Source organism: Furipterus horrens, unplaced genomic scaffold (genome assembly GCF_987537825.1).
Source record: "Furipterus horrens unplaced genomic scaffold, mFurHor1.1.pri manual_scaffold_6, whole genome shotgun sequence".
NCBI lineage: Eukaryota > Metazoa > Chordata > Mammalia > Chiroptera > Furipteridae > Furipterus > Furipterus horrens.
Window position 1 is genome coordinate 100,378,066 of NW_028327176.1, and position 204,164 is coordinate 100,582,229.

Genomic DNA, 204,164 nt, shown 5'->3' on the forward strand with positions numbered 1-204,164 from the left:
CCTCTCCTGCCCTGGAGCAGAGCCATAGCCCCCTCCTGTTATATGCAGAATAGTTCTCCTTTATGCAGATCCTGGGAGCTCATTTGCTTTTAAGGAGCGGCTTTCACCAAGCATCTTCTGAACAGTGACAGGTCTCATCCTATAAGGAAAGAGGTGCTAGCTACTAGGAAAATAACTATCCTCCGACTCACTGTGGAAAATGGAGAGGTTCCATGATGAGAGTGTCTGGGCATCTCCATGTGAAATGGAACCATAAAGCTCCTTTGTATAAGACTGGATTACATAGATACAGGGTGTGTCCTCTTTGGGGCTGTAAAACATTGCATTAAATATACAAATATACCTCTAGGAGTATTTAAAGATGTTTTCAGAAAAGACCAGGCTGTTGAAACATTGGTTCAGATTATATTAGCTGTCCCTCCAGAAAGAGGGGAGAAAAGGCTGAGAAAGGGCACCAGAAGAGATAAGGTCAATTATGGAAGGTCTGAAAAAGAGTAACATATATATTTTTAATTTATTGATTTGAGAGAGAGAGGGAAAGAAACACATCAATTCATTGTTTCACTTATTTATGCATTTATTGGCATATAGGGACAATGTTCTAACCAACTGAGCTACTCAGCCAGGGCTAGAAAAGAGTAATACAGAATTATCTGAAAATTGAACTCTTCGCAGAAATAACAGGCAGTGATGGGGCAGCTCAGTAAGGGCTGGCTATATTAGCCAGGGCTCTTTAGGTTACAAGAGACGACACCCAACTCAAACTAGTTTAAGAAGGGAAATAAAAAGGAAGTGTATTGGCTCACTTGTTTGGGAGAGATACTGGGGCAATTCACTTGACTGAAGAGTAAGCTGCGGGATCCAGTCCTTGGGAGAGCAGGGACTCCCTGACACTAAAACTCATTCTTTCTCCCTCCATCACCCATCACTCATCTCTGCATTTCTCCTTTGTTTCATCCCGGGCAGGCTTGCTCCACATAATAGAGAAGAGGGCATAGGGAGTCCTAACCTCAGGCCCACAAAGTGGACTTTTTTTTCATGTTCCTTTTATGAACTCAAATAACCCAGTTGGGTCATACAACCACTGCATATGGAAGGAAGGGAGTACCACCAGAAAAACAAGGAAAAATGGAACAATTATTCAAAGAAAAGGAGTGCCATAACCTGATGATGGAGGATAAGAAAGTATAATATGGAGACAAAGCAACTGATAGCTATGACCAACTTCCCAAGGGGCCGTGGGTAGCCTGAGAGCAGGAGGCACTGGGAAGAGGATGTGCCAAAAGAGAGTGAGGAAAGGAGTGATGTGCCAAAAGCTCTATGGAAGTCACAGCTCTCCTTGGCCAGATGACAACAGCAGGAAATCTGAAGAGTTGACTGAGCTTCTTTTGCATTGCCATACAGAAGTATTCGTGGAGTAGTTAACTGACAAAGTTCTGAGCAGTCAAAGCTGGAGTGGAAATTTTATACTGGGAAACAAATATTGAGTAGAGGTTGGAGACTTGGCTTGGAAACCACTCTTTAACAGTCCAAAAGACCCAGGGACTTTTACAGCTCTGTCCACTGTCACTGTGTGGCCAGAGGGCAGCATAAGTTCACAGGAAGAATGGGCACATATAAAACAATGCTCTTTCCCAGATGAGTGGCTGCCTCCTACCGTTTGCAGAGCAAAGGGCGAGGCAGGAGGAACAACCTAGCATCCCAGCAGTTCCCCAGTCTACAGTAGCTATAGCTTAGAACTAATGACAGGCCAGAAATCCCACTTTGTCTTAATTTTGATTAATCCAGATGTTGAAATTTAGGCTTAACTACAAATATTACTTAAAGTTTTTCATTACAACAAGGAATCATTAAAAGGCAGGTGATACGGGACAGAAGATAACATCAGATACCAAAAAGAGGGATAAGCAAATTATAGAACCTAAAAGAAAAATGTCATTTAGATTAGAAGGATGTGGTAACTCAGTTCATTGTGGCATCTTTCAACTGCCTCAACAATATGTTTTTATCAATTGATAAAACAATTATTTCAATCATACTATAGATGGAGATCTCTTTCTTTTTTTTATTTTCTATAACTCTTCCTATATCCTAAATCATTCATGATAAAATTGCAAGAAAATGCACTGGCTCCAAGAATCCTGTGGGAAAACTCCAGAAACACATTGGTATGGGATGGATGAATATTGAATCTGAGGACAACAAACACTTTGACAGAGTCCCAGGAGAGTTAAATACATAAGCATAAGCCTTGTGATGTTTAGGAAGTGCAATGGCCAAAATAAATAAATCATCTGTAAAACAGTAACTTGAAAAAATACAAAAAGCAATAAGAAAATGAAAGAAATTATTTTTATCCAAATGTTTCTCAATCAATAGGAGGGAGGAGGAAGATATAAATAATAGGTTGGAGGTTTTTAAGGGCACTTAGTAACAATTTAAGTACATCGTTTTAAATTTTTGGGATCTCTGAATTTTCACCACAATAAGCCTGTGCTTACACAATTCATGTTGACTGCTTGTCTGCCATTTGAATTAAAATTCACGCACACACACATACATTTTCAAACCAGGTCTTTTTTGCATCTCCTCTTGAGAAGACTTACTAAATGGAAAACAACATTAATTAATGGGTTACTTTACCCAAGCGTTGCAAATGCTTCATTTTTGGTGCAGATGTTATTTCTGGAGTCATGTCCTCAACTTCAGAAGTAATGAATGGCATCAGGGCAGTTCTGTACACAAAATTTCAAATGCAGTAGAGCTGTTAGAATCAAATGAGCTGACTGCCTTTGACAGCAAGTTCAGAAACTGAAAAACACAGTAACAATCTCACTTTTAAATCATAGGTATAGTATCTATGCTTTTAAAATGGAATCCTTGCCATGTTTTTCAATTTGGGAAAGAAGTGGGAGGGTAGGAATCTGAGTGCAGGGAAATGAGTATGCAAAGACATTAAGACCACATTACAGGCCAAATGAAGTTTCCTTCCTCCCTTCCTTCCTTCCAGCCCTCTTCCCTTCCATTTAACAAATTCCTTGTTTGTAAACTTCAAGTAACCTTTACTTTTTTCATGTAAAGTATGAAGAAGTTTCCCACCCTTGAAACCTGGGACAATTAATCAATTTGAGTGAAGAACACAATTCAGTTTCTTTCAAGGCCACCTGGAAAATAAGCACTGTCCTGCATGGCTATACACACTGGCTTATGAGGAAAGTGAGTGTGGTAACTTAGTGTGGCCTTTTGTTAAAAGGTGAGAGTAGCCATTTAAAAAATATTACCCTCATGTCTCAAGAAACCAAATCTCTCTTTATGTTCTTGCTTAACAATGGGAAGAGAAGTCCCAGGGACTGTCCCTGGGCCTGAAAGTGTCACGTGCCCTAGAGGCAGAGTCAATAAGTGATGCAGAAAGAGTGACTCTAAAAATTCTGTCCTCTCTAATCCTTGTTACAAAGTCTATTTGTATCACATACTGTGTATATCATAGTGGAAGGTGGCAGCTTAGATTTATGCACTTCAAGGATAGCTACAATAAATTAGTCTATTCTTGGCACAATGCTATTTCTCAGGTTAGGGGAGTGTTTTCTAGCTGGCTTTATCTCGTTTCTGTAAAATTTTGACAAAAAATTCAGGGGACAATTGTCAGATATTACATTGTATTTCTCAGGATCATTTGAGAATAGAGAATGTGTATACACATAAACTCCTAGTGTGTCTCTTTAAGTGGGTAAATGATATTAATATGTATACGAGCTCTTCTAAGAGAACTGTCAAATGATATTGAGAAACAACATTCTATCAATAACTAGTCTCCCTGCTTCTTCTTGTATCTCCTTTCAATATGTTCTCAATACAGTAGCTAGAGTGATGCTGTTAAAATAGAAGCTGAGCCCTCCCATAGGTGTCCATATATATATATATATACTGTAATTATGGTAATGCTAAGTGCTTTGAAAAAAATAAAACAAGATAGGGGACTAGAGAGTGATGAGAAGTGGCCATTTCAGATAGCGTAGCCACGGAAAGCCTCTCTGAATAGATGACATTGACAGAGTGTAAGGAAGTTAGGGAGTGAGATGTAGATATATCAGGGGCAGAAAAAAAGTCAAGATTCAAATGTACAGCAGATAAAGACCACAGTGTCAGCAGCCTATTCATAGAAATGTACTTCTATATAACTGAGAACTAATTAATATCATTTCCTAGACAGTTAGTCATACCATTGTATTCTTTCTATCTGCTCACCAAAAAATGTATTAAATAAAAAATTTCTATATGACAAATGTCATTGATTCTCATCTCCCTCAGAATAAATGCCAACATTTTCCAAAGGCCTAAAAGTCGTCCTACTTTCTCCTGCCTCCATCCTGCTCACCCCCTTCCCTGATTCCCTCTCTGGCCCTATTTCTTACTACTCTGCCCCTCTGTCACTCAATGCAGCCACTCTGGCCTCCTCAGTCTTCGTGAAATATTCCATCATGCTCCAGCTTCAGGGCATTGCATTTGCATTTCTATTTGTCCAGAATGGTCTTCCCTGTATGGATTTTATAACTCACTCCTTCACATCTTTCTGATCTTGACCCAAATCTTGTCTGCCCAGAGGTCCTTCCCTGGCTAACCTTTCTAAAATTGCAGCCCAACTGCTCACACAAATTCCTTATCCCTCCTTCATGCCTTATTTTTTTTTCCCATAGAGTAACATCATCTTGCATACTGTAGTCTGTAGTCCTATCTAATTTTCTTGTCTCTCCATGAGGTTGGGGATTTTTTGGGGTGGGGGGGAATTGATGTGGGGGGAAGAAAAGGGGGTTTTGTTGTTGTTTGCTCACTGCTGTATCACCAGCACCTAGGACAGACCCAAACAACATGGCAGGCACTCGATAAATATTGGTTGAATGAATGAATGAGTGACAACTGTACTCAATAGAATAATCAGCTTCTTTCTTCCTTCCTTTATTTTTATTTTTTTTACAATACTTAGCATTTCAGTGTGTTTCTCCAGAGTCATAGAGACTTGAAGGCAGTTTTTACAACCACAAGCGTTCAAAGTGACATAAGAGTTAGTTCTAGCCTTAGTCTACGACAGGTCAAATGCACTGTGTATTTACTACATCAGGGATCCCCAGGATCCAAGAACCTTACAGGTTAGGATGTTAAGCCAGCCAACCACTACAAGGGGAGCAAAGGTAAGAGTAGACAAAGCTTTTGTACTGGGAGGTGCCCTGATGAAGGGCTATGTAACTCTCACTAGGGAGAAATCATCTCCAGCTCCTCCATGAAGACTTGTCGGACGATGGTTTGACTGTGTTTTTTTGTTTGTTTGTTTTTCTTTTTTTTAGAGGGTGGGGGGAAGGGAGGAAGAGGGAGAACATCCCAACTGAGGACCTGGCCTGCAACCCAAGTATGTGCCCTGATTGGGAACTAAATTGGCAACCCTTTGGTTCATAGGCCAACACTCAATCCACTGAGCCACACCAACCAGTGCTGGCCACTCTTATGTTGGCTTCCGACAAGGCTGGTCTTCAAGCCTCTTATCTAAGAAATCTCATTATAGAGGGTTTTTATCTGCTCTTTTCCTTCCTTCTCTATACTTTACATCCAGTGTCCTCTCAACTGTGCTCCCCTCAGAGAACTTGCTGCTGCCCCTCCAGCGGAAGGGTAGATAGAACCTGTTTGTTTTCATTGGAACATGAGCAAGACAGACCCTAGTAATATTTATGGCTTCCCACAACCAGATGGGAAGTTGACCCCACCCAGCTTTGAGAATCTTCACTTCCTGGTGACCACATTGTGGCATATCAAACACTCTTAAGTGTTCAATATATGCTGCCTTGGGAGTTAATGCTCTATTACTGACATCTCTGGTTGATATAGAGCCTTCACTTCTGAGTTCTCTGCAGGACCGTGGGCATGACAACTTGTTGGTAATTAGATTATGCCCTAGGGACCTGGATGAAAGTAAGCCTGTCTCAAATGTCATGTTTCAGAATCCTAAGAATAAAAATCTATAATTGGCTGCCTCCTTAAGAACAAAGAGAATGATGGCTTGTCTGCCCCAAGAAGGGGCAGAGGAATGCAAAGGATTGCTGCTGTAGGGAAATGAGATTTTTTGATGAGCTGGGAATACCCAATGGTATGGCTGGTTGGAGTAATCTTTGTGAACATAAAAGCCAAGTTGGGAACGAGGCTAATGAATGCTTATACAAATGCACTCTAAAACTAATGTTGGCTCCCTCAGGACACTGGGAGAGTTTGAAGATAATCACCTGTGACACTCAGCCTTTACTTGGGACACAATTTTAAACAACTGACCTTATTTCTAAGCTGAGTGGATGCCAAAATTGAATTTCTGCTCAGTTGGAACCAAATTCATTTCTAGCCATCTCTCACGTGAGTTGGCAAAACTTGCTTTGAATTCTTTGTCCTACTTATGCAGAAGTGACTTGGGGTCACGTTGAAGTCCTTCTCCTTTGGGCTGGGAAGAGGTGAGGGAAGCAGTGTGTGGCATGTAGATCCTATGTTCACCTCTTTGTCCATGTGGCTGCTTTGCTTTCCACTTCCTTTGAAGGCCTGTTCACATAATATGGTGAACAAGTCTACACTTAGGTTCATCTCAATCCACAAGTATTGTTGAATAACCATTATAGGTTGGGTATTCTGTTAAATGCTGGTGTGGCAGGTCTGGAGGAGGAGGAGGAATAATATAGTTTAAAGATAGCATGTGATGGTGCTGACTGGGTAGCTCAGTTGGTTGAAGTGTTGTCCTCATATGTCAGGTTCGATCACGTCAGGGCACATACAAGAATCAACTAATGAATAAATAAGTGGAACAACAAATCGCTATTTCTCAATGTTTCTCTCTCTCTCTCTCTCAAATCAATCAATAAAAATTAAAATTAAACAGAGAGAGTGTGTGGTGGAAGAAAGAATCTAGGCTCTAGAATCAGATTCTGTCTCCTAACCCCAGCACCCCTACCAACCAGCAGGAAAAAGTTGGGCAAGCTATAGACACACTGTGAGCCTCTGCGCTCTCAACTGTGAAATTGGGGCCATAATCCCAAATTTGAGAAAATTGGGTCTGTAAACAAATTTAAAATCATGTATATATTTCTATAGTAACATAACATGTAACAGTAAAAAAAAAAAAAAAAAAGGACATCACAATTTCTGCCTAGCGATTTTGCTCCTATCATCTATCATCCAAGCCTCAGTGCTTGCCTACTTAGAAAAGGCAGGGTGTTTGGTTCTCTCTGGTGAGCATGCCTGATTTAAATTCTATTGCATTCCAGTCCAGATCACATGTGATCAACATATAAGTTAAAAGCTGTTTGAAGCCTGGCTGCTGTGGCTCACGGGATCGAGCGTCGACCTGAAAACCAAGTGTCGCTGGTTTGATTCCCAGTCAGGACACATGACTAGGTTGCACGTCAAATCCCCAGTTGGGGGCGCGAGTGAGAGGCAACCACCCAGTGATGTTTCTCTCCCTCTCTTTCTCCTTTCCCCTCTCTCTAAAAATAAAATAAATAAACAAATAAATAAATAAATTACTTTTTAAATAAAAAGCTGTTTGAATCTGAGATGAGATGCAACGTGTGGACTCTTCTCCTTGAAGAAACAGTGTCACTGCTACGCTATCTAGTAAATAACCAAAAAAAGAAAAGTTTCCCCCAACATAGAAAATCAAAAAGAAAAAATCATGCCCAAAATTTGACTAAGGAATAGTCTGATTTATTAATAAAATTGCTCCCAGTAGCACTCTGGTCAGTGTGACTCAGTTGGTTGGAGTGTCATCCCATGGACTGAAAGGTCGCAGGTTCAATTCCCAGTCAGGGCACATGCCTAAGTTACAGGTTTGGTACGCCAGTATCTCACATGGATGCTTCTCTCCCTCTCTCTCTCCCTCCCTTCCCCTCTTTCTGAGATCAATGAGCATGTCCTCAAGTAAGGATTAAAAAAATTTCTCCCAGTAGTTATAATAATATAGATATGTACATGTAATAGTAATATATATAATAATGTGTATGTGTATATATATATATAAAATAATGTATATGTGTGTGTAACGGTATACTGATATAGCAACCATCATGAATGGCCAACATATTTAACTTCTAGAGCATAACTTTTTGCACGTGTAAAGCCTTTTCATGTCAATGACTCTCTAAATATAAAAACAGAACATTTGAAACCCCACCTATGCTTGTTCTGAGCTACAGGAAGCAGGTGACATGTGAGTGAAACTAAGATATTTAAGGCATCAACTGTCCCCCATAAGTGAGCATTTCTGGTTTTCTGACTTGAAGATGTAGATATTTTCAACCTTTTAATTCTAGGCTACCTTATGCCTGTCTGCTATGGTGGAGCACACACCCTATGAATAAGGCCTGTTTTATCCAAGAAAAACAGCCTTTGACAGGCCACTTCCTCACATCTCACCTGATGCAGACCAGTTGGCCTGCCTTTGCCTGACATCAACACACTGAAATGTGCACAAATGGTCATTTTATTTCTAAAATGCTCATAAAAACAATTCTACCTTAATTTGACACTAGTTTTTCTTTTAAAATCAGTTTCTGGACAATGAAATACTTAACTCAAACAACTGTGTAATCAAATTCTTCACATGTCCTGCAAACATAGTTTGATTATTTTAATTAATGATGATTTTTAAACTATTTCATGCAAACAGGTTCCCCCCCCACCAAAGCTTTATGATGCCAAGATTTCAGAGAGAAATGTACCCTTCCAGCAGCTTTGGCAGACCACACATTTGTTTTCTTTCCAAGGTGAGATTATGTTGGCTATATTTTCATAGCATCACTGATACAATGTTCCTTTTTTTCACAAAGTAGATTAACTGAAGGTGGAGAAAGTATGGGAGTATAATGGGAAAAGTGTGCTCTTTTTATACAACTACTAATTTGGAAGATACTGTAGAAATCATCTAGATCTCCTTCTTAAAATGAGAGGGCTGAATTGAATTTCTTTTCTGTCTCCCCAGCTTTAGCACTCTGTGCTATCAGTCACTCAACTTAGAACTCCTGGAGAACATTACCAGAACTTAATCATTTCAGTATTTCCAAAACCCCTCCCAAAATCTGGCACCCCAAAGGGCCTCCTTATTTGTTTGTTAATAAATTAATTAACCATCTTGTCTTTTTATTTATTTTATTTTTTTATTGACTGATTTTAGAGGGAGAGGAAAGGAGGGAGGAGAGAGAGAAACATTGATTTGTTGGTTCACCTATATATGCATTCATCGGTTGATTCTTGTATGCGAGATCAAACCCACAACCTTCACAGCCTTGGTGTTTGGGGACAGCACTCCAACCAGCTGAGCTACCCAGCCAGGGTCATCTTGCCTTTTTGTATGTTTCATTCTAATACCTGCTGAATATAGCAAGAATCAAATATTTTCATTATTGGCTCACAGTTTTGGTCTTCATGCTTACAAAATTACAAACATAAGATTTTCCCACTCTATATTTTATTCTGTTGCTGGAGGGCACATACACATACACTATCAGTGATGATGATTTTGGTTGAGGTGGATCAGTTCATTAATTCACACAATAAATATTTCCAGAACACCTACTAGACACAGGTACTACAATGCTGAACTAGACACAGTTCCCTCCATCAGGGCATTCAGAGTGTGATGAAGAAGGCAGACAAGTAAATGTGAAATAACACAAGTGCTTTGAAGGGTAAGCACAGGAGCTGTGGGAACAGAGGAGTGGTGGGTCTGGTCTCAAGAATGCAAGGAAAGTTTCCCAGAGGAAATAATACACAAAAAAACTCAACCCTTAAAATCAAATAGGAGTTAGCCCTGACCAGTGTGGCTCAGTTAGTCGGGTGTCATGGCACATGCCTGGGTGCGGATTCAATCTCTAATTGGGATACCTACAAAAGGCAGCCAAATGATGTTTCTCTCCCACATTGATGTTTTTCTCCCTCTCTTTCTCCTTTCTTTCCCCTCTCTCTAAAAGATAAATGAATAAAATATTTTTAAAAAATTAGATAGAAGTTAGCCAAATAAAAGTTAGTAAAAGGGGCATGGCACTAAAGGCACCGAGAACTGTAAGTTGCTGAGTTGCTGTTTATCTATGAGACAATACAGGCCACTGGAAAGAATTCAAGCAAGGGAGTGATATGATCCAAATTGTGTTTTAGCTGCACTTAGAAAATTGGAAAGGGACAAGACTGGGAGCTAGAAGTGTAAGAAGGCTTTTAGAGTGGCAGTAAAGACGAAGATAGTGGCAGCAGACGTGAAAAGAATTAAATTAATTCTGGAAATATCAAGGAAGGTAGAGAATGTATATTTGTGCATACTGGAAGGTGATGTAGGAAACAAGATGTAAAGTCTGACGTTTTCTTGGAGAAATTGGGTGGATGGTGTGTTATTCTCTGGGATAAGAAACACTACCTAAAGTAGCAGCACTTTGCGGGGGGGAGTGACCACTGAGTCCCTAGGGTAGCCAAGGGACATCCACGATGAGATGCCCGGTAGCCTGTTGATTATAAGAATTTGGATCTCAGGAGAGAGTTTTTGGTTGAAATTATAGAATTGATAATCATCAATATATAGATAGAAAGAAAGTTATTAGGATGAATATCCTGGGAAAGAGAAGAAGGCTGAGGAACCCTAAGAAATACCAGTCTTTGAAGGTTAGTCAGATACTTTGCTTGCTGATTAGCATCACCTGCTTGTCCTCATTGCTAAGGGCCAGATTCCCGTTAGGCCATAAGTACCCGACAAGGCCCTTTCCCACTGCGGTCCCAACCTGCAACTTTATGGAGTACAGAGCCAGGCCCTAAGCACTTAAGGAAGCCTCACATAAATTATCAATTACTCAGTCAAAAGGGTTTGCAAATATTGCTTGGTCATATGAGAGAAGGGGGAATATTACTATGAAACATGTGGGAGCTAAGTCATGTTCCTGAGCTTAATGCAAGAATGTTTTTTATAGATTCCATTGAGTGCCACAGACAGAAGGTACAACATTATAAAAATCCATCTAGGATGGAGATCTCTTATGTTTGTCACTAAGCTATCACTGAGGGACAGGAGGGGGCAGAAGCAACACAATTCTCTGCTTTCCCCATCCTCCCCAATCACAGACACAACACAACATTATCAAGGATGAGGAGCAGATGGAAAAGATGGCAGCTATGAGGGAATTAGCAAGAATGATGTCTGCAAAGAGCCCTAATCAAAAAGAGCACTTATAGCCCTGATAACAAACTGAAATCAAGAGCTTTTGGCATAATACCTGAGTTGTACAGCTGGCCCATTGTATCTGCAGGTTCTACATCAGCAGATTCAAGCAACTGAAAATTGAAGAAAATATTAGAAAAAATGTTACATTGTTGCTTGTGGGTACTATGTAGTTAGGCCTAAGATGGTTTCTGTACTAAACATGTACAGACTTTATTTTCTTGTCATTATTCCCTAAACAATAGAGTGTAACAACTATTTACATAGCATTTCATATTGTATTAAATATTATAAGTAATCTAGAGATGATTTAAAGTACATGTTGGTTAAATGCAAATACTATGCCATTTTATATAAGGGACTTGAGCATCTGCAGACCTTGTTATCCGTGAAAGGCCCTGGAACAAATCCCCATGGATACTGAGGGACAATTGTATATGCATGACATCTCAGCAATTGTAGATGCTAGTCTCAGAAGTATTTCTGTAAACAGGGTTAGGCAGAAATTCATAACTAAGCAAAAAAATAGTTTACTTTATAATTTAATAAAACCCTGGGAAGATTGTAGTTATTTTTAATTTTGTTTTGTTTCACATTATCTGAACTATCCCAGAGCTATTTAAGATCCCATCTGTTGAAAACTTCCAAGCTTGCTGTCAACTTTAGAACAAATATTTTGATTTATTAAGGAGCTTAAATGAGATGACTGATCCTGGGGGATGTAGAACCATCTAAAAATTGCAATCTTAGGAGATTTAGTTATTTTCTTAATCATACATCCGCTACAAACTTCATGCTTAAAAAAAACTTTTTGCAGGCACTCCAGTTCTGAGGATATGATGAATCCCTAAGATTAGACCTCTTGGTAAAAATAGACATGTGGATTAGTGGCAGATAACAGGGTACCCAAAATGGAATCATATATCCTGCTTAAAATCCTATCAAAGTTTTGAACTCTTTGAACTTTAACAGGAAACTGGATATTATATATTGGCTCCAAATGATTTTGTAAATAAAAATCCATCATTTTAAATTTCCTTTGTAGTGCAGTGTTCTAACTAAAATGAGGCTCTATTTTTTGAGTATTTTTAAATGAGGTATAGCTGAAATATAACATTATATTAGCTTTAGGTGTACAACAAAGATTTGATAGTTGTATGTTTTATGAAATGATCACCACAGTAAGTCTAGTTAATATCTGTTACCATACATAGTTATACAAATTTTTTTTCTGGTGATGAGAACTTTTAAGATCTACTCTCTTAGAATTTTTCAAAAAAAAATTACAGTATTATTAACTATAGTCACCATGCTCTCCATTACATTCCCATGACTTATTTATTTATAACCAGAAGTCTGAACCTTTTGACCCCTTTCATCCATGTTGCCCACCCGAACACGGCCCCCACGCCTCTACCAGTCTATACTCAGTATCGATGAGTATTGAATGTCTATTATATTTCAAGCACTTTACATTTATCAACTCATCCAGTCCTCACAACAAATCTAGAAAATAAGCACTATCTAGTATCAGCCCCATTTTCCAGGTAAGAAAACTGAGACACAGAGGACAACCAATCTGCCAAAGTTTGCATAGGTAATAAACAGTAGAATTTATTTACTTCAGTTTTTTTAGTTTATTGACTTTAGAGAAAGACAGGAAGGGAGAGACATGCATTCATTGGTAATAGCAGCATTTAGAATCTGGCTCCCAAGTCCACATGCTGAGTCACCGTCACCCAGAGGCAAAAGTTCCTCAGTGGGTCTACAGAACACGTACATCAGAGTCACTTGGAGAACTTATTAAAAAGTCCGCCCTGGCTGCTGTGGCTCAGTGGATTGAGCATCGGCCTGCGAGCCAAGTGTCGCTGGTTCGATTCCCAGTCAGGGCACGTGACTAGGTTGCACATCAGGTTCCCAGTTGGGGGCGTGAGTGAGAGGCAACCACACAGTGATGCTTCTCTCCCTCTCTTTCTCCTTTCCCCCTCTGTAAAAATAAATAAATAAACAAATAAATAAATTATAAAAATAAACTTTAAAAAATACATGAAAAATGTACATTAAAAAGAATAGTAAAGGAAATGGAGAAGCCAAAGAAGTTATATGCATGACCCATGGACATGAAGTAAGGGGGGATTGCTGGAGGGAGGGGGAGCAAAAGGAAAAAATTGGGACAACTGTAACAGCATAATCAATAAAATATATTTTTAAAAAGTCCATTTCCTAGGGAAAACTAAGGTTCCATGTTCTGTTTTACAGGTGGTTCATCTTCCTTTCCCTTGGGGGTGGGGAGTGGGGGAGAGGGTGGGACAGGGAGGTTACTTCAAATAAAGACAAAGTTTCTTTGGGGGCTGAATGAAATGTTCTAAAATTAGGTTGTAGTAATGGTCACATAACTTTGTAAATTTACTAAAAATCATCGAATTGTACACTTACATGAGTGATTTCTATTTATGTAATTAAACTTCAATAAATCTTTTTTTTTGAACTATAATCAGAGAAGTGTCTCCCTGCCCTTATCAGTTTTCCTTTGACAAATATCAGCAAATACAACTTTATAAGTAATATTTTAATTGATTTTAAAATGTTGCCTTAAATACTGGTGATTGAGCTAAACAGACCTAATTGAGAGGCGAGAAGAACCCCCCTTTGAAGCTAACAGGGATTCTGAAAGAAGGGGCAATTATGGGCCTCACAAAAGTTTCAGACTTTACTACATTGCTTTCAGTGTGTCTAATTACTCCTGAAAACATAAATTTCATTAACTTCAAATTAATAAGTGAGGGGTTCACAAATTAAGAAAAAAGGTGGGGGGAGGATGTGGAAATGGCAAAACTGCCTTGTGTAATAACAGAAATAATAGCAGCAATTGGAGATTGTAGGGAGAGGAAGAGGGAGAGGGAGTGGAGATGAGGGAGAAGAGAGAGGGAGTAAGAAATTATGTTTAGTGGCATTTACTGAGCTGTGAGTTGTGCATATCTGAAAGTTGCCACGCCTCTGAAAAGGGCGGCCGTCTTGCAATTGACAGTTCCCCGAGTTGGCCACAAGGTGGCAAAATCATCCAAGACAGTCCTGCTCTTCTGAAAAAGGAGAAAGGGCTGTGTAGGAGGTATAGAAATACAATAGCTAAACATAGAGTACACTTTTTAAAAAAATAGACTTTATATTTTAAAGCAATTTTAGGTTCACAGCAATATTGGGTAGAAGGTAGACAGATTTCCCATGTACCCTGTGGCCCTACACAGTCACAGCCTCCTGCATTATGAACATACCCCACCAGAAAGATAGGTCTGTTAAAACTGATGACTCTATATTAACACATCAGTATTACCTCAAGTCCTTATTTATACATTAAGTCTCACTGTTGGTGTCAAGCATTCTATGGATTTGGACAAACATATAATGACATGCATTCACTGTTATATACACTATAGACTGTATAGTCTCACTGCCTGTTTATCCTTCCCTCTCCCTAACCCCTGGTAACCACTAGTCTTTACTGTCTCCCAAATTTTGCCTTGTCCAGAATGTCATATATGGAATCATACAGTATGTAGCCTTGTCAGATTGGAGTTTTGCAATTAGTAATATGCATTTAGGTTTCCTGCATGTCTTTTCACGGGCATGTATAAATTTGTACAGGTATAAATCTAAGACTACAGGCCATGCAGGTAACTGACAAGCAAAATTTCCTCTCATCAATTCTTCCAGCTGAGGAATTTTGTGACATAAAAATGGGTTTGGTCCCCAAAGTGATAAATGGTAAGAAAAAAACACATTTAAACTATTATTTTACAGTCAGGATGCCAGAACCTAACCCTTACATTTTAAAATATTTCCAGGTTTTGATTTCAACTTAGTATTCCAAGAGACTATCTTCATGTCTTCCTACTTTCTCAGATAGTGGGGATTTCTTCAGCTTTATGCCAGGGCAGCAACTTACAGTGGGTGTCAAGGCTGAAAGTTGTGGTGGGCTCCCTTTCACCTCCCATCTCATCAGAATGGGACCATCAGTTTCCCTTTTCAATGGTGTTTTCATGAGAATATTAATCCTCCCAGTGTCCCACACATCAGAAAAATTTATGTGACCCAATGACACCTTGAAACAACATAACCTTTAAAAAAATTTTTTCAATTTTATTTATTTATTTTTAGAGCGAGGGGAAGGGAGAAAGAAAGAGAGGGAGAGAAATATCAATGTGTGGTTGCCTCTGGTGCGTCCCCAACTCGGGACCTGGCCCGCAACCCAAGCATGTGCCCTGTCTGGAAATCAAATCGGAGACGCTTTGGTTCGCAGACCTACACTCAATTCATTGAGCCACACCAGACAGGGCTCACATAACCTTTTAAAGACTTTTCAAGGACTTCTTGTTTGGCGAGGTTTGGTTTTACTGTTAAATATAACAGGAAACAGGAAAGGGATAGAAAGAGAAACAGAGAAAGTTGAAAAGTTTCAAACAATTCCACACAAAAATTGGCTCACAATGAGAGTTGTCCCAATGATTTTATATATTCATTGAAATATAAATGAATTTATGCTTTGATCATTCTCACTATTCTACAGCCACAGCTTAGCTTTGCTGTTGAGAGCCCTGCCCAGCTCTTGTCCTCCAAGAGACATCTCCACCGTGTCTGCTTCCCATTCCTCTCAAGGAAAAGCTGGAGATACGGATAGACATTTTGGGATACAAAAGTAACTAAATGAGATTTAATAACATTCAGAACACTGAGATTTTTCACTAGAGTTTTCCTGATTCAGAAAGAAAGGCTACTGTGTGCTTTTTCGTACTAAAGCAGGGAGTGAGGAGCAGATAAGGAGGTGAAGATTTGGACTGAAGCTAAGGATGTACATAGTGGACAGTTCACAGGCAGAGTATGGGAGGGGACTGATGCGGTGTCTAATATATGCTTCATGTTCAGTAAGTCCTACAGTGTGTTATTTGGGATCTGCCTACTCGAGACATCTCTTCCAACTTAAATTAATTAATGTCATCCCATTTGAATTAGTAATAAAAAGTCTGAATTAAATATAGAGGCAGATGTTGTCCAGCTGCAAGCATGAGGGTTCCTTTGCCCAGGACTTTTAACTAGACACTGCAGTTCACTTTGTTGCAGCTGGCTCAAGGGACTTAGACATGTGGGGAGAAGCCCTTTAAAATGACAGATGGAAACTGAGAAAACAATACTCCTCCTTCACCACACCAGGGAGTTAGCTCTGACGTTGGTGTTACACTAGATCCCAAGTTCCCAGCTGATTAAGTCTTGGTTGTTCATAATGGTGGTAACTGGCCCAGTGGTTGCCTTCTCTTCCTTGCGTCTCTTCCCCACTCACTAATACTTCTTAGGGTCCCTAATAAACCACATACTCTTAAGTCTTTGTCTCATAAGGTCCACTTTTAGGAAAATCCGAGTTAAGAATATGTAAATAAATGGATTTTTTATTGTAGTAAAATATGTGAAACACAAAACGGACCACTTCCAACCACCTGGAGGTGTACATGTTCAGTGGCATTACCTTGTAGTGCAGCCTCAACAACATCCAGCTCCAGAACTGTTTCACTATCTCACAATGAAACTCTGTACCCATGAAATAGTAACTCCCCTCAGCCCCACCCCTTCACTTCCCAGCCCCTAGTTACTACTTTTTTTTTTCTCTTACCTATAAATTTGACTATTCTAGGTACTTTGTGTAAGTGGAATCATATCTGGCTTATTTCATTTAGCTTTATGTCTTCAAGGTTCATCCATGTTGTAGCATGTATCAAAATGTCATCGTTTTTATTTTTTCACTGTATTTTATTGATTATGCTAGTACAGATGTCCTAATTTTTGCCCCTTTGCTCCCCTCCACCCAACACCCCCATTCCCTCAGGCAACTCCCCTCCTCCATTGTTCATGTCTATGGATCATGCATATAAGTTCTTTGGCTACTCCCTTTCCTGTACTGTATATCCCCATGACTATTCTGTAACTACCTATTTGTACTTCTTAATCACCTTTTCACACATTCCCCTACACTCCTCTCCCATCTGGCAACCATCAAAATGCTCTCTGTATCTATGATTCTGTCGTTGTTCTTGTTTGCTTAATTTGTTTTTTATATCAATTGTTGATAGATTTTTTTTTGCTATTTTATTGGCAAAAATAGTTTTTATCTTTTAAAAAAAAATAAGTCCCTTTAACATTTCATATAATCATGGTTTGGTGATGATGAACTCCTTCAGTTTTGTTTTTGCCTGGGAAGCTCTTTATCTGCGATTCTAAAGGATAGCATTGCTGAGTAGTGCAATCTAGGTTGTAGGTCCTTGATTTTCACCACTCTGAATACTTGTTGCCAGTCCCTTCTTGCCTGCAAAGTTTCTTTGGAGAAATAAGCTGCCAGTCTTATGGGAACTCCCTTGTAGGTAACTAACTTCTTTTCTCTTGCTGCTTTTAAGATTATCTCTTTATCTTTCACCTTTGGCATTTTAATTATGATGTGTCTTGGAGAGATCTTCTTTGCATCCATCTTGTTTGGGACTGTCTATGCTTCCTGGACTTGCATGTCTATTTCCTTCACCAAATTAGAAATGTTTTCTTTTATTATTTTCCAAATAGATATCCAATTTATTGTTCTTTCTCTTCTTTTTCTGGCACCCCTATGATGGGACTATTGGACTTCTTGGAGCTGTCCCAGAGGCTGCTTATGCTATCCTCATTTTTTTTTTTTTATTCTTTTTTCTTCTTGTTTCTCTGATTGATTGTTTTTGCTTTCAAAATTCATTTATTTGAATCTTGGCTTCATCCACTCTACTATTATTCCCCTGTATATTGTTCTTTATTTTAATTAGTGTATCCTTTGTTTCTGACTGGATCTTTTTTATGCAGTTGAGGTCCTCACTAAGTTCCTTGAGCATCTTTATAACCAGTGTTTTGAACTCTGCATATGTTTGACTGATTATCTCCATTTTGTTTAGCTCTTTTTCTAGAGTTTTGCTGTGTTCTTTCATTTGGGCATATTTCTTTGTCTCCTCATTTTGGTAGCCTCTCTGTGTTTGTTTTGATGTATTAGGTAGAGCTGCTTTGACCCTGTGTCTTGGTAGTGTGGTCTAATGCAGTAGATGTCCTGTAGGATCCAGTGCACAGCCTCCCCTATCACCCAAGCTGGGTACTCAAGGTGCGAGTTTTGTGTGGGCTGAGTACAGCCTCCTCTTGTAGTTGAGCCTTGGTTGCTTTTGGCAGACCAATGGGAGGGACTTATCCAGGCCATTCAGTTACAAGAATTGGCTGTGACCACTTACCACCAACCTCTGCCCTCTGTGGAGGATCAGCTGTGACAAGGACAGAGTAGTGGTGCTCTGACATGGTCTGTAGCTGTCCACTGGGTGTGCTGGACCTGGGGTTTCCCAAGTAGTGCAGGCAAAGGTCAGTCCCCACCTGTGTTTTCCCTGGGGCCACCCTATCTGAGCTATAAAACAATCTGAGATGGCTGCTACTTGTGTTGGGCTTGGAGGTTCCCAGGCAGAGCCAAGCTGTGACTCTAGACTGACTGCTGCTAGTGTTGAGCTTGGGGCTCATTGAGGCCAGCTGTTACTTCTTTGATAAGATTTAGGAAGTTGTTGAAGCATGAGCCAAGACCAGACATTCAAATGGAAAAGCAGTTTGGAGGGGGCTGTAAGTTGGGTGGGGAGGAATCTCTGGGGATCTCCAAGGTGGGTCCAACAGTGTTAGCCAGGTTGATGAAGTCTCAGATATGGCACCAGCTTGTCAGCTCTTTGGTGATGGCTTAGAAAAGGGACAATGGCCTTCAGTTTCTCCCTATATACCACTGGTGCCCCTCAAGCTGCTACTCCAGTGCTGGTGCTCAGTGGGAGTGAGTCTGAGTAGGTGAGTCTGTGTGTAGGTTCTTTAAGAGGAACTGCTTGCGGCTGCAGCAGTTTCTTCCACTGACTCAGCCCCTGCTGGTTTTTGCAGAAAGAAGTTATGGGGATTTATTTTCCTGGCACTGGAACCCTGGGATGAGGGGCTTGGTGTGGGGCTGGGACTCTTTGCTCTGGAGATATCCCTCCAAAACTTTTACTCACCACATGTGGCTGTGGAACCAGCCCATTCCACATCTGCACCCTTCCTACCAGTCTTGATGAATGTGGTTCCTTTAAATCCATAGTTGTCAGACTTCCATTAAACTCAAGTTTTGATGGTTCTGAGTGATAGTTATTCTATATTTTAGTTGTAATGTTGATGTGGTTGTGCAAAGAGTGAGAGGTGAGCCATGTCTGCCTACATCACCATCTTGACCAGAAGTCTTCATCCTTTTTAAAAGCTGAAAATATTTCATTGTATGCATATACGACATATTGCTTTTCCATTCATCTATTGATGGACATTTGTGTCCACCCTTTGGCTATTGTGAATAATGTTATTATGAACATTGTCGTACATGTATCTGTCCTAATCTCTGCTATTAATTCTTTTGGTAAACACTCAGAAGTGAAGTTGCAAGATCATATGCTACTTTTGTGTTTAATTGTTTGAAGAACCACCATTCTGATTTCCACAGTGATTGCACCATTTTATATTCCCACCAACTATGCACAGGTCTCCAATTTTTCCAGCTCCTTGTCAACACTTGTTATTGTCTGTGGATATATATGCCATTCTAATGAGTATGACGTGGTATCTCATTGTGGTTTTGATTGCGTTTCCCTCATGATTAGTAATTTTGAACATTTTTTCATATGCTTGTATATCTTCTTAGGGTAAATGTTAGTTCAAGTTCTTTGCCTATTTTTTAATCAAGTAATCTTGTTGTGGTTGAGTCGTACCAGTTCTTTAGGTAATCTGGATATTAACCTCTTATCAAATATATGATTTGTAAATACTCTTCCATTCTGTGGGTTGCCTTTTCACTCTCTTGATAATGCCCTTTAATTCACAAAGGTTTTTAATTTTTATAAAATCCAATTTATCTATTTTTCTTTTGTTGCCTGCACTTTTGGTGTCATAACCAAGATATCATTGTAAAATCCAATGGCATGAAGATTTTACCCTTTGTTTTTATAAGAGTGTTACAGTTTTAGTCTTATGTTTAGGTTTTTGATTCATTTTTGGTTAATTTTTAATATATTACAAGGTAAGTTTCCAATGTAATTTTTTAGTAAATAAATTAATTTCTAAAATAAATAAAGTCTCAATTATTATAGATTAATATGAACAGTTTTACTAAAAGAAAGGGAGAATCACTAATTATCTTTAATAGTCCTTCTAAATTCTATTTACATTGTGGATTTCTGGTCAGTTGCCTACAACATTATAATAGAACTAATTCAATGGCAGGGAAAGAATAATTTTGAACTCTGGGATCTAAATAGTACACAGATGAGTGGTTTTTACTTCAGTGTCTCTTTCCTGACTTTAGAAGGGCAAACTGACTGCAATATTTTAGAGGTAAGAATATATTTTATAAAAGATAGAAGCCACAAATTAGATGCTATCCATTCCCAGCTGAAAACAGACTTAACGATAGCTTGAGATCAATTAAAACAGAAACATCCAGGAAGAACCTGTTTCATCCATTACATACAAAAATATACCAAATTTTATCCTAAATACAAATATTTCAGGCTACCAACAAAACCATCTCTGGCGGTATGCCAGTTGTGTGAGGCACATTCTCAGTGAGTCACCAGGTAGGGGAAAGTGGTGTTCACCTGACTGATATAATTAAAAGTTGGCCCCAGTGCTGGGTCTGTGGCCATCAGTAAAAGTCTTGGGGTACATCTGTGGCCTGAAGACCTTTGTGGTGGACAGGGGTCTCAGGGAGTCATCAGGGTGAGGTCAGTAGGGTTCATCAGACTAAAACAGATTAAGACGTGGTGATGTGGAGGGAGGGCTCTGCACAAGAACAGTGTTCCAGAAATAAATAATGTCCTTGCCCTGGTACCACACAGCTTGGTCTCTCTCTGAGCATCTCTGTTACCTCCTGAGTCTGCCAGAACTCCTAGAGAGCCTTCCAGGAAAGGCTGCAGCAGGCCCAGGCTTCCTGCAGCTAGCTGATTCCTGGACAGATCACAAGCTTGGCAGAGCAAGGCCACAGGGACTCGGGAGGTGGGGCCAACTGAGTATGGAGGCGAGCGCTTGACCCCGGAAAGATGGCGCCTCTGGGCAGTTTGGGAGAGGGACTCAGCACAGGGGCAATGGTGGCTTGTAGCCTCTAACCCTCTCCTCGAAGCCACACAACTCAAGCTCTCCCTGTATGACTCCAGTCTGCTCTGGGCAGCTGTCTCTTTACTGGAGTTTAGGGTAAGTACCCAGGAATGCAGCTTTTTGCACTGGCCCCTTAAGAGGGCACTTGGATTTCTAGTAGACTCCAGTCTCTCCCTGGTGGACAGAATCCCCACTGATTTTCAGTCAGATGTTATGTGGGATCCTGTTCCAAGCTTTGGTGGTCCGAGTTTGGGAGTCCAGCTAGGGGTTGAGACCCCCCACGCTCCTCAGGAATAAGGGCCACCCTTTTCCCAGTCTTCATCCTTTCTGCCAATTCTTGATGTGGCTTCTTCTGTACGGCTTAGTAACAAGATTTCTGTTCAGCCAGTGTTCAGTTGGCTATTCAGGTTGATTGTTTTATGCTTTAGTTGTAATTCTGGTTTGGTCCTGGGAGAAGGTCAGTGTACCTTTTACGTACCTACTCCTTCACTATCTTGGAGTCCCCCCCCACCCCCCAAACCACTTTATTTTTAAACTTCAAAACATTCCTAGATTTTGTGGGGGGGAAAAACCTAAAAACACATTTAATTTTTTTAGAACTTTAAGGAAGGATCTTTAAAAAGCTAGTCTGATCTTTTTTTTTTTAATTCTAAAAGAAGGGGAACAAAAAGAGCTTTAAAAACTCTGCCTTTCAGCTTTAATAGGAAATACTAAAATGCATTTTATAAACCTAGGTATCTTATGAAAACTTAGTATTGCAATGAGTTGATAAGATGGAGATAACAATTTTAAAAAATAAGTAGAAGGTCATAAATAAACATTTCAGAACCACACATGTTTAGTTTAACTAAAGTTGTCTCCACATTAGCTTTTCTCTTCACTCTGAAGTTTAAAAACAATAGCGTTTCCTGCAAAGGAAATAAACAAAGGGGCAACTACCTTAAATGTTGTTCCTAGTTAAGTATTATTAGACTTTGAGTCCAATTAAAGAAGAGGAAATCCCCCCAATTATCAGGCTCCTTGGCTTTAGCTCTTATTGCTTCTTTTCCAGAAATGCTTTGGGTCTGAATAAGCCTAGCAAACTCTCCTTGCCAGTGGATAATCATTAACCAACATATCAAATCCCAATCATTTACAATTAAATCATGTGGCCTCTCCCTTCCCAGAACCACAGCAAGTGGAAAAACAAGAAGGAAGCAATTAAAAAGCAAACTTAATTTTTTCTGATTTTCTAGAACTGGATAACTTTGGCTTTCTTCATCTTTCCTAAAAAATAGCCCAAATTATTGTACAATTAGGTATCACGTTATTTTTAAACAACAATAAGCTTCCCTTAGAGATCCTATGCCCAAATTAATAACAAATTGATGAAAAGCAGGGTAACAAAACAAAAGACAACAGTAAACCAACACATGTATTAGCTACAGAACCTAGTATATGCTCAGCAATGTTGCCAAAAATTTATAGTTAGGTACATTTGTCTCCAAGCTTTGTACAGTAGAGCTCAGCCTCAATATCTCTCACTTTTGATCTTGGCAAACATTTTATCAACAAGTTAAGAAAACAAACAGCATCCCTGCCTCCAGTCCTTATCTTCCTCCTTCATATTTTGTGTTTTTTTCTGTCCCATTAAAGAGCAAGCAGATAAGATTCTTGACCTCTTCTTCCCCTGCTCCCACCCTCCACTAGCTTTGAAGCGGGTGGGCAGTTAGGAAGCAGTGTGGCTTCCAGGTGTGGTATCAGATGCTCAATTAATCAGAACATCAGGATTAAAATATTTAGAATCGCCTGGAAACCACCTGTGTGTGGCTGGAACACCAACCTTATGAATTCTGAGTCATCTTGCTGGAAAGGAATCCAGTGTAAATACATTCACACCCACCCATTTTATCTCAACCTCTGGAAATTATCGTGAACAAAGCAGGCATTTCACTGCATTGGCCCTTAGGCTTGCCCTCTTGGAAGCAAACATTTTTTAGTGGGAAGGACTAGACATATTTGCTCAGAACTCTGACCCACCAGGAAGCCTGAAAGACAGGCCCTGTGCTTCTGTGGTCCACTCATTCTAGCATAGCAAAGATGTAGCTAAGCTCTAACTTAGAGGCTTTTTCAACCCGTTCAACTGTATTGTAAAATATAAGATTTGTTTCTTAGTTAGGAATGGAAATACTGGAAGCTGGTATGCATAACTAACACTCTATTATTTATGTGCACTCTGAAATTTCCATAGCCATTTTGCCATTGTGAGATCATCTCTCTACCATTTTATTTCTGGACTGATTCTCTGTGGTATAACTTGTGCTCAAGGAATAAAATGCATTATAATGTTAATATGGATGAATAAAATAACATAAATAACAAAAATTATAACACAAGCAAAGCATTTGCATTATTTTCATTGTGTGTTAATTTAGATACACAAGGTCTGTCGAGAAAAAGTCCAGCCATTGTTCATATAATGAGAACAGTGTGCATGACATCAGTGTAACCTGGCAGCCAAGGACAGTGGACTGGAATGCACAAGCTGGACAATGATGACTTCACTGTACTAGTCAGTGGGGATGGCAGATGCCAGTGAATGAGTGTGTGTACTATGTGGCCATTACACTCAAAATGACTGAGCAAGTAAAGCAACAAGTCTGCAACAAATTTTGCATTAAGCTTGAACATTCCTTTGCAGAAACTATTGGGATGATTCAGAAAGCCACAGCTATGGGCAACTGGTGACCGGCAGCTTCATCACAGGAATGCACCCACTCATGCATCACATCTCGTGCAGAGATTTTTGGCAAAACATCAAATCACCCAGGTGGCTCAGCCTCCTACAGCCCAGATTTGGTGCTCTGTGACTTTTGTTTTTCCCAAAACTAAAATCACCTTTAAAGGGGGATTGTCAATGAGATTCAGGAAAATATGACAGGGCAGTTGATGGCAATTGGGAAAATCATGTGAGGTCCCAAGGTGCCTACTTTGAAGGAGACTGACGTGTCATTGTCCTATGTGCAGTGTTTCTTGTATCTTGTATCTTCTTCAATAAATGTCTCTATTTTTCATATTATATGGCCATATACCTTCTGGACAGACTTCGTATGTACATACACTTAGCAACCACTTTTACTGGTTATTACCCTTTATTTGCTATTACTATCTCAGGTATTTAAAAGAACAAAAAAAGTGTGTGTGAGGGTGAAATGATCAATGAAATTGTAGAGATAATCAGTTATACAGAACCAAGACTGGAGTATATTTTCTTCCTTAACTTTGTTTCTTAACACATACTAATAAAGATAATTTAAGACCCAAAGTAAAATAAAACCAAACACTTCATTCAATGGGGCATTTATTATGTTTCACTGCCAGTTTTTTTGTTTTGTTTTGTTTTGTTTTTTTACCCAGAATTCAATATCCACTGTCAATAAATGGCATTTCTTTGCATTTGATAGCTGGGTCTGATTAGCTTTGCACATGGTTTTCTCTTCACATCTACACAGTAACAGTGCGGTGAAAATCCTTACTGTTATTGCTAACCCTGGAAGCTTACTACAAGGTGGCTTTGAGTTTGATGAAAATTGTGTCCATCTTGTGTTCTGTACTAAGACCTCATTGTTGAAAAACCTCACAATATGTAACTCAGTTTCCCCAATAGCACCGTCTTTAGTGTGTGCCCAAAAACAATGTTAGAGAGAGATTCCCTGAACGGCTTATAAACTCATTTTGAGAACTGAATGTGAACCTCACCTCACCTCATCGTGCAAAAGGAAGCAAAAAAGTGTTCTAGGTGTAAGTTCCCTTATCCGTCACATACGGGAGCTGAGCTAAATGACCTTAAGGTCATCTGAGATCCTGAATGCTTATTTTTACTCTCTGTAATATTTTAAGACTTTCTAGCCAGTGAATCAGATATATCTTTAGAGGTTCATTTTACATATTTGCTCCTAATGAGATTTCTCCCTTTCAGAAGAGCTTTTTATTTCCCACCTCCCAGCCTTCTTACCCAGGTTAGTTAGATGTTGCTTTATTTACATTAAATAATCCATAGGATAGCTCATTTATTATAAAATAGAGCAGGAACCCAGACCCAGAAGTTAAATGTCTTTCTTTGGGCTTCTGAAAGAGTCAGTTACAGTCCGAATTTGTAATAAGATTCTAAGTATAATGTGAAATGTTGTTTTTATTTGGAAATATATGGCTCAGATCATCATTTTCCTTTATTTAGTGACTAGAGAACTAAATCTGGCTGGTCATTCCTATTTCTGGTCAAATAAAAATGAAAGAACTATGCCCCAGCATGAGTCAATCTAACATGTTTACTGAGTGAAAAATAGCTACAGCTCTCAAAGGTAGGAGTATGAGGAAACAGAATCAAAATAAGAGCTGCATATCCCTTCTGGGCAGCTTTCAATCTTATAGAAAAAAAAAAAGAGAGAGAGAGAGACAAACACTTCTGCTTTCTCTAAACTTTGGAAATTCACACAAAACATAGTATTGACATTATACAAAATTCATACTACCTGGCTGTGAGTGCTTATTGAGTAACTGGGACAGGTTGGAATGACAAAGAACACATCTTTTGAAGCAGAGTGAGGGTTGCTGTTTTTTTTTTTTTCCCAGCAGCAAAGCGAGATGTTTATTCACGAGTCTGCAGAGTTGGACGCACAGCCAGCCAGGGGCATGTGCCCAGAGTGAGTTTTTTTTTAATTATTTTTATTTTTCAGTTACAGTTGACACACATTACTATATTAGTTTCAGGTATACATCTCACTGATTAGACATTTCATAACTTGCTAAGTGATTATCCAATAAATCTTTCACCCATCTGACACCATACATAGTTATTACAATATTACTGACTATATTTCCTATGAGTACTTGACATCCCCACGACTATTCTGTAACTGCCAATTTGTACTTTTTTAAAAAATATGCTTTATTGATTATGCTGTTACAGTTGTCCCAATTTCTTTTCCCTTTGTTCTCCTCCACCCAGTGATGCCCATCCCTCCAGTTGCCCCCCCATCAGTCCATGCCCATTGGTTGTGCATATAGTTCTTCTCAACAGCTTCCTATCTACTCCACTCCCTCCTACTATGCTTCTTAATTCCTGTACCATCTCCCTCCCTTACCCCCTCCTCCTCCTCACTGATCTCCCCCCCCATAATGTTCCCCATACCTATAATTCTTTTCATACTCTTGTTGCCTACTTAGTTTGCCTTTGTTTCAATTCCCTAGCTTCTGCTGTTGGTTGTGGTGATAGTTTTCATTTTAATGTTCATAGTTTTAATCCTCTTTCTCCTAAACAAGTCTCTTTAACATTCCATATAACAGTGGTTTGGATCTGATGAACTCCTTCAGTTTTACTTTGTCCTTTCTCGGCCCTTCTATTCTGAATGACAGCTTTGCTGGATAGAGTAATCATGGTTGTAGGTTTTTGCTTTTCATTACTTTGAATATTTCTTCCTAGTCTCTTCTTGCCTGCAGTTTCTTTTGAGAAATCAGCTGACAGTCTTATTGGGACACCTTTGTGTGTAATTCTTTTCTCTCTTTCTGCTTTTAAGATTCTCTCTTTATCCTTAATTTTTGACATTTTGATTATAATGTGTATTGGCGTGGTTCTCCCTGGGTCCAGTTTTTTTGGAACTCTCTGTGCTTCCTGGACCTGTAAGTCTATTTTCTTCCCCAAGTTAGCTGTCCCATAGGTCTCTGAGCCTCTCCTCATTTTCCTCCCTTCTCATTTCCTCTTTCTGCACTGGTTAACTGTTTGTTCCTTCCCTGTGTTCCAATTTGTTGATTTGATCCCTGGTTTTCTTGCCCTCACCACTTGTTTGGTATGTATTTTCATTCATTTCAGCAGGACTAGCCTTCATTCCTTCCCCGTCTTGTTTAAGATCTGCTATTAGGTCTGTAAGCATTCTTATAACCAAAGCTCTAAACTGAGCATCAGAAAGATTTCCTACCTGCTGGTCTATTAGATCAGATATCTGCTGTCTGGTCAGCTGCATCACCGAGATCTCTATCGTGATCTGTGCCATCCTGACAGTTTTGTGTTTACCTTTGCTTCCTGGGTGGGGCTGTCACACCTCCTACACTATAGGGTGTGGAACCCCGTGCACTCATCACTACCAGGCTATCCTTCTCACCATGCTATGGCATTTTTGTGTGTGGAGGTGGGGGTCCAAGATGGATTCTTGTCGTTTACTCTCCGCTGAGAGATTGGGAGCTTCTTCCTCCATCCCCACCCCTCTGCCGGCCTTCGCCATCCGAGGCAATGTGGGTATGCCTTTCCCAGCATTGGAATCATGAGCTGATAGGCCTAGTCTGCAGCTGGGGGTGCTCCCAGGTGTTCCTCACCTCTTTTTAAATACAGTGTCTGTGCTTACCGCTGTCCCACCACCATCGATGCAGCTGCAGCTGCCAGCACAGCTTGACCTCTCTGCCCCGACTTCGCCCCTCCTACCCATCCAGGTGAGCACCACCTGTTTATAACTTCATAAGTTGGACTTCCATGTAGCTTTATTTTCTGAAACTTCTGGTTATTTCTAGTTTTGCAGTAGATGTATTCCTTCTTAGTTGTGGAGGGAGACAGAGTGTGTCAGTCTAGGCCTCTATCTTGGCCAGAAGTTCCCCCAATTTGCATCTCTTAATCCATTCACCTTTTTCACCCATTCCCCTAACTCCCCTGCCATCCGGTAACAGTCAAAACATTCTCTATATTTGTGAGTCTGTTTTGTTCTGCTCGTTCGTTTATTTTGTTTTAATTTAATTTTTAAAAATATTTTTTTATTTATTTTTAGGGAGAGGGGAAGGGAAGAGGAAAGAGGAGAGAAACATTGATGTGAGAAAGAAACATCAATGCATTGTCTCTCATATGTGCCCTGACTGGGGAACCAAACCCCAAACCCAGGAATGTGCAAACTTTCACTTTGTGGAACAATCCCCAACCAACTGAGCCACACCAGTGAGGGCTATTTTGCTTTATAGATTCAATTGTTGATAGATATGTATTTACTTCCATTTTATTGTTCATATTTTTTATCTTTTTTTCTACATTTCATACAATACTCATTTGGTGGTGATGAAGTTCTTTAGCTTTTGCTTGTTTGGGAAGCTTTTTATCCATCAATTCTAAATGATAGCTTTGTTAGTTAGAAAAATCTTGACTGTAAGTCCTTGCTTTTCATTACTTTGAATTCTGGCCAATCCCTCCTGGCCTACAAAACTTCTACTGAGAAATCATATGACAGTCTTATGGGAGCTCCCTTGTAGGAAACTAACATTTTGTCTTTCTCTCTCTGCTTTTAACATTCTTTCTTTGTCTTTAACTTTTTGCATTTTAATTATGATGTGTCTTGGTGTGGGCCTTGTTGAGTTCATCTTATTTGAGACTCTCTGTGCTTCCTGGTCTTGTATGTCTATTTCCTTCACCAAGTTAGAGGAGTTTTCTATTATTATTATTTTTCTTTTTTCAATTACTTTTTCATAGATATTTCTTCTCAGCTTTTTATTTATTTATTAAAGATTTTATTTATTTATTGTTAGAAAGAGGGGAATGGAAGGAGAAAAAGAAGGAGAGAAACATTGACATGTGAGAGAAACATGAATCAATAAGTTGCCTCACGTACACCCCAACCAGGGACCTGGCCCACAACCTAGGCATGTACCCTGACTGAGAATTGATTTGGTGACCCTTCAGTTCACAGGCTGACAATCAGTCCACTGAGCCACTCCAGCTAGGCTGTCATTAATTTTTTCAAATAGGTTTTAAATTTCTTGCTCTCTCTTCTCCTTCGAACACCCCCATGATACAAATTGGTATGCTTGAAGTTGTCCCAGGAGTTTTTTACACTATCCTCATTTTTTTATCCTTTTTTCTTTTTGCTGTTCTGATTGGGTGTTTTTCTATTATATTCCAAATCACTGATTTGCATCTCAGTTTTATCTACTCTACTGTTGATTTCTTATAAGTTATTCTTCATTTTAGTTAGTATATCCTTTGTTTCTGACAAGAATTTTTTTTTATGCTGTTGAAGTCCTCATTAAGTTTCTTGAGCATCCTTATAACCAGTGTTTTGAACTCTGCATCTAGTAGATTGCTTGTCTCCTTTTGTTTAGTTCTTTTTCTGGAGTTTTGCTGTGTTCTTTCATTTGGGACATGTTTCTTTGTCTCCTCATTTTGGCAGCCTCCACGTGTTTGTTTCTATATATTAGGTAGAGTGGCCTAATATACTAGGTGTTCTGTGGAGTTCAATGGTACAGCCTCCAGGATCACCCAAGCTGGGCATACAAGGCATGTCCACATTTCAACCTTGTACACCTACCTCTTCTAGTTGAGCCTTGATTGCTGTTGGTATGTCAATAGGAGGGATTTACTCCCAGGCCAGTCAGCTGCAAGGACTGGCTACAACCACTGACCACTGATCTCCAGCCACTGTAGAGGATCAGCTGTGTGGGAGCCCACCCCACAGAGCATGATTTACTTCAGCAGGGCGTTGGTGCCCACTGAGTCCACCCCTTGAGTGTGTCACTTGTGGCAGTGGTTAGGTGGTAATGTTTCAGTGTAATCTGAAGATGTCCACTGGTTGAACTGGCTCTGGGGTCTCCCAGGAAGTGCCTCCTGTGTTCTGCCCAGGGCTACCCAGAATTAGCTACAAAGTAATTTGCAGATCCTGCTACTTGTACTGGACTTGGAGGTGCCCAGGAGAGATCAAATTGAAAACCAAAGCTGACTGCTGCTGGTGCAAGGCCTGGGGTCACTTAGTGAGAGGTACAGTGCACACCAAGACCACATGCTGCTTGTTTGAGAGATTTCAGGAAAATTTGAAGCATGAGCCAAAACAGGCCGTTCATATGGAAAATCCACTGGAAATAGGTTAGGTGGGCCTGCAAGTTGGGTTTGGTGTGGCCTTAAGGAGTGAATCACCAGGGCAAGATGAACAGTGTGAGTCAGGTTCATAGAGATTCACATATGGCACCTGCCTACTGGCTCTGTGCAGGGAGGGTTCATCAAAAAAACAATGGCCTCTGCCAGCACTTCTCTCTGGGAGACAGCTGTCCCCCCAGCTCTTGCCCTAATGCTGGACAACTCAGTTCCTGCTCATATGCCTCTGGTGCCTTTAAAGTTATTGCCCCAGTGCTGGAATGCAGAAGGAATGAGTCCAGGTAAGTTTGCAAGCAGGCCCTTTAAGAGGAACTGCCTAGGATTCCTGAAGCCCTATGTCTTCCTCAGGCTCAATCCCTGCTGGTTTTTACAGCTAGAAGTTATGAGGACTTCTCTTTCCAGCACTGGAACCCTGGGATGGGTGGCCTGGTATGGGGTTGGGACCTTTCGCTGCTCAGGGGGTACCTATGCAGCTGAGATACCTCTACTGATTTTCATCTGCTACACATGGGTGTGGGACCAACCCATTCAGCATATCCATCCCTCCTACCAGTTTCAATGTGATTTCTTCTTTAATTTCCTAGTTGTAGGATTCCCATTTAGCCAGAGTTTAGGCAGTTCTGAATGTTGGTTATCCTGTAGTTTAGTTGTAATTTTTGATGTGCAGCATGAGTTTTCAAGTGAGGGAGGGACGTGGTTAGGTGGGAGAAGGATGAGAGACCTGTGGCAGAGCAATGATGTATGCTATGGCTCTGCAATAAGTGAGAGCATACTAAGAATAATAGGTAAATTCAGTTTAAAAGAGATAGTAAATTCACCTTTCATTATTTGGTACCTTATTAATTCTCAGATAATCATATAAGGAGTACTGAATGCCTGTTATGTAACATTTGTTGTGCTGGATAACATATAATCACCCATAAATACCATTTCTATGATGATAAATTCCAAATAAATACCCTCTCTGTCCAATTCCACTCTTGTCATCTTGCTGCACATTGGTGTAACCTAAGCACCATGCCACTGAGGAGGAGCAGAGTTTGCTACCCCAAAATATGCCCTTTGGGGGATATTTGTTATTTTAAGCTGGTTAATTTTAAGGAATATAAGACTCAGTAAAATGCTTTGAACTTCTCCTTAACTGCCTAAAAGAATTTAGCTGGAGGATGTGCTCTAGGAGGAGAGCTTTCATCATAGGTCGCTGTTGTTTAATATGAACTAATGTGTGATAGGGAGGAACCTACCAAGGTCCCTTTGACCAAAGTCCTTTGTGTCCCATTGTTAAAGAAGGCCCAGCAAACATTTGTTTACCAAACATTTGGTTTTCCAGATCTATGTTAATAACCTTCCTCCACTTTGAAGTCCCAAGTCACATCCCCCCTTTCTCCTTAGCTCAAGCTGGCTTATAAACCTTAACTGTCCAGTTTGTCCTCAAGGCCCCATATTCTTATGGAACCCATATATGTACATGCATAATTAAATTTGGTTATTTTCTCTGGTTAATCTCTCTCATGTCATTTTTTTAATTAAATTTATTGTGGTTACATTGGTTAATAGGATCATATAGATTTTCCTGTCAATTTGATTATTAGACCAGCCAGAAGAAGTAAGAGGAGAAATCCCACCCTCCCCCCAACCACTACCACCATCACTTTATCACAAAGGGAAGTCACCTTAAATTCAATCCCATAAAACAAAAACCCAGCTACAGTGATTTATTCATATGGGGATTTTTTCCCCTAAAGCAATAAAAATCCAAAGTGTAAGCAATCCAAGGCTGGCTATAAGCAAGTAGGTAACTTTTATGTCAATGTCACTGTTAGCTGGTTAGGCACTCCTCATAGAATCACAGAGAATGGCCAATTAGACTTCAGGTTCAGGTCTTCTATTCTAACCCTGAGACTTGAGTTACTTTTTTAGCCTATTGTTTGAATCATTCTCCTCTGTTCTGTCTACAAATGCAAGGCCCGTGTTCTAGAATCTCAAGGTGTACTCCAAGGCTATCCCTTATCCCAATAGACATCACCCTTCAAATTCGGTTCTTCATTTTTTGTGTGTGTGCCATTTCTGCCCTCTCACACAGGGTCTCACAGTTCTTTTTAACCTTTTAGCTCCTATATCAGTTAGAGGATTTGCTTATAGTATAAAACAGAAACCCAGGTACGGTGTTTTATTCATATGGAGATTTGTTTACCTAAAGCAATGAATATCCAAGGCATCCTATAAGGAAGTAGGTATTTTTTAGTCTTCTGCTTCTCATAACTTAGCACTGACTGCTGCAGTCCCAAGTACTATATGCATTTCAGATAGAAAAAAGAACAGGAAGATGTCTATTTATCTGCATCTCACTGGCCTATCTAAGTCACATGGCCATCCCTAACTACCAAAGAATCTGGGAAAGCACAATTTTAAGTAAAGGAAAGGCTAGGTAAAAGGGGGCTAGAATGCATGGTGAGTGTGCCCCTGCCACGAATTCCATCTCCAAAGCCCTACCTCCCCCTTCACACTCCTCTGCAAGAGCTGTCAGTCATTTGTGGATCCATCTGTCACTGCAGTTAGATGGGTTGAGTATATGTGTTTGAGAGTTAGGGATACTTCTGCTCAAGAATTGAAAAAAGAGCCCTTGAGGTGACAGGACATCTAAAAAACATTCAAACCTCTTCCTGTGAAGATTTACCCCTTTCTAGCATTTCTACTGTTATTCATTGTGCTAAATATGTTTGTTGCCTTTCCAGCCTGAAGCTACAGAGGAATGGCCACTTTCTTCTTTTTTTATTCTCTTTTAAATATTTTATTGTTTATGCTATTACAGTTGTCCCACTTTTCCCCCCTTTGCCGCTCTCCACCAGCCCCTGCTTCCATAGTCGGTCCCCTCAACGTTGTCCATGTCCATGGGTCATGCATATGCTTTTTAACTAATCCCTTTACCTTTTATCTGTCAGTCCCCACCTTCCAGTCTCCTCTTAGAGCTCTCAGTCTGTTTCAAAATTTTATGCCTCTGGTTCTATTTTGCTCATTAGTTTATTTTATTCATTAGATTCCTCTTATAAATAAGATCATATGGTATTTGTCTTTCACCAACCTGCTTATTTCACTCAGCAAAATACTCTCCAATTCCATCCATGCTGTCATAAAACATAGGAATTCCTTTTTTCTTTCTGCTGCATAGTATTCCCTTGTGTAGAGGTACCAGTTTTGGTTTGTTTGTTTTTTATCCACTCATCTCCTTATGGGCACTTAGGCTGTTTCTAAATCTTGGCTATTTTAAATAATGCTGCTATGACCATGGGCATTCATAAATTCTTCTGAATTGGTGTTTCAGGCTTCTTAGGGTATATTCCCAGTAGTGGAATCACTGGGTCAAAAGGCAGTTTCACTTTTAGTTTCCTGAGGAAATTCCATACTGATTTTTTACAGTGGCTACATCAGTCTGCATTGCCACCAACAGTGTACTAGGGTTCCCTTTTCTCCACATCCTTGCCAGCACTTGTTTTTTGTTGACTTATTAATGATGACCATTCTGACTAGTGTGAGGTGGTATATCATTGTGGTTTTAATTTGCATCTCTCTGATCGCTAGTGTGTTGAGCATTTTTTCATATGCCTATGGGCCCTCTCTATATCCTCCTTGGAGAAATGTCTGTTCAGGTCCTTTGCCTATTTTTAATTGGATTGTTTGTCTTCCAAGTATTGAGTTGTGTAAGTTCTTTATATATTTGGAGATCAAACCCTTGTCTGATGTATCATCGATAAGTATGTTCTCCCATACCATTAATTCCTTCTTCATTTTGCGGATGATGGTTTCTTTAGCTGAGCAGAAGCTTTTTGATTTGATGCAGTCCCATTGTTTATTTTTTTCCTTTCTGTCCCTTGCCCTAGGAGCTATATCAGCAAAAATATTGCTATGTGAGATATCCTTAATTTTACTGCCTCTGTTTTTCTCTAGGATTTTTATGGTATCATGACTTATATTTAAAGTCTTTTAGCCATTTTAAGTTTATTCTGGTGTGTGGTATAAGTTGGTGGTCTAGTTTCTTTTTTTTACATGTACCAGTACAGTTCTTTCAATACCATTTATTGAAGAGACTTTTTTTACTCCATTGTATGCTCTTGCCTCCTTTATCAAATATTAATTGACCATAAAGACCTGGGTTTATTTCTGGGCTCTATTCTGTTTCATTGATTTAGGTGTCTGTTCTTATGCCAGTACCATACTGTTTTGATTACAGTGGAAAAAGCAACTCACTATTCCTTTAATTCAGTAGATGTCAGACTATAATAGAATGAAGAGCTTGGAAATAGAATCACTCTTCCATACTTGATATTTCCCTTTGAATATATAATCCCCCAATCAAATCCAACAGGTGTAAAGCTTAAGTCTTTACCTCATTCATGTCCTACTAGAAGTACTTCTCAGCCTCATAAATGCTTTCCTCATCTATTATACTTTCCTATTTTTTGTTACTGACACTGTTCAATCACTCAGGCCCCAAATCTGAGTCATCTTGACAAGTTCTCCATCACATCCTTCCCTATTTATAGCCAACAGGTTCACAAGTCTAGCTGATTTTTCCTTTTTAATGTCTGTTTTATATGTTCTTTCCATTTCCTTTGCTATCACACAACACGGGCTCTCATTTTAACTACTGAACTCCTAACTTATTTCCCTGCCTCTGTTTCTCTTTTTCAAGCCAACACAATCATATCACTTTCTAAAACATTACATAAAAGCCTTTATCCACCTAGGAGAGAACCAAAAAATAATCAATTTGTATGGAATTATTTTTAAAAATACACATATACAATAACCATCTTATTTTATCTTCACACATATAAAACATGAAAATTTTATTTGCTAGACCTTTAATGGGGAGCCAAGAACTTTGAATTGAAAATGGATCTGTTAACTGGGGTACTGAGTCTTCTTTCTAGAATAAACACACCCATGATGCATCTGTAATGTCCTGGATATGACCTTTGTAAGGTGGAGTAAGAACCTATATACAGTTATGAAACAAGGGCAGAACTCACCTAGATTTCAATGACTTTCCCTACTGTTTTAGTGTTGTTTACAATTGGATAATTTTTTTTAACCAACTCATTTCTACATAGTTTCTCTAAAACATTCCATTTACTACAAAAACTTTTCTTTCTACACTCATATTATATTGGTTAACCTAATGTTGAATTAAATCTATGGAGGTTTGGTTTCCAGATCAGAATAAGTACACTTCTCCCCATCTCTTCCGTTGAATGCACCTATAAAATCTGGACAGAATGCATGGAGCGGCTGTTTGTCTGAAAAGTAAATAATGGCAGGCCGACTGAAAGGAAAAGCCAGAATGTGAAGTAGCACTCTCTGAAGCAGCATTGAGTTTACCACATTTTTTCCTTTTGTCTTCCCAAGGCTTAGCCCCACAGGTAGGCACAGCTGTGGAAGTTTGCAGCAGAATGATGTAAATAGAGCCCCACTTTTCAGGCCTTAGAACTGAAAATGGGGAGTCAAGGAAACTGACAAGTACCAGGAGGTCTAGGAAACAGAAGGGCTCAAGAAAGTGACCCCATAAAGTTATTTATGAATCCCAGGCCCATACACAGATCTGACTCAACAGTCTAACTTCGCAGATAGACTAGTTGCCCATGGCTCAGATTGCCTGCTGGGTGGTGCACATTTGGGACAGATCCAAATGGCACTGCCAAGGCATGAAAAGTAAACTGGCATTAGAACCACCGCCCAAGGTGGCTTGGAAATTGTGACCTGAACCTAACCAGACTGATGGTCTGTTAAAACAAAAATAGCAATACTCCCTGTGGGATTCAAACAAGACTGAAAGTCTCCTAACATAGTATTTAAAAGGTCCAAGACACAATCCAAAATTATTTGGTATCACAAACCAGAAAAATCACAATTTGAATAGGAAAAGATAATTAACAGATGTGAAAGCTGAGATGACATAGATGTTTGAATTACCTGATATAAACTTTAAAGCAGCTGTTATAAAATGTTCCAACAAGCAATCACAAACACTCTTGAATTAAACAGAAAATGTAGTTGTCTCTGCAAGAAAAGAGATGATATAAAGAAGAACTAAATGAGAATTTTAGAATTGAAAAATGCAATAACTGAAATAAACAAACTCACTTGCTAGGCTCAATAGTAGAATGGAAATAATGAAGCAAGAATTAATGGAGTTGAAGATAGATCAATATAAATCATCCAATTTGAATAACAGAGAGAAGAAAGTGAAAAAAATTAACTGAGCCTTGGAAATCTATGGGATGATAACAAAAGGTTTAACCCCATGTTGGGATACCACCTCAAACCTATTAAAACGGTTTTTAAAAAATATTGACAGTACCAAACGCTGATAAAAATGCAGTGTAATTGGGACTCTCATACATTGCTGATGGGAGTACAAAATGGAACAGCCATTCTGGAAAGCAATTCAGCAGTTACTTATAAAATTAAAATACCCTTACCATAGGACCCAGCAACACTTCTGCTGTATTCACCCTAGAAATATGGAAACCCATGTTCACACAAGAATCTGTACATGAATGTTTTTAGCAGCTCGATTCCTCATAGTCACAAACTGGAAACAACCCATATGTCAGTCAATGGGTGAATTGCTAAATAAGCTTGAGGTACACCTATACAATTAAATAATATACAGCAATATAAAGGAATAAACTACTGACACATACAGCAATTTGGATGAATCTCAAAAGCAGTAAGCTGAACAGGGGGAAAAAGCCAGTTTTAAAAGGTTAAGGACTATATAAATTCATTTACAGTAGTACCTCTCTATATCTTGCTTCACTTATCACAGCTTCACTGTATCGCGGGATTTTAAAAAATATTGTTTAATTATTTATCACGGATTTTTTGCTATATCTTGGGATTTTGCAGTTCTGTATACATATGTTGTTAAAGTTACGTAGGTTTAAGACTGTAGAATATGTTTAAGAACGTAAGTAGTGTTTATAAAAGTGTGGAAAAGGTTAATAAGGGACTGGGAATGGTTTATAAGTGTGTGGGAAGGGTTTATAAAGCTTTAAAATATATATAAATACTAAAACAAATGTAAGGTTCCTACATCGCAGATTTTCACCTATCGCGGTGGGGGGGTAAGGGATGTCTAGAATGTAATACCCGCAATAAATGAGGGAATACTGTAGATCATTCTCAAAAGGACAAAATTATAGGGTCGAAGACTGGATCAGTGATTGCCAGTGTAGAGGTGGGGGAGGGTGTAACTGTAAAAGAATAGCATGGGGAAGTTTTTTTGGAGGGGTAATGGAACTTTTCTGTATCCTGATTATGACAGTGGTTATATGTCATACATATGGTACAATGTGTCAAATTCATATAACTGTATACTAAAAAAGTCAATTTATTTTTATTTTTTTTATTCTCACCTAAGAACATATTCATTGATTTTTTTTTTTTTTTTTTTTAAGAGAGAGAGGTAAGGGAAGAGGGAGAGAAATATCAATGTGAAAGAAACATTGACTCATACTTGCCCCTACTGGGGACAGAACCCTTTACCTAGGCATGTGCCCTGACTAGGAATTGAACCTGAAACCTTTTGGTGTATGGGACAACACTTCAACCCACTGAGACACACCAGCCAAAGCTAAAAAAGGCCTGCACATTTTAATATATGCTAATTTTAATATATAATTACTATAACAAGTGCTCTTAGCACAAACAATTCAATCAATGGGAATAGAAAGCAGTGAACTAGCCATGAGCAATTTGCATGACAGTATACCAGGGGCATCTGCCAGAATGTAACAGTGAGAATGGAGAGGATTAGCTGTTCTGGAGAGTAGGTTAAATGGCGGTCTTAAGAGTTCTCTACTGTGCTTTCATAATTTCACTCTTTCTTTAAGAAGTACATTCTGGTTGTTTGCAACCTCTAGATTAAAAAATTTCATTGTAAATGTCCTCCTTTCGATTACTGAAAATCAATAGGACTTTTTCAGTGCACATGAACTTGCACATATAGTTCACACATGGGGTATTTCGAAGTTCTTAGTTCCTCCTCACTGCCCTCACTTAAAGTTGATGACCTCTGTTACCCTCCTGGGGCAGGGGTGGCTTCTGTAGTGTTAGTATGACTAAGATCTCCATGGACTGGAAGCAACCTGCCAACTCTGACCATCACTCTTGCAGGAGCTCACTGGTGTCACAAATGGATGACACATAGCAGAATGAAATAGTAGCTCCATGGGAGCATTCACTTGCACTCAAAATAATTTTGAATACAAGCTCTACTGAGGGCAGACCTTGAGAATGTTCCTTTTGACATCAATCAAGAGATATCTGTCATGGAAACTCTAGCTAACTTTCCACCTCAATATTTCCCTTTATCTATCATCTTTTCCTTCTCCAAAAGTCTCAGAAAAAGCATGGACCCTTCTTAAAGGGTAACAGCCCTCCTCTGTTATGAATTCTATGAACCTCTTGTAGTCAAAATCTCCTCCTTTTTCCAACAAAACTTTTTCTATGCTCCAAAATTGTTTATCCTTCTTTCATCATTTCTGTGATCATTGAGATATATGGGGGTATATTGTTATACTTCATCTGTAGATATTTGTTAAATCATTCTAATCCTTACAATTGTTATTACTTTACTTGGAAACTTTTTAAATCAATATGTAGAAATCCCATCTAAGTATAATATGCTATTAAACCCCAAATCTTGTGCCATTTGGGGTATATAGAATAGGAGAATGAGGTGTAAAGAACAACAGCAAAGAGTGGAATGTCCTTGAAGATTCTTGTTTTGAAACCTTCCTCCTATGACCACAGGCACTTAAAGCATAAGGTTGAGAAATCAATTAGCACCAGAGTAAGGCTGTGGTATTTCTTCTTTTTCTGTAGAACCATTTGAGGTTATGACCCTTCATGAGAGGAAGCTGTAGAGAGAAGTGTTGGGCTGGAGAAATAGAAAGGAACCACAAGAAATGCCCACTGTCTCAATGATCTTCAGCTCACCCATGTCTGGATTAAAAGGATCCCAATATTTGTCTGTTAAGAGGTCAGTCATGGATTCTATAAAATGACTGAAAGCCACTGAACCTGCCTTCTCCACACTTGACACCTCACAAGCACTCTTTGGCAGTCAGGGCCTTGAGCTCCTCAGGTTCAAGTCTGAGCTCATGTGGAAGCTATAATAATATTTAAGAAGGACATCAGGTAAGTAACATGAGAATAACAAGAACATTCTGATTTAAATGCTTTGTGCCAGTTTTAATATTAGGTATTTTGCATAGAGATGCCTAAAAGTTAACACTTAGCTAACTATGACAGAGTAACTTTCTGAAAAATAAAGAAGGTACCTTTGCTTCTGAGTTGAGACCTTGATAATTTATATATGTACCTTTAACCCACCTGTCTAGCTTCCTTCAGAAAAAAAAAATTCTTCTACATAATTTCCTTTTCTCAACTCTCCTTCCACCTTCTTTGAAAGAATGACCACACTATGTGGAATATAATGTCATTAATAAGGCAAATGAAGGGTTGATTCCTCAAAATACTTTTGCCCTTTCTTTGTGCAAGACATTGCTAGACACTAGGGCTACAATCTGCAAGATTCTACAGGTCCTGTCCTTCTGAAACTCAACTCCTATAATAGCCTTTTTCTACCTTTTTTTTCATTATTCCCACCCCAAAGAAACTTTTAGACTTCTTTTTCCTAACCACCTCCACCATGAAATGTTAATACCACAGACACATTGTGTACTTGTGTATGTACTGTGTGTGTGCTTACATAAAAATAGAAATTAAGAGTTTTTTGTCCCTCCAAAAACCAAGTTGTATCCTGTTGGAGGTGATATTATCCCTGTGAAAAATGCATGCTCCAGGAGAAAGACAAATAATCAGCAAACAAATAAGAAAGATAATCTTGATAAATAAAATGAAGGAAATTAAAGGGGCTAAAAATTGGGATGTGGTTTCTTTGTACATAGTTGCATACATTCACTGAAAGAGAAAAAGGAAGCAGTTAATCTGCAGCCTTCCCTTATCTCTATTTCTTCTCTATCTTAGTTGGACTGGGAATACAGGACTGTGCCATTGCTTCTGTGTAACTACATTCCTGTGGGCAAGCACCAGATAAGGATGCCCATAGCTTCCTGGTCCTATTGTCCTTGGAGCCCAGCTGCTTAAGTCTCCCATCTGAAACTTGAAAAGAAAAGAAAGACTAAATGTAATCCACAATGTAAAAATCATTTCTCTCCCTTAAACAAGCTCTTCAAGGAATTCAATCTGCTTGGTCATTTATTTTTGTTCAACTTTGAATGGGCCATTGTTCCTTACTGTGAGTGTGAGACTGCCAGAAATGAATTTAACTTGCCATGGTTTGGGTGCAACAAAACATATATCTTTGCACAATGTTCTCTCAAATAGGTGTGTTTCAGCAAAATAATGAAGGCAGGATAGCTGACTGCTGAAAAACAACATACATAATGCTCTGGTCTCATGCTCTGGTACAGGTTTTAGAGAGGAGGCCATTCTTTGCAGATTGGTAGGCATTTTAAGCACTCTAAGACTCAGTTTACTTTATGTTCACTGCAGTATTATTCACTGTTGCCAAATATTGGATTTAAAAAGCTGTGGTACATATGTACAATGTGATACTACTCAGCCATAAGAAAGTATGTCGGCAGCCGTCCGTCTCCAGAGACGATGGTGTAGCTTCTCAAGAGTCTATCTGCACCGCCGAGAATGGCTGTGCAGTCCAACTCAGGAGTGACACGGTATCTGTCTCCTCCCGTGTTGAATCGACATCTTGCGATGATGCTGGAGTGTCCTCTCCAGTGAAGCTGAAGCTACAGAGCCTGGGCAGGGTGATATGGAGGGTCTGCTGTTGCCCATGCACATCAGAGAAGAAAGTATGAAATACTGGTATTTGCAATAACATGGATGGATCTTGAGATTATCATGCTAAGCGAAATAAGTTAGATGAGAAAGGACAAGAACCATATGTTTTCACTCATATGTGGGATATAAAACAGAAAGCTACAAACAAACAAACTTATACAGACAGACAACAGTGTGGCGGTTGCCAGAGGGAAAGAAGAATGGGAGGGGGAGATGAAGAGGGTAAAGGGGTTGAAATACATTGTGATGGGAGGAGACGAGACTATGGGTCAGCACACAGTATATAGATGGTGTATGATGAAGTTGAACACCTGAAATATATATAATGTTATTAAATTTAATTTTAAAAAGACTCAATTTATCCACATATAAAATGAGAATAATGACACTATCATATTGGGTTATTATAAGGAATAAGAAAGGTAATACATATAAACTATTTGATATAATACTTACAGTAAGCCTTCCATAAATAGTGGCTCTTAATATAACTGTTTCGGTAAGCCAACCATATTTTTTGTTTCAGTAATCATTCCTACTTTTCCATTTTTGAGAGTAAAAAGTGAAAATTTGGTTAAAATCAAATCAGAATCTCTGGTATTTAGTCTGATGTTTAGGCATTTGCCTAATATGCCTCTCAGGTATACTTGCCCTTCAGTTATATTTGTTGATATTACTTTAAATCAATCTGTTACTTTGTTTAACTTTTGGCTGTTAATATTTTGTAAATGTAATTTTCCCTATTCTTCATCCAGTATAATGAGATGGTGAATTAATAGTAGTAGATCTGCTAACTTTAGTCTTTGAAGAGACTTATTCGAGTCCTAGAAAGTTCAAAAGCAAACTGTCTTCCCAGTTCCTCCCTGAACCTGTATCAGCTCTGAGATCTCTACCCTGGTTATGAACATCACTATCCTGATAATTATCTACACTGATCATCAGAATCATCTATTCTCATGCACAGTGTAATTTCTCACCACATCTAGGCAATATTTCTGTTCTGTGTTTCTGCCTTTCCATTCCTTTTCCAAAACTTATCCAGCTATATTTCCTCAAGAGAAGTGTTGATCCCACATGCCAGACACATGCTCAAGCACAATAGAAGGAACATTCACCATGTCTGGGGTCACCCAGTATGTTTAAACGCCCTTCTGATGTCAGGGAAATAACCCACAGCTCTCTTAACCTGTTTGCTTAGGGCTCATGGCTTTGGCTAAGGGCAAAACCTGGTTTTGGGGTCTTGAAGCTAATACAATCTGAGAGCCTTCTTTAAGAAAAAGCAACAAAATTATAAATTTAAAATTAGGTTACAAATTTAGTACTTACTTAGATTGAGAAAAAATAAAACAAATTAAGAAATTACAAATTTTAAAAAGTTGACTGTATGACAACCATCATAAACCCAGGAAAAAAAGTATAATTTTAAAATTAATTGCCTAATGCACCTCTTTAATATATTCTCTGCTATCTTAGCTGAATGCTCTTTATGTCTTCACATACAATGATTTCGTAACATTATTTTTAAAAAACACACTTTATCCTTTACCAAGATTGATCCATTATTGTTATTGATAGTTTAGAAAAGTTTCTTTAAGTTTCACAACTCACAGTTGATAATGTGTAAATTTAGTAAGTGTGACAAGGGAAGGCAGATTTGTAGCTACAACATCTTCCTTTTGCAAGTTTTTCAAAGCCTGTGACATTTCTAGAACTCTCCCAAGGCCAGGGGAAGGGGTATGCAATTGAGGGGTCCTGAAGCTCAACCTTCATTAGCTCTATGGTACCTCCATCTCTGCCTGCAATAAGGCTTTACCAGTAAGACATAATCCTGAAGATTTCACGACAGAAATGAACAGCTCTGGGAAGCCGGAGCCCTTACAATCTTCCATTTCACAACAAGGACGTCATTGTTCCAGAAGCTCCCTGGCGAACTGTCTTGTGTCGAGTCCCCGGAGTCACTGGTGCGGCTGCCGTGCTTGTGCGGAGCAGCACTTCTGGTCTCTCCCCACCCGGCAGCCTCCGGGTGTCATGTGGGTCTGGCTGCGGAGCCTCTCTGCCTGGCTCTCCAGCCCTCTTGGAGATTCCAGGAGACACCAAGCATCCTTTATTAAATTAAAATGTTGTTTTCTTGCCAAAACTAGCTAGAGTAGTTTCTGCCTGCAACCGCAAATCCTGACTGATACATGTGGGAATGTGCTCTAAGGCTCTACCGGGCAAAGGCCGGGGCTTAGACATGGTGAGACGATGGAATAATCCAAGGATAGAAAAGTGAACCAGAGCAGAGTGATAACCAAATACCAGAAAATGAAAATGAAGATAAAACACATGGGACCTGGATTTGAAAGTAAAAAGAAGCCAAAGGAGATTTTTAAAAAAGCAATGTCAGGTCATAGGTATGAGAGTTGGGCGGCCTTAAAAAGGAATGGAAGGCTGGACAATACCATAACTCAGGCTCTCTTTATGTCACACTTGGACACACAAAAGCCTTCTCACCTCTTCCCACCTTGTTTTCTGCCCTACAGCAAGTCCTTTACACAAATAACCACTTGAGGCCATAGTCATCACCCTACTTAAAAACAAACAGCAACAACAACACAACAATCGTGGCTCCCCATTGCCAACAGAAGATCACAGAACTCATTAGCTGGGCATTTCTGACCCTCCCTCATCTAGGTCAATCCATCTCTCCAACTCATTTCCCACTAATCTTCTCTTGCTCTGCAGTAGAGCCACACTGAGCTGTTTGGTGTGTCCTTTTCCAGTGCATGCTCTTCTTTCTGCCTGGATGACCTAGCACATTCAAATCCCTCTGTTTTTCAAAGTCCAGTTCAAATGCCACATCATTTCCTTCAGCAGCAGCATTTCCTCCCCTGAAGCACATTTATTGTACTTCTCATGTTACTTTTTGCTTTCTGTCTTGCATTACAGCTATTTAGGCACATATTTTTATTTTCTCTAAGAAGCCATAAGCTTACTTTGGGCAGAATTCTTGACACAATGCCTCATTTATTACAGGTGCCCAGTATAATACTGAACAAAGGGTTGAAAGAAGCAAATTTTGGCACATAATTTTTGTAGAACCTAAAGCAGCTGATGGTAGCCTACTTTGTGGTAGGAAAAGTATGAGCTTTGATATCAGACAAGCAGGAGTTAGAATCACAACTCTGTAGCTGACTAATGAAGAAATCTTTCCATACAGAGCCACTGGGAATATGGAGATAATAAATCCTACAGCATAGGGTTTTTCTGAGAATTAAGGTTCTAGAAGGCACCTAATACAATTTCTGGCACAAAAATGATGCTCATTGAATGTTGCTGATTTCCTTTCCCTTAGTCTTTTTTCTTCAGTCTTAGAATCTCTAATTCTGTATATAGGGCCTCACATGCTCAGCTTTCTGGTCTGTTCACATACTCCATGTTATCAATATTGCTCTTAAATTTTTGACTAGCAGTGCTGACAGCAAAATGGCACCGGGTGTTAGACCTTGGCTCAACAACCTTGGTGTTTGAGTTCTGGCTAATAAATAATTTAGAGCCAATACTCAAACTATAAGAGAAAGTTTATTTAGAAAGTCAGTAGCCCTGGCCAGGTAGCTCAGTTAGTTAGAACATTGTCCCTATACACCAAGGTTGTGAGTTTGATCCCCATCAGGGCGCATACAAGAGTCAAGCAATGAATGCATGAATAAGTGGAACAACAAATCAACATTTCTCTCTCTCTCTCTCTCTCTCTCTCTCCCCTCTCTCTCTCACTAAAATCAATCAATCAATTTAAAAAGAAAAGAAAGTCACAAAGGTAGAAAAGGTGAGCTGTAGAAGAAATGGGCTCAGGAAATGAGTTACAGAGGCAAAAGAAGGGCACTTGGAGCTTGAGAGATACACGCCTTGAGACTTCAGAGATGAAAGAGGGAGGAGAGACGCAGGTGCGCTGGAGAGGTGGTGGAGGGGTGAGGACAGACAGCTTTTATCTGGAGATCTCAGGGGAGGATCTCTCCAGGGGTTAATACTAAAGGGAGTGGTGGTGCAAGGGCTTGCAGTTTTGCCCGTTGCTAGGTACCCAGGGCTCTCAGCCCTGGTGATCTTCTACACCTGGTATATCATTCCTACTCTGCTCATGCCTGTCTGCCTACCTACTACACTAGGATATCTCAAGTGTGACCTGACTAGTTCATAGAACAGTGAGAATATTATTTGGCATGATTGGGAACCTATACTTCTATTTTTACAGTACAAGACAGTCGTATCATACTTGCACTAATTTTAAGCTTGTTATCAACTAAAATCTTCAGATTTTATTTTTTAGAACAGCCTACCTCCAGGTCACAAGTCCATTTCATATTTGAAGCTAAATGCTGTTACATTTTGGCTAATTTATTTAAGCCCCAAATTTTACTTTAAAAAATCACTTTTAACCTTGGCTTTAATAATTTTTTAAAAGGCATTGAAGCCCTGGCAGGTGTAGCTCAGTGGACTGAGCGCTGGCCTGCAAACCAAAAGGTGGCTGGTTTGCCTCCCAGTCAGGGCACCTGCCTGGGTTGTGGGCCAGACCCCCAGGTGGGAGTGTGCAAGAAACAATCGATATAACTCTCACACATCGATGTTTTTCACCTTCTCTTTTGCTCACCCTTCTCTTCTCTCTAAAAAAGGAAATAAATAAAATATTTTTTTATAAAGGCATGGGCAGGGGGGACAGAGGGTGATGGGAGGGGCCCTAAGTAATAACTTCAGAACATTCTCCTTGGTCTTATTTAATTGCAAAATAAACACCTCCCACAGCTATCTGTAATGCAGGCCAGCATTTGTGAATATGTGGAGGAAAAAAAGATAAATTTTATACTTTGCCTTTGGTAATCATAGCCACATAAGTAATTAAATTTCAAGAAACCTAGTAATTGAATAATCAAAATATATATTTAGAGATCAACTTAAGAAAATTACAAAAGATTAAATTCCTTTAATTTCTCAAATAGAAAGGATTCTCCTGTATTTTAAGTAAACACTGTATCATTCCACCAACATCACTGCACAAAACTTGATTAGCAAAAATATTCTTGCTCTATTGCACAAATTTAAGAAATTTAAATTTTTTAGATTCTGTGCAGATAAAATTATATTTTTCTTTGAGAACATGTAAAATAAAGCAATCTAAATTTAAAACCTTTTACTGAGGTTCTTCTGAATAACTTCTCCATAAAGGAGCCATAAGTGATGGTTTTCATTTTTGTTTTTAAGATTTTATTTATTTCTAGAGAGAGGGGAAGGGAAGGAGAAAAAGAGGGGGAGAAATACATGCAAGAGAAGCATCAGTTGATTGCCTCTCACACACCTTCAGCTGGGGACCTGGCCTGCAAGCCAGGCATGTGCCCTGACCAGGAATTGAACCCCTTACCTTCCAGTTCACAGGCTGGCACTCAATCCACTGAGCCACACCAGCCAGGGCCATAAGTGATGTTTTTATTATTGGAAATGTATAGGACATATTCTTGGGAGGTTTCCGACTTTTCTTTTCAATGTAAATTCTATATACATAAAATGTAATTTTAAAGGAAAGATAGTTAAAGAGAAACTTCTTCAACCAACACAATTTCTGTAAAAGTAAAATAACTTTAGTAGATTGAAGAAGAAAAATTCTGATAAAATTTATTTTTAAATCTTAGTTCACACTTCACATTTCACAAGAAAATGAGACTAAAGTCCAAAACAACAAGAATATTGTAAGAAACTTGTGGAATTTATGTAGTCTAGAGCCAATGTTTTTTAATATTAAGGAAATCTGGGACATTGATAATGTAACTTAAAATATATTTTTAAAATTTTAACCTGAGGTTCAAACAAAAATGGTCTTTGAAGTCAGTGTTGGGAGATCAGTGCCAGTAAAGTTAGAAGATATGGAAGGTGGAACTTAGCATTAGAATGGGACCAGTAAGAGCCAAAGAGAGATTTTCTTGGTAACCTCTAGGAAAAAAATATTCCTTGTTTAAAGAGAGCAGAAGAGATACTCTGTTTTCTTCTCAACATTGTAAAATAAGGATGTAAACCTTGTAAATTCTGTATCCATTCTGTCATGTTACCTTGACAATGAGCCAATCCTCAGAGATGAGCATAGCCAGGAGGATTGTGAAAACAGGAGCTGGAGTTACTTAATTAAACCAACCTCAAAGCCTGCTCAATCTCTGGACTTCCAGTTATGTAAGCCAATAAATCTGAGCTATTTCAGCCAGCTGAGACCAAGTTTTCTGTTACTTACAGTATGTTACACACCCCTTCTTTCTACAGAGAATGACTGAGTCCTCTTTAAATTTAAGTGACTTGCCTGATGTATCAGAACATAGAATAACTCAAAACAATTTTCTTTCCTTACCACAGCCTGATTAAATATTGAGAGTACATACATAATTGATAGAAACATTAAGAAGAGTACAAGTACGATCAGGATAAAGAAAGTATTCATTCTTATCTGATCAATCCAGGAAGTCTAAAGACAGAATTGGAAATATTGGGAAGGAGAAAAAGATTCTGAAAACTAGCAATCAGAATCCACCTCACACGGGGCAGAATGACCATCACCAACAAATCAACAAACAAGTGCTGGTGAGGATGTGGAGAAAAGGGAACCCTGGTGCATTGCTGGTGGGAATGCAGACTGGTGCAGCAACTATGGAGAATAGTATGGAATTTCCTCAAAAAACTAAAAATGGAACTGCCTTTTGATTCAGCAATTCCACTGCTGGGAATATACCCTAAGAATCTCAAATCACCAATTCAAAAAGACATATGCTCCCCTGTGTTCATAATAGCACTATTTACAATAGCCAAGTGCTGAAAACAGCCTAAGTCGTCGGCGGCGGCAGCCGTCCGTCTCGAGAGACGATGGTGTAGCTTCTTAAGAGTCTATCTGCACCGCCGAGAATGGCTGTGCAGTCCGACTCGGGAGTGACACGGTATCTGTCTCCTCCCGTGTTGAATCGACATCTTGCGATGACGCTGGAGTGTCCTCTCCAGTGAAGCTGAAGCTACAGAGCCTGGGCAGGGTGATATGGAGGGTCTGCTGTTGCCCATGCAGCAGACCCCCCCTCTCTTCGCAGCTGAAGGATCCAAGGGAAAGACGGAGTCAATACAGCTTGGCTTCAGGTGCGCCGCAGGAGTTGCCGGTGATGACTACAACGTCAAACCGCCTTAGGGACTCCGGCTCCGGATTTTCTGTCGGGGTTTACTCCCTTAGCCTTTCCCCTGAAGAGGTATGCCGCAAGGCAGCAGAGGTTTTTTGGAGTCAGAGTTTTTCTTCTCTGATGTGCCCTGACTGGAAGATCGAACCAGCGACACTTAGCTCGCAGGCCGACGCTCAATCCACTGAGCCAAACCAGCCAGGGTAAAACAGCCTAAGTGCCCATCAGAATATAAGTGGATAAAAAACTGTGGTACATTTACACAATAGAATACTACGAAGCAGAAAGAAAGAAGGAACTCCTACCTTTTGCAAGAACATGGATGGACCTGGAAAATGTTATGCTGAGTGAAATAAGCCAGTTGGTGAAAGACAAATACCATATGATCTCACATATAAGAGGAATATAGTGAACAAGATAAACTAGCAAACAAAATAGAACCACAGGCATGGAAACATGGAATAGACTGACAGTGATGAGAGGGGAGGGAGGATAATGGTAGAAATAAGGTGAAGGGACTAGTCAAAGAACATGTATGAATGACCCATGAACATAGACAACAGTGTGGCAGTTGACCATGGGAGCAGGGGATGGGATGGGTGGAGGAGGGCAAAGGGGGAAAAATTGGGACAACTGTAATAGAATAACAACATGAAATGATTTTAAAAAAGAATCTGAAAACTAGCTTTTTGTGCCAGTAAGTCAACTCTGATGTGCTTTCTTCCAGCCTCATCTTTACTCTTTTTAGTAGGGATTCCATCCTACTAACATTTACCCCCTCTAATTCTTTCATTGCTCTCCTGATTGTGGGTCTCAAGATTCCTGTGCTGCTCCAAACATTTTTCCACCTGGCAGTAGCCCCCCTGCACCAGTGCCCAGTTTTGAATACCTGAGCTCCTATATTTATACTCTCTCCCATAATCTGTACATCATAATTATATTTTCAAGGTAGCTTTTATATATTTTAACTGGTTAAGACATATGTTTTATGAAAAAGTAGATTGTGTTGATCTTCTGTATTAAAAAATCATATTAACCATTTGGGTAAGTAAGAATTTTACTATATGTGGCCACTTTAAATTTCTTGGCAGCTTCAAATCACTCTATTTCACTGACATTAACATTTTTGTTCCAGAAAGTGGATAATGTCACACTAAGATATTCTCAGTTAATACATTCTAGGTTATGTACTTGTGATTAAATTTATCCTTTTAAATCTTGGCAAACTAAATTATGAATAGGGATTATCAATCAAATTTGAATTTTATTTTTAACAAATATGCTGTAATTATAATGAGCAGGAAAATCTCTTCAGACCTTAGAACAGTGCCTGGTATATAGTACATGACAAATAAATGTTTGTAGAATAAATATTTAAATAAATAATTTCTTTTTGTTCCTTTCTGGGGTTTTTTATTTTTGTGTTTATTTTTATTTTTACCCCTTTGACCTAAGTGAATGATTTTTGACACAACTTTGTAATATATTTGTGCATTTCAAGATGTTAAATAATTGAATTTTTTAAAAAATACCTCTTAGGTCAGTTTAATATCAAATATTTAAAATTTCAACTCAATATATATGATAGGAAATGATAAGCTGTGCTATCAAGTTGGAAGGCTATACATGTGATGTTATTATTTGAACCTGCCAATCAATAACAGAGTTGGACAGATATCACAGAAAGCCTTGGCTTATTGGGATACGACTATGCAAGGAACCATAGAAGATATCCTTTCCTCCCTGGGAGTGTACAGAGTAATTAGTGTTACAGTTCATCTAAATTGCGACAATGTCTTCTTTCACACATGGGCACATCACTTTCTTGCTACCCTTCTGTATGCTGTAGCTCAAATCAATAAAACTAGTCTAGGTTTTTACAGTTGGCATTGATAGAATATGACACCTTTGTTTTCTGAATGTTTCCAAGTTTGTTGTGTGATCACACAATTGAGTCTTTAAAGAAAGCAAAATTTGAAAGATCTTTACAGTTCTGTACTAGAAAAACATAAGAAATTGTGTTTGTTTGTTAATAAATTAAGCATAGTCAGAATCCTGATGCTGTTTTGTTTGTTTATTTGTTTTGGTAGCTTATATTCTTCTCTTTTTTGTTGTTGTTCTTGTTTTAATGATTTCAAACTTCGAATTGTTTGGGGTTTAAGTTGCTTATTACCTTAATATATAGTTGGCATTACATCTCAATATATGGCCATATTCTCGCTAGCCAGAAACTTGAAATGCAAAAATTATCACTTCATTAGTGTTAGTCTGTTTAACCAATTACGCCTTTCTAGAAAGTGTAGTCTAAAAATTGGGTATGAATACTATAGAAGTTATGGTCCAAACTTTCTTCATTCGTAATTTAAAATCCTAAATATCCAGAACACCAACCTTTAAAGACAGCCATGAGTATTTTAATAAACTTGATGCCTTCTTTCTTCATGCCAGAAGCAAAATTATTCCTGAAAAATGGTGTTAACTATTTGATCAAAGACTGAAAAGGAAAATGCATCTAAGTTTCATTCAACAATGTCCCTGCTCTGTTACCCCTAGCTTGACCTTCTTTCCCTAATTTTATATATCCAGGGCCATTTTTGCACTGATATTTGAAGAAAAGGTTTACAAAGAACATGTCCTGCTTTTTAAGTGAAGCTAGCAAGGATTAAAAAGTGTGCCATCTGGCAGCCGATCAGCTGTAAATTTTTTTCCTTCATGGTCAGTGTTCACAGAACAAGGTGAATTTAATCTCCTAGCCAAATTTTACTAACTGCCGCTGGGGGAGTGTGGGGCAGGGGGGAAGCTCTTTCTAATCTTTGTCATTCTAAGAACTACAGTCATTGAATATTTCCTTACTAAATTACATGGTAAACAAGTTATCTTCAGTTTTAGGCTATCAAGGAGACTGGGAAATTATTATGTTTTTCCATTTGCTTTCCCAGGGCAATGGTTTCCTGCTCAAACCACTACTGTCATTTCTGATCACTGAGCTCAAAGAAGTTAAAAGAGACAGGAACAGCGCCAATGACATTTTGGCACCCAACAAGAAGCCATTAGAAATCCTTGAAAGTGCATATTAATTTTCCTATAGATTCTAGGAAATAGCACTTGAAAAGAAATTTCCATCCAGGAGAACTAAAACAAAAAACAATAAAACACAAACACAACTCTTCATTTGTGGCCTCCTTACTGGCTGCAGATTTAGGGTTGAGCGAACGTGCCAGAAGCAGCCGGCCAGGTCTTGTGACTCAGACACATGATGCTTCTGCTTGGGAGCACAGACTGAGGATACAGATCTTACCTGTTGACCAACTTTGTTTTGAGATTTCAAATATATCACCCGCTGTTTGGTGGAAAATGATTCCTTGTGTATTTTTTCAACAAATGCTTGTAGATTCAAAGTAACTTTGAAAAAGGAAAGAGAACAAACTTTCAAATCAAATAATCTGTGTGACAGCAGCCTCTGTGTGAAGGGTTTTCTTTTAGGGGTGATCTAGGTCACAGTTCTTACTGTCTTTGTACCTCAAAATGGAATGTTCCTACAACAAATTGGTGCCGGGCTCCATTCCTAGAGATTCTGAATCACTGACCCGATGATCCCACTTCTAGAAGGGAGGCAGAAGAGATATTACTTTTCATTGTGCAAATTTATACACTGTTTGAGTTATTCCATGCTTATACAGATTATTTTTAACTTAATTTGAAAAGCATTTGTGCTCAATATGGCCTTTCCTAGTCAAACCTCATTGCTAGGGATTATAGTTCTTCTAGGTACTCAAAATACCTACCCAACACCAAAACAAATAGCTATGTATATAGTTTTCAATGTATTGGACTGGTATTCTAAATTCTTAGGATTAAAAAATGGATTTCAAAGTCTGCCTATGCATGTGTGTAAATTTAGACAAGTTTTATAACCTCTCTGAGCCTCATATCAATCAACTATTGAATGGGTACTATCTGTGCTTAGTTCTCAAGGTTGAGTGAATATTAAATTATATGATGTATGTAAATCAGTTTTATGTAATAGGTGTTCAATAATTGTTTCTAACCATTATCCACCCTCACTCCCATTCCCACTCCAACAAGAAAAGGTACTTTATGAATTCACTTATTCATATCATTTTTTCATAAAAATATATGGCTCTTTTATTTACAAATGTAAAAAATATACAAACACTTCCTGAAAGCAGTATCCCAATCTGAACCCAAAGGCAAATAGGAATTATACAAGTTTTTTCCCAGTTAACAAATGCTCTCTGATTTTTCTGTTAGCTTTTCTTAATCACCTGCCATTTGTATACCCATCTTTCTTCATTGATATTTGTTTACACATAATCCCAGCTTTTACAGCTTCACAAAACTCAAGTAATATTTTAGTGGGTTGGTGTGTTTTTAGATAGGGGACAGATGGATTTGGGGTATGAATGAGTCTTTGTTCTTTGTTGTTGATGGTAGCATTTCATGCCTGCCAGGTGGGTACACAGTCCAGGGACTAAAGATAAAACAAGGAAACAGATACGTTATACTAATATAATATGTGGCCTGTGTCTGGGGCTTTATAGTTTTCCCATATACTTGACCTCATTGAACAAGTTTAATATTGTTATTTAGCATTCTCTGCTAGCTCTGGAGAGGGTCTTGGACTCCCCTGTGGTGAACCAGCATCATCATCATTACCTGGACACTTGTTAGAAATCCAGAACTTGCCCCGGGTTGGGTAGCTCAGTTGGTTAGAGCATCCTCCCAATAAGCCAAGGTTGCAGGTTCTATCCCTGGTCAGAGCACATACAAGAAGCAACCAATGAATACATAAATAAGTGGAAAAACAAATTAGTCTCTCTTTCTCTCACACACACTCTCTCTCTCCTCTTCCCTCTTTCTCTCTAAGATAAAAGAAATAAATAAAACAAATCCAGAATTTCAGCTGTCCCTATGCCCAACTGCTGAGTCAGAATCTCCATTTCAATAACATTCCCACATGGAGTTTTTACTTTTATACTTGGCATTACAAAACAGGAAAGTCACCAGACCCTTCTATGCATAGCCCCACAGCGCCATTGCCCCCATCCTCTTTAGAAAAGGCCTGAGTCATCTGGGGGCCTGGACTCCTTGGCCCCAGGTGAGTGGCCCGTCTCCTGTTCCTGCTAAATGTTTGAGATTGAATCTGGCAGTGCCTGCAACTTTGTCCTTTGGTGGAATCACATTTCTGGTCATGGGTCAGATCACTGCTTGAACCAGTTTCTTTCTCCACACCCAGTAAATTCTCCAGGAAATCATAAGGGTATATGCAGATTTCTGTAGGCCTGTATTGGTAGTAATGAGAGCAACAGAGAATTGTCTTCTTGGTTCTAGGAAATTATTAACTTTAAAAAAAAGATTTTATTTATTTTTTAGAAAGAGAGAGGAAGGGAGGGAGAAAAAGAGGGAGAGAAACATCAATGTGCAAGAAAAACATTGATTGGTTGCCTCTCGCACACCCCCAACCAGGGACCTGGCCTGCAACTCAGGCATGTGCCCTGACTGGGAATCAAACCGGAGACCTTTCAGTTCACAGGCCAACACTGAATTGACGGAGCCACACCAGACAGGTTTCAGTGATTAACTTTCAAAGGCAACTCTTTTACAGCTAGCATAAGTATGTGAGTGGTGTGTGTGTGGGTGTGTGTGTGCGTGCACACGCATGTGTATGTATGTGTGTAGGGCATAGAGAACCTGTTTCTGGTGTTTCCATACAAAGTCACACTCCCCTTTTCCATATCAATCAATGGCGCAGTTCCAAAGGGTTATGACTATCAAGTTAGTAGTAATATGAGTAAATTCCAGGGAACTTCTGTACATCATAGTGCCTATGTTGTTAACAATAAAGTGTTATGTCTTTGAAAATGTATTGAGAAGATAGATCTGTTACCACAAGAAAAAAAAAGGAGCAGTGTGGCAAGGAAGACAGAAGAAAACTTTTAGAGGCAATGGATATGTTTTTTTTTTTGTTTTTTTTTAACCTGGATTGCGGTGATGATAACATGAGTGTATTCATATGTCCAAACTCACCAAACTATACATTTATTATGTGTAGGTTTTTTTGTATGCCGATTATACCTCAACAAAGCTTGAGGGAAAAAAAGAATAGTCCTGTTCTCTCAGAAGTCTCTGAGTTGCCATAGGAGGGAAGTGGACATACCTCTGCTCGATGCTGCCCTATAGTGACCTAGGGGCTGACTGAACACTTACGTAGCCTCTGAGAGTCTGCAGAATAATTCAGTGGGATGTGGCCAGAGAGATCAGCAATCTGATTGTAGTTATGCCTGTATGCCACATTGTTTGGAAAGGAAACCTCAGTTCCAATTGGTAGCACTCATTCAGTATTACTAACAGTGAGATCATATCACTATGTATGTTGGAAACCTGTTTTTAGCAGATTTCATCAAGACCTTCACATGGTTTTGATGGTTATTGAATGCTTATGTTCAGCAGACTTGCCCTCTCTTTAAATTTCAGTTCCTCATTTCGACTGACTGCTCAGACTCTGCTACTTGAAAGACTGTCTCCAACTACCAACCCCAATACTGCCTAAATCAACTCATTTTTCTTCCCCAGAAAAAAATACCACTTCCTCTGGATTTCCCATTTCTGTCCCCATTTCTTTAAATAAATCCTTTTTATATTCTGTCGGGCTCAGCATTATATTTAATGACTCCTCAAATTATTTTGATAAAAGTTTAATAGACTTTATTTTTGTAAGACTATCCTATGGAAATACTACTGTTCCCTTTTTGGCATCATGCCTGTAATCTTTGCGGGTACCAACAGTGGAATTGTGGTCCTTGACTATGGAGTTCAGCCCCTATGCTTAGCCTTATTCAAGTGATGGATACTTGAAAATAAGTCTTTTGTGTATATTTTAGTTCAACGATCCCCATCCTTTTTGGCACCAGGGACCAGTTACGTGACAGACAATTTTTCCATGGACTGGGGGTGGGAGGTGGGGGAAAAAGAAGGCAAGTTCAAGCAGTAATGCGAGCAGAGCTTTGCTCACTGGCACCCTCTGCTCACCTCCTGCTGTGCCACCCAGTTCCTAACAGGTCACCTACTAGTACCAGTTCACAGCTGGGGGGTTGAACTGGGGGGTTTACCTATTTCAGTAAACTAGTCACACTAAGAAATAGGCAAGTAACAAATGAGAGCAAAATGCAAGACAAAGGGATATTTAAGGGTAAAGATTACTTTTACCCATCAATCATGTCAAAAATAATAAAAAAAAATAAAACTAAATTACAATAATTATCAATTACTGCTTCACCTATGTTCTTCCTCAACTAAACCAAATGGAAAACATTTATTTCACCCAGTACTGGTGGGGGTACCCTGGTCTGTGGACCAGCTGTATCAGCATCATTGGAGAGCTTTTGATTTTTCTTTTTCTTTTAGTTGGTTTCATTTTGCCCTATGCCATTTAAAAAATCACTTAGTTGTGAATAACCAACATGTACAAAGTACCAATTTCAATAGTTACAAAGCATACACAATAACTATAAAATGTCCTTCCCATCTCATCCTGCAACTATTCAATTCCCCTCTCTAGCTGCCTCCACTGTACCAGCTTCTTGTATTTTCTTCCAGAAACATACCTTGTTTGTAGTAGATATCTTGGTTAATTTAATTAACTCAGCCTCCTCCTGGCATGCCTTCCTGTGTTGCAGAGGCTAGAAAGCTAAAAATCCAACATCTCACAGATTCCATTATAACCAGAGTTCCTGAGTGATTTAGGTTCCTCTAAACAGATATACTTGTATGACACTTGACTTTGAAACTGAGCTAAGTGAGAAGAGAGACAGAGCAAGAGGCAACCATTTCATTGTTATGGTTCATGACAGAGGCTGCAAGGTTGAGCAGTGCAGGACTGGATTCCCAATTTAACAGGGGCAGCTTTCTCATTACAGTGGAGCTGATAGCTTTTACAGACAACAACCCTACCAACAGCTTCCAGATTCCATAGACACATACTTGATTATATGTCAGCTTTCTGGTGGCCTACTTCTGCACTGTGTTTTTTAGAAATGACTCTTGGAAGTTTAGCTGAAGTCTAGTTAGTTATTCAACCAACAATTCTAATGCCATTTGAAATAAGTTCTTTTCCGCTTAACCTAGCTAGAGTAGATTATGATCTCTGCAATTGAATCTTGATTTATAAAATGTATATAAATATATGTGCTGTGGTAGGCAGAATAATGGCCCCTCCAAAATCTCCATGTCTTAATCTTTGGCACCTCTGTATAGGCTACATTACATGGCCAAGGGGAATTAGATGGAATTAATGTTGCTAATCAACTGATGTTAAAATAGGGAGAATATTAATTATATTAATTAATTTTAAATATTTTATTTAACTTTAGAGAGAGGGAAGGGAGAGAGAAAGAGAGGGAGAGAAATATCTATGTGAGAGAAATATTGATTGGTTGCTTCTTCTATGCGCCCTGATCATGTCTGAGCCTGCGACCCAAGCAAGTGCTCTGACTGGGATTGAGCTAGGAATTTTTCACTTTGCAGGATGATGCCCAACCCACTGAGACACACCAGTCAGGATTTTTTTTTTTAATCCTCACCTAAGGATACCTCTTTTGATCTTAGAGAGAGAGCATGAGGGATGGGTGGTGGGGGGAGAGAGAGAAAATTCAATCGGTTGCCTCCCATACAAAACCGTACTGGGGATCAAATCCTTTGGTGTATGGGATGATGCACCAACCAACTGAGCCACCCAGCAGCTACGGCTAGGAAGAGTATTTTAAATTATCCAGTGGGTCCATTGTAATTACAAGGATCCTTAAAAGTGAAAGAGAGAGGCAGAAAAAAAGTCAGAAGAAGATATAACTACTAAAGAATGATCAGAGCGATGCAAAGTTGTTGGATTTAAGAATAGAGAAAGGAACCACTAGTCAAGGAAAGCGGGAGGCTTCTAGAAGATGGGAAATGGAATGCCCTATATCAAGAGTAAAAATAAATATCGAGAAAGACTTAAGAACACTATATCCCTTTTGTGCCATAAATGTTTATAAAGTTTTAAATAATAAGAAGAAGAGAAAAGGAATTGCCTTTTTTCATTTCAATTTTTTAAGAAGTGTTGGGAATGTTGGCATTCATAGCATTAAAGAAAAGAATGTTTATGAAGTATATTAATTTTTAGTTATTTATTTAAATTAAACAATTGATCTTCCAAGAGAATTTCTTCTTTGGGAATTCTTTCCATTGTGTGATAAGAAATTAAAGGCAGGAGAAGGATTTAGTCAAGGAACTAGTATAAATGACCCATGGACATGGACAAGAGGGTGGAGATTGACAGTGGGAGAGTGGTGGTGGTGGGACAGTGGAGAGCAACAGGGGATGGAAGGGGACTAGGACAACTGTAATAGAGCAGCAATAAAAAAAAATTTAGTGAGAAAAAGATGTTGAATTTTATATTTAAAAAAAGAAATAAAGGGCAGGAACTCAATCTCACCATTTCAATGTTTCATGGAGAGAAAAAACTTCAAAATCACATACAATGATATTCTCATTAAATTATCTTCACTCAGACATAGTATAGACTTTGAAGAAATGAAAAAAAATAAAAAGAAAATAACTAGAGACCAACACAATTTTACCACTAATCAAACAATAAAACAAGATTTTTAAAAATACTCTGAGAAGATAAATCTATGGAAACATTGCCCTAGTCAATCACCACTAGAGAAGGAGAGATGGAAATTTGAAAACTTGGTGGCTGGCTAAAATAAATTGCTTACACACTGACTACTGTTAAAATGATCATATATTTAGCATCACAAAATTTGCATAACAATAACTACTGGAGCAACTGAGCAGGCAAGAGCACTTATAAATTATTCTTCTTATTCTATAATGTCAAACTTAAAAATTTGACTTCTAAAATTTTAAGTAACAATTTTCAATGAAAAATTCAGATTTATTCTTATATGCCAGAATTTCATTCTCTGATGGTGATATCCAGCTCTGATCATGAGTTCTGATAAAGCTTGATTTTAATAGTCAGTTGGAATTTAGATAAATTGTGTGTTTGGTGTACTTTTCCTGCTCAGCAAGGAAACTGGGAAACCACTTATTCACAATATTTACAGGTGCCATGTCCTGCCTTAACTGTCATCAGAACAATAAATATCTGCACAGAGGTACACAAGACAATTTATAATTGTGTTACCTGGCCTAGAGTTTGGTTTTGACATTGACTCATTGCTTCTTGCAGGGAAAGGCCCTTCTGTAAACATTTAAAGCAGTTTATATTCTGAGGCTGTGTAATTAGGGTGAGGGGAGTTCTTTAGCACAATTTTAAATTAAAACATTAAGGAATAGTGAAGTACTAACATCCAGAAATTGATGAAGTGTGTGCAGAATTAAGATCTGATAAAGGTGGCATTGCAAATCCATATGAGAAATATAGATTACTTTTCTCAAACATTATGAATAGCAGTTAGTCATTGAAGGGAATATAAACCCTAATTTCCGTCTTACTCTATCCACCCTAAATCAAATCCAGATATATCATTTTAAATATAAAAAGTGAAATTATAATGCGTAGAAAATTAGTAAAAATTCATTAAGCTGTATGCCTATGATAAATACTTTTGCAATTATAAATCATTTATCAATAAAAACTTTTAAACTAGCTTAAAAGTTCAACTACATGCTAGTTTAAACTTTCTGAATGGCATAAAAATACCATAAAAAAAAAAAACTGGGAAAACATATTTGTAACACTTTGGACAGACTCTATCAGGAAAAAATTTCTCTAAATATTTGAAACAGAGAGAACTCAACACAGCAATTGTTCTCACTGGCGACTGAAGAGGTGAGAAGCCAAAAAGAGAATTGTAAGGATCTCAGAAGTTATCGATAACTGGAGGGAAAAGGGGAAGAATGTGATGTTCCAGGTGCCCAGAAGCCAGGGTCACCTAGCTGAAGCAAAAACCAGGTAGGCCTCTCTGGTAGAAACAGAAACCATGGGGAATATGTGGTGGATGCTAGATGTACTGTTTAAAAGTAAGGGGGGTGGGTAGATGTGGATTATCCCTTTCTCTGAGCCTCTGTATTAGTTTTCTGTTGCTGCTATAAGAAATCACCACAAAGAGACTTTCGGCCAAGATGGAGGTGTAGACAGACACACTGCATCTCCCTCCACAACTAAGAAGGAATACAACTACCTCAAAACTAGAAACAACCAGAAGTTCCAGAAAATCAAACTGCATGGAAGTCCAGCAAACAAAGATATAAAGAAGTAATACTCATCCAGACAGGTAGGAGGGGCAGAACCAGGGTAGAGAGGATGCGGTGTAGTGGTGGCAGCAGCAGCAGCAGCAGCGACAGGCCGGTGGAAAGCACAGTCGCACGTTTTAAAAAGTCAGGAAGGACACCTGGGGAGCACTCCCAGCTCATCACAGGACCTCGCAGCTCATGGTTCCAGCACCAGGGAAAACCAAGTTTCATTGTTTCTGACTGTGCAGACCAGTGGGGGTTGCAGTGGAGGCAGAAACTGCCAGTCTCTCAGCAGGGTCCGCTCGTTTAAAGGGCCCCCACAGTCCTAGAATGTCCACAAACCCACCCACTCGGGGAACAACAGCCAGGGCAACAGCTAGAGGGGCACCAGTCCGGTGCAGAAGTGGGAGAGGTGCCTGGAAAAGGGGCGAATGCTGGGTAGGAGGCATTGTTCCCTCTCAGACCCCTCCCCCACATACAGCGCCACAATGTGGTGAAACAGGTTGCCCTGTACTGATGAATCCCTAAGGGTCCGCCCCGTACAACGTAACAGTAGTGACAGCTCTACCTGGGATGAGGAGGCAAACAAACACAGGAGCCTGTCAGAATGAGGAGACAGAGAAGTATGGCCCAAAAGGGGGAACAGATCAAGGTTCCAGTGGTAGAACTAAGAGATGAGGAGATAGCCAACCTAACAGATGAGGAGATAGCCAACCTAACAGACGCAGAATTCAAAACACTGGCGATAAAGATGCTCAGAGGCTTGACAGATATGCTTGAGTATGGCAAACACATAAGAAGTGAAGGCTATGCTAAGTGAAACAAAGGAAAATCCACACAAAACCAATGGTGAAGGGAAGAAAACTGGGGTTCAAATCAATGATTTGGAACATAAGAAAGAATAAAACAGTCAACCAGTGCAGAATGAGGAAACGAGAATTGAAAAAAATGAGGAAAACCTCCCAAATTTTGTGAAGGAGAGGGACATACAGGTCCGGGAAGTACGGAGTGTCCCAGGTGAGCTGGATCCAGAGGGGATCACACCAGGACACATCATGATCGAGATGCCAAAGGTGAAAGATAAAGACAGAATCCTAGGGGCAGCAAGAGAGAGGCGGAGAGTTGCCTACAGGGGGTTGCCTATAGGGCTATCAGCTGATTTCTCAGAGGACGCTTTGGTAGAAAGGGACTGGCAAACAGTATTCAATGTGATGAAAGTTAACCTGCAACCAGGACTACTGTATCCAGCAGAGCTATCATTTGGAATGGAAGGGCAGATAAAGTGCTTCCCAGACAAGGTGAAGATAAAGGAGTTCATCATCACCAAGCCATTATATTAAATGTCAAAGGGACTTACTTAAGAAAAAGAATATCAAAACTATGGACACTAAAATGACAACAAACTCACAAGTATCAACAACTGAATCTAAAAAATAAAAACAAAATCCAACTAAGCAAACCAGAATAGGAACAGAATCATAGGTATGGGGATCATTTGGAGGGTTATCAGCTGGGAGGGGGGAGAGGAAGAAACGGGGATATGGTGCAGGGATTAAGAAGCGTAATTGGTTGGTACAAAATAGACAGAAGTTACGAATAACATAGGGAAGGGTGAAGCCAAAGAACTTACATGCATGACCCATGGACATGAACTAAGGGGGGGTGGGACTGCTGGAGGGAAGGGGGGTACTGGGCGGAGGGGAGCAAAGGGGAAAAAAACTGGAGCTACTGTAACAACATAATCAATAAAATATACTTTAAAAAATCACCACAAAGAAAGTGACTTAAAACAATACAAATTTATTATTTTACAGTTCTGATGCTCAGAAGTCTGAAATAGGCCTCAGAGGCATGAATTCAAGATGCCAGTAGCACTGCACTTCTTTCTGGAGTGCTTAGAAAAGAAACTGTTTCCGTGGCTTTTCTAGCTTCTAGAGGCTACCTGCCTTAGGTTGTGGCCATTTGCTTCATCTTCAAAGCCAGTAATGACTGGTAGAATCCTTCTCATACCACCATCTCTCTAGGTCTCCTGCTCTGGTTCTCTCTTCCTCTTTAAGGGTCCTTGTGATTACATTGGACCTACCTGGATAACTCAGGATGGTCTCCTTATTTTAAGGTGAGCTGATTTGCAAACATAATTCCACCTGCAACCCTGTTCCCTTTTGCCATGTAATACAACATCTTCCTAGGCTTGTTCCCTTTTGCCATGTAATGCAACATCTTCCTAGGCTTCAGGGATGAGGACCTGGGCATCTCTAAGTGGCTATTATTTTGCCTCCCACACATTACTGTCTCCCACCAGTGCCTGTCATTTTCCAAACTCAGCGGGAAGCCAGCTGACTAGAAAGGCAAACTACAGGGGTTAGCACCCCATGCCTAGCCCTCTCCACATACAGAGGGCAGGAGTGTGTGTGGGGAGGGGGGGGAGGAGAAACAATTTAATTTCAAATGGATACCCAGAAAAATGACTAATATCCCTAAAGAGTTCTTAGAAATTAATAGAAAATAATAAATAAAAAAAAGAAAAGTGAACCAAGGATATGAGCTTGCAGGCTGGCAATTTTTAGACAAAGAAATAAAAATAGCCTGGCTGGTGTGACTCAGTGGACTGAACACCAGCCTGTTAACCAAAGGGTCGCTGGTTTGATTCCCATTCAGGGCACATGCCTGGGTTGCAGGCCATGTCCCAAGTTGGGGGCATGCAAGAGGCAACCACACATTGTTGTTTCTCTTCCTCTATTTCTCCCTCCCTTTCCCTCTCTCATAAAAAAATAAAATAAAATATTTTTTAAATGAAATAAAAATAGGGCATCTACAAAGGTTCTCAGCCTCCTTAATATAAATTGAAACAATGAGCTATACTATTTCTCCTACCATACAGACTAAAATCAAATACACAATTTAGATAACAGTGTATGCCATTTTATTGCCCTTCACTTTATTGTGTTTCAAAATGATGCCTTTTTTTTTTTTAAACAAATGGAAGGCAAGACATTCCACCAGCAAAATAACTATTACTTGTTTTATTGTGATACTTGCTTTATTGCAGTGATTTGGAACCAAACACAAATTTTCTCTGAAGTATACCTGTAATTGGTACAACATCTTTGGATGGCCTGTGATCTAGCAATTCTAGTTCTATGACAAGTTTCACGCAGGTGTGCAAAATTTTACATACAAAGATGTTCACTGAGCCAGTGTTTATGATACCAAAAATCAAACAACTTGGAAATAATTCAAATGTCCATTATGGGATTGATTGGTCATGGTTCAGTAAAACAATGGGATGCATCATTTGAAACAATGACTTGATATGGAAATAAATGTATTGGCATGAAAATATATCTGTTGATAGATTGAAAAGAACAAAGCAATATGTATAGTATAATTATAGTCATTTATGTATAAGACATGAATAAAAATTCTGGTTAATATGAACCAAACTCTTTTTTTTTTTTTAATTTATTTACCTTTTAGAGAGAGGGGAAGGGAAAGAGAGAGGGAGAGTAACATCAATGTGTGGGAGATATATCAATTGGGACCTGGCCTGCAGCCCAGGCATGTGCCCTGACTGGGAATTGAACCAGTGATCTTTTGGTTCACAGGCTGATGCTCAGTCCACTGAGCCACACCAGCCAGGGCTGAACCAAACCCTTAATAGTGGTTATTTTGAGAGATGGAATTCTTTGAGGCTTTTGTGTTTTATTTTACATGTTTCTGTTTAGTACAGCAGGCATTTTTTATATAATCAGAATAAAAGCTTAAAAATGTGGATGTGATTAATAGTACGAGTTTAAGAATAGGCCAGTTTTTTATTTATACTGAATAAATTTCATTTCAACTTAACACTTCATTAAAAAATTTATCCTGAGTCAGGGTGAAAAATTCTCCTCCCAGAAATGAATGAATGGGTTCATAGATATTTCCTCTCAGGCCTTTTGTAGTCTGACATTTCTCTCAATAAATTTGTTTAGAGAGTTCCTCTTTCTCAGGATTCTCCCCTCACAAATGAAACTGTCCCTATGTGCTTTCAATTCCTGTCTCTACAAAGTGTCTTCATGAAGTTCCTTTCCCTTTCATTTGGTTTTAGCAGTATTCAAACAGACCCATTAATTAACACTTTCATTGGGAAAGAGATCTGTATGTGAACTTATATTAGAAATGGGGATTCCTCTAAGGCTATTTCTCTTGGCACAGTATCATTTCCCTGGGCCTTGGAAGCCTGATGGTTTTTTAAAAAAACTCCATTGTGTGGTGACCACACCTATCTCTTTCATAAATATTTAACTTAATTGTTTAATCAGATTATGAAACATGGAACTTATTTCCAAATCCTGGGTTCTTGTTTCTTACCTGAGTTGAGGTAAAACCGTGTGCACAAGGGTAACTGACTAATTTCCTAACCAGCAGGTCACGACTCTTTAATACGTTTTCAGCACAAACTGGTAGTGCTGTAACAGCCTGGATTTCTTCATTCTTTATAGACTTTTTAGGGGTGAGAGGTAAGGTTTGAAGAATACGATAGTGGTTCCATGGTGGAAAGAGAACGTGAGCATGCATAGAAACACTAGTATGTGTCTCTATTCAGAAGTGGGGCTGATGAAACCCAGGCTTTGCCTATTAGGAGTGGCTACTCTGAAGTGGACTCTAGGGTAGATAAGACTTGAATATCTCTTTCTCACTACCAGTGTTTTTTTCACTACTCTCTCCCACCCCATAATTCTTAGAAAATAATTATGACCTTATAATAAATGAATGTATTTATTCTAAATATATACTTCTTCAGCTTTTTTGATATGATATTCCTAAGAAAATTTGGGTATGCAAAAATTAACTTATAATTGTTGCTTAATTGTTTAGAAAGGTCTGTCTTCACTGCAAAAGATAAGGGGCCACTTAGTTAAGCATGTGTCTTATGTAATCACATCTTGGCTAATCACCAAGAGTTCACCATGAGATGACAAATAATTTATTTATAAGAGGATATTCATAAGAAGAAGAATCTGCTCTAACCACTGAAATAGTCATTCTCTGATTTGAAATCTGAGGGCACTGAGAAATAATTTTATGGTTTCGTTCTATTGTTAAATGCAGTACATAATTATTGAGAGCCTCTTATGTCTTAATGGCTAGTGAAAGTGCTAACATAAGGAAGACACAGTCGCATTTTTCAAGGTCGTCATCATCATCATGACAGGAAATGAAAGTAGTATGATAATGATTATATTACAAAAGAAAAGATTTCAAATGTCCTAGGAGAGGTATAAACATAGTGTTTATGAGGAAGGAGATACACATTTAAGAAAGGAGTCAGGAAGGAGATGGCATGTGAGAAGTAATATAGATGATTTATATTGTGTGCTTGGGAAATAAAACTTCCTCCTTTAGACCATAAGCTCCACAAGGATAGGGACCATGTCTCCTTTATTACTTCTCTACACCCACCTATACTACCACCTTCTACAGTACCTAGCACAGAGTAGGTCCTCAATGAATGCTTAAAGGTGGGAAAGAAATTAACATCAAGTATCTACTCTGTATTAAGCCTTTTCCTGGTTGATCTTTATAACAAACCACTGAAGGAGGATTCCTTTAGATGCTCCTTCTAACCCTATCTCTCTTTCCCACCTTCTCTTTAAACAGAAGAGAAAAAAATCATGGCTCAAGGAGAAAATTGACACTAGCTATAGAAGTAGTCCTGTGTTCAAGAACAGGCTCTGCCACTTAGTAGTTATGTGATCTTAGGCAAGGTAATTACTGGTTTCAGTTTCCTGCTCTTTAAAATGGGGATTTTAATACCATGACTCATAGAATTGTAATGAGGATCACATTGGATGTGGTCTATGAAGTGTGTAGGTCAGTGCCCAAGACTTAAAATGGTCAAATGGCAGTAGCTGTTAATCCCATTGCTATTGTTACTAATGTGAAACAATATTACTTATTTCACTGATTTATTTTAAGGAATACATTGAGATTGTGTGCAATTAATGCATAAAAACCTTTGTTAACTTATAATAGACTCAATAAGGTCCAAGTTATTCTGTGAAAAGATTTGTGGTGGTGAGGCAGAGTTAGATGATCAAAGAGGCAGCAAGTGTAGTGTTTACTAGACCAGGCAAACTGGATTGACGTCAAAGGACATTGTTCAAGAATTAGAAGAGGTGTGCTGTAAGACAGATAAAAGGGTGGGAAGGAAGAATAAAAAAAGGAGGAGGATACAGTCTAGGAAATTAAGGGTGAAGAAAAGGTAGCCCAAGTGTAAAATTCTGAGGGTCTAGATAAGACAAGACCGCTGAGAGAATAAAGGGGACATTGTCCATATGAAGATGAATCAGTTGTGTAAAGTGGATGATAGTGTGTGGGAGGTCATTTAGAATGACTCGGTTTACCTGGTTGTAAACTGGAAGTATTTGTATAAGCCTCAGGAGTAAGGAGGCTGTACTGTACTTACTATGTTTTACTTGAATTCACCCTGAGCTATTTAAGCAGATGAGAGAAAGAGCCAAGTTGAGTAAGGAGTCAGGGTCTGACTTGAGACTGAGGAGATGGCTTATGAGCCACAGATGCAATGTGGTACAGTTGTGGGAGTGGCGAGATGTGGCCCGGTAACCAGCTCAACAGAATGTGAAGTCTCGGGAGTATGCAGAGGAACGCCTTGGTTTATGAGCTTCTTTTGCTTTGCCAGGCATTTAATTCTAGGCATCAAAATAATGTCAGAGCAGGCAGTTTAAAAGCTCCAGTGTCAGATGGGAAATAAACCACATTGTCATCTGTGCAGTGCAGGAAGTTACAGCGATTTGTAAGAAAGTTGCTACTTCTGGTTTCAGAAGCACAGAAATATAACAATTTGATGAGTGCTTTTTAGTGTCACATTAGACCAGATGTAGGGATGCTAGTGCCCAAGGGATAATGATTATAGATAGAATCCTCTGTTGAGCGTTGCCTTGGGTTACTATTTCAAAAAAGTTTTTTCTTGTTATTTATGCAAACTCACAAGTGAAGAAAACACAGACTACTAATATTTTTGTTTTCTAAAAAATCTACTTTGTGGTAGAGTAATTTGTGTTGCATACAACTACCTTCTGAATATTGGGCAACAGGTAATTTGTATTTAATGCTTAAAATTTGCAAGGTGATCTAAATAGGAATACTGCACATTCATTACTAAAATCAGAATGTGCCAAGTTTAGTGGTCTATGCCATGATGATTCTAAATGCAGACTCTCTGCAGTAAGGTGAGTAAGGTGAATTTTACTTACTGATAAATAAGCATAAGTTCATAACAGTTAAGCATACCTTAAACTCCTTAGTGAGAAATCACATTGTTTGAAGGCAGTTTGTGTTTGCTGTATTGCATCTCAGAATACAGTGCTTTGTATATTAGTTTTAATGTTTTTTATATTAGTGAAAACATATTTACTAATTGATCAAGTGTATGTGCTCTTAGTCAATGCTTATTGATCCAAATGTTTCATATCTAGTTTTTTGAGAGGTACGAATTTTTTCTGTGATTGTAGACATGGTTGAAAGAGCAAATCCATTACCTACTTAAAATTTTTTGTTAACTTCTAGAATAACACCTCAGATCATTCCCATAACATATGATGCCCTCTGGGTCAGGCTCTGGTTCCCCAAGCCTGGCCCCCCCAAAATGCATTCTAGGGCTTCGATTGTACACCTGCCTCCCAGCTGTCTGAATACACTTTCTTGTCCTTTTTGGGCAACTTCAATGTACACCCAAAGGCTCCCCATACTTCCTCTTTTGAGGGCAAGGGCTGTTTTTGTCTCTATTTAAGACAGAGCAGGTGCTGATCTATAATGGGTAATCAGTAAATATTTGTTGAGTTGAATGAATGTGTATGCATGACTGGAAACTCTTTACATAATATTGTGTGCATCACTGAATTGCCTGATACTTGAAAAATGCAAATGTATTTGCCACTTGTAATTACTTAATATACCTGACAGTTTAACAGAGACTAGCTTTAACATTTTGAAAAAGTAATGCTCTTTAAAAAGACTCTTTTTGAGGGCCTGCAAGGCTCCGTGACTTACTTATCATATGTCAGCTCTATAATGATACTACCATCAGAACAAAGTGCAAATGCCATTATTAAAAAGGTCCTTTCAGTTGGCCAAGTGGTGAGACATTTGGTTGACTTCATCATGTTATTAATTAAATTTTTTCTTAATGTGCAACAATGAAAAGTGCTGAGAGTGGTCATATGTTTGAGCACATCCCAAAATTGGAAGGATTTTGTTATAAGCTGATGGGTCACCAATTTGAGCAAGGCGATTTTCCAGCTTTAATAATCTCATGGTATAGGCATTGTGTTTGAGATTATTATTTCCTGGAATTGTCTTCTAAAGAAGGATTTTAAAAATTTAGGTTATACATTGATGTAATTTGTGCTTAAGTATACCCTAAACTAGCCAAGCCATAACAAGATAACAATAAGAAAAATGGCCAGGAAATATTGTACTGTGGAACTAAGAATAAAAAAGCAAAAAAGCATTAGTTACCTATAAGTATTGAGCTAAATGAGTGTTTTAAAAATAACACAATAGAGTCATTATTTAATTGGATTTTTTTCAGAATAATCTTTCTGGTCAGAATATTTTTTACTAGAAGGAAAGAATGTAGACAATTTTTAAAATATAGATATCTTCTGATAAGTTCATAAGGAAATATTAGGAAGAAATGATGGCAGTTTAGCATGATTGGGTTGATATGAAATTGTATCATTTTCACAGAGATTGTGGTATTCTCTTTGATACCAGATTGACACATTCGGTATTCAGAAGCAAAAAAAAAGTGAATAATGGTCAGGGTGGTATTTGTCCATTTGTCTGGGAATACAAAGATTGAGGTCAGATGAATAGAAAAAAACTAATTCATTGTAAGATAAGAATAAAGGGAATAAAAAGAAAAAATATTTTTAGCTGAAATAAATTTGAAGTTAAATCTAAAATATGTGATAAATATGAGATTATCTTCTCATCATATTTTCTACCCTCCAACTAATAGTAATTGCTGAGGAAAGCAATGTTTTGAGCTGCATAAAGTGCTAGCTATATAAAAATATATAAAACACAGTGTATACTTTAAAGGTCTCATTCAGGAGGTAAGACAAGATGAAAATAATTCCGTTGAGTAATTAACAACTAACACTTGCTTACTCGTTGGAAGTTTGGAATGCAGTTTTATGTACCATATGTAACTTTAAAAAATAAATTTCTAGATTTCATTCTTCTGTTGGTGTTTCCTTTGGCTTCACCTGTGGAAGATAGGATTGGGATTACTTCTTAGCTTTACTTCAGTTTTCTCAGCTTTTCTTAATGGATCCTATTCCCTGATTCTTACAAATCTTTCATGAGCCAATATTCCAACATTACTTCAATGGGATATCATCCTCTGAATTTGCAATAATTTTGCTTAGTTTAATTTTCTAACTTCTAAAGTACATGCTTTATGATGGAAATAATACAGACCTGAGATTTCTAGGCTAGAACTGATCTTAAATGTTTTATCTTGTTGTCAGATCATGTGACTTGACTTCTGGTTAAGAAAGTATGGCTACCTTAACTACTTGTGCCCTCCACTCCTTATCACCCATTTCCTCACTAAAACCTTTAACTGACTTTTAACTTTTCTATTATATATTCTGAAATTATATTTCCAAAGGTAACCTTATTGTCAAATACAGTGGTCTTTCCCCCCGCCCCCCCTGTTAGTTTTCCTTAATCTCTATATAGTTCTATTCATTGGCCTTTCTTCTTGAAATGTCTAGAATTCTAGAGATCTGGGAATCTAGTTCTCTTAGAATATACTATATCATTTTTTGTCTCCTTTCATAAATTTTCTTTTGCCTCCTACCAGCCTCATGCTTCCAAATCAGAAATTGTTTCCTTACTTATGTGTGCCTGAAGCCACAATTTGTTTAAGGCTCAGGAATATTCTTTTTGCATATCCACATCCAGTCTTTACTTTTAGGACTCCTCCAGGCTGAAATTATTGCCTTCTCCTAAGCTTTGGTTCAATTTATACCTTCTTCATTAAGCTTGACTTGCCCTGAGTAATTTATTTTCCTTTAAATTCTCAAGCATTTGACTCTCTCGACCTCACACTGTTAACAAACTGTGTTAATGTGTCACTTTCTAGTTAGAATGCAAAATCTTTGAGAATAAGGGCTGTACTTCAGCTTTTTCTATTTTTATTTTTGGTTTGCTCGGTAGGGGACAATGAACACAATGAACATAATACTCAAATATTTGTTGATTGAAAAAGCACAATATATTCTAAGGTTTCGACACAACACATACATCTTGTTTAGGTGTGCATATTAAATGACTTTCTTTTCTCCTTTTTGGCTTCTGATTGTGACCAACAGTTCTTGTTATAAAGGTACCATATGCAACGTTTTTAAATGTCATAAAGGCATTAAAAGATGGCAAAAGCAGGCCTATAGGAAATAGCGGGAACGGATATTTACAAGGCTGCTACAATGTGCCAGACACTGGGCTTTGCACTGTAGAGATTTTTTTCAGGACTCAAGAAACTGAAGTCCAGGGTGCTTAGTTACTTCATCCAAGGTTCCACAAGAAGTAAATGGCTGTGCTGAGTTTCAGAAACCTAGATCTGCCTGGTTTCAAAGGGCAGGTCAGTTTTAGTATTGGAAGATTGTTAGAATTAAATGACATTTTCTTTAAAAAGCACTAGGCACCATAGATGGCATTCAACAAATGTTGCTATCACACATCTGTCTGGGATTGGGTACACTTAAATAAGAGGAGGGAAAAGCTGGCTGAATTAATTATACTTGTTTCTAACTAAGAAAGTCTGTTTGATTACAATAATCCTATGTCATTCTTCATACTGAGAAAAAAAAAAGTGCCTGGCAATATTTCAGGTCATGAATACTCCCCTCCCTGCATCACGTAACAAATTATATTTCTGAAAGAGAAAAGAGATTTAAAAGTTTTAGCTGACAGAGACTAAAGGAAGTAAAAAATTTATTCCTGTAAAACAATTTATTTTGTGTTTCGTGTTTTGTTTGTTTGTTTTGTTTTAATGAAGAAATGCTTCTGATTCGTAAGGAAATTTGCAAGGTCAGCTGAGGGGACTCCGTAGCAGCTGGGCCTCCGAAGGTGGAAGGCAAGCGGGTCGCGTTCTCCCTCTCTCTCGCCACCTCTTCTAGGTCCCCCAAAACCTGCTGTTCCGCAACACCGCACGGCCGCCTCGGAAAGTGGGGCAACCCAGGCTCGTTTTGCCTATCAGCAAAAACTCTTTGTATTCGTCGGAGGCGACAAACCATACAAACCCCCCCTCCCAGCTGTCCCAAACGAGCGGGGAGGGCTAACCGCAGTTCCTGCAGCTTCCTCCTTCATCCGCTCGCCGCACCTGGACGCTGGCGGCTCACGACCCCCAGCCGTGACGTCACCGCACCTGGCTCCAGCTGGGGGCCGGGTGGTGAGTCGGCACGCGGCGGGGCGGGAGATTGAAGGATTCTCGCGAGATTTTCCTCCTCCTGGGCCCAGCTCCCGACACCTTCCCACTCTCTCGCCGGGTTTCCACCTAAGTCTTTGGCGTCGCGTTCTGGAACGGCAGGCATTACAGGGGAAGCGAGGGCGCTCGGGGTTACAGCCAACGGCCTAGAAGACGAACCAGCAGGTCCCATCCCCCAGCGGGCGCGACCCAGGGTGGGAAAGCCGCTGTCTGGGCTGGCGAGCGACGGCCCTTCCACCGCCGCGGCTTTGGCGGAGGCCAGGCGCGTGTGGCCGCCGCCGTCTGTTTCTCAGGGGTCGCAGTGACTGGGCTGTCCGAGGAGCGCCGCGGGCAGATGGAGGCACCTCCTCACCCCGCCTGAGCTCAGGAGGGGCACAAGCGAGGCGCAGGGCCCGCCTCCCGCCGCCAGAGCGGCGGCGCGAGCAGCTGGAGGTGGAGCGGCGGCGCTGGGCTTCTCCCCGCGGGGGCCCCCCAGCATGGGTAAGTCTCGGGGGGCGCTTCCCACTGCTCGGCCGACCCTCCCGCTTCGGGAAGGCGATTCCCCTTCTCCGTCTCCGCGGGAAAGGGACGAGGGGAGGACAGCCCCTGCAAGGCAACAGCGAACCTTCCTCTCCGCCCCGCCTTCCACCTTGCTCCCCTCGTGGAGAAATTCGCCAGAGGGCTCGCAGGGCTGCCTCTCGCGCTCCCCTCCCGCCTTTTTCCTGCTCCCCCGAAAGGTGAGGGAGTGGGGGATGGGGGCGCCGGTCATATCTCCTCGCCCACGACTGGCTGAACTCAGCCCCGGGCTTTCCTCTGTTCCCCGGTGCCTTCCTCTCTCTCCCTCAGGCGGGATCGAAGAACTTGGCCAAGTAGCGCTTTCAGCTTCTTTTATCTTCTGCGAGGCTTTGTATAGATTGGCTTTTAAAGAAGTTTTTTGTTGTCGTTGGGAAAGGCAACCTGCCCCCTCCCACCGCGCCCTCGCTAAAACTTTCAAGGGATGCCTGAAGGACAGAGAAGCTGGAGTATTGACTCCGTTTCTACCAAAGGGAGTACGTTGGCATTTAAATATTAAATCTCTGAGGACTGGGTTGGGGTTTGGTAGGATTTCTTTGTTGAACCCTCAGAGAAGCAATTTCCTGTTTGGAGTTAGACTTCCTTGCTAGAGGAGGGAAAAGTACAAGGCCTTATATGTTATTTACTGTGTGTTTCCAAGTTTTGTTTGGGTCTAGGGAAAGCAGTGTGTGGTGCAGCCTGGTTTGAAAGGGAGCGTTGTTGAGCAGCGCAACAATGTTGTTGAGAACAGAGTGTCTCGCTGGGCCAGGCGCTGTCCCTCCATTCTTTAAAAATTAAAAGCAATTTAAACGAGAGCTGCTTTTTTTCTTTTTAAGTGTGCCACCTTAAAGCATACATTTCTGTCACCATAAAACATAAGTATGTTCTGTCCAAAGGAATCTTATTTTGGTTTTGTAGAATACATTAGGAGGATGCTCTCACTTTTTGCTGTTGAGGAGAGTTGGTACTGCTTCATACCAACAAACTATTAACCGAAATTAATAATTTACAAAACTAACAAATGATGTAGAAGCAGAACTGATACAAAATACTGCTGATGTGGCATCTTCCTGCCCACACATTGTTTTGTGGGAAATGCTTTAAGTATAGTGTTTATAGACACTTGCCCTGCCCTTCTGTGTTTCCACAGTCTTTCTACTTTTATGTTCCTCTACGTCCGTCTAGCTTTCAGGAAATTTTTGTACACAAAGTGCTTTTAAGCTCAGAAATAGTGAAACCTTTGGTATTTGGAACTTTCAAATGAATTCCTTTCTAATTGATTGGTTGAACTTACTGGGTAGTTGGTTTATTCCTGATGCATCAAATGATAAAACCACTTGAATCGCTTTGAATGAAAATCATACTAAAATCATATATGTAGTTCTTTTTTGTCCTGAATAGGATGAAGAATATAATTAAACTCCTTGATGACTTAGGGTCATAATAATTTTGGATGTGTCAGGTACTGTGATGCTTGGAATATCTGTTCATTGTATGTAGGACTGTTGATCAGATTTCTTTGCATTTTGTATTTTTCTGCATTGCTGTTGGGTGTACTTGTCACTGAGATCAGTGTCCCCTTTCACTAACTTTGTCCTCTAACTTTTTATATTCATATTTGTAGTTCTGTATTAGGGAAAAATAGACCATTATGTAGTGTGTGAGATCCTCTCTTGAGAAAAATAAATGAGTATCAATACTTGGACATTGGAGTATCTATTTTGATTGTTCAGAGGCCTTTTCTTAGTGTCTTCTTCCCTGTGTTCTAGTTAGGTGTGATAGTTGCATGCACTCACTTTGCCTACTCAGAATGTGTTTTGAAGGTTGATTTATTTGGGGCATTTGTAGTTAATTTTTGAAAGATATTTGTCAGACATTTCCATATGAATGTATACTTCAAATTTATTGGTCATGTAATAATTCATATTAAAATTACCAAAATAATTTAAGGGAGTTTCCGCTAAGAGAAAACTTGCTTGGTTTTGTTATCAGCAGTCTTTATTTCATGAGACGTAAGATGACAGCTTAATATTTACATGGTATTCTACCTGGTTTGTCACAAAGTAAAATAAATCTTCAGTTTCTTTGTTTTGAAGTAATTTGTATAACTATTACAAGATGGGTCCTACATTTAGGTGGTACAGCTATAGAGTTAAGAGCATGGGCTCTGGACTGGGATAGCTTAAGGCCAAATCCCAGCTCTTCTACCTACTCACTGTTGTGACTAAGTTACTTAACCTCTCAGTTCTATCCTCACAGGTTGTTAGGAGTATTGAATGAACTAATACTTGTACAGTGCTTAGAATAGGGCCTAATGCTGGTTGCTGTTATTTCATTTTCAGATGATGTTCTTAATTCTTGTACCAACTTGAAAAAAACAATTCTCAATTTTTGACCTTGGTTAGAAGCAGCATATTATATTTAAAGGACCAGTGGGGCCTGGACTGGTGTGGCTCAGTTGGTTGGTGTCCTACTGCAAGGCGAAAGATCACCAGTTTGATTCCCCTTGTGGGCACATGCCTGGGTTGCGTCTTCAGTAGCAGATCAGTGTTTCTCTCAGCACATTGATGTTTCTCTTCTCCCTCTTTCTCTGCCTCCTTTCCCCTTGCTCCAAAAAAAAACTTTTTTAAAAGTTTTTTTTAAAGAGCCAGTGGGATGAGATGGTTTTGTACTAATGCAGAAATTGAATTTTATACATTGTATTCTTAAAAAATAATATAGAAAGATACTTTCGATATTAGGAATACTGTGAGGAAGCCCAGTATTGGCAGTAGGTTTAGTAGTTTAGGGAAAGCTAAGTAGGATGAGAACTAATACAGCCTTATATGTATCGATATTTTATGTTAAACTGAAGCCCTGTTTTTAGTTTCAACAATCATAAGTTTATCTTAAAGAAATTTTAGGTATTATATGTGAAGGGATTTGGAAAGTGCTTTAAAGTGATAGAAAGGCAGTACTTATTTTTCTTATTCTGAAAGTACAGATCTGCATGTTGGAGTAGAATAAGATAAAGCAAATGGAACAGAGTGTAGACTTTTATTTTTGAATAAGTAAGTGGATTTTAAGGACTGAATCTTTAATTTTAGATAAGGTTATGGACTTTTGTTTGTTATTTTCTGTAAGCTCACATGTATAACAAGCCAACATGTTTAAATTATGAGGTAGTTTTTATGGACAAAAATATGCAGTTGGTTTAGAAATGATAAGTGCATTTATATAATATAGTGATTTATTTCTTTATTTTACTTTGTTGCACTGTTTGGAGAAAATTTTGATTCATACAGATAAGTAGTGGCAAATGGAAAGTTAAGCTAATCCAGAGCATGAAAGAAGAATATTAGGAAATTTTTATTTTGAAGCAAAATTTATAGCAAATCTAATAACCAGTTGCATTCCTTAATTAGTAAGTCCACAGGATCAAATTTTTTCTAAGTATTTCAAACTTTGAATAGTTATAATTCTGTAAAATCACATTAAGGGTGAAAATTCACATTTATAATATTTTATATTTTCCTACAGAAACTAGCCTAAAGTTTGCCATGTGTTTCTCCAAATGAGAGGTTTGCAAAGTATAATGATGTTACATTAACTTAATAATATATGAATTTTAAAACATTTAACATAAAAAGTTATAAAACATGAAATGCTTTTGGTTTATTCCATATTGCCAATCAAAAATACCTCCAAATTTTTATTGACACACAATCCAAATTTGTGATTTTTTTTCTCCCCTCCTTAGTCATAAAATGTCCTCTCCTATTAAATGCATTTTGTGTGATGTTTAATTTTTTAATGCATATGAAGAAATGGTGTCATGTCAAGGGCCTGAAGATAGGCAAGAAAGGAGCTGTAATGATTCTTGATTTGGATAAAAATAGGACAGGTGTTAATCTGCTTTCTAGGTAAACTGTTGAAGCAAGTTGTGAGAGATCTGCAAGTTCCAGCTTGTGTTCAGAAAATAAATGGTGACTAAAACCTAATATGATTGAGATTTAGGTAAATTGGATAATCATTAAGATTGAGCTTTGACTTGCTTAGTTGCAGGATTTGATATCCAACTATTAGGCAGATTGACTTCAGGCTGGGTTTATGTCTTTCTAAGTGGGGGAGAGGCCAGAAAACTGGTCTGGGAAATCTGGATGGAGGTTCATCCATATATACCTACAGTCAGTCTGTCAGTAAGAGGGATGTGTGTAGCCAAAGGCAGTGTGTAGACAGATAGTGGAGCAGGCCAGCTTGGTGTGGGAGTGAGATGGTGGTTGGTAGCAGGCACTAGGTAGCAGTTCGGATTGGCACCTTGGGGGCAATAGGTCTTGAAGACCAAGCCACTGGGAAGGAAAATCAGACAGGGTCCAGGTTTCTTATGTTTGAGAGATACAAGGTGGGTATTTGTTTCCAGGATGAGCTTGGTTATTGGAATTGTTGATGACGAGCCAAGCAGTAAAACTGACAAGATGCTAGCTAGACTCCTTATATATTGGGTTGGCCAAAAAGATTGTTAGGTATTTTTTCCCTAGGATGGCTCTAGTAGCACTTAGTTGTCTTTGATTTCATTTGGAAACAATTTTGTTAGCTTGTATTGTGGCAGCTGTCATATCAGCAGTTCATTTAAAGAAAAGTATTGAAATGGGTGAATTTTTGTGTAACCTTTTTAACATTGAAGATGGAAGAAAATAAATAAGCAACACTTTTTGCATATTATGCTTTATTTTTTCAAGGAAGGTGAAAACGCTAAAAAGCTTTGTGCAGCGTATGGAGAAGGTGCTATGACTGATCGCATGTGCCAAAAATGGTTTGTTAAGTTTTATGCTGGAGGTTTCTCTCTGTATGATATCCCATGGTTGGGTAGACCAGCTGAAGTTGATAGCAATCAAATCGAGACATTAGTTGAAAACAATCAGAGTTATACCATGTGGGGGATAGCTGACATACTCAAAATATCCAAATCAGTAAAGTTATTAGTGAAAGTGAAAAATGTGTCTTTTATTTTATGGAAAAAACCATGAAGTTTTTGGCCAACCAGATGTATTTTTTTTGTTTTGGAACCACATTAGTTGTCTACATTAGTAGTTCGATCTATAAATGTGACATAAATGGACCTGGGTAAGTGGGATGCAGTGAGAATCCTCTTATCTAATGTCCAAAGATATTCCCAGGTCACAGTTTAGCACTCCCTTTGTTTATTTGGTCCCAGGGATTTAATGTCAGCTTTTTCTTTGCTGCTATCTTTTTTCACCTGAGTCATCTCCTTTCAGACTCAATGAAAAACAGATTACAAAGTTTCGGCAACAAGCACACAATCCTAAGAGTGTTGAGTATTCATAACTGCCAACATAATAAACAGGCAGGCAAGTAAGGCATAAGAAACTTTGAAAGTACTATTTTTTGGTCCATTAGTTTTACAGAAGTGGTGTGAGGCAGCTAGCTAGAAAGATCTGTCTCTCTTCTTTTTAAGTGGGATGTACTTGTCCTTTTCATTCCTCCCTTGCACTTACTCACCTCATTCTCACCAGCTTTCTTTTATGTTAATGTTAGATCAATGTTCAAACCTATTAAGCAGATAGAATCCCCTTCGTAATCTTACTAGTGCTTTTCTGACCTGAGACTGTGCTATATATGTAATACTTTCATTTTTCAGTCATAACCTTGGCTTTTAGCCCAAGGGAGGTAGGCATTTTTCTCTGGGCTCCTAAATGCCTCCTCCTTTGGACTAAATTTGACATTACCTCTGTTTTGTTTGGATTTTGTTGGTTTTTGAACGTCTCAGGTGTCTAGGGGATTTTACTCTCAGCTTTTTCATTCAGCCAAAAACAAAGTATACTTGCAGTCTTTTGCACTTAAAGGAGCTTTTACTTTTAAGAAGAAACTCCTTTTAAAAAGGTCATTATTTAAAATTGATATCTAGCCTAAGATGTTGATCTAGTGTCACATATGGCAGTGTTATGGATTCATTCTTTTCTAAAACCTACTTATGCCTTATCAGTCCTTTCCAATGTCTCCAGTGGACTTGATTTTCATAATCTTTCAGGTTTCGTATACTCTGTTAAACTTTCCATCATGATCCAATTCTGTTTCTCATGCTAGCATGAAATCCTAAATTCCTGTGTATTTTAGTGTCACTTAGCTCAGGTTCTTTTTTGATGGTTCAGTGTTCAGGTTGTTGCAAGACATTGTGTGGCATATAATCATTAGGAGTTTCTAGTAGAAAAATACTTTTAAGTATTGTGAGAAACACTCACAATAAAACACCGGGACACAGGACTTGAGCAGCAAAGCGAGGCATTTATTCATGAGTCTGCAGAGTCGGGCGCACCACCAGCCAGGAGCAAGTGTGTGTGAAGTAAAAGAAAACTGGTTCTCACATCAATAAGGAAATGAGCATTAGGTAAGAGGTTCATCAAGAAGAATTTGCAGTATTGTGAGCAGTGTGATTAATCCATTCTAGACATTAGGGGAATTGGGACAAATACAAGGTGGGGGGACCCCCCTAAATACAGAATTATCTTCTGGAGGGTGGGCTTCTTGTAAAACAGGCTTTCCCCGCTAGGTGAGTGTTCCAGAAACCCATCTGTATTGATATACTAGCTGACGTTGTTATGAGAGACTGAGTTCAGCTTCAGTGAATTTTTTTTTGAAGATTATTTCAAGGCGTTTACCCACTTCATGATGGGTGACTTATGAGCGCACCTGCCCACATGCACTGAGTTTGCAACAGTTTTTGACTAAAAACAGCATGACCCCGTGCCCCAACCCTCCCTATTCACCTGATCTCACCTGGAGCAACTTTTTTTGTTGTTTCCTTGGATGAAAAAAGTCCTCAAAGGGCAACGTTTTGCCGATGTGGAAGAGATGACACAAAAAATAGCAGAAGCACTAAGAGGCATCAAAGTCGATGAGTTCAAAAACTGGTTTGAGCAGTGTAAAATATGTCTTTTAGGTGTATAGCATCAAATGCAAAGTACTTTGAAGGTGACTAAAGTTTAAACATATAAAAACACACAATTTTTTATAAATAAATTATGGGTTTTTTTGTTTGTTTGTTTTTTTTTGGTTCCTCCCTCATACAAACTTTGGTGCCCCAAGTAGTTTACAGCAGTATTGGGGGTCGGCCATATTATTAGAATTATCTGGGTTTTTAAAATATTTCCCACAATGCCTGGAAATTGTGATATAAATACTCCTCTACCTTTCCATCCCTCCAGTTGTTGTGTCATAAATGTGTTGGAATGGTTTATAGTGTTGTGATAGGAATTGACAGTCAATCATTGGAAATCCAAACGAGAGGAACTGTGTAGTGCATTAAAAGAATATATGCAAAGTCAGAAATGTTAAGATGTACTAGGAGATGCATAAGGAAGATCAGGATGCAGTATAGATTCCTACATTGCAAGGCAAATAGGATTTGTTCATCTCTCTTTCATTTGACCAGTCACATAATGAGTACTTGGCAGTAGTCAGGATATTTTTTTCTACTCCTGGCACTGAGTCTTTAGAATGAAGCCCACCTTCAGTTGAATTAATGTCTTTAAGGTCCTTTTACTTGAAATATTCAAACTGTGTTAACCTTCTCTGTATCTATCAGTGCTCCACTACTGAGGAGGCCAAAAATTTACCTAACATCTAGACTGACTTTATTAGCTATAACACTGTCATTTCTAGAAAATTTATCATGATTATTGTAATAATCAAGTACCAAATTATTTGTTTTGGATTATAAGTATAGAAGTTAATATATTTGTAAAATTGAGACAATATAGTCTTGGGTAAGTTGAGTATAATGTTCTTAGGAAACATTTAAGTTGGTTTTTCAAATGTATATAATCTTTTTGTATTTTGTAACTTAATTTATTGACAAATGTGTTTTGCTGATATCAAAGTTTTTGCATTAGACTTTCATTGCAATTCTTGCTGTGCTGCAGAGGATTGTACTCTGGAATATTTTGCCTTGCTGTTTTTTAGTGTGCATGTGTGCGTGTGCACACACACTGTTGTAATCACAGAGATACCGAGTGCCCTTTTTGGTAAGGCAGCAGTAGAAATGTCTACAGGCAAATGTTCTTCTTCATGTAGCCTTGTGATTTGAGAGACTGCATGACCTTCATGGTGTGAAGATTAGTCATGTTCTTGTCTGCCGGCTTCGGGTGTTTAGGCATGTGAACATACTTCTTGGCCTCCATCACTTCTTCCTTAAAATGGAGTTCATAATTGGCAATCTGGTTCCTCTTGGGTGTCAGCATTGCAGTGGGGCCAGAGCTGGAATGGAAGGGTCCAAAATGCAATGGAATTTATAATTTAGGAGCTTGTAGTTTAAAGCTAAAACTAAAAACTTTTGTTACTCTCTTCATTTCACATTTAATAACTTTACTTGCCCTGAACTCATTGATATCAGAAATCACATCACTTATTTAATTCTATTTAAAAAATTTCTTCACACCCTTAATAACTAACAGAAAATCAGGAGCCAGTCTAATGAATAATACGAACTTTAAATATATTGAAATATGTCTGCCTAAAACAGATTAAATTAATTTGCTTAAAAATTTTTGTCTTAAATAACTTGAACAATGTTGGTTGAACTGTAAAATTAATACCATCTTCAGTGGGTGCTGGAAAGCAAGTATACATGTTCTTTGAAGCATACTAAATTGATAAATTACATATCAAATCTGATAGTAGCTATGTTAAACAGGTGAAATTATTTTTAACGTATTGGACTAAAGAAAATACATTATTTTAACACATGCAATATAAAAAGTTATTAATGTGATAGTTTACCTTTTTTTTCTGTTTTCAAAATCTGGTGTGTATTTTGTATCTATATCACATCCCAGTTTGGACCATCCACAATTCAGGTATTCAGTAGACACCTTTGGCTGTTGGTTACCAGCTGGACAGTGCAGTTTTAGAATGTAAATCATATAGGATTTTTGTGAATCTAATGAAATTATATATGAAAATATTTTTAAAGTATTATGCAATTATAAATTATTATAAGGATTTGTACTATATTAGGGTTTGTTAATAAGTCATTTTTATCCTTATTTGATTAATATTGTATTAGATATTTAGTGATAATTTATTATAATTAAATAACAAGTATATTTTCTAATGGAAAGAATATTCAGCCCTGGCTGCTGTGGCTCAGTGGATTGAGCATCGGCCTGGGAGCCAAGTGTCTCTGGTTCGATTCCCAGTCAGGGCACATGACCAGGTTGCACGTCAGGTTCCCGGTTGGGGGCGCGAGTGAGAGGCAACCACACAGTGATGTTTCTCTCCCTCTCTCTCTCCTTTCCCCTCTCTCTAAAAATAAATAAACAAATTATTTAAAAAAAAAGAATATTCAGTTGAGTGGATTGTATGCAATAGGCCTGCAGTTTATTTCATTGTTTTCTAAATAAAATGTAATTTTGGCACTTGAACTGGTAGTGTTGCTTGAATGTATAATTTGGCCTTAATAATAAGAGAACTTTTTTCAGTGTAGAATGCTTACTTTTAGAGATAATAAATAAGATTAAGAATGGTATTTCCCAAATGAATGCTGTTGGTGAAAAGCTCAAAAGGAAAACACAATTATTGGGGATGTATAAGTTCTCGGAAATGACATGGGGAAAATATTTCAGAAGTCTGTCAGTTTTAAAGATAAAAACTTTTGCACAGACCTTAATGATGCCATTGTTCTGGCTAAAGGTTCTATACTTTTATTGACTATTCAGTGAGTTCTGTGATCTGAAAAAAAGTTCTGAAGGACTGTTATAGCTATTATGTGATTTCTTCCCCACATTCTAACATTTATTCTTCTTTTTAATTAGTCATATTTCACAATAATTGTTTCTTTCTCAGGAAGATAAAACAATTTTTTTAAAATCCTCACTTGAGGATATTTTTTCCATTGCTTTTAGAGAGAAAGGAAGGGAGAGAAACATCAATGTGAGAGAGAAACATCAATGGGTTGCCTCCTGTACACACCTAGACCAGGGATCATACATACCAGACCCAGAATTGAACCCACAACCTAGGTATGTGCCCTGACTGGTAATCAAACTCACAACCTTTTGGTTATGGAACAATGCTCCAACCAACTGAGCCACACCAACCAGGGCAATTATAATTTTATCTTGTTACTAAATACTTTGGTTTAAATTTAACAAATGTTTCTCTAGGTCTTTATATATCAGTTAGCAAAAACAGAAGCTCAAAATAAAAAGGTGGGCAAGATCCTTAACACTCCAGTTGCTTAATCATTACTAGGGAGATTGCAGTATAGTATTGTACTATTTATTAGGTAGTACTTCTGTTTATGCATAATTTTTAGCACTTTACAGACATTATCTCTATTAATTTTCTCAGCAATTATATATTTTGGGCTACTGTTACTCGTCATTTTACACAACAGGGAACAAGCACAGAATTAGTAATTAGTACTCAATCCAGGCAGTCCTCTTCTAGTGTTTGTACTCTTAACTACTAAAAAATGTGGGATGAATTCTTAACTCTTCCTTTGAGAAGTGTCATTTGGATTACAGATAATAAGCATTCTTGATTCTCTTATCATGCCCTACTTTTGAAAAAAATCCATTCTGTTCACATTGTAATTTACTGTATAATTTCCTTATTTAGTATGCTTGTTTATTTCTGTTTACCCTAATATAAACTCCATTAGTGAAGAGAGCTTTGTTTTTTCTTCTTAGATGTATCCATGTGCCTAGAAAAAGTGCTTTTCAGTAGCAGCCACTCAAATATTTGCTAATTGAGTATTGAGTTTGATTATATCATACTTGTGTTGAAATAAGAATTTAGAGTTTTAGGCAATATGCCATCCTTTTAATGTTACAGATAGGTGTTGAATACATACTGTATGTCCGTCACTATAATGGAGTTTGGGATACAAAGATGAGTAAAGCATAGCCCCCTGCTCTCAACTCTGGCTAGATAATGTTTTTTAGTGATTTGAATTTAACACTACTTTTTTCTTAAGTATATTTTATTGATTATGTTGTTAAAGTAGCCCCAATTATTTTCCCTTTGCTGCCTTCTGCCCAGTACCCCCCTCCCCTCCAGCAATCCCACCTCCCTTAGTTCATCTCCATGGGTCATGCATATAAGTTCTTGGGCTTCACCCTTTCCTATATTATTCTTAACTTCCCCCTGTCTATTTTGTACCTACCAATTATGCTTCTTAATCTCTACACCATTTCCCCATTTCTCCCCATTTCCCCTCCCAGCTGATAACCCTCCAAATGATCCCCATACCTATGATTCTGTTTCTGTTCTGGTTTGCTTAGTTGGATTTTGTTTTTATTTTTTAGATTTGGTTGTTGATAGTTGTGAGTCTGTAGTCATTTTAGTGTTCATAGTTTTGATCTTCTTTTTCTTCAATAAGTCCCTTTAACATTTCATATAATAACGGTTTGGTGATGATGAACTCTTTTAACTTTACCTTGTCTGGGAAGCACTTCATCTGCCCTTCCATTCTAAATGATAGCTTTTCTGGATAGAGTAATCTTAGCTGTAGGTCCTTGCTTTTCATCAGATTGAATACATCTTGCCAGTCCCTTCTTGTTTGCAAAGTTTCTTTTGAGAAATCAGCTGAGAGTCTTATAGGCACCCCTTTGTAGGTAACTGTCTTCTTTTCTCTTGCTGCTTTTAAGATTCTTTATCTTGAACCTTTGGCATTTTAATGATGATGTGTCTTGGTGTGGTCCTCTTCGGGTCTAGCTTGTTTGGGACTCTCTGTGCTTCCTGGACTTGTGTGTCTATTTCCTTCACCAGATTTGGAGAGTTTTTCTTCATTATTTTTTCACATAAGCTTTCAATCTCTTGCTCTTACTCTTCTCCTTCTAGCACCCCTATCATTCAGATGTTGGCACATTTAGAGTTGTCCCAGAGCCTCCTATTTTTTTTTCAATTCTTGTTTCCTCATTCTGTTCTGGTTGACTGTTTTCTTCCTTATGTTCCAAATCATTGATTTGAACCCCAGTTTCCTTCCCTTCACCATTGGTTTTGTGTGGATTTTCCTTCATTTCATTTAGCATATCCTTCATTTCTTCCCTTATGCGTTTGCCATTCTCAACCATGTCTATCAAGCCTGCAAGCATCTTTATCACTAGTGTTTTGAATTCTGCGTCTGTTAGGTTGGCTATCCCCTCATTTCTCAGTTCTCCCACTGGAACCTTGATTCGTCCCTCTTTTGGGCAATACTCCTCTGTTTTCTCATCATGATAGGCGTCTGTGTTTGCCTCTGTGTCTTAGGTAGAGCTGTTACTTTTGTTACGTCGTAAGGGGCAGGGCCTTAGGTATTGATAAGTACGGTGTGACCTATTTCACCACGTTGTGGTGCTGTATGTGAGGGAGGGGCCTGAGATTGAGCCCTCTAAACAAGTGGACTCTGCTGAGAGACTGACAGTTTCTTCCTCCGCCCCGGCCCCCACTGGTTTGCACAGTCAGAAGCAACGAGGCTTTATTTTCCCCAGCTTTTTTTAATGTGTGACTTCACTTTCCGCCAGCGGGCCAAAGCCACTGTTGCCACTGCCGCCACACCACATCCTCTCCACCCTTCCACCCTTACTCTGCCCCTTTTACCTGTCTGTATGAATATTTTTTCTTTATATCTTTGGTTGTTGGACTTTCATGCAGCTCAATTTTTGGGAACTGCTGACTGCCTCCAGTTTTGAGGTAGTTGTATTCCTTCTTAGTTTGGAGGGAGATGCAGTGTGTCTACCTATGCCTCCATTTTGGCTGGAAGTCCCTCTTAATTCTTTACTAAAGATGAATTAATAGGCAATAATAAATGGCATCACAAATCCCTTCAGATGTCTTTTAAAATTTTGGCATGTAACTCTTTATATTTTTCTTTGGATGTTGGGTTTTCTGGATTGATCATCTGTGACCTTTCTTTGCTTTCATATTTTATGTCTCTTTGCTTTACCTTTTTGGGAAAATTTTCTTGGATTTGTTTCTACCCTCTACTGCGCCCCCCCACCCCACAGCTAATACAACATGTTGGAAAGACATAAATTTCTAAGTACTTTCTGTTTTTTCATGGCATTCTATTTATATTTCATTAACTTTATTACAGTCATACGTCATTTTATTGGGCTTTGTTTTACTGTGCTTCATAGATATTTTTTTCCTCAACAAATTGAAAGTTTGTGGCAACCCTGCATTGAGCAAGTCTGTCAGTGCCATTTTTTAACATTCAGTCACTTCATGTCTCTTTCACATTTTGATAATTCTGACTATTTCAGTTTTATTTATTTGTTTGTTTGCTTGTTTGTTTTTAGAAAGGAGAGGGAGAAAGTAAGGGAAACATCAATGTGTGGTTCCCTCTCACACGCCCCCAACTGGGGGCTTGGCCTGCAACACAGGCATGTTCCCTGACTGGGAATTGAACTGGTGACCCTTTCATTCTCAGGCTGGCACTCAGTCAGTTGAGCCACACCAGCCAGGGTTATTATATTTTTTATGCTGATCAGTGGTCATTGATTTTGTTTTTATTTTTATTTTTGTATTGCTATTGTAGTTGTTTGGGGGCACTATTTTTTTTAAAGGAGTTAAGAAAAATTTTTTTCTGAGAGGGGGGAAGTGAGAGAGTTAGAGTGGGAGAGAAACATTGATGTGAGAGAGAAATATCAACCTGTATGCATCCTGACTGTCGACCAAACTGGCAACCCCTTTCTTTGCAGGACGACATCCAACGAACTGAGCCACTCTGGTAAGAGCTGTTTTGGGGCACTTTAAACCACACCCATATATGATTTTGAACTTACTTGATAAATGTGTGTATTCTGACTGCTCCATCACCAGTTGTTCCTGATCTTTCTTTTTCCCCCGGCCTGTTTTTTTTCCTGAGACACAGTCATATTGAAATTAAGCCAATTAATAACCCTGTGATGGTCTCTGAAGTGTTCAAGTGAAAGAAGGAGTAGCAGTCTTTCACTTTAAATCAAAGGCTTTATAAATGATTGCGTTCAGTAAGGAAGTCATGTCGAAAGCTGAAATGCACCAAAAGCTAGGTCGTGCCATTAGCCAAGTTGTGAATGCAAAGGAAGAGTTCTTGAAGGAAATTAAAAAGTGCTACTCCAGTGAACACACAAATGATAAGGAAGCAGAAATAGCCTTTTGCTGATTACAAAGTTTTAGTGGTCTGGATAGAAGATCAAACCAGCCATAACATTCCTTGAACCCAAAGCCTAATTCACGCCAAGCCCCTAACTCTTCAGTTCTCTGAAGGCTGAGAGAGGTTGAAGAAGCTGCAGAAGAAAAGTCTGATGCTAACAGAAGTTCATGAGGTTTAAGAAAAGAATCCACCTTCATAACAAAAATGTAAGGTGAAGCAGCAAGTGCTGATGTAAAAGCTTTAACAGATTGTCCAGAAATCTAGCTAAGATAAGTAATGAAGGTTGGTTATATAAACAGATTTTCAGTGTATGTGAAATAATGTTGTATTGGACAGACAATGCAACCTAGGACTTTTAATAGCTAGAGAGAAGTCGGTGTCTGGCTTCAAATGACAGGCTGATTCTCTTGTTAGGGGCTAAAGCAGTTGGCGACTTTAAGTTGGAGTCAGTGCTCATTTACTACTCTGAAAATTCTAGGTCCCTTAAGATTATACTAAGTCTACTCAGTCTGTGCTCTATAAAAGGAACAATCAAAGTCTGGATGGCAGTATATGTTTATAATACGGTTTACTGAATATTTTCAGCCCATTGTTGAGAGTTAATGCTCAGGATAAAAGATTCCTCTTAAACTATTACTGCTCATTTAAAATTCCCCTCTTCACCGAAGATTAGTGATGTATAAGGAGATTAATGTTTTCATGCCTGTTAATACAACGTTCATCCTGTAGCCAGTGAGTCAAGGAGTAATTTTGACTTTCAAGTCTTCTTATTTAAGAAATAGATTCGTAAGACAGTAGCTGCCATTGATAGTGATTCCTCTGATGAAACTGGGCAAAGTAAATTGAAAATCTTGAAATAATTCACCATTTTAGATGTCATTAACATTCTTAACTCATGGGAAGAGGTTAAAATATTCACATTGGCAGGAGTTTGGAAGAAGTTGATTACAGCCAACACGGGTGACTGACTTCGAGGGATTCAGGACATCAGTGGAAGAAATAACTCAGAGGTGGTGGAAACAGACAACTGTAATTAGAGGTGGAGCCTGAATATGTGACTTAATTGCTGCAATTTCATGATAAAACTTCAATGAATGAGGAATTGCTTCTTATGGATGAGCAAAGAAAGTGTTTTCTTAAAATGGAATCTATCTCTGGTAAAGATTGTTGAAATGACAAAGGATATAGAATATTACATAAACTTAGTTGATAAAGAGGGCAGGGATTGAGAGGGCTGATTCCAATTTTGAAAGAAGTTTTATGGAGGAAATGCTGTTTAACAGCATTGCCTGCTACAGAGAAATTGTGAAAGGAAGAGTCAATTGATGCAGCAAACTTTATTGTTGCCTTATTAATTTGTGTGACTTGCTTTATTGCAACATTGCCTTTATTGTGGTAGTCTGGAACTGAATCTGCAATATCATTTAAAAATTTTTTAAATTTATTTTTAGAGAGGGAAACAGAGGGAGAGAAACAGTGATCTGTGGCCTCCCATGCACCCTGACCGAGACCAAACCCGGAATCCAGGCGTATGCCGTGACCGGAATTCGAACCAGTGACCCTTTGTTTTGCAGAACAACCTCCAAACCAACTGAGCCACATGGATCAGGGCTGAAATCACAGTATCTTTGATGTATGCCTGTATATTTCTTGAGGATTCAAATTTGCACATGTTTAGATTTTTAAAATTTTTGAAATGTAGAAATTTTAGAAGTACAGTACAAATAAATTTTTTCCTGAATACCTTTCTTCTGAATATTTTAGTGTGTATTTTCTACAAACCAGGACCTTTTGCTACTTAATCATAACCCATCCGTAAAATTTAATAAATTAATATTTACTTATGCATTTATGGACTTCATGGTTTTACTTTATTCAGTGGAGTATATTCAATTACTGTCATTTATTTTGATACTCAGAGTTTCCTGATATGGCCTGTGGGAGCATTCATTCATTCCTCACACAAGGACGTGCTTTGAGAGGCAGGGAGAGAAGGAGAGAAACATTGGTCGGTCACTTCTTGCACTCACCTTGACCAGGGATTGAACCTGTAACCTATGCCTGTGCTCTGACCAGGAATTGAACCTGTGACTTTTTGATCTACAAGACAACAATCTAACCAATGGAGCCAAACTGGCCAGGGCAGTGGGAACCTTTTTTTTTTTTAATTTATTTTAGTTATTTTTATTGTTTTTCTATTACGGTTGTCCCACTTTTCCCCCCAATTGCTCTTCCCCACCCAGCCCACCCCTTTTCCCACAGTCAGTCCCCACCCCGTTGTCCATGTCCATGGGTTATTTATACTTGTTCCTTTACTAAACCCTTCCCCTACTTATCCCCTTTCTCTCCTCCTTTCCCCCTTAATAACTGTGACTCTGTTCCTTGTTTACATGTCTCTGGTTCAGTTTGGTCATTTGTTTGTGTTGTTCATTATTCTCCTGTATTAAGTGATATCATATGGTATTTTCTTTCATTGCCTGGCTTATTTCGCTAAGCATAATTCTCTCTAGTTCCATCCTTATCTCAAATGGCAGGAGTTCCTTTCTTTCTGCTGCATAGTATTCCATTGTGTAAATGTACCACAGTTTTTTAATCCACTCATGTACAGATGGGCACTTCGGCGGTTTCAAGCACTTGGCTATTGTAAATAGCACTGCTGTGAACATAGGGGTGCATAAGTTCTTTTGAATTGGGGTTTCAGGATTCTTCGGGTATAATACTAGCATTGGAATTGCATGGTTCAAAAGGCAGTTCCATTTTTAGTTTTTTCAGGAAATTCCATGACAGTTTTACTTCATCTTTTCCAATTTGGATGCCTTTTATTTCTTTCTTGTCGATCGCTGTGGCTAGAACTTCCAACACTGTTTTGAATAGGAGTGGAGAGAGTGGATTTCCTTGTCATGTTCCTGATATCAGAGGGAATGCTTTCAGTTTTTGCTCATTGAGTATGATGTTGGCTTCAGGTTCCTCGTGCATGGCCTTTATTATGTTGAGGTATGGTTTCTCTATTCCCACTTTGCTGAGTATTTTCATCATAAATAGGTGTTGTACTTTATCAAATGCTTTTTCAGCATCTATTGATATGATCATGTGATTTTTTATCTTTTTGTTTATGTGTTGTATTACGTTTATTGATTTGTGAATACTAAACTATCTTTGCATCTGTGGGATAACTCCCACTTGATCGTGGTGTATGATCTTTTTAATGTGTTGCTGGATCTGGTTTGCCAATATTTTGTTGAGGATTTTAGCATCTGTGTTCATCAGCGATATTGGCCTGTAGTTTTTTTGTTGTGTCTTGACCTGGTTTTGGGATTAGGGTAATAATTGCTTCATAGAATGAGTTTGGGAGTCTTCCCTCTTTTGGATTTTTTGGAATAGTTTGAGAAGGGTAAGCGTTAGTTCTTGCCTGAATGTTTTGTAAAATTCCCCTGTGAAGCCATCTGGTCCAGGGCTTTTGTGTGCCAGAAGTTTTTTTGATTACTGCTTCAATTTCACTAGTTGTTATTGGTCTATTCAGGCTTTCTGCTTCTTTTTGATTCAGTTTTGGAAGATTATATGTTTCTAGAAATTTGTCCATTTCATTTAGGTTGTCAAGTTTCTTGTCATACAGTTGTTTGTAGTAATTTCTTACAATCCTTTGTATTTCTGTGATATCGAATATGATTTCTCCTCTTTCGTTTCTGATTCTGTTTATTTGGGTCCTCTCTTTTTTTCTTGGTGAGCCTGGCTAAAGGTGTGTCGATTTTTAAAAATCTTTTGAAAGAACCAGCTCCTAGTTTTATCTTTTCAATTGTTTGTTCAGTCTCTCTGTCATTTAATTCTGCTCTGATCTTGGTGATTTCCTTCCTTCTGCTCACTCTGGGCTTTCTTTGTTGTTGTTGTTCTAGTTCTTGTAGCTGTAGGGTTACATTTTTTATTTGAGATTCTTCTATCCTTTTTTTTTTTTTAAGTATATTTTATTAATTATGTTGTTACAGTAGTTCCAATTGTTTTCCCCTTTGTTCCCCTCCACCCAGTATTCCCCTTCCCTCCAGCAATCCCACCCCCCTTAGTTCATGTCCATGGGTCATGCATATAAGTTCTTTGGTTTCACCTTTTCCTACATTATTCTTAACTTCCCCCTGTCTATTTTGTACCAACCAATTATGCTTCTTAGTCCCTGAACCATTTCCCCATATATCCCCCTCCCCGCTCCCAGCTGATAACCCTCTAAATGATCCCCATACCTATGATTCTGTTCCTATTCTGGTTTGCTTAATTGGATTTTGTTTTTATTTTTTAGATTCAGTTGTTGATAGTTGTGAGTTTGTTGTCATTTTAGTGTTCATAGTTTTGATCTTCTTTTTCTTAAGGAAGTCCCTTGACATTTCAATAATAATGGCTTGGTGATGATTAACTCCTTTATCTTCACCTTGTCTGGAAAGCACTTCATCTGTCCTTCCATTCCAAATGATGGCTTTGCTGGATAGAATAATCTTGGTTGTAGGTTGCTTTTCATCAGATTGAATACATCTTGCCAGTCCCTTCCTGCCTGCAAAGTGTCCTCTGAGAAATCAACTGATAGTCTTATAGGCACCCCCCCCTCCCCGCTATAGGCAACTCTCTGCCTCTCTCTTGCTGCCCCCAGGACTCTGTCTTTATCTTTCACCTTTGGCATCTCAATCATGGTGTGTCCTGGTGTGTCGTCCTCTCTGGGTCTAGCTCACAGAGGACCCTCCATGCTTCCCAGACCTGTATGTCCATCTCCTTCAAAAAATTTTGGAAGTTTTCCTCGGTTTTTCCAATTCTTGCTTCCTCATTCTGCACTGGTTGACTTTTTTTCTTCCTTGTGTTCCAGATCATGGATTTGAACCCCGGTTTCTTTCCCTTCACCACTGGTTTTCCTTCGTTTCACTTAGCAGCCTTCATTTCTTCTCTTATGCATTTGCAGTACTCAAGCATATCTGTTAGGTCTGTGAGCATATTTATCACCAGTGTTTTGAATCCTGAGTCTGTTAGATTGTCTATCTCTTCATCTGTTAGGTTGGCTATCTCTTCATCTCTTAGTTCTCCCACTGGAACCTTGATCCGTTTCCCCTTTTGGGCCATAGTTCTCTGTCTCCTCATTCTGACAGGCTCTTGTGATTGTTTGCCTCGACGTCCCAGGTAGAGCTGGCGCTCCTGTTACTTGTAAGGGGTGGAGCCTTAGGTGTTCTTCAGTACAGGGTGACTTTGTTTCACCACGTTGTGGCACTGTATATGGGAGAGGGGTCCGAGAGGGAACAATGCTGCCTGCCCAGCCCTCACCCCTTTTCCAGGCACCTCTCCCACTTCCACACCAGACTGGCTCCTCTCTAGTTGCTGCCCTGGCTGTTCCCATTGTGGGTGAGTCTGCAGATGTTCTAGGACCAAGGGGGCCCTTTAAACAAGCAGACTCTGCTGATACCGGCAGTTTCTGCCTGCACCGCAACCCCTACTGGTCTGCACAGTCAGAAACAATGAGGCTTGCTTTTCCCTAGTGCTGGGACCGTGATCTGCGAGGTCCGGTGTGGAGCTGGGAACGGCTCCTCAGGTTTTCCTCCTGACTTTTTAAAACATGTGACTGCATTTTCTTCTGGCCTGCTGCCACTGCTGCTGCTGCTGCTGCCACCTCACCGCATACTCTCTGCCCCAGCTCCATCCCTCCTACCTGTCTGGATGAGTATTTCTTCTTTATGTCCTTGTTTGCTGGACTTCCATGCAGTTTGACTTTCTGTAACTTCTGGTTGTTTCTAGTTTTGAGGTAGTTGTATTCCTTCTTAGTTGTGGAGGGAGACGTAACGTGTTTGTCTATGCCTCCATCTTGGCCAGAAGTCCTTCTGTCCTTTTTAGGTAGGCCTGTATCGCTATGAACTTTCCTCTCAGGACTGCTTTTGCTGTGTCCCATAGGTTTTGGGCTGTTGTGTGTTCATTATCATTAGTGTCCTGAAACTTCCTGATTTCTTCCTTGATGTCGTTGTTAACCGATTCATTATTTAATATGTTATTCATTCTCCATGAGTTTGAATGTCTTGAGGTTTTTCCTTAATGTTGATTTCTAGTTTCAAGGTATTGTGATCTGAGAAGATGCTGGATATAATTTCAGTTTTCTTGAATTTGTTGAGGCTTGTTTTATGTCTTACCATGTGGTGTATCTTTGAAAATGTTCCATGTGCACTTGAGAAGAATGTATATTTTGCTTTGGGGTGAAAAGTTCTATATATATCAACTAAATCCATTTGATCTAGAGTGTTGTTCAATGCCTCAATATCCTTGGTGTTTCTTTGCTTCAAAGATCTGTCAATTTTTAACAGTGGGGTGTTAAAGCCCCCTACTATGGGTATGTTGCTGTTGATATCCTTCTTGTAGTCTTCCAATATTTTCCTTATATATTTGGGTGCTCTCATGTTGGGTGCATGTATTTTTACCAGGGTTATATCTTCTTGATGAATTGTTTCCTTAAGTATTATGAAATGTCCTTCTTTGTCTTTTTTTATGACCTTTGCTGTGAAATCTGTTTTGTCTGATACCCCAGCTTTTTTTTCATGTCTGTTTGCTTGGAATACTTTTTTCTATCCCTTTACTTTCAGTCTGTGTACATCTTTTGTTTTGAGGTATGTCTCTTGTAGACAACATGTATGTGGGTCATATTTTCATATCCATTCTGCTACCCTATATCTTTTGATTGGAACATTTATTTACATTTAAGGTTATTAGTGACAGGCATTTATTCGTATACCTTTGTACCTGTGTTCCTCTCCCTCTCTCTTTTTCCTCTTTTTCTGAAAGCATTCCCTTTAGCATCTCTTGCAATGCTGGTTTGGTGGAGATGTATTCTTTTAGTCTTCCTTTGTCTGGGAAACTCCTTATTTCACCTTGTCTTTTGAAAGAGAGCCTTGCTGGGTAGAGTATTCTTGGTTGTAGGCCTTTGTTTTTCATTGCTTGAAATATTTTTTGCCATTTCCTTCTGTCTTGTAGTGTTTCTTTTGAGAAATCAGTTGTGATAGCCTTATCTGAGCTCCCTGGTATGTTATTTGCTGTTTTTCTCTTGCTGCCTTTAGGATTCTCTCTCTGTCTTTGAATGTTGGCATTTTAATTATTATGTGCCTTGGAGTGGGCCTTTTTGGGTTCGTCTTCATTTGGACCCTCTGTGCTTACTGGAGTTGCATGATTTTTTCTCTCATCAGGTTAGGAAAGTTTTCTGTCATTACTTTTTCAATCAGATTTTCTATCCCGTGCTCCTCTTCTCCTTCTTGTATCCCTGTGATATGGATCTGTTTCGTTTCATGTCCTGCAGTTCTCGTAAACCATCTTCGTTTTTTTTTCAGTCTTTTTTCATTTTGTTGCATTGTCTGCAAATTTTTTTCTACGTTGTCCTCTAACTCACTGATCCAATCCTCTGCTTCATTTAGCATGCTTAGATTGCTTCCACTATGTTCTTCAGTTCAGAAATTGTATTCTTCATTTCTTCCTGGTTCTTATTGATAGCTTCTATGTCACTTTTTATGCTGCTTTAGTTCTCAGTAAGTTCCTTGTAGCTTTCCTGGAGTTCTTTGTAGTTTCCCTGGAGTTCATTGTAGTTTTCTTTGCGTTTGTTGAGTTCATTGAACTTCCTTATTACTGTTGTTTTGAATTCCATGTGTGATAGGTTGCTTGCCTCTATTTTATCTACCCCTCCTTCTGGGAATTCTTCCTTTTCTTTTGGTGGGGTGTTGTTTATGTTTGATGGGGTGTTATTTTGCCTCCCCATTTTGGGTGGTTGGTCTTGTTTGTTTCTGCTTCTTAGATTGATCTGCTTTTATTTACTGCCTTTGTGGTGGGACCTTCTTGTATACAGTTGTTGAGCTGCTGCCTCCAGCTGACACCACTTGGAGGGGAGAAGTCTGCTTAAGTGATTTCTCCCATAGCACTGAGGATGAATCTGTATTTGGGATCTAGTCCGCTGCTCTCCTAGCTCTTTCTCCATAGCCAGTGCCCAAAACTTTACAAGGTTCCTCTAGTTCACTTCACCGTCCTTTGGCCTCAGCAAGGGGCGAATGCACTCCCTTGCACAGGCCAGGGGTGGGTTGACCGGTTGCACACCAGGCAGGCAGGTCCAAGGCTCTTCTTTGCACCAGCAGGAGTTAGCAGTGGGTGGACTGGTTATGCACCTGTTCCCACAGACGGGGGGGGGGCGGGGGGGCGCCTCTGCGTACCAGTAGGCGGGTTTGTTGCTTGCCTGTTGGCGCAGGCTGGGGCGCTTGGGCACACTGGCAGGTGGATAGGTTGCACACCTGGGCAGGTGGACCGGCGCACTTACGTGTGCGGGCTTGAGCAACCTAAGGGGAGCGTTGAGGAGTGGGCGAGAGCACTTCTGCGCCTGCCGTTCCTTAAGAATGTCGCCCCACCCCTAACCTCTCCTCCCTGTACGCAAAAAAAACAATCAAAAGAAAAAAGAAAAACATATTCACACACTTACACAGAAGTATGCTGTTCCTTGCCTCTCAGAGCCAGCTGCCACCTGACCCACTCCGGGCTCTGCCAGTGGGCAGATCCTCGCTCTCCTCCTGACTCCTCTCAAGGGAAACCTAGGGTCACTAAAAAATCTTTGCACTCTGCCAGCCGCAGCTCTGGAAGCAAAGCCAGCCAGAAATCCGTCTCCCTTTCTCCTCCGCTATTCTTACCAGGCAGGTCGCTCCCAGATGGTCTTCTCTGATCCAGCAGCGCCAAGGCTCAACTCCTACCAGTAACCAGATGTTAACTGAGGTGTTCTGTCCACAATTAGCCTAAACTACAGACAAGTCTTGGGAGCAAGCAAGTGCAGCCTCCCCCTCACTCCTCCGCCATCTCAGGACCTAACTCGGGAGCCTTTTTTTTAAAAGGATGGACTACAGAATAGAGTCAGCACTTTTTTTTTTTTTTTTTTTGCGAGCACACTTGGAATTTTTTTTTTTTTTTTTTAAGAATTTATTTATTTATTTTTAGAGAGAGGGGAAAGTATAGAGAGAGAGAGAGAAACATCACTGTGTGGTTGCCTCTCACACAGCCCCAACTGGAGACCTGACATGCAACCTAGTCATGTTCCCTGACTGGGAATCAAACCAGCGACACTTGGTTCAGGGAGACTTTTTAATGTCACTTCTCTGAGTCCTTTGGCATCACCTCATCTTTGAGAACTTCCTTGCTTTCTGACACAACACTGTGTTCCAGGCTTATTTTGTACTTTTCCTTCATTAGCCATGGAATTGCTGGTATTCCCAAAGACTTCTGGTTCCTTTTAGTAAAAAGCTGATTGGGAACTCTGTTTATGTTGATACGACTTAGAGTTTTATTTTAGAATTAATAGGTGGGGAACCAATAAACATGGCTCTGGAGACCTTTAAATTCTGGAAATCAGTAGTTATTTCTCTAAGAATCCAGCACTCATTCTTTGTGGCTGTACTGGTTTCCCCAAACTGTGTGTATTTGTGTATGTATGTATGTGATTAACCCTGTAGTTTTTTTCCTTAGGAAAAAATGCCTCCCTACTTAGCATTATTGTTGTACAGATATTGTGGTTGGTAATGGATATGAGCTCTTCCATATGGAGATTGATTTCCCTGTTTTCAGCTTTACATTTCCCATGAGCCCTCCTATTCTGAATTTTTAGCCTTTCAGGGGTTCTGCAGAGCAGTTTGGCACCTCGTTTGTAGTTCCTTAAGTTCTCTGCGCTTCCTATCCTGGCTTTATCAGTTATGGATCCATTTTCACAAATTTATAAAAAATTCTCACTGGCTTCCTTCTGAGGTTGGGATGTTTTCAGCTGCAGCTAGAAATACTGAATAAAATACACTTAAAAGTTAAGATAAAGCTACTTCTGTAATAAGAAATCTAAAGGTATTGTAATTCTTGGGTTGGTTAATTTAGCAAAGATCCAGGTCACTTTCCTCTTTCTTCTCTTTTATCCTAATCATACCTGTTCTTTATCTTGTCTCAAATAGTTCTAGCGGTTTGGGGCATGACATTCCTTCTTTGTGTTTTGTATTTAAAGTCAAATAAAACCTTTCGAGAACTCTTACTCATATCCTATTGATAAGAATTCATCCATCCCATGCATATTTGAAAATCCATTAGAGTCGTCGGCAGCCGTCTGTCTCGAGAGACGATGGTGTAGCTTCTTAAGAGTCCATCTGCACCGCCGAGAATGGTTGTGCAGTCCGACTCGGGAGTGACACGGTATCTGTCTCCTCCCGTGTTGAATCGACATCTTGCGATGACGCTGGAGTGTTCTCTCCAGTGAAGCTGAAGCTACAGAGCCTGGGCAGGGTGATATGGAGGGTCTGCTGTTGCCCATGCAGCAGACCCCCCCTCTCTTCGCAGCTGAAGGGTCCAAGGGAAAGACGGAGTCAATACAGCTTGGCTTCAGGTGCGCCGCAGGAGTTGCCGGTGTTGACTACAACGTCAAACCGCCATTAGAGTATGTGTGTATAAATTAACTATCTTTAGACCTTTGCCTCTTTGACCAGCAGCATTAGGTATCCTGGGACCTACTTAATCAGAATTTGCATTTAAACATGATTCCCCAGGTCAAGAAGGTGACTTCTGAAAGTAAATAAGATGACTTATTTGTACATTATTATGAGAAGTATTGATCTTGACTAGACCCCTTGGGGCTGAGAGAAGCCTCACTTGTAAAAGTTCAGTGAGAAAGGAAGGATGGGAAGTCAATATGGGAATGTCTTTTGGTTTGGTAAGCAACAGTGTCTGCCCATATTCCCTTTTTTTTTGGTTGTCAGTTTTTCATGTGTATGATCTTCTTTCTTGTTCATATGGGGAGAGAAAAATGAATGGAGGTATGGCTCGTGTGCCATCTGAATAGGAAATCTGTTATTGCTTTTCTTTTATTGAGCCATGTAAAATATTAGTGGTATACATAAATCATATCCTGTAATCTAAAATCTTATACTTAAAGGAAGTGAAATATGTATTCTTATAAACATTTTTTTAGGGTGTGTTCTTTTTGTATTGTTCTGTGACAGTATTACCACAAACTTAGCAGTTTAAAACAATACGCACTTATTATCACTGATTTGTAGTTCAGCAATCTGGGCATGGTCAACTGGGTCCTCTGCAAGGCTTCAATCAAGGTGTTATCCATACCTTGAGTTTTCAACTGGGGAAGGATCCAAGCTGATACAGTTGTTGGCATCATTCAGTTCCCTGTGGGCCTCAGTGTTTTGCTGGCTGTCAACTGTAGACCTCCCCAGATGCTTGCATGTGGCGCCACTCCATAGGCCAGCTCACAATATGGCAGCTTGCATCTTCAAAGCTGGCAAATGAGTTTTCTTGGAAGATGGACATTATAATCTTGTCATATATAATCCATCATGTTTGTCATTCTGTTGGTTAGAAGTCAATTACAAGTCTTGTTGACATTCAAGGAGAGGGAATTACACAAGGACATGACTATCAAGAGATGGGATCATGGGGACCACCTTAGAGTTTTTCTGCCCCTAAATACAAAGGGTATAATATCTGACTATAAGAACAACTGACGACATGCATTACACATTGTATTGAACCTTCTACTTAAAACTTGTACAGTGCTGTATACAAGGTAATCAAGAAATTTGCTAATGTAGCCAAATACTTAAAATCATTGAGGTAAGTCTTGATGATACCTTTGTAATGATTAGTGTTGCTAAACAGGTTCCTAAGTGTAGTAATATGATAAATAGTATTTTATGAGTTAAGTTTTAAACATTAATTTATTGGGTTTTTTTTTTTTTTTTTTTAGTTGACTATATTGTGGAGTTTGACTACGATGCTGTACATGATGATGAATTAACTATTCGAGTTGGGGATATTATCAAGAATGTGAAAAAACTACAGGAGGAAGGATGGCTGGAAGGAGAACTAAATGGGAGAAGAGGAATGTTTCCTGATAATTTTGTTAAGGCAAGTATTTTCAGTTACATTTCTAGCTCTTGCTTCATAGGATTTACTCTTTAACATTATATCTTAATGTTATATATAAATATATAACTAAAATATTTTAGATAAGTTTTTACTCTGGAGAATTTAAGAAACTAGAGGTAGGTACCTCTATAGTCATTGTCATTGTTTCTTGGTGTAGATATCTATCTGAAAGATAACAACAGTGTGTGTTTGTGTGTTTGTGTGTGTATATATGTCTACCTGTCTGTATCTTTAAACAAATAAATAGTAGTTTGCATTTGGGTAGCACTTCAAGTTTTACTGTGAAATTCTTATTTGAGCCTTCAAAATTCTTATGAAGTAGATAGGACAGACGATAGATAGCTTTATTTTAAATCTGGTGACATCTAGGCTGAGAGTTTAAATGGTTTATCCACTGTTGGGTAGCTAGTAAGAAACAGAATCGGAACAGAAATCCAGGATTGTTGCCTCTTTAGTTAAGTTTTGTTGTATCTTATTGCTTTTCAGCATTACAGCAGTTAATCTATCAAAGTAACAGTTACTCTTCAAATATAACCAAACATTCGTTTTCAGTAAATATTCTACTCACCTCTGCCAGAAAACAGTCAAATCTATTACAAACTAATAAAGTCAGTAATAGTTTAAGAGAAGGAAAAGAGATAAAGAATATCTGTATAATTATGCTTCACTTTTAATTGTCTTATTTTCTCTTATTAATGTTCTTACACCCGACCACATCCCTGGCCCCATTAGATTATGAGTACTTCTGGAAAGGCGAGAGTGTGGGTCTCTTGCTTGTCTGACTTGTACAATAGTTGTTAAGTAAATAATTGTTCCCTGAATAAACTTGTGTTTATTTCAGTTGAGGTTTTAACTCTTAAGTGTGAATGCATACTTTATTCTGTTGTTTTTAGAGAAGATGAACTAACTACACTTTCCCTACCTGCATTTTCTCTCTTGAAAAACTGAGAAGAGCTGTAGTAGGGAATTGAACTTATGGGGAAGGTCATTTTTGTTTTTATTTTTTGTTTCATAAATTGACTTATTTTTTATAACCTAAAATGATGTGTAATGCAGAGACTGAAAATTAGAGTAATTGGATTTAAACATAGTTAAGTTCCAGCTTTGCCTTTTGCTAGTTGTGTGATATAGGGCAAATCATGTAATTTCTGTTTTCTTTTTAAAATGGTGTATTGAATGGTGTACACAGATAAAGCCATGACACTGGTCTCTCATCTCTCTCTCTTTTTTAATGAAAAGTGGCTTTTCAAGAGAAAGTACAGTTGACCATTAAGCAAGGCAAGTGTTACAGACACTGACCCCCCTGTGTAGTCGAAAATTTGTATACAACTTGATTTCCCCAGAACTTAACCGCTCATAACCTACTGTTGACTGGAAGCCTTATTGATAACATGAACAGTTGATTAACTCATATTTTGTATGTTATATGTATTATATACTGTATTCTTACAACACAGTAAACTAGAGAAAAGAAAATGTTACTACGAAAATCGCCCTGTCCGGTGTAGCTCAGTTGGTGGAAGTGTTGTCCTATAGCCAGAAGATTGCAGGTTTGATTCCTGGTCAGAGCACATACCTAGGTTGCAGGTTTGATCTTTGCTCTAGGCACATAAGATCACCATTCTGGGTATGTGCAGGAGGTAACTGATTTATGTGTATTGAGAATTTTATTTATTTGTTTTTAGAGATGAGGTAGGAAGGAAGAAAAAGAGAGAGAGAAAAATATCAATATGAAAAAGAAACATTGAGCAGGGTTGCCTCTCATATGCACCCCACCAGGAATCAAACCCTCAACCCAGGCACATGCCCTGGTGGGGAATCAACTGCCGGCCCTTTGTTTTGCGGGATGACGCCCAACCAACTGAGCCACATGGGTCAGGGCAATGTTTCTTCCTCACATTGATGTTTCTGTCTTTTCCTCTTGCTCCAAAAGCAATTAAAAAGTGTCCTTCATGAGGATTAAAAAGAAGAAAAAAAAGGAAAATATTATTATGAAAATCATAAGGAGAAAATACATTCACGGTATTTATTGAAAAAAATTACCTTAAGTGGACCTGCAAAATTCAAATGTGTGTTGTTCAAGGGTCAATGAATATCGTAGTAATAGAATACCAGTTAAAAAATAAAACAGGATTGTATACAGTTCTAATTGTGCTGATGTATAGTCCCAGCACTGGAGAGGACCTATCATGGAACTCTATTTTGTGTTTTATTTTTCTGTTTTGTTACAACGGATACTGGAGCTTGAGTGTAATGAACTGCCTGCTAACAGAGAATACAGTTTGTATGTGCTAGGTATTAGAGGGAAGCTCAGTCTGAGATTAAAACTTAACCACAGAATTAGAATCAGAACATCAGTATGAACTCATACTTAGTTTAAAATATATATAGTTATATACACAAATAATTATATATATATATGTATGCTTATACTTGCATTAATACACATACATATATTTCTCAGCTCATTCTGCTGAGAAGGTCTGGAAGCAGTGACACACTAGTAGACAGACACCCAGTGCTCAGATCTTGATTTCTAAATATCATTCTCCAATAAAAGGAAACAGGGCTGATTTTAGGAGAAATGAAGAAATAGCTAATTTTAGGGTTGGAACAAGGAAAATACAAGATGACACTAGAGCATCTAACAGTGCCAGAAAGTAAGAAAGTACTCAGAAAAACAATGATGGACCCAGGTCAAAGGAAAATAGGAGCCAACCTTAAAGAGCTCCCAATGTTCAGAGCCGGAACAGTTTGAACAACAAAATAACCTAGTATTTGATTATTACCCAAAGTAGAACATAAATATACAGGAGTCTATGCTGATATAAATGGCTGAGTAAATAAATAAATGGTGAAGGGATAAATATTACAAATTAAAGATTTGTAGATACTTTTACCCATACCCTTCCCTCTCAACCTTCTGCTCACTTCAGACGCATCCCTCAGATGTGGGGTAGACTAAAGAATAGATGGAAGAAAAAAATAGCAACTTCCTGTGGAGAAGCCTGGCAAGTACTACTTTAAAGAAGTGATGCAGACTAACATCATCAGTTATAAATTATGTTGAGAACATGTATCCCCTTCACCTCTGTGGTGTTTATTCTTCCCCTAAATCCATATATACCCATTCTAAACTCGAGGAAAAAAACATCAGACAAACCTAAATTGAGGAACATTCTACAAAATATCTGACTAGTACTCTTCAAAAATTTCAGGGTCCTGAAAAATAAGACTAGAAACTGATCGCGACCAGAGAAGACCAAAGATACATGATGACCAAATTGGTGTCCTGGATTGGATTCTGGAACAGAAAAAGGATATTAGTAGAAAAACGAATGAAATCTGTATAGTCAGTAGTTTAGTTAATAAGAATTGTTGACTTTAACAGTTCAGATGTATATGTGAAGATTCCAGGGGAAGTTCTAATTTATAACAATTGCTTGAAAATAAGCCTTTCAGCGGGACATTAAGTTACATTTGTTATTTCATAAATGTGAAGACTATGAAGTGAATGGTGGAAATAGGCTTTCTATAGAAAACTCACATCCCTGTTATTTCAGATGCCTGTACTAAAGAGCAGTGGTACTCAAATTGGGCAGGAAGGTGGAAAGATCGAATCATTTTTGCATCCTATTATAGACACTCTAAATTTGTTTTGTGACAAACACATGTCCATTTCAGTGTCCCTTTGCAATGTTAGCTAATCTTTACATAATTTAAAAAATACAAAGAATATAGCACAAGGATACATGAAGTTAATGTACAGAACATCATCATTTTGCCATTTTTTGCTTCAGTGTTACTTTGTAATAGAGAGAGAGGACATTATAGATAAAATTGATTTCTTTGTTGCCTTCTTATTTCTCTCTCTCCCAACCACCTGTATTCTAAATTTGTATGTATTCTATTCTAATACATAGTTTTAAACATTTACCTGGGATTTCAGTGTGGATACGTAATATAGTCACTTTTGCTACAATGTGTTTTGTAACACCAGAGTTCATAAGTGATTGGTAAATACAGATATGATGTCAGGTCAATGGGAAAGTTTGTTAGTTTATTTTCTAGGTAAGAAAAATTGTGATAAAGGTTGTAGAAATTAACAATTTTAGCAAGAAAGGGATAGGTTTTCAGCTTGTCAGCTTGTCTGTTTGTACTTGGGTATTTTCCTTAAAGTTAGAGTCTTAGCACTGCAGGGCTCTTAATGTCTGGTGCTCACCTCCACTTCTTTCTGCACTGTCAGAGCATCCACAAGTCAGCATTTCCCCTTTATTATTTTTAATGCATTTTTTAATAGTTCCCAAGGAACCCATTGTCATGGTTTCTTGGACAGTCCTAAGTTATTGTCCATCTTCCGAGGTTCCAATTACTGTATTTATTTATTTTCATTTTTAGTGCTCAGGTTCAAAAGTTACATATATTTAGACTGGTCTGCTCCAAACCCAACTTTTTATATAATTACTAGTATTTTTAGTGTTCGATTTAAAAGTTTTCACATAATCAGTGGGGTGTGTGTGTGTTCAGAACATCAGATGTTTAAGAATGCACATCTAGTTTTATGGTAGAAATTCCTTTGGAACTAGTTAATTTTTCTTTTAAATATATTTTTAAAATTTATTTTTAGTGAGAGGGAAGGGGAGGGAGAAAGAGAGGGAGAGAAACATCAATGAGCAAGAAAGAACATTGATCGGTTGCCTCTCACACATCCCCGACTGGGGACCTGGCCCTCAGTCCAGGCATGTGTCCTAACTGGGAATTGAACTGACAACCTTTCGATTCACAGGCCAGCGCTCAGTTCACTGAACCACACTGGTCAGGACTAGAAGGAGTTAATTTTTTTAACAGTTTTGTTATATTCTGTTGATTGGCTCTACCACATTTTATGAATATTGAGGGCTCTTTCCTAATTTTTAACTATTAAAAACTGCTGCAGTTAACATTCTTTTGTAGGGTGTTATACATAGCAGAGAATTTGCTGCATCCTAAAGTGTGCAGATATTCGTCTGTTTTAAATATTATTGTCATATTTCTCACTATGTAATTATACCAATTTAAACTCCTACCAATAGGAGAGGAACAGGGAGCCTAATCTTACAGATCTATAGTAGTATCCATCACTTTCCATTGTTTTTACTAATGAAGTTTGATGTCTTTTCACATTTATTGGCCATTTAAATTTCTTTTCCTGTGTATAATATGTTCAGATATATCTGTCCGTTCTTCTATTGAATTCTTGCTCATTTTCTCATTGATCTGCTGTAGTTCTTAATGTACGAGTATTGTCAATACTAGTCCTTTGTCTTCTTCCTGCATATGTATCTATTATCCTTCATAAGCACTTTTTTGTGACTTAATCTAAGTACAACTTGGAAGCAGAGAAAGTTTAAAGATATTCTTTGTGGCTCAATGGATTGTGTGCCAGCCTGTGATCCAAAGGGTCGCTGGTTCGATTCCTGGTCAGGGCACATGCCTGGGTCGCAGGCCAGGTCCCCGGTTGGGGGCATGCTAGAGGCAACCACACATTGATGTTTCTCTCCCTCCCTTCCTCCCTCCTGTCCCCTCTCTCTAAAAATAAATAAGTAAAATCTTTTTTAAAAAAAGATATTCTTTGTGTTTATTTTAAAGTTTTGATTTTCAGTGTGAGTCTTTAATCAGTCTTGCTTTCTGTTTTGTATGTGTATGATTTCGACACTACATTTTTTCCACATGAAAAGTCATCAGATAATCTTCCCTTTCCTCACTGATTTATAATGTTGAAGAATTAAGTCAAAATTGAGAAGAAACATGTTAGTTTATCAGATCTCTCCACATTCTCAACTTCAATGTTTGGGACTAAAGTAGAGTCAAATGCCTTATTTATTTGTTGATATAAACTTTGAGTTTCAGTATCAGTGTCTTTGTTGATATTTGGCACTCTGCCATTGGACTTGCTGCTTTGTAATTGAGCTATGAAGCAAAGTAAACACTCCAATAAACAAATGCTTAGTAATTAACTATGAAGTGTTTGAGTTAGGGTGCAAAGAGTATTTCCCATTTCTTATTTTATTAGGGGAGATGACAGCGTGGAAACAGGAGGATATATTGTAATGCCATATACGACTCAATGTCAAATGTGTGGTAAAAATAATGGGTGTTAAAGGATCTTAGAAAAGTTTTATTCAGAAAATATCTTTAACACTTGGATTGGTCTTCCAAAATAACATGTTGGGTGAATACTCATTATAGTCTGTTGCAATAGCAAAAGATATTTTGTGGTAAAAATAATTAGGTGGACTACTTCGGATGAATGAAAGTTTTAATATGGGGGTGGGTAACGGGTTTAAGGCCAAAAGTGTAGATTAAAACCAGTGATACAGTACATGTGGAATATTATTTACAGGCTACCTGAGTGAGAAGGGAAAGTTTTAAAGAAGAGAGAGCTGAGGCTATAAAGTATAATCATGGACATCAGTGACAATGGAAATGAGGGAATAACTAATAGGCTAATAATACCTTTTATTTGTATTAATACTTTGTATGTTTATACCTATTTTCTCACTTTGTGACATTTTTGAAAGTTAGATAGGTAATTATCATTTTTGCCTAAAATTGTACTAGTAATAGTGGGGCAAATAGTAGATAGCTCCATAATAGGCAAATGTGAGGCTATGTTTAGTGAGAAGTGTAGTGTATATGATATGTGCCTATTTTAGAGAAATATGATTCTTTTATAATTTTCTGTACTTTTGAGAATCTTAAGGACAAAGAGCTATGAATCATAGCCATTGAAATTCCCCAGCAGCCTCAGTATAGTTGAAAGATGTTAGAATTCCAAAATTAAAAGTTATTTCGGTAACCTTTAGAAATGAGCCTGGAGAAAGAAAAATCAGAGTGCTTCCTCAATAGGAATTGCATTGACTGTAGATTGCTTTGGGTAATATGGATATTTATGCTAATTTTTCCAATCCATGGACACAGTATATGCTTCTATTTGTTTGTGTCTTCTTATTTTGTTTTTCTTCAATGTCCTATAGTTTTCTGAGTACAGGTCATTTATCTCCCTGGTTAAATTTATTCCTAGGTACCTTACTTTTTTTTTGTTGCTGTGGTAAATAGGATTGTTTTCTTTGTTTTTCTTTCTAAGAGTTCATCATTGCTGTATACAAGTGTCAGCGATTTCTGGATATTTTGTATCCTGCTACTTTGCTGAATTCATTTATTAAATTTAGTAGTTTTTTTGGTGGAGGCATTAGAGTTTTCTGTGTATAATATAATGTCATCTGCAAATAATGACAGTTGTACTTCCTCCTTTCCGGTTCGGATGCCTTTTATTTCATCCTCTTGTCTGATTGCTGTGGCTGGGACTTCCAGTACTATGCTGAACAAGAGTGGTGACAGTGGAAATCCCTGTCTTGTTCTTGATCTTCAGGAAAACAATTTTAGTTTTTGCCCATTGACTATGATGTCGCCTGTAGGTCTTTCATATATGGCCTTAATGGAATTGAGGTATGATCTTTCTATTCCCACTTTGCTGAGAGTTTCCATTGTAAATGGGTGCTGGATTTTATCGAATGCTTTTTCTGCATCTGTTGATACGATCATGTGATTTTTATCCTCCATTTTGTTTATGTGGTGTATCACATCACATTTATTGATTTATGGGCATTGTACCAACTTGATTCTTCCTGAGTTTTGAAAGATTGTTTCTAGGAATTTGTACATTTCACCCAGGTTGTACAATTTGTTGGCATATACTTGATCATAGTATTTTCTTTGGGTTTTTTTTTAAGGCACAAAAATTTTTAAAGTATATTTTATTGATTATGTTGTTACAGTAGTCCCAATGTTTTTCCCTTTGCTCCCCTCTGCCCAGTACCCTTTTTCCCTCCAGCAATCCCACCCCCCTTAGTTCATGTCCATGGGTTGTGCATATAAGTTCTTGGCTTCCTCCTTTCCTATATTATTCTTAACTTCCCCTTGTCTATTTTGTACCTACCAATTATGCTTCTTAATCCCTGCACCATTTCCCCATTTCCCTCCTTTTTCCCTCCCAGCTGGTAACCCTCTAAATGATTCCCATACCTATGATTCTGTTCCTATTCTGGTTTGCTTAGTTGGATTTTGTTTTTATTTTTTAGATTTGGTTGTGGATAGTCATGAGTTTGTAGTCATTTTAGTGTTCATAGTTTTAATCTTCTTTTTCTTAAGTAAATCCTTTTGACATTTCATACAATAATGGCTTGGTGATAATGAACTCCCTTAGCTTTACCTTGTTTGGGAAGCACTCCCATCAGCCCTTCCATTCTAAATGATAGCTTTGCTGAATAGATTAATCTGGTTGTAAGTCCTTTCCATCACATTGAATACTCTTTGACAGTCTCTTCTTGCCTGCAAAATTTCTTTTGAGAAGTCAGCTGGTAGTCTTATAGGAACACTTTCGTAGGTAACTGCTTTTCTCTTGCTGTTTTTAAGATTCTTTATCTTGAACCTTTGGCATTTTAATGATGATGTGTCTTGGTGTGGTCCTCTTTGGGTCTAGCTTGTTAGTGACTCTGCTTCCTGGACTTGTATGTCTATTTCCTTCACCAAATTTGGGAAGTTTTCTTTCTTTATTTTTTCACATAAGCTTTCCATTTCTTGCTCTTCCTCTTTTCCTCTGGCACCCCTGTGATTTGGATGTTAGTATGTTTAAAGTTGTCCCAGAGGTTCCTAAGCCTCTCCTCATTTTTTTCAATTCTTGTTTCCTCATTCTGTACTGGTTGACTGTTTTCTTCCTTATGTTCCAAATCATTGATATGAACCCTGGCTTCCTTCCCTTCACCATTGGTTTTGTGTGGTTTTTCCTTCGTTTCATTTAGCATAGCCTTCACTTCTTTCTTTATGTGTTTGCTATACTTAAGCATATCTGTCAAGCCTGTGAACATCCTTATCACCAGTGTTTTGAATTCTGCATCTGTTAGGTTGACTATTTCCTCGTCGCTTAGTTCTCCTACTGGAACCTTGGTCCATTCCCTCATTTGGGCCATACTGTACTTCTGTGTCTCCTCATCCTGACAGGCTCCTGTGTTTGTTTGTCTCTGTATCTTAGGTAGAGTTGTTGCTCCTGTTACATAGCAAGGGGCAGAGCCTTAGGTATTCGTCAGTACAGGGCGACCAGCTTCACCACTCTGTGGTGCTGTATGTGGGAGAGGGGTCTGAAAAGAACAATGCCACTTGCTTAGCACTCACCCCTCTTCCAGGCACCTCTCCCACCTACATATGGGAATGGCACCACTCCAGCCGCCACCCCTGCCATCGTTCCCGTGAATGTTCTAGGACTGTGGGGGTCCCCAAACAAGCGGACTCCACTGAGAGACCAGCAGCCTCCTCCTCCACCCCAACCCCCACTGGTTTGCACAGTCAGAAGCAATGAGGTTTCATTCTCCCTGGTGCTGGGATCATGAGCCGCGCTGCCCAGTCTGGAGCTGGGAGCGCTCCCCAGGTGTCCCTCCCTCCCTCTAAAAATGTGTGACTATGCTTTCCGCTGGCCTGCCACTGCTGCCGCCACCACACCACATCCTCCCCACCCTGGCTCTGCCCCCCCACCCCCACCTGTCTGGATGAGTATTTCCTCCTTATATCTTTGTTTGTTGGACCTCCATGCAGCCTTACCCCCGGAACCTCTGGTTGTATCCAGTTTTGAGGCAGCTGCATTCCTTCTTAGTTGTGGAGGGAGACACAGCATGTCTACCTACGCCTCCATCTTAGCCGTAAGTCCAAGTCACAAATTTAGCCGATCATAGTATTTTCTTACAATCCTTTGTATTTCTTCACCTCTTTAATTTCTGGTTTTATTTGGGTTCTCTCTGTTTCTTGATGAATCTTGTAAAGATTCATCCATCTTGTTAATCTTTTCAAAGGATAAGCTCTCAGTTTCATTGATCTTTTGTATTGTATTTTTAGTCTCTGTGTCATTTTCTTCCACTCTGATCTTATGTTCTTCCTTCTACTTACTCTGGACTTTTGTTGTTCTTTTTCTAATTCTTCTGTGTGTAGGGTTAAGTTGTTTATTTGAGGTTTTTCTTTCTTCTTTGGTAGGCCTGTAATTCTATGAACTTCCCTCTCAGGACTGCTTTTACTATGTCCCATAGATTTTGGGTTGTTGTGTGTTTTATTTTCATTTGTTTCTAGGTAGTTTTTGACTTCTTCCTTGGTATCATTGGTAACCCATTCATTAATAACATACTATTTAGCCAACATGTAGTTGAGTTTTTATGATTTTTTTAATTGTCATTGATTTCTAGTTTCATGCCATTGTGATCCAAGGTGCTTGATACGATCTCAGTCTTCTTGAATTTGTTGAGACTTATTTTGTGTCCTAACATGTGGTGTATCTTTGAAAACATTCCATGTGCACTTGAGAAGAATGTATATTCACCTGCTTTGGAATGAAATATTCTGTAAATAGCAGATCCATCTGATCTAGTGTGTTGTTTCAGATTGCTGTTTCCTTGTTGGTTTTTTGTCTAGAAGTTCTATCCATTGATGTCAGCCCTGCTATCGATTAAAGCCCCCTGCTATGACTTGCTCCCCTAAGCAATTTATAGCTTCAACACAATTCCTATTAAAATACCAATGGCATATTTCACAGATCTAGAACAAATATTTCAAAAATTTATATGGAACCAAAAAAGAACCCAAATAGCCTCAGCAATCTTAAGAATGAAAAACAAAATGGAGGGATTACAATATCAGATATCAGACTACAAAGCCATTGTACTCAAAACAGCCTGGTATTGGCACAAGGCATATAGATCACAGGAAAAGAATAGAGAGCCCAGAAATGAACCCATGCCTTTATGGTCAATTAATATTTGACAAAGGAGGCAAGAACATACAATGGAGTAAAAATAGTCTCTTTAATAAATGGTGTTGGGAAAATTGGACTGATATATGCAAAAAAATGAACATAGACTATCAGCTTACACCATACACAAGAATAAACTCAAAATAGGTAAAAGACTTAAATGTGAGTCATGAAACCATAAAAATCCTCAAAACATAGGCAGTAAAATCTCAGACATCTGGCATAGCAATATTTTTGTCGATATTTCTCCTAGGGCAAGGGAAGCAAAGGAAAAAATAGAACAAATGGGACTACATCAAGCTGAAAAGATTTTGCAGAGCAAAAGAAGCCGTCAACAAAATGAAAAGGGAACCCACTGAATGGGAAAAACATATTGACCAATGATATATCTGATAAGGAGTTAATTTCTACAATATTAAATAACTTATTCACCTGAACACCAGGAAGACAAATAATCCAATTAAAAATGGGCAAGGGACCTGAATAGCCAGTTCTCCGAAGGGAACCTACAGATGGCCCATAGACATACAAAAAAAGAAAGAAAGAAAAGGCTCACTGTCACTAATCATCAGAGAGATGCAAATTAAAACTACAGTGAGTTATTTCCTCACACCTGGCAAAATGGCTACCATCAATAAATCAACAAACAACAGGTGCTGATGAGGATGTGTGGAGAAAAGGAAACCCTAGTGTACTACTGGTGGGAATGCAGACTGGTACAGCCACTGTGGAGAACAGTGTGGAGTTTCCTCAAAAAACTAAAAATGAACTGCCCTGTGACCCAGTGATCTGACTTCTAGGAATATATCCCAAGGATCCCATAACATCGATCATTAAGACTATATATACCCCTATGTTTATAGCAGTGCTATTTACAATAGCTAAGATTTGTAAACAGCCCAGGTGCCCATCAGTAGATGAGTGGATCAAAACAATGTGGTATGTGTGTGCAATGGAGTACTATGCAGCTGGGGAAAAGAAGCAACTCTTACCCTTTGTGACATCGTGGATAGAGAAAGAGAAATACCATATGATCTTACTCATATGTGGAATCTAATGAACAAAATAAAAGGACAAACAAAATAATACCAGAGTCATCAAGCCATAGGACATACTGACAGATCTCAGAGGGATGGGGACGGAGAGGGGGTGGTGGTCGTACTGGAAGAACTTAGCCTAGGAACATTATATGTATCTATGCATAGCCCATGGACACAGAACAACAATGTGGTGAATGCCAAGATGGGCTCAGTGGAGGGTAGAAAATGGAGGACATCTATGTAAGTGTAAACAATAAAAAAAATGCTTTCTTAAATTGCAATTTATGGGAATAGACCTTTTTAAATCAAATCTAGACTTAAGATTTTAGAAAAAGACATTTGACATAAGGGCATTTCTGAGACTAAAATGGAAGGGACATATGCAAAAAATGTAAAAATAATGAGATTTAGGAAATGAAGCTGGGCTTGCAATGTTCATGTAAAGTTATTTGTAAGTAGATTCAGAGTTCTATTCATGTTCTTCTACTGCCATCCCTAGAAATTCTGCTGAAAAAAAGGTTTTTATTATACAAGTTAAGTGAGTTAGAAGCCTTAATGTATCAGGATAGCTTACCAACATCAAAATTTCATTGATAGCACAACACAATGAAAAAGGATACATACTTTGGAGTGGCGTGGATGCTCATGGCACTGGCAGGGACATTACTGTGGACCTTGACCTCGAAATGGTGCTGCTGGCTGAGCACCTGCTGAAGTTGTTGCCTGGACAAGCAGATTGAGATTAGGCCCTTCCTCAAGGCGTGTCCTACCTGCCACTCTTCTTTGGTTGCCTTGGGTCTCCAGTGTTTATGCCCATCAAGGTGGACATAAGTGGCAACATCATGGAAATCAAAACTGTGTATGACACTGAGGTTGCCAAGTTCCAGACCCTGCAGAACAACCTGTGGGTAGAGAAGGACGGAGCAGGGTCCAAACAAGGGCCATGTTGGCACTGATGTGGCTGAAAAAGAGGCCTCCGCTTCATCCAGGTCTTCCTCCAGAGTATCTGTCACTGGGAGCAGGATGAGAACCACCACAGCCTCATCTGCATCAATGCCACCAGGGTCTATAAGATGGCCTTCAAGAAGTACCAGGGCCAGATAGTACAGAAGATCTTCCAGGAAGTGCTTTTTATGGCATCCTATGACTCTCACCTTCCTGAAAGCTCTCTCCCAAGGGTCAGAATGTGAAAGAGGTGGGGTGCCTGGAGAAGGTCCGCCTTTTCCTGGTCAACTACACAGCCACCATTGATGTCGTCTACGAGATGTACACTAAGATGAATGCCAAGGTCAACTATGTAGGTGTGTACAGCAGTGGGCACACCCAGGCCACCCACCTTCCTCCCTGCCAACTCTCACAGAAACTGACAAACTCGAATCACTGTGAATGAATGTGGCAGGCTGCTCTGGCTTATGTCCCCCAGAGCAGCCTAGAGTCTGGCAGAGGTCTGCAGGGGATGGTCCTGGTTTTTCTAAGTCATTTTTTGGTGTCTATGCTAATGGAGCAATAGATAACAATTCCTCTTTTGAATTGCCTTTGAATTTCATAACTGCACAGGCTGACTATACCTTCATTTCAGTGTAGTAAGAATTAATGTTGCTAATACATAAAGAACTAGCGTTTTTGTGTCCCCCCCACAGACACACACATGGAACATGACTCGGGGAGAGCCTTGTCATGTACCTCACTTTGAAAATGAGCACACGTCCTTCTAAGGATTTGGCACAATGATGTTTTAGGTATTTTAAGCACCATGAGGGGTTTGATTTGAAATTATACAGGACCTGTATTGTGAAATGTTTTTTTTTTTTTTAACAAAATGGTGTGTGTTCTGTCGTTGCACAGCACAGCCCCACGGCACTGTCATTATAGACCCTGCTCTTACTTTTTGTAGACAGTCTTTTTTTGTAGCTGAAAACAGTCAGCAAGCCTTTGATGACCATGACTGAGGGAACTTTATTTTAAAGTTGTGAAGCAAAAACAATTAACCAGAGATGGCTGTATTGCATTCTTCTCCATAATTATTTTCTTCAGGGCCAGCTTTTCCAACCTGAGAAACAACCTACCACGTGTACTCTCTCAAGGGGGAGACAACAAACCCTCTAGATGTTGAGACCCAAGGAAACACCTCACTGTCTTAAATCTCCTTCCCGGCACTAAGAAGAGCTGTATTTTTAAAAGTTTTCAGGTGACTAGAGGAGCCCCCAAAGAATTGATGTGTGTGAGGCTCTGGCTGGTGTGGCTCAGTGGATTGAGTGCTGGCCTGCGAACAAAAGGGTCACCAGTTCAGTTCCCAGCCAGGGCACATACCTGGGTTGCACGTCAGGTCCCCAGTTGGGGGCATGCAAAAGGCAACCACACATTGATGTTTCTCTCCCTTTCTCCCTCCCTTCCCCTCTCTCTAAAATAAATTCTTTAAAAAACAAAACTGAGGAAAATAGGTGATTTTTATATAGAAACTAATTTTTTTAATCCTTACCTGAGGGGATATGCTTATGGATTTTAAAGAAGGGGAAAGGGAAGGAGAGAGAGAGGGAAACATTGATGTGAGAGAGAATCATCGATTGGTTGCCTCTTGCATGTGCCTCAGCTGGAATGAACCTGCAATCCAGGCATGTGCCCTGACCCACGATTCTTCAGTTTATGGGACGAAGCTCCAACCAACTGAGTCACAACGGCCAGAGCCAGAAACTAATTTTAATAAATAAATCTTTATTTTGGAATCTCACATATACACAGAAAATACGTGTTTTCATGTGGAATTTACCATAGTCCAGCAAGTGAGCATTAAATATAGATAAAGTGTTTTTATCAATTGCAAATAAGATTAACATCAACTTTAGCACCAATAAGGGATACTTCTCAGTAAGCTTTCTTTGAAGCACATATTTTTCATCAACCACATGTCTTGTCTTGCAACAAATATAGCAGAGATTTCAATTTTATTTAGATTATGAGTCTCTTCAGTATCTCTGATAAGAAACTAAATGGTGCTGGTATCTTCTATTGAGCTATTCTTTAGTAAGATCAGTAGCAATATGGTGGTTTATTCCCTATTTACTGTGCCTCTCAATTGTTTTATTCTTTTTGGTTTGCCATTCATTCATTCATTCATTCAACTGTACTGAGATCCCTAGGACTTCTGTAGATGCTGGGGATACAATGGTGAGTAACAGGTAAGTTCCCTCTTCATAAGTTTGTATTCTAATGGTGGGGAGAAAACAGATGGATATGTGAATACATAAATGAAATAGATGAAGGTAATTTTTGACAGTCATTAGTGCTTTGAAGGAAAAAAGTGAGTGGCGATGGGTTGGAAAATGGCATTGATAGTTTAAGTTTAGTGTTCTGGGATAGGACCTCTGAAGTTATTTGGCCAGTAACTCACAGAAGAGTGCAGAGGAGATTTCTCTCCTTTGGGAAGAATCCCTATAATTAGGAGAAGGTAAGCTCAGTGTGATGGTTGTGGTTGGCAACCGCTGTACTAGAGGTACTTCAAGAAGGTAGCATAGCACTGTGAAAGGAACATGGCTTTTGAGGTCAGGATGTATAGACCTCTAGTTGACTCTTACTTTTATCTCCCTCCTACCCATATGGATACATATTATGTGTTCTTCCTAAAGATGTGTCACTCTAGAACATGTTTTTCTTCCTATGTAAAAATGGGAAATCCCACCTGTTTGGGTTGTTGTCAGGAATTTGATTGTGTGTGTATGTCTTGCATGTAGCTATATAATGGAGTTTATTATTTCATCCTGTTATTTTCTTGCTCAAGAACTGTCCATCAGTTTTGGAAAGAGGAAATTGGAGAAGAAAATAAATGAAATTGTTCACTTAGTCAACAAATATTTAGGGTTTTTTTCAATGCCTGTAATATACCAGATACTGTTAAATCAAATGTTAATAATAAAAATAGGTAAATAAGGTAGAACATTTCTAATTGTCCTTCTTAAAGAGTTAGTAGTTTTAAGGAAGGACAAAAATAAAGAAGAAAGTAATTATAATAAAATGAGAAAATATGAGATAAGCAGTTAGGTCAATTAGCCTATTTCCCTAGGGAAATACAGTGATCCCTCACTTATCACGGGTATTACATTCTAGACACCCCCACCCCCACCCGCGATAGATGTAAATCTGTGAAGTAGGAATCTTACATTTATTTTAGTATTTACTGTACAGTACCACAAAATCCTGCGATATAGTGAAAAATCTGCAATAAATAATTAAATATAATATTTTTTTAAATCCCACGATACAGTGAGGCCATGATATAGAGAGGGACTACCGTAGTGTTGTCTTGGTGGTGGTAGTGGTGGAACAGATCAAATTTATTTAAAAGTGGGCTGACTGGCTGAAAAACTAGACAATAAAAAAGCTTTTAGTATGTTAGGATTTGTGTAAGCTCTAGTTCCTCAGGGTGACACTGATTGTGATAGATCTTTTCTGTGAATAGTCTTATTTATAGAAAAGTGATCTGGTGGAAATTATCTTTTTTTGTTATTGAGTCCTTTGGAATGGGAAAAGTAGTTCTTTGAACATGAGAGGGCTAAAATAAAATGCCTTTGGACAGTTGCTTCAGTTACTGTACTAAGAAAAGATGACAAAGCAGACATCTATGAGGACTCTGAGGATTTTTGTTCAAGTTCTGGTAAAAGTACTGGTGGTGAAAATTTATTTTTAAAAATCAGAATATTGGTTGAAGACCCTAGATTGAAATCTAAAGTTTATTTAACTAAAGAGGGAACCTGTACTGACAAAAGAAAAACGAATTACTCCAAGTTCAGTTCCCCACTTGGTCTCCATTGACACTTGGAGGGGGAGGAGTTTCTTGTTGATTTTTTGGTGGGCCTCCGTTGATGCCCTCCTTGTTGGAGGGGCAGGTGTGTGGGCTGGTGTGTCTCAGTGTGTTGCCTTGTGGCCTGCATTCACAGTAGGGGGAGAGGAGGGCTTACTCCTACCTGGCTGAGAGGAGAGTGTTGGCTTTCCATTTGGCCTTATCTGACACTATCCTGGCTGAGGATCTGGGGTAGTAGTGGCAGTTGGGGCGCCTTGTTACAGGCTGGTGAGGGTGTAAATCTAGGCTCCCTACCTGGCCTTTGCTGGCATTAGTGGGGATGGGGCTATAGGTTTTTTTTTGTTTGTTTGTTTGTTTTCTGTGATATTTGATGGTAGCAGAGCTGTTGTCTAGGAGTTTTGTGTCTTGTAAATTGCACATCCTTAACAGTCTAATAACTCAATATAGAAAAGTTTCTCCTTTTAGAAGTGATGTGGGAATAGTTGTTTTTTCTTAAGCTGGTATTATAAAGTGCTTGGGAAAATGTAATGTTAGTTATCTTTATCACAAAAATACTGTATACATAGATTACCATTCAGTAAAAAGGTAATAAGTGTAGTTGTTACCTTTTATGACTTGCTTCTGAAGTTTAAGATAACTGTGAAAGTAGCTAACAGTGCAGTTGACTAGTTATAGTCATTTAATAAATGTCAGTGAACTCTTCTCACTGAAGAGTTTCATATATGGCAGAGTGCATAGTCTGATCACCTGAGTGAGTCAGAGGAAGTTAGGGAGGGGAAAGGGAGGGACACCAATGTAGAAATCACATTTGATAATTTTACAAGTATTGAAGCACAGGAGGTTATGGGGAAAGCAGAGAAATAGTAGTGAAATAAGATATCAAAATAAGTTAACAGAAATATTAGGTGTATTTAAAGAGTATTAGCAGGGCAGTAGTTTTGGATAGGGGATGCTAATCTGCCGGCTTGAAGCAGCTTTCCTGTGAATTTTGTAATGAATGATCTTGGAGGTGCTACAACTTTTTATATGATCTGTTACTGTTATGATAATTTTGCTTTAGTGCTTTAAAAAAGAAGTGGATATGTTCATAGAAGATGTCTCAGGTGTCGGTGAGTGAATGGTTTTGTTTAAAAAATTTAAATGAAATTTTGATCTCTTTTGAAGAGTCTTTGGAGCTTGATAAAATATTTTAGACTTTTTGATATAAAAGGAAACAAAAGGAATTTTTTTCTTTGTTTTGACCTAGATTTCTAGGAATTTTTTTCACATTTGGAAAAAAGATTTAAATTATCAAAACTGCTTTTTTTATTTTTTTAATAGGCAGTTTGACAATTTATCTTGCATTTTAAAATGTTGTCATTTTATATCTAGATTCCATAGGTTATGTGGTTAAGTAGACCTTAGATCTATAAATGTATTTTAATCTTTTAAAAAGTGTCTTTAAAAATATTAAGTAGCAATACGGGAAAATAAGATGATCTGATGTACGTGGCTACATTGAAAAGGGTCTCGGTGATTGTTTTGGTTTGTTTTAAAAATAGAACATTGTTTTTCTAGAAGAATACTGATTTTGTTTTTAAGTGTGGTATTACACTGTTTCCATAAGAATTACTATTTAAATGAAATTACAATTTGATTTTATCTGACCTTTATTATTTAAATTCCCTTATGAAAACTTAATTTGCTTAGATAAACCTCAATTTTCAAGTATTAGGAGATGTATTTGTGGCCTTAATAGAACAGCAGTTCAGGAAGCTAGCTTTAAATCAGGAGAACATTTGGTGTTTGATTTACTGGCTTGCATTAATCGGAAACACAGTAGAGGAGAAAATAACTGTAGGTATCAGAATACTAAATGGAAGACAACTTTTATTTGCTTATTGGGAATTACAATAAAAATAGACATAATACAAAAGTTGTGTATAGTTATGTATGATACATCGTAGTACATTTTCTGTCACATCTGTAAAACATTAACTATACATACTGATTAAGATCAGTTTGTTTCGTGACTTGGGTTACTTATGATAATATTATGAATTGCATATAGACTGTATTCACCGAGTTAGAGAAATAGTTTCATACAGGTAATGCTAGAAAAGATGTGTAAGGATTTAGATTTAGTAATGTGTGCTTACTCAATTAAGATCTCTAAATACCCTAGAACAATTTGACTTGCAGTGCTGTTATTTGTAGACACACCAAATTTTTAATAACAAGTCATTGAAGTAATACATATTAAAACAAAATTCAAGCAGTGTGGAAATATCTGTTGTGTAAAGTACATTTCTTTACTCTCCCTCAAACTTCTTCCACTTTTAAAAATTTGGTAGATATTTTATAGACTGTTTTCTATAGAAAATATTTTTAAACTGAATTATTTGTCCCCTCATTCCCCTTCAGAGCCTGTTTTTCACACCATAAATTTAAACTCAAGACGTTATGATACAAATTTTGTTAGTGTTTACCTGGGACTTACCTAATTCTTCCCCCTGAGAAGTTAATATATTGTTTCTGCTAAAGTATTTCAAGTAGTAATAATTTAAACCAGAAAATCTTGATTGTCAGAACCTAGGCTTCTGTGGGATATCTCTTGGTTTTGCTTTTTATTAGATCATACTTATTGTCTCTCTGTCAATGTCATCGGTGGCCTCAAGGAGTCTAGCAGCTTTGAGAGAAGGACTCCATGTAGGCCAGGTGTCTTTTGAGTCATAGATAGACTAGCCCTCATCTTCTGCCATTCTTATCCTCAGACCTCTTCATCTTAGGACTGAAAGCACAAGTAGCATTTTTTAAAAAATTAATAAGATCAGTGTGAAAAATGTGACCATTATAAATAATTGGGATATTTTCAGTTCATTTCAATCAGTGTGGTATGTCTGAAAGAATATGGGTAAGAGAAGAGTACTTTATTTAGTATTTTTTCCACTCTACTTTACTTGGCTGTCATTAGCATTCTTGTGATAGGAAAAGGAAAGGAGTAGGATGCCAATGAAGGTACATAACTCTCCCACCTTTTCCTACTTTTCCTTTTTACAAATTGGGGAGAAACAGTTGAGATAGGGAGGAGGCCCTATGCTCAAATTAAGAGACAGCAGTTATATGTAGAATAGCTTATTTGGGAGAGAAGAGGATAAGTTTAGAAACTTTCAAAATAGTCCTCCTATATTTTATCTTTGCTCTTTTCCTTGATGATTCTGACACGTTAGCACCCAAAAGGTAAACATTGATTTCATAGTAAGGAGATTTTTCTCTATTGGTCATTTCACTTTGCACTTAAGAGTGTGTGTGTGTGTCTGAATATCCAGTTTAACTTGATCATAAGGAAAATATGATGACTTACAGTTAGTTCCTTCTGGATCATTTCTTATATGCTATACAGGGGAACAATTTTTAACATCATTCTTGTTGAGTTCAATTTTTCAACTGTTTTAGACTTAAATAGGCATGCTGATTTCAAAACTATACAGTTAGTTTTCTTCTGTCACATCAAGTTTTTCGCTACAGCTTATCTTAATGCTACCACTCTAGGCTGGATTGAGCCTGCATCGAGGGAAGCCCTAGTGCTCTCCTGTTGGCTGAGAACAAGCCTCCCTCTAGTAGGGAGGGGTGGGGGACGACTTTGGAGACCAGCAACAGGTTCATACTTGTCTAGGCTATTCAGTTCCACATGAGACAGTGTGGTGAGAGGTTGTGTGCTGCTCTATATAGTGAATTGTATTCTGAAGTGTAGTCTGAGTTCTTGTCTGTATACAATGAGTTAGCAGAATTAATTTTTTTATTTACATACGTACTTAACTTCCGTTCCTTCAGATCATGTCTGCCTCTGCTATTTCTCATCATTAAGGGCCTAAACAACCCTGATTTGTTTTGTTATATCTGTGGCAGTTTCGCCATTCCCAGTCAAAGGACAAACACCCTCACATTTGTCAGGCAAGCCTATTTTGCATATTTTAAAGTAAAACTTGGCGATCAAGATAAGTCTTGAGCCCCTCACAAGGTGTGCAGGCAGTGTGTCAAGAGTTTACGGATGTGGATGAAGGCAACATGTGACAAATTGCCATTTGGTATACCTATGGTTTGGCGAGAGCCCAGTGATCATTCAAGTTACCACTACTTTTGTATCATGAAAACATCAGGATATAACAAGAAAAATAAATGTAAAATAGAGTATCTTAATCTACCATCAGCTATAGGCCCAGTGCCTCATTCAGCTGAAATCCTAGTGCCAGTTTTCATTGAACTGCCCTCTTTCGAAAAACAGGAGTATGGTGAAGAACTAAGTGACAGCAATGATGAAGATTTTGAAGTTGAAGATGACTCAGTTCATAAGGGATTTGATTAGCATGAGCTGAGTGATTCAGCATGAGATTTGGGACTATCCAAAAAGGCTTCAGAATTCCTAGCATCAAGACTGCACAAGAAAAACTTGCTTGAAAAAGGAGCGAAAGCATCCTACTTTTGATCAAGAGAAAGTGCATTTCTGCAGTACTTTCGAAGTGACGATGGCTTTGTATATTGCCATAACATACATGGTTTAATGGAAGATTTGGTAATTCCAATCTAGAATGCAACTGAATGGTGACTGTTCATCCATAGCTCAAAGTGGAGCTTGAAGTGTGTCATCCTTCACAATGGCAATTTATTTGGTGCAGTCCTAATTGGCCATTCAGTTTGTTTTCTTGAAGCATATGAAGACATACCGAGAGTCATTGATCTGTTGCAATATCACAAGCACAATTGGATCATCTGTGTTGACCTTCAAATGGTCTGCTTCTTGGTCAGCAACACAGATACACCAAGTATCCCTGTTTTCTGTGTATGTGGGACAGCAGAGCTCATGAGAAACATTGGGTGGAGTCGAATTGGCCTCCAAGATCTGACCTCAAACCTGGTGATCCAAACATTCTACATGAGCCACTTGTTGACCCAAAGAACATTATATTCCCACCTCTGCACATAAAACTGGGTCTCATGAAGCAATTTGTTAAAGCTTTGCCAACTGAAGGAGACTGTTTCAAGTATCTCATTTTGGCATTTCCTAGCCTGTCGTTTGAAAAGATAAAATACCTTAATATGTATGTTTGGTAGCAAAACTTTACTACTTGTACACAATTTGACTTACAGTAACAATATACAGCTTTTCTATGAATAAAATAACTCTAAATAAACAGTATATTCTGGTAATTTTTTCTTTATTTTCCTTTGTATGTACATTTTGTATGATTTTTGGGACAAAGGGAGGGTACCCTGTACCTTAAAAAGTTGACGTAATAGAGGAAAACTGGGGTCATTTTTGGATTCAGATGCCAAAAGTTAGTCAAAAACAAGTGTCAGATCTAACTCAGTGAAAGTCATATTCCCCGGTGCTATCATTTATATTCCACAAAACAACTCTAGAAATGAGGTTAACCATTTTGTTAGTTTGGAAACCTACTTTTTTAATGTGGGTCTGACATTGATGTAGTCAGAGCTGAAACTTTGTATGGGTACCAAATAAACATTTCGTCTTATTTTCCTTGTTCTTTAATAATGTCACCTTTCAGTATCTTATTTATGCCTCTGTAAAGTCTGAGGTTCTGTTTCTATATAACACCTTTTTTGGAAATCCTGAGTGTAAAATTTTAAAAATTAAGTATATTTCTTAACTTTATTTTTAAAAAGTTTTATTGATTTTGGGAGGCAGGGAGGGGGAGTGAAAGAGACATCGATTTAGTTGTTCCACTTATTTATGCATTTATTGGTTGATTTTTGTATGTGCCCTGACTGGGAATCAAACCTGCAGCCTTGGCATATTGGGACGATGCTCTAACCAACTGAACTACCCAGCCAGGGCTATATTCCCTAATTTTATTTAGCATAAAAAGATCTGTTACTCTGTCTAGGAATTTAATTAGTTAACCTGCTTCTTTCATTTAAGAAAAAAGAAGCAAGCTCCTGCCTTCTTAATTTGGTAATTATTTTTTGTGACCTTTGATTCTTTGATATAGAAGTTAATTGATTTCTATTTTTAAAAAATGATCATGCACTGGCCATGATCAGATCACCAAATTGTTGTATAGATATATTATACAACATGAAGTAGTGGTTTGTGAATTTTGTTGATCATCTTTTAAGTTATCTGTTTTGGGTTAATCCAATACAGTTAAGTATCTTTGATTATCTTAATAGATGAAGAATAACTATATTCTAACCAATCTTAACTCTCTCATTTGCTTATATTTCTCATCTTTTAATTTGCTATTTGATACCCCTTATCTATGAAATAAAACCAATCAATATAGTACATTCTTATCTATTTGGAAAGTATCCCCATTGTATTTTTTTCTTGGCTAATTTTAGATGGGCATCACTTACTGTATAGGAGGCTTTCCTCATTTGTGGAATGAGATTCAGAGTTTTTCTGAGTTTGTTTTGTCAAGACAGAATACTATCCAAGTGAGGACTCCTTTTTTTTTTCTTTTTTTTTTAACTGGATCTTCTGGAATCATTTTCAGTCAAGGAAGGAAGTGGAGTTGGTAGACAACAGATGCTCTGATATTAATTTTATTTACTTTCTGATTAAGTAGGAGGCAGAAAAAGGAAAAAACACTAGAATCCTTACTAATACTGCATAGGTATTCTGGAAGATGATTGCTAAAGAGTAATTTGAGGGCACTCTTTATGTCCAGGAACTGGAAAAGAGAGTTAAGTTGGTGAGAGAGGGAGAGGAGAGGAGGGAGGAATGGTGAGAGAGTGCCTGGTGGTAGGTAGGTTGCATCAGGAAGAGGTGGAGGAGGAGACAATGCAAACTTTATTTGTAATTTTGCTCATTGCTCCAAGGTCACTTGGTACTTGATAACATCTTAGTTGACACTATGTATTTGGAACCTGAATTTCCCTATTTAGGGTCGACTGTGTGGGTATGTATATACATATATCTTAGTTTGCTTCTCCCTTTCATTTTGTATCTTTTGTCCTCAGATTATATCTAATATTCATGGATGTGATTATGTTTCAGAGAATTTTGAAGGTCCTTAAATGTTTCTAGATCTTGAGCAATATGTAGTAAATTATTTTTTTAGAAATGGGAAATGTCTCAATTAAATATATTTATTCATGTAGTTAATTTTATTTTTAATCCTCAACTGAGGATGTGTTTTACTGATTTTTTAGAGAGAAAGAAACATCAACTGATTGCCTCTTGCTCGTACCCTGACTGGTGATCAAACCAGCGACCTAGGTATGTGCCCTAACCGGGGACTAAACTCGCAACCTTTTGGTGTACAGGATGACTTTCAAACCAGCTGAGCTACCTGGTAAGGGCTCACATAGTTAATTTTTATCAAAAGGTAATATAAATAGCCACGACTGATGTGGCATTGGGCATCATCCTGCAAACCAAAAGGTTGCTGGTTTGATTCCCAGCCAGGCATATGCCTGGGTTGTGGGCCACGTCCCCTGTTGTTGTATGCAAGAAACAACCAATCAGTGTTTCTCTTACACACCACTGTCTTTCTCCCCTTCCTTCCCCAATTTCTAAAAATAACTAAATTAAAATCTTTGGGAAACAAAAAACAAAAAGATAACGTATATAACCAAAGTAATGTAAGTTACATAGCTAGTAGACAGAATAGTGCCCAGATTTGTACCCATGTGTCTGTCTCCTGAACCTGTACTTTCAATCACATTAGGTTAAATTAGAGTTACTTCCCTAGAAGAACAAGATTTGACAGTCAAGCTGAGTTCTTGGTCTTTTACTAGAAAGCAACAATGGCTGTCAGAGATATGGCTTATTTTTTAAAACGTAGGTAGCTCAAGAACCAGGAGAATCCAAAATGAAAACTCTTTAGCATGCTGAATTTGTAACTGCCACTCTTTACATATATTTTATGTTAGTATTAGTTTGAAAAATACTAAGTACAGTCTGAAAACTGAGGTTTCCAAATGTTCATGTGTCATGTATTTAATAGCAAATTGAAGTATTTTTCCTGAAGTGCATAGCCCATGAAAACGAAGCAAACTGTCTATATTATAAAATATTTTGTCTTCTATGATTTGTACTTTAATAATTGTTCACATTCCTCCACCAATGTAACAGTTTACCCAAATGAAAAACTTATTCTGATAGCAAAATGGTATGCATTGTGTTGTTTTTCTTAAAAAAAAAAAAAAAAAGCATCAAGCACTTGAATATTGTAAATGAAAAATCATCTGAAGTCCTACCAGTTAGAAAGTAAATTCTTTGTTAACTTTGTATGTGAAAAAGATCTTCTGGTTAGTGATTAATTTTTTTAATGGTTAATTTTAATGAACAGAAATTACTAATTTTAAGATTAAATATGTGAGGTAGGAATTCTGTTTTATTCCCTACACACTAAATATGGAACATTAGTTTTACAAGCACCTTGTAATTTTTTCTCACTTTTTGTCTGTTAAAATCAAATTATTTGTTTATGGGCTTTTTATATTGTTTCATTTATCAGTATGTCTGTTTTTGTGCCAGTATAACACTATCTAATTTATAGCATCACATTGTTCTTCTTTATATCTTACTTAAAAAGAAAAAGTCCTTTCACTTTCTTTGCCCTGAAGTATTCTGGCTATTCTTGACCTTATTCTTTTATACATATTTAGAAACTCTTTATTAAATAATTCGTCCAGATCTGTGAGATATTTTTGGAATTGCTTTGAATCATTACATTAGTTTCAGGGAGAATTGATATCTTTGGGATACTAAGTTTTTAAACTGAACATGGCATAGCTTCCCTTTTGTCTTATTGTATGTCTTCCAATACAATTTCATACTTCTTTTCATGAAGGTTTGCATATCTTTTATTAGCCTCTGACTTAGAACAGGGTTCACTAAATTATGGCTCCACTGGCCAAATCTGAACACCACCTGTTTTTATAACGTCCATGAGCCAAGAATGCTAGCTAAGAATTTTATAAATGGTTGTAAAAAAAAATCAAAAGAAGAACAATATTTAATGACATGTGAAATGATATGAAGTTGAAATTTTAATGTCCATAAATTTTGTTGGCACATAGTTAGGTTTATTTATTTAAGTACGTAGCTGCTTCTGAAGTACAAATAGCAGAGTCCATTGTTTCAACAGAGGTTGTGTGGCCCATAGATCCTAAAATATTTTACTATTTGACCATTTATAGAAAAAATATGTCCACCTCTGACTTAGAATTATTATTTGTCATTGTTTGTTTATGTATTTCAGGGTGAAAAACGTATGTTGGGGTGGAGGTGGTCTCTCAGCCTCCTTTTCTTTAATTCTGATAAGACTTAAACTGATAATGAACCAGTGTTACCAAAGTGTGTTGCATTCTTTAAATTTGTGCGGGCAGAGAAAAATGTTGAAAACTGTTGGTATCATGTTTTATTTACATTTCAGAATTTAATTTAATAAAATATAAATTTGCCTATTTACAGATTTCCCTCTTTTACAGGAAATTAAGAAAGAGACAGAATCCAAGGATGACGATTTGCCCATCAAACGGGAAAGGCATGGGAATGTAGCAAGTCTTGTACAACGAATAAGTACCTATGGACTTCCAGCTGGAGGAATTCAGCCACATCCACAAACTAAAAACATTAAGAAGAGTACGTAAATAATTTTTTACTGTTAAATTAAGTCAGAATAAAAGTGTCTTGTAGCTGTTCATAAATTATGGTTAAAAATTAGCTCAACCTTTTGCAGCTGAGTGCAGAAACTTTCCACTTATTCTCATGTTACAAGTTACTGGCTCGTGTAGTCATTCTTCATATGATGGCCTGAATTGCTGGCAACTGTAATTATAAATTAGAATATGAGGCTTTGTTTTCTTTATGGTGTTATAATCTCTGTTGAATAGTTAATACTCTGCCTCAAACTTATTTTAATACCATTTATTTAATGAGATGCTTAAATATCTGCTTATCCTTTAGCAGTATAGATAGATGCAAGAATTTTGATAGTACATTTCTTTAGTGGTTAAATACCTGAACATAAACATTCCGTTTTCTAGGGTGATTGGCTCAACAGAGTGCCTTTTAAGTATTTGGTATTCTGTAACTATGTTAGGAGAACAGTTTAGCATAGAGAGCAAGCATCACATTTGAAATCAGACATGAGTTGGAGCCCATCTTATTATCTTAGATCATATAAACTCTTTATTTTGCTGCTGGTGAGAAAGTGGTAAAAAAAATATTGCTGTTCTCAAAAAGGTTAACATCTTGGGGAAGACTTATTAAAAAAATATTAAACATGTTCAAAGAAGTGAAGCATTTATGGAAGTAGGTAACATTTTTAACATAGTGTAAGACCTGAAGCCCCTTGAGAGATTGAATACTGACTACTATATTCAATTTAATTAAATAAGTAGTAAATGAGGGTTCAGCCGCATTTATCTTAGATTAGTGACTTAGGTATTGTAGTCTTCAAGTCTTTTGCAGTACCAAGTAGCCTGCAGAAAAGAAGTTTTGTTTACATACATTTCACAAACATAGGAAAAATGTATGAATTTTATAGTACCTCACAGCTCAACCTGTTACTTTCCATACTGTTGTCTTAAGTTTGGGGAAACATGTACTTTCTGTGTTATATCACCCTTTGATTACTTTCATAAAATAAAACTAGATTTTCATAAAAGTAAAACATTTCATGACATTGAGACAGGCCAGTTAAAGGGTTCTCTGGGTTTTTTGTTTCCCGGTAAATGCAATGTACAAACAATATTTAGTTATTACCCGTACTGTTTTCAGTCCACTGGCTGAAGGTGGACAGTTTCAGTAGTTCTAATTGTCCTGGACTCTGAAATTCTATTTGTTTAGAGATTGGGAAACAGATAACACACTACGTCCACATCCTACAGGTGAAGCTGTATGTAGAATTTCTGTGCACAAGGAGAATTACCAGGCCCACAGAAGGGCTACTTATGACCTCTGCCTATTGTAAAATCCATTTACCATTTTCTTTAGCTTTACTGAACTTAAAAAGACAAGTTTCTTCTTAAGGCTAGACAAAAGGATTTCAAAGCTATGAATATTTTATTTTGTCTTCTAATAGGAAAGGACATACTAAATTTTTACCTTCCTCAAGAACATGGGTCATAATTCATTTTCTTGTAAGAAAGAAAAAACATTATGTAGTTGATGCCAGGAGGCTTAGGTTTTTTCTAAGGCTCTTCCATAACTTGCTTTTAAGTGCCTGTGCTGCAAGTACTAAACTGGTCATTTGGTGCTAGCTAACATTTAAAACAGGATGCAGGTTGTTTTTGCTTTCAGATTGCTTTTCCAGGAAAAGCAAACTTAAGTTTTTGTTTTTGTTTTTAATCTGCTTTTTGTTTGTTTTTGTTAGTGTTATATTCCTAATTCACAAAATAGACTCTTTGGCAAGTGGTTCATTGCAATATTAAATAGTAGAGGATACTACTACCCATACTATTAATAAAATGTGTTTTTTTAACCTTAAAGCCATTATAAAGATTGATAATGCAGGCTAAATATTCATTATAAATCTCTGTGTGCCAAGACAGGTGAATCTGCGTGTGTCGAATTTTATATAAGTAACTGAAGAGGTTAAGTTCAAATAGATGGTATCATGCTAAATATCTGGAAATTGTACTTGGCTGGCACTTTTTTTGTTGTTGTTGTGTTTTTGTTTGTTTGTTTTTGAAGTTTCTGCAGCCAAAGAAATGTTGGCTTTTTTGTGAAGTCTGATCATGAAGCCATTGAAACTTAGTTAAGCATGATAACTTCTTTGGTCAAACAGATATTTATTTTCTAGAGCTAGCACAGAATAATGTTTTTCGAGGACCAAGTTGACTATCACAAGTTGCTAAAGTTATAGAAGAGCAAAACAGGTACAATTCTCACATTACTGCCGAGACCCTTGTAAAGTCAGGCATGAGGATAATGGATGGTGTATTTTACTTCGAGATTAAAGAGTTGACATCTTTGAGCATCACAACTCTATATAATATTCATTGTAGAATATTAGTAGATATTTTAGTTTATACGTGGGAAAAAATGGATGTCAGATGAGAATCTACTCTTGGCATGTGTAAAGGAAGGAATCAGTGCTTATAACTTTATATTCCTTATTAGTGGAAACTCATGCTGCAGAAATGATTTTTCATCTAGTTAAAAATTATTTTGAATATGAATGACATGTTGAGATTGATACTGTTAGATCACCAGTAGTTGTGGAAAATTAGTTGACTAGAATGTCAGTCTATACAGAGTTTAATTCCCAGTAAACAGATGGTAGCAAATAGTATGCCTCCTGATTTTGAGTCGGCATTGAAGAAGCTAATGAAAATCCTGAATACCATCAAAATATGGTTACTGAAAATACATCTTTACAGCTTACATTTTTATAAAAGAACATATTAGGTCAGGTTGTGCTCTTTGACATTAAAATATTCTGACTCATAAAGGGGAAAAAAGACTCATTCAAATGACTCCTTTGTATCTTTGGCTTCTCAAATGAATAGGTTAGGATGTTCTAACTTTCTATTTTATTTTGAAAATATAACAGAAAAGTTGAAAGAATAATTGTGCAGTGAACACAGTATATGCTTCATTTAAGTTTGCTGTTAACATTTTGTCACATTGGCTTTATATCTGTATACTCGTACATATACAAATATATTTTTTAAACTGAATCAGTTGAAAGTACGTTGTAGACATAACTGCATCCTTAATCATATGAGTTTTTTCTTCATGATGGTGATAATGATAATATTTTCTAAGATTTTAATTGTCTTCATCAAGCGGTATGTCTCATCAATGTAGCTAGGATCTTGAACGGCTTGAATCTTCCATTTAATGGCCTAAGTATTATGATTTTTTTTTTCTTTTTTTTGCTGAGGAGATAAGAAAGAATATTTTTAAAAGATTCAACCATATTTATGACTCATTACTGTGTTTCTTAACTTTTGATGGTTTTCATTGGGCATTATGGAATTCCAGGTAGAATTGCTACATTTGGAAGACCCATGGAGATAAGCAAGTGTATGGCATTTTCAAGGAATAAGGACCTGACTTGATTAGACTGCATGAGCTAGTTAAAGCACTGTAATCTGTAGAGGAGGCAGCATGATGACCTGGTGGGAAGATTAAAGGCTTAAGTTTTGCCTCTCTTTAGCTCTGTGGTCTTGGACAGGTTATCTTGAGTTCTGTTTTCTCATTGGTAAAATGATGATAATACATTTTTATGGTCTGTTGTGTGGGAGATGTTTGTGAAAGACTTAGGATAGTACTAACAGATAAAAGACATGAAATATGACCCTGCCTTTGTTGTATATCCTTTATCCTCTTCCTTGGTAATAGCTTTACTTATAAAATATTGACTTTAAAAAAAAAAAAACACTTTCTTGACATCGTTTAGATGTGAAAAGCTATATTGAGATTGTTTGTGATAAGAAAATACTAATTATGTCCTGACTGGGTAGCCTAGTTGGTTAGAGCGTTGTTCTGACACGTTAAGGTTGCAGGTTTGATCCCTGGTCAGAGCACATACAAGAATCAATGAATGATGCATAAATATGTGGAACAACAAATCAGCGTTTCTCTCTCTTCTTTCCTCTCTCTAAAATCAATAAATTTTTAAAAAGAAAATACTAGTTGCTGTTTTTAAAAATCAACTTAATTTTATGCATTCTTTTATTGACAACTCTACTATTACACATACTGTTTTATTTAGTGCTTAGCAGAGGTTCTGATATATTTTAGTACTTAAGTAAATATTTATTGGTCAGTATGTATGGGTAGACATTGTATATGCCATTTGAGAATGTAAAAAAAAATCTCAAAATTTCTTTAATTTTGCTGCCATTTAATAGATGAGTTCAATAGAGGCAGTCACCTCATCCTAGGAGTGAACCATATTTAAAAATGGAATAGTGAAAAAATATTTTTAGAATAAGTGACTCACATTTTGTGGTAATTAATAGGGGCTATTTAGAAGTTTTTTTCAATATGGCTCTTTCCTTTGAAAAATGAAACATTTCTTTGCAAAAAATTTTGTACACTACTTTGGATAAAACCATTCAGTGGAGAATTATGCTTAGTGTGAGGAAGAAAAGCCAAGGCTTTTGGTTAAAATACCACTAGGCTGCTCAAAGTTGATTGATATGCTTGGGGATAGGGGAACTAATTAATATTTTTTTCTACTGTAAATCATTTAAAAGGATATTTATACTCATTAAAAAGCAAACTATTTTTTAAAAGCCTAAGATTTATCAGAGTGATACAAAAGATTCAGTACACCGAACAAAATATATTTTCAATAATATAGATCATTTTCCCTTCGTTTATGAAGTGCTGACTACAAAGAACACATTTTCTCAAGGTCACCTCAACAACTTGTAAAAATATTTAGGAACTATATTTATCTCTAGTCTTAAGAGATGAGAAGCTTTCCTGCAATATACATAAAGCCACTATTCTTAAATTATTACTTAAAATTATTCTGAGATTTTGGTTGCAATGTTCTTCTTTTGTTGTTTTGGGGTTGTTAGGTTTATTTTTTGTGTGTTGATAATTTTATAGATCTGTAGAATGTCAGAGCTGAAATAATTGTCTTCTCATGATGTGCCCAAAGTAGGACAACTTCAGTTTTGTCATTTTTTAAAAATAATTTATTTATTTGTTTGTTTGTTTATTTTTAGAGAGAGAGGTAAGGAGAAAGAGAGGGAGAGAAACATCACTGTGTGGTTGCCTCTCACTCACGCCCCCAACTGGGGACCTGACGTGCAACCTAGTTATGTGCCCTGAGTGGGAATCAAACCAGCAACACTTGGTTCGCAGGCCGACGCTCAATCCACTGAGCCACACCAGCCAGGGTTTCGTTTTGCCATTTTTACCTGCAGCAATATTTCAGGGTTAATTTGTTCTAGGACCAACTTGTTTATCTTTCTGGAGGTCCACGGTATCCACACAGCCCTCTCCAAAATAATGTATCAAATTAATCAATTTTTTTCCCTCTCAGCCTTTTTTGCTGTCCAACTTTCACATTTGTAGATAGTAATTGGGAATATGAGATTGTGGATGATCTTAGCCTTGGTCTTCCATAACACATCTTTGCTTTTGCTAATTTTTCCATTGCTGCCCTTCCAAGTCTCAGCCTTCTCTTAATTTCTTTGGGTAGCAAGAAGCAGTCCTTTAATCAACCATACCTGTTCATCTACCTCTAGCTGATTTATCTGATTCACTTTCAAAGAAAGGAGTGAGTCTGAGTTCTCAATTATTAAGAGTTTAAAAGAAGTTGAGAGCCACAAACTTGGATTGTTACAAATAATCATTACTTGCCTGAAAAATGAAGCTTGTTTGAAAAGATAAAGTAAAAGTATTTTTATCTTTACCTTTATGCGTTTGATTTTTATCTGTCAGAAAAGTTATTTGCAAAAATAAAGTACATTTTAGATTTGTGTATTTTGTCTCTCTTGTTTTTTAACACAGATACTCTTAAATCAGGCATTTTAAATATTCCTAGGCTTTGATCAAGGAGTAGTCCGAAAATCACTGGCTTTAGAGGACTTGTATGTGATAAATTTATTGTGCCAACACTATCTTTTATTGTCTGTATTTCTAAAATGTCTCAAAATTGGCAGTGAATATCTTTTGTATAATTGGTGGGATCAGATGTATAAATGATTTCATTGCTGTGAGCTTTATACCTTATTTGTAGTTGGTGTTAATTTATTTTGGGATGAATAGGTTATAAAGTGGGGGCAAGGTGAAAAGCCACCCAGAATTGATTGTAGTTAGCTGTTTAGAATGCTTACATGTTCTATTTTTGTCCATGTATATAAATCCCATGGAAGAAACACAGTATGTAAATAAAGTTGCTATTGTTGTTTTAGTGATCTTTCTTAATCTAATTTTTTTCTGTTACTTTCTTTAGAGAACAAGAAGCGTCAGTGTAAGGTTCTCTTTGAGTACATTCCACAAAATGATGATGAACTGGAGCTGAAAGTGGGAGATATTATTGATATTAATGAAGAGGTAAGGAAAATATGTGTTAGAGATAAAGCAGCAATTACAATTGATGCTTTGGGTATCAGAAAAATACTTTGTAAGGATATTAATTTTTTGTTAGAATTTTTTGCAAGTTTCATTGTTTTTTATAAAAATTTTAAGATACAGACTTTAAAGTAAATCTTTAATGACTATCTGGTTGTCTTGTCTGTAGAAATAAAACATTGCTCATCCTTGCTATATCTAATATTTGTGTATTGTGTCTATATCTGTTGACTTTAGAAAGGAAAAAAACTGTTAAAACTAAAAGTTAATGTAATCTAAGTGACTACAAACATAAACCTTTCGTTTGGTTCTGAATTTACTTTAGGCACAAAGCAGTAAAATGGAAACTCGAAAGCAGAGTCTTTAAAAAGCTTTGCATTGTTCTAATTATCACATTGAAATATTAACCAAAAAACACTTTTCCCTTGTTTACTATCTTAGAATATTTAAAAGTATTTTAAAAATAACTTTTTATATATCTCCTTTTACCAATAAAGGAATATTGAGGTTTTATTTGGCAGTTGAAGTTCTCATTTTTAAAGTATATGTTTTGATACCATGTATTTGTCACAGGAATTGATATTGTGTCCTAACATCATGTGATGCAGTTCCTTACTTAGGTTTATGTTAAGTTCCAATATGTTTACACGAAAAGCTATTCACTTTTATTTCTGCTAGGTAGCAATAATAGTTAATATGTACTGAACCTATATTATATCTGAAAGACTTTTACATTTATTATTTCCTTTAAATTTTTAAAAAACCTGAATATAGGAGTTTTGATCCCAATTTTACATTTACAGAGATTAAATTATAGGAGATAAGTGATTGGCTCTTCCAATTAATGTTGCTGCATGACATGCCATCCCAAACTTTGTAGCAAACAACAGTTGTTTAATTAGGTTCATAGGTATGTTGGTCACAAATTCAGATAGGGCACAGCAAGGATTGCTTGTGTCTGCTCTGTGATGTCTGGGGTCCTCAACTGGAAAGATTCAAAGTCATGGAAAGGCTTCCTCACTGAGGTGTCTGGTGCTTAGAAGACTTGGAAGATTAGGACTGCCTATAGAGAGCCATTACGTAGAGTCTCCATTTGGCTTGGCTTTCTTACTATAGTTGGGGGAGGTTTCAGGATAGTGGGATTTATGGCATGGCAGTTCAGGGCTCTTAAATATAAGCATTTCAGGGAACATAGAGATAGCCTTTTATAATCTAACCTTGGAAGTGATAGTGTCACTTTCACCAAGCAAGATTGAAAAGGGTGGGGACAATGGCTACCGCTTCTTGGTGGGAAGGATGTCAAGTTTACATTGTAGATAAGCATATGGGATAGGAGATCTTGTTTCAGACACCTTTGCCCAAGTTCATATGCCAGCATGTAGAGGAGCCAGAATCTGAATCCACAAGGTCTGTTTTTCAGTCAGTGTTCCTTATCACCATACTACCCTGCCTCTTAATAGGAATTACTATAGGGTTATTTACCCGAACTACCCAGTTACTTGCAATTTCAGATTCCAGGTGTAGATAATGGTTTTCTGATGTTTTTCTCTTTGTTGTGTCTGTTCCAATTTGGTCTACATATCTCCAGCAGAGCTGGTTTTGAAGAACCCCCAAACCTTTGATGCCTCCTTAAGTCTGCTAAAAATTCTGAAATTAATAACACCTTCTGCCTTCATTTTTCCTTCAACCAGCTTGTTTTCTAGCCTCATATTTCAGCTATATATATATATTCCATGAATAAGTTCTTCATTTTTATGTCACCATATTTTTTAACATGCTTTTTACCTAGACAATAGACAGCTCTTTTGTCATTTCCTTATTTTAGAGTAGTCCTTTTTATTTTTTTTTATTTTTTTAGCCCTTTGTGCTCTTATAGCATTTTGTTCATACTTTTGTTAGAGCACCTCTTAGATTATATTGTAATGATCTGCTTACTTATTTGTTTTCTTTAGATTGTTTTAATCAAGGACAGAGATTTCTCATATGCAAACTTGAATCTTTTCCTAGCAGTTAACACCATGACTTATATTACATAGTGAGTGCCTGTTAGATGAATAGCTTATTAAAGTTTGCTTGTCATTATAATGAGGTAAAAAAACATTTTAAGTGTTTTAAACAAGAAATAGCTATGATATTGCATATACTGCTGTGTTTTGACAATGAATAGTTTACTCTTTAAAAAATCGTGTTTACCTGTTAATATGTCTAAGCATCTTTAGTTAAAACTATACATTATAAACCAGTTATTAAATATTATTAAGTACTTTCATGGAAATTTAGTAACCTTGTTATTAGTTGAATGTACAAAATTTTCTAAAGAGTTTCTGAGACTATTTCTAGTTGGGGTGGGGTAGTGTTCAGTAGAGCATGACACCAGGACTTTTAAAAATAAGTGATTCTTTTTCATACTTGGGTTAAGAGTAAAAGGCTGAATAATGTCATGTGCCTTTAGATAGTTATATTCACCAAATACCTAAATATATGTCATAATTACAAACTGAGGCTCAGTAGCGTTTAAAAAGAGTAACATTCCAGAAGAAAACTATCTGCTTCTTGCTGTTATTCTTGGTTATCTGATACTTTCATGAAAATTCTTTATAAGATTACAGTTGATTACAAGTTCTCAGTTGTAAATGTTGCTAAGTGCTGATGATACATGACTAATCCCATATATGGTTAAACCAATCCACTTAGATTTAATCTACTTAAAAATACTGTTTTCTTACAGATTTAAAGGGATTATTTTGTATCACTAACTTTGTGCTCATTCACTTCCATAGTTTAATTTCCCATTGCTTAATTTTCGATCGCTTAATTTCCCCCATAGGGGGAAGATTTTCATTAAGAGAAATTTGTATGATTTTTGAGTTATAAACTCTTTCAGGTAGAAGAAGGCTGGTGGAGTGGAACCCTGAACAACAAGTTGGGACTGTTTCCCTCGAATTTTGTGAAAGAATTAGAGGTAACAGATGATGGTGAAACTCATGAAGCCCAGGAGGATTCAGGTAGACTATTTTAAAATTTTTGAATAGATTTAAATAAACCTTATATATCATGGAGTGTTTTGTTTTGTGTTTTTTTGAAACTATTCTTATTTTTGAACTGGGAGCTTCAGTTTATTTTTTTTAAAAAAAGTTTATGACAGGATCTTAAAATGAAGTAAATACCTTTAATGTTATTCCTCTGATGTCTGCTTCAGCCTGAAGTAAACCTTTGGTAAGTACCCTGATTACAAAATGATAATACTTATGTTACCATATCTCTTCCCACTTAATATATACTTACATATAGTTTTGATCTGAGTTTGCAAATGTTCTATCCACATCACGGATTTTAGAAATTCCTAAAGTCAAAGATGATGAAGTCAGTATGCAGTGTAGATGCTGATTCCACTGAAGTATAGAAAATCATTGAGATGGGAGTAAATAGAGGAGTCATAACAAACAGATTTACTATTTTATGGTACACTTACTTGAGAAATACTTGGTACCAATTCTGAAGTCAAAACTTATGTTTTAAGAATATAGAAAAACCATCGGAGAACAGACATAAGTACTAAAAACATATGACTGAAATTTAATGGTAAACTTATTTCTTAGCAAACTGTCCCCTGAATTACTTCTGATCCATATTGATATTTCTTATGTTTTATAGGTATTGATCTTCTGATCCTTTATTTTTAACATTAAAATTTATGCAGTATAAGTTGAGCCCTTAAAATATGTACAAAATTTAAACTCCATATGGGGACCACTAACAAAAGAAATCAAATTTAAATTTGGATGTAGTTTATTATTTTTATAATTATAAATACTTTGATCATTTTCTTGCACTGTTTAGCCTTATTTGAATGTTAGTAACCTTGCAGAGTTATATCTGTTAAAAGTGTACTTCCGTGCTTGCTTAACCCCCTTACAATAACAAGCATTCTAAATGTGGAACTTTGTAATGATGGGGTGGTAAGTCAGTGGTTTAAGTACACTATAATTCCTTTTTTTTAACTCCTAACTTTTAGGCAGAGAGTTTTTGAATATTGTTTTGTATGCCAGGAAGTGAGTGCTTTATAAGGATTTTAGAACTTTAGTGATAAAAGTATATAGTCCTTTAAGTTTTAATTTAAGGGATTGAGCTTATGATTTTATGACTTAAAGAATTGATGTTCACTCTCTCTGTGTCCTAACAATGCATAGTAACCTCTGTCTATAATTGGTGTTTTGACAGTCTTTTTAGTTAGTAAAATAATGTATGTTTCTAGTAGATGTTTCAGGAATTATAGTCAACTCTATATTTTAAATTATTTTTTGCTTAGAGTATTGAAATACCATATCCACCACAATTTGATTATTTTACATAGTTTCTTACACTTCTTTACATTTAGTAGAGCTCTTCTGTTCTCTTGTAATCAATAAGCTGAAATATATGGGATGGTGTTCTTGTTTTGAGCAGTTAAACTCTAGCTATTACAGCCCTGACCCATGTGACTTAGTTGGTTGGGTGTTGTCCCTGAAAGCAAAAGGTCACCAGTTCTATTCCCGGTCAGAGCACATGCCTGGGATGTGGGTTTGGTCCCCTGTTGGGGCACGATCAGTGTATGTTACGAGAAGCAACTGATTGGTATTTCTCTCCCTTTCTTCTTCCCTTCCCCTCTCTCTAAAAATAAATAAATATAATCCTTAAAAAAGAAAAAGAAACTCAAGCTATTGCTGCTAAAAAGATAATTCTGACTCTAGACGAAAGGTGAACAATATTACCTGAGTCTTCATGGGTAATTTATTCTTATACTCTAAGTTTTCATTGAAGAACTATAGAATAAAAGTTGTAAGAAAACCACTATTATATTTTTCAGGAATGTGGTGAATTCGTAATTTGTTTTGTTACTGATTAGTTTCTATATCAAATCTCAAGATAAAAATTTTTTAGTGTTCCATTTCATTAAAAGCTTTACTTTCCAAGGAGGTGTTATATTTCCATTTTTATAATAAAATGACTCCGTAATCTTTTTTTTGTTTAGTCTCCTTTGTCACTCTCAGTTTCCACTTGCTTGCTTTCAGTCTCCTCCCCACCCCCATTCTATAAACCAGCCACTGTATCTGCTGGGATTTTCCTCCCTGGCATCAGTCTTCTCCATTGTAAGCCTATCAAAATCTCCATTTAAGTATCTAATAGGCATCTTAAACTTAAGTGGTTAAAACTGATCTTCTGTCCCTTTACCCAGATTTGCTCTATACACTCTTATTCATCTGAGTTAATGGCAACTCTAGCCCTCTTTTGGTTAGACCAAAGAATTAAATTCATCTTTTACTCTTCTTTTTAATCTTACACTCCGCATTGTGTGACCTACTAAATAAACATGCAGAATCTGTTTTCTTTTATCACCTCCACTGCTTCTTACCCTGGTATAAGTTTTATTTTTACTGTATAATTGTAACAGCCTGTTAATTTTCATTATCTCCCTACAGAATGTTCATCTTCTAATAGCTACCCATATTAAGTCAGGAACATTCATGTCTCGTAGCCTGTGTACCTGCTGTATAGTATTCCCTCACTTATGGCGGGTATTACATTCTAGACACTCCCATGATAGGTGAAAATCCACGAAGTAGGAACCTTACATTTATTTTAGTATTTATACATATTTTAAGGCTTTATAAACCCTTCCCACACACTTATAAACTGTCCCCAGTCCCTTATTAACCTTTCCCACTCCCGTATTAACCTTTTCCACACTTTTATAAACACTACTTATGTTCTTAAACATATTCTACACTCTTAAACCTACGTAACTTTAACAACATAACGTATACTACCGCAAAATCCCGCGATACAACAAAAAATCTGCGATAATTAAATATAATATTTTTTAAAATCCTGCGATACAATGAGGCCGCGATAAGTGAACCGTGATACAGAGAAGGACTACTGTATACCTTTGGGAATGTTTTTCTTTGATGTACTCATAGTTTTTTGTCTGATTTCAGTAATCTGCTCAGAAGTCACCTTTTCAGTGAGGCCTTTCCTGACAGCTCTGTATAAAACATCCAAAAAGCTGCTGTCCCCACTCTTTAATTTCCTTATCTTCTTTGATGTATTTATTAATTTTCTTATTGTCTGACCCCATGTTAGAATATACATATTGTGCATTTCTGCATACTCAGTTTCTAGAACATTGGCACATTGGTACTCAGTGAATGAATGGTCTTTTGTGGTGTACAGAGAACTTTTCAAACACTTCGTCATGTTAAATTCTCCTAACATTTTTTTTCATCCTCACCTGAGGACATGCTTACTGACTTTAGAAAGGGGAAGGGAGGGGGAAAGATTTGCAAGGCAAACATCGATGTGAGAGATGGGTCACCCTCTGTGTGTTCCCCAATTGGGCCAGGGTTCAAACCTACAACCTAGGCAGGCATTTGCTCTGACTGGGAATCAAACCCACAACCTTTGCGGTTTATGGGATGATGCTCCCACCAGCTAGGGCAGATTCTCCTAACTTTTGAGGAGGTTAGTTCACTCCATTGTAACTGAGAATATTCAACCATGGAGTGGTAAAAATGACAATTGGAAATCTGTTCTGATCTTTTTACCTTGCTATGCTCTTTAACATGTGGGGGAGTGAATGTTACAGAATTCTCACTATTTTAGCCCACTCATTTGCCTGTTGTGTCTTAATTTTCTTTTAATCATACCTATAGAACTGTGTTTTCATGTACTTCGAGCCCTTCAAGAGTTAATGAGCAATGATAGTGAGTACAGCGCCATTTCACATGGAATCGGTGCATTCTTAAATCTGAAATTTGAAAGTCAAAGCCAGTGAAGGGAAACTCTAAATATAAATACTGTTGGGGACCCCTGACCCACAGAGATCCCCTGGTATCGTGGATGAAATGACGACTTCCCAGGCAGCTTGTGCTAGGGGAGAGAAGGCCGGCAAATGTCTGAGAGACAAATGCCTCGATTGCCTTCCTCAAAGGTCTTTTACTGAGTGCAATGAGCTTAAGGTCATATAGCACGCATGTAAAGCTCATCAATCAATGTTAAACAGTGCTGATTACAGGAAACAGATATCATTCAGGGATAACAATTGAAGGACTGTTGAGATCTCCCTCAGGACAGGGTGTGTTGGACTCAAAGACTTCAGATGTCTGTAAAATAGGTAGGGTGAGTTCATTTAGAGTTAAAGTTAAAACCTCTGCTACTGGTACAATAAAGTGATCAAGTGAGGTAAAAGAACAGGGCAAGCTTCAAAGGACAAAAAGCATTTTCTCATGGCCCAATTCCCACTGGAGCCTACTGGCTATAGCATTGAGGCATGTATGCATCCAGCTTTCCAGGTTTTCCGGTCAGGTCTTTCAGGCTTCATTTCCTTCACCTGGCCTAAGCAGGGCTCCAAGTCTCAATACTTTCCCAGGGGGACACTGACAAAATACTACTGTTTAATTTATTCAAAATACATATATTTTTTAATTTAATATATCGTGTGCTGGTTGTTGAGCATATTGTGCAAGGTTCTGGGGATACAGTAATCAGCAACATAGGCACAATTCTTCTCTGTATTTTGAAGCTTTTGGTCCTTTGAAAAAGAAAAGAATATTAAACAGGTGATTATAATTCAACATGAGAAGTGTTTGTGACAGGAGTGTTTAGGGTGATACAGATGTATGTAAGAGAACCCAAACTTAGCAGGATATGAAGGAATGAGCCCCAGAGGAAGTTACAGATTGAGATCCCAGAATGGGTAGGAAATCCCTAGGCAGATTTGTGTCAGAGGGTGAAGAAAGAGCATAGCGTTTTCAAGATCCTGAAGGAGATTCAAGTCAAAGGGATTGCAGAGTGTGTAGTTGGATGTGGTGAGTGTTGAGGCTGGAGAAATTATTGAGTAGGGTTTAAGAAGGCATTACAAAAATGCTAAATCCTGTCACTGAGAAGTCTTAAAGGGAAGTGAAATGATTACATTGTTTTTTAGATTGGTTTGGTTGCATTGTTTAAAGTGGGTTGGAGAAAAGTAGTTCATAACGTTTTGATAAATAAGGTAGAAATTGGGTCAGCTTAAAATAAAGGAATGATTTGGGAATGGAGAAACATGGGTAGAATAGGAGCTATATAGGTGTTGCGGCTACATAGGCGAGATTGAACACTCTGAAGTGGTGTATAAAGTAAGCAAAGGATTTTATTTGCCGGCCAGTCGGGCAGACCCTGAGCTGGTCTCTAACAAGGCTCCGACCTACAATGGAGTCTAAACGCTGGATTATATACTGGTGAGGCCCCCTTTGTTTCTTCTTTGGCAGGAAACAGCCCCAGGAAGAGGGGGCTGGGCAGGACTGCAGGAATGTCTTGGCAGTAACAGGAACAGAAATTTGCAAGGCTATAAGGTTATCTCCGAGGACAGCACTGCTTTCCAGCCAGGGACAGATTCTTTTGAAGCAATTTATCTTCAAAGGGCTAGATATTCTGTAAAGTATAACTTTCACAAATGTTATAAACCAGACACAAGCAAATGGAAGGTGATGGGGGCTAAGGTGCTTTTAGCTTATAAATCACCAATAGTTACATTCCTTCCTACATTCTTCTCTTCAAGGCTTTTTAGCAAGTCCTTGCTACTTCTTACAAAGAACATCTGAAGCCCCTATATATTTACATATTTTGCAGACCTTTGAAACTTTTTACAGGGAATATTTGGTGCCCCTACATAGGTGGTATAAAGAACTGCACCTTGTAATGATGAGATATGGAAATGACTGAGAAAGAAGAACCTGTGGCTACCAGGATTTTTGGCTCAAGAAGCTGTGTACACTTCCAGCCGAGCTGGAGGCCTAGACTGACATGCTCCATCTCCCTCCACAACTAAGAAGGACTACGACTACCACAAAACCAGAAATAACCAGAAGTTCCAGAAAATAAAACTACATGGAAGTCCAACATATGGGGTTATAAACAAGTGGTACTCATCCCGACAGGTAGGAGGGGTGAAGCCAGGGCAGAGAGATCAAGCTGTGCTGCTGGCGGCAGCTGGAGCAATGAGCAGTGGGATGGCGATAAGCACAGACACCCGTATTTAAGGGGAGCCGAGAAGTGCCAGGGGAGCACCCCCAGCTACTGTTCAGACCCATCAGCTCGCGATTCCAACGCCAGGGAAGGCAGACCCCCATTGCCTCAGACAGTGAGGCCCAGAGGGTGTGCGTACAGAGGAGGAGGCTTCCCGGTCTCTCAGCGGACAGTGAACAGCAGGAATCCATTTTGGACCCCTGCCCCCGCACAAAGCACCACAGTGTTGTGAGAAGGTTTGCCTGGTATTGACAAGTGCATAGGGCTCTGCCCCCAATAGCATAGGAGGTGTGACAGCCCACCCAAAAAGGAAAGATAAACAAAAACAGTCAGGATGGCAGGAATCGTGATTGAGATCCTGGTGGCACAGCTGACCAGAAAGCAAATACGTGAATTAACCGATGAACAAATAGATAATCTTCCTGAGGGTCAGGTCAGAGCTATAGTCATAAGGCAGCTTACAGAACTAACAAAAGATTTTGAACAAGATGGGGAAGGAATGAAAGCTAATTCTGCTGAAATGAATGAAAACACATATGAGACAAGTGGTGAGGAAAGGAAAACCAGGGATCAAATCAACAAATCAGAACACAGGGAAGGAACAAACAGTCAACCAGTGCAGAAAGAAGAAACAAAAAGTGAGGAAAATGAGGACAGGCTTAGAAACCTATGGGACAGCTATAAGCAAGCGAACATACGAATTATAGGGTTGCCAGAAGGTGAAAAAGAAGAACTAGAAATTGAAAAATAATGTGAAAAGATAATGAAGCAGAACTTCTCCAACTTGGGGAAGGAAATAGACTTACAGGTCCAGGGAGCACAGAGAGTTCCAGAAAAACTGGACCCATGGAGAACCACTCCAAGACACATTATAATCAAAATGTCAAAAATTAAAGAGAGAATCTTAAAAGCAGCAAGAGAGAAGAAAAGAATTATGTACAAAGGGGTTCCAATTAGACTATGAACTGATTTCTCAACAGAGACTCTGCAGGCAAGAAGGGACTGGCAAATAAATATTCAAAGTAATGAAAATCAAAAACTACAACCACGATTATCCAGCGAAGCTGTCATTCAGAATAGAAGGACAGAGAAAGTGCTTCCAGGACAAAGTAAAACTGAAGGAGTTCATTAGATCCAAACCACTGTTATATGAGATGTTAAAGTGACTTGTTTAGAAGAAGGAGGATCAAAGCTATGAACATTAAAATGAAAACTGTATCACAACAACCAACAACAGAAGCTAGGAAACTGAAACAAAGGCAAACTAAGTAGGCAACGAGAGTGGGAAAAGAATTATAGGTATGGGGAGCATATTGGGGGGAGGTCAGCGGGGAGGGGGAAAGGGAGGGAGATGATGCAGGAATTAAGAAGCATAGTAGGGGGGAGTGGAGTAGACAGGAAGATGTTCAGGAGAACTTTATGCACAACCAATGGGCATGGACTAGGGGGGACAAGTGGAGGAAGGGGGGGTCACTGGGTGGAGGAGAAGAAAGGGTAAAGAAATTGGGAAAACTGTAACAGCATAATCAATAAAACATTTTTTAAAAACTTAAGTTTGTAGATTCCAGTTGGAAGGCCAACTAACTGTATAACGTACAGTTTCATTTTAAATAGTTGTGTGTCCTTTAACAACCAGCTACATTCTGGTAAATGTGGTAGGTGATTTCTTGTGTGAACATCATAGAGTGAATTTACACAAACCTAGATGGTGTATTTACTATACACTGAAGCTCTGTGGTACATCCTTTCGCTCCTAAGGCTACAGACCTGTCCAGCATGTTACTGTACTGAATATTGCAGGCAATTGTGTATCTAACATCTAAACATGGAAGAGGTACAGTAAAAATATAGTAAGAAAATAGAAAATGGTATATCTATATGGGTCACTTGCCATCAAGGACTGGAATTTGCCGTGGTGAGTCAGTGAATGAGTGGTGAGTGAATGTGAAGGCCTAGTTCATTGTACACTGCTATAGATTTTATAAACACTGTACACTTAGGCTACACTAAGTATTTTTCTTCAATAATTTAACCTTAGCTTACTGTAACTTTTTTGCCTTGAATTTTATTAAGTAGAAAAGTTATAGTAAGTAATGCATTGCACTACGATTTTGTGACAGCTATGACATACCTAGGTAATCAGAATTTTTCTTCTCCATTGTAGCCTTATGGGACCACTGATATTATGCAGTCCGTTGATTACCCAAATATTGTTGTATAGTACTTGACTATATTATGGCATAGGTTTCAGAAAAGAATGAAAAAAGATACTCTGTGCAAAACACATGAAATCTAGGGTGGTTATAATAATTTCAAAGTATATTTCAGGAAAATAAACATTACCAAGAATAAAAAGGAATATTTTATAATGATAGTTCAAAAATTTTACATAACAATTCTAAATATGTATAACCTAATACCAGAACTTGAAAATACATGAGGCAGAAACTGCCAGAACTGAAACAGATCCACAAGTAGATTTGAACATGCTTTTCTCAGTAACTAATAGAACCAATGGAAAAAAATAAAAAAGGATTTATAATAAGACTTAAATAACTTCAGATGAGTGGACCTAATTGACATTTACAGAACAGTTAACCCAACAACAGAATACACAGTCTTTTGAAGAGTACATGAAATATTTACCAGATAGATCCTATGTTTGGGAATCAAACAACTCTCAATGAATTTAAAAGTTTTGAAGTTATGCAGAGTAGGTTTTATGACTAGAATGGAATTATTTAAAAACAGATACTGGGGAGATCTTCAGGTATATAGAAATTAAGTAACACTTGTAAATAACCTGTGGATCAAAGAAGAAATGAGGGAAATTAGAATGGTTTTTGAAATGAATAAAAATGGAAACACAACACACCAGAATTTGTGGAATGCAGGTAAATCAGCACCTGTTGAGAAGTTTATAGCTTTAAAAGCTGATAAAAAAAAGAAAAGTATAAAAATCTATAATTAAATTTATATTTTAGACTAGTAAGAGCAAATTAATTCTGAAATAATTAGAAGGAAAGAAATAAGAGCCCAAAAATATGAAATTAAAAACAAATCAGCAATCAAGGAAATCAACAAGTTTAATAGTTGAGTTTTTCAAAAAGATAAAAGAATTGATAAAGCTGATCAAAGAAATAAGAAACAAATATTATGATAATCAGACATGGAGTATCGCTACAGATCAGACAATATAGACATAATAAGGAAATGATGTCTATAATTTGACAATTTAGATAACATATACAAATCCCTTGGAAAGTGTAACTTAACCAAAACCGACAGATGAAATAAACACTTGATAGTCCAGAAAACTGAATTATGAAATATGCTCACACAAAGAAAATTTTCTACCTAGGTAATGTGGTTTCACTGCTGAATTCTATCCAGTATTTAGTCTTAACATAAATTCAAATTTCTCAGATCTGTATGGCTTTATCAAAATCTGATGAAGTCATTACGGAATTACAAACTATTATGATCATAAACACAGAAATTCTTAATAAAGCATTACCATATCAAATCCAACAAAATATGTGATACATTATGACTAATGGGGTTTATCCCACAAATTCAAAGTTAATATAATTACCACATTTCCAGTTTAAAGGAGAAAAACCATATGGACATCTCAATAGATGCAAAAAGGAATTTTTACCTATTCAACACTTAATGACAAAAACTATTAATAGCCACAGAAGGGAACGTTTAGTATCGGATAAAGCTTGTCTATGAGAAATCTGCAGCTAACTTCTTAATGGTAGATAAAAAGGAATGAAAGAAGTGAGGAAGCATGGATGACTTGTGCATATTCTGCTTAGCAGGAGACGCAGACAGAAAAGGGACTCTATATGATTAAATTTGGATCTCTAAAAAGGACACATCTATATTGACAGATAGGATCGGTGGTTTCTTGAGAATAGAGAGTGGGAAGGATTGACTCTGAGATGGTAAACAGTATCCTTTTAAGAGTGACAGAAATGTTCTATATCTTAAATGTTGGTGTTACATGGGGCACACATTTGTCAAAAATTATTGGATTGTCCATTTAAAATGGGTTTATTTAATTGTATGTAAATATTCTCTCAATAAAGCTGACTTAAAACTTTATTACAAAATGTCTAAAATGGGGGATCCACAAAAACCTGGAATTATCTTCTGGAGAGTAGGCCCCTTGTAGTACAGGCTCCCCCTACCCCCCAGCCTCTGACTAGGTGAGTGTTCTAGGAACCCATCTGTATCAGTGCACCAGCTGGCATTGTTGTGAGAGGCTGCATTCAGCTTCAGTGAATTTTTTTTTTTGAAGGCTCAACACATTGCCCACTTCATGATGGGTGATTCACGAGTGTACCTGCCCACACTGCACTGAGCATTCAGCAGTTTTTGACCAAAAACGGCATGTGCACACGCCTGCTGCCCCTGCCCCCGTGCCCATGCCCATGTTCTTTATTCACCCCACCTCATCCAACCTCACTCAAGAGTGACATCTTCTATTTCCCGGATGAAAAAAGTCCTCAAAGGGAAACCTTTTGCTGATGTGGAAGAGGTGAAACAAGCAAATAAAACGGCAGAAGCACTAAAAGGCATCAAAATCAGTGAGTTCAAAAAACGGTTTGGGGGGAAAAAAAACTTTTGAGCTGTGAGAAAAAGTCTCTATAGGTATATTGCATCAAATGGAATGCTTTGAAGGTGACTGAAGTTTAAACATGTAAGAGTAAATGCACAAATTTTAATAAATTCTGGGTATTTTTGGGTCCCCCTCTCATACGTGCCTTAGGCTCATATTGAAAGTGAGTTATAGTTAGAATAGAGCATTGTTAGCATTATATTTCCTACGTTCATAAAAGTTATTTTTATTAACTACTCAGGTATTTTAAAATGTGTGATTGGAGGCTTTTGTTATTTGATCATTATTCTAAAATTTTTAAAGCTGATTTTGGAGTCCTCAGGAATTAACTTCCAACGTTGACCGTTATTTATACCTTCTATGACCTAGGGGTAGTTCTTAACATCTCTTTGCCTAGTTTACTTGTTTTAAAAATGATGAGTAGCACTGCTTAATGTTAAGCCTATGGGTGGTTATAAAAATTAGATATAATTCATGTAAAGTGCTTAGCAAGTGCTTGGTACAGATTAAGCACAGAATAAATGATAGCTGCCATTTTTACTATTACCCGTTGTTCTTACTGTTAAATTTCAACATACTGTTTTAGTTTAGTGAGCTGAAAATTATGTGTTTCTTTCCGTTTCTCATCCCCATTCTGAAATGTTTCTGGAATTTTTTTGTATGATTTACTCTAGAACTTTATTTCTTAGATTATAAAGCCCATTGAGAATCTGTTATAAGCTTTGCTGCTTTTATCCAGAAAAATGAGCAAATACCCACATAGTTTTCCATGAGGTTGTTAATTAACTCGTTGAGGCCTCTAAATAAGAACCTTTGCTACTGAGAAAGAATGTGGAAACAGCTTTCTTACCATATAATGTTAGGTTTTGTTTAATATTTATTTATTTGTTTATTTACTTATTTATTACCACTATAATGTGCTTCAAATTTAGACTTATGTTACTTCATCCGTGAGTTAAGATGACAGGTCTTGAATTGCTGACTTCTTAAAATAAAAATGTGCTGATATTCTCAGTTTTTGTGTTCGGAAACTCACCCTAACTTTAATCAGATTGAGTTGTTTAACTTTTAAAAATGGTTAACTTTATCTTTTTAATTCTTCACTCTTATATTTTATATCATCTTGTCCAAAGCTATAAATTTGACATGTTGTTGTAAAGATCATATATAATATGATTTCCTCTTTCTTAATTAGCATTTTACTAATTAAAAATACCTGAATTGTTATTGTTTTATACAACATCCGGAAAAATATCAATGTAATGGTGTTGGTGGTATAGTGGTGAGCATAGCTGCCTTCCAGAAAAATATCAATGTAAATGTATCTTACTTTCTTGGATATGTTAGCATTTAGTCATTTAATTTATTACTTTATTTTATATTTTTTATTAGGAGTTACAGAGTATAAACACAGTGGAAAGGGAGGAGTATGAAAAATGTCAGGAAGCTAGGTGTCATTCTTCAAAAACAAATTATTCTTTCAGAAACTGTTTGGACTGGGCCTGCCTTATCTTTCCCCTCTCTGGGGAATGGGAATGAAAGTGCACCTGGATCAGTTGCACAGCCAAAGAAAATTAAAGGAATTGGATTTGGTGATATTTTTAAAGAAGGCTCTGTGAAACTTAGGACAAGAACATCCAGTAGTGAAATAGAAGAGAAGAAATCAGAAAAGGTAATACAAATTAACTTCACTTAGATTAACTCTGCTGTTATTCTCCTTAAGCATTTTGCAGAATGTAAGTTACTTTGCAACTCTTAAATGTCCTATTTTGAAATCTCTAGTCATTGGTTAAGAAGACTTGTGAGAAGCTCTTCAAGTTTACAGCAATTAATGTTAATGTTTGATTTTTATAGAATTAGAATGTTTTGTGGTAAATTTACACAAATGCTTATTAGTGGAAGCTTTAGAGTTACAATTTTCAGTTTAAAATTAGAAAAGGCAAAGCATTTTTTTTTCCTTTTAAAGCTAAAATTATATATATTTTTTCAGGCCTCAAATAGGCCATTTTAAAATGGCTTCTCAATAAGAAACTAAGTTTATTAGGCACTGCTTAACTTTCCTGTGGTTTGTCAGCGATGGTGAAATCTACTCATCGCCCCCTGTAAATGTATAGAGAACTTTATTTTTCTTTAGCATTTCACTAGCATTGTGAAATAAATCAAAGTGAATGTACCATAAATTTTAGTCTCTAATAAGAGATTTTTAACTAAATGCTTAACTTTTTATTTTGGGGAAAAATAGCTACAATCTTAAGAGCATTTAATTTCAAAGGTATTGTTCTTGGTGTTAACATCTGGGAACTTCAGATCCAGTGTTCAGATAGGAGGCTTTTCCTGTGACCTTTTTAAGGGTATTGTTTCTCTTGTAGCTCTTGTTTGTATGTCTTTATTTAACTCTTAAGAGTTTTAAGTACTTCAGTATTTATTTGCCTGGTTTAGCAATATTTCACTTTTAAGACTCTTGGTTGGTGAAGTATATTCTGAAGTTTTCTCCTAAAATGTTTCAACATTTTTTTTCTTTCCTAGCGTCCCACATATTTTCTCATGTAATTATGATTTGAGTTCAAGAAAGAAAATTAGTACTTTGACACCTGTCTTCTCCTAGCTCTTGAGACTGTAGCCTTAAGATTATGGGGCCTAATTGATTCTTGGTTTTAAAGATAAAGATTGGAGTTCTTACTGTTTTGGGAGTGCTGCCGTATAACCATATAATAGCTAGGAATGTTTGAGAAGCAATGTCTGCATGAGGAGGGACATTAGATAAATGATCTGGGTCCCCTTTTCAACTCTAAAGCTTATGATTGTATTGAGTAACTTCATTTGATTAATGATATCACTAACAAGTTTTCTTTTTAAGAATTAGTATCTTTATTAAACAAATTAAAACTGCAAAAACAAATAGTGCCTTTTTTTTTTAAACCCCTGCTTTAAAGTGCTATCTTATCTCTGGCTCTGGAATCATCTATTTTGCTTTGGAAGGTCTTTCAGGACAACTTGAGCAGTCTTGTCAGGTGACATTAGAAAGGAATATATGTGGGCAAGTCATTAGTAATGGCATTTAAAAGAAGATGCCCAGACCCACCAGCTTCGGGTCCAGGTTTGTTAATAAGAGACACAGTTGTGGAACAGGGGCTCACATCTGTTTTTCTGGGTGAGTATCCTCAGATAGTTTGTAGAGTTGGTGGTACATTTTTAGCTCATTTTGTCTTTCCCAGTGAATCTTAGAGGCTTCATATCACAAGCATAGTGTTTGGTACTGGGAAGCTGCATGAGATTCTGTTTCAAGATATTTAACAAGAAGTTCTGAAAAAGAGCTCATAGACTGTTGCATTGGTTCCAGACGTGTGTTGGGGACACTTTTTGATCCAAGCCACCTGGTCATCCACCTGATAATGCCACCTTGCTCTTCATTGAACAGCTGCTCTATTTCTTTGTTTTTGACACCCACAGTGCTTCCCATTAACTGTAACACTTCACAACGTGTTTTGGTGTTTGAAAATATCCTCTAAAGGGGATATTTTTCTTCTGTGCTACTTAGTAAGTTCATTAATTTCTTTTGTATGTTATCTAGCACTTCCTGTTGGACCTCATTTTGTTTTTTTAAATTCTTTAATTTGTTCTTCCTTCTGATCAAAGCCAGCAACCCATATAACACCCACTGCATTCCGCCTAGACTATCTGCCTTCTCTATCCATTTAGCTAGGACCAACTTCAGGTTAGCTAGTGCGTGAGCATACTGCTTTTCTTATTCCCAAGACAGCAAGTTGTAATGCACATTTATCTCTCTCTGGTGACAACATTCATGGTCATCATAGCTGTTTGCTGTGAAAGTCTGAGCAAAACACCTCCAATGGCTAACCTGAGCTTCAATTGTTATAGCTTTATTTGGTAGTCTGTTTATTTCCTGTTGTGATTAAGGTGGGTCAGGAAAGTTCATATCATCTCTGTTGCAAGCTGAAGCATCAGGGTTCATGTCATAACCCAATAAAGGTGACACAGGGGTTGACGGTACAAGACCAGCTTCCAAAATTCCCAACTGAGTGGCTAACTGCAGCTTTGCAACTTATTCGTTAGCACGATCTTTTTTAAAAAGATGATTTCTAAGTCTTTGTCTTGTAAGCAACAGATGCATGAGGGTTGATGTCACCACCCAGTGAAGGTGATGCAGGAGTTGATGGTACAAGGCCAGCTCCAGAAATTCCTGACTGAGTGACTGACTGCAGCTTCTGTAACTTATGCTAATTTTAACACCTAGGAGCTGCAAGGTCTGGCGTGGGCCTAACAGGGGGCTCTTCCAGTGACACATCCCCAGTGGGCCTCCTTTGCTTTCTCTGTCTGAGAAAATACACATTGCCTTTGACTTCATTGTCACATAGTTCATGTTGTCCTACAGCTTGTGATTTCCATGGCACAATATTTTTTACATTTGAGGTTGAATTCACATAGCGACACATATCTATCTTAAGAGCACAGGTGGATGTGTTTCGGCAAACGTCCACTGTTGTGCACTGCACCTACACCAGTAATCTTTCCATTACCACTTATAATGCCACTCTTCCAGAGCTGTCATTAGTGAGAGTTGTCCCAGAGTCACCCTACAGAATGGCCTTGTGAGGCCTGCTTTGATCATTGATCTAGGAATTGATAAAGTGGGGAGCACATTTGTTATGTTTGCAGGTGACACCAGACTGGAAGATATGGTGGTTAGAATGGGGAGAAATTAAAGTGACTGTCTTAAAAGTTAAACAGAATATACCATGATAGATAAGTTAACAGTATGTTTACATTTTTAACTGATGAAATCTAAGGTCAAATAGAGTGTTATTTCTGGGGAGAAAATTCAAGGAAACAGTAGTATAAAATGGCAGAGGACTTAACTGTACTAAGATATAGTGGAAAATTGTCTACTATAATTATAATACGACTACAGTTATTAACAGTGTTTTCATTTAGATAACAACAATAAAGTATCAAGACTTCTCTATTCATTGTAGGGAAGTTGAATGATGTTTAAGAGATTACTTTCTAGGTTTGAGTCTGGGTCCTGCTAAATTATTCTTATCGTAGTGGGGTTATGTAACTGTTGCCTGTTCTATAAAAGGAGTACATGTTAATGCCTACTTCATGCAGGGTGTTCTGCAGATTAAGCTATAATGTGTGTGAAGTTCTTCACTCAGGGATTGATCCACAGTAAGTTTTTAAATGCTAATATTATTTTAGAGGTTCTAAAATTAGGGTTCTGTGTTATGGGTATCAGAGTATTTTTATCATAGAACTAGGGAGAACTTTTAAAAGTTAGAAGTTCTGAGGTATCATTTCAGTAGCTTTTGAGATCTTTCTCTTGGCAGAGTTTTCAGTCACCTTACTAACCTGACTCTTAAGTACCCTTAAGGAAAGCTGGGTAATTGTAAATGGAAATTTTATCTAACAATATGATCTTTATCCTAACTTAAAATATTTGTTCTCATCCTTCTCTATTCTAGCCCTTAATCATACAGTCACTAGGATCCAGAACTCAGAGTGTGGAGATAAAAACAGACACTGAAGGTAAAATTAAAGGTAAGTGTTTGAATAAAATTTTTATACTAGGAATGAAAGATGCTCAAAATATATTAGATTTTTTGAAGACATTTGTCAGTACTGTACTACCTGATCAGAGTATTAAATCCTGCTAGATATAAGCACCACGAGGTCAAGGTTTTTAATATGCTTTGCTCATTAATGTTCCACCCCCACAGTTAGAACTATACCTAGAGCATAGTAGGACTTAGTAAGTAGTTAAATGAATGATTAATGAAATTGTTACTTAATTCAACTTATAGTATTGGCTGAAATTATTAAATTCAATTTAATAGCTTCTAGTGTACATTTCTTTGCATAAAATAGAGACTTCATACATATTCATTGAAAGAATCAATTTATATAAGCCACATTATTTACATTCTTTATTTTAGCTAAGGAATATTGTAGAACGTTATTTGCCTATGAAGGTACTAATGAAGATGAACTTACTTTTAAAGAGGGAGAGGTAATCCATCTGATAAGTAAGGTAAGATTTTTCTCTGTTCTTCATTTAATCATATCATGTAATTTATTCATAGAAATATTTCTCAGTATTTGTACATTCCCCCTAGCATGTGAGCTTTAGAAGAGCTCGGACTTTGTCTTATTTTATTTCTATGTCCTGAGAAAACCTGCACATCAGTGAGTGCTCAGAGAGGTGGTTTTTTTGTTTGCTTGTTTGTTTGTATGTTTGTTTGGGGGGTTTTGTTTGTTTTGTTTTTAAATTTTTACTGTCTTTGTTATAATTGATATATTGGAAAATTACAATCATGTTGTGTTTTTTTCTTTAACCCTAATCCCCTCCATGTTTCTCTTATTACTTTTTCTTTTATTTCATTCCATTTTTTCCCACCTAATGTTTGTTGCATTCTTTTTAATAAGAAACAACAAGAAATAATAAGGAAATAATTTAGATGTCCATCAACGTGTAAATATTTATGAAACTTTATACTGTGGGCAATAGTGCGGTTATTTAAAGGAATGAGATAGTTTTATAATTTGGAATGAATTGAGGCAAAAGAAGAAGGAAACCTAGTGTTATTGGGGTATGGGCAGAATCCTATAATTAGTATTTGTAATAGAGCAAAATTATGAATATTTTGGTTTTTTGGTATAATTCTGTTGAACAGCTTTTGAAATCCAATCCCCCCCACTTTTTTTTTTGTTTGTTTTTTTTACTCCTTTCCCAAGGACATGCTTACTGATTTTAGAGAGCGGGGGAAGAGGGGGAGAACCATGAATCGATCACCTCTCGTATGCACTGTGACCGAGGACCAAACCTATAATTGTAGGCATGTGCCTTGTCCAGGAATTGAAACCATGACCGTTATGTCTATGGGAGGACGCTTCAACCAACTGAGCCACATTGGCCAGGGTGCCATTGTTTTAAATTAATAATCAGTTAGTTCACTGTATGTCAGTTTGAAAATTCATACAGTTTGGACTAATTTTTCATGAAAGGATGGCTTTTGGGAGGAGTTGAAGAAGATCCTGTTCATTTCTAATGCAAGTGAATGATGTGATTCATATTTGGTATATAAAATGTTGGGAAGAATGTTAAGATACACATTCTCTGTTTATTGTCCTTTCCATGTTCTTTCTTTTTTCTTTTCTCCTCCCTGACAACTTTTTTTTTAAGTCTTCACCTGAAGATATGTTTTTGTTTTTTTTTTACTGATTTTAGAGAGGGAAGAAGGGGGATGGGGGAGAAAGAGATATCAAGACATCGATCTATTGCCTCCCATACACACCCTGACCGGGGATTAGACCTGCAGCCTTCCGGATTACAGGGTGGCGCTGCAACCAACTGAGCCAACCGGCCAGGGCATCCAAGAACTTCTTATCCTTATAAATTAAATTTAAAATTACTTAATTTTAAAAAAATTAAACCTAATTTTATAACTACTGCTAGAGGTAATATGAGGAATATTTTCTATTAGGAGGACCTCATGATCTTTTAGGTCTTTTTTTTTTTTTTCTTGCAAAAATAATAGAATTAAACAGGTTTCTATTTTGTAATTTTTTTCCTTATTTAAAGATAACCCTTATGATCTTAATTATCCATTTTGCATTCTAGGAAACTGGAGAAGCTGGCTGGTGGAAGGGTGAACTTAATGGCAAAGAAGGAGTATTTCCAGACAATTTTGCTGTTCAGATAAATGAACTGGATAAGGACTTTCCAGTAAGCTTTTATTTTTTAATGGTGATAAAGAACCTTTAATGGTTTAAAGAAAGAACCTTTTGCCAATATTTCTTTCTAAACAGGGTTTATATATTGTTACTCAATAATGTTATGAGGATTTTAGATTCATAACTTCATGTAACTTACTTGAATTATTTAAACAACAAAACAGTATTTCAGTTCTGTGCTTTTATTCCTGGTTTTCTTTCCCCATTGATTATATTGGAGAGTAACCTTAGACTCATTACTATATTATAATTTAAAAAAAAAAAAAAAAGCTGGCTATGTATGCTAGACAAATTAGCACTTGCCTGGAAGAAATTATATATTTTTTTTACTTTTCTTGAAAATAAGGCAGTGTTGATCTTACTGTTTATTCTATCAGTGCATTTTGGGGAGAGTAAAAAGCATCTTTGCCTCCTTTTAGGATTTAATATGTCTATTTTATTTCCCACGGTGAATAAAGTGAGGCTGAGTTTCATCAGTGATCTTTTGGTTTTCTGCAACTTGATCCCTTTTTTTCCCCCTGTAGAGCAGTGGATCCAGTTTAGTTTTTAAATAAAGTAGGAGAAAGGGGAATTAGAAAGCAGACACACAGCAAGACAGTCTACCATTTTGATTTAGGCCAATGCAGAAATCAGTAATCTTTTCAGTCTTTCATTTAGGTAAGTAAATTGGAGCTTACTCTCTGGAGGCTTACACTGTCTGAGGCCCTTCCTTTGCTGGATTTGATTCACTATTGATTCAGCCTTAAATGTGCTTTGTTTTTATACTTTTCTTAATAAACACACATTGTTGATTATTATTACAGACAAAAGAAAATGTGTATTTACTATAAGAAAGCTGTAAAAACTCACTAAAATTCAGCAGTAAGAAATTTTGGCACAAATCCTTATATAATGAGTTATTTCCATCAGTTTCCACTTATAAAGTTTGATTTAAATGTATATTAATCATTAAGGTCCAGTTTCAGTTTCCTTGGTTATAGGTCCTTTAGATTTTCTCTTTCTCTTCTCTGTCCTTAACCACTGAAACAGTTAGAAGTATTTTTTTTTAATTTCTTTTTCATGTTCTTTTTTAAATCATTTTTTATTGTTATTCTATTACAGTTGTGCCAAATTTTCCCCTTTGCCCTCCTCCACCCATCCCACCCCCACTCCCACAGTCAATGCTCACACTGTTTTCCATGTCCATGAATCATTTATACATGTTCTTTTCCAGCCCCTTCCTGTCCTCTTCTTCCCATTATCCCCCTTCCCCCTCCCCTCTGCTCACTAAGTGCCCATTAGTAAATAAATGGATCAAAAATCTGTGGTACATTGACACAATGGAATACTACCCAACAGAAAGAAAGAAAGAACTCCTTCCTACCTTTTGGGACAGCATGATGAAATTAAAGAATATTATGCTAAGTGCAATAAGCCAATTGATGAAAGACAATTACCATATGATCTCACCCTATAAGAGGAATCTAATGAACAAAATAAACTAACAAACAAAATAGAACCACAGGCATGGAAGCATGGAACAGAGTGGTTATTAGTTACTTTTAATTTGGCAAAACCAAATTCACATATTAGAAATGTCTCAGGTTTTTTAATGCATTAAGTGGGGTGTTATAAGTGAATCTTTATAAACCTAAGAGAATTTAAATAAATTGAGGAAACACAGACCTTTGCCTTTATCTTCTCTTCGAGAGTAAAAAGTCAAGAATGAAAGTAGATGTATTTATTAAATACTCTTTTTTTTCTTATAAAAACAAAGTCTCTTTCTCTGCCTTTGCCTGCCACAGCTCTCTCTCCACCCAACTTAGCTATTAAAAATGGTAAAATGGTGCATGGGAATCTTAAACTACAGGAGAGGGGACAGAACTTTTTTCCTGATCATTAAGAATTTGTAGGTTTATCATAACAGTGAAAAATGTTGAAATATTTGAATTTTGATCAAGGAGGTATTTGTTCTAATAGAATTAATTTTTGTTTGTCACCTTTTGTGGAGTTCTTAGGATTTATTTTATAATTTTTAGCAGGTAGGGGTTGAGGAGAGATGTTCATATACTTTTGATTTTTAATGATCAGAATTTAATTGTATTTAATATGTAAATATTCAGCTGTTTTCACCATTATTATTTTAATAGAAACCAAAGAAACCACCACCTCCTGCTAAGGGTCCAGGTATGTAAGAAAACCAATATTCAGTTTGCTGTTCATATTTTTAAATCCTAAAATGGTGAAATCGGATTTAATATATGTGTTATACACTAACCTTTGAATATATAAAAATTGAGTGTTCATATACATTAATATGTTAGTATTTTTTTAAGTAGAAGGCATATTAAATAGGAATTTTGAGAATAATTTGTATGCTTTAGTTCTGTGTCATCTTGAATTAAGAAAATTGACTAAGTTTAAATCTGTTGAGAAAACTTAACCCTTTGAGTACCATGCAAAATTGCTAAAATTCGTGTGAGAAATGCCAGGCAATTTTGCTGAAAATTTCACAACATATTGTAAATACACTCTTTTGTAAGCAGTGTTCTTTGACGCAATTTAGCAAAAATTTTATTACAATAAAATTATTTTATAACAATTATTTTAGAAAAAAGTTCTTTCCTTCAGTATGCCTTCTGAAATATAATATATGGCATAATATAAAACCCATGATTTTAATTTGAAAAAACACATAGCAACATGGATAACAAGCAAGAAGTATGCCAAATATTGCATAAATTTTTGAGAGAAAAACCTTCATAATGTACAAAAAAATGAATACAAATGACATTCACACTAGAGACATATATCAATAGATATCAACAGTGAAAAACAGTTAATAAACAAAATGCTAATGCTATACTGTGAAGCAATGAAAATGTTCATTAACAAAAGCATAAGCACACTACATAGAGTTTCAGTGATTATTGCAAAGATAAATAAAATTAAAAGGACCATTCAAAATTAAGTAAAAATTATAACAATTAATATGTCAGTATTTGAACAAGCATAAAAATTCAGAATTTGGATCAACATGAGAAAAAGTGCTGAGGTACAAAAAAAAGAGAACAAAATATAAAATACAAATTATTTCATTGTTATTTACATTTATAGCCATCGCAAAAAGAGTCACTGGACGCAATGCTGGCACTTTTGGGAAAATTTGTCAGCGTGGCTCACAGTGATGTTGGCACTCAAGGGGTTAATCTGACATTTTATTTTCTATGTTTTCAGGTGAAATCCATTTGTTAGTGTCGCAAACAAATTAGAAGAGTATGTTTTCTAAACAGTTGAATTAAACAAACCTAGAAGAGTTTTCTAGAGTTAACTTCTTATGATCTGGCTCTTTGTCTATTTCTGTGAATTCCCAGCCTCCAGTTTCTGATTTTTATAAATACAGTTCAGTTATTTTCTTGAAAGACTTGCTCTTTTTAGAATAAGGCAAGTTCTTTCCTTCTCAATGATTTTAGCTTTGTATTTGCTGATCTAATCCCAGAGCAAGGAAAGCAGAAATTAAAAGTAATTTTTATATAAGATAGAGTTGGAGGCTTTTTAGATACTAAATTGGTCTTACAAAGTTAATTAAAATTATATAAAATAAAACATTTCCATAGTCACTGAAGGAGTATTTCAAGTCTTAGTAGTCAGTGTCAGCACAAAAATAGAATGTTTCCATCATCATTGTTAGTTCTACCGGAGAGAGGTGGTATAACGGACATGAACACCTTCATTTGACAAAAAGGAACTGAGATTACTATTATTACTTACTCATGCTAATGGTGACAGGTGTAGCATTAGATTGTGCCTCGTAATATCTCTTACATTGTTCTTTCTCTTAAACCATGTTTTCATTTGATATTATTTTTAAACTAACCTTTAGTTTGTAGTATAATTGTTTTTGTGCTCTAAAATGATTATTTTTTAAAATGTATGAATTTTGTTTATTTTTTTCTTAGCCCCAAAGCCTGAACTGATATCTGCAGAGAAAAAGTATTTTCCTATAAAGCCTGAAGAAAGAGGTATGACTAATCTTTCCACTTTTAGAAAAATTAACTTTTTTTTTGTTGTAATTCTAAAGAAAAGTATCTCTCCACACTGAGTCATTTACACTGATATCAAGAAATGTTCAGTATTTACTTTGCAATGCTTGGTGTTTTCTGGGAGGAAGTAATTTGTCAAGGTCCACAGGAAATTAAGATTTTACTCAGGCCTGGCCAGTATGGCTCTGTTAGTTGGGAGTGTCGTCCCGTAACCAGAAATTTGTAGGTTTTATTCCTGGTCAGGGCACATACCTAGGTTGTGGGTTTGATTCCTGGTCAGGGGGTATGAGATCCCTGGTCCAGGTGTGTGCAGGAGGTAACCAGTCAATGCTTCTACTTGTATCGCTGTTTTTCTATCACCTTTCCTTTCTAAAAACAATTTAAAAATGTCCTTGAGAGAGGATGAACATAAACAAGTAAATGATACCAATTTGCATTCATTAAAATGTTAAACTATTTCCTTAGTAATGATGTAGTACTTATTCAAAGTTATTTCAAATAACATATAAGAAACTAAGCTAAAACAGTTAATACTTTGACTTCCCTCCAAGATGGAGGCCTAGACAGGCACACTGGGTCTCCCTCCACAACTAAGAAGGAATACAACTACCTCAAAACTGGAGACAACCGGAAGTTCCCGAAAATCAAGCTGCATGGAAGTTTAACAAGCAGAGATATAAAGAAGGAATACTCATCCAGACAGGTAGGAGGGGCGGAGCCAGGGCAGAGAGGACACAGTGTGGCGATGGCAGCAGGGCAGTGTCTGGCTGCAGTGAAAAGTGCATACATTTTAAAAGTAGGATGGGAAACCTGGGAAGCGATCCCAGCCCCAGACCAGACTGCGCACCTTATGGTTCCAGTGCCTGTGAAAATAAAGCCACATTGCTTCTGACTATACAAACCAGTGGGGTTTGGAGTGGAGGATGAAACTAGTGGTCTCTCAGCAGAGTTAGCTTGTTTAGAGGACCCTCCCACCACCCAGTCCTAGAACATCCTCAGACCCACCCACTCTGGGAACTATTAGCAATCAGCAGCTAGAGAGGTGCCAGTTGCATACAGGAAGTGGGAGAAGTGCCTGGGGGGCAAGTGTTAAGCAAGCAGCATTGTTCCCTCTCAGACCCCTCCCCCACATACAGCACTATAATGTGGTGAAACAGGTCACCCTGCACTGACAAATACCTGAGGGTCCATCCCTTACAATGTAACACGTGTGGCATCTCTACCTAAGACACAGAGGCAAACACAGAAAGCTGTCAAATTGAGACAAAAAAGTATGGCCCAAAATGGGGTACAGATCAAGGTTCCAATGAGAGAACTGAGCGACAAGGAGATAGCCAACCTAAGAGATGCAGAGTTCAAAACATTGGTGTTAATGATCGTCACAGACTTGACAGACACAATTAAGTATGACAGATGCTTAATGGAAGAAATGGAGGCTATGCTAAGTGAAACAAAGGAAAATCCACACAAAACCGGTGGTGAAGGGAAGAAACCAGGGTTCAAATCAACGAATTGGAACATAAGGAAGAAAAAATCAGTTAACCAGTACAGAAGGAGAAAACAAGAATTGAAAAAAACAAGGAGAGGCTTAGGAACCTCTGGTACAACGTTAAACATGCCAACATCCATATCACAGAGGTGGCAGAGGGAGAAGAGGAAGAGCAAGACATTGAAAGCTTATGTGAAAAAATAATGAAGGGAAACTTCCCAAATTTGGCGAAGGAAATGGACATACAAGTCCAGGAAGCACAGAGTCTCAAACAAGCTAAACCCAAAGAGGACCACACCAAAACACATCATAATTAAAATGCTAAAGGTTAAAGATAAAGAGAGAATCTTATAAGTATCAAGAGAAAAGCAGAGGGTTACCTACAAAGGGGTGCTTATAAGACTGTCAGCTGATTTCTCAAAAGAAACTTTGCAGGCAAGAAGAGACTGGCAAGAAGTATTCAATGTGATGAAAAGCAAGGACCTACAACCAAGATTACTCTATCCAGCAAAGCTATCATTTAGAATGGAAAGGCAGATGAAGTGCTTCCAAGACAAAGATAAAGCTAAAGGAGTTCATCATCACCAAGCCATTATTGTATGAAATGTTAAAGGGACTTATTTAAGAAAAAGAAGATCAAAACTATGAACATTAAAATGATAAACTCACAGCTATCAACAACCGGATCTAAAAAACAAAAACAAACGAAGCAAACAACCAGAATAGGAACAGAATCATAGATATGGGGATCATTTGGAGAGGTGTCAGCTGGGAAGGAAAAAGGAGGGAAACGGGGAAATGTTGCAGGGACTAAGAAGCATAATTGGTTGGTACAAAACAGATAAGGGGGTGTTAAGAATAGTAAAGTTAAGGGTAAAGCCAAAGAACTTACATGCATGACCTATGGACATGAACTAAGTGGGGTGGGATAGTTGGAGAGAAAGGGGGTACTGGGTGGAAGGGAGCAAAGGGAAAAGAAATTGGGACTAAACAGCATGACCAATAAAATACACTTAAAAAAAAAATCAACCAATGAATACATAAATAAATGGAACAGCGAAAAAAAGAAATCACCTTAAGGCGCATTATTATAAACTTGATAAAAAGCATTGACAAACAGAAACGCATAAAATCGAAAAGAAAATAACTTGTCAGCCTTGACTTGTTTATCTAGCAAAAATAGCTTTCAGGCAATGGAGGCAAAATAAAACTTAAAGTTTTTTATTTTTTTATTTTTGAGAAGGAAAATGTTGCTTTCTAGGCATTCAGATGTACACAAAGTGATGAGGAATGCCAGGAATGACAAATATGTGAGTAAATAGAAAAGATGTTTGTTTTCTTATTCTTAAATCTTAACACCACAACTCTTCACTGAAAAGACTTTAAAACTGATTTTAATGTGTTGGTTTCAAAGTTTAAGTATGCACAAACAAGAATTGTTTTACAAGTGAAACAACAAATGTATAATAAGGGGCACAATTCTTAATTTTCAAAATGCTCTCATTACTCTGACATGACTTTAATGGATTTGGTACAAGGAACAGGGAATATGGATTGGTGTGGAATAATTATTTTTATTTATATATTTTTACATTTTTACATTTTTATTTGATTTTTTGTTCCACTTAATGATTATTTATTGATTGAGTCTTGTATGTGCCCTGACCAGTGATCAAACCCACAACCTTGGTGTATCGGGAAGACGCTCTAACCAACCAAGCAGCCTGGCCAGGGGCGGGTATAAATCAAAATTCTACCCTTGTTCCACAGTCCACAGAGCAAGTTTTTCAAACCATTTCAAGGGCCACATTAAGGAGCCCTAGCCTTCTCAATAAATACAGCATTTCACCAGTACGTGTGTTCATGACTTTTATCACTCTTATGATCATAATTGCAGAGGGGATATCCTTTGAAAAGCTCTGCTGTGTTTGGGAGGGGGGGAAAGGAGCTACTTGAAAACGTGCAACTGATCTTCCTACCTTTGACTCTTAAGTGAAAATACCTTTTTTCATGGGATACTTTTTTAAATTTTAAGAATGGAGTATTTAATCTTCACTGTCTATTCCCTGCCCCAAGTTGCCATGTGTGTCTTCTCAGACCTATTAGCAGTTTTTTGCCCCCTATTTCTTAGGTACCTTGAATAGCAGCCATACTGTGCCTCAGGAGAGTGATACTGTCAACACTTTGGAGTACCAGTTTTTCCCCTGCTTTTTGGGAGAGCTTTCTTGGGCATACCTTTCAAAATAGTCTACTTTTTTCTTATGACAGGAAAGGATGAACTTATGTTTATTTTGGAGTGCCTGGCAGGGAAGATATAAATGTGTAGGACAGAATGCAACAAAAGCTCTATCAGGCATATAAAGTCAATTAAATGGTAACAGGCATATCCACAGGAAGACCATAATAGGCTGCTGAAGCCTAGCCTGGCCTGGTTCCACTTTTTTATTATTAGGGGCAATGAATCTGCTCACTTTTCCTTGAGGAGCATTTCTTAGAGTTTTCACTTGAGAAGTTGGTATCAGTTTTCTTAATTTTCAGTTGATTCCTAAATAGAACATCACCAGATAATAAACCTCTCCAAGCAGAAATGAAGCACCAATATGTTAATAATGTGCTGTTGTATATTCCTTCTTGAGGTTTTTTGTTGTTTTTAAATTTCTGCATCTGGCAAAGATTTCAGCCTGACATTAAAGGGCAGCAAGTTAGAATTGCTAAGAAGTTGTAGTAGTCACATGCTAGAATTTCACTGATTGAGTGTGGAATTGACTGATTTATAGGACTTTTAAGCCCAGTAACTCTTACCCTATCTTCTTGAAAAACTTTGGGGTTCTACTGACTACCTAAGACTTTGTCTCTTATAGAATATCATGTGGCTGCTGCTGGTTCCCTTCCAAAGGGGTAGGAGCATGATTAACTCATTCACTAATTCACTCATCTAAAAATGATTAAGAAAGGACTGTCAGAGTTAAATCTTGTGTTGTCTTATTCTTAATTTTCTCAATCATGTACATAAAAGCTTCAGTCACCATGTGAAAACTGTAAATTCCAAGTTAGTGTTTGGTTGGATTTATTTACATTTATTGCTTTCTTTGTATACCATTTGTTTTCATTTTACATATTCTGCCAAAAATAACAATAAAGGTGTGGCTTTTTTCAATTTACATGCTTGTTGTGGATTCTTAAATCAGTATTATTCATGTTGCAGAATGTTAGAAAACAGTGGTCACAATATGCTTTTAAATTATTATGTGCTCTCAAGCCTTGGTGTAACACTCTTCACTTTAATGAGGAATTTAAATCCAGGTCCATGTTTTTAAAATTCATTTAAGGACATTTATTATTGGAGGTACTAAACTCAAATGCCTTTTAATCTGTAACACAATCTGTAGTATGTAGACATTGAGTTGAAAGCTGTGGCAGAACTATTGTATTTTATATTTAGTGTGCTTACCAAAAAGGAAACGTACTTATCTCTAATCTTCTACAAAGAACATTTTGATAATTCTGATATATCAAGATTGAACCTAAAAATAATCTTGACCTCTTAAGAAGTAAAAAATGATATTGTTTATTTATAACCACACCTGAAACAGACTTAACAAATGTTGAACACACAATAACATAAGTTCACTCAGTTATGTATGAGGCAACTTGCTTCTGCTAGTTACTAAGATTAAATTTTTTTTCACTTTTGAAAATAATATTCTGACAATTGCTAATTGAATAGTTAGTAAACGCTAACTATTGTGATTATGCAGAGACTTAGAAAATGAACATAATGTGTTGATTAGAAAAGCGAAGATGATTCCACAGGAGGAGAGTATGAAAATAATTAGAGAAATCATAATGTATTCAGGAAATGGCTATAGGCACCTTGGAGGAATTTTGAGAAAGCTATAAAGGTAGTTTGGTACAGTTCTCAATACTGGTAGCATATTAGAATTACCTGGATGTCTAAAAAATATGCTGATGCCTAGAATCCTCTACAAAATTTTTATAGGGTAGGACTGAGGTATTAGCATTTATAAAGCTTCCTACATGATTCTAATCTGAAGACAAAATTGAGGACCACTTGTATAGTTCATCAAAGGTCTTTCAGTGGTATGAGAAGGAATGTGTTACTTAACTGTATATCTCTTGCCCTGCTCCAGAAAGGATTTAAAGTAGTAATAAGGGTTTCAGACTTTATATGATGGAAATAAATAAAGGGTACATGTATGTGTTACCCTCAGTTTTGTGTATGTCATATACAACATATCAGCTTACTGTGTTTGAGTGCTTTTGCAGTTGGAAAAATGTCCGGCTTACAATAGTACAGTTCCCTGTATATCATGTTCATAGAATACAGTAGTCCCTCGCTGTATCGCGGTTCACTTATTGTGGCCTCACTGTATCGTGGGATTTTTAAAAATATTATATTTAATTATTTATCGCGGATTTTTCGCTATATTGCGGGATTTTGCAGTACTGTATACGTATGTTGTTGAAGTTACGTAGGTTTGAAAGTGTAGAATAAATGTAAGGTGCCTACTTCGCAGGGGGATCTGGAACGTAATACCTATGATAAGTGAGGGAATACTGTACCAGTTTTTTCTTTCACACTTAATGGTGTAGTACCCTTTCCCTGGAATCCTGTCTCTCTCCTACTCGTTTCAGAAACTTCTAGTGGCTAATTCCTTTTTTCCCTCAGATTTCAATAATATCCAGCTTAATGTCACCTTCTTGAATTGGTTTTTTAAAATTACTCTATCTAAAAATAGATACAACTCATATGTCACATATTAGTTTAGTTTTGTTGTTGTTGTTGTTGTTGTTGTTTTCTCACATGTGCCTAAACTTCGTTATGGCAAAGGGGGATAGGGAATGTGTGTTTGTGTGTGTGTCTGAATCTTATTTGACATTGGTTCTGTAGTTCCTTGCACAGCAGGGGATAGGGATGTGCAATACAGTATTTATTACGTAATTAAAACACTTATGTGACATTTTCAGATACGTTTTTATGAAACTTTGTTCTCGTGCTATTTAGGTAGTTGTAGTAGTATAGATAAAAGGAAGTTGCAGTGTTTTAAGAGCAAAGAACAGAAAATCCTCATTCAAACTTACTTAAACAGTAGGGAAACAGTCTTAGATAATTGGAAGTCTAAATCCAGTCCTCTGACCTCCCCTCCCCCTACTCTAATTTTATTGTAGACCTGGATTATACCTCTCTTCATTCTGTCATTCTTAGTATCTACTAAATTGATTCCCCTTGTGGTTACAACAATGTTGACAGTGGCAATCAGGGCAGTATGATTACTTAATAGGAAAGAAGAAGAAAACCCCTCCACAACCATGGCATGTAAGTCCTCAGTTTTTTGGACCAGCTTTAGGCACATGTGCACTTACAAACTGATCAGTCTTGTAAAAAGAATGCTATACACTTACTGGCTTGATGTAATCATATGAAGGCAGGGTATATTTGACTGAATAAAATACATTATCTGCTAAAAATACTGAGATGTATTAGGCTCTAGCCCTGGCTGGTTTGGCTCAGTGGATTGAGCGTCGGCCTGCGAGCTAAGTGTCGCTGGTTCGATCTTCCAGTCAGGGCACATCAGAGAAGGAAAACTCTGATTCCAAAAAAAAACCTCCGCTGCCTTGCGGCATACCTCTTCAGGGGAAAGGCTAAGGGAGTAAACCCCGACAGAAAATCCGGAGCCGGAGTCCCTAAGGCGGTTTGACGTTGTAGTCAACACCAGCAACTCCTGCGGCGCACCTGAAGCCAAGCTGTATTGACTCCGTCTTTCCCTTGGACCCTTCAGCTGCGAAGAGAGGGGGGGTCTGCTGCATGGGCAACAGCAGACCCTCCATATCACCCTGCCCAGGCTCTGTAGCTTCAGCTTCACTGGAGAGGACACTCCAGCGTCATTGCAAGATGTCGATTCAACACGGGAGGAGACAGATACCGTGTCACCCCCGAGTCGGACTGCACAGCCATTCTCGGCGGTGCAGATAGACTCTTAAGAAGCTACACCATCGTCTCTCGAGACGGACGGCTGCCGACGACGACGATTAGGCTCTACAATAAGGAAGGTGGTTTAGGTCTCACATTACATACACCTTGTCGAATGATTGGATCCCAAGAGTTGTAAGGATGAGGAAATGAGATGAGTACGAAATAGAGACAGTATCTGGAGGGAAATGTGCATGATTTCACAGGGAATTTGATGTGAATAGGAAATAAAAGATGAACCTTTGCTGAGAGTTTCTGTTAAGCATTCATTAAACATGTAGTACAGAATCAAGAAGTACCATGGATCCCAACATTGTAAAATGCAAAGACTGCTACCCTATATATACTTCATTGCAGTCATTCTGCTAGAAACAAAAGACAAAGATAATCCTGAAAGCAACCAGAGAATAAGACACATTGCTTTAGATGAGAAAAAATCAGATAGACAGTTGCTTCTCAGCAGGAAAATATGGAATCCAGAAGACGATGGAATGATGTCACCAAAGTGTTCAAGGAAATAACTGCTAACATAGATTTATATTACCAGTGAAAATATCTTCAGAAAAAAAGATGAAGACATTTTTAGATCTGTTAAATCTGAAAATTTATTATCACTACTATGCTAATACTGTTGGCAGTATTGAAGGATGTTATTCAAGCAAAAGGGAAATTATTCTAATTGTAAGGTAGGAGTTGCAGATATGAAGAGCAACAGAAAGGCTTGGTTAGGTAGACAAGTTTAAATATTGACAGTGTGTGTGTGAGATCAAAGCAAGAGACAAAAAGAAATAAAAGAGATGTGAGGTGCAAATACCAAAGTGTAAAACTAAATATATCAGAGTTGCACATTCATGAGAGGTGGCCTGAAAAGGAAAGCCACCTCTATTTTCAATCCCTTTGTTAAGAAATTCCTCTCCGCCGCTTTTTCCATTTAAATTTCACCTTTTAAAAAATAGATACAAATAGCCCAAACCAATGGATAAACAAACAGCATAACACCTATAGGTGATTCCTCCAAGTTGTTGCCCCAAATTACAATATTCTCCTATATTGCCCCATCAAAAAGCAGTTGAAAGTCTGTATTTGCAGCTGATTCTAATAATGTGAGTTTAAGCAATAAAATTTGCCTCCAGGAAGAAATATATATATATATAAAATAGATAAACACACACACACACAAACACACTATGTGAACCATTAATGATGTCTTCTGGGCTCTCATAAAAGTAAGCACTCAGTACAGAAAGGGTATAAATGGAATTCAAGTTTTAGCCAGTACGGAATTTACATATGACTTTGATAAGGCAAGGGTATGTGTTGTAATCTATAGGCAACTACAAAAATAGAATAATGTATAGTAGTAAGATAATAGTAAGGACAATGTGGAACAATAAAAATACAAAGGCTAGCAAGAGAAAGTGAAAATAGACCAAGCAAGAAAGAATAACAAATATTAAGTAATAACAGAAAATATTCCTATTAGAGAAAGAAAAATTAACCCAACCATATTCTGTTAGTAAGAGGCATAGTTAAATCATAAGGATTCAAGATGGATAAAGTTGAAAGGATGGACAAAGATATTCCAGGCAAATGTCAATCAAAAGAAAGCTAGTCTAACTCTATTAATTGCTGACAAAGTTGACTATAGTAAAAGAAACATTATTTTTTTTAATATTTTTAAGTATATTTTATTGATTATATTGTTACAATAATTACAATTTTTCCCCCTTGCTCCCCTCCGCCCAGCACCACCCCTCCCCCAGCAATCCCACACCCCACCCCACCCAGCCCATGCCCATGCCCATGGGTCATACATACAAGCTCTCTGGCTTCACCCTTTCCTATATTATTCTTCTTTTTTTAAATTAATTTTTTAAACAATAAAAAATAATCCCTCCCTCTCAGACTTACAACCCTTTATAATCTTATAAAGAACAATGGGCAAAGGTCTCGAGCTCCTCTAGCTGCTTCAAGCTGGGCATGGTCATGGTCCTACCTACCCTTGGGTCCGGAAATCCCTAGTAAGAGTGGGTAGGGGTTTGGAGGGGAGGTTGCCTTCCCACATGGGGAATGATCTTGCAGACTCCAGGTCAGTTGGCTATTCCCAGACAGCGGTGTGCTTGGTTTAACAGGCTGGCATCCTTATTGTATTCTGGAGGCAACAGATTTGGCAACAGGGTTAAAAGACATCATTGAATCCATAACCCCTAGATGACAAAAGGCAGGTATTAATTTTTCAATGTCCCACATTAGGGAAAAAAAAGGGCTTCTTTGGAGAAAGGTGTGCCAGGCACATCTCACCTGTCCAAAACCCTTTTGCGCATTATACTTAGTTTGGGCTGAGGGAAATATTTTAGGTTTTCCCCCTCTCAGACCTCTGGGCTTTGTCCAAGCCATTAGGATAGGAAAGAGAAACCAGTTTTAAAGTGAAGCCTACAGACCACCCCATTCTTCACCAACCCAGCCATTTAGTTCAGCCAAACTGTTGAGTCTCAGGAGGCAGCAATGTAGACAGGATTAAGTGAGGCCTATACATACAATCACTCAGGTAATGAGATCATAGGCTTATGCCCTTTGAAAACAGAAAACACATGTTAATTTATGCAATGTAACCCACAAACAAGTCTCTAAATCTGTAAGACTGTCTTATTGGAAAGATATCCAGTTGCAAGGCATTTGACATTCTTCTTGCCTGTAAATTAAGCATCTTTGATGATGCCATAGACCTAGTTTAACTTTCATATGAAAAGAAACTTTAAAGACGGTTAGCTGCACTACTTTATAGTCTACCACTGAGCATTGTGATTTTCCTTGAATCATGATTTTTCTCCTTAAGATTACCCTCCTTGTCATTAAAGGGACTGCATTAAGTCCATTTTTAATTTATCCTGTTCATTTGCATAAGCACAAGAAGAGCAGCAAGATCTTATGATCTTTAGTTCTGCTTTGCTGGAGCTTAAACAAGGAACATTTAGTTTGACCTTCAGTTTGCCCTTCAGGGCACAGAAGCTGAGCCACATACCTGCCATTCAGCCTTGCCTGTAAACACCTGTCTTTTTCAAGTCCTTCAGGTTAAAAGAAACATTATTTAATAGAGACATTTAAGTAAATCCATGTGACTTACAAAATAGTTGCCACTGTAATATAGAAAAGATAAATAATGTTGATTAATTGATATTTATATATAAGAAGTAAATAAGTAAGTCCTAACCTCTATCTTACATTGTACATAGATTTGAATCCAGAAATAGTTTGATAGGTGCTTGTCTTTTGACCAAAGTTGCACTGTATAATAGAGGGAAAAGGCATTCATTTCAATAAATGATACTGAATGAAACTAACTCTACCTTAGAAAATACTTACGCATCAATTAATTCCATGTTGATTGTACTGTAATTAAGCAAGTATTTTTATGACCTTGGAGTAGGAAGGATTTTTATTTGATTCTCACCCTAGGACGTTCTTACTAATTCTAGAGAGAGGCGAGGGGAGCGAGACAGAGAGCTAGATAGAATCAATTGGTTGCTTCATACATGGACCTGAACTGGGAATTATATGCACCCTGACCAGGAACCAAACCCACAACCCGGGCATGTGCGGTGACCAGGAATCAAACTTCTACATTTCAGTTTACTTGAGGACGCTTCAGCCAACTGAGCCACACCAGCCAGGGTGGAAGGATTTCTTTAACAAGACGCATTAGGCACCTACTGTAAGGGAAAAGATTGATTGTACAGTAGTCCCTCTATATCGCGGTTCACTTATCATGGCCTCACTATATCACAGGATTTTTAAAAATATATTTTATTATTTATCGCGGATTTTTCGCTGTATCGTGTGATTTTGCAGTACTGTATACATATGTTGTTAAAGTTACATAGGTTGAAGAGTGTAGAATATGTTTAAGAACATAAGTAGTGTTTATAAAAGTGTGGAAAAGGTTAATAAGGGAGTGGGAAAGGTTAAGGGACTGGGAATGGTTTGTAAGTGTGTGAGAAGGGTTTATAAAGCCTTAAAGTAAATATAAATACTAAAATAAATGTAAGGTTCCTACTTCACAGATTTTCATGTATCGCGGGGGGATCTAAAACATGATACTCGTGATAAGTGAGGGAATACTGTACTACATTAAATGTCTGTTACAATGATATCATTAGGAGGATGAAAAGTTGTGGAGATATATATATATTCCTACAAAGACAGCCCAAAAATGCAATTAATAGAATTGAATAGTCACTTTGTCAGTGTGAAAAGTTACCCAATTTCATTGTCAGGAAGGAAATATAAACATAAACCAAAAAGTAAGATTCTCACCAAAATGGGCAGAATTTTTTTAAAAGACTGACTACTAAATGGTGGTGAGGAAACAGATTAGCAGAACTCATATACTGTTGGTGGAAACATGTATTGTTATCTAATATGAGGAACTAGGTTTGAATCTAGTCGTATCCTATTATCTAGCACTTTTATTCCTAGTTGTAGGTCCAGCAGAAGTGTGCTCCATATGTGCACCAGAAGACTCATTTTTTAAATACTGAGTTTATTGAGTTGACATTGGTTAATAAAATTATATAGGTTTTAGCTATACAGTTCTATAAAACATTATCTGTATATTGCCAAAAGACTCATTTGAGAAAAAATTTTTATAGCTTTATTTATATTGGTTCCCAATTGGAAACAACACAAATGTCTACTAGCAGTTGAACATATAAATTAATTAAAGGATCATCTTACCAGAATACTATATAGCAACAAGTGATTGAACTAGTTTCACACAGCAGCATGAATCATTTATTTTATTGATGTAAAGTTAAAATATACAAAAGTGGTCTATGGTGTTAGAAGATATCTTTCGATAGGAGCAATAGGGTAGTAATTGGGAGAAGAGGCACAAGGGGGACTATAATGTTGCTAATGTTTAGTTTTTGGCCTGAGTGGTGGTCACTCAGGTGTGTTCATGGGATGATAGCTTCCTGAGCTTTGTACTTAATGCTTCTGAAAATATGTTCTACTCCAGCCTGCGTCACTCCACGGAGATAAATGTAGGTCTGTTTCTATTGTCCCAAAATGTTCAGAAAATAGATTTTAATTATGAATACACTTGCTACTTTTTGGATACTATGGTTTTTTTTTTTTCTGGGGCATTTCCAAGTAACCAATGATAAAGAATAGATATTTGATTTTTCTGTCAGAGTTTATGCACTTGTAATTATTCATGCTTTGGTACCAGTATCATTACTTGTCATTTTTTTACCAGTATCATTTTTTTACTCCTATTCATGCAAGAGGGAACTAACACTCGTTAAAATTTAAAAACTTCTCTGCATCCAAGGACATTATCGGGAAAGTGATCATTATAAAGAAAGTGAAAAGAGAAACTACAGAGTGGGAGAAAATATTTGCAAATCCTGTATTCGGTATCTGGAACATATAAAGTGTCTAGCTTCTGGAATCTATAAAGAACTATTAAGATTCACCAGCAGAAAGATAACCCAATCAAAACATGGTCAAAAAACGAAAATATTTTTCTAAACGAGATACACAAATGGCTTACAAGCACGTGACAAGATGCTTATTGTCATTGGGGAAATGCTGACCAAACCACAACAAGCTACCACTTCACATTTACTGGGATGGCTATAATAATAAAAAATGAAAAATAGCAAGTGTTGTCAAGAATGTGGTGAAGCCCTGACCGATGTGGCTCAGTGGGTTGAGCATCGTCTCTGCAAAGTGAGAGGTTGCCAGTTCAATTCCCAGTCAGGGCACATGCCTGGGATGCATGTTCACTTCCTGTTCGGGGCACACACATACGAGGGGCAACCAATCCATGTTTCTCTCCCTTTTTTTCTCCCTCCCTTCCCCTCTCTCTAAAAATAAATAAATAAAATCTTTTAAAAAGAATGTGGTGGAATTAAACCCCTCACATATTGCTGTTACAAATATAAAATGTTTCAGCTGCTATGAAAATGTTTGGTAGCTCTCAAAAAATTAAACATAAAACTACCATATGATTCAGCCATTCCTCCAATATATACCCAAAAGAATTGGAAATGGGTATTCAAATAAATAGTTCTACAGAAATGTTCATAGCAGCAGAGTTCACAATAACCAGAAAGTGGAAACAGCCCAGATGTCCTTCAACGCATGGATTGTGCTGTATTTATGGATATTATTGAGTCATAAAAAGAAAGAAAAAAGTGATGCCTGCTATGGGTTTGGCCAAAAAGTTCGTTTAGTTTTTTCTGTATGGTGGTGGCTCTAGTAGTCCTTAGCTGTCTTTAACTTTATTCAAAACAAGTTTGTTAGATTGTATTGTGATAGCTGTCGTATTGGTCATATCGGTGTGCATTTTTAAAAAACCTTTCAAAATTGATGAATTTTTGTGCAACCGTTTTAAAATTGAAGATGAAAGAACCTATGCAACATTTTTGGCATATTATGCTTTATTATTTTAAGAAAGATAAAAATGCAACTGAAACCCAAAAAAATATTTGCAGTGTATAGAGAAGGTGCTATGATTGATCGAATGTGTCAAAAGTCGTTTGCGAAGTTTCTTAGTACTGTTGACATTTTGGCCAAACACTCAAAATATCCAAGTCAGTCAAGTTATTGGTGAAAATGAAAAATGTCTCCTTTATGGAAAAGACCTAAATAGACTTTTTGGCTAACCCAGTACAATGCAGATGAACCTTATATAGTAGTCCCTCGCTATATCGCTGTTCACTTATTGCGGCCTCAATGTATTGCAGGATTTTTTAAAATACTATATTTAATTATCATGGATTTTTCACTATATCGCAGGATTTTGCAGTACTGTATACATATGTTGTTAAAGTTACGTAGGTTTTAGAGTGTAGAATAAATTTAAGGTTCCTACTTCACGGGGGGTCTGGAACATAATACCCGCGATAAGTGAAAGAATACTGTAAATGTTATTATGCTACATGAAATAAGCCAGGCAAAAAAAGGTCATATACAGTATGATTCTGTGTATGCATATAGAATAAGTAAAAATATAGAGATAGAAAACAGCATTGTGGTTTCCAGGGGCTGGGTAGAGTAGAGAAAGGGGCGTAACTGATTAAAGGGAACAGTTTTCTTTTGGGGGAATGGAGGGTTTTAGAGGTAGGTAGAAGTGGTGGTTGCAAAACATGGTGAATATACTAAATGGCACTGACTTGTCTACTTTAAAATGGTTAATTTTATGTTAAGTTTTACCTCGATTAAAAATAAAATCTAGTACTCAAATACACTGCCATCATATATTACATAACAAATCAATATAGTACAGTTGATTGATTTATTTTTTTTAAATATTTTATTCTATTAAGTATAATTGATTTAATCGTGGACATGAAGCCAAAATAGAAAAATTTTGTTAATAAAATTTCTGATACCATGGTGAGAATCATAAATACAAGCCTGTAATTTTCTTATCTTTGACTAATCAGTCTAGCCTTAGTTTCTTTTAAGATTTTTAAAAAAATAGGTTAAATGACACTAGAATTCATACTCATTTTCAGTTCCTTCTCCATTTTCAGAAAGTGGTCTGGATTTAAGTCTAGATAATATTGTTTTCTGCTTAGAATAAAAGCATGAGTGGTTATATTTGAGTAGGATACCACCCCTAAGAGCAAAGGATGCCGGGAAGACAATAGAAGCAGGCATTATTTGTATATCATAAGCTTATTTAGGGTCCCCAACCCCAACAAAGTAAACTTTTTTAGATATTTAGGATTATTACATTATAACTTTAAAATACATAAAACAGTATGCACACCCAAATCATGTCTTTTCTGTTTCACACTTTTCCAGCCTGATATTAGCTTTAAGCCATAGAAAAACCTAAACAGTTCCCATTTTTAATACCTTACTAAATATTTTTAAATGATCAGATGAAAAATCCATGCTGGAACAGAAACCTAAACCAGCTGCTCCACAAGTCCCACCGAAGAAGCCTACTCCACCCACCAAAGCCAATAATTTATTGAGATCTCCTGGAACAATGTACTCAAAGCGACCTGAGAAACCGGTTCCTCCGCCACCACCTGTAGCCAGGTAAATTTTACCTAATTTTAAGTTAGTTTATTACTATATATGCCTTTGGCATCAATGGCTCTACTGCCTTTCTAAATCTGAAAGTAATTTTTAAAGTATTTGTTTTCCATGTTTTTGACTATAGACTTGAATAATTTTCTGTTAAATGTTGATCTTATATCCATGCTTGGTAAAGGTTAATGTTTATGAAAATCATTTTATAGAACAGAAAGAAAAAAATCACCATTATGCTCTAACATCTTTAATATCATTAAATTACAGTGTTAAAAAATGGTCATGTTTCACATATAAGTGATCTTTTGCCTTTGTTTGATTTTTCTCATTTCAGGATTAATGGGGAAGTGTCTACCATTTCATCAAAATTTGAAACTGAGCCAGTATCAAAACCAAAACTAGATTCTGAACAGTTACCACTTAGACCAAAATCAGTAGACCTAGATTCATTTACAGTTAGGAGCTTTAAAGAAACGGGTAAGTTAACATGTAGAAAGATGATACAGTAAAAAAGTTGCCAATATAGTTTTCAGAAAGTATTAAAAATAAGAAATTTCTGTATGTAATTTGTGTGGACAGATACAGTGGAATTTAATTAAGATTTCTTTAAAATCTGTGAATCCAAAATAGAAAAATGTAAAAGAAGATAAATGGGCCAAATATTTATGGTTCACATAAGCTTTCTTACTGGTCTGAGGACTGAGTGGATATCAAGAGTTCATCTGTTTATTCTGTCCCTTCATAATAGAATAACCACACCACCTAAGTCAGGCAGATATAAAGACATTTTAGTTTTAAAGGTATAAAGATAAAGAGATGTGGTGTAGACTTTCATTACCAGCGCTAGATTACATTTAAGAAGAATTTTTATTTTCCATTTAACCTCAATATATACTTTTGTTTCCAGTTCAGGCAAATAGGCTTTTTGTGACTTGCTCTCTACATATCAGCAGATTTGACTTTTTTTAGCTAAATGTTGTTCCTTAAGTTTTTGGACTGATTTTTCAGCCTATTGTCTTTATTAGTCTCTAGTCTTTTATACCTTTTAGTTTTAAAATGGAACACTTGAAACAGGAATCCTTGATAAAGTTCTCACTATTAAAGTATTGGACACTCATTATTTTGTGACAATGGTTATTATATGGTACTTTGAATTTGTTTTTAGTTTGTTTTTTTTTTCATTTTCAAAGCACTTTCTCATATATGTTCTTATTTTATCTTTACAAAACTTTTTAAGAGGTAGATGCTAATTTTCCCTATTTTGCATCTAAATAAAGTAAGCTTAAGGCACATCAAATGTTCAAGATCACATAAGCCACAGAGAATGCTTTAAATCCCTTTATATTAAATGCTCTATGAAATATGTTTTTTAATCTTTATGTGTTAAATATATTTTTTGAGTTTTATTGTTAACAGAAACTAAAGGTCAGTTACACTTAGATGTTTTTCACTACTTAATACCTTTCAAATTTTTCAGGTGATTTTGTCTTTCTACTTTTCATTTGCCAATACCAAAGCTCTGACCTAAACATGGCTTCCCACAGTGTTTTAATTTGAACGTTTTATAGATTCTTTCATCGTGTATTTTTGGCTCCTGCTTGCTTTGGATGAAACCATATTCATTAATAATTTCTAGAATTTAAGATGTTGATTGTATTGTAGAAGCATTCACTCAAGTATATTCAGTATATTTTATCTGATGAAAATAATTTGTATTCACTGTTAATAAAATCAAAACCTTTTTTGTGTTTTTTAAAAAATACTTTTTCTGTTGAGGTTAGTGGCAAAAAATACAATTCTATTCTTGTTTTCTATTTGATATAAAATACAGCTAGAAATGTGTTTTCAAAAGTAATAGTTGAAGAAATAAAGATTAAGTGCAGTTTTGACTCTGGAAATCAAAAATTTATGGACATTACCTTTTCAGTTTCCACAATTTTCTGCGATCTTGATCAGAGGTTTTAAATTTTGATGAGTCTGTTTGGGAGCTGAAGGAGTAATATTTAGAATCTATGTATTTTCTGTTACTTCATATCATCCTTGCACATTTTTCTTTATTTGCTTGTCTGATGTCAATTGCAAGAGGATTTATGTAAATAAAAACCATTTTTGGTTTTTAAAACTTTTTCTACATACAATCACCACTAAGTTTTGTTTTCTTTTCTACATGTCTAGTAGAAATGACATGTAACAGTGTGAAACTTGGTTGAAAAGTTCTTTTTACTTTGTCTTTGATCCCAATTCTTATATTCATAGTCATTTAGGTTTCATTAAAAGCCAAAGAGGTTTTGTGAAACTGGGTTTTGAAATTTTCTATTTATTTTTAAATCAAATGAATACGAGAGTAATTTAGAGATGCTGAGACTTATATATGGTCAAAAAACTAACAGCTGACTTTCTAGCTACTGTCCTTGATTCCTTCTGCCATCAGGCTGCCCTTGGTGACCCTGTCAAGTTCAGAAAATGCAAATCTTGGAGATCAAGTGTATCTTCAATGGCAGATACTTACTAGGAAATGTTCTCTCCACAGTACTGTTGTAGGCACAAGTAGTGTGTCAACTTAAAAGGCGTGGTTGCTGACAACAACATGCTTATGTCTCAGACCTCAAATCAAGTCATTCCTTATTTCATTTTTAAGTAGCATATAATATGTTCTTAGTACCTGTAGTAGAAAAGTGTTTTACCTCTTTGTCAGAAACTGTGTTCTGCATTGAATGCAACCTCATATTTGGTATTGGGTTGGGGCATATTTTAAATTATATTTTTGGCTCAGTTTGAGGTTTTACAATTTTTAAACAGGATATCAATGTAGCCCTTTAACATACATTTCAAAAAGTTTTTAAAAAATAGAAGAATCTCCTTAGAGCTTTATTATTATATAAAGTAATAATTTCAGGTGAAATGGCATAATAGAAAGTACACTGACCTCACTGGTGAAAAATGTGGGTTGTAAATTATTAGTTGATGATCATTATTGGCATGTTTCTTCTGTTAATCTTATTTTCTTGCTTAACTAACGAATGGCCTAAAATATCTGTTATACCTATTAGAACACCTGACAGGGAAATTGGTATAAACATTATTTCCCTTCCACTCCCCCTCCTCCATTGTTAATCCCTTCTCATTCTGTTTCTGCTCCTGTCTATAAAGGATGTAAATTTTTTTTCTGCTCTCAGATAGGATTTTCCTGTACATGAAGTCATATAAAACACATATATGTGTATAAATACAGACTGACTTTTGTCCATACTATAAGAAAAACATTCCTAAGACTTTTTGGTTTTCTTTTGAGATTTATATATATATATATATATATATATATATATTATATTTATATTTATATTTATATTTATATATGTATAAATATATACTCACACACACATATATATATATGTGTATATATGTGTATATTTTCATATATGATATAAAATAGTACTATGAATTGTAGAGCTATTACAACCATGTTTTAATTGTTTTTTCAAACACTTCATCAAAAATTTGTTAGAATAATCTCATTGCCACTACTGGTTAATTATAAAGTTTACACAACCTAAATATTTTTAAAATAGTCAGTTTTCCAGGAATTAAAATTGTTTTGCAATTAGTTTAAAATACAAGATAGAAAATTTAGTGGTAACCTAGCTATGTCATTGAGAAAATATAGCTGATGAAGTATCCCTTGAGTATAGTATTTTATCTTTTTGTTTTTCTTTGCTAAATTCTTCTTGGGTAAAAAAGAAATTTTAGAAATACATATGTGATTTGACCCAAAAGCCTTTTCTTTATATTTATTTATTTTTTTAATTTTTACTTATTTATTTATTTTTAGAGGGCAGGAAGGGAAGGGAAGGGAGAAAGAGAAGGAGAGAAAAATCAATGTGTGGTTGCTTCTCACATGCTGCCAACTGGGACCTGGCCTGCAACCCAGGCTTTATGCCCTGACTAGGAATCAAACCGGTGACCCTGTGGTTCTCAAGGCCAGCGCTCAGTCTACTGAGCCACACCAGCCAGGGCCAGAAACCTTTATTTTTAAGTAAGGAATCATTCTTTCTCTTCAGTTCCATTTGATAGTTGACCTGTTTTTGTTTGAATTACTTTCCCATATTTATTCATTTATTTCTTCCAGAAAGAATTTGTTGTGATTTTTTTCTAATAAAACACCTGCCTTGAGTGGTACACACTGTAAAAAAAAAATGAGCTTGTATCAGAACTGGGATATAAAAATAATACAAAGCACCACACACCAAAATGTAGAATTTAGCAGGTATAAGAGCAAAGATTAAAATTTGTATTTTTAATGATAAGAGTGTCAAGACATTATTGAATTTTCATTTATATGTGTATGAAATTTCAAGTGTTGTACTGAGTTGCATTTTTACAGTGAGATATTTTAAAAGAACAGTTAATATAGTTTTATTAGATCTCAGAATTAAAATTTTTCATTGTGTTTATTGTCATGCTGAAGACTAAAACTAGGCTAAAAGGTGGTTTAATTTTAGTTACAACTGTATTAATGAGTTGTTAATATACTGATTTATTACTCTGACCACTAATCTTAGTACTAAAACATCCTTTTGGAAACTGTCTTGGTGCTCAGTGAGTAATAAAACTCTCATTCTTTATAGTTAAATTAAATGTCTATTAAATTTATGTTCTTCATATTTTTCCCCTTGAAAACAAGAAAAAATCTAAAATCCAGTACACATCTTATGTCAATTTAGGTGATTTGCAATAGATCTAAGCTAAACATTGAACTGGTTTTATGCATTCTACAATTGTTCCTTTTTCCTGCTTTGTAAAATAATTTTTTTGATTTAGACTTTTTTCTAGACGTTTCTATCCTTGACTTTTCTTTCCAGATTTTGTTTCCTAGCCTGTTTGCCATGTTTCTCTTCTTACGTGTCAGGAAATTATTCTACCTTTCTCCATTTTGGTAAGATAATAATTTATAAAAGAAATCAAAATAGTATATTCAGTATAAATAGGTGGTGCACATTGATTTTTTTTGTAATTTTACTAAAAGTTTCCATGTTTGTTTGTCTAGTCTAACCCTTTGGTTTTCCATTTTAAAATAAAATTCATGTTGGAAAAATTTTCCTGATTAGTTTATTTTTTGAAAAGCTTTTTGTTTAACTGAAAACCATAAAAGTCAGTTTATTTTCTCCCAAAATTTGATATTCATTGTGATTTTAAAAAACTCCACGTTTTCTTGGCAGTAGTATTTAGAAATGTAAATGGCTGGCACAGTGACAATGTGATTGCAAGAGTTAAATGGTTGTTGTGCCTTTTATGCCACGTTTACAATCTAAATCCATTATTACTCTGAAATTTTAAAGTGTGCAGATTTATCATGAGTACAAAATGTGCACTGTTTCATTTTACTAACCTAATTGCTTAAATGGAGGACCTGAGTGAGTTACAGAATAGTAAAATTATTTGTCTTGGTGTTGTAGCCCAAAACTGGACATATGAAAGACCTTTCTACATGAGCATGATGTATAATTTTGTCAATCTACCTTTTATTTACCTTTTCAATTTCATTTATCTTCATCCCGTCCTATGTTTTTCTGTTTATTTCTTTTTCTTTCTGCAAGTGGCTTAAATATGCATTTGAAAATAATCTTATGGGCCAAAATGATTGGATTGTACTTTTCAAGGTTTTTTAATTTAGGTTGTCAGTAAACATTTATCAGTGTAAAGAACAATTTTTCACCCTTTAAACTACAATATATTTTTAACATTTAAAAAATATTATTTACTCTGTTGATGACATTTACAGATAAAAAATGAGATATTTAAGTATATATTTAAACTCAAGGTCTTTCGCACTGTATAATGCCTTTTCCATTAAAGCCATTATGTTTCTTATTGTGATTTGTTATATTTTATAAATACTCATAGACCATTATTGAATGACTCAAGACAATAATTAAATAGAGCACATTACATTGCCTGTTGTGATGTGTTAACCAAGTGACTAGATGTGAAGATAGAACACACAAAGTAATCCCAGAATACGAAGATGGAGAAGTGGTCAGCATTTAAACTTGTCACAAAATGCATATTGCCAGTGATGCCACTACTTCTGCCTTACCTTTGTGTCTTCTATCCCTTTAAAAAGTTATCTAAATGAATTACTTTTAATATCAAAATTGATGAATAAGCTGAAGGCAGTATTGATTAGAATCTTTAGGTTCTTTTATAAAATAACAAAACAGTGACGTGGGACAGCTAAATATTTAACAAAGCATAGAAATATCCAGGTAAATGGTAATGTGAAGAATGATTCCATACCTGGAAGACTAGGCAAAAATAATCTGCTACCATTTCCCCAGTTTGCAATCTGGACTTAAGGAAGATAATATTGACAGTGGAAGTATCTGGAGATACCCTTAAGGTTTTTGTTACTTAGAAATAACTGAGCTTCAAAATTAAAGATCATCTCCTGTAGCAAGGTTTATTGGACCATGTAGGAAAAGTGAAAGCATTATACACTATTGTGTCAGAGATCGGAATTATCTAGATTTGTCTTTACACTCGTTTATGAATCAAACATCAACCAGCCTTTAATGGTGGGGAAAAGGATGATCCATGTAGGATTTTCCCTTGACCTCCCATCTAATTTATGATTTATGATTTCCAAACATGGTAATATCTCAGCAGAAGTTGCAATAAACTATAGAGTATGCATCCCAGCTATAGCTTTACTGTGTACATACATACGTACATATACACATGTACCAGGAAACATTAAATTATACTTTCACTTTACATTGAGAAAAGCAATTGGAAAGCAACAGGATAGCAGATAAGAGTTGAGTCCTTAAAATGTGAATATCAGGATACTACTATGTGAAGTTTAAAACAAACTTTTTGTTTTAGTTTTCTGATATATATATTGTAATTAATTATGAGTTGAAATAAATCATGTTTTTTTAATAAGCAGGAACTTAAGATGACAGCTTTTTATGCAACAACAGCTTATGATCAAAGTCTTATTAAAAACATGAACTTTATATTGTTATAAAGTCTTATGCTATAAAATAGATAAAGAGGATGTTTGTTTTTAAGGGTGAGTGTTGTTTTCTAAATGCATATGAAAAGCACAGGTCAACGTGTGAGTCATTTAATTTTTGGTTTGTTAAGAATCCAGAAATTTTTTTTTTACCTTTTAAAATATACAGTCCTCTCTTAGTAGATAAATTGAATTTTATTCTCCAGATCTTGTAAATTTTGATGACATAGCTTCCTCAGAAAACTTGCTACATCTCACAGCAAACAGACCGAAGATGCCTGGAAGAAGGTTGCCTGGCCGATTCAATGGTGGACATTCTGTGAGTTACACTTATTGTTGTAAAACAGGAAAATTAGCAGGTCAAGTTCTTTTGAAGATAAAAATGAGGGAGGGTTTGTAACTCCACTAAAGTTTGAAAACCAGGAAGGTAGTTGTTGCACTCAAGTGGCACATGGTTGTATGTAAGGAGATGTGGGGAATGTGTCCTGCTCATTTAACAGAGCTTGGAATGGAAGGTTCCAGAATCAGAAACAAGAGTTGTACCAAGACCAAACCACAGAGCATTCAAACAAGATCAGGGTATTGTATGATCTGCCTGTCCAACAACAATAGATAAGAGTTGAGTTGTACATACTCATTTTAGGAAAGACCGAAACATCTTTCTCCTTGAACTATTAAAAGGTTTTTGTAGTGCTAATCCTGGTATTTAAATGTGGAACTTCTTTTTATGCTTTTTATATATTGCCTGGGATACTGATAATACTTTAGTAGTGCCAATATATTTGCTCTTAAGCACTGTGGTGCTTTTAAATTCCCTAAGAGAAAATTTTCACAGCTAAGAGGCAACTGGTTTTTTCCTCAAGATATGCAAGTGTCTTACTCAGCTTGAAATTATGTAACATCATGTTAATAATAATGGAAAGCTGGAACAGCAAGTGCTGAAAACAGATAAAAATTACTTTATTATCCAAATACTCACCTTTCCTTCTTTGGTGTTTTCTGCTTCCTGATTTTTAAAAAATCTTTAGCCACCTCATAGCCCAGAAAAAATCTTGAAGTCACCAAAAGAAGAAGATAGTGCCAACATAAAGCCATCTGAATTTAAAAAGGATTCCAGCAACTCTCCAAAGGTGAGATGTGCATTGTACTCTAAGATTTGTATACTTTATAAGATTCTTTTTAAAACGTCAAAGCTGTATAATTTGAAGTGTCCTTTAAGAATTATCTCTTCTGCCAAGAAGTAAAATAATACCTGTTAAAAAAATGGGTTGTTGCCTGGTGTGGCTCACTGGTTGGAGCGTCACCTCCCTCAACCCTTCTTGTCCCTCCCTAGGCCCCGCCACTTTGGCGGAAGGGTTGCAGTTGGATTCCCGGTAGGGGTACATGCCTCAGTTGCAGGTTCATTCTGGTCCAGGCATGGATCCTCAGTCTCAGTGCACATAGGAAGGCAACCAATCAATGCTTCTCTCACATCAGTGTTTCTCTCTCCTTTCCTTTCACTGTCTCTAAAAAACCAAATTAAAATGTTCTCAGGTGAGGATTAAAAAAAACCAGAAAGTTGTTTAAGGTAAATCACACTATTCTCTGCAGACCTTTTTTTTTAAGAGGATTTCACATGACTTTAAGAAAAATGTTAAATATGTTCTATTCTTTGTTTATCCTCACAGAAGACTTCTTTTTTTCTTTTTCTTTTTTTTTTTTTTATATGAAGAGAGAGAGAAAGGGACAGAGGGAGAGAAACACTGTGAGAGACAAGCATCCATTGCTTGCCTCCCGTAGGCACCTGGACTAGGAATCTTATGAGCCCAGGCGGGGGATTGAACCTGCAACCTAGTCATGTGCCTTGCCAGGGAATCAAACTGCGACCTTTCAGTTACAGGACAACGCTCCATCCAATTGAGCCACACCAGCCAAGGCCATGTTTTCTATTCTTTAAGGCATAGATCTCTACATCTGTTTCAATTTTCTATTAAACATGTACTCATTAGTCAGAAGCCATCACTTCTGTTTACTTTTTACCTAGCTTGATGCTTGGCACCATAATAAGCACTGAATACTACTGGAATGAATGGCAGAGTACATGGATTCTTCAATCTGTTATATGGTATTAAGACTCTTCTAAACTCTTGCCATTTTTATTTAAAGTAGTATTGCCACAACTGGCACTCATATTTAAGAAGGTCATCTTTTTTTCTCAAATTCATTACAGGGCATTTGGCTGCTATTCCATTTTATCAGATATACTTAATCTGATTCTCTCAGCTGTTAGCAGTCTATTGAAATTTTATTTGCTGTTATTTTATTGAACTAGTAAAAGTGTGTCAGACCATGTATTCATGTATTAATTTTAATGCCTCTTCATGCACTTCATAATTACTTGTAAGTGAAGCTCTTTGGATAGTCTAAATAATAACTTTTAACACGGAGGAGCAAAACAATACCATAATGGTGATACAGTATTCTCGCATTTTCTGTGGTGGATCCATTCCCAGACCCCCAGTGGTACTGGAGTGTGTGTGTGTGGTTTTTTTATATATACATACATTACCTTTTTACTTGTGGGAAGCACTTTATGGTGTCTCTTTAGCATATCCAAATTGCCAGCATCACTACTCTTGTGCTTCAGGCCCATTCTTAAAGTAAAATAAGGGTTACTTGAACACAGCACTGTGAGATAGCACCAGTTCATCTGATAACCAAGATGGCTACTAAGTGACTAACAGACTGTAGCATAAACACTGGGAAAGGGATCATTCATATTCTAGGCAGGACAGAGCGAGATGACTTGAGATTTCATCACACTAAGAATGGCATGCAATTTAAAACATGAATTGTTATCTCTGAAATTCTTTACTTAATATTTTCAGACCGCAGTTGACTATAGATAACAAAGTGCAGAAAGTGAAGCCATGGATAAGGGCAAGACTATATATTCTTGCTTCTAGATATTCCACTAGGCAACAAACCATTCATAATGTAAATCTAATGGATTTTCCTTTCCTCTTTTTTTTTTTTTTAATTTAAGGAAACAAAACCCTCAGCATTTCTCACTAAAGTCCCCAGTGTTTGCAAGTTCATTCTTTGATTTGGTGGTTTTTCTGGTTGTGAACATGAAACTGCTTTTAGTATTTCCAAATCTACCAGTTATCTTGACATATTTATTTATCACCTTGCTATAAAAATCTTTTGAACTTAAATATAATATGAAGTCTGAATACAAATAAAATCACAAAAATTTCTATTTATGCTTTCAGCCATCTCTGTACCTTTCAACACCTTCAAGTCCTTCAAAACCAAATGTAGCTGCACTTTTAACTCCATTAGAAATTAAAGCTAAACTAGAAGCAGATGATGGGGGGAAAAATTCCCTGGATGAACTTAAAGCTGAGATGATTGAACTACTGTGCATTGTGGAAGCACTGAAAAAGGATCATGGGTAAGTAGGCCTTGTTTGCTTCTTTGACTACTGCTTGACTGACACCTGTGTAAAGAGTTCTTGCAAATCATAGGAAGTGAAGATACAATCTGCCACGTTACTGGTGTAAACAAGTATGCTTTCAAAGGAATTTTTCTTAGTTGTGCTTGTCTCCTCTTGGCAAAAACTTGAATTAGAAAACTTATTCAAGTAGCCCAATTATAGAAAAGGTACGGACATACCTGTAATTTAAGGCTGGAAATTTTCTGGCCAAACAAAGGGGTTGATTAGTCTTAAAACTTTTTAAAAACCACCCTGACCAGTGTGGCTTAGCTGGTTGGGCATCATCTCACAAAGCACGGGTTTGATTCCCATCAGGGCATATGCCTGGGTCGCAGGTTCATTCTCTGGGTCTGGTACCTGCAGAAGCAACTGATTTCCCTCTCTTTCTCCCTCCCTTCCCCTATCTCTGAATATAAATAAATGTAAAAAAAAACATTTTTTTAAATTAGAAAAACCATATTATATTTTGGCTGTGGGGTGTATCTCTTTGTATATATAGTTTATTTCTTAGAGGACTTTTGATAGCTGTATCTGCTAGGGTCAAGCTGAATATTTATTTGTAAAATAAGTGGGTTGGGCTAGGTGATCTCTAACACCCATCTGTTATATCTCTGAAAAATTTTTTATAATGGTATATGGTGATACATACCCTTAGTGAAAGTTCAGGGCTTTTTTTGCAAAAGCCCAATAGTTAAACTGGTCAAAGATCAGCTAATTTAACCGAACTGAGATTGAGATTTCAGGTGCTCTTTTTCTAACCATCTCCTGTGGCCTCTACAAGCATTTTATGGAATATGGAATCTGGTATAAAAGTTACTGCCAGAGGCCATGTTACCTCTGAGCTTGAATGTGCCAGTTCTCCCCCAAAACTCATTTGGCATTGGATTCTTTTTATTTATTTATTTTTAAAATATATTTTATTGATTATTTTGTTAGAGTAGTCCCAGTTTTTTTCCCTTTGTTCCCCTCTGTCCAGTACCCCTCTTCTCTCCAGCAATCCCAATCCCCTTAGTTCATGTCCATGGGTCATGCATATAAGTTCTTTGGCTTCACCCTTTCCTATATTATTCTTAACTTCCCCCTGTCTATTTTGTACCAACCGACTATGCTTCTTAGTCCCTGCACCATTTCCCAATTTCTCCCCCTACCCCTTCCCAGCTGATAGCCCTCCAAATGATCCCCATACCTATGATTCTGTCCCTGTTCTGGTTTGCTTAGGTGGATTTTGTTTTTATTTTTTAGATTCAGTTGTTGATAGTTGTGAGTTAGTTGTCATTTTATTTTATTATTTTTATTTTTATATTTTTTTCTCATTTTTTTATTTTACTGAAGTTCAATTACAGTTGTCCCAATTTTTTCCCCATTGCTCTCCCCTGCCTTGCCCACCCACCACCCTAGCTCCCACAGTCAGTCCCCACCCTGTTGTTCATGTCCATGGGTCCTTTAACTTGTTCCTTGACTATACCCTTCCCCTTCTTTCACCCATTATACCCCTCCCCACTCCCCTCTGGTCACTGTCAGTTTGTTTCTTATTTCCATATCACTAGTTCTATTTTGCCTGTTTGTTTTGTTCATTTAAGTTCCTCCTATAGTTGAGATCATATGGTATTTATCTTTCACGACCTCATTTATTTCACTTAACGTAATACTATCCAGTTCCATCCATGCTGTCTTGAAGGATATGAATTCCTTTCTTTCTTTCTGCTGCATAATATCCCATTGTGTAAATGTACCACAGTTTTTTGATCCACTTGTCTACAGATGGGCACTTAGACTGTTTCCAGCACTTGGCTATTGTAAATAATGCTGCTATGAACATTGGGGTACATTGGTTCTTTTGAATTGGGGTTTCAGGATGATTTTTTTTTTTTTTTTTTTTTTTAGTTTTATTTTATTGATGATGTTGTTACAGTAGTTCCAGTTTTTTTCCTCTTTGCTCCCCTCTGCCCAATATCCCCCTTCCCTCCAGCAATCCCACCCCCCTTAGTTCATGTCCATGGGTCATGCATATAAGTTCTTTGGCTTCACCCTTTTCTCTATTATTCTTAACTTCCCCCTGTCTATTTTGGACCAACTGATTATGCTTCTTAGTCCCTGCACCATATCCCCATTTCTCCCCCTCCCCCTCCCAGCTGATAACCCTCCAAATGATCCCCATACCTATGATTCTGTTCCTATTCTGGTTTGCTTAGTTGGATTTTGTTTCTGTTTTTTAGATTCAGTTGTTGATAGTTGTGAGTTTGTTGTCATTTTAGTGTTCATAGCTTTGATCTTCTTTTTCTTAAGTAAGTCCCTTTAACATTTCATATAATAATGGCTTGGTGATGATGAACTCCTTTAGCTTTACCTCGTCTGGGAAGCACTTCATCTGCCCTTCCATTCCACATGATAGCTTTGCTGGATAGAGTAATCTTGGTTGTAAGTGACATTGGATTCTTTGTTTTAAAATATTGAGATGAATATGATATACTTGTTTTTGCAGAACACTTTCATAAACATTTCTTGGATACAAACAAATTTATCTTGAGCAGCTACTTAAATAATATTTTTGTGTATATATATCATATATAGTGAGTGTTTGTACCTTGATATATATGGCTCTTGTTTTGAGAGAGAGAGAGAGAAAGGAAGGGAGAAAGAGAAGGAGAGAAACATCCATGTGTGAGAGGTACACTGCACACCCCCACCTGGGACCTGGCCTGCAACATAAGCATATATATACCTTGACTGGGAATCGAACCAGCAACCTTTCAGTTCACAGGCTGGCATTCAATCCACTAAGTCACGTCAGCCAGGGATTGATGGCTCATTCTTGAATCCTTTAGTTTATCTCTTCTGAGTCTAGCAATTTTTTTTTCACAGATTCTGCAAAAAGCATATTATAAACTGTAAGTTCATTAGTCTAGGAAATTTTTACTGAGTATCACCCATGTACCTGAGAAGTCTCCTGAAATTTAAACTAAAGAAGAACATCACAGGAGAATGGAGATATACAGAGAAATACTGTATAATGTATAGCTATAAAAATAAATGAATGAATGATGGTCCTGGCCAGTGTGACTCAATTAGTGGAGCATCGTCCCGTAACTGAAAGGTTGCAGGTTTGATTCTTGTTCAGGGCACATACCTGGGTTGTAGGCTTGATCCCCAGTCTGAACATGGCACTTGCGATCCCTGGTTTGAGTGTATGTGGGAGGCAGTTGATCCATGCCTCTCTCTCTCTAATCTGTGTTTCTCTCTCTCTCTCCTCCTTCTTTCTCTAAAAAGCAATGAAAAAACAAAAAGTGTCCTCGGGTAAGGATAAAAAAAAGAAAAAGTAAATAAATGAATTATGGCTACATGTGTCAATATGAATTAATCTAAAAAAAAATGTTGGGGCAGGAAAAGTAAGAGACATGCATACAGTATTATTTTATTTACATGAAGTTGAAAGCATACAAAAGCAAATAGTATATTGTTTCATGATATATTTGTATATGTGGTAGAATTAAAAATAAAAAAAGGAATAATAAATACTATAAAATTTTTCCTATGAAGAAGAGCGGGGAAGTGGAATTCAGGAGGGAGGGTCACTTTTGTGTACCAGAGATACTGGTGACACTTTATTTCCTAAGCTGTCTTGGAGTTCTTAGGTTTTTGCTTTGTTATTATATATTCATAGCTTATAAATACATAGTCTTTAACCATTCAATATTAAAATCTCATGCTTAGAATAAGTCATTAAAAAGTTGAGGGAGTTTGACATGGAAAGGTTGATAGTAATAAATACATCAGCAATCTATTTCTTCACTAGAAAAGTTACAGGACCAGAGACATAGTGTGATCCTATTCTTTTAAATAGAAAACAGAATGCTTTGTAAAAATTTTATATTTGTAATGTGTTTTTAAAAAGCAATAAAAATGTGAAAGCGGTACTAAATTATTAGAACCAAAAGCAAATGCTTAGAATAATGTAACTATTACAAGTGTAGATAAATAGAGCAGGATATATATTCTCGTAGGTCCTAATTTAGATTTAAATTAAATATATGATACATGCAGAATAATAGAATAATTGGACAAAAGAAGCACTATTTTATTTAGTGAAAACTTTATGGAAATAGGAAGTTAAATAACTTAGGCATACATTTATATCAATAAAATAAGCTGTAGATAAATTTGAGTTAAATATTACTCTAAAATTTTAATTAGTAGAAAACAGTAGTAAATTTACTCACAGTATAGTTTTCTCATCATTGAAACCACAGAAGAAATAAATTTTGATAATATATAGTTTAAAACTTTCTTTTTCCTATATTCTTTTTTCATGAGAATTTTCACAAATTTTTCAGGCTGTTTCTACAGTACTCTTGTAAACAATTTTCCTGTTATATCAAGAGTCTGAAAATGTCCACACTTTTTGATTTAGAAATTTGATCTACTGATGCAATCATGATGTTTATAAAGTTCCTGTTCCCTCCATTTCCTTTGTTCCCCCCAAAAACCAACTAATCAGACAGAAAACCTGATATTTGAATACCAAATAGCTCTGGTCAGAATTATGAAAAGCTTAGTAGCATGGAAATGTCTTAAAATACTTTGTGAAAAGACACATAGAATATATAGTGAGAGCTGTGGAGGGGTAAAGGGACTCTATAAAGAGATAGATGGAACCACAGAAAATGAACCCATGAGTTAAAGCAGAGGGAATTATTGGCTGAAGGTATTTTTGTTTATTGGTTTGGTTTTGAGATTTTAGTGTAACATTTATTTTTAATTTTTTTAATCCTCACCTGAGGGCATTTTTTCATTGCTTCTAGAGAGAGGGGAAGGGAGAAAAGAAGGGAGAGAAACAATGATGGGAGAGAGAAACATCAATTGGTTGCCTCCCATATGTGGCTGGACTGGGAATCTGTACTACTGGACCGGGGCTTGAACCCACACCCCTTCCATTATGGGATGACACTCCACCCAGCCGAGCCACACGGACCAAAGCTGTAGCATTTAATTGTAAAAACAAGAAAAGAAAAGAGAAATATAAAGTCCAGTTTATCATATTAAATAAAATATAGTTTGCCTTATACTGGTACTTTATTTATTTATTTAGGACCATCTCAATATCATGTTTCCAACAATTTTATCTAAAGGTTTTAGCATTCATTGATGATCTTTAGTTATTACATCAGAAGTTACCAAATGATGATTTTCTAAGTCTATCATTTCTTCTACACTTCCTAGAGCAATTCTTTAAACATAGCTCAAATTCTCTCTCTCTCTCTCTCTCTCTCTCTCTCTCTCTCTCTCTCTCTCTTTTGAATATCACTATAGATTCATCAGTTTTATTTACTTATTTTTGTTTATTTATTTTTAGAGAGGGGGGAGAGAGAGGAAGAGAAACAATGTGTGAGAGAAACATCGATCAGCTGCTTCTCGCATGCCCCCAACTGGGGACCCAGCCTGCAAGCCAGGCATGTGCCCTGACTGGGAATTGAATCAGTGACCTTTCCATTCTCAGGCAGGTGCTCAGTCCACTGAGCCATACCAGCTAGGGCTGGGACTTTATTTTTTAAGAGAAAGAGAAACATTGATTTGTTCCACTTTTATGCATTCATTGGCTGAGTCTTCTATGTGCTCTGACTAAGGATTGAATCTTGGTGTATTGAATGACGCTCTATAACCAACTGAGCTACCCAGCTAAGGTGACATATTTTGACATTCATCTTACCAAATTGTTTAGGCTGGGAAATGCATGATATTGCTTCTAAAGGCCAGTTATTCTTTATTTTATCATGTTCTGTACTCACTTAAAATTTATTTTTTAATCTCAGTTTTGCCATGGATTTACTGGATTTTAACTGTTATATTGAACCATTTTATTTAGAGATTTTTAAATTTTTCTCAGCATGGCTCTTAAAATTTTCCTCATGTTCTGGGTTATCAGGCGACAGAGAGACTATTAACATTAGTTAAATACATCGTTTAATTGAAAGCCTCAACAGTAATACTTTGTTTTTAGGAAAGAACTGGAAAAACTACGAAAAGATTTGGAAGACGAGAAGGCAAAGAGAAGTAATCTAGAGGTAATTCATTTCTACCAGCATTGAGATTGCAGTCAGCATAAAGTAGCTGTGTTTTTCCAACCCAGCGCGGTGATTGGTTTTACTACAAATAATGTTATCCTGCCTCAGTTGGACACTTCCTGCTGCTTGGTAGCCCTTCAGTTACTCTCTTTGTTGATGCCCTGTCACATTCATTCTGAGGTCGAACACTACCTTTCATTGGCAGTTCATGAGGCACATGAATAAACCAGACATGGTACTTACCTCTTAAGGACATTTAGTTCTAGATCTGTGCACTTTGCTGCTTCTTTCTTGAGCTACAGTTGTCTTCTTTTTAGTTTACCTTTTTTCTTTTGCTGGGGGAAGAGCTGCTGGCGGCGGTGGTGGTAATGGGATGGTGATAATTTGCTTGCTGGCTTGGATTTCTCACTCAGAGTTTATAACTATGATCTTCACTCTGCTGATGATGGACAATTTGACTTCATTTTTTTTAATCTCCCTTAACTTTTTTTCCATCCTCACTGACTTGGTCTTCATTTGTAGTCTTTTCTGCATATGTCAGAGAAAGTGTGTCCGGTTTTTTTTAAGAGGCTCTTTCCTTCTGTATTTTATTCTCCTCCCTATTTTTACCTTATTACACTTGGGCATTTCTTTTTTAACACTGTGAAACAGAACATGAACTTGCCATTAAAAAACTTGGCCTCTTCTTATCCTCATGACTTTCCATTCCAAACCATGTGTCAGTTAGGCTTAACACTTCTGTACATTCTCATTGGACACACGTAACAACTTGTGAGGATTATTGTTCCCATTTTAATGGTGAGAACTGATTGATTTAGATTGTCACCAGCAGAGCTGAAATTTTTAACAGAAGCAACTATACTTCAGAACCTTTACTCTTAGGGGCTAAGTTATACTGTTTGAACTTGAGGGAGTCACTAATCTTACTTGGTTTTAGTTGCTGAGATATTATATGTGAAAGTACATTTGTTGCAAAACAGAAAAAAAAAAAATCATACACTAGCAGTCTCTAATTTTCACCTTTAATTCAGTCCCTAACTCCTGACATTTCTGGTTTACGTGGCACCTCCAATGTCTGCAGTTTTGACAGCATGTCACACTTTAACTGTACCACTCTTTCAAAGGTTTGCCTGGTTTTTGTGATCCTGCATTTTTCTCTTTAACTTCTCCATCACTTCTTCCTTTCTTGTAATGTAAATGAGGTGTTCCCTCAGTACTGTTCTTGATCCTTTCTTTCTATGTTATCCTGTTTTGCTTCACTGAGCCCATGAATATCACAGTTAGCTCTAGTGCATCTCCATCTAAATATAATCCTTCTTTTCCAGCTTCTATCCTGTGTTTCTAGCTATTAATTTCTCTGAATGTTCCACTGTGAACATAGACTTAGCATGCCCCTATGGAATGTGTCTTCTCCTGCTCTTCCAATTCTGTTTCTGTTGATGGTTTTGTTGCCTTTCTAGTCACGCAGACACTCTTCTTCTCTTCTGATTCCATTCCCTTTCAGACCTGTTAGCTTTACATCCTGATATTTATCTTTTTATCCCCACTGTTTCTGTCCCTTTGTCATGCTCTTTGTCTTCTGTTTAGCTTGCTGACGTTTCACTCATTTATATCTCAAATTATTATCTTTACATACTCAGTACTTTCAAGACTTTCTATTAATTGCTGAATAAAATTCACTGAATAAAGTTCAAACTTCCCAGCTTGGCATATATATCTTTTATGTCCTGATCCTAGTTTATCTTTCTTTCCTCACTTGCTGGTCCTCCATTGTTTCCTACAGTTACTCGTTTGAACTTTTACTCCTGTTATGTTTCCTGGATTTTCCTTTTCTCTCATCTTCTCATGCCCAAGTTCTACAGATTCTCAAGGTCCAGCTCAATCACCTTAAATTGGTACCAGTCTTCTTTGATAAAAGTAATTTATCTTTTAATAAATTCATGTTCTTTAGTTTTATAAGAGATGAATAAGAAAACATTTTTTATCTTATCACTGTTATATTTTGTACTTCTTTGCCCTTTTTCTAGACTGTAAGGCTCTTGGAGGTGAGGTCTTGTGTCTGTTTCATCTTTGCCCACAACTTCTAACACAGTGCTATGTATTGGATGGCCAAAAAGGTTGTGTTTTTTTTTCCATAAGGTGACTCTAATAGTGCTTAGTTGTCTTGAACTTCATTTGAAACAATTTTATTGGATTGTATTGTGACAGCTGTCATATCAGCGTGCTTTTTTTTCTTTTTAATTTATCAAAATTGGTGAATTTTTGTGTAGCCATTTTAACATTGAAGATCAAAGAACATAAGTGACATTTTCAGCATAGCATGCTATATTACTTCAAGAAAAGTAAAAACGCAACTGAAACACACAAAAAATCTGCGCAGTGTGTGGGAAAGGTACTGTAACTGACCAAACATGTCCAAAGTGGTTCGTGAAGTTTTGTGCTGGAGAGCTCTCACTGGACGATGCTCCACAGCCAGGTAGACCAATTGAAGTTGATAGCGATCAAATCAAGACATTAATTGAGAACAGAGTTATACCATGTGGGAGATAGCTAACATACTCAAAATATCCAAATCAATAAACTTAATGATAAAAATGAAAAATGTGTCTTTTATCTTACAGGAAAAATATTAAACAGACATTTTGGCCAATGCAATACATATTAGATAACTAGTAAAGTTTTGTTAAATTGATAAATGGTAAAGGATACATGTTAAAAAGGTCTTAAATGCCCAGTGTGTAACATAGTAGAAATTAAGAAATTAAATGTTTCTTGACTTTTATTTTTTATAGATTATATATATACATTTATATTCGTATATGAAAATAGGGTAATAAGGAAAGAGGAACTAATACAGTGTTGAATTTCTATATATGATTTGATTTGTCAAAAATTATGACGAGTCAAATGAATTGTTTCTTTTTGAAGACTGTCATTTGATTCAATGTCCCCAGCCAAATCAGCTGTAAGCTTCTCACCACTGACTTGCATTATAAATATTTGATCCTAAGGGGGAATGTATTGACTCTCGTATTTATAAAAGCACACTTATTCAGGCATTTGTTTTAGGATCATATCTTTAAAGAGAAATATATTTCAAAAAAAGTTAAAAGTAGTGTTTTGAACTACATGATGTTAACATTATATAAATTTAGATTATACTTAAGAATGTTATAAAGGATTAAGATGAACAATGAACATGAAAGAGCTAGATGAGAAATTCCAGCAATATAAATAATTGCCTGATACCTAAACTTTGGACAAATAGCAGTCTGTAAGGACTATTACTGAGTGATATGGATTATTCTTTCCACCCCCTACTTCCTCTTCCACCAGTGTTTTTGTCTCTGTTTTCTGTGTATCCTCTCCCACTAAAATTGGTACAGTTGGTTAATGTATTTTTTGAATAGAGACAGTAATAGTACATTAGGCTGGCAATTAGCAATTTTGTCTCCATCCAGTCTGAAGACTAAGACTTCCCCCAGTCCAGTGCTGCTAAAATGTTTACCTAATGATCATGTTAGTCAAAGGGTAATATCAGGAAAGATCTTATAATTAACAAACCATTCTTGAAGAGTTAAAATTGCTTAGGAGATTGAGAGCATTTTGAATTACACTTTTTCTATGTGACAAAATATTTGTTGTTTTAATAATAGACTATTTGTCAGAGGTTAGCAGTAGCATGTATTATTTGTATGCACTGTTGGGTACAGGGAGGATGCTATCAGAAGATGGTAAGGCCTAAATATTTCCACATGCTGGGAAAGGTCAAAGATGATCAAAATGCTGTATCATTGTGAAGAGTGTTTAAAAACTGGGATTTAGAGCTTAGACATCACCAATTCAAGTAATATGCCATTTGCTAGATGGAACCATTGGCATGGTATTTAATCTCTTTGAGCCTCAACTTAGTTATTTGTAATATGTGAAAATTATGTAACTATAGTTACTGGGAAAATTTAATGATTTTTTTCAGATTTTCTTAAAGTTTCTGAATTATGAAGTTCTGTTAATAGAAGAATACAGTCTGCCTACAGGTCAAAATATATCTAAAACATTGACTGAATTTTAAATTATTTCTGGGATTTAAAGAGAACTTAATCTAGAACATACTCTTTACAGATATGGAAATTGAGACCAAGTGGGGTTAAGTAATTTGCCAACATCACATCAGTTGTAAGTGGAAATGTAGAACTAAACTGGTCCTTTATGTATGTATGTATGTATGTGTGTGTGTATGTATTTTTTGCTGTTCTGTACTTCCCTTTTTGTTTAGTTACAGGTTTGTGTACAATTCTTAATTTGGTTTCAAGGGTTCTCTTGTTCTTTGTAGGGCTTATTTTCTTCCAGTTCTTCCAAACGCTTACATGAGTTAACATTGTTTTGGCTCAGACAACTGTAGTTGCCTTTGTGTTTTTGTCCCCTGCCACTTAGGAATTTCCATTATGACATTTTTCTTCTGTTGAACTTTGTATTACACCATTGGAAATTTTCTGTTGGCACCATTGAAAATTGGATTTTAGAATAGAAATCCACCTTTGGAGGCTTTAAAGGATGGTCAGCTCTTAATGACCAGCTTAAATAAACTTAACTAGTTAACATAAAGATATTTTATCTGCTGCTTAATTTATATTTTGTATTTTAGGTAGAAATAGAGAAGCTGAAAAAAGCAGTCCTGTCTTCTTGAAGAGGCACAGACCCAGTAATTTTAATGATACAGGAACTCAGAAGCAACACTATGAACTTCAACTAACTTGTTACTTAGAATACTGATGTGGTGATGAAGAAATATGAGTATTTGAACTATAATATCTATATAAAAGTAGGGGGAGGGTGAATATTTTTTATATATTTTGTTTTGCCAATATGAGGAAAAAAGAGGCCTTATTTCTTATGTGCTGGGATTGCAAACTTCTTTTTTAGTTTGCTTGAAAATACTACTGATCTGTATAAAAAGGAAAGTTCACAATAGTTTTTTATTGAAACTTGTAGTATTATTTTTAAAGAGATCTGTACTATAAATATGGTGATATCTTTACAAATAATCTGTAAAATATACTATTTGAGAGAGACAAATTAGCTTTATAGTAACTATAGTCACTACTTTTCCCATACATTATACATAAGGAGTATAAACTTTATACATAAGGGATATAAACTTTGTATGTATATATATTTTTTGTTTGTTTGTTTCACTCTTAGCTTCTTACCCAGGATTACACTGTTGTGCCTGTTTGTTTGCAGTGCTGTTTATGTTCTGGGCGATGAAATAGGAGTTTCTTAGCTATATATATCAGATTACTCACCCATATATATAGTAATATCTAATGAAATAATCAAAATTTCATCTGCTTTTGGGATATTTTATATTGCTTGCACTATAAGATTTATAAAAGGAATTTATAGTTAAGGTGTATTATTAAATATATTTGGGCAAATATGCTATATTTTAAATTCATTGGGTCTAAAGAACATTTAGTCATTTTAACCCTTAGCTTGTTGTGCCTAGAAACTACAGCACATACATAAATATGCAAACACCAACCTAATTGCTGTACTTTTCTGCTTTTTTTACAGGCTTATATACTACTCATTTCATGATCTTAACGGTTTAATTCTTTATGCCCCTCCCTCTGATTTTTAATAATGGTAAACAAAACTCAAACTTTCAGAAGTTCAGTATGAGGTTTCATACTTTGACAAGTGATCATTATGTAAATACTCAGGTTTTACAATGTTTAATTGACCTAATACCAAACTAAGTGGTGGAGATAGATATTTTGGGATGTGACTTAGGAACCAACTTTATAAAGAAAGTTAGTATGTTATAAAATTGTAGCTTATTTAAAACCAAATACAGTTGTCCTTATTCAAAGTGCATTTTCACAAATGGATGATTTAGCATTCCTTCAGTCACTTATGAACAGTTGAACTTTTTAAAAATCCTCACCCCAGGATATGTTTATTGATTTTAAGAGAGAGAGGAAGGGAAAGAGAGAGAAACATTGATCCATTGCCTCCCGTATGTACCCCAACAGAGGATGAATCCCTTAACCTAGGTCTGTGCCCTGACTGGGGATGGAACCTGTAACCTTTCGGTGTAAGGGACAATGCTCCAACCAGCTGAGCCACCTGGAGAGGGCAATGGTTGAACATTTTAAACTGTTATATGTATAGTCTTAAAATGTCAGTTTTTATATTAAAAGTAGAAATTTGATGTTTTTTATTTGCAAAAAGAAATTTAGATTTTAAGAATTTTTTATTGCAAATGACTTTCAAATTTTGAGTGCCCTCTATCATGCTTCCATTTTATGTTGTTTTAAAGCACCAAACCAATATTTTTCCTTTAAAGTTTTGATCTGAAATTTTAATGAAGTTTTGTCATTTTTTGAATAAAATAACTGCAGTTTAAAATAATAGAAATTCCAATACATAATTATTTCATATCTGATTCACAGCTTCATGAGTTGTTGGGTTTTTTATTTTTTTGGTTTTTGTTTTATAAACCAGATTGTATTGAGTATGTATATTCTAACTTTTTTAAAGTCCTTGGATTCATCTGATGAGGTCACTACTGAACAAAATTGTTTACTCCTGTTCTAATTGTTTTTAATCCTCACCCAAGGACATGCTTACTGATTTTAGAGAGAGGAGAAGAGAGGGAGAGAAACATAGATGTGATAGAGAAACATTGGTCTGTTGCCTCCCACATGCGCCCCAACGGGAGACCAAATCGCAACCTAGGCATGTACCCTGACTGGCAATCAAACCCGCTACCTTGAGCCACACCAGCCAGGGCCTAATGTTTTTAAATGACTTGTCAAGTGAATGATTTCTTCTTGTTAAGTAGGTTAGATCTTATCTTTTAATGAAAGTCCTCAAGTAGAAATATAAACAACATATTTTAGAAATCATCCTCCAGCTTTCTGTCTGGGAAAATCTATTAAGTGACTCCTCCTCCTCCTAATAATGGGGGGCGGGGGGGAGGATTCCAGCAGATTTCAGGTTCTTAAAGTTTCTGGTGGTCATTAATCCAGAAATACATTTAAAGTATTTGCTATAAACTTTCTCAATCAGAATAGAAAAGTAATTTAAGTATTGTTTATTTTTCTTCTGCCTTTGACCAAAAAGTAAAGAAAACCAAACAAACTTATACTCACAGGGAAAACTGATTACTTCAGCAGTTTACCAGTGTTTGTTCTTGATATGGGAATTTTATTAATTCCTGTTCATAAAGTTCATACCAAAACAGTATGGAGTAATAGCCTTTACTTGGAGGTTAAGTCATTATTATTTGCTACGAATCAACATAACTGACTGACAAGAGGTGAATAGCACAGAATCTGTCATTGCCAAATTATTTGTGAATGTATTGTTCAGGTTCACTATTCTTTGAAACACACAATATTACTAGTTTTCCTAATTGTATTTTGGTATTAGCAATGGTGTGTATGGGGGTATGTGACCACAAAGCTTCTTTATAAACTTTAATTCTGAAACTTTTTTAGAAAATTTAAGTCTGAAGATAGGAAGAGAAAGTGGGCCAGGACTAACAGATGATTCTTTTTTATATGGTTCTTAACTGTGATCATAGGGGGGAAAAAACCCAAGTGCTCTCTAGACTTGTCACTAAACCCTTTAGGCTTGCATTTAAACTTGAAATGTATGAACAGAATGAGACAATCAGTTAGTTAAAACCAGAAATAAGTGTTATAAACTTAATGGCCTTATTTTACTATAGCAATAAAATGACCAAGTGCAATGACTTGATTTTTTAAAAATCATCTTTTAAAAGTTGCTGCTATGAATATTTTTAGCCATAAAATTTTACCCTTGTTTTCGCCTGACCTGTCTTCAGTAATTACAGTGTAATGCAGTTGGTGTTGTGGTATGCTAACATTCCAGGGTGGGTGGGAAAAAATATATACAAAAACTCAAGAAACTCAAAACTCACTGACTTGTTTACAGGTGCTGTAAAAAAGCATGCTACTCCTTCAAAAAGAAAAATTAATAATAAAGAATACTATTGCCAGTTGTGTTCGTCTCTGTTGGTTATTTTTCATTAACTTCAGCATATGCTTATTGCAGAGTACGATGGAAATTATATACTTGTTTTGTAAATAATGCAAATAGTGAAATGAAAGCATTAAAAGTTCTTGACTTATGTGAGATTACAAAACATGTATGAGTCCTTTTTTACCTAGAACTGTTGAGATATTTTTACATCACAGAAGTATTGGGGGAATTTGAAATGATTTTTATATAAAGTACCTTAAAGAGCATGGAGTAGTTTTTTGTTTTGTTTTGTTTTTTAATGGAAGCTGCTCTTTTCCTCTTCCCAAAAGCATTTTGCAGTGATGGATATGATTAAGAGAAAGGAAGCCTCTGTACTTCCTTAGGTGGGGGGGGGGGGGGACATCCCATTCATCTGTATTATATTCACAGTGGAGCTGCTACCATCGTATAAATTCTACCTCCCTGGCCACCCAGTGATTGGGAGAGTACTTTGTCTAAATTATGTTACTGACTTAGAGACTGTGGTTTTAAAAATTTGAAACAAAGAGCTGGTCTCAGCATGGGGAGCTCTCTGCAGTTATGTTTTTCTGTTCTGTCATCTGGAAAAAAGAACCAACTTAGTAAAGCATAAAGAGATGGAACCAGTTCACAAGGGTGTTAAAACTGATTACAAATCATTCCTGAGCCCCAACTACCCCATCCATTGCTTGGTTTCTCAAGTATAAACATGCTCATAAACTTCTTGGGTTTCTGCACTTAGAACTCGGAAGCCATCAAGGTCTATGTACTATGTACAGTTGTTGAAAATATTCCACATAATCTCAGCCCTGAGGTACTGATCAGAACCAGTTATGGGCAAGAGTGCGTTCCCCAGTTTTGTATGTCCCCTGGTTGAATTTAGGTTGTCGATCCCAACAGTATAGGGGACAACTAGTTGGCATGTTTGTAATCAGTGCAGGCTCCCCTGTCCTGGACCAAATCACCACACTTCTCACTGGGGCACCCACCTGGAACTCTGGCAGTCCGAGAAGTCCCCCGAGATACAAGGGGACCCACACCTGTCCTGAGAAGCTCTGAAACTGGTTTAATACAGTTCCCCTGAGAGAGAGGGAGAGAGAGAGTGGCGCGCCGGGGCGAGGGGGGAATATCCATTGATCTAACGGGCTGGACGGGGTGGCTAATGGCTGGAGTGGGGCAGCGGGAAGACGGGAAGATGGTAGCCGGTGGAAGCGGCGGTCGGCCGAGCGCTTGCTGTGATGCTCTGGTACCTGAGCGCAGGCGGCAACTAAACAAAAAGTGATCCGGAGGCCTGCGTTCCGCCTGCGTTTTCCGTGCCACATCCTGTGCTGTGCGCCGGGCTGCCACCGCTGCAGCGCTCCTGGCACGTGCCTGCCACCGTTGGTCTCGGACGGGCACGCTCTGACCACACCAGTTACCCGACCGCTGCTGCCGCTGTGGCAGGTTGTGGGGGTGCGGCGTGTTGAAGAGGGGGAAAGAATGCTGTGGGTGGCGGTGCTGTGCCTGTTCTGGTTAAGTGCTCAGTGCGGGCGTCAACCTTGTCAGTATGGTGATCCTGGGCACACTCCCTGTTCACAGTGACCTTGTCTCTGCGTCGCATCCTGGGGCAGTGCGCCGGGCTCCCACGGCTGGTGCGCGTCTGTCCTTCCTGCCTGCACCCCACCACGGGCCGCGGCTCAGGCAGGTCGGCCGGGGTGCAGGTGCAGAGTGTTGAAGCGGCTGAGCGGCATGGCTGTGGGGGTGGTGGGGTTGTGCCTGCTCTGCTTAAGTGCTCAGTTGGCCGGCAATATTATCCCCGCTCCGTCCCCACCATCCATGCTTCAACGCGGGCGCGACGCCACGTGAATTTCCTGAGTGGCTGGCTGAAGCTTCTCAACTTAATCTTTAGCACGATCTGTCTGTTTTTTTTAAAAGAGATGGTTTCTAAGTCTGTTGTAAGCAGCAGACGCATGAGGGTCGATGTCATCACAGTGAAGTTGATGCAGGGATTGATAGTACAAAGCCAGCTCCAGAAATTCCAGACCAAGTGGCTGACTACAGCTTCTGCAATTTATTCATTAGCACAATATGTCTTCCTTTCAGAATTTTTGTTTCTGAGTCTTTCTGTTTTAGTTGATGTCAGTAAGCAGCCGTCTCCTGCCTTATTTGAAGTTCTGATCTTCATACTTCTAACTCACTAGAGTTTTAAGTCTCATTAAGTCTCATTCTTTGCTCTTAAAATTGCCTTAGTGGCTTCAATCTCCTTTTGGAGTCATGTTTCTCTTCCTCCTTTTTGAATTCCTTCATCAGCATCTCTTTTATGAAGATAAGAGGTGTGTCCTGTGAAGAAAGCCACACTGCTACCCACCTACTCCAGGGAATGATCTTAGTCAGAGCCAAGGCCACCAAACAGGAGGCCATTGCTGTGGGTCATAGTAATGACCTGGCCTACTCTGTGAAAAGCATCCAGAGCAGTCAAGACAACCCTGCCAGCTGTCCAGAAATTGCTGTGTGGGCAGGGCTGAAGATCATATCGCAATGAGCTGTTGTTAAGCAACACCTGAGTACAGGGGCCTTCCACATGTGGCACCCAGGAAGGAAGAAGCCTGGCCAGGGCCTAACAAGGGGCTGTCCTCTTCAGAGACTCATCCCCCAGTGGGCCTCCTCTGCTTCCTGTCTGAGAAAATACACATTGCCTTTGACTTTCTTGTCACACAGTTCATGTTGTCCTGCAGCTTATGATTTCCATGCCACAAACTTTTTACATTTGAGGTAGAATTCACCTCACACATCTATCTTTAGAGCACAAATGGACATGTTTGGGCAAATGTCCACACCTGTGCATAGATTCCATTGCCATTTATAATGCCACTCCTCCAGAGCTGTCATCAGTGAGAGTTGTCTCAGGGTCACCCTACAGGATGGCCTTGTGAGGCCTGATTTGATCACTGATTTAGGAATTGATAAAGTGGGGAGCATGTTTGCTATGTTTACAGGTGACACCAGATTGGAAGATACGGTGGTTAGAATCGGGACGGTTATCAAGGAGTAAGACTTGGGGCAGAGTCAGTGGGAACTAAGGGAGACTTTTGGTTTGTTTTGGTTTGAACATAGTTGAATGTTAATGGGATGTTGCATCACAAAAGGAGAAATTGATGAGGCAGGGAACAGGAATAAGGAATGCTGCCCTTGAGGAAGTCTGAGGAGTAGGGGACAGAGCTACTGAGAAAGGGGCAGGTTTTGACAGGAAGACAGACACCTCATCTAACTTGACAGAAAGGATTGAAAAGGTGGGAGCGCATGCAGGAGGGTTTGTAGGTTGGATGGCGAGAAGTGGATAGAGTTTACATCTGATGGTTTCTATTTTCTGTGCAAAATGTCAGGTGACCTTGGTAATGTGAGGGTTAGGGAGGAGTTTGAGTAAATGTATACCATTAGTCACCCAGGATCGTGGAAAAACCTGCCAGTGAGTCACAGCAGGATTGACCAACAGCATGGCAGGCTGTGGAATTCTGTGTTCATTATTTTGAAGAGAAAAGATCCATGTTTTAGATCAGTTCAATCTTAAGACACACCTCTGAAAGTGGAATGCATTGTAGTATTGTTCCATAGTTCTCTAGCATTGTGTCAGTTTAACTGTCAGCATTGTTTTTTCTCAGTGGTCCATAGAACAGTGGCATCTTAGAGTAAGGGGCATCTTAGAGTCAGTGAAATATGGTTCAGCTGCCTGTGTGAAGACATGGGGAAGGCGCTTCTTTCAGGATCAGGTTTCAAAGGCAAGATTAATAGCAGCTTGACAATAGCTGTCAATCACAAAGAAGCTCATTGAAGCCCACTCACATGGTGATGTAATTCCAACCTCATTGTAAGCCCTGTCTCCTGAGATGATCAGCTGGAAACTTCTACAAGCCAAGTCTAAGCTCTTTTGCCAGTTTAAAACTCTATCATAAGATTTTCCTGTAAGCTCAACTCTCATGAAACAATAATTCAGAATTCCTTTGTGAAGGCATCCAATATTGGATGCTCAGAAGTTGTTTTTGTTTTGTTTTTTTTAGCATCATACTCTGATGTTTATTAGGAGCTGGAGGCTGCAGGGCTTGGATATGGGAAGTTGCCTGTATGGGATGAACCAGGCCCAGCCAGGCACACCGGGGGCAAGTCCTTCAGCCAGGCTGCCTGGGATCGAATGGCCTTGTTACAAGGTGGTCTAGTCAGGCCCAGAGGTCTGAAATGCCTATCTGGACTGCCTTGTAGAAGATATATAACCAGCTGCTTCTGACCCTACAACTGGGGTCCTGGATGTCACAGGCTCAGCATCAGGAAGGTGTTCTGCAGGGGACCAGTCTGCAGATGAGAGTGTGGCAGGAGGGCTTGCAGCATCCAGAGGACTGGCAGGAGGGGGCCCTGTACACAAAGGGCCTGCAGCTCACAGGTACGCAGCAGGCCACCTGACGGCTCAGGCACGTGCAGCTAGTCGCCTGGCCAATGCAACAGAGCCATGCAGGGGGCGTGGCAGAAACTCCCACAGCCCAATAGGTCAGCAGGCAGGACACAGACCATGGGACCTGTGGAGCAGCTGGTGTGGCACAAGGTGGCATGGGCCTGGAGTGGAATCAGGGTAGAGGATGGGGCTGGTCTGCAGGCTCCTTCCCCAGACAGCCTTTACACCACGCCACAGCATCCTAGCAAACAAGCCACATGCACCTTTCTCATGGCTGTCTGGCTGGGTTTTCCTCCTCTTCCCTTTACATGGGTCTCTTCCTGCTTGAAGTGACTCACTTCAGGAAGCTCCTTCTTGGCTGGAGGTCACTGTGACCCAGTGGCCTTGTGATTTCTGGAACCAAAGCCCTAGTTGAATAATGAAGGGCCTAGGTTGGGGACAAGCGATCAATCGATCATGATTTTTAAGTCCTCCCCAATATTAAATACCCTGTCCTCTGTCCACACAAAACAGTGACACTCACTGCACTGGGGGTCCCCCATTTTGATTTGGAAACTCAGTGATCCAGAAGGTCTTCCCAAATGATGAGAGCCATGCTGCTGGGCGCCTTGTGGGAGGTACAAAGACCATGTCATCACAGTCACAATAACAACAGATCTAGCTTGCTGCCAGGTGCTGTGCTAAGGGTTTTGCATGGACAGTCTCATAATTGATTGCTTGTCAATCCCACCCCATTCCAGGACGAGCAATATGTGTGCGTCCTGCCACCACAGATGGAGAGCAAGTGTGTGAACTGCTCAGTTTTGCTTTGGAATTTGTGGTCTTCATCGGGGCTTCGGGGCTCTTAAGATTCTTCCATCCTGGCAGAAGTTGTATCTTAGAGAGGTGATTATTGAAGAAAGGATCCAGAGAGCATATGTATCCATCCATTCATAAAATATTTACCTACTAATATATGCCAAGCCAGGCAGTCTGTTAGGTTAGGGGGAATAAAAATAAAATCAGGGTCTCTGACCTACAGGAGCTCACAATCTGCTATGAGACAGACAAGAAACAGAGAGTTGTCACCAAAGACATTCATTCCTGTCAGCACTTGTGTAGCATATATCTGTAGGAACCAAGTGTCCAGCATTGTTCTAGGTACTGGAAATACAGCACTAATAAAATTGACTAGATTCCTGCTTCCATAACCATTGGGGAATAAAATTAACCAATAACATGACCAAGCATGATGATTTTGATTAGTTATATAGATTTAAAAAATAAGAGGAGCCCTGGCTGGGTGGCTCAGTTGGTTGGAGTGTCATTCTGTATACCAAAAGTTTGCAGGTTTAATTCCCAGTCAGGGCACATACCTAAGTTGTAGGTTCCACCCCCGTTTGAGGTTTGTACAGGAGGCAACCAATCCATGTTTCTGTCTCACATCATTTCTCTATAAACATATCCTTGGGTAGGGATTACAAAAATTAAGCATATCCTTGGGTGAAGATTAAAAACTAAATTTTTAAGTGGAATATGAAAGCCCCAACCTGGGTGATTCAGTTGGCTGGGCATCCTCCAGCAAAGCAAAAGGTCAAAAGATCGCCAGTTCTATTCCCGGTCAAGGAGCGTAGGAGAAGCCATCGATTAATGTTTCGCTCTCACATCAATGTTTCTCTCTCTCTCCTTCCTTCCCTCTCTCTCTAAGAATAATTGGGGTGCTGCTTTAGACAGGGTGTTAGGAGTATCAATGAAGCTACTTTGGCCACAGTAGTAAAAGACCTAACAGTGGCACAAGTCTTAGGAGCATTCATTTTTATTCTGAAAGCCCAGAGGTTATTGATCCCAGGGTGGGTTTAGTGGCGTGATCAAGGACCAAGCCTTTTCCATCCTTCTCTTCCCCCTCCCGCAACATTTCGGCATTTTCCTCAGGCTTGTGGCTTCATGGTGGCAAGATGGTTGCCATAGCCACAGACATTACCTTCACTTCCAGGTTTGAAAGCTGGAAGGAAGAAAGAGGTAGGAAAGAGGGGCAAGATAACCTTTTTCCTAGTGTCTCTCCTCATTTTATCAGGAAAAAATTCTTCCTACAAGCTCAGTGTTTTCTCAGCCAACTTCTCCCTAAAACCCATTGACAACAAAAGATCACTTGTCTACATCTAATTCTGTGACCAGAAAAGTGGCTGCAATTGGTGCAAAACCATTTTGTGTGGTCTGATTTAGATTTTTGGCAATAAAGAAGACAGAGTTAACTTGGGTTTGTAAATGGTGGCTGCCAAATCAGGGAATGCTCTCTGAGGAGGTGACGTTTGAACTCAAATCTAAATGACGAGCTGACGGTTGCCAAAGGGGTCAGGGTGGGGGAATGGGAATCAAAAAAATGATGAGGTGGTGTGAGTCTTGTACTGTTACCACGGCAGTACTGGGACAGGGTAGTTGGTTGTGGAAGGGGAGACAGTAGAGGAGACACTTGAGGACAAGGAGGGGCCAGCCAGTGAAGCTGTGGGTAGAGATGGGCGGAGGCCAATCAGGCTGCAGTAGAGGCCAATGGAAAAGAAAAGGGATGTGACCCAGTTTCACGTTAGGCTACAGCAAGATGAACAAGACGAGGTAGATCTCAACACTGGTGAAGATGACTTCAGAGGGGAAGATTCTGATCCCAGCATTACAAAATGAGTGACTAGGTGAATGTATGCAAAAACAGAATGCTCAGTTTTACCTCAAGTTTTGGAAGAGACTTGGTTATGAAAGAGACAGTAGACTGAATCATGACTGAGAACAAGCAGTTTGGCAGCAAACAGAGGGAAGGTTGTCCTAGGCATTGGGTACGGTGTGCACGGAGGCCTGGAGGCTTTAATGACACAACAAACCCACTCAGTAAGGCGTCACCAGCCTATAGTGTGTTAGTCCGGGAAGGACTGAGGGCCGGGTTGGAGCCACGCCCACAAGCTCTGCTTACTGAGTTTAAGGAAGTACTTTCCTTTTTTTTTTTAAGTTTTATTTTAAAATCACAATTGACATTCAATATTATATTAGTTTCAGGTTTATGGCATAGTGATCAGACAATTATTTAATTGACAGTGGGATCTGCCAACAATTCAAGTACCACTTGGCACCACACATAGTTATTAAAATATTATTGCCCTGACTGGTGTGGCTTAGTGGACTGAGCGTCGGCCTGCAAACCAAAGGGTTGCCAGTTTGATTTCCAGTCAGGACACACGCCTGTGTTACAGGTAAGGTCCCCAGTTGGGGGGCATGAGAGGCAACCATACATTAATGTTTCTTTCCCTCTCTTTCTCCCTCCTTTCCCCTCTCTAAAAACAAAATGTTTTTTAAAAATAAAATAAAACATTATTGACAATGTTTTCTATGCTGTACTCTACATCCCCATGACTACCAATTTGTACTTCTCAATCCCTCCACCTTTTTCATCCATCTCCCAAACCCCCCTTTCCTCTGCCAAGCATCAGTCTGTCCTCTGCATCTATGAGTCTGTTTGTTTGTTTTTTCCATATTTAGATTCCACATATAAGTAAAATCATATGAAACTATATTTCACCTTAGTATATAACAATATTGAATATCAACTCTAACAGAAAATTTAAAAAACTGGTTCTGGGTCACCTAGAATTCAGTTCAAATGTTGGCTTTGTTACTTACTACCTGCATGGCATTGAGAAAGTTTTTAACTACCCTTTGTCTAGTTTACTTATTTACAAAATGAGGTGTAATAATGCTTAATGTTAAGCCCGTGGGTGGTTATGTAAACTCAATATAATTCATGTACAGTGGTTAGCAAGTGCTAGCAAGTACCTGGTATAGATTAAGCCCTGAATAAATGGTAACTA

The 204,164-nt window shown here is 37.4% G+C and overlaps 1 protein-coding gene, 1 long non-coding RNA gene and 1 pseudogene across 3 annotated transcripts; 2 read left to right on the plus strand and 1 right to left on the minus strand.

Annotated features, from left to right (window-relative positions):
• Positions 1-70,642: 70,642 nt before the first annotated feature.
• LOC150007103 (uncharacterized) lies at positions 70,643-71,552 on the minus strand. Its single transcript, XR_016512016.1, has 2 exons — positions 70,955-71,552; positions 70,643-70,864 (listed from the first exon to the last, which is right to left on the minus strand). It is a non-coding gene; the product is annotated as an uncharacterized LOC150007103 (long non-coding RNA).
• Positions 71,100-193,017, plus strand: CD2AP (CD2 associated protein). Of its 2 annotated transcripts, XM_090282557.1 has the most exons (19): positions 71,100-71,264; positions 71,393-71,579; positions 97,502-97,662; positions 123,788-123,941; positions 130,228-130,328; positions 133,231-133,351; positions 145,503-145,690; positions 149,502-149,577; positions 149,973-150,067; positions 151,658-151,762; positions 153,900-153,936; positions 155,709-155,771; positions 171,172-171,334; positions 171,663-171,805; positions 178,550-178,662; positions 179,372-179,473; positions 181,598-181,779; positions 187,817-187,880; positions 192,526-193,017. In XM_090282557.1, exons 2-19 carry the CDS (start codon positions 71,576-71,578, stop codon positions 192,565-192,567), a joined length of 1,914 nt encoding a protein of 637 aa, XP_090138683.1. In that variant the 5' UTR covers positions 71,100-71,264; positions 71,393-71,575; the 3' UTR covers positions 192,568-193,017. The 2 variants fall into 2 exon arrangements, with proteins under 2 accessions (XP_090138683.1, XP_090138684.1); XM_090282558.1 differs by lacking the exons at positions 71,100-71,264; positions 71,393-71,579; positions 97,502-97,662 and adding an exon at positions 115,217-115,455.
• On the plus strand, positions 109,754-110,941 carry LOC150007105 (glycolipid transfer protein pseudogene; annotated as a pseudogene).
• Positions 193,018-204,164: the final 11,147 nt, after the last annotated feature.

Bases quoted from the DNA above. Each gene is read 5' to 3' on its own strand.
- CD2AP (XM_090282557.1), top strand. The intron at 123,942-130,227 runs GTACGTAAATAA...TACTTTCTTTAG, and splicing joins AACTAAAAACATTAAGAAGA to AGAACAAGAAGCGTCAGTGT. The intron at 179,474-181,597 runs GTGAGATGTGCA...TTATGCTTTCAG, and splicing joins ATTCCAGCAACTCTCCAAAG to CCATCTCTGTACCTTTCAAC.